The 229,766-nt window shown below is 38.1% G+C and overlaps 3 protein-coding genes across 4 annotated transcripts; 2 read left to right on the plus strand and 1 right to left on the minus strand.

The window, feature by feature from the left end:
* The first annotated feature begins 48,914 nt into the window (after positions 1-48,914).
* Positions 48,915-63,155, plus strand: ARG1 (arginase 1). Its single transcript, XM_055114123.3, is given in 9 exon segments — positions 48,915-49,031; positions 52,355-52,427; positions 54,800-54,811; positions 54,814-54,997; positions 56,933-57,092; positions 58,323-58,417; positions 58,761-58,865; positions 59,060-59,196; positions 59,448-63,155. Coding segments are annotated over 9 exon segments (990 nt in total). The 5' UTR covers positions 48,915-48,974; the 3' UTR covers positions 59,615-63,155.
* Positions 62,453-104,340, minus strand: MED23 (mediator complex subunit 23). Of its 2 annotated transcripts, XM_008953007.4 has the most exons (30): positions 103,978-104,340; positions 103,609-103,640; positions 103,364-103,451; positions 100,844-100,968; positions 99,330-99,441; positions 97,857-97,955; positions 96,604-96,705; positions 95,801-95,870; positions 94,381-94,493; positions 91,886-91,981; positions 91,313-91,330; positions 86,042-86,242; positions 83,939-84,082; positions 82,489-82,634; positions 81,258-81,503; positions 80,196-80,338; positions 79,048-79,222; positions 78,230-78,393; positions 76,042-76,166; positions 74,562-74,767; positions 74,293-74,473; positions 72,539-72,709; positions 71,968-72,184; positions 70,125-70,361; positions 68,724-68,889; positions 68,106-68,178; positions 67,031-67,245; positions 66,030-66,150; positions 65,171-65,302; positions 62,453-63,548 (listed from the first exon to the last, which is right to left on the minus strand). In XM_008953007.4, the coding sequence occupies exons 1-30, from the start codon at positions 104,014-104,016 to the stop codon at positions 63,381-63,383; spliced, it is 4,125 nt and encodes a 1,374-aa protein (XP_008951255.1). In that variant the 5' UTR covers positions 104,017-104,340; the 3' UTR covers positions 62,453-63,380. The 2 variants fall into 2 exon arrangements, with proteins under 2 accessions (XP_008951255.1, XP_008951256.1); XM_008953008.4 differs by lacking the exon at positions 91,313-91,330.
* On the plus strand, positions 104,244-207,013 carry ENPP3 (ectonucleotide pyrophosphatase/phosphodiesterase 3). The gene is made up of 26 exons (XM_008953010.4): positions 104,244-104,605; positions 113,523-113,750; positions 117,749-117,824; positions 126,315-126,437; positions 128,832-128,957; positions 129,121-129,181; positions 134,618-134,715; positions 147,543-147,622; positions 150,460-150,579; positions 151,410-151,519; positions 153,062-153,127; positions 154,196-154,268; positions 159,318-159,426; positions 161,631-161,762; positions 162,142-162,173; positions 169,931-170,058; positions 178,079-178,145; positions 179,693-179,780; positions 181,629-181,807; positions 183,446-183,497; positions 185,448-185,602; positions 192,976-193,111; positions 197,067-197,144; positions 197,743-197,875; positions 199,880-200,036; positions 206,428-207,013. The coding sequence occupies exons 2-26, from the start codon at positions 113,673-113,675 to the stop codon at positions 206,596-206,598; spliced, it is 2,628 nt and encodes an 875-aa protein (XP_008951258.4). The 5' UTR covers positions 104,244-104,605; positions 113,523-113,672; the 3' UTR covers positions 206,599-207,013.
* The last annotated feature ends 22,753 nt before the right edge of the window (positions 207,014-229,766 follow it).

A 229,766-nucleotide genomic window follows, 5' to 3' on the forward strand; every position in this document is an offset into this window, starting at 1 on the left:
GCAAGGAGTTTGAGACCAGCTTGGCCAACACAGTGAAATCCTGTCTCTACTAAAAATACAAAAAATTAGCTGGGCATGGTGGCATGAGCCTGTAGTTCCAGCTACTCAGGAGGCTGAGGCATGAGAATCCCTTCAATCTGGGAGGTGGAGGTTGCAGTGAGTATGAGATCATGCCACTGCACTCCAGCTTGGGTGACAGAGTGAGATTCTGTCTCAAAAAAAAAAAACAAAACACAAAAATATATATTCTTTACTAATTTAAGAAAGTTCCCTTCTATCTATAAAAAGATTGCTAAAACATTTCATCATCATTGGAAATTAAATTTTCTCTAGTGCTTTTTTCCTGCACGTACTTAGATTTTTTCTTCAATCTATTATTGTGATGACTTACATTAATGGATGTGTTACAGTAATAGATTTGATCATCAGTTTTCTCATATGCAAATACAGAAAATAATCTTTACTTTAGGATTTTTGTGATGTTTAAATTAGAGAGCATCTGTGAACAATTGCCAGGCAGGCAAAAGATAAAGGCCTACTGTTTCTTGTTCCCCTCCAGATCCACTCTCCCCTCTGGCTCTCTGCCCTGTGACTGTGTTAATGGTCACTGGGCTCTCTCACTGTTGTTTCTGGTCAAGTTCAGCCAATGCAAGGTGGCAGCAAACTATTGAAAGATTGGAGGAAGGTGAAGTTGGAGTAGTTATTCCTCCAACCATCTTCTTCCTAGGCTACAGCATGTTGTCTTCATCCTTCTACAGATGACCTTAGCTCCTATCATGCAGCCCTCTGTATATAGCTATCTGATCCAGATTCTGCTAACCACACTTTATGCCTGCCTCTTTGGGCAGGTGACAGCTCTCCTCTCTTACCCACAGTTACTAGCCTCTGAATGATACTGTATTTCACATTGGTTTCCTTAAGCTCCACCCACACCTTTGTGAATTGTCCCTTTACTTCACTGTCCTTAAATCATTTATTTTGTGGCTGTGTTTTGTGCTAACAACCAAGTACAGAGATAAGTAGTGTGTCCAGAATTGGTGGGTTCTTGGTCTCGCTGACTTTAAGAATGAAGTCGCAGACCCTGGCAGTGAGTGTTACAGTTCTTAAAGATGGTGTGCCTGGAGTTTGTTCTTTCTGCTGTTCACACGTGTCCAGAGTTTCTTCCTTTTGGTTGGTTCGTGGTCTCGCTGACTTCAGTAATGAAGCTGCAGACCTTTGCGGTGAGTGTTACAGTTCATAAAGGCGGCGCATCCGGTGTCGTTCGTTCCTCCTGGTTGGTTCGTGGTCTCGCTGACTTCAGGAGTGAAGCTGCAGACCTTCGTGGTGAGTGTTACAGCTCATAAAGGCGGCACAGACCCAAACAGCGAGCAGCAACAAGATTTATCTCGAAGAGCAAAACAACACAGCTTCCACGGCCGTGGAAGGGGATCCGAATGGGTTGTGCTGCTGGCTCCGGTGGCCTGTTTTTATTCCCTTATTTGGCCCCACCCACATCCTGTTAATTGGTCCATTTGACAGAGTGCTGATTGGTCCATTTTACAGACTGCTGATTCGTCCGTTTTACAGAGTGCTGATTGGTCCATTTTACAGAGTGCTGATTGGTGCGTTTACAATCCTTTAGCTAGACACAAAAGTTCTCCAAGTCCCCACCTGACGCAAAAGCCCAGCCGGCTTCACCTCTCAGTAGGTTATTCATTTCATCCCACTATAACCTGGATATGGATGTGGATGGTTGTAAAATCAAGTATTTCTGCTCAGTTGAACATCTATTTAAGTCCTGGGTGATTTAAATGATTTGATCAATAATTATTATCTCTAATGGTGCCAAAATTGTTTTTTCTGTTATCAGTCATTTGGACTACTTGCAGTTTTCAAATCAGTTAAATAAGCAATGTATATAAAGAGCCTAGCACAATCCTTTAGGCATTATAAAGACTATAACATTTGCTTTGTTTAAAAGAAAGAATGAAAGGGTTAGGAAGGGGTTCAGCAGTAGAAATTTGAGCTATTGCAATAATTTTGAAGTTCACTGTGCTTTGCAAACCCAATATTACTTCCATTCTGTGATATTATTATGGAAATTAAAGAGCAGAAGTCAGATCTGGAAAGCAAAGATATGGGAAATTATTTAACATATCAAAAGGAACCCACATCTACTCTAATTTTCCTCTTGGTTATGCCAACAATCTTTCTCATTTTGGAATGTCTTTTATAAGCTTTGTAAAAGGTCATAGACTACATAATGGTCCAGGTAGAGGCTAAGTAGGAGCTGGGGAATGATTGAATCAGCCTAGTGAGAAAACTGTAGCAATTATTCATTTGATGATGTTACTGCTTCTATATTTTGAATTATCCTAAGATAATTAAGGTGATAAAAAAGTTAAGGTGAATTTTAAAGTCCAAGTTACTGGAAACTACAGTTTTTAAGCTCTTTTTTTTTGGGGGGGGTGGTAAACAGATATCTTTGGGAAAAACATAATTAAATACAATAATCCAGAGGCCCATCTCTTCTTCAGTGTTTAAAATGCTGTATTTTAACAAGGTACAAAACAGAGTCCTATTTAGGGAAATAGACAATATGATATTACTGAATTTGGTTATTTGCAGGAATAGTCAAAATAAATAGTTTCAAAATAGACCCTAAATATAGGGCCCTATTATTGGATTTTGCACATTCCATCTTCCTCACCAGTAATACTAGAAGCAACAGTGACTTTTGTTTAAAAATGCATATAGAAGCTTTAAAAATTACATAAAAATAAACCAAATAGAAAACAAATGTAATGATTCTCTGAATTGATACATTTAAAATCCCTCCACAGCATTCTATTGTGCCTTCCATTTATGTAAAACAATTTTCTTTCCCAGTCTTTCTTAAAAGTAGCATTCTCTTTTTACAGCTGCACAGTATTCCATGGTGTATATGTGCCACATTTTCTTTATCCAGTCTATCATTGATGGGCATTTGGGTTGGTTCCAAGTCTTTGCTATTGTGAATAGTGCCACAATAAACATACATGTGCATGTGTCTTTATAGTAGCATGACTTATAATCCTTTGGGTATATACCCAGTAATGGGATCGCTGGGTCAAATGCTATTTCTAGTTCTAGATCCTTGAGGAATCACCACACTGTCTTCCACAATGGTTGAACTAGTTTACACTCCCACCAACAGTGTAAAAGCATTCTTATTTCTCCACATCCTCTCCAGCATCTGTTGTTTCCTGACTTTTTAATGATTGTCATTCTAACTGGTATGAGATGGTATCTCATTGTGGTTTTGATTTGCATTTCTCTGATGACCAATGATGATGAGCATTTTTTCATGTGTCTGTTGGCTGCATAAATTTCTTTTGAGAATTGTGTGCTCATATCCTTTGCCCACTTTTTGATGGGATTGTTTGTTTTTTTCTTGTAAATTTGTTTGAGTTCTTTGTAGATTCTGGATATTAGCCCTTTGTCAGATGAGTAGATTGCAAAAATTTTCTCTCATTCTGTAGGTTGCCTGTTTACTCTGATGGTAGTTTCTTTTGCCATGCCGAAGCTCTTTAGTTTAATTAGATCCCATTTGTCTATGTTGGCTTTTGTTGCCATGCTTTTGGTGTTTTAGTCATGAAGTCCTTGCCCATGCCTATGTCCTGAATGGTATTGCCTAGGTTTTCTTCTAGAGTTTTTATGGTTTTAGGTCTAACATTTAAGTCTTTAATCCATCTTGAATTAATTTTTGTATAAGGTGTAAGGAAGGGATCTAGTTTCAGCTTTCTACATATGGCTAGCCAGTTTTCCCAGCACCATTTATTAAATAGGGAATCCTTTCCCCATTGCTTGTTTTTGTCAGGTTTGTCAAAGATCAGATGATTGTAGATGTGTGGTGTTATTTCTGAGGCCTCTGTTCTGTTCCATTGGTCTATATCTCTGTTTTGGTACCAGTATCGTGCTGTTTTGGTTACTGTAGCCTTGTAGTATAGCTTGAAGTCAGGTAGCATGATGCCTCCAGCTTTGTTCTTTTTGCTTAGGATTGTCTTGGCAATGTGGGCTCTTTTTTGGTTCCATGTGAACTTTAAAGTAGTTTTTTCCAATTCTGTGAAGAAAGTCATTGGTAGCTTGATGGGGATGGCATTGAATCTATAAATTATCTTGGGTAGTATGGCCATTTTCACAATATTGATTCTTCCTATCCATGAGCATGAAATATTCTTCCATTTGTTTGTGTCCTCTTTTATTTCATTGAGCAGTGGTTTGTAGTTCTCCTTGAAGAGGTTCTTCATGTCCCTTGTAAGTTGGATTCCTAGGTATTTTATTCTCTTTGAAGCAATTGTGAATGGGAGTTCACTCATGATTTGGCTCTCTGTCTGGTATTGGTATATAGGAATGCTTGTGAGTTTTTGCAGATTGATTTTGTATCCTGAGACTGCTGAAGCTGCTTATCAGCTTAAGGAGATTTTGGGCTGAGACGATGGGGTTTTCTAAATATACAATCATGTCATCTGCAAACAGGGACAATTTGACTTCCTCTTTCCTAATTGAATGCGCTTTATTTCTTTCTCTTGCCTGATTGCCTTGGCCAGAACTTCCAACACTATGTTAAATAGGAGTGGTGAAAGAGGGCATCCTTATCTTGTGCCAGTTTTCAAAGGGAATGCTTCCACTTTTTGCCCATTCAGTATGACATTGGCTGTGGATTTGTCATAAATAACTCATTATTTTGAGATATGTTCCATCAATACCTAGTTTATTGAGAGTTTTTAGCATGAAGAGCTGTTGAATTTTGTCGAAGGCCTTTTCTGCATCTATCGAGATAATCATGTGGTTTTTGTCATTGGTTCTGTTTATCTGATGGAATACATTTATTGATTTGTGTATGTTGAACCAGCCTTGCATTCCAGGGATGAAGCAAGTTTGATCGTGGTGGATAAGTTTTTTGATATGCTGCTGGATTTGGTTTGCCAGTATTTTATTGAGGATTTTTGCATCGCTGTTCATCAGGGATATTGGTCTAAAATTCTCTTTTTTTGTTGTGTCTCTGTCAGACTTTGGTATCAGGATGATACTGGCCTCATAAAATGAGTTAGGGAGGATTCCCTCTTTTTCTATTGATTGGAATAGTTTCAGAAGAAATGGTAGCAGCTCCTCTTTGTACCTCTGGTAGAATTTGGCTGTGAATCCATCTGGTCCTGGATTTTTTTTGTTGGTAGGCTATTAATTATTGCCTCAATTTCAGAACTTGTTATTGGTCTATTCGGAGATTCAACTCTTCCTGGTTTAGTCTTGGGAGGGTGTATGTGTCGAGGAATTTATCCATTTCTTCTAGATTTTCTAGTTTATTTGCATAGAGGTGTTTATAGTATTCTCTGATGGTAGTTTGTATTTCTGCGGGAATGGTGGTGATATCCCCTTTATCATTTTTTATTGTGTCTACTTGATTCTTCTCTCTTTTCTTCTTTAGTAGTCTTGATAGTGGTCTATCAATTTTGTTGATCTTTTAACAAAAAACCAGCTCCTGGATTCATTGATTTTTGAAGGTTTTTTTGTTTGTCTGTCTCCTTCAGTTCAGCTCTGATCTTAGTTATTTCTTGTCTTCTGCTAGCTTTTGAATGTGTTTGATCTTGCTTCTCTAGTTCTTTTAATTGTGATGTTAGGGTGTCAATTTTAGATCTTTCCTGCTTTCTCTTGTGGGCATTTAGTGCTATAAATTTCCCTCTACACACTGCTTTAAATGTGTCCCAGAAATTCTGGTACATTGTGTCTTTGTTCTCATTGGTTTCAAAGAACATCTTTATTTCTGCCTTCATTTTGTTATGTACGCAGTAGTCATTCAGGACCAGGTTGTTCAATTCCATGTAGTTGTGTGGTTTTGAGTGAGTTTCTTAATCCTGAGTTCTAATTTGATTGCACTGTGGTCTGAGAGATGGTTTGTTGTGGTTTCTGTTCTTTTACATTTGCTGAGGAATGCTTTACTTCCAACTATGTGGTGTGTTTTGGAATAAATGCAATGTGGTGCTGAGAAGAATGTATATTTTGTTGATCTGGGGTGGAGAGTTCTGTAGATGTCTATTAGGTCTGCTTGGTGCAGAGCTGAGTTCAAGTCCTGGATATCCTTGTTAATCTTCTATCTCGTTGATCTAACATTGACAGTGGGGTGTTAAAGTCTCCCATTATTATTGTGTGGGAGTCTAAGTCTCTTTTTAGGTCTCTAAGGACTTGCCTTATGAATCTGGGTGCTCTCGTATTGGGTGCATGTACATTTAGGATAGTTAGTTCTTCTTGTTGAATTGTTCCCTTTACCATTATGGAATGGCCTTTTTTGTCTCTTTGGATCTTTGTTGGTTTAAAGTCTGTTTTATCAGAGACTAGGATTGCAACCCCTGCTTTTTTTTTTTTTTTTTTTTTTTTGCTTTCCATTTGCTTGGTAAATATTCCTCCATCCCTTTATTTTGAGCCTATGTGTGTCTCTGCACATGAGATGGGTCTCCTGAATACAGCACACTGGTGGGTCTTGAAGCTTTATCCAACTGGCCAGTCTGTGTCTTTTAATTGGGGCATTTAGCCCATTTACATTTAAGGTTAATATTGTTATGTGTGAATTTGATCCTGTCATTATGATGTTCGCTGGTTATTTTGCTCGTTAGTTGATGCAGTTTCTTCCTAGCATCGATAGTCTTTACAACTTGGTATGTTTTTGCAGTGGCTGGTACTGGTTGTTCCTTTCCATGTTTAGTGCTTCCTTCAGGTGCTCTTGTAAGGCAGGCCTGGTGGTGACAAAATCTCTCAGCATTGCTTGTCTGTAAAGGATTTTATTTCTCCTTCACTTATGAAGCTTAGTTTGGCTGGATATGAAATTCTGGGATGGAAATTCTTTTCTTTAAGAATGTTTAATATTGGCCCCCTCTCTCTTCTGGCTTGTAGAGTTTCTGCTGAGAGATCCACTGTTAGTCAGATGGGCTTCCCTTTGTGGTTAACCCGACCTTTCCCTCTGGCTGCCCTTAACATTTTTTCCTTCATTTCAACGTTGGTGAATCTGACAATTATGTGTCTTGGGGTTGCTCTTGTCAAGGAGTATCTCTGTGGCATTCTCTGTATTTCCTGAATTTGCATGTTGGCCTGTCTTGCTAGGCTGGGGAAGTTCTTCTGGATAATATCCTGAAGATTGTTTGCTAACTTGGTTCCATTCTCCCCATCACTTTCAGGTACACCAATCAAACATAGATTTGGTCTTTTCACATAGTCCCAAATTTCTTGGAGGCTTTGTTTGTTTCTTTTCACTCTTTTTTCTCTAAACTTCTCTTCTTGCTTTATTTCATTAATCTGATCTTCAATCACTGATACCCTTTCTTCCACTTGATCGAATCAGCTGTTGAAGCTTGTGCATGCGTCACATAGTCTCATGCCATGTTTGCAGCTCCATCAGGTCATTTAAGGTCTTTTCTACACTTTTTATTCTAGGTAACCATTCGTCTAATCTTTTCTCAAGGTGTTTAACTTCCTTGTGATAAGTTTGAACATCCTCCTTTAGCTCAGAGAAGTTTGTTATTACCAACCTTCTGAAGCCTACTTCTGTCAGCTCATCAAAGTCATTCTCAGTCCAGCTTTGTTCTGTTGCTGGTGAGGAGCTGCGGTCCTTTGGAGGAGAAGAGGTGCTCTGGTTTTTAGAATTTTCAGCTTTTCTACTCTGGTTTCTCCCCACCTTTGTGGTTTTATCTACCTTTGGTCTTTGATGTTGGTGACCTACAGATGGGGTTTCAGTGTGGATGTCCTTTTTGTTGACGTTGATACTATTCCTTTCTGTTTGTTAGTTTTCCTTCTAACAGTCAGGCCCCTCTGCTGCAGGTCTGCTGGCATTTGCTGGTGGTCCACTCCAGACCCCGTTTGCCTGAGCATCACCAGCGGAGGCTGCAGAACAGCAAATATTGCTGCTGATTCTTCCACTGGAAGCTTCATCCCAGAGGAGCACCTCCCTGTATGAGGTGTCAGTCAGCCCCTACTGGGTGGTGTCTCCCAGTTAGGCTATATGGGGGTCAGTCTGTCCATTCTCAGAGCTCAAACACCATGCTGGGAGAACCACTGCTCTCTTCAGTGCTGTCAGACAGGGACGTTTAAGTGTGCAGAAGTTTCTGCTGCCTTTTGTTCAGAGGCAGCAGGCCTTGCTGAGCTGTGGTGGGCTTCGCCCAGTTCAAGCTTCCCTGGCCTCTTTGTTTACCTACTCAAGCCTCAGCAATGGTGGACACCCCTCCCCCTGCCAGGCTGCTGCCTCGCAGGTCAATCTCAGACTGCTGTGTTAGCAGCGAGCAAGGCTCCGTGGGCATGGGACCCGCCGAGTCAGGCATGCAGTATAATCTCCTGGTATGCGGTTTGCTAAGACCGTTGGAAAAGTGCAGTATTTGGGCGGAAGTTTCCCGTTTTTTCCAGGTATAGCCTGTCACGGCTTCACTTGGCTAGGAAAGGGAAATCTCCCAACACCTTGCACTTCATGGGTGAGGTGACACCCTGCCCTGCTTTGGCTCACCCTCCGTGGGCTGTACTCACTGTCCAACCAGTCTCAATGAGAGGAACCAGGTACCTCAGTTGGAAATGCAGAAATCACCAGTCTTTTGCATTGATCATGCTGGGAGCTGCAGACCAGAGCTGTTCTATTTAGGGACATGGATGAAGCTGGAAACCATCATTCTGAGCAGACTATCACAAGGACAGAAAACCAAACACCACGTGTTCTCACTCATAGGTGGGAATTGAACAATGAGAACACTTGCACACAGGGCAGGGAACATCACACACCGGGGCCTGTCGTGGGGTGGGGGACAGGGGGAGGGATAGCATTAAGGGAAATACCTAATGTAAATGACGAGTTAATGGGTGCAGCAAACCAACATGGCACATGTATACCTATGAAACAAACCTGCACGTTGTGCACATGTACCCTAGAACTTAAAGTATAAAAAAAAAAAGTAGCATTCCAAATGTAACTCAGGTTCTACCCTTAGAGGCTCTCACATGAGATTTTGATTCATAGCTGAGTCATGTATAGAGAAAGGCAGGGTTTGGGGTGTCCCCTTTTGCTAATGGAGGTCACGGCCGAGGTGGCACGTTTGTGCTGGCAGCCATGGCAGGGGCTTTCTGATTCAACAGCTCTTGGAAATTCAGTCTGATTCTGCAATAACCCCAACAATTGAAAAATGAGCTGCCCATATCCCTTAAACAGTCCCTGTCTTACACCAGTGGAGTGGATGATTCTGTTGCCTGACACACACACACAAAAAAACCCTGTCTAATAGTGAAGTATAGTGTGTTATAGAGCTGAAATGAACAGTAACAGGAAAATAATATGCCCCCTTTTGAAATATACATTTAAGAATGCTTAGAACACTTACTCTGAATCAGACACTGTGTGCACTGCTCAGAGTACAGCCCCCAAGGAACTACCTGTGTGAATTTCTAAATGTGGGTGTGGGCAGTGGGTGGGCCTGGGGGTTAGGAATGGTTCACAGATAAAAACAACCAAATATTAAACGTGATTGTAAGCACAACATATAAAGCTTACCACTCTTGGAAGCCTGCCACCTTTTGAAATCAGACAAATCAGGAAAAAAATAAGGAAACAGAGGAAAGCAGGAAGGGAAATAAGAAAAGGGAAAAAAAGAAAGAGGAAAGGTATCTAACACTTTATAAATACTTGATCTGCATGTTGTGCAAACATTGTCTTATTTGAAATGCCATCATGATATACCAAATAGGTCAGGAATATTTGTTCCATTTTAGAGGTGAGAAAATCAAGCCTCAGTCTGGGATTTAAACCCAAGTCCATCTATGCCTAGAACCCACACTGTTTTTAATGTAGTCTAGTGTGATGGGGGTGGCGAGAGACTTAGTAAAAATTCTAATTTTCTTTGCAAAGTTGTTAGTTGGATACCTATCAAAAGACTTTACTGTAGAATGAGATTTAGAATTGTGAGCATCTTTTCCCTTGAACTTTAACCAGAGCTTATTGACTTTTTCCTTCTACATAAATTCAAATCTTTATACTTTGGATGTTTAAACTGGGCAAATTTCAAATGAGGATATGCATGTTTCTGTACGTTTCTTCCTGTTCCTGAAAATTTTGTTGATTTGTCCTGATGATGTCTATAAGTAACTCTGTGAGATAGAGAACTGTAAAGCTAGGAAGAACAAGCCTGCCAGAATGAACTGTGCATTAACAACACATAATTTCCTTATAGATTTAAACTAAGCAAACATGTAAATGAATAACCTTTTTAAGGACAAGCTACATCACCAATAGAGTTTACTTAATTTATTTTGACAACTGCCTCTAATTACTTAACATAACACATTATATGGGTAATAAAAACAGTTAATAATGTAAAATCTCATTGCTGTTTCAGGTCGAGTGAGAGATGTGTGCATATATTCTCCAGGCATTTGTGGAGTGGATCATGTTGCTCTCTCTCTCTCTTTCTCTCTTTCTGTGTGTGTGTGTGTGTGTGTGTGTGTCTGTGTGTCTGTTGGGACAATTTCTTCAGATAAATTTTTGGATTCACAGATGTGAAGAGATTAAATTCCATATGGAATGTGAAAAAATAATTCGTAAATATTGCCAATTCTCAGCTCTGAAAAAAAACAATGGCTAAACTTTATCTTAGGTTACATTACATACTATATACTATAGCTAATTTACATGCCTGGCCTTTGTGGGGCATCCTCTTATACGTTAATCTAGCACCCTCTTGTGTAATAGGTTTTAATAACAAAGTTTGAGAGTGTTTATATATCATGTTTTGATTTCTAATTTCTAAAAGAATATACTCATTGGATAGTGTTATTCTTTTATTTTCTTTGTATTTTTTGTATTTCCAAAGTGCACATAATAAAAAAATATATAAATGAACAAGACTGAATTTTCAAGTCTTATGTCATGCCCATGACTGTCAGTAAACAAAAACCACTTTTCTGAATCAGGACATTTCTTAAGAAAATCAAATTTACTCCCAGGAGGCAAAGGAAAAATAATATTGTAAAACAGTACAATTCATTTGGATCAATTCTTAGAATTTTAGAGCAAGAAGAAAATGCAGCGATCCAGTGAGGGCTAGGAAGTGGCTGGCACTTGCTTTTCATCTGTGTTATGCTGCTGTCACTGCCCGGGCTGGCACAAGGCTAAAGGGTATTGCTAGTATTTTACACAGAGAACAGTTTTCTGATCATTTTTCTTTTTTCAGGAACTCTCACGTGAAAATCAATGTGTAAGCAGGGAGAGGCAGTGCTGCTCTGATCCAAGGCAGGGAAGGTGAAGCCCTGTCTACTGTCCCTTCCTGGGAGGCAACTGAGGGTTGTGTAGTTTGTGAATCCTTAGGCTTCTTGGGGCCATGGTTTGACAGCACAATTATAAACTTTGCTCTTTTGCGGTGTTATGAATTGAATTGTGTCTTACAAAACTTGTATGTTGAAGCCCTAACCCCTCTAATACCTCAGAACATGAGCTTGTTTGGAGACAGGGCCTTAACAAAGGAAATCAAGTTAAAAGGAAGTCAGTAGGATGGGCTGTAATATAACTAGTGTCCTTACAAAGAAAAGGAAATTGGTGTAGATAAAGGCAGAGGTTTGGGTGATGTCTCTACAAGCCAAGAAACACCACAGATTGCCAGCAAACCACCAGAAGCTAGGAGAGAGGCACGCAACACACTCTCTCTCACAGCCCTCAGAAGGAACTCACCCTGCTGACATCTTGGTCTTGAACGTCTAGCCTCCGTAACTGTGAGAGAATAAATATCTGTTGTTTTAAGCCACCCAGTTAGTGGAACTTTACTATGGCAGCCCTAGAAAATGAATCCACATTTGCACTCAATGGCATCGTGGGTTGTTCCTGCTGGCTGAAGTAGTACAGCCAGAACAGATTGTAGGTTTAGGCTGCGTAATTTAAAATCCCCGGAGAAAGGATAACTTTGTAGTATAATGTAATAAATAATCTATTGTAAAAAATAATTATCTCAGTGAAAAAAATATGCTTTCTAATTGACCAGCAGCCGTCTAAATGTTTATTTTTGTGCAGAATTATTATTTTTATTTATTTATTTTTATTTTTTGAGACGGAGTCTCACTCTGTCACCCAGGCTGGAGGGCAGTGGCATGATCTCAGCTCACTGCAAACTCTGCCTCCCTGGGTTCAAAGGATTCTCCTGACTCAGCCTCCTGAGTAGCTGAGATTATAGGTGTGCATTACCACACATGGCTAATTTTAGTATTTTTTGTAGAGTTGGGTTTTCACCATGTTGGCCAGGCTGGGTCTTGAACTCCTGACCTCAAGTAATCTGCCTGCCTCAGCCTCCCAAAGTGCTGGGATAACAGGCATGAGCCACTGCACCTAGCCCATTCTTTGTTTTCTACTTGGTTTATTTTTATATAATTTTTAGAACTTCTATATACATTGCCAGTGTCATGCCTAATTATTTTAAAGTAACTGCTGGCCATCAAGGCATTTTACTATATCAGTTGCATCACTTAAAGATAAGAGTATTTTCATATTTAGCCAAAATAACATTTTCTCACTTTAAACACATTATTTTAAAATAGTCATCTTATCTAATAACCAGCCCACATCTAAATTTCCCTAAATGTCCCCCAAATCACGTATACTTGGCTTGTCCAAAACTGGATCCAATTTGAGACCACACATTGCATCTAACTGCCATTTCTTGCCCCTTTTAATCAGGCCAGTCACATTTTAATGGCACTGTCTTGCTGAAGAGAATAACTCATAATGAAGAAAATACACCAAATTCTGGATGTCTCTGATTGTTTCTTTATGGTATCATTTAGCTTGTTTCTGTACATTGGAATTTAGATATAAAGGCTCTATTAGATTTGGGCTAGACTACGTCACAGATGATGTGTTTTACTTCATATTGCATCTCATTAATAGGCCCACAATATCTGGTTGTCCACCAGTGGGATGCTGAGAGAGACCACTGAGAGTGGGGATAACATCTTGAACCCTCCATTGCAAGAAGAAACTAATCTCTGTGTGGTTATCATGGCCTCATATAGGTGTCTAGTTCCCTACCCATCATTCATCTAATAGTGTCAACACCAGTTCATGGCCTGACTGGTTGATTTAATTGTTGCCAAATGATTATTTCCTAATTCTGTCACTTCATGTGTGTTGATTGGGGACATTCCTTATTAACTGGAGCTTTCTGTTTACCCTGTGATACAGTCCCTGCTTAAAAGAAAGATGAATTGTTTATTCTTTCCCATTACTCACAAATTTTGAGAATAAAGAATTAGTTTAATAATTATTTTAATTAGTCATATGTGACATCCTTTTTTTCTGACTTCCCCTTTTGTTAATGTCATTATAAACTCTGATTTTTAATAAATTTAATGAATTTCAAAAAACTACAATCATAGGGCAGGGGTGGTTGTTCAAATGGTCACAAATGTAATCAGAAGACACTTTAAACTGGCTTCTGAGTCCCTTTGATAGGACTCCATTAATCTTTATGAGTTTCTTTGCTTGCTTTTGGGCACAAGATCTGAATACCTTCAGTGGGGAATCATATAAGTACTTTGGTTTGAATGATGGTGCACTCACCAAAATTCATATGTTGAAACTGAACTGCCAATGTAGTAGTATTAAGAGATGGGGTCTTTAAGAGGTTATTAAGTCATAAGGGCAGAGCCTTCAAGGAGGGGGTTATAAATAGACCTTATAAATGGACTCGAGGGAGTGGGTTTGCTCTCTTCCACTCTTCTGCCATGTGAGGATGAAGCATTCCTCCTCTGTGGCCCTTCCATCCCTTCTACCACATAAAGACAGAGTGTTCCTCCTCTCTGGAGGTCACAGCAACAAAGCACCACCTTGGAAGTAGAGAGCAGCCCTCACCAGACAACTGAACCTGCTGGCACATTAATCTTGAATTTCCCAGCTTCCAGAACTGTGAGAAAATAGAATTGTGTATTTTATAAATCACCCGGTCTCAGATATTTTGTTATAGCAGCACAAACAGACTAAGACAGTCAAATTCACCTTTTTAAGAGAGCCAATTGCTAATGCAGTGACATTGCATCTTGGATATACCACGGACAGGGTTGGAAGCTGGAAGATATACATTTTTAAGAACATGAGTTCATACTGATATTTTCAGCTTTAGCAATACAGTGTTTTTACTTGATTTCTTTAATTTTATAAATGTATCTCTTTCCTTTTGTATTTTTTCCTATAATGTAAAGAAAATAATTTTAAGAAACAATACCAATATTACCATTGAAAAAAGTTTAAAAATTTTTGTCAGTATTTTGTCCTTAGAATGCATCCCAAGCATTGCTGGTAAGATGGCCGAATAGGAACAGCTCTCGTCTGCAGTTCCCAGTGAGATTGATGTGGAAGGCGGGTGATTTCTGCATTTCCAACTGAGGTACCCAGTTCATCTCACTGGGACTGGTTGGACAGTGGGTGCAGCCCATGGAGGGTGAGCCAAAGCAGAGTAGGGCATCGCCTTACCCAGGGAGCACAGGGGTCAAGGAATTCTCTCCCCTAGCCAAGGGAAGCCACGAGGGACTGTGCCGTGCCATGAGGAATGGTGCACTCAGGCCGAGATCCAGCACTTTTCCCACAGTCTTCACAACTCGCAGACCAGGAGATTCCCTCCGGTGCCTCCACCACCAGGGTCCTGGGTTTCAAGCACAAAACTGGGCAGCTGTTTGGGCAGACACCAAGCTAGCGGCAGGAGGGTTTTTTTTCCATACCCAAGTGGCGCCTGGAACACCAGCAACACAGGACCATTCACTCCCCTGGAAAGGGGGCTGAAGCCAGGGAGCGAAGAGGTCTGGCTTGGTGGGCCCCACCCCCATGGAGCCCAGCAAGCTAAGATCCACTGGCTTGAAATTCTCACTGCCAGCACAGCAGTCTGAGGTCGATCTGGGATGCTCGAGGTTGGTTGAGGGAGGGGCGTCCACCATTACTGAGGCTTGAATAGGGGATTTTACCCTCACAGTGTAAACAAAGCTACCAGGAAGTTCAAACTGAGTGGAGCCCACTGCAGCTCAGCAAGGCTACTGTGGTCAGACTGCCTCTCTAGATTCCTCCTCTCTGGGCAGGGTATCTCTGAAAAAAAGGCAGCAGTCCTAGTCAGGGGCTTATAGGTAAAACCCCCATCTCACTGGGACAGAGCACTTGGGGGAAGGGGCAGCTGTGGGCACAGCCTCAGCAGACTTAAACATCCCTGCCTGACGGCTCTGAAGAGAGCAGTGAATCTCCCAGCACAGTGTTTACGCTCTGCTAAGGTTCAGATTGCCTCCTCAAGTGGGTCCCTGATCCCTGTGTATCCTGACTGGGAGACACTTCCCAATAGGGGCTGACAGACACCTCATACAGGAGAGCTCTGGCTGGCATCTGGCAGGTGCCCCTCCGGGACAGAGCTTCTAGAGGAAGGAACAGGCAGCAATCTTTGCTGTTCTGCAGCCTCCGCTGGTGATACCCAGGCAACAGGGTCTGGAGTGGACCTCCAGCAAACACCAGCAGACCTGCAGCAGAGGGACCAGACTGTTAGATGGAAAACTAACAAACAGAAAGGAATAGTATCAACATCAACAAAAAGGACGTCCACTCAGAAACCCCCTCCAAAGGTCACCGACTTCAAAGACCAAAGGTAGATAAATTCACGAAGTTGTGGAGAAACCAACACAAAAAGGCTGAAAATTCCAAAAACCAGAACGCCTCTTCTCTTCCAAAGGATCACAACTTCTCGCCAGGAAGGGAACAAAACTGGATGGAGAATGAGTTTGAAGAATTGACAGAGGTAGGCTTCAGGCGGTGAGTAATAATAAACTCCTCCGAGCTAAAGGAAGATGTTTTAACCCAATGCAAGGAAGCTAAGAACCTTGAAAAAAGGTTAGATGAATTGCTAACTAGAATAACTAGTTTAGAGAATATAAATGACCTGATGGAGCTGAAAAACACAACACGAGAACTTCGTGAAGCATACACAAATATCAATAGCCGAATCGATCAAGCGGAAGAAAGGATATCAGATATTGAAGATCAACTTAATGAAATAAAGCAAGAAGACAAGATTAGAAAAAAAAAATGAAAAAGAATAAACAAAGCCTCCAATATGGGACTATGTGAAAAGACAAAATCTACATTTGATTGGTGTACCTGAAAGTGATGGGGAGAATGGAACCAAGTTGGAAAGCACCCTTCAGGATGTTATCCAGGAGAACCTCCACAACCTGGCAAGACAGGCCAACATTCAAATTCAGGAAATACAGAGAATGCCACAAAGTTACTCCTCAAGAAGAGCAACTCCAAGAAACATAATCATCAGATTCACCAAGGTTGAAATGAAGAAAAAAATGTTAAGCGCAGTCAGAGAGAAAAGTTGGGTTACCCACAAAGGGAGGCCCATTCGACTAACAGCAGATCTCTCTGCAGAAACCCTACAAGCCAGAAGAGAGTGGGGGCCAATATTCAACATTCTTAAATAAAAGAATTTTCAACCCAAAATTTCATATCCAGCCAAACTAAGTTTCATAAGTGAAGAAATAAAACCCTTTATAGACAAGCAAATGCTGAGAGATTTTATCACCACCAGGCCTGCCTTACAAGGGCTCCTGAAGGGAGCACTAAACATGGAAAGGAACAACCAGTACCAGTCACTGCAAAAACATAACAAGTTGTAAAGACCATCGATAGTATGAGGAAACTGCATCAACGAGTGGGCAAAATAACCAGCTAGCATCATAATGACAGGATCAAACTTGCACATAACAATATTAACCTTAAATGTAAAGGCTAAATGCCCCAATTAAAAGACACAGACGGGCAAGTTGGATAGAGTCAAGACCCATTAGTGTGCTATATTCAGGAGACCCATCTCACATGTAGAGACACACATAGGCTCAAAATAAAGGGATGGAGGAATATCTACCAAGCAAATGGAAAGCAAAAAATAAAAATAAAAAATAAAAAAATGCAGGGGTTGCAATCCTAGTCTCTGATAAAACAGACTTTAAACCAACAAAGATCAAAAGAGACAAAGAAGGGCATTACATAAAGGTAAAGGGATCAGTGCATCAAGAAGAGATAACTATCCTAAATATATATGCATCCAATACAGGAGCACCCAGATTCATAAAGCAAGTTCTTAGAGATCTACAAAGAGACTTAGACTCCCACACAGTAATAGTGGGGCACCCCAATGTCAATATTAGACAGATCAACGAGACAGAAAATTGACAAGGATATCCAGGACTTGAACTCAGCTCTGGATCAAGTGGACCTAATAGACATCTATAGATCTCTCCACCCCAAATCAACAGAATATACATTATTCTCAGCACCTCATTACACTTATACTAAAATTTACATAATTGGAAGTAAAACACTCCTCAGGAAATACAAAAGAGTGGAAATCACAACAAAGTCTCTCGGACCATGGTGCAATCAAATCAGAACTCAGGATTAAGAAACTCAATCAAAACTGCACAATTACTTGGAAACTGAACAACCTGCTCCTGAATGACTACTGGGCAAATAATAAAATGAAGGCAAAAATAAAGATGTTCTTTGAAACCAACGTAAACAAAGACACAACGTACCAGAATCTCTGGGACACAGCTAAAGCAGTGTTTACAGGGAAATTTCTAACACTAAATACCCACAAGAGAAAGCAGGAAAGATCTAAAATCGACACCCTAACATCACAATTAAAAGAACTAGAGAAGCAAGAGCAAACAAATTCAAAAGCTAGCAGAAAAGATCAAATAACTAAGATCAGAGCAGAACTGAAGGAGATAGACACACACAAAAAAACCTTCAAAAAATCAATGAATCCAGGAGCTGGTTTTTTGAAAATATCAACAAAATAGACCACTAGCCAGACTAATAAAGAAGAAAAGAGAGAAGGAGCAAATAGATGCAATAAAAAATGATAAAGAGGATATCAGCACTGATCCCACAGATACAAACAACCTTCAGAGAATACTATAAACACTTCTACACAAATAAACTAGAAAGTCTAGAAGACATGGATAAATTCCTGGACACACAAACCCTCCCAAGACTAAACCAGGAAGATGTCGAATCCCTGAATAGACCAATAACAAGTTCTGAAATTGAGGCCATAATTAATAGCCTGCCAACCAAAAAAAGTCCAGGACTGGACAGATTCACAGCTGAATTCTACCAGAGATACAAAGAGGAGCTGGTACCATTTCTTCTGAAACTATTCCAAACAATATAAAAAGAAGGAATCCTCCCCAACTCATTTTATGAGGCCAGCATCATCCTGTTACCAAAACCTGGCAGAGTCACAACAAAAAATAAAATTTCAGGCCAATATCCCTGATAAACATCAATGCGAAAATCCTCAGTAAAATACTGGCAAACCGAATCCAGCAATACATCAAAAAGCTTATCCACCACCATCAAGTCGGCTTCACCCCTGGGATGCAAGGCTGGTTCAACATACACAAATCAATAAAGGTAATCCATCACATAAACAGAACCAATAACAAAAACCACATGATTATCTCAATAGATGCATTAAAGGCCTTCAACAAAATTCAACAACCCTTCATGCTAAAAACTCTCAATAAACTAGCTATTGATGGAACGTGTCTCAAAATAATAAGAGCCATTTATGACAAACCCACAGCCAATATCATACTGAATGGGCAAAAGCTGGAAGCATTCCCTTTGAAAAGTGGCACAAGACAAATATGCCCTCTCTCACCACTCCTATTCAACATAGTATTGGAAGTTCTGGCTAGGGCAATCAGGCAAGACAAAGAAATAAAGCATAGTCAAAGAGGAAAAGAGGAAGTCAAATTGTCTCTGTTTGTAGATGACATGATTGTATATTTAGAAAACCCCATTGTCTCAGCCCCAAATCTTCTTAAACTGATAAGCAACTTCAGCAAAGTCTCAGGATATGAAATCAACGTGCAAAAATCACAAGCAGTCCTATACACCAATAACAGACAAACAGAGCCAAATCATGAGTGAACTCCCATTCACAATTGCTATAAAGAGAATAAAATACTTTGGAATACAACCAACAAGAGATGTGAAGAACCTCTTCAAGGAGAACTACAAACCACTGCTCAAGAAAATAAGAGAGGACACAAATAAATGGAAAAACCTTCCATGCTCATGGATAGGAAGAATCAATATCATGAAAATGGCCATACTGCCTAAAGTAATTTACAGATTCAATATCATCCCCATCAAGCTACCACTGACTTTCTTCACAGAATTGGAAAAAACTACATTAAATTTCATATGGAACCAAAAAAAGAGCCTGTATAGCCAAGACAATCCTAAGCAAAAAGAACACAGCTGGAGGCATCACGCTACCTGACTTCAAACTATGCTACAAGGCTACAGTAACCAAAACAGCATGGTACTTCTACCAAAACAGATATGTAGACCAATGCAACAGAACAGAGGCCTCAGAAATAACATCACACATCTGGATCTATCTGATCTTTGACCAACCTGACAAAAACAAGAAATAGGGAAAGGATTCCCTATTTAATAAATGGTGGGAAAACTGGCTAACCATATGCAGAAAACTGAAACTGGACCCTTTTCTTACACCTTATACAAAAATTAACTCCAGGTGGATTAGAGACTTAAAGTAAGACCTAAAACCATAAAAACCCTAGAAGAAAACCTAGGCAGTACCATTCAGGACACAGACATGGGCAAAGACTTCATGACTAAAACACCAAAAGCAATGGCAACAAAAGCCAAAATTGACAAATGGGATCTAATTAAACTTAAGAGCTTCTGCACAGCAAAAGAAACTATCATCAGAGTAAACAGGCAACCTACAGAATGGGAGAAAATTTTGCAATCTATCCATATGACTAAGGGCTAATATCCAGAATCTACAAAGAACTTAAACAAATCTACAAGAAAAAAACAAACAACTCCATCAAAAAGTCGGCAAAGGAATGAACAGATGCTTCTCAAAAGAAGACACTTATGCAGCCAACAAACATATGGAAAAAAAGCTCATCATCACTGGTCTTTAGAGAAATGCAAATCAAAACCACAGTGAGATACCACCTCATGCCAGTTAGAATGGTGATCATTGAAAAGTCAGGAAACAACAGATGCTGGAGAGGATGCGGAGAAATAGGAATGCTTTTACACTGTTCGTGGGAGTGTAAACTAGTTCAACCATTGCGGAAGACAGTGTGGCGATTCCTCAAGGATCTAGATCCAGAAATACCATTTGACCCAGCAATCCCATTATTGGGTGTATACCCAAAGGATTATAAATCATTCTACTATAAAGACACACGCACACGTATGTTTACTGCAGCACAATTCACAATAGCAAAGACTTGGAACCAAACCAAGTGCCCATCAATGATAGACTGGATAAAGAAAATGTGACACATATACACCATGGAATACTATGCAGCCATAAAAGAGGATGAGTTCATGTCCTTTGCAGGGGCATAGATGAAGTTGAAAACCATAATTCTCAGCAAACTAACACAAACACTGCATGTTCTCACTCATAAGTGGGAGTTGAACAATGAGAAAACATGGACCCAGGGAGGGGAACATCACACATGGGCCTGTTGGAGGGTGGGGAGCTAGGGGAGGGATAGCATTAGGAGAAATACCTAATGTAGATGATGGGTTGATGGAAGCAGCAAACCACCATAGCAAGTGTATACCTATGTAACAAACCTGCACGTTCTGCACATGTACCCCAGAACTTAAAGTATAATAAAAAAAGAGACAATGATTAACTTCAAGGATAACAAAAATTTGTGTAGAGAAGGAAAAGTAGTCATGACATTTACTATATTTTTTAACTGATCTAAAGTATTTCCATGGCTTAATGATATAGGGTGACTATGAATCTAACCAAAATTATATCGTAATTCCATAGGGATGAAGGAGTGTAGGAAGGTGTGTGGCAGATGCGCCAGACTGCAATAACTCAAGCACACCCTGAGAATGACCCTGTGTGCGTTTCACATTCTGAGCTAAGGAATCCGGGAGTGGCAAACCCGGAGATTCACTCCTTATCTATGAAGATCTATGAAGGGCATCTGAACCCCTGGTTCATTACTTTGAACACAGGTGGTACAAGGAATCTAGGCCTTTATTTTGGTTTGAACAAAGGTTGCTAGGTGGAGGCTGCTAAGTGAAAATGCTACGTAAACTGCATGCTTTTTACAAACAGTAGTGATTCTCCTGTCCAGCTGCCACTCCTGAACTGCCCTGTACTTAAGCCCTCAATAAACCCTGTGGCTAGTTAAAAAAAATAAAATAAAATAGAGGAATGCATCCCATTAAGAAAGTACAGTCAGGTTACTTAGTTTTAAACTTACTCAGTTTTAAACTTTCCTCTGTGGAGCTTCCCTAATAATTTTATATACAATGATGTTTATTTGTTTTGTTTGGCTTTCAATTTTAGCAGTTGAGATTTTAATGACATTATATTATTTACTAGGTAATGACTCAGAAATCAAATCCGAATAGAAAGCCCTCCTTTCTCTTCTTACTCCTCCACCTCATTTCTTCTCATCATAGGTAATTATTTTTAATTGTATCTTCTTTATCCTCCTATTGATTTTTATAAATGCATTTTTGCCTTATTTCCCTCCTTTCCTATACAAAAGATAGCATATTATTTATTGCTATACTCCACTGCTTTTGTACATGACAAGATAGCCCGGCGAACTCTCCACAATAGTGTGTCTCTACCTTTTTATGATCGCATGCAGTACTCCATTGAGTTTCCTAATTGAGCACTTTTTGAATAGTGTCACTCTGGTTGAGGATTATGTAGCCTCATGAGCATAGACGGAGCAAAAAAATGCCCTTATTTTCATGTCTCCTCTATCCCACCCACCCCTTGCAACAAAGGCATATGAGTATTTCCTGGATTCCTTCAATCAGACTGCTGGAAATGAGCTCTTGGGGAAGGAGGCTTTGCATAATGCCAGTTCTGATGGTGTGAGAGGCAGCAGGGTTGTTAGGCTTTTGAGTGGTTCTCAGCTTGGTTTCTGGTGGAGAAGTGGCATGGGTGATTTTGGCAATTGCAGATATGGTGGAGTCCACTTCCTGGCAGCAGGACAAACAGCAGCATCTGGTGCTGTGTGGGCTGAAGCCATGGTGAGGGTCTCCTTGTCAGACCCCCTATGCAGTGATGTTGGGACCTTGTTCCCAGAAACAGCCTTGAGCCTGGTGTTCCAGCTCACACAACACTTCTCTTAGCTGCCTGGGATCCTTTTAATAAATTCCTTTTCTGCTTAATTGACTAGAGTATGCTTTTCTTGCTTACATCTAAGAACTCTGACCTAAATACTGTTTATGAAAAAAATGATTAACAACACTAAATACAGAAAGTGAGAAAAGGAATGTTCTGCTGTCCTTTCTTCATTTGTAACAACTTTGATCTACTCTCTCTCAGCCTGTCCTTGACATTTCTTTTCTCCTCATTATTCTGCTTTAAAAAATACCTAAGTTTTGAATTCCCTATTTTGCTTCTTTCTTGTGTACCAGGATGGTAACTGGAGATATTAAGCTGAAATTTAGCCCTCTACCTGTCAGCATTTCTCAGTACTCATTATTCTTGCTTTGTTCTGGCAGCAAACATGGCTTAGCAAATGGACTGCTCTCAAGATAAAAGAGAACAGAGTCAAATTCGGGATATGTTAATCTTCAAAACCACATGATTTTTTATTCCAAGAACCAGATGTTTGAGGGTGCCAAGAAATTTGTTTGGTTAATTTCTTTTCTCTTCTTTTCTTTTCGAGACAGGTTCTTACTCTGTTGTCCAGGCTAGAGTACAGTGGCACGATCATGGCTCACTACAGCCTTAACCTCCCACGTTCAGGTGATCCTCTTGCCTCAGCCTCCCGAGTAGCTGGGACTACAGGTGAGTGCCGCCACACTCGGATAGTTTCTTGTCTTTTTTGTAGAGATGGGATTTCACCACATTGCTCAGGTTGGTCTTGGACTTCTGAATTCAAGCAATCCGCCTGCCTTGGCCTCCCAAAGTGCTGGGATTACAGGCATGAGACACCACGCCCGGCCTGGTTGGCAAATTTCATAATTGGTTTTTGGAAGTCCAAAATCTTATCTTCAGTTATCACAAGCAAAACTTGGAGATCTCACAGATTAATTTATGCCCAAACCATAGAACTGAGAAGTATGAAGGATGTGATAAGAAAGGGTTTGGGTTTTTCTCTTACTCCTAAAGGAGATGCAGCTGAGTGGGCAGGTGGACCTGGAGAATCCCTAAGGTGATGTGGGAGGATAGGAGAGAGCTTTGCACGTCTGGCCACCCAGGAGCAGAGGGGCACAGCCAAAGCAGTCAAAAAGGGAGTAAAGGAACAATTAACATCAGCAACAGGTGTCAGCAAAGAAGACAAATTACAGACCCTTGCCTGCCCTTGATATCATGATCCTCGTCATGAATCACTTAGCCCACTATCTGCATTATGGGAGCTACGTGAGAATGTTGTTGCTTCGTGTTATCATCACCATTGTTATGAATAGGCAGGAGCACTCCTCAGCCACTGCTGGAATCAAGCACTTGACAATTATTGTAGGCTACTGGAAGGAGCAACCTCTGACTCCTTAGAGAGCATCAGTGCACAGCTGGGCCCCCCCCACACTCAGACCTGGGAGGCTCAGAGCTCAGAATGAAGTAGAATATAGGATTCTGAGAAGCCTGGAGCCCTGCATCCCTCTGGTGACTCCACCAGTGTCCAATGCTGAAGATGCTGAAGTTAGCCTGGAGAGATTCAGAAAAAGGGGAAAGGAAGAGGGTGGTCCTAGGAGGCTTGAGATGCAGAGAGAAAACTTGGATATTCAGGCATCGCTGAACCCCTAGATGCAGATCTGGGTAAAGTCTGATGTGGCCTGGACAAGTCTACTAACCAGGGTCTTAATTGTTCCTTCTCTTTTGCTCTTCTTTAGCCCACAAGTGATCTTGGATGCTTTCCATGGCTCCTTCCTCTTCCACTAATCCTCCCTTGGAGCTGGGACGACTCCAAGTACAGGATTCTTTGATTGGCTCAATGAGTCTCATTTTTTTTGGCTTTTGTCTTTTAATTCCTACTTATTAATCTGTAGGAATTGAACTGTTTTTTATTATTAACATATACATGTTTATAAATTAAAATGTGTGGAGATTCATACTCCTTCCAATAACAGATTGGAAGCTCTTATGAGACAGGGAATTTGCCTTCTACAGGAGGTGTTCTATTTTAAGCTATGCAAACAGGAGTATTTTAAAATGTTAACTGACATCTATGCTTCTCAATTCTGATAGGGGGAATGGTTGAGTGTCTGTCCTCAGCGTCATAGGTGAAAATACTAAACAGCACTAGATGTTCCAAACTTGTTTGTTTTTCTTTCCCAAGAGGACTGCCTTGCGTCTCCCTAACCAGTTTCACCTGGTGGCTCACCAAACCATAACCTTATTCAATACATTTGCCAGGAAAATGATGTCACAGAAGCTGAACTTAATAACCTTTAGAACAAACCAGGATTTCTGGCTTCACTGGTTGGTTCAAAGTATGTGGAGTACTTGTTCATGTTTTCTTGACTTTATTCTACATTTAATTTTATTTAAAACTTACCATTGACTGACAAATGAATGAGGTTTAATGAGATAACATATGTAAAATATCTCATACTTTACGCAGCTTTGACACCAGGCAAGCTCTCTCAATATGAGCTCTTCTTATTACCTGATCTTTGGAGAAGTTCTCTTATTTTACATCCTCTGATGTAATTATGTACCACATTATGTGAGAAAGTAATGTCAAAGTTGTTGAACATGCGTGCCGTGTTTAACATTTTTAAGGTATCCTCCCTCTCTTATTTTCCTTGCATTTTCTACTATCTAAAATGGTCTCAAATATTAACACAGTAAGAACTACATGAAAAGAAACTGCATTCTCTGTGCATTTCATGTCCTCTTTACCCAGAAAGCGCTGGCCTAGTTTCTTATTTCCACAGGGACATTTTGCACAGCCCACATTCAGCTTGACTGTTAGCAGCCGTGGCATGTGATTTTTTTTTTCAGCCAAATCTAGACATCCACACAACCCTAAAACTTGGTGAGAAAGCTGACGCGCCTCTTGGGAAATGGATTTGTAAGAAAATTACCATTCATTTGGGCAGACTGACTACGCTGAGCTAGATCTCTGAGGATACGATGATGAGATTCATGTCTGGAAAATGAGTGGGGGAGAGTTTCCTGTCTTAAACTTGCTTATCCTCAAGACAAGAAGGTAGTGTTACCTTTTGCTACCAGGGAGCTTTAAATGAGGACGAGCAATGACAATGTGAGTCCGGTTCAGTAGTTCTCAAATTTTCATCTGCGTCAAAGTCACTTGGGAAGTTTGAAAAACGACAGAATCAGGGCCCTTTCCCTTTCTCCTCCTCCCCCAACAATAATATGCCTTAAAACTAGTGCACCAACTCATTGGCAGGTGGTCCACAGACCAAAATCGAAGACACACTGGGTTCCTTCACAGCCTTTCATTTTGAGAATTTACTTTCATTTAATGAGAATCTACTGAGTGCAAAGGATTGAATTGGCCATTATGAACAAAAGCTAATGCATACAGTGTATTAGAAAGAGAATACAGAACATTTGAATGCTGATGGCATAACACCATTTGGCATTTGCACGGGGCTTCCCAGTTTTCAAAGCATATTCACGTCCATTGCTTCCTCTTTCCATCAACTATGTGGGAGGGGCAAGGAAGAGATTGGCATTTCCAACTCACAAAAAAGAGAACTTGAGTAATTTCCCCAAGTTTCTATGGCTATTGGATGACAGACATGGATCATATCCAGGATTTTTGACTGCTGGGGCTGGAGGTCAACTTATCAAACTTTAATGAGAGGTACATTATACTAAGATACAGGCACAAAGCTGTACTTACATGAATGTTCACTGCTGTGTTTATCACAGGGAAAAAGTGGAAACACTCTAAATGCTCATCAACAGTGGCCTGGTTAAAAAAAAAACAACTATCATTCATCCATACAAGGCAATATTCTGCAGTCGTTCAAAAGGATAAGGCAGATCTTTATTAACATAGAAAAATGTTCATGATGCATTGTAAAGCTAAGAAGTCACTGAAATCTATGTAGAGAATGGTCCATTTATGAGAAAAAAAGTTTATGCATGAATTTAAAACTCTGGAAGTTCACTTCGTTCTACACATCTAGAGGGAAAGAGGGACAGAGACAGAGATAGAGAGAAAGAGAGATGCAGCTTACTGCTATTTTGCCTGGTGCCCTGGGGAACAGGTGCTGTTGGGCCAACAGTGATCAATACAACCTTCCCTGGACCCTAAATGGAATAGAGCACTCAGGGGATAATTCCTCTAAATTAAGTGGTATGTGAATTTGGAAAGTATCTGGCAGAGAAAAAGAAAAAAAATAATAACTGTATTGGGGGTGATGGCCATTGGTTGGGGGCTTCTCTCCTGAGTATGACAACTCCATTCTTAATTATAATTATAATACTTACCATTCCATTTTATACAACATAACACTGTAGCATTAATGTGTGTATTCAACAGTAATATAATGAAGGTATTAGTTTATGAACCAAGGTTTACTTTTAAAACATATTTTTTAAAAAAATAATTTTTATACACTTGCAAAGGGGATTGCATTTAACAAAAAGATTTTGTCTTGAAGAAGGTGAATGTTTGAGTCTTGAAGAGCAAGAATTGGCTGAAACAAATAAAAAAGTAAAAACATAAAATAATTTTTAAAAACGTAGGCCAAGTGTGGTGGCTTACACCTGTAATCCCAGCATTTTGGGAGGCCCAGGTGGGAGGATCGCTTGATCCCAGGAGTTCAAGACAAGCCTGAGCAACATATAAAAAAATTAAAAAATTAGCCAGGCATTGTGGTGTAAGCCTGTAATCTCAGCTACTTGGGGAGGCTGAGATGGCAGCATGGCTTGAGCCTGGGAGGTTGAAGCTGCAGTGAGCTGAAATCATACCACTGCACTCCAGCCTGGACAACAGGGCGAGACCCTGTCTCAAAAACAAAACAAAACAATAACAACAAAAACTTTTAAAGCTCAAAACTACAGAACACCATAAATATGATATTTTATTATTATTCTTTGAATTCTTTTGCAGAATTGAGTAATGTATAGTTTCAATATAATTCAACTTTCAACTACTCATTGTGTGCCTCTCCTGGGCAGGTCCTGGAACACAAAGATGACAGGGCAAGGTCCCTGCTTTAGAGAAGCTGACAGTCTTATTCTTTATTTTCCAACTGCAATAAATTCAGTTCAAAATAAAACAAGCATGGACGCATTTCTCAAATAATGGGTCTTCATTTGCAAAAAGGCTCTTAGATGAAGAGACCTGTGTCTTTAGTGGCTGACTTATGTTTTAAAAAATTAAATGCATTTTGTGCTTGTCAATATCCCAGAACATTTTTTTGGTGGAAACAGACAATTATTTAAATTCTTCACTCTGTCAATGAAGACAAAAATCTAAATGAAAAAAAAATTTAATTCCCATAAGAGTGATTTGTAACATTTCTAGGTCATAGGCCCTCCCTTAAGAATCTGATCAAAGTGAGGAACTGTCTTCTGAACGCACATTCCATGAAATATTACAACTTCAGAAGCTCAAGGACTACTGAGCCCATCTATGGACACCAATTAATCAACCCTGCTATAGAAGCTTGTTCTTTTAAAATGCAAATCTAGCAATTTTTATTTAGAGAATATTTTTAGAGCACCCATCCTATGCAAAAGCTCTGTTAGATGTGCAGTGGCAATCTGTGTTTTAACAAGCCCTCCCGGCGATTCTGATGCACGCTTGTTAGAGATTCACTGGCTTAAGCCAAAATACACCAGATTCAGGCCTTGCTCCCAGAAGTTCTTATTTAAAGTTCTGATTTATTTGGTCTGATGTGGAGCCCAATCCTTGGTGTTTTAAAAACCTCTCCAGGAACTTCTTATATGCAAGCATTGTTGAGACCCTTTGGTTTAAACACTGGGGATGTGCTTTCTGGTTTCTGATGAACATTTATAGCCCCCAAAAGAAAAAAGTCTGTGGCCCACACCTATATATCAATATCTATGGCTCCCAGCATGCGCGGTAGCACAATGTGTTTAATATGAGAGGCAGCAGCACTTCAATCATATGGCAATTAGGAGGCTGTGTTCTAATATCCCTTTCACCCCCTAGTTAATTTACTCTTCAAGAGCAGTAGCCTCAAATCCTGCTTTCTAGTTAACTAACGAACATTCATTTCTTTTAGAGTTTTTTTTTTAAATGGGAAAGGTAAGTACAATCTTTGAGTTCTCTATATGAAACTAGAAGATAATAAATCCATTCTTTGGGTGAAGACTTTTAACTTACAATTGCTGTCCTTAGCAGCAAATAGATCAATTTTTGTTACTGATCAGCTGCTCTGCTAACAGTTTCTGTGAGACACATCTATTTCACAACTAATGGAAAAATCTTGGCTTTGAAGAGTATCTAGGCTTTCAATTCACACGAGAAACAATTTTTGCAAGTCATTGCCCTTTGGAATATTTGTATGGAGTCACTAAAGTCAGCTGAAATAGACATTGCCTTATTCGATGGAGCGGTCTTTATTAAATGAATATATATATTGCATCTATATTATATACATTATACACATTCATCAAATACATATTATATATGTTCATCAAATACATATTATATACATTCATCAAATTTATATTATATATTATATATATTCATCATCTTTGAAGCTTGAAGGACTACTTTATTTTTTTATTTTACTTTAAGTTTCAGGATACATGTGCAGAACATGCAGGTTTGTTACACAGGTATACATGTGCCATGGTGGTTTGCTGCACCTATCAACCCATCTAGGCTTTAAGCCCTGTGTGCATTAGGTATTTGTCCTAATGCTCTCCCTCCCCTTGCCCCCAACCTCTGACAGGCCCGGTGTGTGTTGTTCCCCTCCCTGTGTCCATGTGTTCTCATTGTTCAACTCCCACTTATGAGTGAGAACAGGGTGTGTTTGGTTTTCTGTTCCTGTGGTAGTTTGCTAAGGATGATGGCTTCCAGCTTCATCCATGTCCCTGCAAAGGATATGATCCCATTCCTTTTTATGGCTGCATAGTATTCCATGGTGTATATGTACCACATTTTCTTTATCCAGTCTATCATTGATGGGCATTTGGGTTGGTTCCATGTCTTTGCTGTTGTAAATAGTGCTGCAATAAACATACTCATGCAAGTGTATTTATAGTAGAATGATTTATATTCCTTTGGGTATATACCCAATAATGGGATTGCTGGGTCAAATGGTATTTCTGGATCTAGATCCTTGAGGAATCGCCGCATTGTCTTCCACAATGGTTGAACGTTACATTTCCACCAACAGTGTAAAAACGTTTCTATTTCTCCACAGCCTCGCCGGTATCTGTTATTTCTTGACTTTTTAATAATTGCCATTCTGATTGGCGTGAGATGGTATCTTATTGTGGTCTTGATTTGCATTTCTCTAATACTCAGTGATGTTGAGCTTTTTATCATATGTTTGTTGGCCGCCTAAATGTCTTCTTTTTAGAAGTGTCTGTTCATCTGTTCATATCTTTGCCCAATTTTTGATGGGGTTGTTTGTTTCTTGTAAATTTATTTAAGTTCCTTATAGATTTTGGATATTAGACCTTTGTCAGATGCATAGTTAGCAAAAATTTTTTTCCATTCTATAGGTTGCCTGCTCACTCTGATGATAGTTTCTTTTGCTGTGCAGAAGCTCAGTTTAATTAGATCCCATTTGTCAATTTTGGCTTTTGTTGCAATTGTTTTTGGTGCTTTTGTCATGAAATCTTTACTAATGCCTATGTGAAGGACTACTTTATAAGTTCCTATGAAGATGTTAGAAATTCTTTGGCAACACAAGTTCATTGACTTGTTCAGGTTCACATGTAGTTGACACAATTATACAGTTTAGCATTATATCTATACACCAATTTCACCTCCTTATGTTGCAAATTTGATTCATGAATGATAATATAAACTTTCAACTTTATCATGTTGGATTATAGAGGTGCATGTTATAGAAAAAAATAGAAAATAGAAAATAATAAAGTGACAAGTTTAGCGGAAAAGGAAAGCTTAAGCAAAAAGAATAAAGTAATTTCGTTTTGGTTTTTAAATTTTCTTATACTCCATTTTGCAGATGAATAATAAAGTAATTTTGACGTAGATACCTTGTTTTCTCACCACATCCATGTCCTCTGGATGCTTATGCCTTGTGCTGACGTGGAAATGCCAGACTTTTAAGAAAGAGATGAGGTTGCTGATGTTAGGAATATTGTTTTCTCCATCCATAAATAAATGTTGATTTGTTACATTAAGGTCCCTTTTCAGAAAATTAGAATTTTAAATCCATACAATATTAATTCTGTCGGGGATCAAAGTTCTTGGTACAGATAAAAAGAGAGATGCCTAAATTCAGCAATTATTATATCAAATGCCAGTGTCATTTATTTGCATACTGTTTATGCTGTTCTGGGAATTCAAATGCTGAAATAATTTTTAAAGTTTAACAGTATTTTTTAATAGTAGTCAAAAGTGAAATAATCTACATATTTATTATTCAGATGAATTTATGATAGAATCACTTGACAGAATACTAGTATCTCTTTAGAAACATTTTAAAAAGAATTTTTAATAACGTAGAAATGTTCATAAAATAATTATAAGAGAAAAAAGCAAGATATAAAATAATCTCCAATGGACAAAATATGTAAATACACAAGATATTAGAAAGTAATATTGCAGAATATTAGCCATATTTATATATATGGGATGTAGGGTTGTGGATGATGTACATTTTCTTATTTATTCTTGTGAATATTTTAAATATTTTATAAGGAAACATATCTACTTTTAAAAAATTTATTTATTTATTTATTTATTTTTGAGATGGAGTCTCATTCTGTTGCCCAGCCTGGAGTGCAGTGGTGCGATCCTGGCTCACCGCAACCTCCACCTCCCAGGTTCAAGCGATTCTCCCATGTCAGCCTCCAGAAGAGCTGGGATTACAGGCGCATGCCACCACGCCTGGCTAATTTTTGTATTTTTAGTAGAGACAGGGTTTCACCATGTTGGCCAGGCAGGTCTCCCACCTTAGCCTCCCAAAGTGCTGAGATTTTAGGCGTGAGCCACCGCACCCAGCCATTATCCACTTTTCAATAAGAAGAAAATGTTAGTTTGGTCTATCAGCAAGAAGAAAAAGAAAAATTATAAGGGACCTGACAAATCATCCAATAAATAGCTAAGAGTTGACTAACTGAAATAATAAATGTCCCCCGTCAATCTCATTAGAGATATTTATGTTTGGACGCAAAACTTTTGTGAAAGTATATTTGTTTATAGAAAAACACACGTTCTTAATACCTTCCTTGGAAGTTTTTTCTTATAACATATTAGTTTGTTTATATTCATTGTTTTTGTGCTGAAAGTAGAGTACAAAATGCTTGTACAAATTGTGTTCTCAATAAATATATCTTGAATGAATGAATGAGTTTACCAACCAGCAAGTATGTCTAGAAGTACTTGTTATATAAATATTTTAATCATAGTTTTCTCTAAGCCTTCTCTAGGAAGATTAGTTTTAATATGTTATAAACATAGCAATATGAATCCAACTAATACTAAAACTACAGGTGTTTTAATACAGGTGTGACATACATTTTTTCTGTCAGTAGAAAAGAGAGTATCAGACCTTGAACTTGCATCCAATTGTCTGAAAGCATCAAAAACAGAAGCCCCTCCCCAAAGCACAAACTTTCCCTGATGTTTACTTGTAGCAGAGTTTGGCAGCCAAGTTCCTGGATGTTACAAATTAAATACTGCTCATAGCCCTGCTTCCAACTGCCTTGTTGGCAAAAATTTTGAAACTCTAGAAGGACCATGCTCAGAAGCTAGACCTAGGGGGAATGGTAAGCAATGGAAACTCCTAAATCCAAGAGAAGAACAGTGACTGCATTCACCCACTTAAGAAATCACTTATCTTTAACAATAGTTGTTTTTGTACTTTGGGGGGTTTGTGGCTATTCCCTAAGATCCTTTTTTCCACTGACTTTTACAAGGAATTTAGGGCCTCTTTTTCAACAGATATAAGTAAATCAGCCTATGATATTTCAACATAAACTATGTCAAAACATTTCACATTACTCTTTAATTGTTTATTTATTTTTCCTGTGCTTTGAAATTATAAAAAATTTGAGGGTGATTTTAGGCTACACATAAAATGTGATAGTCAATTTGTTAAAGAATATAAAATTACAGCTAGGTAGAAGGAATAAGTTATAGGGTTCTACATCACTTTAGGAAGACTACAATTAACAATAATATATAGTTTTAAATAGCTAGAAGGAGAATATTGAACATTCCCACACGAAGAAACGATAGATGTTTGAGATGATGGATATGCTAATTACCCTAATCTGATCACTATACATTATATGTATCTAAATATCACTATATGCCTTGTAAATATGTACAATTATTATTTGTCAGTTAAAATAATCAGAACCAGAAAAATTAAACTGTACACACACACACACAACCAATCTGACAAACACTCAAGTAATACAGTCTGACCTAATTGGCTACAGGTAGGAAATAAATTTTGCTTTGAGTTTCCTGGAAAACATAGTTCAAAAGAAAAGTCAGTTACATAGTCTTCATTGTACAAAAGAAAAAAACTTGAGTTTCTCAGGCCAAGAAAAAATTTCATAGCACTAAGTTCTGAAAGAAATTACTCAGTATACTTGTGTAGGGATTTTTTAATGACATGGTACACAATGACCTCAATATCCATACAGCATACATAGATACTGATTTTTTAAAGCTGCTTCTTGTGTTCTTCCAAACAGGTCAATTTCATGATACTAAAAAACCGCCCAGAGACATCAGTCTGCATTGAATCAAAATAGTGCTCAAGGATGTCACATTCTTAGAATGAACTCTGAATAAAACCTACATTAAAAATCAGAATGCATGGATTGCTTCACCTTTGATTATTCACCTATTAATAGATGCAGATATGAAGTATCACTCATCGAAGGAGGTTCCAGTCAAATACGTGAAGACGAAGCAAATGGTGGGGTTCATATTCTTTGTTTTTCCTTTTTTGTAAATTTTATTTTATTTTATTTTATTTGAGACAAGGTCTCACTCTGTCACCCAGGCTAGAATGCAGTGGCACGATCTCAGCTCACTGCAACGTCCGCCTTCCGAGTTCAAGTGATTCTCCTGCCTCAGCTACCCAAGTAGCTGGGACTACAGGTATGCCACCATACTTGGCTAATTTTTGTATTTTTAGTAGAGACAGGGTTTCACCATGTTGGCTAGGCTGGTCTTGAACTCCTGACTTTAAGTGATCTGCTTGCCTTGACCTCCCAGATTGCTGGGATTACAGGTGTACACCACACTCAGCTGATTTTTTGTATTTTTTTGTAGAGATGAGGTTTCACCATGTTGTCCAGACTGGTCTCGAACTCCTGGGCTCAAGCCAACTGTCTGCCTTGGCCTCCCAAAGTGCTGGGATTACAGGCGTGAGCCCATATTTTTCAATAAAATCAAAGGATATGCCAGTTCATCCTGAGAAGTAATTCTACCTTGACTGAAGAAAGGACCTGCACAGAAAATTAAGTTTTGTTTAAATACCAATCTTGGTACTACTTGTAGACCAAATTGCTTTTCAAATCCACTTTTTAAAGTGTCAGCTTGTAACATTTGATGTTTGTATGGTGTAAACCTGCAACTAAATGGGACAAAATATTTCAAAATTATCCAGTAAAATGATAATATTTGGACTAAAAAATTACTCTGCTCAAACTTAGCTTCCTGTTAAAATCAGCTTTGGGCAAGTTAACCAGCCTCTTTGAACTTATTTCCACTTTGAAAAACAGAAATGTATAATCAAAAGTCAAATGGCAGCTGGCGCAGTGGCTCATGCCTGTGATCTCTTTGAGAGATTTGGGAGGCCGAGGTGAGTGGATCACCTGAGTCCAGGAGTTTGAGACCAGCCTGGGAAACATGGCAAACCCTTGTCTCTACAAAAAAAATATAAAAAATTAGCTTGGCACAGTGGTGGGCACCTGTGATCCCAGCTACTTGGGGGACTGAGGCGGAAAAATTGCTTGTACTCGGGAGGTGGAGGTTGCAGTGAGCCCAGCTCATGCCACTGCCACTCCAGCCTGGGTGACAGAGTGAGACCCTGTCTCAAAGAAAAAAAAAAAAGTAAATGATGTAAATAACATAAAAGTGTGTTTTACTCTATGAAACACCAGGCAGATGTCGGAGCTTATTATTACACCTGTTAAAGTTTTTTAAATGACCGCCAGAACTTTGCTCAGACTAAAGGTTCTGAAAATGACTCTCATAATTTCTGCCTGAAGTTTTTTTTTCCCCAATGTGATAGTTAATTTTATGTGTCAACCTATCTGAGCTGAGATGCCCAGAGAGCTGGCACAATACTATTTCTGGGTGTATCTGTAAGGGTGTTTCAGTGAGATCCTAGCATTTGAATCAGTAGACTGAGTAAAGGAGAGAGCCCTCACTTGTGCAGCGGGGCATCGTCTAATCCACTGAAGGCATGAAGAGAACAGAAAGGCAGAGAAACTGCAACTGTTCTCCCTGCATGAGCTGTGGCATCCATTTTCTCCCGCTGCAGGACGTTGGCAATCCTGGTTCTCAGACCTTCAGATTTGGACTGGGACTTACACCATTGGCTCCTCTGATTCTCAGGCCTTCAAATTTGCACTGGAACCACACCCAACACCACTGGCTTTCCTAGGCTTCCAGCCGGCAGACAGCAGATCATGGGACAGCCTCCATAATCTAGTGACCGAATTCTTCATAATAAATATCTTTCTCTGTATCTGCATATCTTTTATTGATTCTGTGTCTCTGGCTTTCTCTGCCAAATGTACTCATTCAGTTTAACATGTAGTTGTTTCAGCACCCACAAAATGCTTTCAGAGAGACAAAAGAAACGAAAACATGGCTCCTTCACACAGAAGGGACTAGGAGGCAACCTCTAGAACTACATTCTAGTAAATGACGATGTTATTAAATGATGCAGTGAGCATTCCTGGCAATAATAATGGTTCTGCAAGTTGAGAGCTGTAAGAGTTGAGACCTTCGTGGGCTGATTGGGAAAGCTTCTTGAGGCAGTAGGATCAGTAGGATGCCATAGAGTGATTCTTTTTTTTTTTTTTTTTTTTTTTTGAGATGGAGTCTCGCTCAGTCGCCCAGGCTGGAGTGCAGTGGCGCAATCTCGGCTCACTGCAAACTCTGCCTCCCGGGTTCACGCCATTCTCATTCTCCTGCCTCAGCCTCCCGAGTAGCTGGGTCTACAGGCGCCCGCCACCACGCCCGGCTAATTTTTTGTATATTTAGTAGAGACGGGGTTTCACCGTGTTAGCCAAGATGGTCTCGATTTCCTGACCTCGTGATCCGCCCGCCTCAGCCTCCCAAAGTGCTGGGATTACAGGCGTGAGCCACCTCGCCCGGCCGCACAGAGCGATTCTTTTTCTTTTTTCTTTTTTTTTTTAAAGAGAGAGTCTCACTCTGTCACCCAGGCTGGAATGCAGTGACGCAATCTCGGGTCACTGCAACCTCTGCCTCCTGGGTTCAAGTGATTCTCCTGCCTCAGTCTCCCAAGTAGTTGGGATTACAGGCACCCACCACCATGCCTGGCTAATTTCTGTATTTTTAGTAGAGACGAGGCTTCGCCATGTTGGCCAAGCTAGTCTAGAACTCCTGACCTCAGGTGATCTGCCCGCCTCAGCCTCCCAAAGTGCTGGGATTACAGGCGTGAGCCACCGTGCCCGGCCCCATAGAGTGTTTCTTCTCCTCTTCTAATCAGGTCCTCTGTGATCTTGTCAGATAGCTTTCATTAAGTACTTAACAACTGGTAAAATGTCCAATGAAATATTTTTTAAAATTTCCCCAGGATTGAGATCTGCATTTTAGTTTCTATGTGAGATTAAATTTTATTGCCTGAGTTCAGATCTTAAAAGATTTAATAAAGTTTGAGTCATTTTAATATCACACAGGAAGGGGAAACAATTTTTTTTCTTTCTGTACACTGGGAGCACTACGTATGATGGTTAGGCGTCAAGATAGATCAAGGTACTAATCTGACAATGTGTGAGGAATTGGAAAACTCTTCTACTTCTTTAAAATTTCAGAATCTATATATGTACGATTTACTTCAGAAACTAGGATAGATAAGAAATGTGACCAAAATTTGATTCCTATATGCATACAGATGAGGTGGCCTAAGACACACTAAAATAAGCAGGCCTACTCAGGAGAAAAGTCAACCTGCTAATTTCTCAAGCCAGTTGAGATCAGCCCATCCAATCAGAAAATCTCATCCATTCACTCCAAAATGACAGTCAGGGATTATGGTAAGGTTTATTTTTATTTTTATGTTTTAGACTCAAATACCATTTCATGGGTCATTTATAAGAGAAATGACAGGATCCTTAATAAAACCTAAGGTTATTTTTTTCAGACAGGGTCTCAGTTTGTCACCCAGGCTGGAGGACAGTGGTGCAAACATGGCTTATTGCAGCCTCAACTTCCTGAGCTCAAGCAATCCTCCCTCCTCAGCCTCCCAAGTAGCTGGGACTACAGGTGTGCACCACCATGTTCAGCTAATTTTTAAAATTTTTTGTAGAGACAGGGTCTCGCCATGTTGTCCAGGCTGGTCTTGAACTCCTGGGCTCAAGCAGCCCTTCCACCTTGGCCTTCCAAAGTGCTGGGATTACAGGCCTGTGCCACCATGCTCAGCCCAACCCAAGGCTATCGAAGTAGGTCCAACAGAGAATCTTATATGCCCCTTCTACATGTTATTTGCATCTTTCAGATCTTTGTAAAGATCCAGCCTACTCTGTTCATATCCCCTTGGAGATTCCCCTGGTACAGTTTCCCTCTCCCTTACCCTTAGTTACACCTTTAGCTTCGGGATAAACTGGTATCTAAGAGCTTCAGAGGTTGGCTGCTTTAAATTTTAGCAGAATTCCCCAGTATAGTAATAGTGACCATATTTTTGGATTTTCTTATATGGTTCTGATTCCACTTTTTAAATAATAAAGGTGATTTATTTAAATTTTTTAATTTAAAAATAGAATAACATCAGTATTACAGCTCCTTATATCAAGTTTGCAAAAATAGAATTTCCTTTATTTCCTAAAATTCATCTTGATTTCTATTTCATAGCCCCTTTCCCACTTGGCAAGAAACACCCTCAATCATTTGCCATTTCCCTCCATGGCCCCTATCCTGAGTTGGGTCACAGTCTTGCCTAGGGCCAGGTTTCAGTGTGAATGGTGTCCCGTCTGGTTTTCAGTCCATGCAGGTGGCCATGAAGGTGTCCACAAACCAGAGGAAAAATTCCTGTGGACCCAGTGGTCCTCAGTTGCTGCCAAGCTGTGATTGGGGCAGAAATCGTTCTGATTGCTCTCCATCCATCTGAAGAAACACACCTCCCTGTCATGCACAACCGGGTTGTAGCAAGATGGAATAGGGAGGAGCAAAGGGGAGAACTGGCTGCCCAGAAGCCAAGTTCTCTCCCAGAGACCAAACCCCTCTGTTCTGATGGCCTCCATGTTTCTAGGGGTATCTCTAGGTTTTTCCCGGGAGAAATCCCTTTCCTTTTATAAGTTTGGCCAAAACACTTTATTTAGACCCAAATCCTCTCTTTACTCCAAGACTTTAGGAAATGAAAGCCAAGAAGTTTTGTAATCTTGTTCAGCTCTCTGCCTTGCCACCTCCCTCCACTGAAGCTGGGAGCACAAACCTGGTTCTCTCTTAGGTGAGGAAAGAAGGAAAGAGAAAAATACAAGGAAAAAGGAAAAAATAGATTTACCGCCTCAAAATATCTACCCCCCTCACCTGTAAATAATTATGTTTTTCCAGTCCTAGTAGTAAAGGTTTATTTGTTTATGTCTAGTAAAAAGCTGGAAAGATGGTGAACTCTAGTTCTGATGTTACACGCTACTGGAGAATGATCTCTTCAAATGTTTTCCCAAAATGACCATGCACACTATAGATTATTTTAGGGATCACTTAATCTTCCCCTCTTCTCCCTGACAGAACATCAGCCTCTGCGATCCTGCTAATGCACAGGGCCACTCAAACCAGTTATTTACAGTATAAATTGCTTAATGCTTATTTATGCATTTCACAATCATCCTTTAATTGTTAACATCAAATGAGGTAGGTAGAAGTTGCATCATGTCCTGACTTTAAGACTTTTTTTACACCCCCCTTTCTCCAATACGCTTTCAGTTAACATTGAGGAAACAAAACTCTCAACTAACCTGTGCAGAAGCCAAATAATAACAATAATACATTTTATATAAAACCCATCACAACATTTATGATAGGCTATTAATAATTAAAAGCAAAATGTGGTGTTAAAAGCTCGTTTGAAAATTCCAAGAAGCACAACTAAATATATAGATCATGAAGCAGTGCATATAATCAATACGCATAGAGAAACATTTATTCCCATTTGTGTTTATTTTCTGGGCTTGTTTATGATAGAATTATTGGTAGAGAAGAAAGCTAGCTAAATATATTAGAAGCATAAATAACGCAATATTTACGACAATGTTTAACCTAACTAAGATCATTTAAAATGAGTAGGCCAGGTGTGGTGGCTCATGTATATTTTGGGAGGCTGAGGTGGGCGGATCGCTTGAGCCCAGGAGTTTGAGAACAGCCTGGGCAACATGGCGAGACCCCATCTCTACAAAAAATACAAAAATTAGCTGGGCATGGTGGCACGTGCCTGTAGTTCCAGCTACTTGGGAGGCTGAGACAGGAGAACCACCTGAGCCCAGGGAGGTTGAGCCTTCAGTAAGCTGTAATTGGATCACTGCACTCCCAGCTGGGTGACAGAATGAGACCCTGTCTCAAAAAAAAAATAAAATAAAATAACAATAGTAGATAAAATGAGTAGTGCTTTAGCAGCATCATTTGCTTGCAGTTTATGTGTTAGTTTGATGTATCTATAACTTCAAAAATGTCAGCTCTTTTATTTACTATTTTATTTGAAGGTAACACCTACTACTTTAAGGAAGAGCTTGTATTTCTTCCCATTTTATTTACTTATTACTTGCATCACCATGGACTCAGAAATCCTTATTTTACTCTACTTGTTATAATCAATTACTATCATTGTTTATTTTGTGGCTTTGACTGCCCCAGATTTAGCCAGTCTTTTGACTGCTGTATCTTTTACGTGATCCTCTTATTTACTTATTTGGGACAGAGTCTTGCTCTGTCACCATGATGGTGCATGCCTGTAGTCCCAGCTACTTGAGAGGCTGAGATAGGAGGATCACTTGACCCTAGGAGGTACAGACTCAACCTTTCAGGTGCAGACTCAACCTCCCAGGGTCAAGTGATCCTCCCATCTCAGCCTCTCAAGTAGCTGGGACTACAGGCATGCACCACCACGCCCTGCTAATTTTTGTATTTTTCTACAACATGGGGTTTTACCATGTTGCCCAGGCCGGTCTCGAACTCCTGGGCTCCAGTGATCCACCCATTTTGGCCTCCCAAAGTGCTGGAATTACAGGTATGGCCACTGCATCAGCTGATCCTCACATGTATTGAGCACTTCCTTACTTTCTGGTACCACAAGAGATTTCAGGCTTATTTTGTACTTGCAGCTTATACTTTCTCTCTTCTAGCCCTGGAATGACCCATTTCTCTAAGGAGCCCTGGTCCCTTTTATTTGAGAATGGTAGATGGAGACCAAGATGCATGTGCAGAGGTATCCATTGGTACTGGGAAATCAGTCTCCAGGCTCTTTCAGCAGAGAGCTGAGAAATGTATGTGTACACACACACACACACACACACACTCTCACACACTTCTTATTTCTATATCTAGTCACCTGAAAATATATTGAAAACCATGAGTTCATATGGATCCTCTGATCTAACACCACTGAACAGATGCTAGCCTTTTACCTTTCCTTATATCTAACTCCTTTTTCAGATTGTGGGAATCCTGGCTTTCTTTTCCACAATTTATTTACTAGCCATATGTAAGTAAGGCCCTTTGTCCATATTTTGTTCCCCTTTGTTGTCCCTTAATGATTTTCTAAAAAAAATTATTTTTAATTTTTGTGGGCACATAGTAGGTATATATATTTATTTTGAGGTACATGAAATGTTTTGATACAGGCATGCGATGTGTAATAATGACATCGTGGAGAATAGGGTATCCAGCTCCCCAAGCATTTATTCTACAAACAATCCAAATATATTCTTTGAGTTATTTAAAAGTGGGAAATTAAGTTGACTATAGTCATCCTGTTGTTCTATCAAATAGTAGGTCTAATTAATTCTTTCTATTTTTTTTTTTTGTCTCCACCTCCCCACATCCTCCTACTACCCTTCCCGGGCTCTGGTAACCATCTTTCTACTCTCTATGTCCATGAGTTCAATTGTGTCCATGAGTTAAACTGTTTTGACTTTCAGATCCCACAAATAAGTGAGAACAGGCAATGTTTGTCTTTCTGTGCCTGGCTTGTTTCACTTAACACAATGATCTCCACTTCCATCCATGTTATTGCAAATGACAGGATTCATTCTTTTTATACCTTAATAGTACTCCATTGGGTATATAACACATTTTCTTTATCTGTTCATCTGTTGATGGACACTTGGGTTGTTTCCAAATCTTGGTTTTTATGAATAGTGCTGCAATAAACATGGTAGGGCAGGTATCTCTTCAATATACTGATTTCCCTTGTTTTGGCTGTGAGATCGCTGGATCATGTGGTAGCTCTATTTTTACTTTTTTGAAGAACCTGTAAAGTGTTCTCCACAGTGGTTGTACTAATTTACATTCCCACCAACAGTGTGCGAGGGTTCCCTCTTCTCCACTTCCTCACCAGCATTTGTTATTGCTTGTCTTTTGGATGAAAGCCATTTTAACTGGGGTAAGGTAATATCTCATTGTAATTTTGATTTGCATTTCACTGATGATCAGTGATGTTGAGCACCTTTTCATAGGCTTTTTTGTCATTTGTATGTCTTCTTTTAAGAACTATCTATTCAAATCTTTTGCCCATTTTTTAATCGGGTGATTAGTTTTTTTCCTAGAGTTCTTTGAGCTCCTTAAATACTTTGGTTATTAATCCCTTGTCAGATGGGTAGTTTATAAATATTTTCTCCCATTCTGCAGGTTGTCTCTTCACTTTGTTGATGGTTTCCTTTGCTGTGCAGAAGCTGTTTAACTTGATCTGATCCTTTGTCTATTTTTGCTTTGGTGCCTGTGCTTGTGGGGTATATTACTCAGGAAATTTTTGCCCAGACCAACATCCTGGAGATTTTCCCCAATGTTTTCTTGTAGCAGTTTCATAGTTTTGAGGTCTTAGATTTAAGTCTCCTTAATGATTTTTAAGAGCGCCTTTTCATTAGGGCCATTGGTCCTTTGTTGCTCAAAGTGTTTCAAACATATACTTTTTCCTTTACTTTTTTATTTTTGCTTTACAGTATTTACAATTTTTTTCTCTTTTTTGGAGTTAGTGTCTTATATGTGGTGATGGTATCATGGATGTATGCATATGTCCAAGCTCATTAAAATGTATACATTAAGCCAGGTGCGGTGGCTCACGCCTGTAAATCCCAGCACTTTGGGAGGCCAATGCGGGTAGGTCACAAGGTCACGAGTTCGAGACCAGCCTGACCAACATGGTGAAACTGCATCTCTACTTAAAATACAAAATATTAGCCGGGCATGGTGGTATGAGCCTGTAATCCCAGCTACTCAGGAGGCTGAGGCAGGGGAATCACTTGAACCCAGGAGGTGGAGGTTGCAGTGAGCCAAGATCGCACCACTGCACTCCAGCCTGTTCAACAGAGCAAGACTCCATCTCAAAAAAAAAAAAAAAAAGCATACATTAGATATGTATATTTTTGTATATCAACTATAAATTGATAAATATTAATGAAGCTTACATTTCTCTTAATTTCATTGAGAAATTAAATCTATCAAGTTTATTAACTAGAATTTATTTTTTTTTAAATAACATAAAATGATGGAAATAGACAATTACCATCTGGCAAACATCACAGCAGTAATTTACTTTAGTCAAGAATCATCAATGGATGCTAAGCTTAGTGGGTCAAAGTGTGATGACAAAGAGGATAATTATATAATATTAAAGTATTGCCCCCAAAAGATACTTATTTATTACAAGGGAAAAATAGCAAATTTACAGAGGAGAAACTTGAGAGGTACTACTTTAACCACGTGATTAAAGTAATGGGACAGTAATGGGACAGACCAACGTCAAATCCCTCCTAATGTGATACTGAGAAGTACACCACATTACTTTTGTAGTATTCTTGAACAAATGCAAACCTTGAATTTAATTAAAGAAGACCTCAGATGAATTTAAGTTGAGAGACTCTTCAAAAGTCTGAAGTTGATGTAAGACAAAGAAAAACTGAGGAACTGTACCGGGGGAAAGGAGACTAGGATACATGGCAATTTTGGGGAAGCTGATCCTGAGTTAAGGGTACTGATCATATATTATTTTCCTGGATCCCAAATAGCAAACAGCATGGAAGCAAGCACTAAGTAAAATGATTATTTAGTAAATACTTATTGGCTGATTAATTATTAAAGAATCTAGATGTGTAGAGTCTTCTGACTTCATCAGCACACCTCTTCCTTAGTAGGAATATTTGTTCCAAACCACCCACAGAATATAGGTGTGCAGTTAGGTATGCCAGAAGAATTCTGTCCTTCATCAGATGATTTATAGCACACAGGCTAAAAAAACTGAATAGCTTTGAAGGTACTAGACTCTGCCAAGTGAAGATGTTTCATGATCTCAGCCATCACTCCAATTTATTTGTCCTTGACCCTGAAGAACTAAAGAGCAAGGCCTCCTTGCAGACATGTCTTCAGTCAAATCTTCAGAGAGTCTATACAGAGAATGGGTCTCCTATTTACTTCTCCATTTGGGAAATGTCACTGAAATATCATAAATTAAACTTCCCACTGTATTTTGTCTATTTTCAAAAATACACCTGTAGACTTTCAGCTTCTGAGAATGGGAAGCTCACATAAAAATAGCCAGGATTTCAGAGTCTCTGAGCCTACCCTGGCTCAGAAGGCTTTCCAACAACAACAACAACAACAACAACAAAATAGCCAGGATTTTTGTAAAAAATTGATAAATAATACAAATTTACACATCCATGAGGCCTAGAAAATCCAAGAAGGATATATGAAATCCAAAAATGATATATAAAAATCTGTACCAAGATACATCACACCAAGGCTACAGAATGTCAAAGTAAAAGAGAGAAATCTGAAAAACATCTAGATAAAACCACTGTCCTCCAGACATGCTTCAATGGCAGCTTAGATAAGTTAGTTTCCAGAGCATGAGCCAACCTATTTTATTTTGCAAAAATACTACCATCTCTCAAATTAATACACTTTTGGTTTTCTTTAATAATTACAAGAAACTGATATCAAGTGTTAATTAATATATAGATGCAGTAAAATGCTTCAGCAAACAATAACATTTTGTTTTACTTTTAGTTTTATTTTCCAGAGAAGTTAGATTTTGAGGGTATCCATTACTTAATAGACCAAATGACGAGAAAGCAGAGAAAAATAAAATGTAAACTTCGATTGACTTTCCACTTTTATGTAGAAAACATGATTGATTTTCTCCAGATTATTTTTTCCATTTTTTAGAGTGTGTAGTTCATTACTCGTCAGATTTAGTTTCTGAAAGATTCTGAAATTTCCTTTAATCTTTTAAAAGCTAAAGGTTGACTCTCGTTTACAAGAATGAAGAAGTCTTGCAGGTTTAGGTGACATGAGCTTGTGGGAATAACACTAGAAGTATCCAATGTTATCCAAGAAACATGGAGGATCCAAGAAATGTGGATTTCATTCTCAGTTCTAGACTCAAGTAGCTACGAAACTTGGTAGAGAAGCCACTCTACCTTAGGAGCCACAGTTATTTCATATCCTATAATTCTATACCCCAGGCCACACTGACCTTGGAATAAATCTAGATCTCAATAACGGACATGCACAGTAGTTCCCTGGCTCCAATCCTCACCCACTAGTGCAGAACGTTAAATCTTTGAATTATTCCTAGGAATACCAAGAGGCAATCCATATGTGCTCACGAATCTACTGATTTTAATTCCCTTTTATTTACACCTTCTGCCTTCTTCCCTATTTTTAGACTCTCTTTAGGGGTCTGTAGCTGAAGCTTCCAAATCAAAACTTAAATATCTTCCCCTTGACTTCAATGCTATAGTTCAGGGACTGGTTTGGACATTAGGTGACATCTCTGGAGACCTCAGGGCACCAAAGTAGGTGTAGCTCCCTCTTTGAGTTCCTCTCTGTCACCTGGTCCCAGAGCAGTGCTGCCTTGAGCTCCCTATGCTCAGAGAGAGAACAGTTGCACTGCTCTTTAAGAGTTTGTTTCCCATAGCCTCCACATTCGTAAGAGTGCCGCTTCAAGTCTGGGAGGGTGAAAAAAAAAAAGAAAGGAAGGAAAGAGTAGGCGTCTGTTAACATATAGTTGTGAAGCAACCCGAGCCAGACACTTCTTATGAACCTTCTTTTTATGGTGACCCATGCTACTTAGGCTACTAATATGCCTTAAGGGGTTAAGAGAGTTCCTACTCAAAGAAATGACTATGTAACTTACCCAGAGATCATCCTGTTTGAACATTTCCATAAAATCATAGTGTGTAGTGTTCCAGGACCAGGTCCAACCTTACCGTATTGGATTTAAGGGGTCTAGGAAATGCACCAAGCAAAATGATTCCCTGAAGTCTCCCCATTCAAGATTTAGTCTTTCAAATTTTGTGTATATTCCAGTCTTTGGTAAAAGTGCTAAGAATCCTGGGCCTCGTCTGGAAAGAATTCTTATCTGTTAGCTGGCTGTTGAAAAGACAACGCAGAAATGGGCTGTAGTTTGGAGCAACAGAAAGAAAAACAAGTAGAGGGCAAAAGTGTGTCATTTTTTTCATCCCCCTCATTATGTAACTTTTTTTTTTTTTTACTTTTTTTTTTTTTTTTTTTTTTTTTTGAGATGGAGTCTTGCTCTGTCACCCAGGCTGGAGTGGAGTGCAGTGGTGCAATCTTGGCTCACTGCAACCTCCGTCTCCCGGGTTCAAGTGCTTCTCCTGCCTCAGCCTCCTGAGTAGCTGGGATTACAGGCACTTGTCACCACACTCGCCTAATTTTTTGTATTTTTGGTAGAGACAGAGTTTCACCGTGTTGGCCAGGATGGTCTCGAACTCTTGACCATGTGATCCACCTGCCTTGGCCTCCCAAAGTGCTGGGATTACAGGCATGAGCCACCACGCCTGGCCTCATTATGTAACTCTTTAATTCATGCTTTCTTTATCATTTCAATAATATTAATTTGGGCTGCTAGGGGTTGAATTACATCCCTCCAAAAGATATGTTGATGTCCTAACCTTCAGCACCTCAGAATGTGGCTGTATTTGGAAACAGGACCATAGCAGATGTAACTAGTTAATATGACACCATACTGGTGGGTGGGGGGCTTAACCCAATATGACTGTCGTCCCTGTAAGAAGACAGCCATGTGAAAACACAGAGACACAGGGAGCGTGCCAAGTGAAGATTGAGGATTGGAGTGATGCATCTAATGAGCCAAGAAATGCCAAAGATTGCCAGAAAACCTCCAGCAGCTAGGAAGAGGTAGGAAGGATTCCCTGCAGGTCTCAGAGGGAGCATGGCTCTGCCGACACCTGGATTTCAGACTTCTATCCTCTAAACTATGGATTAAAAAATTGTATTTTATTTTATTTTTATTTTTTATAAGCACCCAGTTTGTGGTACAAGTACTTTGTAACAGCAGCCATAGGAAACTAATACAAGGGCCTGTTATGTGTCAGATCTCATTCCAGTAGCTTTGGATTAGGGTCAAATAAGATGTGGTCTCATTCCCAGGAAAATGCCAGATAGGATTTTTCTTTCAACATTTGGTTAAGAGACCTGCAGTGTTAGAAGTGCTTTTAAAACCTCAATGTACATAACCCTGAGATAAATGAAAGAATTGAGCTGAAAAAAGTGGATCTTTGATAGAGTGATATAGGTGAGACACCCCTTATCTTCTTCCTCTAGCAGTCTTGAGATGACAGCTTTGGAGACTGAAAAAATAGCTTGTGTTAATAATAAAAAGGAAGCAGCAATCACTAGAAGTAAGCATGAGTTCACCAAGAACTGGACCTGTCAAGGTCAGCCCATCAACTTTGACAGGGAAGTCAGATTGGCAGAAGAAAAGGTAGTAAAGTGTGATGAGATTTTATTGAGACACCGGATAAATTTCCTTACGAAGTCCTTGTGAACAGGATGGAGTGGTTGAGTTGGAAATTAGTAATCAGTTGTACCTCGACTGATGATTAATTAATGGGGCTATGCCAGTCTGGGTTAAGGTTTCCAGTGGAATGTCACAGAGTGTTTGTAAAAGTGCTGCCTTATTCAACATTTTTATCAGTGACTTGGAAAAGTCAAGTGTTATCAAATTTGTGTCTGATGGACCAGATAACTCCACCTGTATTTGGATATGTGCATTTTGTTCTGGATGCCCTATTTAGGAAAGGCAGAGGGAAGCGAGATGTTTTGAAGACAGTGACCAAGTTGGTGACCTGAAGGAAAGTGGCAACTATGTAACACAAGAAATTAGTGAAGTATTTGGGAATATTCAGCCTAAACAATAGAAATCCAAGAAAGACATGACAGCCAAGAGATAATGTGCTTTACTTGGATTAAAGGGTGGTGACCAATGGTTCAAATGACAGGAAGGCAATCTCAGCTTGGCATACAAAGAACTTTCAGGATGTGAATTTTTCAAAGAAAAAATTCTAGCAATGAAATTTGAAAGTTAGCAAATCTCCATGGATTGATTTATAAATCTAGTAAAAATTCTAGCAAATACTTTTAAGGAACCAAGTTATTCCAACTATAGGAGAATAGAGACCCATAAAAGATAAATCAATTTTGAAAAAGAAGAGCAAAACAGTTACTCTTGCCTAAACAATGATAAGATGTACTGCAAAACTGTATTGATAAAACCTGATGGACCTGGTGCAGCCATAGGTAAATAAAGTCAATGGAATAGAAGAAAGAGTTTAGTGACAGACAGCACTCCAATCAATTGCGAATTGAATGACTATTCAATGGGTGTTGTTGAGGAAACTGATGCATGAATGATACAGGAAAAACGAGTTGGAAAATTTACATAACATACAAAGATGGATTAAAGAACTAAGTGAGAAAGATAAACTCTAAGGCAAATGGAAGAAAATGTAAAACTACATACCTACAATTTGATGGGGTGGCAGGAATTTAATAAGACTTCCAAAGCACAAAGCATTGGGGGAAATTATACAAGTGTCTATTTTAAAATTGAGGCTTTTGAGTGATAACATATAAAAAGTTATCAGATTTCTGACAGGTTGGGAAAAGTTATTTGCAATGTCAATGCTATGAGAGGTTAATATCTAGGCAATATGAGGAATACCACAAGTAAATATTTAGGATATACAAGCAAACCCACAAGAAAAAGGTAGGAAACCTATTCGGAAAACAGTCCTATCAAAATGGACCCATGAGACTTTGGTTTCCTCATTTATCCATTCAATAAATATTTATTGAGTGCCTATTATACACCAACACTCTTCTAGGCCCTGGGGACACAGCAGACAAAATTCTCTGACCTCATGGAATTTAAATTCCAAAATGTTCTTTCCCACCAATAGGAAAAAGAAATTAGTTTCTACTAAGTGAATTTTCCCTTTAAATTACAATTACATAATTTTAAAGTCGGAAGGATCTTTAAGGTGCCTTTATTTTAAATTCATACTTTTGTATGGTGACAAATGGTAGCTCAGGGGCATAGAGGTTGACACTTTCCCAGCATTTAGACTATAAGCTCAACGGTTAAGTGGATTCAGAATGGCAGAGACTAAATCTCGACTTTTCTTCTACAGCCTATGTTGGCAACGTGTCTGAGCTTCAGTTTCTTCATCAGTATAATGGCACCAATGATGAGACTTCACATAAAATTGGTATAAATATAAATATGGTATTTTGAAACAGAACTGCATCTGACACATGGTAAAAACTCAATGTTAGCTATTTTTATTTCTATACTTTGATTATGATATGATTCTACAATTATTTTCCTGTACACCATACTTCAAAAATGGTAACCTCTCTGGGTTACCAATCAAGTAACTAATTTTTTAAAGTAATCATCAAAAAAGGAAGTTATATACTCTTTATTATATTATACCCTAAAAGTTTATGAAATATGTCTCATGGATTAACCATTTACCCTCATGTGTGAAATCTCAACTCAGGATTTTAGGGCTGGAAGGGATGTGACAGACGATCTTGCCAAGCCTGGCCCTTCTTCTACATGGACGTCTTCAGAGATCTGGAGGAGGAAAGGGCCTTGCCCTGAGTTCGCTGAGCCAGAACAATAGGACTTCTTCTGTAGTTGTGAAACTTGTCAGTTGTTTAAGTCAGGTTAATGTCATCTGGCTGGCTTTTTAAAAGGGTGTGAAGTGAGAACATGAATAATTGTCACTTGATTAGAGACCTAGACTCAGAGTTAGGTTACTCCACGTATGAAGTAACCCCATATAGTTACTTCATACATGGAGTAACTATATGGTTACTCCATGTATGAAAAATTGCAAGACTGTTGACTGTCATTCTTTGGTTTAGTGGGTGGAGCCAGCTGTCCTCATTAGATAAAGGTTGTTTATTCAACCCAAGTATAAATGGAAAAAAAAGATGCGCCCTCTGTCACTGAGGGTTGACTGACTGGAGAGCTCAAGTACAGCAAAGAGAAGTGTCAGAGCATGAGCGCCAAGTCCAGAACCATAGGGATTATTGGAGCTCCTTTCTCAAAGGGACAGGTAAGGAAAAAAGTCTTTCTTTGAATTCCTGGAATTTAGTTGAAAATTTTGGACTTCAAAATTTGTAAGGTGTTATTGTCTAGTTAGTTCAGTTTTCTGATACAATCTGGCCAGGAAATGCATATTTTAAAGTCCTCTCACCATTTTCCAACATTGTATAATTATAGTCACATATCCACTTACTTTTGTGGCTCGTGATCTCAGCCAAGGCTAAATTCATTTGAACCTACAGAATGTTTTCTCATATTTTTTAGGAGAAAATATTTTTCTTTGAATTGAAATGGACTCTTTCTGCATTGTAGCTACTCATTGAGGTTTAGTTGCTCTTGTTGTTTTTGATGTTACTGTGTTTATGTAGAGGAAGAGAGAATTTTAAGAAATACATTTGTTTAGTTATGTAATTAATGCCTAGAAAAATTTAATAGTTTGGTGGTAACCTTCAGACTTCTTATAATTTGGGTAACCTAAATATTATTGTTTCATGCAACTTTGTGAATAATTCATGTTATGTTAGGGTTTTAATGTTTCTGTGAAACTGTTCATTCATGGACTAGGTAGAATCCTTTATGTGCCTCACTTGGAAGGGGAAAAAAAGAACAAAAACAGAAAGAAAATCCTACTGCGGGTTGGCAACTCTAAAAGGATTTTAATGGATTTATGAAACTCCCAGACTTCCTTACAGCCACCAGCTGTGAATCCACACATGCCAGCAACATTGAATACACTTTTTTTTCTGCCTGGGCACACTTATTCTAGTAAAGAGAGTGTGATGACAGAACACCTTAGACTTCAACACACATCTGTGCTTAAAGAGGATAAAAAACAAAGAACAAAATCAAACAAGACAATGTATGAGTTGAAACTACTAAGGTTGATTTTCTCCAGGTTTCTCAGGATCTGGGCAGCATTTTGCTTCCTCTTAATTTGGAACCCTTGCTGTGTACTCTGACTTTTTACTGCAAAACAAATTGAGAGAGGCCAGAGGTTAGAGGCCCAAACTGCATTTGGACTGTCAGTAAATACTACTTTGCTTCCCCTGGAAATCCTCCAAAAGTCTCTCCCAAACACAGGGACATTTTGCTGACACAGAAGTGTTCCTTTTAAAATCCACACTGTTCTCACCCACTCTTGAACAGGTTATAATAAATATATAATTTAAAAACCTCACAAAAGGGAAGCAAGTGTCCTCCTTCTACCACCCTCCTCCCATTAAAACATGGTCATGAGAATGGAGTTCATTGTCTCATGATTGTAACGACTAAGAGAGAGAGATTTTTTACACTAAGTCATAGAGTAGAGAGGATAAAATGGCCAACATATAAGTTATTTGTCCTCACCTAAAGGAGGTACAAGTTTGACAAATAAGCAAAAGGAAAGGATTAGAGGGCAGATGACTAAAATGTTGAGTCTGAGAAAGGGCTTCATCCCTGTCTCACCTCCTTGAAAGGCTTGCAAGGCAGCGAACAAACAATAAGGTAGGTATTATTTTTACCTTACAGTTGGGTTTAAAAAAGGCTCAGAGAGGTTTGGTAATGTGCTCAACGTCACACAGCCTTGACTGCATAATTCCAGACAAGATAATCTGATTCCAATGCCTATGCCCTTGATTTGCACTGATGTCTCTTCAGACTATTCAACTCCAAAGGCGACCTTATACTTGTGGCCATTTAGGGATTGGGCCCAGCTTAGAAAGTCGGTGGAGCTGACAAAGCAATTTCCAAAGTGGGCAGATAGAGCAAGCAAGAGGAAAGCCCAATCATGAGAAGCCATTTGAATAAAACAAATAAAAAAGAATTCTAGAAAATTTAATGGCTGTGTTATAGCAAATATAGTGTCAACTAAGGGGTCTATGAGCTTTGTTCTAAAATATGAAAGGGAGAAGGGTAAAAAAGCCAAGGAGTTTTATCAAACTGAGTATTGAGTATCTACTATATGTCAGCTCTACACTACAAAATATAGTGCCCCACATGTAAAGCAAGCTGGACTGAAATCTAACAATGAGGAAAAGACAAAAACAGACACAAAACTAAAGGCAAAACATGAACCAAGCAGCACCCTATTGGGGTTGAAAGAAGGAGAAATCATGTTTACTTGATTGGGGAGAGGGAGGTGTGTCAAGCAAAAAGGGAGTAAAGAAGCAAAATGTGTCAGGCAGAGGATAGGGCGGGTCCCTTGCTGCCAGGGACAGGAATTTAACATCAAGGATTTGCCTGGCACCCAGGGCAAGTCTTCTGTTCCTTTGAATGGGGAAAAAATACTTGCTTACTTTGATGCCACAGCCCCAATCCTAAAGATAGACACACGTGTCTTTTAACACATTGTCTCATCTGACAACATGTAATAATCTTCAGCATCTAAAAGCTCTGTTGGAAATTAAAATCAGCAAGATACAGAAAGGAACTGTGCCTTTAGACCTCTAATTGTTCAGGGGACTGAGGAAGACTTGCCCTTTGGAGGAAGAGTGTTAGTTTCCCTAATGTCAAAACGGCAAGGGTAGAACTTCCCATCTACTGTTAAGCAGGCCAAAACTTGAAATTACTGGGTTGGTCTTTGTTTGTAGTTTTCAGCTCCCAGGTGATGACTTTTTCTGTTGCCTGCTTTCTCCCCAAGAGCTCTAGCTTACTTATGTGAGTACATGCACGTAGGTCTCTTTCATGTCACACTCTTTCGATGCTTTCGCCCAATCGTTCCCTTGGTTTGCAGAGTTTCTCCATCACTCTGTCTTGTTTTCCTAACTACCTACTCATGTCGCAAGACTCAGCTTAAACAGCATTTATTTCTTGCAGCCTTTACTGACACACCCTGTCCCCGGAAGTGTTAAGGGCATCCTGTTTTTGTTACTAGGACATTTTATATCATCACTGAAGCAGCTATGTATTGTAACTGGGGTTAAATGCCCATATCTCCTATCAGCTTATGAGGGACTCGAAGTCAAAAGCCTTTTCATTATTGGATCTCATCTACCAGACTGCTTTTGCGCAAACTACGTGTTCACTGTGTTGATAACATGGTTTGACGGGAAGAGGGGATGCAGGTTTTGGAATCCAAAGACCTGAATATGAACATAGGCTCTGCCACTTATTAGCTGTGTGCCAGTCTGAAAACCATATAACCTTTGTGATTCTAGTTCTTTCTATTTGGCATAAAAGTCATTCAGTCTACCTTGCTGTGAAGATTAAAAGAGATGATGTAAATTCCTGGCTCTGTAGGAGCTCAAAAAATGATAGTTACAGTTCAACTGATTAAATAATGAAAAGGGTTCCTGCTGTGAGCATCTGATGGTCATGATAATGTCTGAAGTACTTTATTTTTTAATTGTTCAGCCACGAGGAGGGGTGGAAGAAGGCCCTACAGTATTGAGAAAGGCTGGTCTGCTTGAGAAACTTAAAGAACAAGGTAATTTTTAAGTTGAAAAATGATCAGCCTGATTTCCTCCCCACTCTGAAGGAAAGAGCAGGCCCCTGTGAACCTGGAGTGTGTCTGGAATATTTACATCAGAATTGCGGTACTGGTTACAACCCGAGAAACACATCCTACAAAAGCAGCAGGGCATGGGGAGAATGCTCAGGAAACACTGCTGGATGTACATCCTCACTCAGATATTTTGTCTTTCCAGCCAAACTACAGTATAAGATAAATTGTGTGTGCAAGAACGGGGGTTGGGGTGGATGGTAGGGGAGCCGGGGGAACAGCAAATGGAAGGCAAGGTGCAGCAGGAAGTATGCTACTAGTAAGAGGACCCCTATTTGTGAAATAAAATAAAATAAAACAGTAATAATGATAATAACAACAGCGCCTAGTGTGGGCGCAGTGTGTATATATACATACATATACATAAGCATGCAAATGCAAATTTACGTATATTTTTAAAGTATGGGCTCAATTTTCTGTTACCTTTACATATAAGATTCTGATAAAGTGTTGGTCAGGATGTGGAGCAATTAGAACCCTCATATATTTCTGATGGGAATGCAAATGATACAGCCACTTTGAAAGTAGGTGGGCAGTTTCTCAGGTAAACATATATTTACATTTTGACCCAGCAGTTCTACTCCTGGGTGCAGAGAAGTACAACTATAAACATTCAAGTACAAGTCTTTGTGTGGATATATTTTCACTTCTCTTGGGTAAGAGATTTGTACTTGAATGTTTGGGGTCAGCCATATTTATAATAACCAAAAAATGGAAACAGCAAAATGCCCATCAACTGGTAGATGGTTAAACAAAAAGTGTCACATCCATGCAACGAGATAGTATTCAACAATAAAAAGGAATGGACTGGTCGGGCACGGTGGCTGAGGCCTGTAATCCTATCACTTTGGGAAGCCAAGGTGGGTGGACTGTCTGAGCTCAGAAGTTCGAGACCAGCCTGGGCAACACAGTGAAACCCCTTCTCTAGTAAAAATACAAAAAAAATAGCTGGGCGTGGTGGCATGAGCCTGTAGTCCCAGCTACTTGGGAGGCTGAGGCAGGAGAATGGCTTGAACCCGGAGGCAGAGGTTGCAGTGAGCTGAGATTGCGCCACTGCACTCCAACCTGGGCGACAGAGCGAGACTCCATCTCCAAAAAAAAAAAAAAAAAAGAAAAAGGAATGGACCGCAAACAAAGGCAAAAACATGGTAGATCTCAAAAGCAGCAAGATAAGACAAGAAAGACTACATGTTGTATGATTCCACTGATACGACATTCTGGAAAGACAAAAGCATAGCAAAAGAAAGCAGATCAGCAGTTCCTGGGGTTGGGGGCAAGAATTACCTCTAAAGGGGCAGGATGGAATTTTTCAAACTCATTGACCCGCACACTTAAAATAAGTGAGTTTTAGTGAACAAGAATTACACTTCGTAAATCTTAAAAAAAAAAAAAAAAAAAAAAGACAAATACAGCCACCCAGTAGAGAACAGAATGCTTGGGTAATGGACTTGTCCCTTAACTGACAAGCATAATTTGGTCACGTGTTGTATCAGGTGAAATTTCTTGGAGGCGTTACTAAATCAGATTCACACAGACATGTAACAAATACCATATTTAATGGCCAATTAGTTCAGAACACCGAACTGATGCCATATCACAGTTTTACATGAAACTCTCTACTTTTCAAGCCTAATTCAAGGCCTTTTAGGGAGCACACCCAGTCCTTAGGAATTTGGGGTTACCTGCAATTTTTCCTTACTAAAAAGAATAACTAAAAAGCTTTATTTCCGAAGCTTCCAAAATGTTAGGCTCAGTGCTAAGTACATATTCACATATTCTTATTTATTTATGATAATACCTCTATGAGGCAGGTTCAATGGATATTTTGTGCGTGTGTGTGTGTGTGTGTGTGTATCTCCAGATGAAAATACACCAGTGCTTTCTAAATTTTCTGAGAATACATATATATACCGATATATATGTATTTAATTATTATCAAAATGAAGCATGCTTACTATAGAAAGGTAAAAAGCACATAAGCAGAGAGAGACAGAGAGACAGAGACAGAGACAGTGACATTCCCTATTAAGCCGAAACCAGAAGATTATCACTGTTATATTTTGGTGTCTAGTTTAACTGGATGGATTCAAGAAGTGTTCACTGAGAGCCCAGTATACAGCCGCACCAGTGTGTGATACTGGTAACATGACGTCAAGCAAAAGCAGACATGGGTCTACCTTCCCAAGATTTACAGACCTTTCAGGTTTTTCCTTTGCTTTTACTTGTGAATATATGCCTATTTTATACAATTGAGATCATCCTACACAGACTGATTTATAATCTACTTTTTAATTTAGTAACTCAAAACTTTTAATTTTAGAGTGTGATGTGAAGGATTATGGGGACCTGCCCTTTGCTGACATCCCTAATGACAGTCCCTTTCAAATTGTGAAGAATCCAAGGTCTGTGGGAAAAGCAAGCGAGCAGCTGGCTGACAAGGTGGCAGAAGTCAAGCAGAACGGAAGAATCAGCCTGGTGCTGGGCGGAGACCACAGGTCTTGTTGAATAACTGTGTCTATGGGAATCTGGCACAAAGGAAGTGTAACCAAGGCCATAAGAAGAGAGAAAATATAGAAATATAGACAGAAAAGCATTGACCTATATTTTATATCAAATTTTCTGCCTTTAAAAAAATTTTATAGGTTACTTTTATTATAGAAACAGACTTCGCTCAATTTGAAGTCTTACAATATCTGTATTTTGACCTAGTACAGCAGAAAATGTATGAAATATGAATGGATTTCATCTAAATATTCATCACAAGCTTACATTTCTAAATAAGTATGTGAGGCAATTCATAGCTTATTTGTTCTTAATTGCTGATAATATATACAACTCATATAGGTCAACAATTTCAAAGCATGTGTTTTTCATTATAAAAGTAATGATCATAACATTTTTGAAAGCATCAGACACACACACACACGAAAAAAAATGTGGTAATTGTACTTCTCTAGCAACCATTTCAACCAGAATTGAAAATCTGGCACATTTCTTTCATGGCATCTTTTTTTTCCTTGTACATGATGACTTTGTTTAACGTGTGTGTGTGTGTATGTGTGTGTGTGAGAGAGAGAGAGAGAGACAGATGTCTATGTTGTGTTCTCACTCTACAGTGCAAATTTCCTTGTTGCTTCATGGGATGTGCATAAGCATCATAAGCATCAGTTTTTTAATTGCTGCATGATTTTTCATCAAGGGGTTACATCGCTATATACGTACATATTGTGGCATATTCAGGTTGCATTATAATTTTCACCATTACAAATAATGTGGCAAAGACCATTTTTGTGCATGAGCCTTTTTAAATATTTACTCCCAAGGCCTAGGATAATTTTACCAGAGAGGCCTGATTAGATCTAAGAGTAGAAACACTTCTATGGCTCTTGAGCAGTCAATGACTTCAGGCCTCCTTGGCTTCCTCTTCTAAAGCCAAACCGTCACCAAGGCCTCTGTATCAAAACTGCAATTGGGAAACTGAGGCTCGCTTTCTTTGTTAAGTGGAAATTTTAGGAATGGCACATGGCAAAAGACAAGAAACCTAAAGGGAAAACAAACGTCCACTGAATAATCCATACCTGAACGTTAAGGCATTATTGCTTCCACTTCGAGAATCTAAAAGCTCATGATTCTCTGAATGATACTTAAACATTCACAAATGGGAGAATACAGGCATTGTATAGTACTAGCTTGGTGCAAAAGTAATTGCAGTTTTTAAATGGCAAAACCGCAATACTTTTGCACCAACCTAATAAATCCTAACTTTTAACTTCTGTGCAAGATATCATTTATGTCTTCCATTCCAGCAAAATGTCTGGAGCTTGAAGTATTTGGGATGAACTTTGTTCCTGGTTGAGTGGGTAACTAGATGCATTGAATAGAATGAGTGAACACACGCCATACGCTGGCTGAAGAACTTCTGAGTAAGAACATGTAAGAACTTCTGAGTGATGCTCTCAAATTATAAAAGAGCTGGATTTTAAGAAAAATTGAAAGACTTTGTCATAATTCACTTGAGAGAATTAAGTATTTACCAAGAGAGATGAGTGTCCAGAAAATGATCCAAATTTAACTCTGAGAATTGAACAGTGTCTCATGCTAAGGACTTTCTTGTGTGGCTAGTATTTTTATACTCATTTATTTTTTTGGCTAAGCTCTAATCGTGGTTTTCTTACAAGGTGGATTTTGGGGAAAAAAATCACAGTTTTTTTAGTAATGCAATCGATGTAAATATAACTAGTTAGTGAGCATTAAGTGTAAGTTATACTTTCTCTATTGTTATAACTAATTGGCATCTCCAATTCAGAACCTATCAGAAATATCAGACACTGTGACTCAAAGGAAAACCAAGTGGGAGCATTGAGTGAATAATATTATGTATGTAGTGACACTGCAAACCTGATGTTCACACAAAATTTTTTCCCCAAAAGTTTGGCAATTGGAAGCATCTCTGGCCATGCCAGGGTCCACCCTGATCTTGGAGTCATCTGGGTGGATGCTCACACTGATATCAACACTCCACTGACAACCACAAGTGGAAACTTGCATGGACAACCTGTATCTTTCCTCCTGAAGGAACTAAAAGGAAAGGTAAAAGACTGGTTGGTACTCTAGTGCAATAGAATACTTTTTAGTAGACATTCAGGAGGTGGAAGGGAAATGAGAAACTCCATGTTATCTTATTCTTGGTGTAATCTCAAATCATTTTCTCTGCAGCCAATAAGCAAAGTGTTGGTTGATAAAAGGCAGTGAGGCTCTCTATCTCTGCCTTGCAAACTGACTTAATATATATTTTCTCTGCTAATTCTTAAACTATCCTTTTAGTAGGTGGGGCAGAGAGTAATCATTTATAAACAGGTCAGTGGAGGTTCAGAGGTTAACCAACTTGCCCAAGATATATGCCAAGCCTATAATGAAGCAAGGGCTAGCACCAGGTCTCCTCGTTCCTTCCTCTTTCCACTACATGCCACACAGTTCTGCATTCTTACTGAGTAGTCCTTCTATATCATAGAGGCTTTTCAAAAAAGAAATTTTAAAATTTCAGATATAATGGTTTATGAACTAATGTATATACTGGGAGAAGCACCTATGTAAATCATAAGAGAAAGAACTATCTCCCTGCTCCCTAGAAACTCCTTTTCTAAAAGATGGAAAATAAAATGGCAGATTAAGATTTAATATTACAGCTTATAACTTTGTTGATATGCCATAGTTTGTTGATATGCCATAGTTTGTTGATATGCCATAGTATATCAATAAAAAGTTTTTATTGATATAATTATAATATTTGGTCCTTATGATGTTACAAGAGGTTAAAACCTCCTTATGTTAAATGCTCAGAAATAATGTCTTTTGAACTAATGACCAAGGGATGGGTTTATAAACTTGCAAAGTATCTGCCTAGTACATGGGAAAAACTAGACGTCCTGGAGGACAAAGCAGATATCATCATATTATCACGTTAAGAATAACCAAAGGACAGGCCACAAATTTCCCTCAGCTGCTCGAGGCCATCCTCCGGATTAAGGACTTACTGAGAAAGGGAAGTAAAGAAGGAAGCTACCAAAGGAGCCCTGGGAAAGAAGGGCCCAGCAGGACTGGGGCACAAAGTAGGTAAATGCCAACTGGTTCAAGGCAAAGTCAAAGCAATCAAGGGGAGGCATACATCCTCTTCTTAATTGTGTATTATTTTTACATTATTTCTTCTGTATTTATATTCTAAATATAAGATATACGCAATCCAATATGTGTCTTTACCTTTGAATGTAGGATTTGTTCAAGAGAATCATACATAACCAAGTGAAAACATTGTAATTTTAGATTCCCGATGTGCCAGGATTCTCCTGGGTGACTCCCTGCATATCTGCCAAGGATATTGTGTATATTGGCTTGAGAGACGTGGACCCTGGAGAACAGTAAGCTTATTCCTTGATGTGATTTGCCTCCATTTTTGTCCCTTTGTGTGCTAGATATGCTTTACTGACCAAATCTATGAGAGAAAATTAATCAAGACACACACACACACACACATGCCCACACACATATATTTATATACATGTACATACATATGTATGTATCCAGGCAATTAAATCTCAATTGACTTGCTGTTAAAAATAAATACAAATAAAACTATATTGAGTTAGGTTCATAGAACCTAAATGTTTTATATATTTTACTATATTTATATTTCCCTTAAAAGGAGACAGGTGGGCACAGTCAGCCTTATTAATTATAATTATCTTAATTTCTCTTTTATAGCTACATTTTGAAAACTCTAGGCATTAAATACTTTTCAATGACTGAAGTGGACAGACTAGGAATTGGCAAGGTGATGGAAGAAACACTCAGCTATCTACTAGGAAGGTAGGATTCTTTTGTGTGTGTACACATGTGTGTGCAACAGAAAAGGTTGCTACTGACAACCAATGTAAGTTATTAATAAAGTCTTTACATGAAATAATGGGTTGCTACTTTTTATAAAACAAGGTAACAGATTATTATCTATGAAATGTGAAGCCATCAACCTTAAACTGAAATCCTTTCCCACTTCTTAAAAGAAAGAAAAGGCCAATTCATCTAAGTTTTGATGTTGACGGACTGGACCCATCTTTCACACCAGCTACTGGCACACCAGTTGTGGGAGGTCTGACATACAGAGAAGGTCTCTACATCACAGAAGAAATCTACAAAACAGGTAGTTAACAATCTGAGGTAATAGAGAAGCAAGTGTACACTTGACTAATATATATTTATACCTCCTTGACCTGAAAACCAAGTCCCAGCTGACACTTTCAGAATGTCCATCAGTCACATTATGCAATAACTAAAGCGTTTTCCATCGGTTACTACCTTTTTCTGTTAGTGGATAATCTTTCAAGTCTGTCTGTACTAATTTCAAAATGTCAACTATTTTATAAATTACATTATTACACTTTGTTGTTGTAGGGCTACTCTCAGGATTAGATATAATGGAAGTGAACCCATCCCTGGGGAAGACACCAGAAGAAGTAACTCGAACAGTGAACACAGCAGTAGCAATAACCTTGGCTTGTTTCGGACTTGCTCGGGAGGGTAATCACAAGCCTATTGACTACCTTAACCCACCTAAGTAAATGTGGAAACACCCGATATAAATCTCATAGTTAATGGCATAATTAGAAAGCTAATCATTTTCTTAAGCATAGAGTTATCCTTCTAAAGACTTGTTCTTTCAGAAAAATGTTTTTCCAATTAGTATAAACTCTACAAATTCCCTCTTGGTGTAAAATTCAAGATGTGGAAATTCTAACTTTTTTGAAATTTAAAAGCTTATATTTTCTAACTTGGCAAAAGACTTATCCTTAGAAAGAGAAGCGTACATTGATTTCCAGTTAAAAATTTGCTGGCATTAAAAATAAGCACACTTACATAAGCCCCCATACATAGAGTGGGACTCCTGGAATCAGGAGACAAAGCTACCACATGTGGAAAGGTACTATGTGTCCATGTCATTCAAAAAATGTGATTTTTTTATAATAAACTCTTTATAACAAGATTATATTGTGTCTACATATTTCTAAATACATGCAATACACACAAACACACACCCCACATTCATAAAAACGTCCTGCTTAAAACTACTAAGTAAGTTTTTAATGTTAAAATACAAAACATTTGAAAAGTCACAGTGAAATCAATCATCCCCAAAACACTGTGAGGCCTTGAAGCTATTTAAACTCCCTGGCTCTGGTTTCTTCAACTGTAAAATGGGTAATAATAGGTTTGGGCAATCTACAAGTTCATTGGGCTAGATGTCCATGTTTTACTTTTTCTAAACCTCAAACATGATTTTGGTTAATATTTTAAAAGCATGGTTGCTATTCAAGTAGCCTTTTGGGAGGTGGAAGATAATATTCCTGGCTGGATGTGGTGGCTCACACCTGTAATCCCAGCACTTTGGGAGGACAAAGAGCTTGAGTCCAGGAGTTTGTGACCAGCCTGGCAACATGGTGAAACCCCATCACTACAAAAAATACACACACACACACACACACACACACACACACACACGCACTAGCTGGGTGGTGAACATCTGTAGTCCCAGCTACTCAGAAGGCTAAGGCGGGAGGACTGCTTGAGCCCAGGAGATGGAAGTTGCAGTGAGCTCAGATCACGCCACTGCACTCCAGCCTGGGCAACAGAATGAGACCCTGAAAAAAAAAAAAAAAAAAAACCAACCATATTCCCCAAAATCTATTCAGGAGCCACATAAATCAAATTGCTAGTTTGTTTTTAATAACAATTACTAATTCAGCTGAGGATGTCATCTAAAATTACCTATGGCTTCCAACGTTTCACCCTTCACTTACTGCAATTACAGTATATCTCATTAGCTATATCCTAAAAACTCATCTTGGCTCTGGAGTGTAGTAAGGAAAATGGAAAAAACAAACCAGAGTAAACGGTAATCAAAACAAGGGAAGCAAAGTTTTTCTCCTCCCAGCAATTTATGTGAAAACCCCAGGGGGTCCTGTAAAAAAGGTAGGCTCCATGAATGGATTTCTCCTGTGTTTTTGTTTTAACAGCTATATGATAGTCCCTACAATCTGATTTTTCAAATGTAACACAGAATTTAAAAACTGTTTCCTCTAACAACTCCTAGGCCTTTGAAAGATAAACATTTTATTGAATTACTTTTAGATGGGAGCAATTATAATGGATCTCACGCTAAGATATATTCTCTAATACAGTAGCCACATGTGGTCATTTAAATTAAAGCTTAATAAAATTAAAAAATTCAGTTCCACATTTCAAATGCTTCCTAGATAAATGTAGCTGCTAACTAGTGTATTGAATAGCACAGGTAAAGAACATTTCCATCATTGCAGAAAGTCATACTGGACAGAGCCACTCTAAACTTACTATTAATTTTCAAAAAGAAAAACTTTTAGGATGTGACAAACATAAAGGCATTTTTTTCCCCTCTGCTGTATTCTAAACCCAAATAAAGTTTTTGTCTTCTATTAGTCTCTGATTAAAAACGTATTTAAAAGCCTATCCAGGGAAATTATATTCCCATGTTTTTAAGCTAGAGAGGGAAAACTGAATTTGTAATAAATTAATTAGAATGTTTATGTCCTTGAGAAAGTGATTATATTGATTTTCATTTCCTCTATTGTTTGTATAATACTAGTGTCACAATTTTATCCTCATTCTAGGATCAAAAAGCAATAAATTCCTCAAGGCAGCAAGAATACATTGACGCTATGCTAAGATTAACACTTGAAATAATCTCTAGCATGTTTTCTGGGTAATTTTAAGAATGAGTCTGCAGGGGCCGGGCACAGTGGCTCATGCCTGTAATCCCAGCACTTTGGGAGGCTGAGGCGGGGGATCACGAGGTCAGGAGATTGAGACCATCCTGGCTAACACAGTGAAACCCCGTCTCTACTAATACTAAAAATACAAAAAATTAGCCGGGCGTGGTGGCAGGCCCCTGTAGTCCCAGCTACTAGGGAGGCTGAGGCAGGAGAATGGCGTGAACCCGGGAGGTGGAGCTTGTAGTGAGCCCAGAGTATGCCACTGCACTCCAGCCTGGGTGACAGTACGAGACTCCATCTCAAAAAAAAAAAAAAGAAAAGAGTAAGTCTGCAAAAATTACTTTTACCATTATATAAATTTTTAGCTGGACTTGCATGGCCAGTAATGATTTAGTGATGGCAATTACATGAGCTACAAAGAAAATAAAGTTCTAGGAGGAATGTATTTAGAAATATGAATTTGAAATACAGTTGGTTAAATTCACTAGTTGTTTTTAAAAGAATCTGTAACTCTTAATTCCTAGGCCAATGTCAGTCACCAACTGTAGTGTAGGAACCACAGAGTACCCCATTTCCAACTGACCCCAGCCAGCACACCGCCTGGCACACAGCCGACACTCATTCCAATGGAGTCATGAAACAATCACACGGTTTATTCATTCAGCAGACTTTACTCATTAGTTTTCAAGTCTTTCGCAATGCCAATTCCCCCAAAATTAACAATGTCTCTCAAAATCCAAGAAATAAAATGTGTACTGTATTTACAAATATAAAATTTAAAAATTTTAAGATTATAAAAATTGAAGAATTACATCATCTGTCAGGTGAGAGTGTCAACCTGCAAAAGCAATTAACTTATTTTTAAAAAAAGAAATTGGAGAATCAACCATTTAAGCATGATTTTAAGTTCAAGAATTTTCAGATGTTATTTTCTTACATGGCTTCCAACTAATTTTATACCGTAAGTTCAAGTCCATAGCAAAGGTAATAAAACTGCCAGTTGACCTTGATAGAAACTATGGAAATTTATAATAAAATTTCAAGTCATTTTAAAAAGAATATGAAGCCTTGTTTGCTCCTACAATGCAACAAAATCTAGATTCCTTTTCTTGATATAAATCTCTATTATTCTGAAAATCTACCAAGAGATTTATGTATAAAATATTTGTAATAACTGTTTTACATGTGTGGTGCCTTTAAAATAATATATCTGAAGACTAAATATGTCATTAATAATAAAAAATACAAACAAAAACAACGGCTAGAATAGGAAAGACTGAAAGTGCCAATGACAAGTCATTTGATCACAGATACCTCTATGTTCCTATGTAGCTCTAATAAGTTGTTATGAATATGAACAACATGTATCTTACTTGATCTCTTAGAGACAAAAATATAGATAGGGAGATGGGAGTTATAAGGTGTCAACAGATTCATCATTTGAATCAAAATAAAACAATCTGAATATCATCACTGCTTCTACTATATCACTACAGTGTGATCGCATTCAGATTTAAAAGGTTTGAGTCCACTCTCAAAGACGGATATATTTCTACTTTCTCCACAGTACAGTGTGGCTTCACTGAGTTACTGGTAAAGACACGGGCACCTGATTAGACTGAGGTGCTGGAGACCCACTGTTCATGGCTTGTGGAGGCACTGCAGCTGGCTCCATCTTGCTAATGTGTGTGATGAATCGAAGACGAAGTTTTAAAGCTGGTTTTAAGTTACAGATAATCTTCTCTACCTAAGAAATAAAAACACATTAAAACGTACTTTAATCAGAGAATTTCAACTTCTCACATTTAAAGCAGGATTTACACATATCCGGAGACAATAAACTAAGGAGTGTCGTGGGGTAGATGAGAAGTTTCTTAACATGTTCTGTGTTTTAAGAAAAGCAGATACAATGATTTCTTTCTCGCATGAGAAACAATACATTCTCCCTCACACACACCCCTTATATATTATATGTGCATGTCTGTACATGTACCATATGTATATTCATATATATGCATATACTTACAAAGGCGTATCCACTCATCTAGCTAGCCAGTCATCCCACTACCAAAAGCTAGCAGAGTTTACACTGGAAATTTTATACATCCAACAAGTTGATCATTCTTTTAAAATGCCACCTTTACAGAAGCATGAAGCATAATTATAAAGTTCTTTGAATAACTCATGTTTGCAACATTTATCTATAAAACTAATTATTTTGGTTTTGATTTACACTTGGAATTAACTAAATAATATTAGATCTACTCTTTTGAAAAACACTAAGGAGACAAACACATCAAGTCGTTTCACAGCTTTCTTAGCTTTACTCAAATGCTCTTTGACCTTTTCCTTTCTGTACTCCCTTGTGTTAAAGTTTCTTAGGCCTAAATGTAAAGAATTTTTTTTTAAAAAAAACAAACAAATAAACAATTTCTTTTACAGTTTCTCTGCATGTTCTGTGTTGTAACAAAAGCAGATACAATTTCTCTCTTTCTTACATGAGAGAGAACAGGTCAACTCTCTTTGACACTGCTGCTGAGACATAAAGGAGTCAACCTCCTTGGCATCTCAACCTAAAGTACTGGGAGGGGTAGGAGGATGGACTTAACTTTCCCTATCTGTCCTACCTCCACTCCTTTAAAATGGCCCAGATTCTGTTTCCTACACGTAGGAAACTCAGTTCTGATTCAAGGTCTTTTTCTACTTTCAGACATCCCCATTAGGAAGTTCCTCTTCATATGCTAAGTCAGGATGGCCTCCCTTTAACTTTACCAGAATTCATACACCCTCTAAAGTGACACAGAACGAATCTAATACCTATTCCAAATGAAAACCCTCCAAAATGCTGAGGTCATAAATAATTCCCTAGGACTTTTTTCTTCAGGATAAGCATTCCCATATTCTTTAAATGCTTTTCATGAGTTAGTCTCTAGTCAGGATTAGTCTAGAATCCTGACTTTAGTCTTCTAGTTATGCCGCGGTTTGTCTAATGTCACCATGAGTGTCAGGAGAAGCAGGACCTCCTTTACTCATAACACAACAACCTCTCTGCTCATATTTCAGCAGCCATATCCCACTGTTTCTCCCTAATGAGATTACTATTAATTAACCCTCTAGGTCTTTTTCAGATGTTCTGTTGCAAATATCAAGGGGGAAAAGTACAAGAAATTATAACATGTATTTCCTTTAATACTACATCTAGAATAATATGCCTCTGATGCCTAAAAAGGTCTCATACCCACCCTTCTTCCTTAAAAGAAAAAATTAGACAAAATAAAAATAATCACCCAAACCAAAAAAGTCTATTACTATATGTTCAAGTTTTCTAAATTAAACATCATTAAAAATAATTAAACAAATTCAACTTACTTGCTCTTTCACGCTGTCACCAGTAAACATATACTTCATGTGATAGAGGAAGTCACAGATGGGATCCATGTAATTTAAATGGGTGCTACACTGGTCAACATTCAGCAGCATGTCATAAAACGCCACACCAATCTATTTAACAAATAATGTAAAATTATTTAAGTGATCAAAAGTGATTCAGTAATTCAGCATGATGCAGCTGGGCTCCATTACAACACTAGCACTGGGGGATACTGTCTTTGCTGTAGAACTGTCATATACCATATACACCTCTATGCACATGAGATATGATACGGCTTGCATTTATAAAAGAATCTATAGTGCTACAAAATGCCCCTGACAAGGCTTAAATAAAATTTCTCTTCATAGTTTAGTAATTTCTCTTAAAATTAAGAGATAAACAATCCCCTTTCTAGACACCATCTCTCGATGTCTGGGATAACTCCACTCCTAGGGATCCTTTGGATTATACTTTCTTAGTTCCATTTGGTAGCTCTTGCTTTAAGGTTCTACTCCTGGGTCCTTTCCTTGTTTGTGACATTTTGTTAGAAGTGACTGACTTCATCCATTCTCATGATTTTAATTAGTTCCTCTGCACTGTAAGATCTCAAATGTACTTCTCCATCCTTAACCTCTTCTCAACCTTCATGATGGGCGTTTCCTCTGCATCTCCAATTCAATACATCCCACCCTAAATTCATTACTGGTACACTAAGTCCTCTAAAATTGCTCTTGGATCCTGTTAAACTAGTTTCACTACTAATAGTTGTGACCTGCAGTTTCAATAACACTGGTAAAGAAACTTAAATAGATACTTCAGAATTTAATCATGTCACAGGAAACCCAGATTATATTTTACCTCTATCATACAACGAGTTCTCTCTTGCTGAAATCTTTGTAAAAATGGTCCAACAAGATGGTATACATAAAGCAACTGGAATTCAGTCTTCACTATAGGAAGAAGTACTTCAGTAAGAAACCTAAAATTTGAAGATAAAAATCTCCTGTGACTTGAAATTATTTAAATTGTTTGAATTTTGTTCATACAGTATTTACAAAGTATTACAATAAAATATAATTTTTTAAAGTTCCTTTTAATTTGGTAACAATAATATTTCTAATTAATCTCACATCTCTCACTGGCTATTACTTTCACTTGATTATTTTTATTTATTTATTTTTTTGAGACGGAGTCTCACACTGTTGCCTGGGCTGGAGTGCAGTGGCGTGATCTTGGCTCACTGCAACCTCCGCCTCCTGGGTTCAAGTGATTCTCCTGCTGACTAGCTGGGATTTCAGGTGCACACCACCACGCCTGGCTAATTCTTTTATTTTTAGTAGAGACGGGGTTTCACCATGTTGGCCAGGATGGTCTCAATCTCCTGACCTTGTGATCCACCCATCTCGGCCTCCCAAATTGCTGGATTACAGGCATGAGTCACCGCGCCCGGCCGCAAGTTGTTCTAATGAATGAAGTATATACCTCATCTGTTAATGAGATTAGAACAAAATGAAATACATCAATTTTTTTTTTTTTTTTTTTTTTTCAGATGGAGTCTCACTCTGTCGCCAGGCTGGAGTGCAGTGGCGCGATCTTGGTTCACTGCAATTTCCAGCTCCCTGGTTTAAGCGATTCTCCTGCCTTAGCCTCCCGAGTAGCTGGGGTTACAGGCACACACCACATGCCCAGCTAATTTTTGTATTTTTAGTAGAGATGGGGTTTCACAGTGTTGGCCAGGATGGTCTCAATCGCCTGACCTTGTGATCTGCCCACCTTGGCCTCCCAAAGTGCTGGGATTACAGGCATGAACCACTGCACCCAGCCTACGTCAAATTTTTTGAAGAAATTATTATACTTACTTTGGAATGAGAGAAAGTTGTCCAATGCTAGAATGGTGCCACACGGCATGTGCAAGAGCTAATGTATAGCTACAACTCATCTCAGAGTAGGACTGATGACAGGCAGTGAAATCAAAGAGGCGGAATGGATAGCCAACCCACTCTGTTTCAGACGTCAAGCTGGGGCTGCTGATGACACTCACAATTCGATCATGAAGAACAATCCAATATGGTTCCTTTAAAATCGGAGGAAAGCTAGTGAAAAATATCACTTATCCAGCATTCCACCCCAAAGTCTAAAGTAATAGTGTTTTCTCATTCTTTAAAGTTTTCTATTTTTCCAGCTTCTGCACAATACAGCTGGGTGGCTTTGTAACTGGTCAAATTAAGTCAGTAACAACCTGGGAGAAGTACCTGTGAGTTAAGGGGCTCCATACATGTATCTGTCCAGCTCATTTAGGTACCTGATATACACTATGCAGTAAATCAATTAATTTATCAAACAATAAATCTATAGCTTTATTATTTATTTAAAAATAATAAACTTTAAAAAAATATGTGTGGAGGTCAGAGAAAGGAGTCTTCATGTGAGCTGGAAAGGTCAGGGAAGGCTTCATTCACTGAGAAAGGAGGCTCTAAGCTAGCAAAGAATGAATAGGCTTTAGAGAAGGTGATGGAAAGAAGAAGCTTCTGGAGTAAGAAAAATGTCTTATTCCCTCACATTCAGAAGTACCTAAAACATGTCTTAAGCACTATCTGCAGGAACAAAGGCTGTAGATATACAACACGTTAAGTGGCCAAGAGTAGATCAGGCTATTATGTAAAAACTAAAGTTGGATAGGTAAGGTGGTACCAGAAAATGCAGAGACCCGTAAGTCACATAGATATATTTAGATCTAATACAGAAAAGCAAAAACTAGTCACTGTAGATTTTTAAAGCAGTAATAATATGAAAAAACTTTAAAAACATAAAATACTTCATTAATTTGCATGACGTCCCATACAAGGGCATCCTATATGCATCTTTTTCTTTTTGCTGACATGGAACAGCTGGCTGTATTTCATCACTAAGTACAAATCACAATTATTAACTCACTGGTAGGGCAGTGATGATCAAACCAATTGCATTCATCCATGCTGTAATGTTCTCTCTTGGCACTAAAGGCTGACTGCAACCGGCAAAAAAGAATGTAAGTATGAATTTATAAAAACATTTTAGATGGCTGACAACGGATCTTATTTTTAAAGAATATGTCTAATTCAGAGGATCGACAACTAATCCATTTCAATAAAACAATGGGGAATTTTTTATTGAATAAAAATGTAATATGCATAAAAACTCAAGAAGGCTTTTTAAAAATACTTCCTCCCCAATCATTATCCCATACTTCATGCTAATTTTTAAAAGAATCTTGAAATCTTGAAAACAAGATGAAGAGAATCTTGTTTTAAGTGACAAGTTAACATTATTCCTATATTAAATGTCAAACTGCTATTAATGAGTAGAAGTAGGAACAAACCCGGATCTTAGGATCCTGTCCAGGGCTCATTCCATAACTCCTATATCACAAAGACAAGATCTGGAACCAGAAAACAGTCATCATCCAATGTGCATCAGCCTTGCGGCAACAGGTTTGTCTTAAAAGTTTGAAATAGAATACCATTCTGTTTACAAATAAACAACAAATCTTACTGCATGAACCAGAATACATACCTTTTTAGGACAACATTTAGAAGGGCATTCCCAACTTCTTTGCCTGAAACTGCCAAGGCCATGAGCTCCACACAAGTAACATGGAGAGCATGGGCAGCTGGGTTGGGAAACTCATTGAATCTCCAGTCACAGTTTGGAAAGGGACCAGGAGATTTGCCAGCCATCGGTGCACACAGTTAAAGCAATAACAATTGGACTATCTCATCTGATTGTCAATTTATCTGATTATGAGCTGCCAAGAAGTGATTTATCTACACTTAGAGAGATTAAGAGGCAAATGCAAACCAAATACAAATGAGTTTGACATGATTGAAATGTATTAAAAGCAACCATTTGATTAACCACAGGTATAAATGGTTGGTCTTTCAGGTGGGTTCTTATAAATATGACATATAATAGCCACAGATGCAACCAAGGTATACCTAGGTTTCATGAGCCTATTTCTTTTAATAGTTATAAGACATTAATATGAAAATTATTTTCTAATGAGTCATTCTTTTGCTTCAGAAAATAAATTCCTTTGTGTAGGAAAATAAGTCATGCTCATTTATGTAGAATTTCTTACCTAGTAAAATAGTGGTATGGTTATAGACATTTAGAGTGCTAATAACTGAAAATATAAAATCAAAATGAAGAAATAAACATCCAAGTATATTTTCACTAAAATATACCTTTTCAATAAAGAAAAATATATTTTATCATTTATTATTTACTACAAACATTAATTTTTTTTTTTTTTTTTTTTTTGAGACGGAGTCTTGCTCTGTCTCCCAGGTTGGAGTGCAGTGGCGCGATCTAGGCTCACTGCAAGCTCCGCCTCCTGGGTTCACGCCATTCCCCTGCCTCAGCCTCCCAAGTAGCTGGGACTACAGGCGCCCGCCAACACGCCCGGCTAATTTTTTGTATTTTTAGTAGAAACGGGGTTTCACCGTGTTAGCCAAGATGGTCTCGATCTCCTGACCTCGTGATCCGCCCGTCTCGGCCTCCCAAAGTGCTAGGATTACAGGCGTGAGCCACCGCGCCCGGCCCAAACATTAATTTTTTTAAAGTAACAAGATCCTACGTTCTCCAGTAGCACACAGATGCATGTGCTACAAAATATAGTATGTAAGAATAAGATTTTTTCTTTGAAACAAATCTCCATAAAGTCCATTTTTAAATATAATTTTTTTACCACTTATCCTCAAGTTCTAAAATACAAATTTTAATAGAATTTCAGCCTAATTGGCATGATGCTGTTAATTTAAGATTTCAAATCTTTACAGAGATGAAAATGGAAGTGATCTTAAAAAAAATTAGAACCTTGAAATACATAAAAAATTACTTTAAAAGAAAAAATATATTCTCATAAATCAAAATACTGTTATTTCTGGGAGTCTAAAATCACAATAAAAAGGATATTATCGACTAGTCTGCCAATCAATCTGCAATAGTAGGTGTCATCTGGAACCCAAGGATTTTCCTCTCGTGCATTCATAGCGCATTTCAGGTAAGTGTCACTTAGACACCAGCCCTGCGGTCGATTATCCTTCAGAGAGCCAATGATCGCATGGACGAGTTTTCGTTTGAGAAATGCGCGGTCTCTCAGGTGCATTTCATAATAGTGCAGAGTGTTATACAGATAAGTCACTGGACGATCTGCCAAGAAAAAAACATACCACCACAATGTTTAACTGGTTACTAATAACTGTGAAAAACTGACCAACTGCTTTCCAGATAACTGAAAAACAGCTCAGAAGATTTATGAAACAACTTCACATGCTGGGCAATTGTATACTATGAATATTTTAATCTGAGGAGAGGCAGAAGGCTCAGAATGTTTCTAGTAATATACAGTTTGTATTTATATTTGTTTTTATTTAAGTGGAAGCAATTCCATTTCTGAAAATTTATCCTGCATAAATTTTAATCCCTTGACATACAACAAGGGATGTCATTGCAGCCCTGTTTATACTAGCGAAAGATGAAAAACAGCCTAAAAGGTCAAAAACAGGGGACTGATAAAGTAAATCTGGCATGTATGAGGCAGCTCTTTACGTACTAATACAAATGACCAACCCTAATACATGATAAAGTTGAAACAAACAGGGTACAGAACACTTGTGTTAAAACAAACAAACAAACAAACAAACAAAAAAACCAGCCAGGATATCTAAGAGGGGATGGCAAGAGACTGGTAACATTGGCTGCCTACGAAAGAAACTGGGTAGCTGGAGGCCAGGATGGGACTAATTACCTTTCACTGTATACTCTACCCCATCAAGTATGTATATTACCTAATCCAAAAGAAAAATGTTTTTAAAAGAACGCTCACTTGAACTTTATGCCTATTCTACCATGTTAACACACAATTCATACTTCTGCTCTGAGGGAAGGTATCTTAAAGATGAAGCAGGACTGCCTGCCAGACAAACACTTTGTTCCCATAGTGGCTGCTCCAGGACCTTCACATTTCTGTCACTGACCCTGCCACTCTCCAGTAACTATGCTTAAAATTTTAGTTGTCTTTTTCTTTCAATATTCTCCTTATAACCAGCCAATCAAGTCCTGTTCCTTCTTTTGTGACCATTTGTCCCTTTTCTCTCATTTTCAATGCAACCACTGTTGCTTAGATACTAATCACACAACTGAGCTTTTTGACATGTCCTTGTAATGGCTTCATCCTAAGACTGCTGCCAACTATAACTGGATGTATCTTTCTGAAATAATGTTTCCTATGCCATGATCATACTCAATAACTTCCAGTTGATTATTATCTGCAATTACAAAATCAGCCTAGCATTCAAGGTGATCTACAGTTAGGTACAATCTGTCTTTCCAATCTTATTTCTAGAACTCTCTGGTAAGAATTTTCAATTCAACCCAATGTAGCAATTTTTCTTCAAATATACTTTATCTCCTCCATGATTTCCCCCAAATGATCCCTTCTGCCTCGTGTGCTATATTTTCCCTGCTGCTGCTATAAATTGGATGCATCAAGTCCAAATCCTACCCACCCAAGAAGGCCGCCAAGATCTGTTTAGTTTACAGTAACATCACCCTGTTCTGAACTCATACTTTTGTTTATATTTTTATGTTGTATATTTTATACTTCATGGCACCATCCATAGTACTTATCCTCAAAACACTTCATTTTTAAAATAATTAAAATAAAACCTTTAGAGCCACTATTACCATGTGGTCCTGCCCATCCTACTTTTGATAATGGAGGTATTAGACGAAATTAAAATTTGAAAAAGCTCACCATGAAATTTATATAAGCCTCCTAGGTGATCCAGTAGAGTCTCCAGTGATTTGGATACTGGAAGCAACTCTAAAAATCTGTGGATTACTATATCAAATACTGGAAGGAATCGAAGACACACATTCCCAAAATAGATGGGCAGATAGGGAGACTGGATCTGTACAGGAGGATCCACCTGTTCTGCGAGGCCCTCAAAATACAACTTCTCTGGATATTTCTGTGGAATTGAGAAGATGATAAATGGTTAGAGCATTTTTTAAAAAATTCTCTTAAAAGAGCTAAACGTGAAAACATTGTTTAGATTTTTTTTTGCAAGGAAACATTTAAAATTATACTTGATTATACTTTACTTCTTTTTATAGAAGTCCTTATGTCCACTAAAACTGCAGTTTCAATTTATTCTCAACATTATAGAAATTCTCAAACCTTGAAGAAGTTCAGAGAGCTAACTTACTTCTATATAGACAAGAGAAAAAACATTAGAACCAGAGAGAAAACGGCCAAATCACTTCATCAAATACTCAAGTATGGCTTTAAAACGACTATTTGAAATACTAATTAGAACTAGTACCTTGTGATAATTCATGTGCTTGGTGTGCCAGTCATTCTGTAACCAGTGCTCTGGGGAATTTTCCTTCACAAAGTCACTTACTCGATTTCTAAAATCGTTTGGTTTGAGTAACAGCAACTGAATTATGAAATAACAAACCTGGGCTTCATTTCCTTCGTGACTACGCATGGCCTTTGAAAAACAACAGAAAAATTATATGAAAATGTTCAACCTGTGTAAAATCATGAGGGCCATCTGAAAGCCTAGATTTTAACAAAGTAAAATCTCACTATTATAATTTCCTTAGACGTCTAGTCTATCCCAAACCAACTGTTCAGTATTCCCCAAACATATATGACCTTTCTTGCCTATTTTTGGCTTACCATTCCTTCTGCCTGGGATGTCCATCTTTACTTTTAAAAATTTAATCTCTTTCACAGCTATCACCTAAGCAGATAAGATTTCTCACTGTTTCCTAGAAATATTTTTTCTACACCTCCATCTTATCCTGACATCTTATTGATTTATAGACTTACATTATTCCCCCTAAAATATAATAACTACTTTTATATCTATGCTCCACAGCTAAGGGGTTAATGTTAAACTATGCCACTCCAAATGTCACTACCATAGAATTTTTTTCAATGTAGCATTTTCCAGCCTACTTCAATATCTTTTTAAAGAAATCTACCCGAAGGCCAGGCGCGGTGGCTCACACTTGTAATCCCAGAACTTTCGGAGGCCGAGGCGGGCAGAACACGAGGTCAAGAGATTGAGCCCATCCTGGCTAACACGGTGAAACCCCATCTCTACTAAAAATACAAAAAATTAGCCGGGTGTGGTGGTGGGCACCTGTAGTCCCAGCTACTTGGGAGGCTGAGGCAGGATAATGGTGTGAACCCGGAAGGCAGAGCTTGCAGTGAGCCAACATCACGCCACTGCACTCCAGCCTGGGCGACAGAGAAAGACTCCATATCAAAAAAAAAAAAAAAAAAAATTCTGCTGGAAATAGACATCAAAGTCAGGAGAAAAAAAAAACATTCGGGGAATGTTTGTTACCAAAGTGTACAGAAATGGTTATATTCGCACTCTGTAAAGAAACACAGTGACTTACTGCTACTTCCTCCCTCTAGTGGGAGTTTTGGAGAATCAACTCAGGGTCTAATTGCTCATATTTTCAAAGTATCACAAGGCTAGGACCACATCTATTTTATTTACTTCTGTACCTTCTATACATAGAACACAGTTGATATTCAATATGTACTTATTAAATGAATGAATAAGGAAATTGGGGCTGGAAGCAGTAGCTCACGCCTGTAATCCCAGCACTTTGGGAAGCTGAAGAGGGAGGATTGCTTCAGCCCAGGAGTTCGAGACCAGCCTGGGCAACATGGAGAAACCCCATCTCTATAAAAAAGTTAAAAAGAAAAAAAACTAGCTGGGTATGGTAGCATATGCCTGTAGTCCCAGCTACTCAGGAGGCTGAGGCAGGAGGAGATTGCTTGAGACCAGGAGGTTGAGGCTGCAGTGAGCCATGATCACGCCACTGCACTGGGCGACAGAGCGAGACCCTGTCTCAAAAAACAAACAAAAAAACAAAAACAAACAAAAATAGAAATTGGAAAATTTCCAGCTCTTTAGGGAAGTGACAGCAATGCTTGATATAGTATAAATTCATTAAATCCTTCAAAGCAATATAGAGCAGATTGGCATAACATATATTAGTCATACATCTTGATCTAAGAGAATAAGCTTAGAAATATATTTATTCTTACCAGGCAGAGAATTAATCTGTCCAGTGTAACAATGTTATACTTCCATACCATGTCATTAAGAATTTCAATGCATTTATTGAGTTGCTGACCCCCTGCTGATGTAGAAAACTCATATACCAGGAAATCTGCAAATGTCCTCACATGGGCTACCAAGGCCCTGGCTCCAATTCTCTCTAATACTCTGGAAGGCAGAGAGTAAAACATAAACTCCATTGTTGTATGGATACAACAATTTGCCAAATGGAATGCAAATTAGGTTTTTGACTTACCTATAGCCAATCTGATTAATATGATCTGTTTCCAAGAGCATTTTCCAGAGAAGACAAAGAAAGAGAGGAGGGGAGCCCTGCATAGAGAAGTGGGTAATAATGTCATTTTCGTTGCTCATTGACTTCCACTTCCTATACTCCTCCTCCACATTTTTTTTCAGATTAAAACGGCTTTCCTGAGGCACATTATTTTGTTTGAAGAATGCCTAAAAAGAGGATTAGAAGTTTATTTCATTGGTTATAGTAGAAAGAGCACTGGATATGGAGTTAATAAACCAGTTCTAGACTTGATTCTGACATTAATAAACTCTAGGTCACCTTGAGCAACTCAGCAATTAAGGCCTGAATTTCTGTGTCTGGAAAATACATAAGCTTGACTAGATTATCTCCAAGATTCCTTTTCCTAGATTTCCTAAATGGAAATTCTAAGTAAGCCTGAATTCAAAGCTTCTTCAATCATCTGTTGATACTTCCGCCAATCTTAAAAAGAAAAAAAAGAATGAAGTGTCTCTACCCTTTGGCTACATATGTTAGTGTCTTTGAGGAAAATCCATTGCACTAGCCCAGTGATTCTCAGAGTGTGGTCCCAACACCAGCGGTATCAGCATCATCTGGGTCTTACAAGAAATGCAAAATTCTCAGACCTTATCCCAGATTTACTGAATCAGAAGCTCTGTGGCTGGGGGCCCAGCCAACTGCAGCTTAGCAAGCCCTCCAGGTGATTTGGTAAGTTTAAAAACCAAATGCTCTAGCCCTACCAGGAGTTATGAAAAATGGATGTTCATCATGCCTAACATTTTTTCTGAAAAGGAGAAGACAGATGAGGTTTGCCTTTCTCCCTATTAGAAAAGCCAGGTTTACAGTTTTTCTGTGATTAAGAAAAAAATTCAGTGAAGTGTCATGTTATGCACACTCTGTGAAGCTCCATTACATTATACTTCTCCCCATTTCAGTTCTATGAGAGAGAAAAAAGTTTTCAGGTACTATGTTAATTTTCATGAGATTCTAAAACCATTAACTATTTTTTTCTCTTTTTCAATTTTTTTCACTTTTATTTTTTTCCTCTTTCTACTCTTCCTCCCCTTAAAACTGTTAACTAAGATGAAACCATAATAGTTAAATTTTTAGAAACATGTCCAGTACCAGAGTAGGACACAGAACAACTTGAGAGATTTTGTAAGTAATGACTTTTTTTTTTTTCTACAGACAGGGTCTGGCTCTGTCACCCAGGCTGTGGTACAGTGGTGTGACCATAGTTCCTTGTGAACCTGAATTCCTGGGCTCAAGCCATCCCCCTTGCCTCAGCCTCTCAAGCAGTTAAGACTAAAGGCTTGTGCCACCATGCCCAGCCCCTAAATATTTTTTAAAATAAATAAAAGCTAATTTTATTCAGAAGTCACCAAGACTCACTCTAGAACACCATTGTGAATGGGAAGAAGGATTTCATGTGCATTCAATAAGTAATTCAAGACCAAATTACCTGTAGTGGGCCTGGAAAACAGCTCAGGGTGTGTGAAGCCCAATTATGAGGAGTGAAACTCATGATGGTCTGAAGTATGTCTTTACACCAAGTTCCCTGAATTGAATCAGAGCCTGTAAAAAAATCTAAACATAAACAAATAGATGTAATCCAGATATAAATGATTATATCCACAATTCATAAAAGATTATAGCGAAAATAATAATTATGTACACTGAGAATTTCACTGCAGTGCATTCACTGCTTAACTAGTTATATTCAGCTTAGAACCTAAATTTGCATAGTTTATGAATGATCTGGATGATCACATTAGAAAATATGAGAACAGTTTATGAAAAGATGACAAAAGACATTTGAAATCTCTCTTTTTTTGAGGTTACAGAGTACCAGCGATAACAGTAATACAAGCCCATCACTACTGTTCATTTACTTTGACACTGATTTAGTAGTACTTTATTCGGCCAAGGGAATAGAATAAAGAAAGATACCTTTTTTGGTGAGTGAAATAATTACATAATGCATGTATAAATCTCAGAATTGAAGAGGGTTCTTTATGTAAAACAACATCATTTACATAAACATATTTGAGGTTGCTAAAATCAATAACTATCTCTTTAAAACATCAGTTCTCACGTGTGGTCTGTAGACCTCTTGGGGATTCCCCAATAGCCCTTCAAAGATTCAATGAGGTCAAATAATAATAAAAAGAGATCATTGGCTTTTTCACTTGGTATGAGCACTGATGGTACAAAAGCAATGGTGGTAAAACTGCTGGTCCTAAGCACAAATCAAACAGTGGTGCCAGACTAGATGAAAAGGCTTTGTATTCTCCACCACATGCACTCAGTGAAAGAAAAGTGCCAGTGTCAATCTCGACACCTATTTTTAACATCATATGTAACAAAAGGGGAAGCATATGCCTAGTGTTCCAAGTTTGATGGGTGTCTTGAGGAAAAACACTTGTGCACTTGTGTGACTGACTGAGCACTGAGTTAAATCAGCTGCTTTTTTTTTTTTTTGAATTCCAATTTTACTTGAAAGAACGTCTGACAGAAAACTATAGCTAGCTAGACTTACGTATTTAGCAGACATTTTCTTGAAAATTAACAAAATGAGCTTGTCACTTTAAGGAAAACAAATGATAGTAACTTTTTCCAATGATAAAATTTGACCTTTCAAGTAAAAATTGAAATTTTGGAAAACCTGTATCTACCACAACATGATAGCATTCTAAAACTTAGATTTTTCTAATAAACTTTGCAGTGATATTAACAAATGTAATTTTCTGATACTGTATAAACAAAATGTCAACGTTTGCTAGATCTACGTAACTCAGTGAACCAGTATTTTCAAAATGAATAATTCATGAAGTTACAAAACATGCATGGATTTAAAAATCCACTAAATGTACAAAACAGATGTACAGATTATAATGTAACAAAGTACATGAAGTTTACTGGGGGTTTTGGATTCCATATTGCAGCTAACCTTTAAGCAACTATCATTTTTCCATGTGATGTCAAAGAACATTCCCAATTATCTGAAAAAGCTATTAAAATACTCCTCTCTTTCCAACCTCATCTGTGTGAGGCCACATTTTTCACTTACTTCAACTAAAACTTCAATGGATTAAATGTCTAAGCAGATGAGAATCCAAACTATGTCTTCCTTTACACCAGATATTAGAGAAGCAAAAATGTAAAACAATGGCACCTCTTCTCACTAAAGTTTTGCTTTAGAAAATATACTTTTTTTCATAACATCATATATTAACATGTAATGTTTATTATTGCTATTTAAAAACAAATTAATAAATATTTTTAAACTTCTTAATTTTAATATCTAATAGAATAAATATCCATAGATATAATCCATATAAACAGAAACTCTTTGGGAATTTCAATTTTGTTTTTAAGAGTGTAAAGCAGTCCTGAGACCAAAAAGCTTAAAGTATTACTACTTTAAAATTATGGATAGCTGAAAACTGATGCTCAACGCAGTTATTAATAGAATGATGGTACACAAAAGAGCTTCCATAAATGAGTGAAATAGTGAAGATATCAAAACAACCGGCTTTTTTCAAACAAATGAAAAGTATCTTTTTAGTATGTTATAACTATAGTAATTAGTAGAATCATGGCACACTTTAATTCATCTGTTGTTGTTTGTAGTCACATATTCACCGTACCTGTTACATGAGTTGCTCTAGCCAAGGTCAATATCAAGGCTCGGTTCAGTTCTTCAGATTCTGCTGAGAGCACTGTTTTGGGATCACTAAGGAAGCGTGTAAACTGTGGTTGTACCTCTGAGCTACCTAATGCTGTTATAAGCCTGAGAGCAGTGCTCTCGACACTGAAAAGTGGGAGAATAAAAAGAAATGTAAAAAAATTTCAGAATTATGGAATTAAATCTAAGGTTAATTACAATGGAAAAACATGCAATCTATGACTATCCCTTCTTTAATTAAAAAAACACTTTTGTGTGGGAATAAATGTTGCTTAATTTGTTTAAAAAACCTAATGTGTCCAATTTTATAGTGAAAATCGTGACTTTTTACACATTTGAAAAAGATGGCTTGTCGCCTATAGGACTAAAAAATTTCACCTGGAGATACTGCATTTCAAAAATTATATTTTTCTATCTAAAATATATTTTAATGTAAAGCAAAATCAATGCGACATGATACTTTAACCATAATCTGAAGTATACTTAAAACCAGCATTCTAAAGGGCTAAGTTACAACATAATAATAAATACCCTGGAAGTACTAATTCTCAGTCCAAAGATCCTGAAGGAAGGACTCAACTATCTTAATCAGTTTCTATTTAAAAAGCTGGACTCTGCTCCTATACTGGAAACAAAATACTTTAGAAGCAGAGAAGTTTTATGACAGATGAATAATAATAATAAAAAAAAAACTATAAGGTAAAGGTAAAGGATTAAGAACCTCATCTCCAAGAAAGTTTCTAATAAATCTTAAGGAAAGATGGTCTTCAATGAGCTCACCAAAGATGGAGCTGGTTCTGGTTTGTTTGTGCAACTGCAGCCAAAGTATGAAGATGACTCAGGAGCTGAACTCTGTAATGAGGCTGAATATGATGCATCCGGTAGCTAAACATCTCAAGGAGTGTGTGTAAGATCCCCCATGCATGTGATTTGAAAACAGTTGGCAAAAGCTGACCTGGAGGAAAAAGACAATTTAAGGTACCAATTATTAAAGGCTATGCATGAAAAGATATTTGAAGAAAGTCACATTGAGTAAAATATAAAGATTTGATTGTGAAAATACACACGCCCACACACATTTATATTCTCCATATTTTCTTATTTTCTACTTTAACAGTAAGGAAAAATTCAGATCCTAACTATAATATCAAGTTTGCTTTTTTCCTGGGATTTGGCAATTGATAATCATGTTTATCTGGAAAAATAAAATGAGACAAGATATGAAAAAACATTAATCTTCTCAATTCTGATATCTTTTATTTTTAGACAATTAATGTTCCATACCTTTTGAAGTATGAGGTTCACTTTTTAACACAAAAAATTGTATTATACCTGCCCTTGTTTCCTCCTACCCGCAAGAAAGTTTTATTCAACAATCAGTTATCTAAGAAGAGTTATTGTGGTTAAAATTAAGACTATGCTGTATTCGTGAAAAGCTGGAATTACCATGAATCAGAAAAACACTTCTATATTAGAAAGTATCTATTATTTTAGAACTATATAATAAATGAGACATTATAATGTATCTTCTGCAAGGTAGGAAAATTCCTTCTTTATTTCCAGTCAGACTTCGTATGCACTGGAGGACAGCATTGCTGCCTCAGGCAGAATCCATTTGCATGAGGACAGGGACCAGGTCTATCCTGCTCACTGCATCCCAGGCACCTAGCACATTAACCTTTTCTTACCACTTTACTTAAAAATGCAACAAACCCCCCAACCCTCACACTTCCTATTCCTTTTTGCTTTATTTTTCTCTATAACATGTATCATCTGACATATTGTATATTTCATTTATTTAATGTCCCCCTCCATAAGCTCCATCATGGTGGTGACTTGTTCTCTGCTGTGTCCCCAGGACCTAGAAAAGTAACTTTAGAGTTAATGAATGGGTTAATAGTTACAAACACCAGAAAGTCCTGTCTTACTGATAAATCCTTTGATGCCCAAAGACTCTATTTCCATATAGACCAATAAACGACTGTAAGTTTCCACTAGGGCTGGAGCCAAGGCCACACTGGACTTTGCATGAGCAAGTTTTATCACCCTGGTTGCAATGCTGTGAATAAGGCTGAGGAGAAAAAAAGGGAAGAAAATAAAAATCCGTATTTTTGACATAAACATAGGGGCTACTCTACTTAGAAGTAACTTAGTATAAATCCGAACTTAAATGATTCAAATGAAGTTGATTCATTTAATGTGTTTAAGCTGTGCAGGACACTTGGTAAGGATGCACTGCACAATCTGAGACTCATTCCGTTTCTGTGGTGCTTTCAATATGCATACGGATCCCCCTGCTCATGGAAAAACAAACTTTGGGTTCAACTCATAAGAGCATGCTTGAGGGATTTTGGTCACTCAAATGATGCATCAAAATACATTTGGGAAATTAAATAACTTTTGTCACAGATTTACTTTAATAAATCACTGCTAAGACCCAAATGTTACGTTCTAATGGGGCTTTGCTCAAATCTGTTATATATGCAAGTGAAGCACATGTGTAATTCTATCACAATGGTTACCATTTGAAAAAGAGCATAGCTCTACCAGGACTGATGCTCCACTTGGAGGCCCACAGACAAATTCTCTTTGGCCTATACAGTGGTTGTTTCAAATTTGAGCCAATACTTAAAAGCTGAAAGACTACTAATAAAAAATCTGGATTTCTAGCCCTTTCCAAAAATGTTGGAAGCTCTAGCTACACTAGTCCTCATTCTTAACTATCTATAAAAAATGAAAAAAAATGTGCAAAAAATTTTTATAATGCTTATCTCTCATGTAGAGATTACAACAATTACTTTATTTGGGTTTGTTTATCCTAGAATTCCTATAATAAAAAATATTTACTTTTGTAATAAAATAAAGCTAACTTTTTTTTCTCAAATGTACCTGACTATGAAATAATACACACATAAAATCATGAAATAAAGGTTTATACTATACTTGTATCAATTCCCTGACATGGAACCAAATTAATAAAAAGAACATACCTCATTTTGGCATGAACTGTCAGTGAATCCAGGAGGTTCATAGGTAAGGGTGTAATAGATCCTGAAGCCATACAGTTTGTTCCAGGGAGAGGTATCCTCATAATTCCATTTCCATAAATAGTTTCTACCAGAGCTCCCATGGGTAATGTAAAACATTCTGAATTTGTAGAGTATGCATTACACAATAGAGCAATCTTATAGTCATTCATCTGTAAACTTTTATTTCTTAGACTCTGCTGCAGGAACCTAAAAATTCACGTTCCATTAAAAAGAAAAAATGAAAATAACTTCCATAATGTTAATTTGTATTTTTTTAAAAGTTCAATTTTATGCAATTATTTATTAATGCTATCTTTGTTCCTATAGGTATTATAGTTTCTGTGTGAAATGTACAGTGGGAATACACATAGAAGTTTGAGTAGCATTTCAGAAGAAAAGTAATTTTAAATAAACAATTAATGGGTACTGTTAAGTATGCACTACATATATGACCACCATATTAGGCTAAGTTTCAGAGAATGAAGAAATAACTCACAAATCTATGAACCAGGTTTCTATTTATTATCTGTCTGTATAAACACAACAATGTCTTCATTACAGATACCACTATGAAAAGGTGGTTAAGGGGTGTCTCATAAAATGAAAACCAAATGAGGTATCAAGTCTGACAATCCTGCCATCTCCTGTGAAGAGAAGTGGCAGTCCTCAGAAGTTCTAGGTGGGAAGTTAGGCTACTCCTAGCACCCTTGACTACAATACAATACTATCTAATAATGGTATTTTCATTGAGTCATCACAACTTTGGAAGAGATATTAAGGGGCATGCCAGCCAGATCAGCTCAATCAATCCTGGCAGCCCAGAGATGAATGATATCTCAGTCAGCTTATGCTGAAGTTCCAAGCACTTGGGAAATTCTGAAACATTTTTACATTTATAAAAATTGATATGCTTTCATTATATTAATAACTTTATAACATATACAACTGAAGATCAGCCTTAAAAATTAAAAAAAAAAATCTATACATATAAGCAAGACTAACCTTGTAGCTGTTTCCTGATATAGGTACTGGTCAGATTCTCCTGCTATGACATATACATCAAGTATTTGCCCTTACCTATAGTGGGTATGGGGAGATTTCCAAATTTCACACAAACACCGAGACCAATATTAGTCTACAATCCGCTATTAATTAAACAAGAAAATTAAGTATCAAGCAACAAATAACTTACTCATGGTGAAGTCTTAGGGAATGAGGTATTGGAATCTGTAGCTTGGAGTTGTCATTTTGAGCTTTTCTATTGAGATGAATCCAAATACAGGTCATTGCAAAGGCATGGGTTGACTGGGGTTTGTTAATATCAGGAACTGGGATATACTGAAAAATAACAATTTGAAAAATAACACAATAGAAGAAAGAGAAGAATTAAATAATTATGTGTATTTTAGTAATCAATTTCTAATATAACTCTTTTTAGCATATCATGTCTTACTTTAGCCCCGATAATTCAATAATACAAATCAGAAGGTCTAACAGCCATAAAATTTTGAAATTATTACAAGATGCTTTATTTGGTATATGTTTTTACTTGCTTTAAGTAACACATATTCACAGGTGCTTTGTCAAGCTTTTCCTACTATCGCAGAGCATTCTCAAATAAAAATAAATTTTTAATTTTTACTTTTAAAAAATTAAAACACATCATCATGTAATCTTACTAAAGTGACAAATGTAACTAAAAACAAGACTTTCTAAAAGTCTCATAATAATTTTTAAGAACAGATAAAAATCTAAGAAATACGCAACCTAAATAATTACATTTAAACATATTGACTATTAATGGGTAAAATGATACGGATGTCTGGGATTTGCTTGAAAATTGTCCAACATTAACAAAAAAAATAAGGAGGAAAGATGAAACGAGTATTTCTTGATGATGGGTATAACATGGTGGGGTTACAGCTAGTGCATGGTGGGGTTACAGCTAGTGCATGGTGGGGTTACAGTAACCCCATCATGTTATACCCATCATCAAGAAATACTCTTGTTTCATCCTAAAATTTTCTGGGCAGATCACCTAAGGTCAGGAGTTCAAGACCAGCCTGGCCAACACGGCGAAACCCTGTCTCTACCAAAAATACAAAAATTAGTCGGGCATGTTGGCATGTGCATGTAAACTCAGCTACTCGGGAGGCTGAGGCAGGAGAATTGCTTCAACCCAGGAGGTGGAGGTTGCAGTGAGCTGAGATCACGCCATTGCACTCCAGCCTGGGTGACAAGAGTGAAACTCCTTAACAACAACAACAACAACAACAACAACAATTCATGATAAAGTACTTCTAGAAAATAGCAATCATCAAAATACATCACATTTTACTCAAATATCTTATATGATAAAATACCCAGGGGACATACTGAGGCTCAACTGTCAAAGAAAAAATAGCTATTAATAAAGACTGTTATCTGGCCATTCAATGATGTATATAGATTAAAACAGCTTTAGTGATTTGTAAAACTGTAGACCTACCTAGAATGTAGAGAAAGAGCTTGCTACACTTAACATTCAATTGTGATTTAGCATAAACTTTAGAAATACACAAAATCACACTAAAATCCTTAAACATAAATTAGACATAATTTACTCATCATGTTGTTATGAATAGTTACTCAGTAAAGCTTACTTCTTTTTCTGGGTATAGCAAGTCGAAGAGCTTCATCACAGGGAGAAAATCAGCTAGAGCATTTTTCTGAATACTTCCAGAAATGAATTGCAGGAGAACCCACATAAGATGATCTCTGCCTTTAATCAGTCCTCGCCCTGCTAACTATAAAAGATGTTTAAATACACATGTATACACCACTACTTAAAGAGATGAATACAGGAAGTTTTTTGTTGCTTTTTTGTTTTTGTTTTTAAGGAGAAACCCTGGTTCTTGCTCTGAGAAAGTCAGCATCTAACTTTGGCACTTAGTAATTACTTAGTCTCAATTCAAGACACACCATGCAAAACCTGCTAAATTATTTTAATATTATATATATGCTTATTTCCTGCTCCCCAAAACAACTAATGCATATAAAAAAATGCAATGTTTTAGAACATAGTCATATACATCATGCACAACACCACCTCTTTAAGTTGATCATGTGTGCATGAGAATCAAGTTTAATATGGGATAATTCTTATTTTAAAAATCTCATCAAAACCTGGGGAATACTCTATCACACCAAAAGGATTTTTTTTTTTTAAAATTTGAAATTGTCATGGACTGGTTGTCATAAAACATGCTTCCTCGTTTTCTGTACACTTTGTTTCTTGTTTATTTATATATATATCTTTTTAGAACAAGGATAGAGATGGGGTCTTGCCATGTTGCCCAGGCTGGTCTCGAACTCCTGAACTCAAGCAATCCACCGGCTTCGGCCTCCCAAAGTGCTGGGATTACGGGAGTGAGCCACCCCACCGGGCTGGTTTTCTGTACATTATAACAGAAACTAATGGTGGTTTCTGGGAGAAGGTGGTTGAAAGGATTTTAACAATATTTATGAAAAATTTTCCCCAAGATAATTCATGCTGTGGAGATGTTATGTAAAACAACTTTTATTCCCATTCAATGTCTAAAATTTTTGACAAAAAATGTCTTTTCCCACAAACTTAAGTCTTCCACCTGTCTCCCTTTTTTGGATTCATCGTCCTCCCTTCTATTCATTCCCACAGTAGGAACCACTCAGCAAGCCTAGACTCCCGCTACTCTCTGTATTCGCTGTCAGTCACCTAGTCCTATTCCACGTCAGTGTACCTGATCTCTGGCTCCTCCTTTCTGTCCTGGTTTCGGCCTTCAGCATCTTTCACCTAGTCCACTGTAGTATCTCTCACTAATTTCCTTGCCTCTGGCTTTGTACCTGTCCATCGCTACACCACCTTCTTTCTCCATGTGGACATTAGCATTTTTCCAACTTGCATATGCCATTCTCCTCTGCGTTGCCTCCAAAACAAAATCTAAACTCCTTAGAACAGGGACATGGCCATTCAAAGTTCTCCATGTCTGCCCTTGCTTTCCTGCCTTCCTTATCTCATCAACGATTTCCCCTTTATATTTTTATTTCCAGTTCTCACACATCTCTATCCCTTTCTAAATGATGGTTTTATTGCTAGGAAACACTTTTCTTTTTCTCTCAGCAAGTTTCTATTTGTCCTTCAAGTGTTAGCTTAAAGATCTCTTTGATACAGCCATCCCTGATATTTCTGATAGAGACTATTCCTTTTTTTTTTTTTTTTTTTTTTGACACAGAGTCTCGCTCTGTCGCCAAGGCTGGAGTGCAGTCGTGTGATTTTGGCTCACTGCAACCTTAGGGACTATTACCTTTTATTTGTATTGCAGGGAAATGTGCTTTCGTTATAACAACTATTAAGATATAATCATGTTGTGTGTATGTATGTATATATATACATGTATATATGTACGTATATATATACACATATATATGTATATATATATATATAAAGTATCCCCTCCTCTAGTGAGGTGCTCCTTGAGGATATTACAGTGCCTTTTCATCTTGTATCTGCTGGTGCCTGCACTGAGAATACATAGAATGAATGACTGAATCCTGTTTTTACAGTGACAAGAAAGTAAAAAGTTAAGAAACTATAAAAGCACTAAACAGGACAGAAATTAGGGCTCAGAACTTCTGTCAGTTCTAAAATCACTAGGGAATGCCCACAGCAGTCTAAAATACAGTAATCAACAGGTGAAGTCACTCCGACCAAAAGATTTAGTACATACCTTCTGATGAAGAGAAAGCACCATATGTGGAAAACTTGCAAACTGGAAAAGCACAAAGAAAATGAGCTGACTTGAGAGATGCTGCCACAGGAGTTGGCTTGTTCCCCCATCGTCAAACTTCTCCTCGGTCTCAGATCGCTCCATGGCATAAACAACCAGATCCACCAACTGGTCCTCCAGCACAGGGCAGCGCTGCTTGTGCTGTAGGGCAGAGATTAAATACAGTATTCCAAAAGCCTCTTGGTTAGTTTCAGAAGTTACCAGTTAATGGGCATTAATTGTAACAAGAGGCTGAGAAGCATGGAATGAAGTTGAACTTAAGAAGTCAAGGTTAGATTTAGTCTATTAAAGCTGCATCATGTTATATTATTATACAGGATAAGCTTCATGAAAAAATGTTTTCAGGTTTCCTACAAAACAGACTTCCCATTAACTTTTGACTTCCACTATGGACATCATTGTTTCAATTTGACAAAGGGCAATGCATAGTAGAGAATTTTGTTATTTATCCTTTGGAAAAAGATAACATTTTAAAGGGCATATGAAACAGGGATAGCAGTATTAATTTTGCAATCTAAGTCAAAAGATGAAAACCCTGGATTTACAGGGATCAAACACTGTGACAGAACAAATAAAGCAGTTATGTGAATCTCTTTATTTTAAAGTAACCCCTATAAGTTTACACTAACTTTATATACAGAGGTATATCTAAATAGCTACCAGATTATTCAACATCTGTTTTCAATGTGTGGTATTCGTCCTGATACTGAAATGGAAACTTCTTCCACAAGAGGAAAAAAAATTGATCTCTCTGCTCTTCCTTCTTGGAAGCCAAACATAATGCAGCTTTAATTTTAAATTAGACCACTTTAAAATCTAAAACAAGAAAAAGAATTGAGTTTAAACACTAAAAATGAGAATGCAACTTCCCTTTCTAGAGGCAAAAAGATCTGTGCTTTTAAAAGTGATTTTAAAAATACATTTTTACCAAAAGAAATATGTTAAGCCATGTTTAAGCCATTTTCATACTTCCTTTATAAATATGTTATATGACTTAGTAGCAGGCAGTTGGAAGCCCTTCTAGTGAATACAATTACTAATACAGATCTTTCCCCCTAAACTTTAGATGTGATTATCAGTCTTTTGCCATGAAAAAGGGATATGATTTTTTCAAATTTAGGGAAAAAAATGCAAAATGGGGACAAATTTGGAAATAAACAAGACATAATGAATAGCATCCCCTCTTTTGCATGCTCTTTGCCAGCTCCAAACTTGTAAAGCTCCAATATAGCTGTAGTTTCTTAAAGCATGCAAATAAAACAAACATCTATCCAAATGATAAGCATCAATGGTTGTTTCATATTTTTTCCAAAAACACAATGCCATGACCACAGTTCAATCACATTACAGGTTTACAAATAGCAATATTAACACCACCAGTTGAGACTACAGTACTTTTCCTCCAAATGTAATTATCATTATGAAGCAGAGCAAAGTGCAACAGACAACACTACAGACTATTTCTTAAATCAGCATGCAAAACTACTGTGTACAGGGCTTGAAATTCACTAGTTCTGCCAACCACCAACAACCTAAGAAATGTGTCAGACAACACAAATTTAGAGTGAGATCATTCAAAGTATACAGAGTCAGAAAAAATTGTGAAAAGAAGTAAAGCCAGGATTTCCAGTAGGAATTTTTCACTAGTGATGGGAATTTGCTTCCAGTTTGGAAACTGACCAATTTGTCATCTATTTCTCCATCCATAATGGTCTTCCATCAATCTGCTTTAGGAAAAAAGAGCAAACTAAATAAAACTGGTTTTTAGCACTTGAGTCACTTTGGAGTTTCCTTTTTTAGTATTAGCTATTTAAGAAAAAAACTGGATTTTCACCTACATATTTTTAGGCATGTAGTGATTGTCATACAGTTAATGATTTTAAAAGGAAAGCAAAAGTAGTACGATTTTGACAAAGCAAGAACAACTAGGAAATTTACAGTTAAAGCTGATGGTCTTTCAATATATGCCATGACTCAAGATTACCCTTAACTTTTCTGTCAAAAATTAAGTCAGGAATATCTACAGTACCTAATGCTCCGGTACCTGATGGTAGCAGAAGAGCTATCAGGATTAACTACAAATTTCCCAGGTGTTTTTGGTTAAAACCAAGGATATTTCTCAAATCAAGTCTAAAAGACAGCTTAAATATGTTGCTTTATCTGCAAATTTTGGTAACATCAAAAAAAAAAAGAAAAGTCTGAGATACAAAATGATCTGTGTTGCTACTTCAGAATAATAAACTGCTTTAGTTTTCAATTATTTAAAGACAGGTACATTAAAATTAAGACTCTCTACTACATAGCAGATGGTTTTACAAAGTGGAACAAACATTTGTAAAGCAGTTTCAGAATCTATGAATAAAAGTTAACTGTCAATCACTAGGCTAAGATTATTTCATAAGCCAATGGATGCTATCCCTATGACTGTTCACATCTTGTTTTGTGAAAGCTTTGGTGAATTTAAGTCTTCAAAATACTGACATATATAGTTAAATTTGTTAGTGTAATCATAACTATATGCCTATTTAGTTAAAACCTGTTTTAAGAATATTTACATTCAATATTTTAACAATTCTATTTCTACCTAGTAGCCCAAACTATACTGAAACTTCATTTAATATTTTCAGCTTTGATAAAAGCTAAAAATCAGGCAAAAGACATTAATAGAAACATTAATATTAACCCTCGACCTATGCCCAATTCCTTCCCAGCACTATTTCAAATGGCAAATGATGGCGCTTTTCAGTCTTAGCATCTCATATCCTATATTGAGTGGTACTTGACGCTTTTCATGTACAGTTCTCATAATGCTTTTGCAGTGAAATTTTAACATACTGTACTTAGGTGAGCTTAATTTTAAATTATTTCAGTGATGTAAATCAATTTTAAAATAATATCTATTCAGGAGAAGTTGGGAAGAAAAATTCTTTTCAATGTCATTTTCTCTTTCAAAATCATATTCTCTGCTTTAACCAAGAAAGTTACCCATAATCAGAATAATTTCAAAGAGAAACTTACTGATTAACATAAGATCAAATGAATGATGAATACTTCACTGTCTCATAGTAGCCAGGGTTCACACACCACTATGTAAGAGCTTGAGGAGTGTATCTGTTTTGTAGTGCTTTTATTCGGCAAAGAATACAAACTCTCGTGTAAGCACATAAAAAAGATTTTTCCACTGTGAGTTGAAGTCTAACGCTCCACCTTGCAGGTCATGAAACTGGGCTATTTATGACTTGCTGAATGTAACCAATATTAGCATAAAATATAACTCAATTCCTACTGGAAAATGTAATATGAACAGCTCTTAAGGTTTCAAAAGCTGTGAGTAAATTACCACATTGCTAGAGAAAGGACAAGAAAGTATAGTGTAGGATGTAGTTCTGTAATGATAAAAGATGTGATAAGATGACTTGGTTATCTTTAATCATATGCTTCTTATACTGTGTGTTCTCGTTTTCTAGTCTACTTTCCAGTAGGTAAAAATATCAAGTCAACTGAGCATATTATCTTCTGTCTACACATCCCCTAACTAAAAGTTTTCTATGAAAACGATTACTGATGAATTGTGAATTTTTGACAATGTTTACACTACAGTGGTACCAATACTAATAATGTTCTGTCAGCATTTCCATTATAAACTTTATTTTTTATGGATTTATGTCTTAGTCATAAACTTTTTTTAGGTTGAAACTTGTTACCGAAATGATCAGATCAGAAATACTCTCAATTGTTTTGTCAATTTCTAGTTTGAGAAGAGCTGCCCGCCCCCAAGAGAAAAAAGCTTAGGATAGCTAACGATATCTGGGGGAGGGTATTTGCAGCTCAAATGACCATGGGTACATTTATCCACCAAACTGTAAAAAAATTGAGTCCAGTATGACTTAAGGTTCACTGTAAAAATTAGTTTTAAAACATAGCATGAAGCATTCTTTCAAAGTTAACTGAATACTTACCTCTAATTCAATGAAAGTTGATCAGAATTAATGACTTGGTATTTAAGATGTTAAATTGACAGATTATATGAGGTACCTGTCAGATACTCTAGTGTGAAGCAGTTTCAGTTTCACATGTACAAAAGCTTGTCCAAACAAGGAAACTTGGCAAATTTTTCAGAAGAAAAAACTTAAAATAATAAAAGAGATACTGCTACTAGGGTGAGGTTTGGCATGCAAAGTTTCAACACTGAGCAAGTTTTATGGCCAAGCTATATGTCCTTAAAAATAGGGCTTTATAAATGGAAGCACTGGCACAACCTTCACTATAGTATTGCAAACAGTAACGCTATTTTATATAACCTAGACAAGAACGTCTTTTTAAAATCAAAAAACTGGTCTATTTTAATATGTTGGGCTCAAAAATTTTTAACAAAAATAATTGGAACCACTATTTTGTTTAAAATATCAAAGGTGAAAAGTCCTGGAACAGACTTGGGACTGTTAAGAGTTTGATTTATAAAGTTTGGCCATAGTGTTTTTCTCCCACCACAGGTGAGCTCCAATTGAGAGGAGCTCACTCTAGGAGGAAGGCACTTCTGGCAAAGACTGACAAAGAAGGGTGTTTGTCAAGCAGGTGTGGGGTCACCTAAGAGTCTGACATTTCTTAGTCAATCCCCATGTTTCCAAAAAAGCCTTTCCTGTATAAAGTTTACCACTCCAACTTTTAAAAGCAGCATATCTCTATTAAAGTGCCTTTTTTCTCTTTTTTGTGTTGTTTTTAATTTGTTTTTGTTTTAAGGCAAAGCAACATAAGTATTTTTGTTGTTGTTATTTTTCTTTATTTGTTTTAGTAGTCTGGAAAGATAAAGGCCACCACAAATCTTTCCATCTCTGAAAATTCCACCAGGCTAGCTTTAGCCCTAAAGTAGGAAAAAGTAAATGGAGTGGGAAGGAAAAATAAACCATCAAAAAGTGACAGGCTTCATTGAGTGCCAGGTGTTGTCTCTTTGTTACCAAAAAAAAAAAAAAAAAGAAAAAAAAAGAAAAAAGAATATTAAAAAAACAAACACCAAAAAAACAAAAACAAAAACAATCCACCAAAAATAACTCTCATATCCCAAGAAGAAATCGTTTTTTAGTGGCCTTGGTCTCAGCATGGTCCTGCCAATTTCAAGCCCCGACCATACACGTATTCTCTAAATGGAATCAGTGGCTACAAAGCGGCCAGCGTATCGTTAGTCACAATACAACAGTAAGGTTGTGAACATACCTGAGCAATGTTCAAGGTCTAGAGCATTGGAGGATGGGCAGGACAAGACAGGACAGAACAAAAATAAAGGAAGAAAAAAAGAAAAGACAAAACAGTGACTATGAGGCCAGCCTCAAGGAACCCAGAGTCAGTACAAACCCTCCCACATGTTAAACCACCAAAAACAAGCAAACACACACCAAAAAAAAAAAAAAAAAAAAAATCAGCAAGAAGGCCACGCTGAAGATACCAAGGGTTATATAAAAATAGACACCCAAACAACAAAAAAAGTCAAAAATTATGGTTGAGTCATGTGTAGGTTTCTCTGGCAAAAGGTATACTTGAAACTGGCCTTATAGAAAAAAAAGCAATGCAAAATAAACCAACTTTAAAAATTTTTCTTTTTAAATTTAAACATTCTTAAAGCAATATATAAATGATAGGAATAATACATTGTTTAAAAAACCATGTATATTTTTAAAAGTCACTAAATAGTTCTTAACTGTTTTGCTCAGTTAGCTATAGCAAAGAAAAGAGAAAAGAATAGTGCAGATTCTATGCAGAATTTACTAGGTTTCCAGCATAGTACAGTACCTGCTTATTTAAACCTAGCATATTGCAGACCATATCCCTGGAATAAGGCTGCTCCAATACATATCTCAACAAAGCAGTCTGTGGTTCAAACAGATCCTTTAAAGAAAATAAGAAAATCATTGCTTCAAGATCAATGTCAACATTAATCCAAATTATTAGAAATGAGATTAAAAAATCCTCTAAAGGCACTTGTTACCTTCACAGAGTAGGCAGTATCTAGTGGGAAAAAAATCATAGGATTTTAGTGCTTATAGTTCATCTGTTCCCACCCCTCATTTGCCTCATTTGACACCTGAGATGAAGTGGCTTGCCCCAAGGTCATACAGAGGGTAACAATAAAGATAACACTAGCACCAGACCTTCCAATCCCCCTTCCCCAGTGCACTTTCTACTATCCTTTCCCTGAAAACGCAGAAGGTTTAAATTTTTTAAATTTTAGCATCTCACTAATGTCAATTTACATAGATTTTGTCCTAGGTGCTCATGCTTCCTAGACATAAAGAAGCATCATTAATAATATCTTTGCTTCCTTTCTGTTAAAACTTAACAAGTCAATTTTCTAGAAGTCTTTCTAGGCATGTAAGTATAGAATTTCTGATAGCCAAATTCAGTTTATAATAAATAGTACTAGGCCAGGCATAGTGGCTCATGCCTGTAATCCCAGCACTTTGGGAGGCCAAGATGGGAAGATCTCTTGAGCCCATGAGTTTGAGGCCAGCCTGGGCAATATGGCAAAACCCCATCTCTACAAAAAACACAAAAAACTAGCCGGGCATGGTGGCATATGCCTGTAGTCTCGGCTACTCAGGAGGCTGAGGTGGGGAGGGTCACCTGAGCCCCAAAGGTTGAGGGTGCGGTGAGCTGTGATTGTGCCACTACACTCCAGCCTGGGTGAGAGAGTGAAAGCCTGACTTAAGAAACAAACAATCAAACAAAAAATAATGCTAGAAAGTGACATTAAAAACAAAATCTTTTTCAGAGTTTTCCAAATGACAGGCTGAATGTTTATTCAATGTCTTGAATATAGACCAATCAATTCCCTATTTTCCTAGTAAGATTCAAAAAACAGCTTTTTAGCTTAAAGCATATCAACTTTTTGAGAAGTAGATGAAACAGTGATAAGCCTAGTTATATTTGTTAATTTTGCCTGCCCATACTTAAAATATATTAATTTAAAAATATTAATTTATATTTAATTTATATTTATTAAATATATTAATTTAGAAGGATTTCATTCTAGTTTATTCTAACTCTTCCATGATGCTAGATGGTTTCTGAGTCATCTTACGGCTTTCTAGAGCACATCGTTTTCATTTCTATCTGTGTCGCTGGGGACATAGCATTTTGATAGAGTCAATGAAAGTTTTTCTTCTTATCAACCTCAAGTACTATTTGCATAATGTTAGCTGGACTTTTTTAAATGTCCCCTTAGGTGGATGGACGGATAGATAGAAAAAAAAAAACTTTATATACCGATTTTTAAGATAATCTTTAAAAGACTATGCTATTGTAACTATGATGTAAAAACCTTAGAAACAGTTACGGCATTAAATTTCTTTTTTTTTTCTTTTAAATTCATTCCCATCAGCCTGTAATCCCTCTCTATTCACCCCATCTACCAGAATGTCTTTGTTTACTGTTCCTTTCTTCATTTTAACAGTAAAATGTCTGGGAAAGGGGTCTGAGTACATAAGCATTCACTTCAATGTGCTAATTTTAAAGAATTCCTGAGGCATTTAAAAACAGAATAACCAAAGTGACTGTTTTACAAAGACATTCTTATAGCAAGAGTTGACAATGTAGATATAGTTGTAAAAAGAGCAACTAGGCCCAAAAAATTATCAGTTCAGTCAGCCAGACTGCTCACTAATGCAACAATTTAGAGGGACTGGTGCCCCTTAAAGGGTATATCAAAATTTCAGTGATTTGAAAAAGCATACCCTCGTCCCTTTAGGGTTAAACTCAGAAATGTGACTTCAGATATAGTCACATTAGTCTTAAGTATCATTGTAAGGAAGTAATTTTCTGCTCTGAAATGTAATCTAAGAAGAATGGAGACAGTTTCTAAATTCTGTTTTACAAGTGTAAACAAAAACACTATTTCCAAATTTGGAAGGACAAATAACTTGATAGCACAGGTGTTAAGAGTGTAGATTCTGGAATTAGACTGAGTTCACATTTAAAAAGCTCTACTACTTTTAAAATGTGAGGACTTAATCAAGGAATCAATTTAAAATTTCAGTTTTCCATTTAAAATTTCAGTTTCTCACCTCCAAATACTTTGCCAGAGGTGGACCACTGGAGCATAAACACCCACAATAGCATAAACCACAGGGTATATTTAGATACTAGAACAACATGATAAACTATAAACTATCTTTCATTAAATATTTACTTCTTCAGATTATGAAGCAACAATTTAGCATCACATATCTTATAATCTAGGTTGAAGACTGTCAGATGGACTAAAAGTGCCATTATATTTAGCAACATACCTTATCATATGGCAAAAGGCCTTTCAAAGGAAAACGAAGAGTAGCAGGATCCAGTTTCCATGAATTACAAATGGCACCCGAGTTATTTACAACTGGCAGAAGACTACAGCGACCTGTATGTATTACAAAAATGTTTTTAAGTAAATGTAAACACAGCAGTACTTCATTCACTTCACAAATATTTAATGAACATATATGCTGAAATAGGCATTGGTTTGGTTTAAAAATGGCTTATAAAAATGTTTCAATGAGACTGAAGGTTGGGAATTTTATTTTTAGTTCAGATAGTTGAAGATCAATTTGCACAGGCTTTCCAAAGTTGAAAATATCGCATTTTGTCTAAATGTCTAGGGCAGAGATCAGCCAACTATAATCCATGGGCCAAATCCAGCCTGGCACCTGTTTTTGTAAAGTTTTATTGGAACACAACTGCTTTTGCAGTCCAATGGCAGAGCTGAGTAGCTGCAACAGATTCTGTAGCCTACGAAGCTTAAAATATTTACTACATGGCCCTTTACAGGAAAAAGTTTAAGACCACTAGTCCAGTGTCAACATGATTAAACTTTATGCACGATATTCCTAGAGGCCTTAGATGTCCCATATGACTATCAGCTCATACATCCAACTGCCTAACAAATATCGTCACTTGGATGTCCTACAAGCACCTCAAGCTTAACATGTCTCAAATTCATCATCCTTCTCCAACCTACTTTGCTTCCATAATTCACTACATGATATCAATATCCACTCAGTTACGAAAGCTAGAAACCTGATAATTATCTGTCTAGTGTCTATTTAGATTGTATTTGTATTTTCAGTATCTAGAATAGCACCTGGCTTATAGGAAGTACTCAATATTTGATCACTGAATAAACAATGGTCTATATTTCCACACAGTTGAGGTCACCATGATTTCTAGAAATAATTAAAGAGGATACGTGGGCACTGGAAAAATTGCCAAATCACATGGTTATTTTTAAAAGAAAGTTCAGAGACGCTAACAAAACATGGGAAAATGCGAAAGGAAAAGCAAAAGTGGGAATTAGAATGGGCTGAGTGAGCCTGACACTTTCACGTTCCGTAGCCACAGAGGGACAGGTCTGTTCAGACTTCCAGCTGCCTAGAAATTCCATGGTGCTTTACTAGCTGTATTAAAATGTCTTTCTAATCACCAAGAAACCCACTTCTAGAATGGTTTTAAATGAAGCTTAAACCCATTCCAGAGAGTTTCTTTTTCCTCCCTGTACTTGGCACACAGAGTAAGTGAAAACAAGGGAAAGGCATTATATTAAGCTCTTAGAGAGTCACCAAAATGACAAGCCACCAAGGCACATATTAAGAGACCATCCCTCAGCTTTGTTCAATAATTAGATTACTAAAAATCAGGTACTATTTGGCATATTTAAAATTATAATCCTACCACAAATGGAGTTTATCCTTGCTGTGGGCCTGAAGGTATCCACAAAGTCTGATACTAGGTTTCCAAGTAACTAAAGAGAGAAAGAAAGAGGGAAGTCAAATAAATACGTACAAAAGGAAAATTGAGACTGCCCCTGAAATATATGAACATTTATATAAAATGAGATAATATATGTAAAGATTGCACATGATAACTGTTTAAAGGTTAGCTCCCTTTTGCTTCCTTCTAAAAAATCACTCGCCAGTTCATCTGTCCCTTAATTAAACCAAATCACACCACCATATCCTTAGCTATTTGATGAAGCTGATCATATTTCATTACATGGCATATAAATTGTCTCAATGGAAATGGAAAGAAATGAAATACATCATGATTAAAAATATACATATTATCTAAGGATAAAAGTCATCATTAAAAAAATAAGCACACAAAAATAAGATTAATATAACTGTTTTTTATAAAATACCCTTTTTTGCGTGTGAGACAGGGTCTCGTCCTTTTGCCGAAGCTAGAGTACAGTGGTGTGATCACAGCTCACTGCAGCCTCAAACTCCTGGTTTCAAGTAATCCTCCCACCTCAGCTCCTGAGTAGCTGGGGCTATAGGCATGTGCTACTATGCCTGGCTAATATGTGTGCGTGTGTTTTTTAATGTTTTGTAGAGACAGAGTCTTGTTATGTTACCCAGGTTGGGTCTTGAACTCTTGTCCTCAAATCATCTTCCCACCTTTGCCTCTCAAAGTGCTGTGAGCCACGAAGCCCAGCCGAAAATTTTTATTAAAAATTCAGGAAATATAAAATTTACCCAGTGTGGAAGTTTGCCTTCAGGATACAGTTTCCTGATCTCAGTGACTGCAAAATAGGCTGGTAATAAGCAGGCATTTCTTTCCAAGATATATGCTATAACCTAAGAAAAACAAAAAGGCCACATCATTCTTGACTAGTCCCACATATAAGCCCTTTATTTTATTTATTATCATTATTTTTTTTTTTTTTGAGACAGGGTCTTGCTCTGTTGCCCAGGCTTGGAGTGCAGTGGCATAATCATGGCTCACTACATCTTCAACCTCTGGGGCTCCAGTGGTGTTCCCACCTCAGCCTCCAGAGTAGCTGGGACTACAGGTGTATGCCAGCAGGCCCGGCTAACTTTTTAATTTTTTGTAAAGACAGGGTCTCCCCAGGATGTCCTGGCTGGTCTCTAACAATGGGCTTAAATGAGCCTCCCGCCTTGGCCTCCCAAAGCACTGGGATTATAGACATGCGCCACTGCATCTGGCCCATGTGAGCGTTTTAAACACTACAATGACAATGACAACAAAAAAGATATTAAAAAGTAGAGATGTTACTTTCTGGAGAGATGTTGGTCAAAGGACAAAATTTCACTTTGACAAGAGGAATAAGTTCAAGAGACCTACTGGACATTATGGTGACTATGGTTAATAACGATATAGTGTATACTTCAAAATTGCTAAGAGAGTAGATTTTAAGTGTTATCGTTATAAAAAAAAAGTATATATAATATATATATATACACACACAGACAATTGCTACTTGTCAACTAAAATAAAATATAGAGATATTATTTAATGGATTTATTGGGTTTCAACTGTAGCAAAGAATACATTTATATGTAAAAAATATCTAAAAATAAAGATTAATAAACAATGGAATGGATTGTTCATGGTTAGTAAATAACCTTGCACATGCTTTAAATATTGGCACACTTAAACAGGAGTGCAACAGACCAACGTAACAATTCTTGCGATACTAGTTACAAAGTACAAAGATCTTTTAAGTGGTCCATATGCTAAGGTCTTGTAATGTTTAAGCTATTTTAATTTCTATTTCATTGTTTTCATAATTTAAAACCATGAATTAAAATTTAAAATGTCCTTTTGAAATATAAGGGAACTAGCATCTTTTAAAATAGAAGTGATTTTTTTTTGGTAGAAGAAATAGAGCATCCCACAAAATACCGTAAGTATTAAAAGCACAGACCTAAACAAAGCTAGACTTTTTTGAGGTTATGATCACGAATTTCAGACACGTCTAAATTACCTCTCTTGCTGCCAGAAGCTGCTGTACAACAGCAGAGCTCACTGTATTAGGAATTGTCAAAATCTTCTCCAAAATCACTTTTAAGAGATCTCGAACACCCTGATATAAGAAAAAAGACATGGGTTAAAATTAAGTAGTGTCTACCGTGTTAGCTAAAACATCCGAAGGTTTCAGGGTGATATATTCCTTCAAGGTCACACCTTTAAATTTTCTGAATCAGAGTTACAATCTAAGTCCCTAACATTAACCCAACAGAAGAGTCATGTTCCAAAACAGAGTTCTAAAGACTGTCTTAAAATACAATGAGCAAAGAAAGTCATTACACAGTTTGTCAAGCTTTTTTGGCCCTCATAACATTAGAAGGGTTTACATTGTTACAAGGGTCAAAAACCTTAATTATACATATAGACAGAAATATATTGTAACAAGACTTGAATGCACTCTGAAAACCTGAGTAACAATATCAAACTTCTTGGTAGAGGACTGTTTCTGCTCACTCCCTTTTGTGCTGGGATTATAGGTGTAAGACACTGTGACTGGCCTATTCTCCCTTCTCATCCATCACATACCTTAATCTCTCAAGGATATCCAAGGCTATTCTGTTAATCATTTCCACATATCCAATACCAGTTACATTATCTGATATATAAAGAAATTTCATTCAACATTTATTTATTGACTATGAACTACATAACCAAGCTTGTAAGACAGAACATATACATAAAAGAACAATTATGAAGTACCATACAAATAAGAAGGCAAAAATTGCATAAGTCTGAGTAAAGAGAAAATAATTAGCAAAAGCTTCTTAGAGTTAACTGTGTGATAAATCATGATTTAAACTAATAATTATCTGTTAGGTCATTACCTGTTAAATCATTTCAGATTAGAGAAAATGCAGAAATAAAGCAGAGGGTCAGACACTGGTAATTCCTGGGAAAAGGACAATAACAAAAGTCTCCTGAAGATGCAGAATGGCTTTTGTAGCTATGGAGTCCCTAAGCCGTTTTATGAGACAAAATTAGAAAGTGTATGTTGTTTTTGGTCAAGAGCCCAAAGTGCTGAAGATATTAATTGAGGTAAGACCCACGTTCAAGAGAAGTGAAGCCAGGTCTTGCTCCCTTCATCAGTGATGCCTACATCCCTTCTCAGTTCCACACACCCCTGCTCTGTGCTTTCATTTGAAGGGATCATAATACTTGCAGCATGAAGGAACACGGATTCTGCTTTGTGACTTCCCTACTCTTCATAAAAATGTATCAGCTACCTGTATTTATAAGAATGTTGGGAGGGGAGTAGAGGAGCCAGGGAAACAACTGAGTAACTTTAAATCTCTTCAGGAAATATACCACAAGAAATAGACAGATTTTGTAAATGCTTCCACATCATTTCTCTCACCTGAAAATAAGACATGCACACCGAAAAATCAATCATATCTGAAAGCAATCACTTTTTATAATAAGAAAAATATACCTTGTAATCCACTCCCCCAATTATTTTCCGAACCAGTTTAAATGTTAAGGCCCAAAGCTGTGTTCTTTCCCACTCAAGAGTGTCAGAGTTTATCAGGGATTCACAAACCAGCCTATAAAAAAAGAAACAGCCATTCCAGTTACAAGACAGAACTTTCCAAGTTCTCTAATAGCCGCCAATATGGTTTGGCTGTGTACTCACACAAATCTCATCTTGAATTGTAGTTCCCATAATCCCCACGTGTCATGAGAAAAACCATTTAAATCATGAGGGACAGTTCCCCCCATACTGTTCTCATGATAGTGAGTTAGTTCTCACAAGATCTAATGGTTTTATATGGGGATTCCCCCTTCACTGGGCACTCATTCTCTCTCCCACCACCCTGTGATGAGGTGCCTTTTGCCATTATTCTAAGTTTCCTGAGGCCTCCCTAGCCATGCCAAACTGTGAGTCAATTAAACCTCTTTCCTTTATAAGTTACCCAGTCTCGGGTATATCTTTGTTAGCAGCATCAGACAGACTAATACAGCCATAGTCTGTGGACTGTATTATATTTATCCTCACAAGTGTCTTTCATAAAAGTGATTACTAAGCACACTTATAAATCTGTGTAGTATTTTACATTTTTTACTTGTATGAAAGATCAAAAACAAAGTAAGAATGAAATAATATTCATTATGTTATATTTTACTAGAAAGAAGTCTATCTAAAGCTTTCGGTTAGATGTTTACCATCTATCACCTTGTGGTACACTGGATTTTTCCAACAGGATGGCAACAAGATTTTTGATCCCACATCTTCTTCTGAAATGTGACACTGACATTTCTCCCAAGGAGAGGTAGGGGGAAAGTCTACGTTCTCACTCCTTAGATCTGGGCAGACCTAAGACTATGGCCAAAAGGATGCAGTATGACTTCCAAGAAGACAAGGTGATACAATTTCTGCCTAGCCCTCTTTTGCACACTTGCTGTTAGGCTCCACCATGAGGTGAGAAAGTCTAGGCCACAAGGTGAGGGCCTGTGGAGGTTCTGGCTAATAATCCCAGCTGAGGTTCCAGATGACAGCCAGGAATCAACCACCAGATATCTGAGTGGGGAAGCTTTTGCCATGCTCCAGCCCTAGCCACAATGATCACAATCATTACGACCTTGAGTAAAAAGTGTCTCCTAAGCCCAGTCAACCACTAAAACCATGAATAATTTTAAAACCTGAGTATTACTGTTTTAAGCCATAAGGTGTTGAGGTTGTGCAGCAAAAGTAAAGGGTTACAAACTAATTAAAGTGATTAATCTCAGCCCCTGGGCAGAAACATCTGGTTTTGAGCCCACAAGCATTACCTAATTCAAAGACTATTACTCCTAGAAACTAAAACCTGAGGTATTATATAAAGGATTACTTGATAAACCTCACTTTCTTCTTCATTCTCTTACCTTTTTACAACAACAACCTCAACCAATTTCCAATCACATATAGAAAAGAAAATTCTTCAGATTGCTCATACCCATTAAACGTACCTGGGTGGAAGGAGACCAGTCTCAACTGCCATTGCTAAGCAGTCATAAAGAAAAGAAATTCTTTTAGGACTATGTTGACCATGAATAAACTTAACAATCCACTGGATACACTGTTCATGAGACTCCTGGAAAATGAGAGAATGATTTTACTTGGGGTCTAAAGTTACATTTTTATAACAAATAGCTAATACTACAACTGGAAGTATACCAATACTATGAAAGAAATACTTCACTATGAGCATCTGTGGATGAAAATAATTTTTAAAAAAAGCAAAATTTAAAAATTCAGATTTAGTATTTGTCACATTAAGCTTAACATTTTGTAATTACATAGATAAAATGCTACCATTTTTATTACATGGGAACTTCAAAAGTAGTAATTAATTAGTTAACATATTAACAGTCAATAGAAAACTCTTAACACAGATTGTTGTAAGGCATTGTAAACAGTGCCCTTTATGGCATATATAAATATTACTGTCACTGGGGGTAAAATTCATTATGGATCAGTATGTATCAGCCTTAGGAGAATTAGGTGTGAATCTAATCCCTAAGATCCCAAACAAGAGCCCATTATGAATCCAATGACATGTCACATTTCTAGACTGGCAAAACTTTAAATACGATGTCAAAATGTTGTGCCCGTATCAAAGTTTGTCTTCTACGATTATCTCCAAAAAGAGCCTATAATGTTCTGCTTCTCTCCACAACCACTGTTCTCATACATACTTCTATTGTGGCACATATAACAATGATTTGGAAATACCTATTTTCTTCCTGGTCTCTCCATTAGAGGGCCACATCATAATTCATAAAGTGTTTAATGAATTTTTTTTTTTAATTTTGGAAAGATATTCAACATCACTGAGAGAAATGCAAAATAAAATTATACTGAGATAAAATTTCTCATGTTTTTGATTGGCAAAGATCAAAAAGCTTAACACTCTATTGTGAGGTTATAAGAAAAAGATACTCTCAGCCGGGCGTGGTGGCTCATGCCTGTAATCCCAGCACTTTGGGAGGCTTAGGTGGGCAGATCATGAGGTCGGGAGATCGAGACCATCCTGGCTAACATGATGAAACCCCGTCTCTACTAAAAATACAAAAAATGAGCAGGGCATGGTAGCAGGTGCCTGTAGTCCCAGCTACTCGGGAGGCTGAGGCAGGAGAACGGCGTGAATCCGAGAGGCAGAGGTTGCAGTGAGCCAAGATCACACCACTGCACTCTAGCCTGGGCGACAGAGTGAGACTCTGTCTCCAAAAAAAAAAGAAAAAGATAATCTCAAACACTGCTGGTGGAAGCATAAACTAGTATAACCCTTATGGAAAATTTAATAATTTCTATAAAAATTACAAACTGATAAGGCTTTTGACTCAGCAATACTATTTCTAGGAATTTATCCTATTTTTCATGCATAATATTATTCATCACAGCATTGGTTAAATTAGAAAAAGTAAGAAGAAACTTAGAAGACAGTAGAAGATTGGTTAAAAGGAGGAAGGTACAGCCATACAATGGAATATTATGCTGCTATTTAAAAAAAAAGTAAGAAAGGAAGGAACAAGTAACGCTTGGACTGATAGGGAATTACCTGTAGATTATTATTAGGAGAAAAAAAGTGCTAATTAATGAACAGTGTACATGGTATATTATCATGCTATAAAAGTGTTTCTATATGCATAAAATACTTCTAGAAGAAAACATAACCTGAGGATATTGGCTACAGACAGAAAAAATAACAGGTAAGAGAAGAGAAAGAGACTAGTTATTGGATCCACCCTTTTATACCTGTGCATTTTGAACCATATAAATGTATTACCTATTAGAAAACAACTAAACAAAAAGGTTAAAACATGACTGTATTGGCATTATATGATCCATGTCTGAGTGGCAAATCTTATCACCAGTGGCTGACACGCAAACAGTTCTCATTTCCCTACCTATAGTGTACCATGAGAAGGTAAGGCACTACTGCAATGTGAGCTCTTCGAGGATGACACATTATTGTCTTTTTCACGGATACATTTTCTGGTAGCTGTTCTTTGTTACTTTTACAGTTTGTCTCCTCATTTTTACTATAATATTTTCCTATCCTTATTATAGAATCTTGGTATTCCTATTGTAGCATCTTTGTATCAATGCTGTGCCAATTCCTTTATTTAGTAAAAAAATGGAATTTGTATCCTTGACAAGTAAAGCTTAACATATCTGTTTTCAAGTGTACCAAATAAATCCGAATAGGATGAAAATGATCTTAATTAATCTAACATAGGGAGGTTTTTTTTTTTTTTTAAACATCTCACACTGTGCAGTATCAACTTGACTTCTCAACACAGGTTTTCCACTGAAATATACAAATTAAAACAAATGGAAGCCAGAATAAAAAATGATAACAATTTTATTTCTCCCTTCTCAGGAAGATCTTAAGAGCAGCATGAAAGTAAATGTTAAGAGAAAAAAAAAAAAAAAAGAAGAGGCCAAAAATCATCAGCTGAATGTATTAAAAATGAAGCGCTCACCTGAGAAAGACCACCCCAAAACTGTCTGAAGGCCCCCAGACAGCTAATTAGTTTTGTTTTCTCATCTTCAGGAGTATCCATAAACATGCTAAAAAAATAAAAATTGCATTATTTGTCATTCGTTTTAAAAAGGTAATTACACACAATCAGAATAGTGGATCTTATAACCTTCCAACACGAAACTAAGTAAAATCTGACAGACACAATCACATAAAAACACAAAACTCTGCCACGCATACACTCACCCAGGAAAAGCCTCTTCTATAACTTCCGTTTTCTGTAAAAAAAAAAAAACAAAATGTAAACAATGTTAATTTTAAAAAGGCGCCTCCCTTAGCCAAGTATTACAATGTAACACAGGGCAAGTCACCTTAATCAGCTCTGAAACTATCAATACCTGTCTGGCCTGTCACTGTATCGATTTCAAAGGATACAATGAACTTGACAGCAGTTTGAGAATCACTAAACCTCCCCGCATACAACCTCGGTGTCAAAACAAGGGAATAAAAAGGGAGGCGTGAGAGGAGGTTGCCCAGGCCAGTTTCCTTGGTCCGCTGCCCCCGCGTCTCCCCGTCCCCAAGCCGTAGTCCTGGATGGCCGGCAGCTGCACTCACCACCACCTCTTCGAAAATGCTCTGCAGTTGCGTCTCCATCTGTACTATCACCCCCGCCTTTCCAGGGTGCCCGGCAAGGCCCGGATCAGACTCGAGCTCTGGGAATATAGGGGCAGAGGGGCGGAGACCTCCGGAGGAAACCGTAGCTCCTCGGCGTCGCTTCCTCCCCCAGCGCTTTACCTGGAGCGTTCCCTCCCGAGCCCAGCCAACAGCAGGAACCTGTACGGAAGACGGGAAGGGCCCGGTACGAGCTGTTTGCAAACCCCGCAGAAACCAGCGGCGCCGCCAGAAGGTTCCGTCTGTGGAGAAGGGCGGCCCGCAAGCCGGACGAGAGCGCCCCCAAACGGAACCTTGAGCCCAAGGACCCCGGAGGCATCGTCGACCGCAGGCCGCCACCTCCCGGCTGGAGAAGGAGTTGCTTCCTGTTCGGGGCTAACCCGTTTGCAGACTGAGAAATGAAAAGTTTGGAACCCAGAAGCTGCAGCCTGCGGAAAATGCTGGAGCCGCAGCCGACACCAAGTTGATGTCTGTGAGCAGCTGACCTTCTGGACCTCCATCAGCGGTCTGCAGCCAGGAGCTGAAGCCACAGAGACGGTGTCTTCTCAGCTATGATAACCTCAGTGCAAATGTAATTGATTGACTTTTGAATGCCAAACCAATTTTGCTTCTATGGTATAAATGCTACTTGGTCATAATATATTATCCTTTTTAATATATTGCTGGATTCTATTTGCTATTATATTGTTGAGAGTATGTGTTTTTCTTCATATGCCACCATCATCACCAACCCCTAAAACATCTGTTATGTCTTGAATGATCAGCTTTCTTTACCTCATAAAGAAAATTGTTGATGAGAGTCATAGACATCCAAAGGCCTTTCACTTCTTTGACGGTTGTGAAATGCCACAAACTGCTAAGCATGAACTACTCCTTTGTAGCTGCTAAGTGATGAGCTGATGACTCCCCATTCATGGTTTTGTTATACAAGTGTCTGACCTGGCATAAATTTAGTTTTCTAACAACTTTAATATGCACATGCAACCATGTTGTCCACACAATAGCTACTAAAAGCTGAAAAGAAAGAATTCAGATTTCCTGCTGGAGAAAAACTTGAAAAGTTAGGCTTAGTGAATTGTTTGCTAGGGTTGCCATAACAAAATACCACAGACTGGGTGGCTTAAACAACAGAAATTTCTTTTCTTGTAATTCTGGAGGCTAGAAGTCTGAGGTTGAGGTTGATAGGGTTAGTTTCTATAGAGGCCTCTGTCCTTGGCTTGTAGATGACCTTCTTCTCCTTGTGTCTTCACATGGTCTTCCCTTTTTACATGTCTGTGTCCTAATTTTCTCTTCCTAGAAGTTCACCAGTCAGGTTAGGGCCCATGTATCTACTCTAAAGAGCTTTAGCTTAGTTTAAGACATAGACATTTTAAACCATAATAGAGTGTGATATGTGCAATACTAGTGATGCTAATAAAGTGCCAGGGAGAAAAGGAGGAAATACAAATTTTTCTATAGAAAGGGATTTAGAAAGATACCTAGGGGAGTTTGCTTAGACTGCTGTGAACAGCATACTATAAACTGGGGGGTAATTTGAGTCTGAGCAAACTGAAAGCTGAGAATTCAGGCTTCTTGTTCCATCCTTGTCCTATCAGGATTTAGAGTGGGGGACTAAAGAGCCAACTGGAAACTCTGAGCAGCTGGGCAGGGCTTATCAACTTTGAGCATCATTATAGTGTGTTCTGGGGACATTGTTTCTTGGAGAATCCCCAAAGTTGGTATCATCAGGTCTTTCCCCTTAGGCTGGTCTGAATCACCAAGGAAGATACATCTAATCTCTTACAAGTGGGTAAAGTTCTGACTGGCTGCCAACCTTCTTGCAGCCAAAAGGAACAAGAAGCCTGATCTCTTACAAGTGGGTAAAGTTCTGACTGGCTGCCAACCTTCTTGCAGCCAAAAGGAACAAGAAGCCTGAGTTCTCAGCGTTCAGTTTGCTCAGACTCGAATCACCCCAGTTTATAGTATGCTATTCACAGCAGTCTGAGCAAACTCACGTAGATATCTTTCTAAATCCCTTTCTGTAGAAAAATTTGTATTTCTTCTTCTTTCCTCCTGGCACTTTATTAGCACTACTAGTATTGCACAGATTACACTATATTATGGTTTAAAATGTCTACTTCTTCAACTAGACTAAAGCTCTTTAGAGTAGATACAGAAATTAAACATGCCTGCATTTCCTAACACCTGGCGTAAAGTCTGGTACTTGGTGGTGCTCAGTCATTATTCATTACTTTGGGTAGAATAAAAACATCTGAAGTGCCTTTATTTTATGGACAAGACTTCCTCTGAGGTAATAGCTATTTCTGGAATGCTGGATGTAGAGAAAGATTTGGAACACCTAAAAAGTTATACCTAGTAAAGTTATTATAATTTATAACAATTGGGTTCACTGGACATTTATGTATGTGGTAGCTTATACTTCTAATGTTATTTCTGAAACCATTACAAAATTTATTCAGCAAGTGTTCATTGAATGTCTTCTAGGTGTTGGCCACTGTGCTAGACACTAGAACAAGACTGTAAGCCCAAACTGACCTAGTTCCTGCCACCACGGAGCTGACACGGCAGAGAGGAGTTTAAAGGTTTGGGGAAATAACTTGGTTCATGCCAGGTTTCAGAGATGTAAACAGTACGTGGCCTGTACCTTCTGCTTCATGGATGGGCACCGTGGGAGCACTGTGACACTGAGCTCTACCTCAGAGAGCCCAGGCAGCATGGTTGTTTTATAATGTCTCTTCTGGAGACATCTCTAGAATTTGAGTCATAAATGAGGCCCTCATGAGTACACTAAAAATGAGAAGAGCCTATGAAAACCTGGAAAATGTTTGGAAATCCAAAGATTTCTGAGTTTCAAAATGAACAAGAAAGGGCTCCTAGAAATCTAACACTACTAGGGAATATTTCTGTACTTGAGACAAAGTAAGAGAAACAGTCTTCCATGAACCAGAGACAACCTTAGGAATGCTGATCGTTCAGTAGAAAACAATTGCTACACCACAGGAGTCATCACATCAGGTTTCTCATCTCCAAATTGATTATAGATGTTCATTGTGCTGATCAGTAATGGGATTTTTACTTATTTAGTCAGAAAATATCTTTTCACACACATAGGTACTGGCAAACAGCGGTATCAAACTGTGACCATTGATTCTACTTTGCCATAGTCGTCGTTTGGAGGACTAGAGCTGGGCTCTCTATTCCATGCTGGGTGTCTGCTTTGTCTTCTGGTGTGTACCATTGCCTCTCAGACCTGGTTTGGCACTGCTGACATCAGTCTCACCAAGACAGCCAGTTCTCAATTCAGCTTCAGTGTTGGATCTCCACTTGCTGAGGATTAGCTTCTGTCCTTCCTATACCAACTGCCTACCTGGTTAGCTTTCTGATTGCTTTGTGTGCTTGTCAATCTCCTTGTAGGTTTTTCTGCTTTTTCCTCATGACTGGCCCTCCCTGAAGTTAGTCACCTGCCCATCTATCTCTGGCATTATGTTATTATGTGAGGTCTCCCTTCCTTTGTGGACTCCTTCTTCCTTTTGCTGTTGGACCTGAGCCTAGCATCTGCCTCACCTCTACCACCCTCCTCAGTGCGATTAGTTTCTCTGGGCTCTCCCAGTCTAGCTTGTCCACCTATCACCCAAGATCTAGCACTGGAACCAGGAAGGGCAGGTTCCTGAGACAAAGAAGTTGATGTTGGCAGGCCCCTAGGGCTTTTCTGAGACAACAACAACCCATTTGTTGCCAGAATTCTGTGGACACTGAGACCTTCTGTAACATGAGGAATGTTTATGGTTTACATTGATGGGTGATGTAATGGTAGCTGCCTCTCAGAATGCAAACGTTCTAAGCCATTAACTTACTTACAAATTACTCTGAACATTTTAATGTTCAGAGTAAAGTTTCAGAACCAAGAAGGTACAGGTTGTTCTGAAGTTGAAGAAGAAAAGAAGAGAAGGTACAGATTGTTCTAAAGTTAAAGAAGAAAAGAATAGGCAAACTTTCAAGGTCCAGTTAACTTAGAAAGTGTAGGTTCAGATTTAAGTGACACAGGCAGTCTATTCCAAAGTCTAAGTTGCATGGAAGGTGTGGTTTTGGCTTGTGTCTATTGATCAGGTGAACTGTTAAGAATAAGTTTCTTTCTTTCTTTCTTTCTTTCTTTCTTTCTTTCTTTCTTTCTTTCTTTCTTTCTTTCTTTTTTGAGATGATGGTCTTACTCTGCTGCTCATGCTGGAATGCAGTGGTGCCATCATAGCTCACTACAGCCCCAAACTCCTGGGCTCAAGCAATCCTCCCCGTATTCTCCCACCTCAGCCTCCCGAGTAGCTAGGACTACAGGCATGCACCATAACTCCTGGATAATTTTTTATTTTTCATTTTTTGTAGAGACAGGGTCTCACTATGTTGCCCTGGTGGGTCTCAAACTGGCATAAGTGATCCTCCTGCCTCAGCCTCCCAAAGTGCTGGGATTACAGGTGTGAGTCACTGCATCCAGCCAGGAATAAGTTTCTAGAACTTGAAAGACTCAAAAGAGGTTGGGGTTTAGAGTTCAGTTAGAGAAATTGTTATAGCCAAAAATATGGCTAGCAACTTGGCAATGCCAACCATCTTCACTATACCTACTTGTATTATACATAGGTAGATTCCTTGAGGTTTATTCATCTTAGGACTTGAAGGACTGGGATGTGTCCCTATTATCATATCCAAAATTTAGTGACTTAGAGATAATCTAATAATCTTTGATAATTCTTAAAAATGAAGAATCCAATGTCCAGAATCACTTAATTTGTAACACAGACAGTCACTTACAAGCTAAGCCTTTATCAGAGGCCCCCTGACTTCCCCACCTAGGATTTTTTTGTGTGTTTTTCAGGGTTGAAAGGGGATAGGGATATACTCACTATGTACCCACAATATTTTTAATTAAAAAAAAAGAAAAGGGATGAGGGATGAGGATGAAGGAAGAGAGAAGTGAAATTCTGGCAGTGTAGAACATAAGGAATCACTTAGTAAAGATACAGAGTAAGAGTCAGTAGTATGTTGGTGATATGGTTAGGCTTTGTGTCCCCACCCAAATCTCATCTTGAATTGTAGTCTCCACATGTTGAGGGAGGGAAGTGATTGGATTCTGGGGGTGGTATCCCCCATACTGTTCTCGTAATAGTGAATTTTCATGAGATCTGATGGTTTTATAAGTGTTTGACGGTACCTCCTATGCACACATTCTCTTCTTTCTCCCGCCACCACGTGAAGAAGGTTCTTACTTCTCCTTTGCTTTCCACCATGATTGTAAGTTTCCTGAGGCCTCCCCAGCCACGTGGAACTGTGAGTCAATTGAAGCTCTTTTCTTTATAAATCACCCAGTCTCAGGTAGTTCTTTATAGCACTGCGGAAACAGACTAATATACTTGGTATACAAAACTGGTATAGAATCAAGTTACATTTTGGAAAATACCAGGAAGAAGCATCTGAAAGGGCAATTGGAGTGTCAGAACCAGGTTAAGAGCAGGCTCTGTGGCACAATGGATAGTTCATTGGACTTTTGCCTACATTGAAAGAATGAGGTTAAGCTCAGCAACTAATGCTGATGCTTTCGCTGGTTAGGCCTATAGGTGGAATTCATGAAGTTGGGGGAATACCGCACTAATTTTTAATTTTTCTAATTCTGAAGCCCAGGCTCACCTGATTGTGGCAGTGGGGAATGTCCAAAATATGTAGGACCGGGCAGGCCGGCAACTCAGGCTAATGCTGCTGTTTTAGGAGTGAATTTTTTCTCTGGTAAGCCTGTTTTTGCTCGTAAGGACTTCAACTGATTGGATGAGGCGCGCTCTCACATTATTGAAGACAATTTCCTTTTTTAAAGTCAATTAATTATAGTTGTTACCATATCTACAAAATATCACAACATCACTCTAGATTAGCATTTGATTAAATAACAGGATAATATGGCCTAGCCAAATTGACACACACAGCTAATCATCACAGCAGGAAGGAAAAGTAGGATCCCCAGCAACTAGAGGTAAGGCAGAGTCAGTGCACTGCCGTGAGTGCAAGTAGGCAATCAGAACCCAGAAACCCATAAAAATGGAAGGCACATAACAAATGATTAGATAAAAGCCATAGATCCGAGGAATCCCCTAAATTTGAGACAAATTATGACATAGGTTTGGTCTTTGTTTTTAAAAAATCATAATGATTCAACAGCAAAATACTTTGAAGAAGGAACCTGGTGGTATTTCACTTCTGAGATATCACTAAAAGAATTGTGCGTAAGTGACCAAGTCCCTTTGGTGGTCCTCCGACCTTATCTGTAAAATCCAAAAGTCTGATTAGAATAATGACAGGATGTTTGCAGAAAAGAATTTGAATGTAAAGTGTTTAGACTGCTCTGGGCTGCATATCAAATCACTAAGAGGGATATTTATTTGTTTGTTTGTTTGTTTATTTATTTATTTTGAGACAGAGTCTCACTTTGTTGCCCAGGCTGGAATGCAGTGGCATGATCTTGGATCACCACAACCTCTGCCTCCCAGGCGCAAGCGATTCTCAAGCTTCAGCCTCCCAAGTACCTGAGATTAGAGGCACCTGCCACCATGGCCAGCTAATTTTTGTATTTTTAGTAGAGATGGGGTTTCACCATGTTGGCCAGGCTGGTCTCAAACTCCTGACCCCAGGTGATCCACCTGTCTCAGCCTTCTAAATTCTGGGGTTATAGGTGTGAGCCACCATGCCTGGCTAATTTTTGTATTTTTAGTAGACATGGAGTTTCACCATGTTGACTAGGCTGGTCTGGAACTCCTGACTCAGATGATCCGCCCGTCTCAGCCTTCCAAGCCTTCCAAAGTGCTGGGATTACAGGTGTGAGCCACCACGCCCGGCCGGGATATTTTAAAAATACTGCTGCCTTAGCCAAAACTACAGAAGATCATTAAACTGAAGTGGAGCCTGGGCTTCAGAATTAGAAAAATAAAAACTTAAAAAAAATACTTCTCTGAGTACTTCTAAGTTCATCCAGTGTGGAGAGTCAGGTGCCCAAATTATTCAAATTTTTTTTTATTCTGGTTTTTAAGCACATAATACTCCATGTGATTCCTGGAAAGAAATCTGCAAGAACCTGGATTTGGTTGTCTTTATGGCATCTTCTAGTTCTAAAATGAATTCCTTCTGTACCAACAACTAATGCTGATACTTTTGCTGGTTAGGGATATAGGTGGAATTGGTGAAGTGGGGGTATACTGGACCAAGGGAGTGATGGAAAAGATGAGCACAAACCCATAACGCCAGAAAAGGAAACGTGGCTCTCATGCTGCAGATTTATATTTTATTTATTTTTATTTTTTCATTTTTTTATACTTTCGAGACAGGATCTCACTCTTGTTGCCCAGGCTGGAGTGCAGTGGCGTGATCTCGACTTCCCGGCCTCAAGTGATTGTCCCACCTCAGCCTCCCGAGTAGCTGGGACTACAGGCATGTGCCACCATGCCTGGCCAATTTTTTGAATTTTTAATAGAGACGGTTGTTTTGCCTTGTTGCCCAGGCTTGTCTCCAACTCCTGGACTCAAGCAATCCTCCCGCCTCAGACACCCAACATGTTGGGATTACAGGTGTGAGCTACCACGACTGGCTATTTTTTATTTTTTGTTACAGGGCCTTGCTCTGTCTCTCAGGCTGGAGTGCAGTGGGGTGATCATGTGGCAGGCCAGGTCTCACAAACAGGCAGGCCTCCATAATAACTGTTTCAGCACTGACTGAATGGTTAGGTTAAATATTAAAGGCTGAGAGAGTCAGTGCCCTTACACAAAGTCCAGAACAAGTAACAAAGGCCCACCAAGACTCTTTCCCAGGCCTTCCTGGGCCTTGAAGCATGACAAGATAATGAAGGAATACTCACACTCCTTGTGACAAGACAGTCTTCGGGAGATTCCCAGCAGCTGCCGGGTGAGGTTTTCCTGGAGACTCTCCCCAGGGCTATCCCATGTGCAAAACCACACGTCCCTCTCCCTACTGGGGAATAACGGAGATCGGGGTGGACGCGCTCAAAGGGTAAAACCAGATTTATGCCGGGAGCCTATTATTTTCCCATCTGGGCTTGTTAAGCCATTTGCCTGGTACTGCCAGGGAAGCAATAGGGCTCGCTTATACACCTGCTTTGCATTTGGTTAAGATCAGGTTTTGAGTGGGTTTTGAGTTTGTTCTGCCCGAGTGCACCCCCTCTCTTGTCTTTGTCTGAAATCTGTCTCTGCTTGTTTGTGTATCTGTCATGGCTCACTGCAGCCTCAAACTCTGGCCTCAAGGGATCCTCACACCTCAACCTCTCCAGTAGCTGGGACTATTGGCATGCACCACCATGCCTGGCTAATTTTTGTTGTTGTTGTTATAGAGACAGAGTCTCCCTATGTTGCCCCGGCTGGTCTCCAATTCCTGGACTCAAGCAATCCTCTTCCCCCTGATTTTCAGAAATAGTGTCTAAATTCTATGATTTAGACATGTTTAGTTAGAGTAGTGACGCAGTCATTGTATTTATATTAGAATACATTCTTTTCATATTTTTTTTCTCACTGCTTTTAGGGTTGGAAGAGTTTAGTTAGTTAGAGTAGTGTTTTCCAAAGGGTGTACTGCAGTCTACAGGATTTTGATAATCTTTTCATTAGAGGAGTATTCAAGCTTTATTTAACCAAGGGGGTTGTCATAGAACTCATGTTCCATGGAACCAAACTTTGAGAATCACTGCCTTAGGGTCACTGAAACTAGAAGAGTTTAGCATCCACTATTTGCTAAAATTCTCTTTGACCAACACTATTATTAATTTAGCTTCTTTCATCACCAAACTGTAACCCCTTTCCAGCATGGAGTACACATGCTAGGATGCACCAGTCTAGATACATAAGAAAATAGTGAATTTAAATTGATTAGTGAAAATTGCTTGGATTTGGGGAGTTAGAAGTCTTGGGTATCAGTTCTAGTTCTGGCACCTAGTAAATAATTTTGAGCAATAAGTCATATATAATAACTTAATTTAAATAATCAGAGCCTTAATTTGCTCATCTAAAAACAAGAATAAAATGTTTATAAGGGATATTTTTAAGTTTGACTTGAGCTAATGTGTATAAAAACTTGTCAAATTGTGAACACTGTAAAAAGCAAGACATAATTATCACAGAACTAAGTACTTTATATTGGTTCAGCAGAGTTTCAGAATTTCTACTGTTGTCAAAGCACATGTTTTGCTATGTTGATTTTCAGCTGCTATGAAGTTTATAGAAAAGCGGAAAGTCTGAAATTTCTGTGACAAGGCTTTTTGTTCGGGGTTATTTTTAAAGAAAACAGAAGATCGGATTGCATTAAAATTTGATGATTGTGTTATTCTTGTTATATATGTCTTGACTAGTATTTAGTAAAAGTTATAAGGAAAAAAGGAGCAGTTGTCTGCAATATACTAGAAATGAACTTTAATCTTTTCACACGATTCTTATTACAACATTTTTTCCTCTCTCCAGATTGCCCAATCACTGAAGAGCTATGATCTTCCTAAACAGTTAAAAGTCAGGCACAGCTATGTAACTCATACAGTTTCTCTTTGCCAGACTAGACTAAAGAAGGAGCACTACTTTATTCTGATAAAACAGGTCTATGCAGCTACCAGGACAATGGAATCTATGTTGACTTTAGCAATGGAACAACCTGTTAAGAAGAACACTCTTAAGAAATATAAAATAGCTTGCGTTGTAAGTACAATTCTTATTTTTAGTCTTTCTAGTTTTGTGACAAATGTTAAAAGTATATGATTTCCCATTTACATTTCTTTGTGTTGCTATTAAAATGTAAACTTTTAAGTAACTGTATTCAGTATTATCCCTTATGAAAACTCTAATGCAAATTAATATCTCAAATCATATTTTACATGTAAGAAATTTGAGTAACAACAAGTTAACATTACGTTAAACTCAAAAGTTGGAATCCATGACAGAACGCTTTGTGGCGCTGATTTTTTGCATGATTATAACTACCTCTCAATCACTTTTTTATTGCATGAGTATTTTAAGACAAGAAAGTGAGAAATTAAAATCATTGTACCCTATTATTTGCTGAACCAACAATTGTATCCTATTTTACTTCACTCCTAGAGATAGTCTCTTTTGCCTATTTTCTCTTTCTTGTAATTTCATGTGGTAAGATCTCCTGCCACCACCCCTCACCCCCAAATAAATTTTCCTTGATTTTATTTTCTTTTTTCTTTTTTTTAATTTTAAATTTTTTTCTTTTTCTTTTTACTCCAGAAATACGCTTATCCATTTCCTTGATTTTATTACTCTCTCTTTTCCCTTTGCCATCAAACTTTTGGGGTAAAGAGGGCTCATTTCATTGCTTCAGTTTTCTCAGCCCCCAACCATTCCTTTGTGCTCTGGCTTTGTTTCTACTGTACTGAGTCCCTGACTCAAAAGTCAGTCCTCCTCGTCCTTCACCCACTTGAGTGTTCATAACAACAATAACTTCCTGGTACTTTCTCATTTTGAATTATTCTCTCCCCTTGCTTCTACCATGACATTGACATTTTCATTTTATGACTTTTTTCCTTATCTGCATTCTTAGCCAACAATTTATCTTTATTCTCATGAAAATTACAACACAAGCTTCACTAAACCCTATCTAAGATCTCTTAAGAAATCTCATGTTCTCTAATAGTCTTTTTAATTTTAATTTTATTTTTGAGACAGGGTCTCTCTCCGTTGGGATCTTACCTCACCACAACCTCTGTTTCCCAGGCTCAAGTGATCCTCCTGCCTCAGCCTCCTGAGTAGCTTGGACCACAGGCACATGCCACAAGGCTCAGCTAAGTTTTTGTGAGTTTTTTTCTTTCTTTTCTTTTTTTTTGTAGAGACTGGGTTTCACCATGTTGCCCAGGCTGGTCTCAAACTCCTGGATCAAGTGATCTACCTGCCTCGGCCTCCCAAAGTGCTGGGACTACAGGCATGAACCACTGCACCTGGCCTCTAGTGTTTTCCTCAGCCAAGAATTCCAAGTAATCCACCAGCTCTGACTTTTTGCCCAGTCTCTGTCACACAATTTCTTTTTTTTTTTAATTTTATTATTTTGGTAATATGTATATTTTTAGAGACTGGGTCTCGCTATGTTGCCCAGGCTGGTCTTGAACCCTGGGCTCAAGCGATCCTCTCATTCAGCCTCTTGAGTAGCTGGGGACTATGTGTGTGCCCCAGTGCACTAGCCTGTTTCAAATGCCTGCTTCCTGACTCCTGACTCAGTACCTTACACCAAAACTAATTGCATTGTTTTTTCACACCAGTCTTGCCGCAGCTTTTCCCTATATCCCGTATTTTAAGGTCACCGCTATTCTCTGTCTCTCCAGAATTGTTTCAAGAAGTAAATAAAATAATGTAAAACAATGTGTGTAAGTATTAAGCCTAGTAACAAAGTAAATCCTCAATATATTCCATTTATTCTTTATCCTTCTGAGAATTTCAATTTCAGAGTGCTCTTTATAGCTCTTATGCTAATATTTATATATATATATATATTTTTTTTTTCTCTCTCTCTCTTTTTTTTGGAGACATGTTCTCGCTCTGTTGCCCAGGCTGGAAGACAGTGGCATGATCATGGCTCGCTGCAGCAACTCAGGCTCCAACTTTGGCTCAAATGATCTTCCCATCTCAGCCTCCCGAGTAGCTGGGACTTCAAGCATGTTTATTATATTTATCCTAGCTTATCAATTCAGGAAATTATAAAATCTTCCACAGCAAAATTTGTGCATCATTAATTTCCCTTCTTTGTATCTCTCTAGTGGTTTTTGAGTATATATAATGAAGTTCAATATTTTTAAATCATTGTTTCAAAAGTACCCTGATGTCTTCAAACTTTTACTAAAGTTTCACTTAAACATTTTGAAGGTATCTGCTGTGTTTCTAGCACTCTTTGTTTAGCCCGGTTAAAGCCAAATGATGTGCTCTCGGCAGTTTTTGATGTTCAGAGTATTCTCCCCACTTTGTGCACAGTGTAACATAGTTTAAGATACATGTGCACCCCAATATCAAGAAGCTTTTTTGGAATTACATATTTATAGTAAATGATTATAAAGGCTTAAAAATAAACTTCTTAGGCAGGGCACAGTGGCTAGTGCCTATAATCCCAGCACTTTAGGAGGCCGAGATAAGAGGAGCTCTTGAGGCCAGGAGTTCCATACCAGCCTGGTCAACATAGTGAGACCTCCAACTCTAAATAATAATAATAATAATAAATAAATAAGCCTTTTACTCTCAAGGAGCTCACAGAATAATGTAGAAAACAAGCCACAAATATATGGAACAAATACAAAAATTATGAGGAAACAGATTCTAACATTAAATATTGTGAAGTTTTAAAGCATCTTAAGAACAGCTAGATGTTGTTGATTTTTCTAGCAAGTTTGAACAGCAAAAGTACCACAGATAAGGTGTAAACCAAAATATGTTAATTTGTAAGTCTATGATGTGTGAGGTTTACCAGAAGGAGTTCCCCAACGTTGTTTTTCTGCTTTGTAGTCACTCTAGTTTCAGTCGACTGTGTCTTCTAAGCATCATGACAAGGGAGGAACTGCTAATGGTGTTATTTAGTAAATGCTTGTGTTCATTTTTTCCTCTCCATCCTCTCCACTGAATGAACATGTACTGAAAGGTCACTGACCCTTGGGCTAACTTTGAGACTTCATATAAGAATTGTTTTCTTAGTATTGTAACATAGCTTCCCAATTGTTGAATTCACTTCCATTGTAAACATTAGGTGTGTTAATTTTCCAGTTGACTTTCAGAATGAAAACAATCCTCAAAAAAAATAATTTATGTAGTTCTTAATTATCTAAGCAAAATCTGATGTTTTTTTCTTTTGTGAAAGTTATTTTTTGTGTCTGAAACTATAACAAAGGTTATTGTAAAATACTTTCCTAAGTAATTTGATTACGTGTCTTTCTGCCATTCTTTATGACAACATACAGTATTCAAGCCCTGTCATCCAGCATGCTTATCTCTGGACTTCATGGAAGAGGAAAGAGGGCAGCTAGAAGAATTCTTTTTAATTTTATCATAGTTTAATCTAATCATAGCATAAAGTTCGTTACACCAAAGGGCTTTGTCAGCAGAGCGATAATGAATGACATAAACAATCTTTGGTCAGGCAGTTTCCAAATTATCCTAAGTGGTTTGTATGAGTGGAAGACCAAAACAGATTATTTGCTAGTTAACTATTTGGACAATGTATTTTTACATATGTTAAATATTATTATCATCCTGTGATAGAGTAGGAAAAAAAGCCCTGCTCCCTTAGAATGAGGCAGTTAAGGATTTAACAGTTCTGCAATTCTTTTCAATAAATGATCACAAATGGCTGCCTGGTTTAAAAAAAAATGGCCCAGAAAAATGGTTTTATGGTTTTAATTCTTAACTTTAACTCAATTTGCAGTTAAGTTCATTGCATTTGAATGGTAAATGTGTTTGAATTTGAAGATCTGTAATAAATGGTATCTTTAAATTCTTCCAAAATATTCTTTCTTAATTTCAAGCATTAAATAAAATACTATACCTCCAGTTAGGCCAGATACTAGATCATTGTTGGATCTGGTATCTGGCATAACTAGTGTGCTGCAGGTACTTGGAGAGAATACTGAGAAAGGGTGGTTATTTGTATCTTTGTAATTTTTAAAAAAATTATAAAAGTTACTTTTTCCTTTTTGCAATAGGTTCTTCTTGCTTTGCTGGTGATCATGTCACTTGGATTAGGCCTGGGGCTTGGACTCAGGAAACTGGAAAAGCAAGGTATACCCCTCAGCCTTTTCTCAGAACATTCCCTTATTTCTTCTCTCTTCTGGCCTTAATTCATTAAAATGTATCTCCCATCCCAAGCCTCCTCTGTCCTCCATGCAGCATTCTGCTTCCAGACATCTCCCTCTCCCCACTCTACTTATCGGGAGTCCACATCTGCGGTTGGCATTGCTCACTGTACTTTCTGGACTTTACTTTCTCACCCTGCTCATTTGAGACTCATTATCATTCCAGTGTTTTTCTCTTACCTTTCTCCACCCTGTTTTTTTTTTTTTTTTTTTTGGCAAGATCTCACTCTGTCTCTCAGGCTGGAGCACAATCTCCACTCACTGCAGTTCCTCCCTGCCCTCAGGTGATCCTCCCATACTTGAGCCTCCCAAGTAGCTGGGACCACAGGTGTGTGCCTCCACACCCGGCTAATTTTTGCAGTTTTAGTCGAGATGGGGTTTCACTACATTGCCCAGGCTGGTCTCGAGCTCCTGGGCTCAAGTGATCCACCCACCTCAGCTTCCCAAAGTGCTGGGATTACAGGTGTGAGTTGCCGCGCCTGGCCCTTCTTCATCTTTATAATGGACTTTGGTAAGTGGATCACAGCCTTTTCATTCTGCTCCCACTGTCATTTTCAACATCTGATGACAAAGTATCTAGCCACTTAGTCTTAAAAGTCTTTGTTGCTTCATTCCCATGACCTCCTGCCACCACCCTGTACCTTGACACCACGCTAGAGTTGTTCTACCCCTAAAATCTCCTGGTTCTTGATTGGACAGTGCCAAATTCTTGAAAAGTAGTGCATAATAATATCTTCAAAAATTTTTTTCTTATAAGAAGCAAAGAAAAATAGGAGAAATATGTCCCAAAATATAAAATACCTCACATTCCTTTTGCTATATTTCATTATTATGGATAGTAAATGCACCACTTACAAATGACAATATAAAAAGAATTACCTATAATCTTTTTACATATTGTTTTGTTACTTTTACTAAGGTGAAGTATGAGGCCAGTTGCTAGATCATTCATGTCCCCCCGCTTTTTGTTGTTTGTTTTTTGAGACAAGGTCTCACTTTGTTGCTCAGGCTGAGTGCAGTGGTGTGATCACAGCTTACCGCAGCCTCGATCTCCTGGGCTCAAGTGATCCTCCCACCTCGGCCCCCCAAGTACCTGGTATACAGGCATGCACTACCACACGTGGTTAATTTTTTAATTTTGTGTAGACATGGGGTCTCACTATGTTGTCCAGGCTGGTCTTGAACTCCTGGATGCAAGTGATACTCCCGCCTTGGCTTCTTTTAAGCATTGGGATTGCTGGTGTGAGACACTGTGCCCAGCACCCTCACCCTATTTTTGCCTTTGTAAAATTTTTATGAGCAATAATCATACCTCAAATAAACCTCATTGGCTACTATACTGCCAATGCACAAAGCTCTGGCCCCATTTTTAAATTTGACTAAAACCTTCTAGTGTGACTCCAGTGGAGTAAGTCTCATTGCTGCAGCATTAGGAAGCCTCAGTAAGGTTAACTGATAATTTTCCAGTCGTGTGTCTACTTGAGAAACACTCAGCTTCCCTAGTATGACCTAGGAGCACAGTAGAACTGAAAAGTTGAATAATTGCTGGAAGATTACTATCTTCTCTTGTCACTTGGCTGTTGTGTTTCTGGGCCATGGTGCCAGTCCTTGATCAAAGAAATGTTGACAGGCCATTTCAGTGGTATTGTTTTGATGTTAGTACACACAAATGGGCATCACTTCTTGGCTATTTTACCCCCTAAATCACATAAATTGATTGCAGAAGGCATATCTAATGTCTGAACAAAACCTCCTTTTGTTCCAGCTCTTTCATTCACTTTAGTACACCCATTGGCTGGCTTCCCAGAGTCATTTTTCCTTGTCCTCGTCCTTTCATCTGAGTTGATCAGCCCTATGTGGCAGCATGCTCTTCCGTCTCCCTGGCAGGGCATTGGTAATTAACTCCAGCCCCTTTTTGCCAGCATCCTTAACATAGTCATCCTCTTTATTACTCATTTTTCCACCGCATCTATTCTCCTAAACCCCAACCCTGGGTCATTTTCACCATTTTCCACTCCAGTTAACTCACCTTCCATAGGCAATATGTATTTTTTCTAATGTGAGTTTTAAAATTTGTGCATGTTCTTACAGATTTACTGTCATGACTACACGTATTTTTTGATTGAACATTATGTGCTTGGTATTATTACAATTACTGGAGATGAAGTGGTGAAGACAAGAGACAAAATCCTTCCAGGAGTTTATATTTTAGCATGCAAGACAGACAATAAAAATATAAATAAACAAAATATGTATATAATAAGATAAAGTGCTAAGAAATAAGTAAAGCCCAAAAGAAAGAATCAGGGTCGTCCGTGTGTGTGTGTGTGTCTGTGTGTGTGTGTGTGTGTGTGAAATAACTTTTGAGTAATGACTGAAGGAAGTGAGACAGAAACATAGGGATAGGTTGGGGAGGAACATTCCAGGTCAGAAGGACTGTCAAGTGCAAAGGCCAAAGGCAGGACCTTGCCTGGCACGTTCCATTTAAGGAATAACAAAGAGGCCATGAACTAGAACTAAAAGGACTAGAGGGAGGTGGTCATAAAATGAGATCTACTAAATAAAGAGGAGCCCGATCAAGTAAAGGTTAGTATGTCAAAGCCTGGTCTTCAACTTTCATTCTGAGTGTGACAAGAACTGATTGCAGGATTTGGGCAGAGGAGTGATATGCTCTGGTTTGCTTTTTAATAGAATCCCTAGGGCTGCTGTGTTATGAATAGATGGTAGAGTGAGAGCAGAAGTAGAGAGACCAATCAGGAGATTATTCCAATAATCTGGGTAAGCCTTATGTCTTAAACCAGGGCAGTAGCATTGTAGCTGGTAAGAAGTATTTGGATTCTGGATCTATTTTGATGGGGTAGATAGATTTTATTGAAAGACTGGATTTGGAGTAAGAAAGAGGAGTCAAGAATGACCCCAGAATTTTTGTATGAACATCTGGAAACATGAATTTCCATAACTGAGTTGGGGCAGATTGTAGAAGGAGCTGGTTTGGGGAGAAAAATCAGGAGCTCAGTTTTGGACCTGTTAAATTTGCTAGTTCTATTGGATGTCCAAGCGCAGAAGTCAAGAATGTAGTTGAACATATGAGGCTAGCTTTAGAGGTGAAGTCCTGCCTGGGCATGTACTGTGGTGCTTGTCAGCATATGTGGGATTTAAACCATGAGACTGGGGTAGAACAACCTTAAAGAATTGGGGAGGTGAAGGGGAAAAGCAAAGAAAACTAGGAAGGAGTAGCCAGGAATGTGAGAGGAAAGCCAGGTGACTATTGTGTTCTAGAAACCAAGTGCAGAAAGGTTTTATAAGAGGAGAGTGTATGAAAAAACGTAAAGACCATTTATGTAAATGGTTGTGATGTATCTAAATCTACATATTTTTTTTCTAGTTTTTCATTGAGCACTTTTTGAGACCCATCAGAATTGCCATGCATACATCTGTTCTCATGCTTCTACTGTGTGTTACTCTTTGGCATGTACCCAACTTGCCAACCAACCTATGCCCTCTCTTGGTGCTGAACACCCAAATTGGCTTTAGTTCCTCACAACCACATAAATACTGCAGGTTCCCTTATAAACCTGTGTGATAACTGCTTTGCCATAGATCAAGGAATGAAGTTTCAGGAAGTTAGGGTTTTCATCTTCTTAACTCAGGTATGTAGTCCCAGGTTGCTTTCTAGAATGGCTGCCTCAGCCTACCCTACCTTCCTTCACCTTACCTCTCCACCAGCCATTGCCATTATTCAGCTCTCTAATTTTTGGCAGTGTGCAGTTGGGTATAGAATAAAGTCTTTCATTTTAGTTTCTATTTCTCTGCCCTGTTGCTCTAATCCATGTTGGTTGCTCTCTTGGTCTGGTGGATGGTTGATATTTCCATTAGCCCATCTATTGTGTTAGATCCCATGATTTTAAAATCTCTTTCTTCTTGTTTCATTTTCTCATTTTGTTGAAGAACAACTTGATAGCTTCCTAAAACAGGATGCATGAGAGAGATAACTTGAATCTTTGTCTATGTAAAGACGCATCATTCTAACCTAACACTTGACAGTTTGGCTAGGTGTTGAATTCTAAGATGGAAATACTTTGTTTTTCTAGAAATCTGAAGGTATTACTTTACTGTCTTATAGTATCCAGAGTTGCTTTTAATACATTTGGTATTTTAATAAATTTCTGATTAGTGATCCTTTGTAGGTTGCTCATGATCTCTCTGTGGAGGCTTTCAATATCTCTTAATCCTATTGATCTCTTAGTGTGAGTTTTGCCCTGGGAAACTTGGTGGACAACTATGGTCTAATAATTTACGCTCTTCAATTCTGGGAAATTTTATAATATGATTTCTTTCATAACATCAACTCCATTTTCTCTTTCACTTTAAGGCCTTACCTCCCTGTTCTAAGATCAGTTAATTAGTAGCCTTAGTTACATCTGCACAGTTTCTTGGTCATGTAAGACAACAGACTTGAAGTCTCAGCAATTAAGACTTGGAATCGTCTTGTGGACCACAATTCTGCTTACCATATCTCTACTGAATTTTTCTTTACTTCCCTCATATTTTTACTTACAAGACCACCCTGAATGTGGGGTCTTTTTAAAAAATTATAGTTCTCTTTCTTATTTTGCTGACGCAGTATCTTCTCTCTTTTCTGAGGCTCTCAATACTCTGTGTGTGTGTGTGTGTGTGTGTGTGTGTGTGTGTGTGTGTGTGTTGTTATTTTAACTCTTTTACTCCCTGCATTATTTCCTTTTCAATCAAGTTTTTCTTTGATGTTGTTTGTTCAGTGTTTGTCTTTCATGTAGGTTGCTATCCTGCTATCCTCAAATGTCTGGGGACCATCTGTTCATTTTCAGAGTAAGAGTTGTTTTTTCTTATCATAGTTACCCTCCTGTATGTCTGTTGTCTCTGTGATGAAAGCCACTCCTTATTCCTCCAGATTATGAGCCTCCTAGTCTGGAGTGGGAGGCAGGGTGAGTAGTGACTGCTCCACATCCAAGCTTTTACCAATTCTCCTATATTTAGCTTTGTGCCTGTTCCCCTCTTCTCTTACCTAATGACGCCTTGTTTCTCTTACTTAATGACCTTTTCTCTTACCTAACGACACCCTGGGACCTCCCTTCTAGGGTCCTAGGGGAAAGCTCTTGGCTTTTTTTTTTTTTTTTTAACTTTTCCAGGACTCCTTCCTCTTAGGCACCTAGTTGTTGCTTCCTTCATTCTGCTATTTCTGTGTTTCAAAATTCTTTTTCTGCTTCTATCTTCGATTTGATTTAGAGTATTCATATACTTTTATAAACTGTTTTCCTCTTCTTTTTGTGAAATTTTGTGGAATTTGAGGAGATGGAAGAGGTAAATGAGTTTTATCAACCAGCTACTTTTTTTTTTTTTTTTTTGCCTCTTGAGTAGCTAGAACTAAAGGCACGTGCCACTGCACCCAGCTAATTTTTGTATGCTTTGTAGAGACGGGGTTTCGCCATGTTGCCAAGGCTTGTCTCAAACTCCTGAGCTCAGGTGATCTGCCTGCCTCGGCCTCCCAAAGTGCTGGGATTATAGGCATGAGCCACTGCACCAGGCCTCAACCAGCTACTTTTAAAGAGAAAACTGTATTCTATTTTGTAGTTTGCTGTTTTCAAATAATAACATAAGCATTTCTCAAAATCATTAAAACCATGAACAATAATGTGTTAAAATAACTTCTACTGGCATCCAGAAATGCTTATAATGTTATTTTATGTTGATATAATAATTTAATAAATCCTCCCTTTAATGTACATTAAGACTGTTTCAGTTGTTAAAATATTTTTGTAATTATGTATAACACTATGGAGAACATTTCTCAACATAGATCTTTGTATGTTTCTTTAGTATAAAGTCTGGAAGTGAAATGGCTGAAATCAAAGGATGTAAAGATTTTTTTAATTAATTTAAGATTTTAAACATACAAAAGTAGGAATACTAATTTAATAAATGTCTATGTATTCATCATCTCACTCTATCAATTCATGACCAATACTGTTTTATTTATACCTTTCTCCATAACCTCCTCTACATATTATTTTGAAGCAAATACTTGACATTATTTCATTTCTATAAACATTTCATTGTGTATTTCTAAAAGATAAATTTTTTTAATGTTTCATAATATTGGAGATAAATATTTTAAAGAAAATGTTCTCCACTTTGTAGATAGACTTTTCAAAGTATTATTAGTTTTGCATGGGTAATATAATCTCATTATTTATTTAAAAGGGTTTCTTCCACTGCCGTATAATAGCTATCATGTTTCCCTCCTCAGAAATAGCTAAGATTATCATCACATTATTGTATATTCTTGTAGAAATTTTATAACAGCAACTTTGTATTTGTGTTTTCATGTACTCCTTTTGCCTTTCTGTCTTTCTTTATCTTTCTTTCCTTAAAATTCACATTTTACAGCTTTTGCTTCATATTGTCAAATAACCTTCCTGAAAGTTGTGAATTTATACTACGAACAACTGTTTATCTCATTGATTTGTTAGTAAAAAATGATCATATTTTTCTTATGTTCACTAACTTTTTACAGTGTACTTTGAAAATCATCTGAGTCTTCTGTTTGATGTTTTTTGGGGTCAAACTATAGTAGGATGAATTCAGGAGATCTAATGCTCTGAGAATTATTACTTTTAGTGCCTGTTATGTCAGTCCTCATTGTCCTTAACCTTTCTTGCATATTTTGAAAATGAGTATTCTAAAATACTGTCCTTAACCACTTCACTCCTGAGACATTTCTGTTTTGATAAGCTCCTAAAATTTTTTTTGTATATGTTGTGAGGCAAGAATATCAAGAGATTCCTTACCCTGTATAGCTGGCCAGTTGTCCCATTACTATGTGTTATTCACTGTTACTTTGCAGATACCACTTAAAAATTTTTATTATATAAAGGCTCTACAATTATATCTGCATTATTTATCACTTCATCTGCAATTCCCAGCACAGTGCCTGAAACATAATGATGCTAAAATAAATATTCATAGAATAAATTAGTAAATGAATTAATTTAAAACTATGCAGTGGTTTTCAAGGGATAGAAACAAGTTGTGCATAGTTGAACTTTCCTAGACACACTATTATAACCTCCTTGCCTTCAAACGACTCCTTCAGGATGCAAAGCAGAAAGCAAGTATCATAGGGAATTATAGATAATTTTCAATGGGAATGCATAGCAAGGAGAAATGATATTTAGCTGGGCACACACTCCTCGCACAATAAGAACTACAGAATTCCCATTGCTTCTTATTCCTAATATGCTGATGACTCCAAGTCAGTATCTTTAGTTTATGTCTCTCTTTCCTGAGCTTCAGACTCAAATATTCAGACCCCCTCCTAAATATGTATTTGCTTAGATATCTGGAAAACTGAACTTCCCTTTTTTCAGTGCCTTTGCCTTACATTTTGGAAGTCATCCTTGGCTCATGCCTTTTCTTCACTCTTTATATAAAGCTGAACTGAAACTAATTGCACTTTAATTTCTCTTAGCTCTATTTACATCTTCCTTATGTCTACTGCTACTATCTTCCTTCAAACCCTTAACATTTTTTTGGAGCGGGTAAAAATTTCTTGCTTAGTTCAAGAGTTTCCATCCCTACCCTACTCACCTATTTTCCAGAGTGACTTTCTAAAACACAGATCTAGTTCATTACTCTCTGCTTACTCTTTAATGGCTTCCTGTTACCAAAGGTTGGGCTTCAAGCTTCTTAGTATGGCATATGCAACTTTCCTCGCTCTAGTCCATCTCTACCTTTGAACTCTACCCCTTAGCCATCATAACCCATCTGCTGTTCTCCAAACATGCCTTCCTTAGCTTCACTGATTTTTAAAATCTTGATCCTTTCCCAAGACTCAATGGTGTCCTTAAATCCCCTTGCTAGTTTTTGTCCCACCCCTGTGTGCTCCCATGTACTCCTTGTACATGTCATTACTATTATTATTATTATTGAGACAGAGTCTTGCTTTGTCGCCCAGGCTAGAGTTCAGTGGCACAATCTCAGCTCACTGCAACCTCTGCCTCCTGGGTTCAAGCAATTCTCCTGCCTCAGTCTCCCAAGTAGCTAGGACCATAGGCGTGCACCACCACACCTGGTTAAGTTTTGTATTTTTAGTAGAGATGGGGTTTTGCCATGTTAGCCAGACTGGTCTCAAACTCCTGACCTCAAGTGATTCTTCTGCCTTGGCCTCACAAAGTGTTGTTATTACAGGCATAAGCCATGGCACCTGGCCATATCAGTGTCATTATTTATTACATTGTATTGGCAGATCCTGCAGCACCATAAAAATCATCTAGTTGTCTGTCATAGTCTGTGCTGTGTACTTCCTGTGTGCTTCCACTGCTTAGGTATGAGATATCGAATAGCTCCTAAATGTTCAGGCCCTATTTCCTTTACTTTGTAGGCAGCTGCAGGAAGAAGTGCTTTGATGCATCATTTAGAGGACTGGAGAACTGCCGGTGTGATGTGGCATGTAAAGACCGAGGTGATTGCTGCTGGGATTTTGAAGACACCTGTGTGGAATCAAGTATGAGTTCTGAGAATAAGTTTATTAGCATGTTGCTTGTGTCACTATTAATACATGTCAAATTTTTTTCTTTTCTTTCCTTTTTTTTGAGACAGAGTGTCACTCTGTTGCCTAGGCTGGAGTGCAGTGGCATGATCATGGCCAACTCCAGACTTGATCTCCTGGGTCCAATTGATCTTTCCACCTCAGCCTCCTGAGTAGCTAGGACCACAGGCATGCACCACCACACCTGGCTAATTGTTTTTAATTTTTTTGTAGAGACAGAGTCTCACCATGTTGCCTAGGCTGGTCTTGAACTCCTGGGCTCAAGCAGTTGTCCCACCTTGGCCTCCCAAAGTGCTGGGATTATAGGCATGAACCACTATGCCAGGGCTGTGTCCAAATTTTCACCTACATACCTTGTGTATTAGTTTCCTAAGGCTGCCATGACAAAGTACCACAGACTGGGTGGCTTAGCCAACAGAAGTCCGTTTTCTTACAGTTTTGGAGACTGGAAGTCCAACTTCTAGGTGTTGACAGGGTTGGGTCCTCCTGAAGACTCCAAAAGAGAATCCGCTCCATGCCTCTCTCCTAGCTTCTGGTGGCTGCTGGCAATCTTTGGCCTGTGGCAGCACAGCTCCAGGCTCTGCCTTCATCTTCACATAATCTGTGTCTCTTCACATAGTCTTTCCTCTGTCTGGGTCTATGTTTAAATTTTCCCTTTTAATAAGAACACCAGTCATACAGGATTAAGGTCTACCCTAATGACCTCATTTTACTTGATTATTTACAAGTAATTTTTTTTTTTTTGAAACAAAGTCTCACTTTGTTGCCCAGGCCGGATTGCAGTGGCACAATCTTGGCTCACTGCAACCTCCACCTCCTGGGTTCAAGCGATTCTCCTGCCTCAGCCTCCCAAGTAGCTGGGACTACAGGAGTGCACTACCAAGCCTGGCTAATTTTTGTATTTTTGGTAGAGACGGGGTTTCACCATGTTGGCCAGGCTGGTGTTGAACTTCTGGCCTCAAGTGATCCCACTACCTCGGCATCCCAAAGTGCTGGGATTACAGGTGTGGGCCACTCCACCCAGCCTCGGCAAGTAATTTGGAACCATTTCTAAATAAGGTCACATTCACAAGTAATGGGGGTTGGGACTTCAACATATTTTTAGAGGACACAATTCAACCTATAAGACCTATACACAGTCTTATTATCATTTCCTCCTTAACAATGCTAAATACAGAATTCACACTTTATTTAACCGAGGTTGAGGAATAACAGGCTATGGTAAATGAAATGCTGTATCATTACATACGTTTCAATGGAGTTTTACTATGGCTTAAGTTCAACATCTTGTTTGTTTCATTTGCAGTGGTTCTCAAACTTCGAGGTGCAATAAAACTCTCTTGGAAAGCTGGTGATTCTTGATCATTCTGATGCCAGTATTCCACAGGGCACAACTTGAGAAATGCTGTTCTCTAGGTGGAAAAGACAGCTTACAATGTTTAATTCCCTAAATAATCTGGGAAGGTGGTGGTGGGGGGGTGTCCAGTGGTTGGAGGAGAGTGAAGATTAGAATAGTAGAGTTCCTTCCATTATGTTCCCTGAAAAGGGCAAGAGGGAGAGGATAACCCAGTATAGATAGAGATCTGTGTTCCCTTTACTTAATCTCCAAAAATCTTTTCTTTCTATGTAAATGAGAAATGCTGGGGAAGGAAGAAATCTATATGTAACTGAAGTGGACAAAAGTTACCTATTGAGAATGTTTGTCTAAGCACAAGGCTAACATTGATTTTAGTCACCGTTTCCTAGCAGGTGGCAGTGCCAAGCCACCTTCCTCCAGCTTCTTGCTGCTTTTAGCAATGGGATTTATTGAAACTGTTCTCATCCTAAGTCCATAGCCTGGGAGAACCCCTGAGGCATGAGTGGGAGCTGCTCTGTCACTGCTGTCACTTTCCACTGAGAAGTACCTTGATCTGCCTACATTCTCAAAGACATGACTGTTGCTCCTGTTACTTCTGTTGTCACCTTTTCTTCCTTGCTGCTTGTCCTTAGACAAGGCTGGGCAAAGCTGCTTTTGGGTGGCAATAATCAGTCAGGGCTAGTGATTCTTCACCTTGGGGAGCTCCTGCTCTTGGGTAGGAATAGGAGCCATGTTCAGATCTTCTCCAAGCTCACAGTGTACCTGCTAAGTAAACCTGGGTTGCGATTTATAAAGTTGCATTTCTCTCTGCCACCTGGCTAATGAAGAAAAGTGGTGGTTTGCCCCTCATTTGGTATTATGTATTTTCATTTATTAATACAGATAAACCAAGAATTTGATTGTATTATTATAATATAGGAATAAATAAATGAAATTTGTATATTTTATACTGCAGGCTTAAATGCTCAGAACTGAATTGTACCGTTTTACAGCTCGAATATGGATGTGCAATAAATTTCGTTGTGGAGAGACCAGATTAGAGGCCAGCCTTTGCTCTTGTTCAGATGACTGTTTGCAGAGGAAAGATTGCTGTGCTGACTATAAGAGTGTTTGCCAAGGTGAGCAGGAGGATGTTGACTCATTTGCCCCTGCAAGTTTAGAGGAACTCCATGAGTTTCCTAGAGCCATGCTAGGCTGCAAAAATCAAAACACATCGGAGAATCTTTAGTTACTCTGTCTGTGGTGCAGCAAGTATCAAGATTTCGATCTTATGCTTTTCAGGAGAAACCTCATGGCTGGAAGAAAACTGTGACACAGCCCAGCAGTCTCAGTGCCCAGAAGGGTGAGCATGACTGATACAGGGATTTTTATCCTCCTTTAACAAAGGTGCACATAAGAATGTAGTTAGTTGAGACGCAGAGAGGAATTTCCCCCAATTCATGTACATTTCAAAACAGAATAGTTCACAAAGGATTAGATTTCTTGTGGCTTCCAAGTTCTAATGGACTTTTGTTTGCTTTATTTTTTTACAAAGCCCTTTTATATTAATTTATTATACTCATGTCTTACAACGACGACTTTATTTTGTTTTTGTCTTTGAGACAAGGTCTTGCTCTGTTGTCCAAGCTGGAGTGCGGTGGTGCAATCACAGCTCACTGCAGCCTTGACCTCCCAGACACAGGTGATCCTCCCCATCTCAGCCTCCTGAGTAGCTGGGACTATACGCACGCCACCATGCTTGGCTAATTTTTAATTTTTCTCTCTCTTTTTTTTTTTTTTTGTACAGATGAGGTTTCACTAGGTTGCCCAGGCTGCTCTCAAACTCTTGAGTTCAAGTTATCTACTCGCCTTGGCCTCCCAAAATGCTGGGATTCCAGGCATGAGCCACTCTACCCAGCCACAGTAATGACTTTAACAAATTGGTTGGAATATTAAATAGGTAATACTCCAAAGTTCTTATGGTCAGGATTGAAACTTAGCTTGAAATTACTTCTGCCAGAACTCCTTTTCCTTTTTTAAATAACTTAATTCCTGTCTTCTTTTTTTAAATAAAGATAGGGTCTCGCAATATTGACTAGGTTGATCTTGATCTCCTGGCCTCAAGCAATCCTCCCTCCTGGGCCTCCCAAAGTGTTGGGATTACAGCCGTGAGCCACCATGTCTGGCCAGAACTCTTTTCTATTAACATCTTGGCACCTCAAATTTCTTCTTGTTGAGAGCAGGGAAAGAGGTTTGTGCAGGCCTTGAAATGAAAGGAGGTCCTTGAAGGGTGAATGAGGAGAGCTTTGTCAGGGGGCATAGGTGATGAACACGTGAGGTGACACTCCTACCCCACCCCTCCCATGCATCTTTTCCACATGTTTATCAGGGCTGCTCCGCTGACTGCCAGGGCCTGGAAATGTGCATCACTTCAAGCCAGCATGGATTCCCCATTTCTCCATCCACCCCTCTGCCCTTCACACTTTTCTGGGCCAAGTAATGGGAGAATGGTGGAAGGGTGGATGAAAAAGAAAGGAATACCTGGCTTTAGGAGGAATTGGTAGAGGCAGTTTTTTAAATTTAAGTTTTATTATTATTATTATTATTATTATTATTATTATTAATGAGATAGGGTCTCACTCTGTCACCAGGCTGGAGTGCAGCAGTGGCACGATCATAGCTCACTGCAGCCTCAAATTCCTGGGCTCAAGCTATCCTCCCATCTCAGCCTTGTAAGTATTTGAGACTACAGGCATGGGCCACCACATGCAGCTAAACATTTTTTTGTATTTTTTTGTACAGACAGGGGCTCACTATGTTGCCCAGACTGGACTCGAACTCCTGAACTCAACTGATCCTCCTGCCTTGGCTTCCCAAAATGCTGGGATAACAGGCATGAACTACTGTGCTGGCCAGTGGAGGCATTTTTTGTTTCAAGACAAGGTCTCATTCTGTTGCCCAGGTTGGAGTGCAGTGGCGTGATCATGACTCATAGCAGCTGCTACCTCCTAGCCTCAAACAATTCCCTCACCTCAGCCTCTCAAGTAGGTGGGACTACAAGCATGTGCCACCATTCTCAGCTAATTCATTTATTTTTTGTAGAGACAGTGTTTTTCCATGTTGCCCAGGCTGGTCTCGAACTCCTGGGCTCAAGTGATCCTGCCATCTTGGCCTCCCAAAGTGCTGGGATTACAGGCAAGAGCTGCTGTGTCTGGCCCAGTGGAGGCATTTTTAAATAGTGTTATTTCATTTTAAAAATGAGTATAGATAATGTGCCTGTTTTTTTCCCATGCTGCTTTGGTTTGTAGCTCAGATTCAGCTGCTCTCTTTGCACCTTGTGGGTGGAAGAGTAAAGGATTAGAATAAAATGAGAGGAGTTTGAGTCCTGATTTTGCCTGTAGGTCTTTTGCGCTAGTCACTTCTCTGAGCTTCCTCTATGAAACTGAAATAATAACAATGCCAGGGTCAGATGATTTCATGTGAGAATTAAATGACCTAAAGCAAGGGAATATGCTTGGTGAGCTATCAAACAGTAGGTTAATTTTAGTTCTAGTGTATGGTACATAGTAGGTACTCAAGAAATTGTTAATATTTTTCTAGTGAAATTTTTCTATAGTCACTTGCTTTATTAGATGAACCTGGTACTTGAATCTATTAAGGTGTGCCCATGGCCTCTTCTCATGGTTCAAATTACACTGTCAATTCATCTCTGAAAAGCATACTAATACCAGCTAACATTCATATAGTTATTATTATTTACCAATTTGTACTTTACACAATAGTCATCTTACATGTTAGTCCTTATAAAAACCCTTTGGCTCTATTATCTCCATCCTCATTTTACAAAGAATGAAATGGAGGCAAAAGCTGTGAAATCACTTGCCCAGTGCTGCATTCCTAGTGGTTGCTGGAAGCAGGAAGCAAACCCAGGCAGTAAGGACCCAGAGTCTCTGTGGCATAACACTCCCTCAAGTCATAGGCTGAGCCCGTGATGCTGTGCAATTCATCAGAAGAACGGGTAAGGGGCTGAATAAGGGGAAGAATTGTTTGAGGCACCAAGACTCCCTCACCTGTTGATAACCAGGAGGAGAGAGACATTAGGTGAGAAGGAAGGTTTCCAGTAAAGTCTTTGTAAAGAGTCTCAACAAACCTAGACGACTAAGTCCAAATGATTAGTTAGAATGGCCTTCTCCAAACTGGTAAATCACTGTCCACCTGAGGATTTGAGAGCTGGAGCAGCATCCCAGAGAAATTACAGGACTGATTTGTCAATCTTGATGCAAGGCAAGACTAGAAAGGAACCTGGTGAGGAAAGGGGTGGTGGTGGTGGTCAGTAGGACACTGACCATTTCTTACAATCCCCTCATTCTCTTTATTCCATTGAAGTCATTCCTGCCTATACCTTCCATCCCTGCATGGAAAATGGACAATGATGATTCTGCTCACTATGAATAATAAGTGCTGCTAAAAATTTTAGTGGCTGAAGACGTTACATAAAATCCTCTTGCCAGACATTTATGCTAGTGTTCTCTTTGCTTGTTTGCCTTACTATTTTGCTAGTGATCATAGTATAGTAAGGAGCTTAGACTCTTAAACCAGACAGATGTGAGCCAATAGCCTAGCTCTGCCCCTACTGGCGGGGGACACCTTGGGTAAACTACCTGATCCTGGTGAAATAATAGATCTGAGATGACAGTTCTTGGCATGTAGTGAGCTCTTACTCAAGCTTCATCACAGGCAGTAAAAATAATATGGATGCAATGTTAAAGTTTTTTAGCAATCGGAGAAATAAAAATGAAAAAAGATACAACTTTTACTCCATGAAACAGTCAATACATCATGATTTGTGTATATAAAGTCCTAGCTACCTGTCTTGTTTATGAAAGTACTGTATAAGTTAATATCTACTGTTGGGAATGAATTGTGGCAATATTTTGGTCTCCTTTGAAAGTTTGTCGTAGGCCGGGCGTGGTGGCTCACGCCTGTAATCCCAGCACTTTGGGAGGCTGAGGCAGGCAGATCACGAAGTCAGGAGATTGAGACCATCCTGGCTAACACAGTGAAACCCCGTCTCTACTAAAAATACAAAAAATTAGCCGGGTGTGGTGGCGGGTGCCTGTAGTCCCAGCTACTCGGGAGGTTGACGCAGGAGAATGGCGTGAACCTGGGAGGCGGAGCTTACAGTGAGCAGAGATCAGGCCACTGCACTCCAGCGTGGGCAACAAAGCAAGACTCCATCTCAAAAAAAAAAAAAAAAAAAGTTTGTTGTAAGACCAGGAAATGTGATCTTTATGAATTTATCTTTAGGAAATAATTAAGGGTGTTTTAGCTACAAGAATGTTCATGTCAGCAGAATGTAAAATGTACTCTCTAGTTAGCTTGGACAGGCAAGCTGGCCATTAAAAAAGGGGTGCATTGGATCTTTGGATTCCACTCTTGACCCCAGAGACAGGTGACCCTGTCTTTAATCTCTTCCAAGTTATTTTAGTGGCATATTTATGAATATAAAGTTTTTAATCAGTTATGTTAATGACTTTATGAAAAAAAGAAGTATTTTCTCATGCGAATTGTAGTAGGCCACTTTAATTTCTTCATGAATTTTCTGTACACTGCAGTTCAAACGGTCCCAGTTTTCCACTTTTATTTTTAAATTGAGGTATCCTATAGTTCATACTATAGGATGAACTATGGTATGAAATGGTCCTATCTTAAGTGTATAGTATGATGCAATTTGGAAATTCACTAAGCTATGTAACTTACCAATATAGAATATTTCCACCATCCCAGAAAGATAGCTCATGTCCTTTCCCATTGCTTACTTCCCAAAGACAATCACTGTTCTGATTTCTATCATCATACATTCCTGTTTTAGAATTTTATGTAAATGGAGTTAAACCACAGGCTGTCTTAGGTCGGAAACCTAATAACTTTCCAAATTGGAAAGTACTCAAGTGCCTATGGACAGTAGAATAAGTTCTGGTTTATTCATTCACTGGAATATTAGATAGCTATGGGAATGAATGATCCATAATTACTTTCAACAATATGGAGGAATCTCAAACATAATGTCGAGTAAAAGAATTGAGACTTAACAAAATGCACACTGTATGATTTTATTTGCATATAAATGTAAGTACAAAAATAGACAAAGCTAATCTATGCTGTTGGAAATCAAGATACTGATCATCCTTGGTGGGGTGTGGTTTGGAGAGTTTGGTGACCACAGGAAGCACAAGCATCCTGATAATATTCTGTTTCTTCATCTGGGTGATGACTACACAGGGAGTTCAGTTAGTGAAAATTTATCAAACTATGCTTCTGTGAAATGTGTGTGTGTATAACAGAAGTAAAATTTTAGGCCAGGCGTGGTGACTCACACCTGTAATCCCAGCTCTTTGGAGGCCAAGGCGGGCGGATCACTTGAGGTCAGGAGCGGGAGACCAGCCTGGCCAATGTGGTAAAACCCTGTCTCTACTAAAATTTATCCGGTTGTGGTGGTGTACGACTGTAATCCCGGCTACTCTGAGGCTGAGGCATGAGAATCACTTGAACCCAGGAGGTGGAGGTGGCAGTGAGCTGAGATTGCTCCACTGCAGTCCAGCTTGGGTGACAGAGTAAAACTGTGTCTCAAAAAAAAAAAAAAAAGAAATTAAAAAAATAAAAAATGACAGTGTCTGGCTATGGCCCAAAAGTTACCCAATTATTTTACCTTAAACACAGGTCTAAAAAAGTATTGCAATGCTTTTGAGGTAAATGTAGCTATCCAAAACAATGGACAAATTTTGTTTTCCATTTTCAGGTTTGACCTGCCACCAGTTATCTTGTTTTCTATGGATGGATTTAGAGCTGAATATTTATACACATGGGATACTTTAATGCCAAATATCAATAAACTGAGTAAGTCTTCTGTAACTAGTGGCATGCAAATGATAAAGACACCTAGTTAGTCAATCTCTAGAGGATGCAACTTTCTTTCTGACTTTTAACGTTAGTGGTTTGTCTTAGCCTAGATCCTCTCTGACTTTACCACATGGTTTCTACTTTCAGTCGGAAGTATATTTTCACACTTGCTGGCTTCTCCTACCTTTATTTTGGTGGGATGTTCAGCCTTTTGTTTGTTTATTTTGATTTGCTTTATATTTGAATGTAACTTCTGTCCTACGGAAATCTATTCGTGTGTACTGCCTTGAAAGTGATGTTTGTCAGACCTAGGTTTTGGGCCTTAGCAAGGAGAATATAGCAAGAACCGGATCCTGAAGGAGCCTGGTGGGCTTAGACAGATCCAGCACCTCCCACCACTTCAGCCGATATCAAGTCCAGGATCTATTTCCAGTTCTGGAATCAAACTGCCTACAACCTGACTCTACTACTTGCTAGCTGTGAGGTCTCAGACAACTTTCCTTCACCTTTTAGTGCCCCAGTCTCTTCATCTGTGAAATGGTGACTTCCCACCTGATAGGATTACTGTGAGAATGTACAGGTAGCATTCAAAAAATAGCTGTTTGATATGTGGCATACAATGGGTGGTTTTAAGTTATTGTTATAATTCTTTTATTATCAACTTTATTATAATGTTGTACTTCTGTGTTAGGACACTTGGCCTTCACACAATTTAATAAAGGTAGTAATAAAGAGAAGTTGAGGCTGGATGTGGTAGCTTATGCCTGTAATCCTAGCACTTTGGGAGGCGGAGGCTAGAGCATCCCTTGAGCTCAGGAGTTTGAGACCAGCCTGGGCAACATAGTGAGACCTCATCTCTATTTAATAATATTTTTTTTTTTTAAAAGAAGTTGAGTACCCAAGGATACAATGCTAAGAAGTGGCATAGTTAGTAAGAATCAGAGAGCTAACTCCAAGGCGCACACTCTTCACTGCCCTGCAATTGCTCTCTTTCTTCTCCCTCCTCCAAGGCTGTTTTATATCCCTAAAGTTCTCAAATTTTATGTCATTTTTACTGGTTTATTGTTTTTCTTTTTCTTCAAGTTATTAAAAATAGCTATTTGACTCTGGGTAAGTTGACTGACTTTTCTGGGCCTCAGTTTCCTCATTTGTAAAATGAAATGACTAGACCTGATGATTTCTACTGTTAATTCCAGCCCCAAATTCCATGGTTGTAGGAAGATAGATCACTACTTCCTGCAACTCAAGGTGCATTGTTTCTTCAGCTTCTCCCTCATTCCCTGAGGCAGATCTTTAGCAAAGAGACTGTTTTCCAAATCCAGGACCTGTCATTTTTCTGCTGAGTTATTTTGTCCTAGAAAGTTAACTAACACTTCTCAGTTTCTATCTTCTTATCTAAATTTGTCTTGATAAACTGGATATCAAATCTGGTGTCAAAAGGGAATTTGACTAGCCAGGGTGAACTGAACCTTTTCTAAAGTGAAATTCCTTGATTTGCTCATTCCATTGAGAATTAGAAATGACATCAATGAAATATTCAGCCACTAAGAGCTTTCTGCTTTTGATGTTTAAAATATTTTAAAACATTTAAAATATTTTTTAGTCATATAGACAACATCTCAATCCCCAAATGTGTGAAGCTATGATCAGCTAGGCCTACCTAGGCAAAATAGGGCTGTTAGTTTCTCAGAGGCCCGATTAAGAATAGATGTGGTAGGTAGGGGTACATATTCTCAGGACCACCTGAGGCTGTTTTGAGGGAAAATTGAAAAAGGAGAGATGTGGTTAAATAGGATTAGGATTATGTTAGTCTTGAGGTGAGGTATGTGACAGCAAGCCTTGCTGTTAAGGGAGTCCAGGGCCCCATCTCTAGGGTTTCATCAAACTGCCTGAGTCGGGCCACCATGGTCGTGTAAACTGAGCCTAAACAATATCACAGAGCAGTGAGTCATGTTAGTGACTGTTAAGTGGACGAGGAAGTAGCTCTCTGAATCACACTCTAATGAGGCAAGAACATTGTCTTGTCTTAGTGCAGGTGGCAGCAGACAAAGAAGGGCCAGGGCCAAAATCAGGAAACTGTCAAGTGGGATAGAGGTGATTTGGCCTATTTAGAAGACAGCCTTCCTGAAAAGTTAGATGGGAATCTGTGGATCAAATAAGACTAGAAGTAGCAGGTAGACAGCAGAGATCCAGCAGGGGACATATGCAGAGTTTTAGAGATTAGAGTTTGCAAGGTTGGCATTCATGAACAGCAGAGCTCTTATACTGGCCATAGCAGATGTCATTTGCTGTCTGCTTTTTAAATTTTGTTAAGAATGCATAACATGAGATCTATCCTCTTAACAGATTTTTCAGTGTACAATGCAGTATTATTATCTATAGGCATAATGTTGTACAGCAGATCCCTAGAATTTACTTATTTTATAAAACTGAAACTTCGTATCCATTGATTAACGATTCCACATTTCCCCCTTACCCAGCCCCTGGAATCCACCATCCTATTCTTTGCTTCTATGATTTTAACTATTTTAGATAACCTCATATAAGTGGAATCATACAGTATTAGCGTGTCTGTGACTAGCTTATTTCACTTAGTATATCTTCAAGTTTCATCCATGTTATCACATGTTGCAAGATTTTCCTCTTTTATTAAGGCCAAATAATATTCCATTGTATGTATATGCCACCTTAAAAATCTATTTATCTTTTAAAGAGAAATAGATTGTTACCACATCTTGGCTCTTATGAGTAGTGCTGCAGTGAACATGGGAGTGCTAATATCTCTTTGAGATCCTGATTTCAACCCTTTTGGATACTCAAAAGTGGAATTGCTGGATCATATAATTTTATTTTTACGTTTTTGAGAAACCTCCATGCCATTTCCCATAGCAGCTATGCCGTTTTGCCTTTCTACCAACAGTGTACAAGAGTTCCAATTTCTGCATATCTTCATCAACACCTGTTTTTGGGTTTTTTTTGATACTAGATATCCTAACAGATGTGACGTGCTATTTCATTTTTAAATTTTTATTTTTAATTCTTGTTATTATGTTAGAGATGAGGTCTTGCTATGTTGCCCAGGCTGGCCTCAAACTCCTGGGCTCAAGTGATCCTCCCATCTCAGCCTCCCAAAGTGCTGATTACAGGTGTGAGCCACTGTGCCCAGCCTCATTTTGGTTTGATATGCATTTTTCTGATGATTAGTGACATTGAGCATCTTTCATACACCTATTGGATATTTGTATGTCTTTAGAGATGCACAATATCTTTCTTCTTTGAAGAAATATCTATTTAGGTAATTAGCCCATTTTTTAATGAGACTATTGTATTTTTTGCTATCAAGTTGTAGAAGTTCCTTATATATTTTCAAAATTAACTTCCTATCAGATACATGGTTTGAAAGTGTTTTCCCCCATTTCATATGTTGCCTTTTCATTTTATTGATTGTTTCCTTTTCTGTGCAGAAACTTTTTGGTTTGATATAGTCCTACATGTCCATTTTTGCTTTTATTGCCTGGGCTTTTGGCATCATGTTCATGAAATCATTGCCAAGACCAATGTCATGCAGATTTTCCCGTATGTTTCCTTCTAGAAGATTTATAGTTTCAGGTCTTACTTTGAAATCTTTAATATACTTTGAGTTGATTTTTGTGTATGGTATAAGATCAGAGTTCAAGTTCATTTTTCTGCATATGGATATCCACTTTCTGACATCATTTGTTGGAGCAACTATTATTTCCCCATTGTGTATTCTTCTTGGCACCCTTTTTGAAGATCGGTTGACCATATAGACTTGGATTTACTGATTTATTTCTGAGATCTCTATTCTTTTTTTTTTTTTTTTTTCTGAGATAGGGTCTCACTCTGTCACCCAGGCTAGAGTGTGATGGTGTGATCTCAGCTCACTGCCACCTCTGCCTCCCAGGCTTAAGCAATCCCCTCAGCCTCCTAAGTAGTTGAGACTACAGGCACTGCATGCCACCATGACTGGCTAATTTTTGTATTTTTGTACAGATGGCATTTTGCCATGTTGTCCAGGCTGGTCTTGAACTACTGAGCTCAAGCTTGCCTTGGCCTCTCAAAATGCTGGGATTACAGGTGTGAGCCACTGTGCCCAGCCTGGGCTCCCTATTCTTTTTCATTGGTCTATACATCTGTTTTTATGCCAGTAACATGCTGTTTTAATTACTGAAGATTTTTAATATATTTTGAAATCAGGAGCTTTGATGTCTTCAGCTTTGTTCTTTTTCAAGATTGTCGTGGTTATCTGGGGTGTTATGAATTTAATTTTTTTTCTATTTCTGTAATAAATGTCATTGGGGTTTTGATAAAGATTACATTGAATCTGTAGATTGTTTTGGGTAATAGGAACATTTTAACAATATTAAGTCTTCCAGTCCATGAACATGAGGTGTCTTTCCATTTGTTTATACGTCTTCCTTAACTTCTTTTCCCAATATTTTATAGTTTTCATATACAAGTCTTTCACTTTCTTAGTTAAATTTATTTCTAAGAATTTCATTATTTTCAATGTTTAGAAATGAGATTGATTAGTTAATTATTAGTACATAGAAATGCAACTGATTTTTGTATGTTGATTTTGTATCCTGCAATTTTACTGCATTTATTAGTTCTAAATAAATTTATTTAGAGCTTTCAGTATATTTAGAGCTTCAGTAGATAGTATCATGTCTTCTGAAAATAGGGACAGGTTTACTTCTTTCTTTCCTATGTGGTTGCCTTTTTTTTTTTCTTGCCTAATTGCTCAGGCTAGAAGAGTGGACAGTCTTGCTTTGTTACTGATCTTAGGTGGAAAAATTTTCACCATTGAATAGGATGTTAGCTGTAGACTTTTCATATAATCTTTATTATGTTGAAGTATTTTTTTTCTGTAGCCATGTGCCACATAACAACATTTCAATCAACAACAGACTGCATATATAATGGCAGTCCCATATATTATAATGGAGTTGAGAAATTCCCATCACCAGCTGGGCATGGTTGCTTATATCTGCAATCCTAGCACTTCAGAAGGCCAAGGAAGGAGGATTGCTTGAGCCAAGGAATTCAAGATCAGCCTTAGCAACAAAGTGAAACCCTGTCTCTACCAAAAAAAAAAAAAAAAAAAAAAAAAAAAATTAGCTAAGCACAATGGGGTGTGCCAGTAGTCCCAGCTACTCAAGAGACTGAGGCAGAAGGATCCCTTGAGCCTAGGAGTTCAAGGTTGCAGTAAGCTATGATCACACCACTGCACTCCAGCCTGGGTAACAGAGCGTGTTCTTGTCTCAGAAAAAAAAAAAATCCTATCACCTAGTGATGTCATAGAAATTATAATGTCATAGTGCAATGCATTATTCACATTTTTGTGGTGATGCTGGTGAAGACAAACCTACTGCACTGCCAGTCATAAAATAGTACACATATTTATGTACATTACATCCTACTTGATAATGATAATAAATGACTGTTACTGGTTTATGTATTTACTATACTATACTCTTTTCAAAAGAGATGGGGTCTTGCTATGTTGCCCAGGCTGGCTCAAACTCCTGGGCTCAGGCGATCCTCCCACCTTGGCCTTCCAAAGTGCTTGGCCACTGTGCCAAGCTTATACTATACTTATACTTTGTACATTATTTTAGAGTGTACTACTACTTATTTAAAAATGTTAACTATAAAACAGCCTCAGGCAGGTTTTTCAGGAGGTATTTCAGAAGAAGGTACTGTTATCATAGAAGATGACAGCTCTATGCATATTATTGCCCCTGAAGACCTTTCAGTAGGGCAAGAGGTGGAGGTAGAAGACAGTGATGTTGATGATCTTGACCCCATGTAGGTGTGGGCTAATGTGTATCTTAGTTTTTGACAGAAACATTTAAAAAGTAAAAACAAAAAATTAAAAAACAAAAGCTTATAGAATAAAGATATAAAGAAAATATTTTTTACAACTGTGCAATGTGTTTGTGTTTTAAACTCAGTGTTATTACAAGAGAGTCAAAGAGTTAAAAAAATTAAAAGTTCTTAAAGTAGAAAAGTTACAGTAAGCTAAGGTTAATTGATTATTGAAAAAAATACATTTTTATAAGTTTAGTGTATCCTAAGTGTACAGTGTTTATCAAGTCTATAGTAGTTTACAGTAGTGTCCTAGATTTTCACATTCACTCACCACTCACTCACTGACTTACTCAGAGCAACTTCCAGGCTTGCAATCATGATAAGTGGTCTGTATTATATCATATTTTCACTGTACATTTTCTATATTTAGATAGATAGGGATAAATATACAAATACCACTGTGTTACAATTGCTTACAGTATTGAATAGGATAACATGCTGTACAGATTTGTACAATAGACTTTACTATATAGCCTAGGTGCATAGTAGGCTTTACCATCTAGGTTTGCTTAAGTACACCATATTATGTTTGCACAATGATGGAATTGTCTAACAACACATTTCTAGGAATGTATCCCTGTCTTTAAGCAATGTGTGACTGACTGTATTCCTAGTTTGTTGAGAGCTTTTATCATGAAAGGGTGTTGAATTTTATCAAATGCTCTTTCTGCTTCTATTGAAATGATCATGTAATTTTTATCCCTCATTCTGTTAATGCTATATATCACATTAATTGATTTTCATGTGTTGAACCATCCTTGCACCCCAGGGATAAATCCCACATGATCATGGTGTATAATCTTTTCATTGTGTTGTTGAATTTGGTTTGCTAGTATTTTGTTGAATATTTTTGCATCTATTTTCATCAGGAATATTAAACTGAAATTATATTTTATTGTGATGTCTGTGTAGCTTTTATATTAGGGTAATGCTAGCCTTATTCATTTGAAAGCATTCTCTTGGTCTTCAGTTTTTTGGAAGAGTTTGAGAAGAATTGGCATTAGTTCTTCAAATTTTTGGTAGAGAAATTGTCAGTGAAGCCATCTGGTCCTGGTCTTTTTCTTGGGAGGATTTTAGTTATTGATTCAATCTCCTTACTGTTTATAGATTTATTCGGACTGTCTATTTATTTAAGATTCAGTCTTGGTACATTGTATGTTTCTAAGAATTTATCCATTTCTAGTAGGTTATTCAGTTTGTTGGCATATAATTATTCATAGTATTCTCTTAAGAACCTTTTATATCTGCAGTATCAATTGTAATGTCTCCTCTTTCTGATTTTATTTATTTGAGTTTTCTCTCTTTTTCTTGGTCTAGTTAAAAGTATGTCAATTTTGTTTATCTTTTCGAAGAACCAACTCTTAGTTTCATTGATTTATTCTATTGTTTCTCTATTCTCTATTTCATTTCTTCTTGCATCTTTTCTTTTTTCTGCTAAACTTGGATTTAGTTTGTTCCTTTTTCTGTTCCTTGAGGTGCAAAATTAAATTGTTTATTTGAAATTGTTCTTCTTTCTTAATGTAGGCATTTATTACTATAACTTCCATCTTAGAGCTGCTTTTGCTGCATTCCATTTTCGTGTTCGTTCATTTTGTTTCAAGATATTTTCTAATTTCTCCTTTGATTTCTTCTTTGACCCTTGGTTGTTCAAAAGTGTGTTACATAATTTCTACATTATTTGTAAATTTTTCAGTTTTCCCTGTAATATAGATTTCTAGTGCTATTCCATTGTAGTTGGAGAAAATACTTGGTATGATCCCAATTTTTTAAATATGTTAAGACTTGTTCTGTGATCTAATATGTGATCTATCCTGGAGAATGTTCCATGCATACTTGAGAAAAACATGTTGTGTTGGGTTTAATGTTCTGTAAGGGTTCTGCTTTAAAAAAAAAAAAAAACCTGCTGATAGTTTTATAGGGCTTCTCTTGTATATTGTGAGTTGCTTTTATTTTGCTGCTTTCAAAATTCATTGTCTTTGACTTTTGACATTTGATTATAATATGTCTTGGTGTGGATTTCTTTAGGTTCATCTTATTTAGAATCCTTCAAGCTTCCTGGATCTGGTTGCCCATTTTTCCTCCCTAGATTTGGGAGTTTTTAGCCATTATTTCTTTCTATAAACTTTCTGGTTCTTTCTCTTTTTCTTCTCCGGAAAACCCCATCATGCATATAGTAATCCACATGTTGGTGTCCCACAGTTCTCTTAATCTTTCATCACTTCTTTCCATTCTTTTTTCTTTTTGCTCCTTTGCCTGAATAATTTTTAAAGGCCCGAGTTTGCCTCTCTTTGTTGAAATTCTCACTTTATTCATGCATTGTTCTCATCACCTCAACGAGCATCTTTATGACAGTTGTTTTGAAATGTCTGTTAGGAAAATTGTATCTCTGCTTCATTCAGGTCAATTCCTGAAGATTTATCTTGTTCCTTTGCTTTGAACGTATTTCCCCATTTACTCATTTTCCTTTACTCTCTGTGTTGACATCTGCACGTTGGACAAAACAGTCACCTTTCTCAGTTTTCATGGACCGGCCTCGTATAGGAGAAACCCTCGCCAGTTGGCCTGATCAGCGATTCTGGAGGCCCCTTAAACCTTCATGCTAGTCCAGCCTTGTTTCTTTGTTGTTAGGGGCCCCAAGTGTCTAGAGTACGCTAGGTCCCATTGGTGTTCCAAGATGAGTGAAACTTATCTTAGAAGGAAGCCAGCTCCTTGGGCAGTCACCAGAGAATTTGGATCATTAGATGTCTTGTCCAATTCTTTCTCTCCCCAGAGAAAAGTTGGGGTCTGGATTTTGTTTTGTTTTGGTTGTGGGGCTTTTTTTTTCTTCTTTATTTTGCTTTTTTTCTCTGTGCTGTGCCAGGGAGAGGGGCTATGGTGACTAATATGCTACATCAAACCGGTGTGTTTTTTCTCACTGGCCCCCAGGTGACTAGAGTATGCTAGGTTCCATTAGCGCTCCAATACAGACAAGACAGAAAAAGCCAGTCCTTTGGGCAGTCCCTGGAAAAGTTGGGGCATTGGACACTTAGTGCAACTCTTCCTCCCCTGGGGGAAGCTGGGAGTTGGGGTTATTGCCTGATTTCTCTGTGCTGAGCCAAGAGCAGAAGCTGTGGTGAGTGCCTGTGTGCTCGTTAGAATCTCCTCTTTGTTCTTTGTAGCACACAGGGGACTAATAGATGTTGGGTCTCATCTCTTCTAACTCAAGTGAGTTAGAAGCCAGTTTCTCAGATATCACCTGGAAAAATTGGAGTGTTAGATGTGTGGTCCAATTTTTTCCCCCTTGGGGAGAAACTAAAAGTTGAGAGTTCTCTCCTGATCATATAGCGTCGTTCTGGGAATGGGTATTATGTCAAAGAAACAGTTCTGCTTTTCCTACTGGTTTCGATGTAACTGGTGTTATACTTGCCTGGTAAGCAGGAGCCTCTCAAGTAGTTTCTGGGTTTCTCACAAAGGGAATTGATTTATGTGTGGCTATTGAATGATTGTGTCTGCTGCGGGAAGAGTCGTCCAAGATTTCCTATTCTGTTATCTTGGTAACATCACTCCTCTTTGCTCTCTTTTGACCCTTCTTCTTTATGTGCCAAGGGATTGAATGCATACTTGCAACTCTGGGAAGACTGAAGCCCCTGCAGAGCTTATTATTCTTTATTTTTTTTGAGTGCTAGAAATGATACAGGCCAACATTACTGCTAATCTTTCTACAAGGTTATTCTACTAAGTTACATATAAAATGAAAGTACCTATTTTCAGCCTGTGAATACTGGTAAACAATTTGCTATGTTTTCCATTTGTACAGATATCTTAATAATATTTCATTATGCCAGTCCTATAAGAATTTCATAAGGACTACATTGTAGTTTTTTTTAGAGTCGGAGTCTCGCTCTGTGGTTTTTTTTTTTTTTTTTTTTTTTTTTTTTGAGATGGAGTCTTGCTCTGTCACCCAGGCTGGAGCACAGTGGCACGATCTCAGCTTACTGTAACCTCCGCTTCTCGGGTTCAAGCGATTCTCCTGTCCCGGCCCCCCTGAGGATCTGGGATTACAGGCATGCACCACTGCACCGGGCTAATTTTTGTATTTTTATTAGAGCCAGGGTTTCACCATGTTGGCCAGGCTGGTCTTGAACTCCTGACCTCAGGTGATCCGTCCGCCTCAGCCTCCCAAAATCCTGGGATTACAGACGTGAGCACCGTGCCCGGCCTACATTGCAGTTTTGATCTGTACATTCTCTGGTTGCTTTACCTACTCACCTGTTTAGACCTTTGCTGCTTCTTATAGTTCCTAGTTACTATAAACCTAGTTGCATAGGCTTATCTCATTTATATTTTCAGATTATTTTGTTTAGTACTTTCTTTTTTTAATTGTTTTTTTAGAAGTAAAATACACACGTAAACATTTTAAGGCAATATTCGAGGGTATAAGTAAAAATAAATGAACAAAACATCTTTCCTGGTCTTCCTACTTTTCCTTTGCAAAAGCAACTGCTCATTGGTTTATTGCGTGTCTTTCCAGTAGTCTGTTCAAGTATAACTTAAATTATTCATATTTGGAAGAAACCATGGTAGAAGACTGTGCTTTCTGTAGACTTTCTTCAGTAGCTGTGGTTCAAGGGCAGGTAATATAAAACGGTAGCTTGGGTCTATAGTCAGCAGATGTCTCTTGTTTATGACATATAACTAGGACGGTGCCATGCTTTTACAATACCGGTAGCTTAATTTGCATTTTATTTTATCCTCTAGCTTTACCCATTTAAGAATTTGAGTCTGCCACCCGTTTCGAGGATATTAAAGCAGAAACTGACTTTATGTATCTGTTTATTGTATGAATTTTTTCCCACTTAAATTATTTTAATTGTGTAAGTGGACTAGATCTCATTTTATTTTCTTGTTATATGACTTCTTAACAATATTAAATGTCTTTCCCTAATTGAGATCAAGATTTACTTATTGGTGGTATTGATTAAATAAGAAAAATAAAGGTTATTTTAATCTTACGTTTTATAAATTAAGTCCTGGAGCAGTTCTCAAACTTAAATACATTAGGATGACCTGGGGTGCTTGTTAAAAATGTAAATTTTTAGCCAGGCACAGGGGCTCACACCTATAATCCCAGCACTTTGGGAGGGTGAGGCAGGTGGATCACTTGAGGCAAGGAGATCGAGACAAGCCTGGCTAACATAACAAAACTCCATCTCTACTAAAAAATACAAAAATTACCTGGGCGTGGTGGCAGGCACCTGTAGTCCCAGCTACTCGGGAGGCTGAACTCAGGATGCAGAAGTTGCAGTGAGCCGAGATCGCGCCACTGCACTGTAGCCTGGGTGACAGAGGGAGACTCCATCTCAAAAAAAAAAAAAAGAAAGAAAGAAAGAAAGAAGAAAAAGTAGATTTTTTTGAACTCCCTTTCCTTCTTCTCCTACCTTCCAATCCCCATCAGAGAATCCTATGTAGTGGACTTGATATGGGGCCCTAGAAGGTTCTGAAGGAGGAAATTCCTGAATCAGAGGCTGGGAAGGAGACCAACCCCATGTCTATTTGAGAAAACACTCATTGTGTTCAACAGCAAAGCTTGTGACTTTTTGGATGACAATTAATTTCATGTTTTGTTTTGACCTAAAGAGAATTGATAATGTTGAAGCTTTATTTTAGAAGTAGAGGCAACACAATTTTGCTGTGGAAAATTTCTTGTACTTCACTGCTGCAGGGGAAATAGCAATGCGCCCCAGTGGTTCTGACCTCTTTAAACAGGGTTATTGCACAGATTGAAAACAACAGAACAATGAAGCTAAATTACTGTCATACTTTGTGAAACACAGATCACAGGAAACTTCCCTGGTCTAATGGAAACTGTACTAAAAGTAAGAAGCAGTAAAGTTAGCTTAATTTGTAAACAGTACTACATGACATGGGCTTATGCAGTTACACAAGTGAAATCCTTTTTCATTTGTCTAGACAGTAGTGTTGACTTTTGTTATATTAGATACTTTACATGTAAGAACTATCAGCTAGATGCCAATGCTATATAAAGCAAACAAACTGGCAGTGTATAATATAGAGTACATTTAGCTCAGGGGTCAACATGCTGTGGCCCGTAGGCCAAATCTGGTTCACTCTACTCGTTTGTGTATGGCCTGCCATATATACTGAGAATTGTTTTACTTATTTAAAAATTATTTATTTATTTATTTATTTGAAACAGTGTTTCATTCTGTCACCCAGGCTGAAGTGCAGTGGTGCAATGACAGCTCACTGCCGACTCCATCTCCTGCGCTCAAACAATCCTCCCACCTCAGCCTCCCAAGTAGCTAGGACTACACAGGTGCATGCCACCATGCCCAGCTAATTTTTAATTTTTATAACAGAAATGGGGTTTCATTGTGTTGCTCAGGTTGGCCTCGAACTCTTGAGCTCAAGTGATCTGCCGTCTCAGCCTCCCAAAGTGCTGAGATTACAGGTGTGAGCCACTGGGCCTAGTCTGTTTTACATTTTTAAATGGTTGGAAGAAAGTAAGAATATTTTGTGACATGTAAAAATTACCTGAAATTCAAATTTCAATGTCCATAAAGAAAGTTTTATTGGAACATGACCATGTTCATTTGTTTATTTATTGTCTATGGATGCTTTGGGGCCTCAATGGCAGAGTGGAGGTGTTTCAACAAAGACCATATAGCCTTGCAAAGCCTAACATGTGTATCACTGGCTCTTCCAGAAAAAAATCTATACACCTTGATTTAGCTCACTCCTCTCCTAAAAGACTGACATTCCCTGGAATGGAGGAAGCTTAGAGACCAGAATTTCAACCTCTTTCCATCTTTAATCCACTTTTTAGTTTGTTTTTTATTTTTCTGAGAGACTTTCATGTTCAGATTTTTAGTTATCCAAAAAACTGAAGAAGAAACAACTTCCTAATTTCTCACCATATTCTGTTGCAGAAACATGTGGAATTCATTCAAAATACATGAGAGCTATGTATCCTACCAAAACCTTCCCAAATCATTACACCATTGTCACGGTAAGTGCTTGACCCAGTGGTAAGACAGGCCAAAGACCAGAACTGACCACATAAACAGACATCTTTGGGCAGGAACTGACCGAGTTCTGTGACTTACCCTTCTCGAGCACATGTGGGGATAGTTCATGGCTGAATTCAGGCTGGGAAGGAATGGCTCAATATGAGGCCAATCCAGGGCTGTGAGGAATGAACTATGAATAAGTGTCCAGCATTAAGTTAATTCACCTGTGTCGAGCCAAAAACAGACCCTTTGATGTGAGAAATACCATTTTCCTCTGATCTTTCGATTGCCCTTTGCTTATCTGAGGGTCTGCTGGGAACAGTAGGCTATATATAGGGACAACTACTTTGATGTGGGAAATTTTGTTCTTTCCTAGTCTTTTCATTACAATTAACTTGATAGAACTTCTTTTTCATAAATGAATTCACACTGTCTACATCTCTTTAGATAAAGCAATAAAAGCAAGTGATATAAAAAAGATGTAGGTAGAATGTGTGAAAAGTGTATAAAAAGATGTAGGTAGAATGATTAAAATGAGCTCAAATAAAAATTAAATTATTTAAGATAGATAGATTTATAACACATTTTAAGGCATCGGCTGCCTCAAAGGATATTTGTGTCTTCATTACTTTGAGTTTTAATCTTTTATTACTATGGAACAGTAACTATGACATTTAAATTTTAACCCCCACACAAATGTATGTATGTATTCTCATTACTTGCAGATTCTGTATTTGTGGGTTTGCTTACTCACTAAAATTTATTTGTAACCCCCAAATCAATAAGTATAGTGCATTTGTGGTCATTTGCAGCCATCACAAAGAAGCACAAAAAGTTGAGTTGCCCAGTGCTTATATTCCTAGCTAAGGTCTAACCAGGAGACATTCTGCTTTCTTGTTTTAGCTGTCATACTATAAACAAGTACCCTTTTCACAATCTTACTGTCTATTGAATGCCATACTTTTTATATTCTCGTGCTTTTTTGGGGGCGATTTCACTGGTTAAAATTGTCCCCTTGCATAGTGCTGATGTGGTTTCTGGTGTTCCTAAGAGCAAGAAGGCTATGAATTGCCTTACAGAGGAAATATGTGTGTTAGGTAAACTTTGCTGAGGCATGAGTGATAGTGAACCAACAATATACATAAATAATGTGACTTTAAACAAAAACACTCATAAAAGAAGGTTATGCGTTGATCAGAAGACAAAAATGTCATAATCAGAGGCTCTCAGGAACCTAACTCTATATTTTTCCTAGGAGCAATGGTTCAGTAATCATTAATTTAGTGTTCGTGACAACTTTATAGAATATAACTACTATGAATAATAATAATTGACTATATATACATAAATATATACCATATATACATATATGTATACATAAAATAAGGATTATGCACAAATGCAATTAATTTACTATTTATATATTTTATACATATATATGCATATATATTCATATACATAAAAATGTTCTAAAATAATGACCCTAAAATCTATAGGCATTTAATGAAAATGTGTGGAATGATTAAATAAATATGTGGGATTGGATTAAATAAATGATTGGATGGATAGGGGGGTGGATGGCAGGGAAGATGGATAGAGACTTGGCAGGCTGCCTTTAAAATGCTGGTAGCACCCTTTAATTCAATGTAGCCAGGATATTTGATATACAGAAAGCTTCTATCTAGTAAATTCCTTGCTATTATTGATAATATAACCAGTGGCTAACCATTATTCTAATATGGGAAACTTTAACAAACAGTTAATTAAACAGTTATTAAGCACACAAAAGTTATATTAACACCATCAGCACAAGCTATCAGCCTAATGTCACTTATTTGCTGCTGTAAACCATAATAGAACTAGAAAAAATATATATATATACACACTTGGCCCTCCATATGTGTGGGTTCTGAATCCGTGGATTCAACTAACTGTGGATTGAAAATATTTGGGTGGAATCAACCTAAATGCCCATCAATGACAGACTAGATAGAGAAAGTGGTACATATACACCATGGAATATTATGCAGCCATAAAAAAGCAAGCTCATGTTTTTTGTGGGAACATAAATGGAACTGGAGACTATCATCCTTAGCAAACTAAATACCACACATTCTCACTTATAAGTGGGAGCTAAATGATAAGAACTTATTAACGCAAAGAGGAAACAACAGACACTGGGGTCTGCTTGAGGCAGGAGGGTGGGAGGAGGGAGAGGAGCAGAAAATATAACTATTGAGTACTGGCTTAATACCTGGGTGATGAAATAATATGTACAACAAACCCCTATGACACATGTTTACCTAGGTAACAAACCTTCACATGTTCCCCCAAACCTAAAATAAAAGTGGAAGAAAGAGAGAAAGAAAAGACAGACAGACAGACAGACAGACAGAAAGAAAGAAAGAAAGAAAATATTTGGAAAAAAATCGCGTCTGTACTGAACATGTACAGACTTTTTTTTGTCACTATTCCCTAAACAATACAACAATGATTGACATAGCATGTATATTGCATTAGCTATTATAAGTAATCTAGAGATGATTAAAATATATAGGAGGGTATGCATAGGTTATATGCAAATCCCAAGCCATTTACTAGCAGGGACTTAAACATCTTCTGATTTTGGTACCTGAGGGAGGTCATGGAACTAATGCCCTATGAAAGCCAAGGGATGACAATATCTCCTGATATGTAAGTTCAGGTCCAGGTGTTTTACATTGAAAGGTACATAGTACCTTTCCTAAGTATGAGTAATAGATCGTGTGCTATTTTAATTTAAATTTCTATTTTACTAATATTTTATCTTACATCTTTTTTGAAATTATCATTTTAGGGCTTGTATCCGGAGTCACATGGCATCATTGACAATAATATGTATGATGTAAATCTCAACAAGAATTTTTCACTTTCTTCAAAGGAACAAAATAATCCAGCCTGGTGGCGTGGGCAACCAGTATGTAGCATTCTACACGTGGCAACTGAAGTAACCTCCATTTCTCAGTGTGACAGGAGGTCACTCTTCTCACTCAGTGGAGCAAGTTCTATGTCACCCATCTAGTTTCTAAGGGCTGAGGGTGCGAAGGTGTTTTACCACTATTTGTAACTTGAATTTTTAAAACATTTATGGTTGTTAACTCAAATAGGTATGTTTAAACTTGGGTGTTGGGTTATAAATGTATCCATCTGGAAGTTACTCAGAAAGATTATTTGTTAATGTTTTTCCTCATTTTGTTTTGTAAGTCTTTTTTTTTTTCTTTTTTTTTTGAGATGGAGTCTTGCTCTGTCGCCAGGCTGGAGTGCAGTGGTGTGATCTCGGCTTACTGTAACCTCTGCTTCTCAGGTTCAAGCACTTCTGCCTCAGCCTCCCTAGTAGCTGGGACTACAGGCACGCACCACCATGCCCAGCTAATTTTTTTGTATTTTTAGTAGAGATGGGGTTTCACCATGTTGGCCGGGATGATCTCTATCTCCTGACCTCGTGATCCACCTGCCTCGGCCTCCCAAAGTGCTGGGATTACAGGTTGTAATTCTTTTAAAGGGAGAGAGGAACCGTCCAATTTTACCAGTTTGAAAAAAATGATCTTGCTTCTTAGTAGCTTGCTACGTTTTTGATTTTTGAGGCAGATTCTTAGATAATTATATCTTTTAATTGCTACAAAGATTAAAATTTCAATTTTAATACATGTTGCAACTATTAATCTTGTTTAGTTTCTAGCAAGGTACACCATTTCTACCCAAAGTAATTATTGACTTTTGCTTATCCTAAATTTTCTCTTCTTACAGATGTGGCTGACAGCAATGTATCAAGGTTTAAAAGCCGCTACCTACTTTTGGCCCGGATCAGAAGTGGCTATAAATGGCTCCTTTCCTTCCATATACATGCCTTACAACGGGTAGTGAAGCACTTTCAGATATTCTCCCAGCTAGGCAGAAATGATCAGGATGTTTTCTGTCTTAATCTTGGCGGCAGTTCTATTAATCCAGTTGTTTAAGCCAAAAATCTTGGGAATCACCATTGATTCCTTTCCTTTATGTCACTCAAGCAGTCTCTCAGTAAATGCTTTTGGCTCTAATTAAAAATCTATGTAGCCTGAGAAGTTTTTATTACCTCTAGCATTACCACTCTGGTTCCAGCTGTCATCTCTTGCCTGTATTAACTGCAGTTGCCTCTTTACTCATCTCTGCTTCTTATCCTTTATAATCTAGTCTCATCCCACCCACCAGAGGGATTCCTTTAAAATGCAAGTCCAGCCAGGTGCGGTGGCTCATGCCTGTAATCCCAGCAGTTTGGGAGGCTGAGGTGGGCTGATCACCTGAGGTCAGGAGTTCAAGACCAGCCTGGCCAACATGGTGAAACCCTGTCTCTACCAGAAGAAAAAATACAAAAATTAGCTGGGCATGGTGGCGCATTACCTCTAATCCTGGCTACTCTGGAGGCTGAGGTGGGAGAATAGCTTGAACCCAGGAGGTGGAGGTTGCAGTGAGCTGAGATCAGGGGCTCCTGCAGTGTAGTCCAGCCTGGGCGACAGAGCGTGACTCCGTCTCAAATGAATAAAATAAAATAAAATGCAAGTCCAATTATGGCATTATTTTGCACCAAAAACTTCAATGGCTCCCTGTATCACTCAGAGTAAAAGCTTACAAGGCCCTGTGTGGCATGACCTCTGGTGTCCCCTTACCTCTCAGACCTCCCCTTCTGCTACTCCCTCGGGTGCTCACTCTGAACTCGTTGGTGGACTTCAACATACTAGACTTGCTTCTGCTGCAGGACATTGCACTGGCTGTTCACCCTCCCTGAGATGATTTGCTCCATGGATCCGAATGCCTACTCTTTCCCTGCCTTCCGGCTCTGTTGAAAAATTACCTTCTCAATATTGTCTTACCCCAGTTATACTTAAGATTTAAAATTTCAAACCACCTTCATCTCAGTTACTCTGCTTTAGTTTTTTTTTTTTTTTTTTTTTTGTCCACAGCATTTATCACCTTTTAATACACTATATAATTTATTTTTATATTAGGTCTATTGTTTGGTACTTGTCTTCCTGCACTAGAATGTAATCTTTGGTTTGCTCACTGATAAATTCTGTTTTGAATGAACAAATAGTATCCAGCAATAGATGTTCAACATATGCATATGCATAAATTTTTAAAAATTGAATGAATGGATCATAATCAATTGTCTTTTATTTTAGTTAGGAGAAACTGAAAGAGAGAAGGGTGGGGTGAAATAAAACAATCTACATTTCTTTTATAGTGCCGCAAGTGTATCTATAAACAGAAATCCCTTTGAATAATACTGAATACCTTCCAGTATTGTGATTATATAGGAACCCAAAATGGGTAGCTGAAGATATTAACCTTTCTGAATAGGAATGTAATGGAGTTATTCTTGATTTGATTCATTTTAAAGAATTATTTCTACCCTATTTTTTCAGAAGTGTCCCATTTGAAGAGAGGATTTCTACACTGTTAAAATGGCTGGACCTGCCCAAAGCTGAAAGGTAATGTCTAGTGTCAGAAAAGTGCTGGCATAGTGGCATATATATGGGTAAAAAATGAATTTTTTTTTTTTTTTACTTTAAATTACAATTTTTGGCTATTTTTGAAACGACGTGGCATTGCCTTTTAATGGACACTTTTCATGAATTATTCCTGGCTGGGCAGGGGGTCTCACTCGTGTAATCCCAGCACTTTGGGAGGTTGAGGCAGGAGGATCAGTTGAGCCCAGGAGTCCCGGACCAACCTGGACAACACAGTGAGATACTGTCTCTAAAAAAATGTAAAGAAATTAGCTGGGCATGGTGGTACGCAGTTGTAGTCCTAACTACTTGGGAGGCTGAGGCGGAATGATCACTTGAGCCCAGAAGTTTGAGGATGCAGTGAGTATGATCATGCCACTGCCCTCCAGCCTGGGTGACACAGTGATATCTGTCTCAAAAATAAAAAAAGAAATTATTCCTGGGAGCTGGTAACTTTTTGTTTTCGAAAATGTGGTTGACATTATTGAACAACAGAGATAGAGCCAGCACCAGAGATCAGAGGCAAATATCACAGAACCAGAGCCAGATATGGAATGGAGCAGAGCTGGGAGCAGGCCTGACACTCAGTTATAAGGACAGACTCCAAGAGCACAAGGTGCTCCATCAAGCCTATACCCACAGATTGGAGTGAGGGAAGGCTAATCAGGAGCTCCAGGTAAACAGTGCATCAGAAACCAGACACCAGAAGAAAGAACTTGGTATAACAGCACCAAGAATCAGCAAAAAGTCAGAAACCAGGAAACAGAAAGGATTGGGACACACCAAGAGTGGTCTTAACTGCAAGAACAAAACAGAGTTTTGCAATAGGGGCGTACCACTGCTTGTATCTGGGAAGGTCTTATTTATTTCCTGTTAGGAAACCTATCCTTGCTGGAGCCAAGTAGAACTACTGGGTCTGAACAAGGAGGAGGAGGTTAGAGAGAAAGAAAAGGCAAGGGCTAGCAAGCCCAATATCTACAAAATCCCCCAATCCAGCCTGTATGTTTATAGCAAATTGATAATATATTTCTGTTTCAATTTTACCCCTAGACCCAGGTTTTATACCATGTATTTTGAAGAACCTGATTCCTCTGGACATGCAGGTGGACCAGTCAGTGCCAGAGTAAGTTGTTGTTTTTTTAAAAGAAAAAAAAATGTAAAATCATCTAACCCTAACCCACAAAACAAGATAGTCTTCTTTAACTTCTACTGAGCACAAATTTATTTGATACATACACAAGAAGATCAAAATAGTTAAAGGTATAAAAGGGATGCCATGGTTCAACTGCCTACTTAACCATAAAATAGTTGAAATTCTAGAAAGGACAACTGCCTTATTAACTATATATTGAATCATTTGAAAAGCCCTCATTGAATATTAGATGTGGCACTGTTGTTGCATGTAATGAAAACATCAAGGCTAGATACTATACAAGCCAATTCATACTAATGTGGTGCATTTCAGGCTAAGTCACCTGCAAGTCCACTGTGGTATATCCGGCTGTCTACTCCCCCACAGTTCATTTATAAGTTCCTTATAATTGGATTTAACATGTTATTGCCTCAGGCAGAGTTGTTTCCCTTCTAGGCTCCCATTATCATTGAAGTGGACTCTCTAATATAAGTTTATTCATTATCTAGGCCATTCTGTTATGATTTTACTACACAAACATAGTCCTTAAATATTGCTTTTAACAAAACAAGCCATTCTGTCTTCTAAACTCCGCTAAAGCCTCTATTGTCTTGGACACAGTGGAAAGTTGCAAAGGCTGCCATGAATGTGGCATTTCCCCACCCCATGGAAACTCGTTGACAATTGTCCTCAATTGGAATGCAAGCATATTTGCTCTGGCAGCATGCCTTTGCAATTTCTCAGAAAAGCTTTTTTAAAATTCCTTCCTCTTAGGCCAAAATGATTCCTAGTATAGGGACTTACTCAAGCCTCACCACTTTTAAGCCTTGGGCCTCTGTTGTATTCCTGCACAGCGCTAGACTGTATCACAGAATTGTATGCCTTTTCAGGTTACTCTAAGCATGAACTATCTAAAATATATTCACCATGCCTTCTTTTCCCTTTCTTTCTTTCTTTCTCCCTCTCTCTCTCTCTTTCCTTCCTTCCTTCCTTCCTTCCTTCCTTCCTTCCTTCCTTCCTTCCTTCCTTCCTTCCTTTCTTTCTTTCTTTCTTTCTTTCTTTCTTTCTTTCTTTCTTTCTTTCTTTCTTTCTTTCCTTTTTTGAGATGGAGTCTTGCTCTGTCACCCAGGCTGGAGTGCAGTGGCGCAATCTCGGCTCTCTGCAACCTCCATGTCCCGGGTTCAAGCAGTTCTCCTGTCTCAGCCCCTTGAGTAGCTGGGACTACAGGCATGCGCCACCACGCTAGGCTAATTTTTGTATTTTTAGTAGAGACAGGGTTTCGCCATTTTGGCCAGGATGGTCTTGAACTCCTGACCTCAGGTGATCCACCTGCCTCAGCCTCCCAAAGTGTTGGGATTACAGGCATGAACCACTGCACCCAGCCATTCTTTTCTATTTTAACTGTTAGCCGTGTTTGATATGATTTGTCCTTTGAGAAGGGACACTCTATTTGCATTCGTTGCACCTTAGGAGCTGACTTGAGATTAGGTACCATGTCCTTTTTTTTTTTTTTTTTTTCCATTCAGTGGTCTAGTTCAAAACCCAAGTACATTTTAAGTATAATTTTGAAAAGTGCTGCAAAGGAAAAGATCGGAGTCCCCCAAGAGATCTATCTAGGCAGTCTCAATCTAGTCTAGAGTAGGGTGCAAATTTGGGCTGGTTAGGAGACTCTCCTCTGAGTGACAAAAAGGAAACAGAATTTGCAAGTGGTCTTATTGAGGAAAGAGCTGTGCACATAGGAGGAACACATAAAATGAACAAATGGTCTGACAAACAAATGGCTAGATGGCTCAGCAAGTTGACAGCGTGATCATGGTAAGAATAATAGTAGCAGCTCACCCTTATTTGTGTTCTGCTGTGCCAGAGCTGTTGGCCAAGCTATGAGAATTATCTCCCACCAATGTCTGCAGCATTGTGTAACAGGGAAGAGGGCTAAGAGGAAGCCCAGAGAAGGAGTCAGGCACCAATCCTGCAGGGCCTTGCAGGTCCTTGCAGTCTAGAAAAAGTACAATAAGAAGCATTGAAGCATCGTAATAAAGGAGGTGACAGGACCAGATCTGTGTGTATTTAGAGATCACTTTTATTGTGTAAGAGGAATGGGTTGGAGGAAGCAGGGGAAAGTGGGGAGAGACAGGTTAGCTTTCCCAACATTCCAGAAAAGAGATAACAGTGATTTGGACTAAGGTAGAGGCAACCATTGTGGATGGAAGAAGATATAACTGAGATTCTTTTAGGAGGTAGACTTGGCATGACTTAATGTGAGTTGGGTGAGGGGGTTGGGGGATCAAGATTGATTTCCTAGTCTCTATCATGTGCCAGCAGGTGGTCCCATTTATATTAATAAGACTGCTAAAGCAGGGTAAGTTTGGGGAGATGCTTGTTTTGCAATTGAGGTACCTGTGATGTCCAAATGAAGATGTCCAGAAGACAAATAAATGTGGATTTAAAGCTCAAAGGAGGTGAAGATCTTGGATATCGGCAGCATATAGATGGTGCACAGAAGTGGAGATGGCCTAAGGAGAAAGCAAAGAGAGAAAATAGAAGGGTTAGGACCAACTGTCACTTAAAACTTGAGAAGAAGAGGCAAATGAATGGAAGTAGAAGGTTTTGTGACTTTCTTAATTATTATTGTTAGTTTTAATCGCATACCTTTATTCAGAGTTAATATGACTTATAAATTGACAGTAAAAAGGCGATTTTAGTTTATTTTGGCCCATTCACTAAGTGGAAAACTTATCACTCAAACTTATCAAAGCTACTCAATTGTTGCCCATTATAGGAATTTCTTGTTTCTTTCCTTTGGTTGGGTGAGAGTTGGGAACTGGCATTTCACATTCTATGGAGTGTGTACTTCATGACAGAATCTGGGTTCAAGAAATATGTAATGATTTGGGTTGCATGATCCCTTTCCTGTGAGAACTCATGCTCTCCTTGAGAGGCAGACGGGTACACAGATTATTTCAAAACTGTAAAGAGTCCAATGGCAGCTATATGTCAGGGTGCTGGCAGAGGACAGAAGAGGAGGGAGTTCTTGGTGTGGTTGGGGGAGTGAATCAGATGACTATGTAAAAGGAACGTTATGTCATGACAACAGGTGGAAACAGTAACTCTCGCTGGCAAACCAAAGTGCAGGTCACACTAAGACTGAAGGTCAGGAAAGCATCTTGGAGTTGATGATGGATTGAGCTGTAGATAGAGAGTGGCTTGTGTTCAAGTCCTGCTCTGTCCCTTATTAACTGAAGGACTGTGAACATGTCACTTAACTTCTTTAAACCTCAAGTTTCCTGACCTTTACAACTGACTGTTCCAGTAGCACTTTCCATGAATATTTGCTGTGGGGATTTCAAGAGATAATGCACTAAAGACCTTAACTCTATCAGGCTTGTAAAATTCCTTCTCAAAAAAAGAAAAAGAAGAGGCAATCGTTGTTATAATAGTACTCTGAGAGATAAAACATTTCTTTCCCCAATCCATTGCTATTATGCTTTCTTATTCACTGGAAAAAAAAAAACACAGAAAATTTACATCAGTGAAATTTACTTAAACTTTATATCAGTTCCATGATTATATTCGTAAAGTGTAGAAAATTAAAAAACACAAAGGAGTGAGTATAAACAATAAAATAAAAATGAACTCCAATTCTACTATTTAGAGACAACCACTGTCAATAGTACTTTGATATATTTCCTTATAGTTTTCTGTGTATGCATGTTTACTAAGAAATGCTAAATATATTTCAAAACAAAATCAGGATTATGCAATATGTATACAGTTTGGTTTTCATTTTTATTGCTTAACATTGTTTTGTGACTATTTTCCTATGCCATTGTTTTTGTGGGGGATGGGTAGAGGGAGTTTCACTCTTTCACCCAGACTGGAGTGAAGTGGTGCAATCTTGGCTCACTGCCCCCCCAGGGTTCAAGTGATTCTCCTGCCTCAGCTTCCCTAGTAGCTGGGATTATAGGTGCCTGCCAGCACGCCCAACTAATTTTTGCATTTTTAGTAGAGACGGGGTTTCGCCATTTTGGCCAGGCTTGTCTCAAACTCCTGACTTCAAGTGATCCACCTGCCTCAGCCTCCCAAAGTGTTAGGATTACAGGCATGAGCCACCACACCCTGCCCCACTGTTCTTTAAAAGTATCTTTTCATGGATATAGAGTAAGTCTTCTTAAGAATGTGTCATCATTTACTTTTCCTTGTGGCCAAGCGTGTCAGCTCACACCTGTAATTCCAACACTTTGAGAGGCTGAGGCAGGAGGATCACTTGAGCCCAGGAGTTTGAGAACAGCCTGGGAAACTTAATGAGATCGAATCTCTACAAAAAATTAAAGAATTAGCCAGGCATGATGGTGTCCACCTGTGGTGCTAGCTACTCAGGAGGCTGAGACAGGAGGATTGCTTTAGTCCATAAGATCAAAGCTACAGTGAGCTGTGATTGTGTCACTGTACTCTAGCCTGGGCAACAGAGTAAGACCCTGTCCCTAAAAATAAATAAATAAATAACTTATTTTTCCTTGCATTTAAATTATAAATCAATAATGTGATGACTGTTTGTATGCAAGTCTCCATTTGTACTCCAAGTGTTGACTTAGGACAAATGCCCAGAAGTAGAATTGTTGAGTTGCAGATGCTCTTTTTAACTCCCTGGAAACCTATTGTCACATGACCCTCTGAAATGTATGTGACCCTTAGGCTGTCTTAGAAGTATCTGTCCACTCTTCTTTCTAACTGAGAGCATCACTATGAAAATTTTTACAGTTGAATAGTGTTAGTTGACATTCAACATGGTTTCACGTATTTATTGGCCAGCAGTCTATCTTCCTTTGTAGGAAGTATGATTTAGATTTTTGTTTATAGAAATTTAGGGAATTGGTATTTGATGAATATGGTAGCATGGGTGCTAGTGCTGGGCTCTGATGTTCTGTTTCAAAACCAGCAATTTCAGAGATGGAGATGTGTTTAATTTTTACTTGATTAGATAACGGTTTGGCTAATTAAGACAATTCATTACGACAATCTTAACTCCAAATTATTTTTTAGGTAATTAAAGCCTTACAGGTAGTAGATCATGCTTTTGGGATGTTGATGGAAGGCCTGAAGCAGCGGAATTTGCACAACTGTGTCAATATCATCCTTCTGGCTGACCATGGTATGCTTTTAAAAAACATTCTTATTTTATCATTGACTACAATTTATCACTTCAGAAATCATACACAAATAATAGTGATATTTTAAAATCTCTACTTCCAGACCTAAAGTCTCTTGAAGAAGCAAGGAATGAATTGTGGTAGAATGTGATGAAAAGAGGACTACATTAAATTTTCTAGTTTAATTATTCTGATACCCCTGAAAACCTACCCACAGACACTATGTTTTGTAAAAGTAGAGTTAATGATATTTAACAGGGATGTGGTTGGGTTTTTATTCAATCTAAAAAGTGCTTTGGGGCCTTCTTTCCAGCCATGATTCGTTCATGTAGATTGGCTGCAGTTTACTGTAATTGGCAAGTTTTGCCACACCGTGTGTTTTTTTTTTTCAGTTATGTAAATAGATGTGTGTTTATTCATAGCTTTTCATCTTTAAAGTTACTGTCACCTCACATTTCTCTACTTGAGGTTAACTCTTGATTTTGGTTAACCTGAATGTTAAAGGAAGTGAAACAGTGGAGACACCCTCTCCCACCTCACGCAAAATGCATTCAAAGTTTTGAAGTACATATGCACTCGTTCTACAGGTTTTTTTTTTTTTTTTTTTTTTTTTTGAGATAGAGTCTTGCTCTGTCACCCAGGCTGGAGTGCAGTGGCCCGATCTTGGCTCACTGCAAGCTCTGCCTCCCGAGTTCATGCCATTCTCCTGCCTCAACCTCCTGAGTAGCTGGGGTTACAGGCACCCACCACCATGCCTGGCTAATTTTTTTGTATTTTTAGTAGCAATGGGGTTTCACCGTGTTAGCCAGGTTAGTCTCAATCTCCTGACTTTGTGATCCGCCCACCTCAGCCTCCCAAAGTGCTGGAATTACAGGCGTGCGCCACCGGGCCTGCCCTCTACAGATATTTTTTTAAGTGCCTACTCAATGATAGGTACTTTCCTAGATATGGAGTAGATCCTTCCTAGCTAGGGTGGTCAAACTGTCTTCTTGAGGAGGACATTTAAAGTCAAGCCCCAATATCTGTGAAGGGACCAGCCATGGGGCATGAGGAAGAAAAATAGTGTGTCTGCAGAACTTTTGGTCGTATTTTAGAGCATCCAGATAATGGGAAACATAGTAATGTATTTTTAAAATTTCTAAGGTAGTTCCCTAACACTTTGCCTTATTGTTTTAAAATTAAACGGAAACTTTTGATGTACATTTTGTTAAAAGAAATTAATTAAAATAATAATTTATATGCAAGCCAGGCACCATGGCTCAGGCCTGTAATCCCCGCACTTTGGGAGGCTGAGGTGGGTGGATCACCTGAGGTCAGGAGTTCGAGACCAGCCTGGCCAATATGGTGAAACCCCATCTCTACTAAAAATACAAAATTAGCCAGGTGTGGTGGCACATGCCTGTAGTCCCAGCTACTTGGGAGGCTGAGACAGGAGAATCACTTGAACCCGGGAAATGGAGGCTGCAGTGAAGTGAGATCACACCACTGCACTATAGCCTGGGCAACAGAGCAAGACTCTGTCTCAAAAAAAAAAAAAAAAATCATGTGCAGTCTGAAAAATCTTCAAATAAAAAAGGTTAACTACCAAATCTTTTTATAGCACGTACTCCTCATATAAATTTAAATTACTTTATACTTTTTTTTGAGACAGAATTTTGTTCTGTCACTTAGGCAGGAGTGCAGTGGCACAATCTCGGCTCACTGCAACCGCCACCTTCGAGGTTCAAATGATTCTCGTGCCTTAGCCTCTCGAGTAGATGGGACTATAGGGGCACGCCACCATGCCTGGCTAACGTTTGTATTTTTTGGTAGGGATGGGGTTTATCATGTTGGCTAGGCTGGTCTTGAACTCCTGGCCTCAAGTGAGCCGCCCACCTCAGCCTCCCAAAGTGTTAGGATTACAGGTGTGAGCCACAGAGCACAGCCTAAATAATATACTTTTAAAGGTAAAGGTTATTTCCATTAATCTATTATACATTGAACAAATGATCTGTTTATGATACCCATCTGTTCTTCCCTCAAACGTGACCCTTCTCCACTGCCACAATTTTCTGCCAGAGTAGAGTAATAGGGTGAATTGCGTAAATTCTCAGTGAAGCTTAGTTTGAGATCTGTAACATAAAATGTCTTCTATTTGACAAGACAGAAATCAACCGTTGCCATTTATATACGTTCAGTGGGTTATTATGATTATTTTTTTATTCAGGAATGGACCAGACTTACTGTAACAAGATGGAATACATGACTGATTATTTTCCCAGAATAAACTTCTTCTACATGTACGAAGGGCCTGCCCCCCGCATCCGAGCTCATAATATACCTCATGACTTTTTTAGTTGTAAGTATGAAGACACCTATATGAAAAAAGGGTAAAACTGAAAATGAATAACCATAGTCCACTAATTCTGAGAGGAAGTTGGGATTATCAGACCCTCTACTGACTTCTTGAGAAGACCACAGAGAAACAAGTGGGAAATTCCCATGCTTAAGTACAGTCTATAAAGTCTATGGTAATATCTAATATTGTTAGGTTGAAATATATCCTACTCAGTTCTAAATGCTAAAATAATTCTTTGCTTGAAATAATTTTTAATATAATTTTACCAGATCACAGTTATTAATAAGTGAATGTATCAAATTCAACTGAGTGGTTCACATTCTTTGCATTTGTTCGTTATCAATTGTAATGTCATTTATTTCTTTTTCTTTTGAAACAGTTAATTCTGAGGAAATTGTTAGAAACCTCAGTGTAAGTATACAATACTCTTAATACATATATTTAAGTTAATGCAATGACCTTAATCTGGGTTTTTGAGAAATTCATATTGTATATTTCTAAGTCTAAGCTACTTGGAATTTATTTTTAAACCTTCCATCAATATTATTTTATATGCATATTAGTTGCTTTTATCTTAGTTGTTTTCATTTTGGAGCTGACACATCCACAGAAATTAGCTTGCAGTAATAGTAGCACTAAATCCTGGCTTATATTGAAAGGGCTGATGTCCCATTCAAAAGGGTTGCATTAGTGAGCTTCAGGTAGCATTGTCTTTCTCATTTTTTGTGTGACTAATATAAGAGGATAGTGAATTATACCTCTTACAGATCTTTTTTTTAGTAGTCAAAAAGATAATCTCTTTACTCACTAAGTATAATTGCAACTGCTTTTGATTGGTTCCCATATCCCAAATTGTAAGTAAATGAGTAGAGAAACTTCCAGATATCTTAAAGCAATATTTTTGAAAGTACAATTCACTACTCCTGGAGAGACCTGGAATGGTCTTCTGTAATAGTTTTGTTATTTATTTATTTATATTTATTTTACCTTTACAATGTTTGCCTTTATTAACTTTTTTTAAAAAATTCAACTTTCATGTTAGATACAGAGGGTACATGTGCAGATTTGTTACATGGGAATATTGTGTGAGTCTGAGGTTTGGAATATGGAACCTATCATCCTGGTAGTGAGCATTGTACCCAATAAGTAGTTTTTTAACCCATACACCTCCTCTTCCCTCTAGTAGTCCACAGTGTCTATTGTTCCCATACTTATGTTCACGTGTGTTCAATGTTTAGCTCCCACTTATAAGTGACAACATGCAGTATTTGGTTTTCTGTTCCTGCATTAATTTGCTTAGGATTATGGCCTCCAGCTCCATTCATGGTGCTGCAAAGGACATGATTTCATTCTTTTTTATGGCTGCATAGTATTCTATGATGTATATGCACCACATTTTCTTTATCCAATATACCATTGTTGAGCACCTGGGTTGATTCCATGTCTTTGCTATTGTGAATAATGCAGCAATACACATATGAGTTTATGTGTCTTTTTGGTAGAATGGTTTATTTTGGTGGAGGGGTATATCCCCAGTAATGGGATTGCTGGGTAGAATGGTATCTCTGTTTTAAGTTCTTTGAGAAATCTCTAGACTGCTTTCCACAGTGGCTGGACTAATTTATACTTCCATCAACAGTATATAAGTGTTCCTTTCTCTGCAGCCTCACCATAGCATCTATTGTTTTTTGACTTTTTAGCGGTGGCCATTCTGACTAGTGTGAGATGGTATCTCATTGTGGTTTTGATTTGCTGACAAAAACAAGCAATTGGGAAATAACATAATAAACGGTGCTGGAATAACTAGCCAGCCACATGAACATTGAAACTGGACCCCTACCTTTTGCCATATATCAAAATTAACTCAAAATGGATTAAAGATTTAAATATAAGACCTCAAACTATAAAAATCCTGGAAGGCAACCTAGGAAATACTCTTCTTGACATGGGTCTTGGCAAATAATTTTTGGCTAAGTCCCCAAAAGCAATTACAACAAAACAAAAAATAGGTGAGACCTAATTAAACTAAGAGCTTCTGCATAGCCAAAGAAACTATCAACAGAGCAAACAGCCTACAGAATGGGAGGAGATATTCACAAACTACAACAAAGGCCTAATATCCAGAATCTATAGGGAATTTAAACAAATCAACAAGCAAAAAACAAATAACCCCATTAAAAAGTGAGCAAAACAAATGAAGACACTTCTCAAAAGAAGACATACAAGTAGCCAGCAAACATGTTAAAAAATACTCAGCTTCACTAATTCTCAGAAAAATGTAAACCAAAACCACAATGGAATAGTTTTTATAGTTATATATTTAAAATATATTCACAAATATTTATCTACTACATGAAATTCATGACTTCACTATTGTTTGCAATGCGACTGTAACTATTTGAGTACAGGGGGTATGCAGTTACAGGCTTACCTTGCTTCACTGCATTGTGCTTTCTAGATGTTGCATTTTTTTACCAATTGAAAGTTTTGTGGCAGCTCTGCACTGAGCATGTCTATCCAGTGCCATTTTTTCAACAGCATGTGCCCGCTTCATGTCTCTGTGTCACCTTTTGTTAATTCTCACAGTACTTCAAATTTTTCATTATTATTATATGTGCTCTGGTGATATGTGATCAGTTACCTTTGATGTTACTATTGTAATTGTTTTGGGGCACCATGAATCCTACTCATAGAAGATGGCAAACTTAACAGATAAATATTACGTGTGTGCTGATTGCTCCACAAACTGGCTGTTTCCCGTCCCCCTCCTCACCTCTGGACTCTTCTATTCCCTGAGGCATAACAATATTGAAATTAGGCCAATTAGTAATGCTACAATGGCTTCTAAATGTTAAAGTAAAAGGAATAATGACACATTTCTCATTTTAAATCAAAAGCTAGAAATGATTAAGCTTAATGAGGAAGGCATGTTGAAAGTTAAGATGGGCCAAAAGCTAGGCCTGTTGCATCAAACAATTAGCCAAATTGTCATAACAAAAGAAAAGTTCTTGAAGGAAATGAGAAGTGCTATTCTAGTGAATACATACATAATAAGAAAGTGAAACAGCCTCATTGCTGACATGGAGAAAGTTTTAGTGGCTGGATAGAAAATCAACTAGCCACAACAGTCTTTTAAGCCAAAACCTAATTCAGAGCAAGACACTAACTCTTTCTTCAACTTTATGAAGGCTGAAATGGGTGAGGAAGTTGCAGAAGAAAAGTTTAAAGCTAGCAGGGGTTTGTTAGTGAGATATAAAGAAAGAAGTCTTCTGGCCAGGTGCGGTGGCTCACGCCTATAATCCTAGCACTTTGGGAGGCCGAGGCAGGTGGATCATTTGAGGTCAGGAGATCGAAACCAGCCTGGCCAACATGGTGAAACCCCGTCTCTACTAAAAATCAAAAAAAAAAAAAAAAAAAGCCAGGCGTGGTTTTGGGCACTTGTTATACCAGCTACTTGGGAGGCTGAGGCAGGAAAATTGCTTGAACCCGGAAGGCGGAGGTTGCAGTGAGCTGAGATCACGCCACTGCACTCCAACCTGGGCAACAGAGTGAGACTCTATTTAAGAGAGAGAGAGAAAAAAAGAAGAAGCCTTCTCCATAACAGAAAAGTGCAAGGTGAAGCAGCAAGTATTTGTGATGACATAGAAGCTGCAGCAAGTTATCCGGAAGATCTAGCTAAGATCATTGATGAAAATGGCCACACTAAGCAACATATTTTCAATGTAGAGGAAACAGCCTTCCATTGGAAGAAGATGCCATCTAGGACTTTCATAGCTAGAGAAGAGAAGTCAATGCTTGACTTCAAAACTTCAAAGGACAGGCTGACTCTTTTTTTAGGGGCTAATGCAGCTGGTGACTTGAAATTGAGCCAATGTTCATTCTGAAAATCCTAGGGCCCTTACGAATTATGCTCAATCGACTCTACCTGTGCTCTGTAAATGGAACAACAAAGCCTGATGACAGCTCATCTGTTTATAGCATCCGTTTCCTGAATATTTTAAACTCACTGTTGAGACTTTCTGCTCAGAAAAAAAGGTTCCTTTCTAAAGATTGCTGTTTATTGAGAATGTACCTGGTCACCCAAGAGTTCTGATGAAGATGTACAAGGAGATGGATATTTTCATGTCTGCTAACACATCTATTCTGCAGGCCATGGATCAAGGAGCAATTTTAACTTTCAAGTCTTACTCTTTAAGAAATACATTTTATAAGACTATTGTCTTAAATAAGGATTCCTCTGATTGATCTAAGCAAAGTATTATAAAGTGAAAACCTGGAAATGATTCACCATTCTAGATACCATTAAAAACATTTGTGATTTGTGGGAGGTCAAAATATCATCATTAATAGGAGTTTGGAAGAAGTTGATTCCAACCCTCCTGGATAACTTTGAAGGGTTCATGACTTCAGCAGAGGAAGTAACTACAGTCGTGGTAAAAATAGAAAGAGAACTAGAATCAGAAATGGAGCCCGAAGCTGTGACTGAGTTGCTGCAATCTCATGAGAAAACTGCAACAGATGAAGAGCTGCTTCTTACGGATGAGTAAAGAAAGCGGTTTCTTGAGATGGAATCTAACCCTGTGAAGATGCCATAAACATTGTTGAAAAGACAACAAAGGATTTAAATTATTCCATAAACTTAGTGGCTAAAGCAGCAGCTTTGAGAGGACTTGAGAGGATTGACTCTAATTTTGAAAGAAGTTCTACTGTGGGTAAAATGTTATAAAACAGATTCGGATGCTACAGAGAAATACTTTGTGAAAGGCAGGGTCCACTGATGCAGCCAACTTCATTTCTGTCTCATTTTAAGAAATTACCACAGCCACCCCAGCCTTCAGCAACCACCATTTTGATCAGTCAGCAGCCATCAACATTGAAGCAAGGCCCTCTACGATCAAAAAAGATGACAACTCACTGAACGCTCAGAGGATCATTGGCATTTTAAGCAATTAAGTAATTTAAAATTGAGGTATGTAGTTTTTAGACATAGTGCTGTTGCACCCTTAAAAGATTACAGTATAGTGTAAACATATTTATGTGCACTGGGAAACCAATTCATATGACTTGCTTTATTGTGGTGGTCTGGAACTGAGTTCAAAATATCTCCAAGGTATGCCTGTGGAGTAAAATCTCTGAGGTTGGAGTGCAAAGGACTGACGATAAACGCTGAGCAAAGAGTGGTTAATATAATCTGGGACCCACTGCAAGTTTCAAGTAGAATGCCCATTAGAGCAGAAATTCTTTACAGTGATGATCACTCTGTTTTTCTCTCAACACCTTCTAGTATGCCGATCTTGAGTAAAAACTGTGGACATTCTTGCCCACCCCTTCTGGTGAAGTGTATACATGCAATGTGTTCATGCTGAGTGGATGCATAGTTCAGCATTTTCAACATGTGGACTCTCTAAATCCATATATGGTTTTCTTTTTGTTTCGTCACCTCATGATCCCTATAGCTGAAGCTCTGTTGGTGAAGAAGGGCAAATCTCTAATAATCCCAGTCGTGCAAGGGGATTGAGTATCACAGTCTTTGGAAATCCATTGCATGGCATCACAGATATGGACTGGACCTAGAGTTACAAAGGCCCAAAGAAATGGGCTACCATTTCACATAGTCCATCCTTCCCAAGAAAATATTTCATGTGGTAGTATTCCCAGCAGTGCTGTTCCCTGGGCCTATATTGAGCTTATTCTGGACAGAATTAACCAAGCATGAAGTGGCAACTTTTTAAGTTCTGCAGCACTCTGACTACATGAGAGACATCACTACTATTTATTCTGAGATAAAATGTCAAAAACGGCCGGGCGCGGTGGCTCATTCCTATAATCCCAGCACTTTGGGAGGCCGAGGCGGGTGGATCACTTGAGGTCAGCAGTTCGAGACTAGCCTGACCAACATGGTGAAATATCTTCTCTACTAAAAATACAAAAATTAGCCGGGCATGGTGGTGGATGCCTGTAATCCCAGCTACTCTGGAGACTGAGGCAGGAGAATTGCTTGAACCCAGGAAGCAGAGGTTGCAGTGAGCTGAGATCATACCGCTGCACTCCAGCCTGAGTGATAGAGCAAGACTCAGTCTCAAAAAAAAAAAAAAAGAAAGAGAAAAAAAAAGTCAAAAATTGTATCTCAACTCTGTAGACTTCATTCCAAATTCTCAAATGCAAAGAATCACCGGTACTTCTTCACAGGTAGGCAGTGTGCCTCCGGTTTTCTCTGGATTTACTCTGGCTACACAAAGGCCAGGAAAGTGTGACAATTACACACAGGGACAAATTATAGTTAGTCCCTTGCATCTTGGGGGAAGCTGCATACTCAGCAGCTGCCAGGTTGTGCCTGCCTGGAAGTTACAAAAATATTGGCTTAAGAAAGAAGTAATGATAAATAAAACAGTAGAAGCATAAGAAGCCTAGAAAATATACCAAAATAGGCAAGAAAAAACTGGCAAAAATATGTTTGCAATATATACTTTTGTTTTTCCTCTTTCATTCTATAAACTCTCCCTGCTCTCCCATTGTCTATATTTTGTTTAAATTTTGTTTGTGTAAATTATGTGCTTCATAGTTTCTCTTATTTTTCTTATCTAAATTGACCCTGAGATAATAGTGACACACACTTGTTAATATATATGATATATTGTGGTTTAAAATAAATGAGAAAATGAGGAAATAGGAAAAATTTCGTTTCCTTTGTTTATGGTTTTTCTTCTTGTTTCTCAAAATGGTCATGAGGGAAAGTTCCTTTGTAGTTCTATTTCTCATTACCTCATTTTTCTTTTACATAAATAGATACCAATGTGATTTGCATTTCTACAATTTTAAAATATGCCATACAGTCATAATTGTTAAAGAAACAAAATTTTACTCCAATTTGTAAGGAAACCATGATTTTTTTACAAATAGGGAGACTATAATAGGTTTCAAAAGCCATTGACTTGATTGGAAAACTAAGCAAATGTAGTTTATTTAAAAGATAAATTGAGTCTGTTGGAAAGTGCTTTTTTGTGCAATTAAACTACTTTTTAATTTTTTTACTCATACCTACTAATATGGTATATATATTTATATGTAATTTAGACTCAAAAGTTGTCATTATCACTCTAAATCTAGATGTCTGTCCATTTTCTGTTAAAAAAGAGGGTAATTCATAGTGGTTTAATATATATATAATATATGGTTATATATATTACATATAATATATAACCATATATAGTATATATTATATGGCTATATGATATATGATATATGATATATGGTTATATATGATATATGGTTATATATGATATAATATGTAGTTATATATGATATATGATATATGATATGATATGTATATATGATATGATATATATGATATGTGATGTATATGATATATAGTTATATATTATACACTATATATGATATATAGTTATATATTATAACTATATATGATATATAGTTATATATTATAACTATATATGATATATAGTTATATATTATACCTATATATGATATATAGTTATATATTATACACTATATATGATATATAGTTATATATTATACACTATATATGATATATAGTTATATATTATACACTATATATGATATATAGTTATATATTATACACTATATATGATATATAGTTATATATTATATAACTATATATGATATATAGTTATATATTATACAACTATATATGATATACAGTTATATATAATATATATGGTTATATATGATATATAGTTATATATAATATATATGTTTATATATTATATATTATATATGGTTATATATTATATATTATATATATGGTTATATACACACACACACACACACACCCAGGAATAAAAACTGAAAACATTGACTCATAATTTAAATCAGATTTTTTATTTTTTTGAGACAGTCTCACTCTATGGCCCAGGCTGGAGTGCAATGGGGTGATCTTGGCTCACTGCAACCTCCGCCTCCTGGGTTAAATCAGATTTTTAATTGCAACCTGATTATCATTGCAACGGCAAAAGTAATAACTAGGGGATCTGACTACATTGATAATAGGTTTAATATTCCTATTGTATTAGCCAAGCTGAAATCCCCTTACTTTTAAAAGGTGCTTCATAAATTGATGTAGAAGATGAACTTTTAAAATTAATTTGCATGTCTTATGTATCATAAAGAAATATTTACTTGCTTTTCAGTGCCGAAAACCTGATCAGCATTTCAAGCCCTATTTGACTCCTGATTTGCCAAAGCGACTGCACTATGCCAAGAACGTCAGAATCGACAAAGTTCATCTCTTTGTGGATCAACAGTGGCTGGCTGTTAGGTTCGTGTATCTGTTTACTTATCTCATAATGCCTTTAATAACCATCTGTCATTATAAGTCTACTTAACCTTACCCTGCTATTATCATCACTGTGAATTTTCCTGAGCATTGACATTTTCTTGCCTTTTTGTATGCTATTTAGCAGTTCTGCATTTGAAGTGATCGTTATTAGATTGCTGATTTTAGCATCCTTATCTTAACAATATAGATGAGAATGAGGAGTAAGGCTAAGAGTGTGCCCAGGGACTGTAAGTGCCAGCACCTTCCTACCCCCACTATGCTGTCCATTAAGGCAGCAGACAGATGATATCAGTTGTCTTTCAGTCTGATAATGAGTGATTGATTACACAACTCTTTAAGACCTTTGTCATCTTTGTGGCTTTTATAAAAGAGCACATACAGGGCTGTAAGACCAAGTTAATGAATTAGTTGTAACATTTATTTCTTATTACTATTTATAATGGTAATTTATGTTGATTATTGAAACATTTGCAAAATTTAAATGTGCTTAGAGAAAACAGAAACCACTTTGACTTTGTGCATGCTATTTAGCAGTTCTGCATTTCAAGTGATTGTTATTAGACATTATGACTCACTCCATCTTAAATAACCAATTAATCCATTGATTCAACATTTTATTGTATGCTTGCCATGTATGCACCAGGCCCTGTTCTAGGCATTTGAGATACAGATCTGTCTCCTGCTCTCATGTACTGTAGTGGAGAAAACTGAAAATAAGCCAGTAAACAAATAAATATACACTTTGTGATAGCTGATAATTCCAATTTTTGTATTTCATACCAGCACTTTTTTCCTTATGCATAAGTAGATATAAAAAGTATCTGGACTTTATGGCATTTTTCTAGCCTATTTAATATGTATGAATGTAATGCCAGGGGGATAGAATGACAATGGCAATACAGTGGCTAAGAGATATGTTTGACAAAGAAAAAGGAGATGACACTTTGGGAGGCCAATGCGGGCAGGTCACTTGAGGCCAGGAGTTCGAGACCAGCCTGGCCAACATGAAGAAAAATACAAAAAATTAATAAAAATACAAAAATTAGCCAGGCATGGTAGCACCTGTATTCCAAGCTACTTGAGAGGCTGAGGCAGGAGAATTGCTTGAACCCGGGAGGCGGAGGTTGCAGTGAGCCAAGATCGCACCACTGCACTCCAGCCTAGGCGACAGATCAAATTAGTATTTGATTCCATTAAAAAAAAAAAGGAAAGAAAGGAAAAGAAAGGAAAAGGAGATGAAAGAACACAAGGGACAAGGGACAAGGGAATTAGGCTCCAACATTCAGGATCAGGAACTGGGGATTTGGCTAAGCCTATTCTATAAAATAACCTGGAAACCCCTGTTGGGCCTGAGAGTGCAGTTTCACACTGGTTCACTAGATGGCGCTGACCCCTCTCTTTGGGATCGAAGTTTATTAGCCCTTTGTGTAGATGGGTGGCTGTACTGTGGCTCAGGACATTCTCTAGAAAGTATTTTCCTTAAATATGTGAACAAAATTAAGCTCTACTAATATTAAATACATACAACTGTTAGTAATTTAGGTATGTAATATATAAATAAATATATGTCCAAGTTGGGGTACATTCTCCAGATATTTACTGTTAAGAGTCTAACACCAAACAAGTTAGGTCACTGGTACAGAAGGAGAAAGAGCTGTAAAGTGAGAGCTCGCCCACCCAAATACCTCTGGGTATCATGTATTAATACTCAATCTCAAATGGTGAGCTGTTTATTCTTTTAAAAACCTGCACTGAAATGTTAAAAGAACTGCAACCCAAGAGTCCACGGCCAGGCTCCCCACCTAGCTAGGTTGTGGGAACTTGGAAAAATTAATATCTTAGAGTCTAATTTTTCTCATCTGTAACACAAGATTAGCCTAGTTTTATTATTTTCTTGCCATTAACATACAAAGTAAACTAACTTACATCAAAGGAAATTTTGAATACAGCCTTAACAGGAGAGCAAGTGAAGAATCTAATCTGGGCCAGGCACGGTGGCTCACGCCTGTAATCCCAGCTCTTTGGGAGGCTGAGGCGGGCAGATAACAAGGTTAGGAGTTTGAGATCAGCCTGGCCAACATGGTGAAACCCCATCTCTACTAAAAAAATACAAAAATTGGCCAGGCATGGTGGCGTGTGCCTGTAATCCCAGCTACTTGGGAGGCTGAGGCAAGATAATTGCTTGAACCTGGGAGGCGGAGGTTGCAGTGAGCCAAGATCACACCACTGCACTCCAGCCTGGGCAACAGAGCAAGACTCTGTCTCAAAAAAAAGAGAATCTAATCTGATTAAATCCTGGGTTCACTCTCTCCAACTCTTAAAACACAAGCCTCCAGCTACTTATTTTCTAGTGAAAGTACATCATCTTTAGTAATAATGTGCATCATTTGATAATTAGGTTAGGTCCCCTTTGCACAGTTATAGCAAATTTCAACAGGTTGTATAATCTATTTTCATCATCATCTTTATTTTACCTAAAATGTGTTAGATTTTACTAATTTGGGGAAACCTGATGTTTTGATATAGTAGAAGTATTAATAAAGTGCTTTTTTAAAAGAACATGAATATTAGCTTCTAATTTTGGATCAGCAACTGACAAATAAATTTCAGGCACCTTTTTAAGAACTAGAGATAACCAACAAAGTACCCGACCAAAGGATCTTTGCCCAGGTAGGAAGATAACAGCTATAATGAGATGGGATAACTATTGCACTAGAACCAGGTACAAGGCTCAAGGAAGCAAAAATTACAGACCCAGGTGTGAATGTCAAGGAGCATCAGAGAATGCTTCCTGGTAGGGGGGTGGTTGCTGATCGGGGTTTGGAAGACTTATGATGGGATAGGATACGTGTTGCCATACAGCAGGTCTGCCCTGTGCAGTCTGTCGGTTGTACAGTGGCATCCTGCCAACAAGGTGAGTGGGAGTGGAAATGGAATCTTTGCTCAGCTCACCAAGCCTTAACAGGGGCTGCATTGGCAGGAGGAAGGGGATTCGTTTTTTGTGGTTGTTGTTGTTGTTGTTTTTGCCAAAAGTGCCATCTGCTTGCCAAGTCTTGAACACTGCCAGGCCGCGTCCTTCAAAAGGCACCTTTTTTTCTCTCAATGATCTACCCAGAGCACCTTTTTTTTTTTTTGAGATGGAGTCTCGCTCTGTCGCCCAGGCTGGAGTGCAGTGGCGCGATCTCGGCTCATTGCAAGCTCCGCCTCCCAGGTTCATGCCATTCTCCTGCCTCAGCCTCCCGAGTAGCTGGGACTACAGGCACCCACCACCACACCCGGCTAATTTTTTGTATTTTTAGTAGAGACGAGGTTTCACCATGTTAGCCAGGATGGTCTCGATCTCCTGACCTCGTGATCCGCCCTCCTTGGTCTCCCAGTGCCGGGATTACAGGCGTGAACCACCGTGCCGGCCTGAGCACCTTTTTAAAGCCAGCAGTAGCTCTAGGGCAAGAAAGGGTAAAGAGAAGGAGGCAGGTTTCCAGATGGAAGAACGAGATTCCTGCAGTTGCAAGTAGTTCTGCATTGCTGGAGCACTGAGTGTATGAAGCCATCATGTGTACAAAGGACCTTGTCTGAAATGACTAAGGAGTGTGACTTTGATCTTGAAGAAAGTAGGCTGTTGGTAGATACAGGTGGCTTGAGGTGAATATAGGGATATTTGCTTTTGGAGAGGTCCTTCAAGATGCTACATGGACGAGGATGGTCTAGCGCAGTGGTCCCCAACCCTTTTGGCACCAGGGACCGGTTTCATAGAAGACAGTTTTTCCAGGGTGGGGGCAGGAAGGGGGGGTGGTTTCAGAATGATTCAAGCGCATGACGTTTATTGTGCACTTTATTTCAGTTATTATTACACTGTAATAGATAATGAAATAATTATACAACTCGTTATACTGTAGAATCAGTGGGAGCCCTGAGCTTGTTTTCCTGCAACTAGATGGTCCTATCTGGGGGCGATGGGAGACAGTGATAGGTCATCAGGCATTAGATTTTCGTAAGGAGCATACAACTTATATTCCTTGCATGGGCAGTTCACAATAGGATTCACCCTCCTATGAGAATCTAATGCCACTGCTGATCTGACAGGAGGTGGAGCTCAGGTGGTAATACTCACTGACCCACCACTCACCTCCTGCTGTGTGGCCTGGTTCCTAACAGGCCACAGACAGGTGTGGGTCCATGGCCCAGGGGTTGGGGACCCCTAGTCTAGTGTGAAACAGGGAAGCCTGTTAGAAAGGTATGTAGTGACCCATTCAGCCCCAAGGGAGCCCATGAAGCCATGGGGATGGTGAAACTGTATATAGTGCATCACCGGGAAGGTATTATGGTTAACTTAGACGCCACAGTTTCTAGGATAGTCTTGCTTTTATCATATTCTGTCTGACATTTGTTCTCATTAGAACATAGATTTTTATTTCCAGCAGTGTTAAATAAGATTAGGGGTATGTGTGTGGTGTGTGTGTGTGCGTGTGTGTGTGTCTTGAAGGGAAGATTCAGAAGTTCTGAAGGCAGGGTGATCAATTTGGGAAATTGTTCAGGTCAGAGGATCTAGCTTAGAATGGTGGCAGCTGGCTGGGCATGGTGGCTCACGCCTGTAATCCCAGCACTTTGGGAGGCCAAGGTGGGTGGGTCACCTCATGTCGGGGGTTTGAGACCAGCCTGACCAACATGGTGAAACCCCGTCTCTACTAAAAATACAGAAATAAGCCGGGTGTGGTGGCAGGCACCTGTAATCCCAGCTTCTTAGGAGGCTGAAGTAGGAGAATCGCTTGAACCTGGGAGGCGGATGTTGCAGTGAGCCAAGATCACACCATTGCACACCAGGCTGGGTGACGCAGTGAGACTCCATCTCAAAAAAAAAAAAAGAATGGTGGCAATTAAAGAGGAAAGGAAAGAACAAACAGGAGAGATACCACACAGGAAGACAGGACTTGGCAACTGATCTGGCATCAGGAGAGAAGTCTTATTCATCTCCCACCTGTGTCATTACCCAGCTGTGGTAGAGAACCCCAGCCTTGATTTCAACTGTGTTAATTAGACATGGGGAAGATAATGGAGAATTTGTTCCAAAATATTTCATATGAGACTTGGAAGTTGAGCTAACTTATGACAGATAGAATCAACTCATTTTCCAAGTGCCAGCTATCATTGTTCCATATGTAACTTCCAAAGCTAAATTAATGATTAGACATGAACATGAGGAGGTAGGGAGCAAATTTCCAAAGTTTTTACTTGGAAATAAATAGAAAAGAGAGCTTTTCAAACAATATTTTAATCTTTTGCTTCTGAATGAAATTTTGCAATATTTACTATAGTTTTTAAATTGAGCTGGATTAGGAGATGGAAATATTTTAAAAAACTAGATTTTTCTGAAAATAGAAAAATAACCATAGTACGAGCATTAGAAAATTTACCAAAAAACTTAGTTCAAAAAACCTTTTTCTTTCTTTCATTAATGAACATTCTAGCTTTCCACACAGAATTTAAAACTTAATTACCTCCTACTAAATAATTCCAGTAATATTGGGAAACCAAATATCTATGCAGTAAGAATAAAAACATTTATTTATTTATAATTAAAAAAATAGAGGCCGGGTGTGATGGCTCATGCCTGTAATCCCAGCACTTTGGGAAGCTGAAGGGGGCGGATAGCCTGAGGTCGGGAGTTCCAGACCAGCCTGACCAACATGGAGCAACTCCGTCTCTACTAAAAATACAGAATTAGCTTGGCGTGGTGGCACATGCCTGTAGTCCCAGCTACTCGGGAGGCTGAAGCAGGAGAATTGCTTTCTGAACCCAGGAGGCGGAGGTTGCAGTGAGCCGAGATCATGCCACTGCACTCCAGCCTGGGCAACAAGAGTGAAACTCTGTCTCAAAAACAAAAGAGAGATGGAGTCTTGCTATGTTGTCCAGGCTGGTCTCCAGCTCCTAGGCTCAAGCGATCCACCCACCTTGGATTCCTAAAGTGCTGGGTTACAGGTGTGAGCCATCATTCCCAGTTGAGAATAAAAACACTTTTTAAAACCTATTGTTCGGGCTGGGCATGGTGGCTCACACCTGTAATCCCAGCACTTTGGGAGGCTGAGGTGGGTGGAACACTTGAGGTTAGGAGTTCCAGACTAGCCTGGCCAACATGGCAAAAACCTCTCTCCACTAAAAACACAAAAATATTAGCTGGATGTGGTGGCACATGCCTGTAGTCCCAGCTACTCGGGAGGCTGAGGCAGGAGAATCGCTTGAACCCAGGAGGCAGAGGTTGCAGTGAGCCAAGATCACGCCACTTCACTCCAGCCTGGGTGACAGAGCGAGACTCAGTCTCAAAAATAAATAAATAAATAAATAAAACCTATAGTTGTCACATGCCAGCAATTTTATTGGCATTAACTAAGATAAGGAAATGAAGTGACATCCTTAGGATATCAAACTTAATTTCGTTATGAATCAGGACTTGTCTCGCTTTCCCCATTCCAGGTACTTACCTGGCCTCTCTTTTCTTCCCTCTACTGGGTAGAGTTGAGTGAGTGTGGCCTGGTCAGATTTGTGATTTATTTTTTAATTTGTGATTTATTTTTATTTTCTATTTAAACTGAATTAGAGTCAGTTATGAATTTTTTTAATGTTGATTTTTTAAAGACACTAAATTACTGTCCTGTTGTTAGTCGAGTCGAGTTTGTAAAAACAAACAGAAACCCTGTGGGGGGTGTGTTTGTGTGTGTGTGTGTGTGTGTGTGTGTGTATTTGCCCTTGGGGTGAGAGGTGGGGGTGGGGAAGCAAAAGAGAGAAATCTTTTAGGGCCAGCCTTTGGAAATAGGAGTCCTTTGTTCCCTTCAGAGATCAAATTTGACCCAGTATAACATTGTTGCTTTAAAAGATCTAGGTTCATTTATCGCTATTTTCCAAGTATGAAAAACAGCTACTTATAAAATTGTTAATACTGCTCAATTCAAAACAGTATTAAAATGTAGGCAAAAACTAATTAATTAAATTTGAAAATTTATTCAAATAATAAAGCTACAGCCTATGGAAGAAAATCACAAAGGTAAACATAATTATAATAATAATCTCTGAATTTACAGAATATACTAGCTTCTTTTTACCAAGTACAGTTATGTGTTGTATAACAACATTTTGGTCAACAATGAACTGCTTATGTGATGGTGGTCCCATAAGATTATACTACTATAGTTCTACTATAACTTTTCTATGTTTACATGTGCTTAGATACACAAATCCTTACCATTGTGTTACAACTGCCTGTGGTATTCAGTACAGTAGCATGCTGTACAGGTTCGTAGCTAGGTGCAATAGGTTAGACCACATAGCCCAGGTGTGTAGAAGGCTGTACCATCCAGGCTTGTGTAAGTGTACTCTGTGATGTTTCCACAATGATGAACTTGCATAAGAATGCATTTCTCAGAACATATTCCTGCCCTTAAGCAATGCATGACTGGATTATAATTAACTTGCCCTGCCTATTCTTTATTCATGCTTTCATATTATTTTCCTAGACATCTTCACTGGAAAACAGAAATTGATATTTTTCCCCAGTTGCAAAGATTTATTCCTAAAGCATTGAAATGCTAAAATAACATATTAACCAAACTATTCTTCAGCATATAGTCATTGATGTGTAAAGGTACACCCATGAGCTTGAAGACAAATTCATTTTTTTTTAAATCTGTACCTTTATTACTAGCCTTAGTCAGTATCTATCAGTCAGAGACTTTTGAATTCTATTTATAGATCCTGGAATTTTCCTTTCTTCTCTCGTACCCTTCTGTTTGTTCCATTATGGTTATGAATTTGAGCATGAAAATAAATATATTTATTCATTGTTGATATAAAAATTTATTCTGTTGTTGATAGAAAAATATATTATTCTGTTGTTGATAAAAAAATTTACTTATAAAATTTACAGAAACTATATAAAATTAGTTAAAGCTTACACTATGGTCTCATATCAATATATTGATCAGTGTGTAATAATATTTTTTCTTTATAGGAGTAAATCAAATACAAATTGTGGAGGAGGCAACCATGGTTATAACAATGAGTTTAGGAGCATGGAGGTAACTTACTGCTTTTTTTTTTTTTAACTTTTATTTTAAGTTCAGGGGTACATGTACAGAATGTGCAGGTTTGTTACATAGGTAAACATCTATCATGGGGGTTTGTCATACAGATTATTTCATTACTCAGGTGTTAAGCCTAGTTACTGCTTTTTTAAAACAGATATTTATTGCACACCTATTTTATTATAGGCAATGTTCAAGGTTCTTGAATACATCTGTGAACAAAACAGATTAAGATCCTGCCCTCACGAAGCTTTTATTCTAAGGGGGGATACAGACAGTAGGAATAATAAAATAATACATTATTTGTTATATCAGATGGTAAATGCTGTGGGAAATAAAGAAAAAGTAAAGGAGAGTAAGGGAGAAATTGGGAGTATTTTGGGGTACCCTGGGGGCAGTAAGAAACTTTAAATAGGGTGGAAAGAGTAAGAGTCATTGAGTTGACATTGAGCAGAGATTTGAAAAAGGTAAAAGAATTCGCCTTACAAATATTCAGGAGCCAAGTGTCCCAGGCAGAAGAAACAGCCATTGAAAAGGGCCAAAACTGGGAGTGTGCCTGAGTCTATGAGTAGAATGCAGCTGATAATCCCCCATAGGTAAAGCTTTGCAACCTGGTTATCTCATCTACTTCCATTTGTAACACACACACACACACACACACACACACACACACTCCTTTCCAAATAGAAAAAAAAATGTATTAGGCCTTTTATGAATATGTTTCCTTTTATTATAACATTGTCATGGTGAGTTATATCTTTTTGTAAATATTTGAAAACGATATCTGGAGAAAGAGCTTTACTATTAATTGGGGTACTATGTAATAGTTAAATAAATTATTGCAAGAAAAATTTATGCCTCCAATTCTTTGATGATTATCTTAATATATATATGTATATATACACCCACACCTGTTACCAAAACATAATTGCTTATCTATGTTTGATATTTTTCTTCTAATTGTTTAAGTCTAAAATAATTTGATCTGTTATAAATAATATAATCAAGTTAACATTAATTAATTCAATGTAAACCAAAATATTTAGGTCTTTTTATCCCAAAAGTAAAAGAGAGAAGTGTAAGTGGAACAGGAAGTTAGACTGCATCTAAAAAAAAAGTTAACATTTTGTGTAATGTTAACATATTCGATTAACATATTTGATTTATGATATGAAACAATATGAAAAGATAATATGATGTTATATGATTAAATTTCTACTAAATATTGTGCCCATATTGCAGAATTATGCTGATATTGGCTGTGTGCCATTGTTTGTATTCTCCTACTTTATTGGCACATGAGGTGCTATCGAGGTAGGTAGAGACAGAAGTAAATACAGCATTGATTATATTTGGTTGGGATTGGTACAACATTACAGGTGGAAAAATATGAAAATCATTTTCAAAACTAAAAAAAAATTCCTTACAGAGGCCTAATACAAATAGGAGAGTAGTTACAGAAGGAAAATTTTGTCTCTTCCTATATTTGTTTTTGAATTTGGATGACATCTAATAATAATAATCTGACTATTATGACCTAGGCTATCTTTCTGGCATATGGACCCAGTTTTAAAGAGAAGACTGAAGTTGAACCATTTGAAAATATTGAAGTCTATAACCTAATGTGTGGTAAGTATATTTAAATAAGTTCGCCAACAAAATATGGATAGTTTTAAATATATGTGATTTGAAATTGGTAGCAAACTGAATCCCAGAGGCTGGATGCTCTGTAGTGAGAAGGCAGAAAGTAAAAAAGATAAGGAAGAATTATTCATTATTCAGAATTATTCAGCTATAAGAGTGAATTCTTTTTGTTTTACTAGTAATGATAAACTTTATTTTCATTTTTGAGATGGAGTCTTGCTCTGTCACCCAGGCTGGAGTGCAGTGGTGTGATCCCGGCTCACTGCAACCTCCGCCTCCCAGGTTCAAGTTATTCTCCTGTCTCAGCTTCCCAAGTATCTGGGATTACAGGTGTGAACCACCAGGCCCGGCTACTTTTTTTTTGTATTTTTTGTAGAGATGGTGTTTCACTATGTTGGCCAGGCTGGTCTCGAACTCCTGACCTCAAGTGATCTGCCCACCTTGGCGTCCCAAAGTGCTAAGATTACGGGCATGAGCTACCATGCCCAGCCAGTAATGATAAACTTTAGATCTCAGAAGACCAACCTTTTCTATTAGTTGGTTACTAGATGATAATTTAATTTAATAAAACTTAGGTAAATAATACTTCCAACTTTTCAAAGCAAGACAAACATACCTAAAAACACAAACATTTTCTTGTAATTACAGAGAGAAGCTCTCTGGCATAAAAACATGGGGAAAAAGTCCTAGCTAGATAGACACTTGTTATTATACTCAATGTTAAAAAACCTTAAAGCATTAGGATTTTAGGAAGCCTAACCTACCTTCCTACCTACGTGCTTGTTGCAGGCCATTGTATTAACAAATCATTTATTTACCTAGCAAGGCAATGAGTAAGCTGCAATTTCGCTGTTAGCTTTAGAAATTTGGACATAAACATGCTTAAAACTGTCTCTCTCAATGTTGTCACTGGTTTGTGGTAATTGAATGTGACTTAGAGACCAAAAGGTATTCAGTTTTTAAAATGGTGTGTTGTAGGCTTAACAACTTACATTCTTGTTCCACATGGCTAGGTTTATGGTCTGGACTGTTGGCCCTTTGCAGAACTGGTTAAAAGGAACTAGATAGGACTGCAGTTCCAGGAGAGATCTGTTAGGTAGCAGGCAGTCAGCAGGAATTACTTAAAAGGCTATGTTGGTGAAATACTTGTATGTTTCATAGAAACATACAAACATGCAAATTGTATGTTTCTATGAAACATACAAATACATTTTGTATTATGTATTTTCATAGAAAAAAATGAAGAAAAGCTCTCCTAATATTAAGCAAAATTCACTAGTTCCATTTTTTAAAAGTGTCTATCTTTAGAGAATAAATGTACTACAAGGAAGATGATAAATTATTTATTTAAACTTGCTTTTATTAAGAATATAGCTTTTTATACTAGAAAATCGTGATATGCTTACGAAACAAAGTGGTGATTTAAGGAAGCTTTTCTTTGGAGAAACAGAAACCATTCATGAAAGTTCCTCTGGCTCATCTGCAGCAACTGTTCCTATTCCTCATTTATTTCAAGAGATGGGGTTTCAGTATGTCACCTAAGCTGGCTTCAAACTCCCAGGCTCAAGCAAGCCTCTTGCCTCAGCTTCTTGAGTAGCTGGGACTACAGGTGCACTGCCGCACCTGGCTAGTTCTATTCTTTAGCAAGACTAGTGATTGAAACCATGGAGAAGAAAGTCAGTAAACTGAATGGCATATAGAGTACATAGCTTCGTTACAGCAGAATTTATTAAAGGGAGTGAAAGAGTAGGTGTTTGTTTCTTCCCATCTCCCACAGAGGAGTTGTTGCTTTCCAGTGTAAAGCTAATTTGAACTTATTTTTTCAAAAAACAGATCTTCTACACATTCAACCAGCACCAAACAATGGAACCCATGGTAGTTTAAACCATCTTCTGAAGGTGCCTTTTTATGAGCCATCCCATGCAGAGGAGGTGTCAAAGTTTTCTGTTTGTGGCTTTGCTAATCCATTGCCCACAGAGTCTCTTGACTGTTTATGCCCTCACCTACAAAATGTAAGTAACAACTTCATGCATCCATAAGAACGTAAAGGGGCAAGCTATTCTTAACCTGGGTAGCTGACAACTGGGGTAGCAACAACCAGGTTTGTGTTCCGCCTTGGATATTTACTTAGTAAATATATGTGGTTTCTCTGAACCTTACCTGGAAACGAGAAGTGAGAATGCATACATTATAAGATAAAGTAGGGAAATATGCTTTGTAAACTGGAAAGCACTATTTGGTAATTGTTAATGTCATTATAAACTAACTGTCCTTCACCATTCAATACAGTAATCTTCGAGCTCTCTCCAACTTTCCTTATAAACCATTCTTCCTGCGGTTTATGAATCAGATGTTCATGCCTGGTTATTTAGAGCAGAAAGAACTAGGAGGGTGTAGGGATTGCAGCCTGCTGTTTGACATACCCACTAGGGTAGGTGCTGCGGGGTGTTCCTTTGGGTAGCAGGGAGGAATCTGGCTGACAGTTGACACTGGGAAGGTCTTTTTAGTAGATTAGGCCCTTGGATGAGTTCAAGAGCAGGACTTCAGATCCCAGGAGACTTTCAATAAGGTGAGGTTTTAGTGCTAGGAGAGGCCCCAAGGGCAAGGAGTCATAACAGCAGCTCAAAATATAAGGACCAAGCCTACTTGTGAGAATCAGAGCACCTGGATGGGGTTGGGATTTCAGAGTGAAATTGGAGCCCCGTTATCAGGAGTCCTTAAAGCTAAAATTAATGTCAAGGGTCATTTGATGCCAAGTTCCAAATGTGTTTGTAGAACTAAATAAAAACACCTGCTGCCTCAGGTAAGAATTTTTCCTTATAGTCAGAAGTAGGTGAAGACATCACAATCTCTATTCTTCAAAATAGCATTATACCACAGAAATAAATAACCAACCAAAGGGGCTTTACAGGACAAAAGCTTAGCAAACTTCTCAATGAAGATCAAATCCACAGCAAAGATCAGAGTAAGGGTGTGGGTTTCCTACCGACTGCTCCTGATAACCTCAATCAAACTGCCATTAAAAAATAATAATAACATTACTTACTAGGTATATTATTTCTCATTTTAGAGATAAAACATGCTCAGAGAAGTTAGATAAATTGTTCAAGGCCAGAGAAGCTTGTTCTATCTGGCTGCAAACCCCAAGTTCTATGTAAAGAATGCCTCTTGCTATTCAGAGTGTGGTCTCAGGACCACCATCTGCATCACTTGCAAATTGGTTAGAGATGCAGAATCTCAAGCCCTACCCTAGGTTTACTGAACCAGAATCCATATTTTAACAAAACCCTCAAGTGATTGTATGCATATTAAAGCTTAAGGAGCACTGGGATGTTGTCACCCAACTTAGTCATTGATTCCAGCAGTAATCAGAATGCTTTGCCCCATTATCAATTATCTTTTTGCAAATTCTCTCTCTCTCTCTCTCTCTCTCTCACACACACACACACACACACACACACACACAATAGGGAGCAGTAGTGTCTCTATATTTCTGAATAGTGGCAGAATCAGAATCTTAAGTTAGGCTAGCTTCTTTGGCAGTATAACATTTAATCGATTACTACAGAAACAATCTTGATTACCCTTTAAAACACGTATTGTTGCTTTGACTTATTTCCTCCCCTTTCCCATCCCTCATTATCTTGCAGAGTACTCAGCTGGAACAAGTGAATCAGATGCTAAATCTCACCCAAGAAGAAAGTAAGTCAATAGAAAACATGTTAAGTCTTTGATATTTAGACCTAACAAAACACAATGTGGCCCTTTTAGGACTCTCCAAAATAAGCTGACAGAGGTTCCTGAACATAAAGATTTTATTGCCAATATACAAAAGGTAAAAAAAAAAAAAACTCACAACAGATATAATGACAACAGTACAAGCATGGGGTAGTTCCAGTGGTTCCAGGAACAAAACGAATTCCTTGAAGAGGTTGTGACTCATCTGCAGTCCTCTGTTTCCTTTCCTTAGATGTAAGCAGACTGAGCTGCCTGGGTTTGAGTCCTACCTCTGGTGCTTCCTGGCTGTGTGAGCTGGGGCAAATCACTTAGCCTCCCCATGCCTCAGTCTTCTCATCTGTAATAACCGTACTCACCTCATGTAGTTGTAAAAATTTAAAAAGTTAATACATGGAAAGAATTTACAATTGTGCCTGGCCTGTAGCAATATTGTTATTACCTGTTATCTTTTAAGTATTCTTGTATTAAACTCACTCTGTTTCAGTTTCATCGCTTATAAGGGGATACCTACTTTATACAGTTGCTATGAAGATTACATGAGTTAATATATATGCCTGGTTTACAGTTAAGAGCTTAGTAAATGTACTAGTTGTTTTGATAATCTTATAATCTGCCAAGTGTTATTCCATGGCATGAATAGCCTGCAGGTTTTTTATCCATCACTAATTGATGGATTTTTAAGAAGCATACAAGTAAAAGTAAATAAATACATTAGAATGTTATTTTAGTCCATTCCAATTGCTATTAGGTTGGTGCAAAATTAATTGTGTTTTTTTCTATTAAAAGTAATGGCAAAAAACAGCAGGGCATGGTGGCTCACGCCTGTAATCCCAGCACTTTGGGAGGCTGAGGCAGACAGATCACTTGAGGTGAGGAGTTCGAGACCAGCCTGGCCAACATGGTGAAACCCCGTCTCTACTAAAAATACAAAAAAAAAAAAAAAATTAGTTGGGCATGATGGTGCACCCTTGTAATCCCAGTTACTCAGGAGGAGGCTGAGGTAGGAGAATCACTTGAACCCAGGAGATGGAGGTTGCAGTGAGCTGAGATCATGCCACTCCACTCCAGCTTGGGTGACACAGCAAGACTTGGTCTCAAAAGTAATGGCAAACCACAATTACTTTTGCTCCAACCTAATATAACAAGATGCCATAGACTGGGTAGCTTATAAACAACAGAAATTTACTTCTTATAGTTCTGGAGGCTGGGAAACCCAAGATCAAGTTGCCAGCAGATTTGGTTTCTGATGATGGCCTGATTCCTCATAAAGGGCCTTCTTCTCACTCTGAGCTCATATAGTGGAAGGAGTGAAGGTGTCCCTAGGGTCTCTTTGATGAAAGCTCTAATCCTGCTCATGGGGGTCTTATCTCATGCCTTAATCACCTCCTAAAGGTCCCACCTCCTAATACCATCACCTTTGGGATTAGGATTTCAATGTATACGTTTTAGAGACACATAAACATTCTGATTATAAGACATAAGTTTATAAAATTCCAACATCTTCCCTATGACAATTACTAGACTAGGTCATCTTTGTTACAAAGTATGTACTTTTGACTTTGAAGGTTTTACCTCTTCATGTACATCCTCTGAGCTGTAAAATGTAAGGAATCACAGAGGGCAGGCTTCAGATCCTGGCTTAGGCTTTTGCTTGGCCAACTTACTTATGTAAACCTTAGTTTTATAATCTGTAAAATGGAGTAATAACACCAATATTATTATTATTATTTTTAATAATTATACATAGGATTGTTGTAAGAATTGAAAGAGGTTAAATATGTAAAATATTTGTTAGAGTACTTGTCATATAATAAGCCATAAGAGAGTGGTAGTTATTATACGGGTAGTTATTACATGCAAAGAAGCATTTGCTAATTTCATGAATCTTTTTATTTTATGTTATTTTAATTTTAGTAACAGCAACAGTGAAAGTAAATTTGCCATTTGGGAGGCCTAGGGTACTGCAGAAGAACATGGACCACTGTCTCCTTTACCACAGGGAATATGTCAGTGGATTTGGAAAAGCTATGAGGATGCCCATGTGGAGTTCATACACAGTCCCCCAGTTGGTAAGTTCCTGAGTCCATTGATCCATGCAGGCAAGAAATATTTATAATCCTTTCATATTCTAAGAGTTGAATTTTGTTTTGCAGTAGAGATTCAAAGGGAGGGAACTCACTGGTCTATAGCTTGCAAGACAATGTGCAAGTATTAGATAAAGGTTGTTATAGGTGCTACATGCGTGCAAAAGAGGAACACATTGTGTTTTACCTGGAGAAAATGGAAAATGTTTACAGCCAGTTGGCCAATTGGTAGGGCAGGTAGAAAAGACATTTTAAACAGAAGCAACAGGAAGTACGGAGGAATACTATTCATTTAAGATTCCCCATGTACATCATGGTTGCATGTAGAAGGTGATGATAACTAGATTATAAAGGGCTTTGTATTTATTTGATTATTTAACAAGTACTTTACTATTTGTTGTGTGTTATAGTAGGCACCAAATATACAAGGTGAATAGGCATAGTTCTTCTCTGAAGGATCTGGCACTCCAGTAAGTCAGACTAGACTTACATGGACAAATGCATTATGTCACAGATCTCCAGGCTGAGGTTGAGGTCCACTTGTTTAAAGCCCCTTCCCTCTTCACTGTCTGGCAAATTCTCTTGCACTAAGTAGTACCAGAACAGTCAACTACCCTTCAGGAAGAAAACAGTAGATCCCTACCTCACACCACACACAAAATTAAATTTCTGGTGGATTTGTAGACCTAAATAGGAACAGCAAGTCCATATTCCCTTTGTGCATATCTTTATGATCTTGTGATAGAGAAGGCTTTCTCAGGAGACAAGAAGAACAACATTAAAAATGCAGAGGAAATTGATTAGACTACATAAACATTAATGTATGACAAAATAACAAAGTTGTAGATGGAACAATATATCTGCATTGCACATAAGAAACAAGTTATGAGATCCAGAACAGTAATTAGATTCAGAATAGCTAATAAATTTCCACCAATCAACAACAGAATGACAAGCATCTTAGTTACTACATGAACAAAGGATAGGAGCCAAGCAATTGAATCACAATTCAGGAATATGCAATAAGGAAAATGTAAATTAAAACAAAACTTAGGGCCAGGCGCAGTGGCTTATGCCTGTAATCCCAGCACTTTGGGAGGCCGAGGCAGGTGGATTACCTGAGGTCAAGAGTTTGAGACTAGCTTGACCAACATGGTGAAACCTCATCTCTACTAAAAACACAAAATTAGGCAGGCGGGGTGGCATATGCCTGCAATCCCCGCTACTTGGGAGGCTGAGGCAGGAGAATCACTTGAACCCAGGAGGTGGAGGTTGCAGTGAGCCAAGATCGCACCATTACACTCCAGCCTGGGCAACAACAGTGAAACTCCATCTCAAAAAAAAAAAAACAAAAAACAGCAACAAAACTTTAAAGTATGCCAAAAGTCAGTCCAAACACTCCTCTGGGGCAGGGATGATTTTATTTAATGCATCCTCAGCACAATAGAATTGCCCAGTAAGTGCTTATTGAATGAAATGCATTGAATGAATTAACCACAATCATTATTTTTAGACTTTTAAAGACAAAGCTATACCACCCACCACACGGGTAAATAATCAGGGAGCTGTTTTTGTAGAGAAAATCTTAGTATTTTAGATCCAGAGACTGATGACAAACTTATAGCTATTAATGTTTTTGCTAAGAGTACCACCTCTTTTATGGAAAGGAAATAATTGATTGCATAGGTTTACCTACTCTTCCTGTTCCAATTCAAAATTTTTGGAGAAAAATAAGCATATTTTCCTACTACTAATTAAAACTTTGTATATTCTGAAAGCCAGCTCTGTTGCTGTCAATGGTTCAATTGTGGTCACTGGTAACAGTACTAATGTTTGTTTGCCAATGTGGGCAAATATTTTACCAACAGTTACCTGAGTTCATATGGACGGTTGGTGCAACATTACTTTCTTAATATGCACAATGTTCAGTTCGTGATTTTCTTCAACACACAACATTCCATAAAATAACTTCTATTTTGTTATTGTTTTCGAGAGGAGTGGCATACTCAGGGTCAGTCCTATTATTTAATTTTCTATTTTGAAAATTCCAGGTATGAGGGGTTGTGTGGCATTAAAGGGAATGTTTATGTTTTTAGTACTTTTCCCCTGCTGTCTTGCATTCTTGAATTTTTATGAGCTTTGGCGGAAACCAAAGGCAGAGAGATTCTAAGTGGGCTCAGACTAGGAGTTTAATACAATTCTTCTTTGTTATTGTTTTAAAACTAGCTTGCTTGTTACCAAAAGTTCCTGTCCTTTCACTGATCCCACAGAAGTACTTGTGTATTTCTCCCTCCATGTGACAGGATGGAATTCTAGCAATTTTCTGCTTTCTAATTCAGAAATTACTCTGTTAGTGTGTTGTGGTTCAAGAAAATTACATACAAGGATGTTTTGGGATTCACATAAAAATGTTGTAAATCAGCTCTGTGTTTCAAAAAATCAGGCTTAAATAAGCACTTTTCGGAACATGGACCCAATTGGTCTTAGCCTTTAAGATTTATGGAGCTTTTGTTTTTCTGTGGTTTTGGTGGGTTTTGTAATTTTTGTTGTTATCTCAGAAGAGTTCTGGGGAAGTAGTTGTGATTTGAAATCATGGTCGTAGAACAGCTGATTCAAAACCATTAAGGTTAGTCAGACCATACATAGATTTTGCTTCTGGGCCTGTTCAGAAGGAAGATATGCACTAGTGTTCCTGTTGCTAGGTGATAAATTGAAAATAAGAGCAAGAATTGTGATTATTGTTTAAAATAGGTATTTCAGAATTGAATATGAAATCAAATAACTTTTCAGAGTAGAAATCTAGTGTACTTTGAAAAATGCCTCTCTCTCTATGTATCTCTCGCTCTCTCTATTTACCTATCTATAGCTATATGTCTATCTATCTGTCAATCTACACACATATCATTCCATGTTAAAAAGCCTTTTTTCTTGTTTCTAAAGATTATTTTGTGAGTCTTTGAAACAGGGGCATTATTGTGTGTTGCAAACATTTTTGAACTATGAAAGAATTATTTTTCCCTGTAGAAAATAAATCATACAACCAAATAATTAAAAACATACATAGTTATTATCCTTACCGTAAGGCAAAATTGTAACTATCTAATCTTCAAACAAGTAGGTTTTAGCTTGTACATTCAGCCTACAGGTAAGAAGCATCTGTAACTTCAATAGAAATAATTTTATCCTCTGTTCAGGTTCTACTTTGTTTCAATGCCAGACTAAAAGTACAAGCAGCTCACGTTCCTGTCTATACTCATCATTTACTTCTCCAGAAAGATTTTGAGAGCTAAAAGGTTCATATTTTATCTGAGTGTCTGAATTATATTTATTGCTTTCCTGACTTTCTATTCTGTTGCTTCAAAAATTCCAGGGAACTCTGATAGGATGGCAGGATTGAAGCTGTTTATGTGTTGGGGGGTGGGGGTGGTGGTGGTTCACTAAAGCCTTTTTTATTATAGAAAGGACCTTCCTGTACCTCCCCTCCATCCTTCTAATGGGCTGCCTATTGCATAATCTCGCCTGGATAAAGGAGGCCACATCCTCATTCCTAGTACTGATGCACTTTTATTTGAGGGTTCAAGTTTGGTATGTAAGAAATAAATCTCAAGATTTTCGGTTAGCAGAAAATGTGACTTTTTTTTTAGTACTTTCTGGCTGAAGCTATCCCAGTTCATTTCCCCCAGCACAAAGTCTAAGCTACTTTGAGAACATGGTAAATATTTTCACCAACTAAGTTGTTTAAGCACAACTTTTACAGCCACAGCCTCATTAAAAATTACAATAAACTTTCTTCGTTAACATTTTTATAATTTTAACTGTTAAATATAAGCATCTCAATTTCCTTACATTATGGAAAATGCATTTAGGGCTACATTTATATACTGTATATTTCTTCAAGTAAAACTTACTAATGTGAAATGTTTGAGTACAACGATAAAGATGTGTGTTAGGAAATATCAAACTCACAATATACCAGCGGTCTATGGGGCCAACTTGGTCAGCAGTCACCATTCCTTATTCTCTAATTTTACAACATACTTACGTAGCCCTTATACCAAGTGGAGAAACCTGGTCACTCAGAACTGTATACTATGATATGTTTTTGAAAGAATATAAACAAATGCTTTTAGCTTTCCAGACTCTGCCACCTGAAGGAGAGTGAAATAAATGGTGAGAACTCATCTAACACATTTAGCACAAACGTCTTCGTATTTCTTGGTTTACTTCTTGTTTTGGTGGACTATATCACTCAGGAGCTTCCTGAGAAAGAAAAAGGGGAAGATACATTCTTGAGAGTTTTTGTGTCTCAACATGTTTTTACTCTGCCTATACACTTAATTGGTGTTTTAGCTGGTTTCAGAGTTTTAGAAATAATTTTTCTTCAAAATTAGTAAGACAGGTCAAGCACAGTGGCTCACGCCTGTAATCCCAGCACTTTGGGATGCTGAGCGAATGGATCACCTGAGGTCAGGCGTTTGAGACCAGCCTGGCCAACATGGCAAAACCCTGTTTCTACTAAAAATACAAAAATTAGCTGGGCGTGGTGGCGCATGCCTGTAATCCCAGCTACTTGGGAAGCTGAGGCAGGAGAATCAGTTGAACCCAGGAGGCAGAGGTAGCAGTGAGCCAAGATTGTGCCATTGCACTCCAGCCTGGGCCAGAGAGTGAGACTCCATCTCAAAAAAAAAAAAAAAAAAAAAAAAATTAGACGTCCTGGGCTGATTCTCTAATGTGTTTGAATTTTTCCTATTTTTCCCATCTCTTTGTCTTTAATTCCACCTTTTGAGTCACGTCTGCAACTTCATCCTCTAGATCTTATTGAGTGTTTTCTTTTGGCTGTCATATTTTGAAATCCCAAGAGCTCTTTCTGTTACCTTTTCTCTTTTTAAACATTGCCTCTGTTCCTTCTTTATGGATGCCATATATACTCTCAGCTCTCTTGAGAAAAGAGTTTTCTTCTGGCTTCTGCATTGTCTCTTTTTCTTCTCCCTTATTCCCCAGGGTCTAGTGGTCCTTGGCTATCAGCTTCTATTTTAAGAGTTAGGCACTAAACTATATGGCTGGGTCTTTCCAGTCTATAAGCTTCACTATAGGTTGATCAGGAAGAGAACCAGCCATTTTGTTGAGGACTCCAAACTGACAGTATCTAGTTTCCTTTCAGGCTGGTTGTTTTCCAAAGAGAGGATACTTCTAATCTGACTCAGCATATACAATTTTCAGGCTAAATGGGCAATGAGATTGTGGAATCTTATCATTCAGCAATAGAGTTTTATTTAATCTCATTGCTTTCAGTATGGTGCACCTGCTCTTGGCTGTGCCTTTTGTCTTTTAGTCTGATCATCCTTCTGGTTTAAACTCTCCAGAGAGTAAACATACTGTCTAGCCCTTTTTGCAGACTTTTTCAATCTATCCTCTATTTCCAGCCTTATGCAAACTCCTGTCTTTAGGACTCCAAGTTCTACCCTTCTGGGGTTCTACAGTAGGACTTCCTTGGTGCTTTTCCCAAACATAAGCTCTTGGTAGTCAGTATTTACTGGTCTACTAAATCAGGTTATTATTTATCTGATTTCCAGCTTCTGAATGTTCCCTGTCATCTCTTGTGTGTTTTCATTATTACTGTCCTCTTAATGGAATTTTAGAAGGGAGCAAGATAAATGTATGTGTTCAATCAATTTGAGAAGTTTTCTAGCTGGAGCTTTGTAGTATGTTAGGGAGTACAGTCTCTGCTTTGCTTTTTCTGGACTTTTCTCATCTTCAGCTCCCATTTGTTCTATACCTCAGCATGGTGCTCTCCTGGCTACAAAGACAGCATACGGTGTATGTTGCCTCTTCCTTTGTGAATTGAACTCAGAGGTTTCAGACAACATAGCTAATTTTGCTTTCAGCACAATGCAGTGAATAAAGGAAGGTCATCCTAATTTAACTTAATCTTCATTTTTTTATAAATTATTTCAAATTTTATTAAGAAAGATATCCATTATGGGCAGTAGAGAGCATACAAATCAAAATGTCTGAGAAAAATAAACAAATAGCAAAATGTTCACTTACCCATGATTATATGCTAATCAAAATATGATGACCACATAATATAGTATTACCTTAAATACTCAAGTTAGGCAGCACATTTACAGGATGTCCTCTTGATAAATAAATTATTGTACTAGTCTTTAAATAGGGCTACAAAGAAATTATTATTATTTTTTAAGACGGAGTCTCTCTCTGTTGCCCAGGCTGGAGTGCAGTGGCACGATCTCAGCTGACTGCAACCTCCACCTCCCAGGTTCAAGCAATTCTCATGCCTCAGCCTCCCGAGTAGCTGGGATTACAGGCACCCACCACCACACCTGGCTGATTTTTGTATTTTTAGTAGAGATGGGGTTTCACTATGTTGAACCTCGAACTCTTGACCTCCAGTGATCCACCTGCCTCAACCTTCTAAAGTGCTGGGACTACTGGCATGAGCCACCAAGCCTGGCCTAAGACATTATTATTATTATTATTATTATTATTATTATTATTATTTTCGGACGGAGTCTCACTCTGTCGCCCAAGCTGGAGTGCAATGGCCCAGTCTCAGCTCACCTCCGCCTCCCGGTTCAAGCGATTCTCCTGCCTCAGCCTCCAGAGTAGCTGGGATTACAGGTGCCCGCCACTATACCTGGCTAATTGATGTATTTTTAGTAGAGACGGGGTTTCACCATGTTGGCTAGGCTGGTCTTGAACTGCTGACCTCGTGATCTGCCTGCCTCGGCCTCTCAAAGTGCTGGGATTACAGGCATGAGCCACTGAGCCTGGCCTGGCCTAAGAAATTATTTTAAAAATTCTTATATTTCATGATGAATGAAGCATGGCTGTAAATTTATTTATATTCAAAACTAATTTGTTTAGACAACTACACCTTCTTTGAATTAATCTTAGGTTGATAAAAAGTTCTTGAACAGCTGAAGAATAATATATCAATACTTAGTTTATTTCAGTATTTTAAAAGTAAATACATTTTACTTTCAATTTTTATTTAAAAGTACAATATACATCACCACATAAAAGTTAGATCTTGAAAAGGATTTTAGTTTTTAGGAAGAGTTCCCATTATTCCTCTGCTCTCAATTCAGGTTTCACTGTGCAAATATTTTTTTCCAAGGTGTATTTGATTTGCCCTCCCGATGTCCTTAACCAGAAGGGAACCACAGAAGAAAACACTGCTGAAGACATCCATTCTCATTGCTTGCGTAGACCTGATTCACTAAGAAAATAGGAAAAGCTTAAATGAAAAACATTCTAGGGAAGTGACAAACCATATAAGGCAATGGGTGAGCCGCAATTGTGGGCGTAATTTTTTTCTCTCTCTCTTTCAACAGGGAGACACATCGCCTCTTCCTCCCACTGTCCCAGACTGTCTGCGGGCTGATGTCAGGGTTCCTCCTTCTGAGAGCCAAAAATGTTCCTTCTATTTAGCAGACAAGAATATCACCCACGGCTTCCTCTATCCTCCTGGTTAGTAGAACTCTTTTTTAGAGCAGTAGCTTAGAAAGCTCTCATCAGCTGGATGTGGGCATGTGCCTTAAACATATACTCCCCACCAAAACTACCTGCTTGGGTAAGCTAGCTGCCTGAGAGGCTTCCAGTGGTTGTGGCTGGCCAGGGCAGCAGAGCGGCTGTAATAAAGACTAAGACATTTTGCAGTGGGACCCACACAGCAGCTCTCATCTGGCCCAGATGTTTAGAGAGTTCGGCAGGTTTAAGTTTAATTTTAAAACTGGAGATTCTTTGCAGAAGGACACAAACATCTAAAAACCCATTTCTTCTGGCTCCTGCCCAAGCTAAGGTCCGCCTGGAGAATACAGCTGTGCCCGTGAAAAGAAATCAGGCTGGGGCCGGGCGCGGTGGCTCACGCCTGTAATCCCAGCACTTTGGGAGGCCGAGGCGGGCGGATCATGAGGTCAGGAGATCGAGACCATCCTGGCTAACACAGTGAAACCCCGCCTCTACTAAAAATACAAAAAATTAGCCGGGCGTGGTGGCGGGCGCCTGTAGTCCCAGCTACTCGGGAGGCTGAGGCAGGAGAATGGCGTGAACCCGGGAGGCGGAGCTTGCAGTGAGCCGAGATCGCGCCACTGCACTCCAGCCTGGGCGACAGAGCGAGACTCCGTCTCAAAAAAAAAAAAAAGAAAGAAATCAGGCTGGGTGCTCGCTTTGGCAGAACATATACTAAAATAGGAATGATACAGAGAAGGTCACCTAGTAAAATAAAATAAAATAAAATAAAATAAGAAATCAGGCTGGAATTTTGGCCTGTCGCTCATGCTGTAGGGCTAACAGTTTTAAACTGCAGGTGAAGTAACCAAATGAAATTTAAGTTTTTGTTGTTGTTGTTCTTGTTGTTGTTGTTTTCAGAAAGGATCTCTCTTGGGAACCTGCCAAAGCTAGTGTGATTTTCCTAAAACTCAAGCCACTTCCCTGTGCAACAGGAAACGTCATTTTTATTAACTTGCCTATGAGATTTTCAACAATTTCACCTTCTTAGAGATTTGTAATTTAAAGATTCTGAAATGTATAATGGGCAAAAAGGTTTAATGAAAGCAAGTAGCGTTATCAATTTAAAACTCCTGAGTTAGGATAAATTAACTGATAAATTTTATGTATCTAGATACAATCAGGGGGTACCAAATTTATGTAAGCCCTGTGATAAACATTAAAAATTTGCAACAGGCTGGGTGCGGTGGCTCACGTCTGTAATCCCAGAACTTTGGGAGGCCAAAGTGGGTGGATCACCTGAGATCAGGAGTTCGAGACCAGCCTGGCCAACATGGTGAAACCCTGTCCCGTCTCTACTAAAAATAGAAAAATTAGCTGGGTTTGCTGGTGCGCACCTGTAATACCAGCTATTCAGGAGGCTGAGGAATGAGAATGGCTTGAACCCGGTAGGTGGAGGTGCAGTGGGCCGAGATTGAGCCACTGACTCCAGCCTGGGTGACAGAGTGAGACTCTGTCTCAAAAAAAAAAAAAAAAAAAAGTTGCAACATTTTATTAATAAAATATTTGAAATTTGTGTATAAAATTGTATCTGTTAGGCCGTAAGATATTAGTTAATACATCAATGTTTGCCTGACAAGGAATAAAATTAATAATTAAACAACTTGTCTCAAAAAATTAAGGATACAGCCAGACACTGTGGCTCATGGTCGTAATCCCAGCACTTTGGAAGGTCGAGGCAGGAAGATCACAGGCTCAGGAGTTTGAGACCAGCCTGGGCAACATAGTGAGATCTTGTCAGTTAAAAAAAAAAAATTAAGGATAAAATTAAACTCTCTTCTAACTCTCCAGTATAAATTCCAATTATTTGTTAAAAATAGAAGTTCTATTACTAGCACGTTCTTATTTTCCTCTAAAACAGAGGTAATGTTATGTTGATTGACTTTCCAACTTTTGGGGCTTAGTTAAAAAGGTAGAAGAGGCTTTTTGTGGAGTCTGAGAACTACAAACACCATATGAAATCTTAAGAAAAAAGAGCTACTTGTTTCTTCTTGTCTTTTGGTGCCTACTTATTGGCCTCTCATTGAATAATTAGTTACCCAGGCAGGATGGTGCATGCCTGTAATCCCACCTACTCGGGAGGCTGAGGCAGGAGGATCGCTTGAGTCCAGGAGTTCAAGATCAACCTGGGTAAAATGGCCAGACTCTGCCTTAATAGTAATTAAAAAAAATAATTAGTTAAGATATCCAAGTACAGTTTAAGTATAAAAAGTATTATAATAGAAAATTCATATAAGTGGAATTGTGCACTATATGTGTTTCTGTGACTGCCTTATTTCACTCAATGTCCTCAAGTTTCATTCATGTTCTTATATATTACAGAATCTAAAATAGTCAAATTCATAGAATCAGAGAGTGAAATGGTGGTTGCCGGGGGCTGGGGGAGGGAGAAATGGGGAGTTCCTAATTAATGGGCGTAAAGTTTCAGTTAAGCAAGACAAATAAGCTCTGGGGATCTTCTGTACAGTATTGTACCTAGAGTCAACAGTACTATACTGTATACTTAAAAAATTGTTAACAGAGTAGATTTCATGTTAAGTGTTCTTACCAAAATGAAATCAAATGAAAAAGGATTTGAATAAACATTTACAGGTTTGCAGCTTTTAATCCTCACAATAATTCTATGAGATAGATGCCATGAGACAAATGAAGCACAGAGGGATGCAGCACTTTGTCCGAGGAGTGCAGCTGTGAGCAGCGGAGCTGGGGTTCCCACTTGGGCTGTCTGCTTCCAGAGCACCCTCGCCGAACACTCACTGTGCTAGACAGCACAGCCATAAATCCTCAGAGCCCATGATTTGTAGTGTTCCCTTCAGCAGTCTCTATTAGTCAGTTCTCATACTGCTAATAAAGGCATACCTGAGACTGGATAATTTATAAAGAAAAGGGGTTTAATGGACTCACAGTTCCACATGGCTGGCGATGCCTCACAATCATTAGGGAAGACAAAGGAAGAGCAAAGAGATATCTTACATGGCTGCAGGCAAGAGACAGCGTGTGCAGGGGAACTCCTCTTTATAAAACCATCAGATCTCGTGAGACTTATTCACTATCACGTGAACGGCATGGGAAAGACCTGCCCCCATGATTCAATTACCTCCCACAGGGTCCCTCCCACAACACGTGGGAATTATAGGAGCTACAATTCAAGATGAGATTGGCGGGGACACAGCCAAACCATATCAGTCTCTATCAAGTAAAAACTCATTTTCTTCAGAAAATTTTATTTTGGAAGACAGCTATCTATAATAACATTATTATTTTGTGCACATCCAATAACTACCCATTTATATCTGGCATTCTGTTTGTTTCCTAGGGCTGCTGGAACAAATTACCAAAAAAGGTTGACTTAAAACAAAAATGTATTATCTCACAGTTCTGGAGGTCAGAAGGCTAAAGTCAAGGTGTTGACAGCCATGTTCTTTTTGAAGGCTCTAGGGGAAAATCCTTCCTTGTCTCTCCCAGCTTCTGGTGGCTCCAGGCATTGCTTGGCGTATACTGGTATCACTCAAACCTCTGCCTCCCTCTTCACAAGACCTTCTCCCCTGTGTTTCTCCTCTTCCCAAATCTCCTTCTCCTTATTAAGACACTAGTCACTGGATTTACAGTCCACCCTAAATCCAGGATAATCTCATCTAGAGACTCCTAGCTACATCTGCAAAGACCTATTTCCAAATAAGTTTATATTCACAGGGATGAAAGGAATGGTTAGGACTTGGATGTATCTTTTTTGGATCACACTTCAACCCACTACAGGCATAAAACTGCCTGCATTATTAACGACCTCTGTTAGAAAGTACTACTTCTGTGCTTTGACTGTTAATAAATTTATATTAATATGTAATAGTATGCCTGTTGTGCAGTATGTCATATTTTCTCTTATAGCTAGATCTAATAAGATCCATTTGTTTTGCAGCCAGCAATAGAACATCAGATAGCCAATATGATGCTTTAATTACGAGCAATTTGGTACCTATGTATGAAGAATTCAGAAGTAAGTATGAATTTAGAGTATTAATTTTAAAATAGTTAAGTGACTCCTTGAACTTCCAAACTAAACACATATTTTTTTAATTGCAATTGGTTCCTGATATCAAGGGTCATTTTGTTCTAATGGTTTAAATATAGGTACAGGAAGGATCCCTCACATAGTTTCTTTTCAACTTACTTTGACTTTGAGTGACTTGTTGCTAGAATTCTGATAATTTGTTTTTAAGCGTTAATTTGATTACTGCCACTCACTAAAAGTAAATGAAATGTAAATGTTTATCCCCAGAGTAATAATTAATAAGGCAACATGTGTGTTCTGATCATTTTTAACACTCACTGTCCCATAAGCAACTCAACCCTAGGGAGAAATTTGAAGGCATATTTTACTGTAATTTCAAGACAATAACTACAAAAACAAAAAGCGATCATCAATGTGGCTGTTTATTTTTGCTTGTGAAGCCTATTCTGGAAAATTACCCAATCATCACTGGCAATTATTAGGGCAGAATTTCATGCTATTTAAATGTACTTGTCTATAATAGAAAATAGTGTCATATTTCACTGAAGTGGACATTTTAAACACTTTATGATTTTATTTTTAGAAATGTGGGACTACTTCCACAGTGTTCTTCTTATAAAACATGCCACAGAAAGAAATGGAGTAAATGTGGTTAGTGGACCAATATTTGATTATAATTATGATGGCCATTTTGATGCTCCAGATGAAATTACCAAGTAAGTGATTTGACTTTTTGATTTATCAATAGGGTCTCATGAGGGGAAATTCCAATATTTTAAGTAAAGCTCAGTATTTTAAATATTACATAATACATTCACAGACAAATGTTATTGTTGACTATTTTCAATCTAGTCTATCTAAATATTTAGGAAAGCTTATATTGCAAAAAATTTAAGCTAATGGACAAAGAAAACACTTCCTGGAAAAGTTTAGCAAAATTTTATTTGGAAAATTGCTGAATTAATGGGCAAAGATAACATGAAATTTTGTAAAGGCTAAGGAGGTAGACAAAACTTGATGTACTATCAATGAGTATAAAACCAATCCAACAATAAATGAAAAAAAAGTCAAGTAAAGGCTAAGGTAAATTTTACAAGAATAGTGAACAGTTCATAAAAGCACTTCCCAGGAGACAATGTAGGTAAATTTCATGCAGAGAACTAGTCCTAACTAAACTGTACATTTTAGTACTAAGCCTGGTCATAACAGGTTGCTAAGAATTAGTTTTGAATGCAGAGCACAGTAATAGAGTTTTAGAGAAGTTTCATCTACCATTTCTCTTTATTATCAAAACATATGAAGGACCAAACTAAACAATTGTACTGTCTAAGCCTAGATTATGTAAAGCAATGATTTCTACCTATACCTTCTGATAAAGTAACATTTATGACTATGAAGTGTGTGGCCTTTTTCTATTTTGTTCACCATGTCCTTATTTCAGCGTTGAATGAATACTGAATCAATATTTCAGTATTGACTCTACCTTTCACAATTTATTAATTCTAATAATTCAAACTTTGACAGCATTTTCTATATGCTAGGTACTTTATAAAGAACTCACATATACATCAGTTAAACTGCAAAGATACCCTAGTTAGGTTCCATTAGCCCCCAGCTAGAGTTAAGGAAACTGAGGTTAAACAACTTATCTAAATTTTGCAACTAATAAGTGGTAAAGCCAGAATATGAACCCAGACAGCCTGGCTCTGAGTCCATGTTCTAAATCACAGTAATACATTTCTATTTATACCAGCTTGTATTCCTTTGGTGGAGTCAGACTTTGCACTTAAAACTTTTGAAAGCACTTTCATGTTCATTATCTGAAACTGAAGTACTGTCACATCAGTTGTATGGATTTATCCCCATGTCTACACTGTGAAGTTGATAGCACAGAATCACTTCCTTGGAAAGCTGAGGAAACTCGGTAAATGATAGAATTAGAGGATGAGTGAAAGTCCAAACATTTTGTGGAAGTGCATGGCTGGAGGTGGAATCTGGGCTCCTTCATTCTCAGCTTCTGCTGTATTAGTAAACACTACTGTGAAGTATGAAGCCAACAAAACGAGGAAATGCAGGAGGAAGAATATCATGCTCTGCTTTTTTTTTTTTTTTGTATTCTAACATTTTTTCATGTTAGAATGACTGAGCTTGGACTTCTACTGTAATCTCTATTCTGGCTGATGGGAGCAAAAAATACGTAAGACTTTGTGCTTTTTATTTATTACTTTCTTTTACTATATTTTTACTTTCGCATTTCTTTAAAACTATATAAAGACATTTATTGGCCTGGTGCAGTGGCTCACGCCTCTCATGCAAACACGTTGAGAGGCCAAGGTGGGAGAATCATTTGAGCCCAGGAGTTTAAGACCAGCTTGGGCAACAAAGTGAGAACCCATCTCTATTAAAAAAAAAAAAATCCAAAGTACCATTAGAAGTAAATATATATATATGTGTGTGTGTGTCTTTACATAGTTTTTTTCATATATATATTTACATATTTATACCAGCTTGTATTCCTTTGGTGGAGTCAGATTTTGCACTTAAAACTTTGTATGTAAGTTATTTTAAAAGTACCTAGCATATAGTAAAATGCTGTCAAACTTAGAATTATAAGAATTATTATTTTACATATATATGAAAAAAACTATGTAAACACACTTATCACCTTTAGAAGCAAAAGTATAATAACATCAAAACATGTTTTCAATTATGTTTGTAAGACATTTAGCCAACACTGATGTTCCCATCCCAACACACTACTTTGTGGTGCTGACCAGTTGTAAAAACAAGAGCCACACACCGGAAAACTGCCCTGGGTGGCTGGATGTCCTACCCTTTATCATCCCTCACCGACCTACCAACGTGGAGAGCTGTCCTGTGAGTATGCTTTGGGAGGGTCCAGGACCCGAGAAAATGAGTCAGAGCTCATTTGGGTTCTCATAAAAGTGGCTCTGACTAAAACATTTTTTTTAGGTGTTTCATGGGAAAAGTTGTAACACAAATGACTTCATTTTTAGGCTTTTCCTTAGATTATTGATCTCTATGTAATTAATATCAATTTAAACATATATCTGCATAGTTGAACATATATATACCTCATGTATTTTATTTATATACGTTTTATTCACATTCACTAATAATGAAAGAGGTGAAATCTTGTTAATCTCTTGTTTCTTTTTTTATTTATAACATGACAATTGTATGTATTTATGAGGATAGTGTGATGTTTGAATGCATGCATACTTTGTATAATGATCAAATCAGGATAATTAACATATCTACCACTTTAAACATTTATTTCTTTGTGGTAATAGCACTCAAAGTCCTCTCTTCTAGCTATCTTGAAATATACAATACATTATTATTAACTGCAGCCACTCTACTGTGTAATAGAACCACCAGAACTTATTTTTATTCTGGCCACAAATCTTAAAGTTCTTCCCAATGTTTGCACTAAATTAATGTTTCTGAATGAGTATATACATGTAAAAATTCCATCAACTTGAACCATGAGGTGTGAAATTGATTATACACACACACACACACACAAACACACACACACAGTGCAAGTAACATTCTTTTTTTAAACATCATTATTAGGCTACCTCAAAATCCTTTTTGGATCAAGGCAGATTATATGTAAGTAGTTAATTCGACTTGCATATAAATTCCTTATAGAAAAAATATGTATCCTGGAACTTAGGTTTTACTGAAGTCATTCAACAAATATATTGAGTACCTATTAAGCACATAGTATCATGATAGAAACTCTTTAGAATGCACAAAGGAGGATCACATTGTCCCTGCTTTTAAAGAGTTCATATACAACTTCAGTTTATATATGAGATATAGGCACACAATTTAGTCAGTCAATAATACAAGAATTATTCTAAAAAGTAAAAAGTAAAAGAGGTTGCAAAGTTGGGATCAATTGACAATTAATGTTAAAAGGATTTAATATTTGAAATTAAAATCACATTTGGCTGGAATGATCAATAAAGATTTCATAAAATAAGGTGTAAGTAGGGCTGTGCCCTGAAAGATGGATAGAATTTGAGTATATTGAGAAGACTACAAAGAGTCTTCCATGGAGGGTGGGTATGAAGAATGAAGAGGATTTAGTAACTGATTGGATACAAGAGCCCCCACCCCAAAAGGAAACTCAAAGATGAATCAGATTTGAATGTTAGTAATTAGGAAAAAGGCAGAAAGAGGAAAGTTAGGAATGAGAACTTTTTGGCAGGTAGATAGGATAAGCTAAGGATAGGCATTTTAAGTTTGTGGAAATGGGCATTGATGTGGAAAGTCCCATAGGCAATTAGAGCCTGAGAATTGAAGCTTGGGATCTAGGCCAGATTGGGATTCATCTATATTCTTTCAGGTGTTCAATGCATGAGTGCCTTCACCATGCTGTGCACTATAGGAGGTGCTCACAATTAGAAATCCAGTAAAATATTAGAAGAAAGAGATAAGTGATGTAAGAGAGGGACAGATAAACTGCTGTAGTAGTATTTCAAAGGAGAATTACTTCTTGACAGGGAGGGTGACATTTCAGTTGGGTCATGTAGATACGATTTTACTTGAGTGTTTAAATTGTCTAAAGAAGGTGGCCAAGTTTAGAGGCTGAATAGTGAGCCACTCACTATTCTTAAAATGAGGAAGAAGAGTTTCTGAACAGGAAACTATCAGGAGATGTTGTTGAATTGAATCCCTTCCTACTTTTCCTGTCAGCATTTTGTTTGGTTGAGACAAGGGTAAGCCATTATTCTTTACTTCCTTTTCCAATGACAGACATCAATGACTGATACGATGTGGTACTCTTTACCATGAAATCTGGACTAAACAGTTCGTTATTACAGAGGTTCTAGGTAGATATGATGGAGTGATTACAATGAGTACACAAAGAAAAAAATATTTGCTATCCCTGGTCTGGGCCCTTTTGACCTTCTATTAGGGCTCTTGAAAATGAATCTTAAGTAGATTTGTGGTCTCCTCTCCTCTTCTCATTTGTCAGTGTGCACTACTACCAACTTACTCATCTTAAAATTTAGTTTATATTTTGTCATAGCCTCTCACCCCAAAACTTCTGATTATCCTGAACAACAACAACAACAACAAAAATACAAAGAAATGAACAAAAACAACTTCCAGCCTGTACTTAAGTCTCTTCACAATTTACCCTCAGTTGACCTTACAGGCTTATGTTCCAGGCCAATTGGAGTCCTTGAAATTACTTGAACACATCTTGAGTTTGCTTACCTCATCACTGTTGCCTATGTTCTTCTCTCCTCTAGAATTCCATTCTTTTCCATCTGCTAAAAATTCCACCTGGGCGTCAAGGTAAAGTGCAAATAATATGAAGCTTTCCTTGATTATTCAAAGTAGAAGTGATCTCTCCAGAGTTAACAGAGCATCATCTCTATTGAATAGGACATCATCAGTAATAAATTGGACATATCCAAGATTTTGAGGAATTTGCAGTATAGTAATAAGAATGTGACATCTGTATAGATAGTTATAAGACAAAATGCAATGAGTATAAAGCAAACTTAAGCCAAGCTATGATTATAAAAGAGATTGCAAAGTTAATAAGAGTAGCTGTCAATTAGATATGGGGAAGGGAAAGGCAAGATGAGAGAGAGGCAAAGATGACTAAAAATCCAGGGCATGACTGACCAGGAAATGTATATGATAGATTATCTTTTGTTTTGAGAAGGATGGATTTGCTCTTGGTGGTCTTCAGTTTGACAGACTAGTTGAATATTTAGGAGGATATATGAGAAATAGTATAAAACAGAACTTAAATGCATGGGTTTTGGAGCTGGACCTCCTGGGTTCAGTGAATGACTTCGTTTCTTTGGGCAAATATGTTAGTTTCCTCATCTATTATATCTAATAAGTATAAAATATTCACCTCCTTTTATGAAGTTTTTAAAGATTAAACAAAATAATCTATAGAAAACCCTAAGACTTCCCAATATAAAAAATGGTGGCTATTATAAAGGAATCATATCTTAGGATGAAGTTACATTCTAAAGTCGACAGAGGCCAGGCACAGTGGCTCACCTGTAATCACAGCACTTTGGGAGGCCGAGGCAGGCACATCGCCTGAGGTCAGGAGGTCGAGACCAGCCTTTTACTAGAGACCCCATCTGTACTAAAAATACAAAAATTAGCCAGGTGTGATGGTGCATGTCTGTCATCCCAACTACTCAGGAGGCTGAGGCAGGAGAATTTCTTGAAACTGGGAAGTAGAAGTTGCAGTGAGTGGAGATCAGGCCACTGCACTCCAGCCTGGGCAACAGAACAAGACTCTGTCTCAAAATAAAATAAAATAAAATAAAATAAAGTCAATAGAGAGTGAAATTGAATCTCCTATATGCAAATCATCCAGAAAGTGTAGTACATTCACAAACTGTTTCTTAGTAAGTCTAAACCAGCCAATATTTCCAATAGCATTTGGATAGGTAATTGTGCTTTGATGCACCTGATAAAATAGATGGCTTGCTTTAAACATTGCATTGTATGGAAACTCTGTACTTTAAATATTTGAATTACACAATGTACAGAAGTACTCCTACTATTAAGAGGTTCCAGGGAACTGAGATCAAGCTATAGGAATGATAGATTCACAATTTTATCCCACACTTGGTGTAAGGAATTAGATCATACTTCCTTATTTATTTTGTCCTTTCCTTGTTCCTTTCATCTTTTCTTCCCTCCTTTTTCCTTTTCCCTCCTCCTGTCATCTTTGTACTGTAAAATTCTGTCAGATAAATGAGAATGTAGCCATGAGTCCAAGTGACTTTCATTGTAAGTTACTCAGCAGATATGGAAAATGTAGGTATGGAACTTGGAGGAGAAATCAGAACTGCAGATCTAGATTTGGGATTAAATCATTGGTGTGAAATACAATTGCCAAAGGGGAGAAAGCGGAAAGAAAAGATCCCAAATCAAATTGAGGAAAATATGCTTCCAGGAAGTATAGTCATCTGAGGAAACAGAAGGTATTATCAAACAAGTAAACAGTAGAGTTATGGATAACAAAGGAGGAACTTCAGAAGCCTGGGGTAGCTAACTAATTGAAAAGCCTGAGGACAACCCATTCAGTGAGGTCATCATTGACAAAGTAGTTGCATTAGCATGATAACAGCAATCACTGGACTGTAAGTGGCTAAGGAGAGAGAATAAGAACGTGGATAGGGCAGAAAAATGCTGAAATCAATATTGTCTCAAAAAATGAGTTGTATTTTGGGGACATACAATACTCTTAATTCTGTAACAGGTCATTTATACACACACACACACACACATATAAATATCAAAGTATATTTAAATATAGCTCATAAAACTGTATAGCCTATTCTGTTGGCATGGACTAGTGCAGCGAGAGCAGTTGTCTACAGCTGGCTTCTGTTCAGATTAGTTGGTGCCAGCGACTTACTCAGGTTAAATAGCTGAAGTATCGTCTCTGCATAAGTATAGTTTTGTGTTATGCTTTGTGGTCATTTCCCTGCAAATTTAAAAAAGGGAAGACTGTCAGGTGCTGGGTAAACATTTAGTTGGATGGATGCCAAGTAAGTCAGGAGAGAGTAGAGTCGTATAAACCAAATGGGAGAAAATGTTATGGAAAAAAAAGTGATCAAAGATATTAGGTGCTGCTGAAATGTGCAATAGTAAAGGCAGAAGAGAAAAACTTCTAATTAGATTCCCATTGAAAGAAATAACTCAAACTAACATGGCGCATTTTTTTTTTTTTTAATATTAGCTTGCATTGTGAGTCTGACACAAGTGCTTTAATGGTTAGGAACAAAAAGTATTTCCTCTTACTCTTCCTCTGGCTCAGATAGTGGCTATCTGTATTAAGCCTGCATACTTAAACAAGTAAACCACTGCATCGAAGTCAAATGAGAATCATGAAAACACAGTAATCTGATTAAATAAACTTTGAAACTTTCTTATTACGTGAAAAGTTAACTGAACTTTAGCAATATCATATGAATACCAGAAAATTATTCTTTATAATAAAGAATAAAGAATGTCATAGAAACCCATGTTTCTAAATTATTGAACTAACTTTCATATTGTAAAAAAAATCCAAAATAAAAAGGTCAAGAAATAACTGAAAAGATGCATAAATAAACAATAGTCAGCATAATAAAATATAAACAGACATAAAACACTATTTTACACCCATGGTTTGGCAAAGATGTGGGGAAATTGGAATTATCTTTCACTGCCTATAGAACTGTAAATTGGTATGAAGACTTTGAGGAGTGCTAGGTTTAATATCTGATAAAGTTAAAATTGAATGTACTTGGCCGGGTGCGGTGGCTCATGCCTATAATCCCAGCACTTTGGGAGGCCAAGGTGGGTGGATCACCTGAGATCAGGAGTTTAAGACCACCCTGGCCAACATGGTGAAACCCCATCTCTACTAAAAATATTAAAAAATTAGCTGGGTGTGGCGGCGGGTGCCTGTAATCCCAGCTACTTGGGAGGCTGAGGCTGGAGTGCAGTGAGCCGAGATCACACCATTGCACTCCAGCCTGGGTGACAGAGTGACAATGTCAAAAAAAAAAAATTTGAATGTACTCTATGGCCCAACAATTTTATTAATATATCCTAGAAACTCATGCTCTTGAACACAGGAGGCATATACCAAGTTATTTATTATAGCATTATTTATAGTAACAAAAATTTTATCAATATGTAATGCAAAATTTAATTGTTTTGCATTTAAATGAGGAAATATCACAAACCACAGCTAAGAACAAGTCACTTAACAAGACCTAGATATATCACTATAGATTACAAACGTTAATACCGAATGAAAAAAATTGTAGAATACCACTTATAATATTAACATAAGTTTAAAAACTCATCAGTACTACATATTGTATAGTGATGTACAGTAAAAGTTTGAAAAAACAGACTGGATTCACCCTGATATAAAGATGTTTAGTTCTGAACAGAGGAGCCCTGGGGACTTAACTTCATCTGCAATATTTAATTTCATTAAAAAAATTACATCTGAAGTAAACATAAAAATAGACAAATTTTGACGACGGTGTTCTATGTTAGTTATAGTATACTTTGTACTTGTGTTTTCTTTTTATTTTTAAAAACTAAATTTAGCTGTATCAAATTAAGATTTAAGGAGGTAAAAATCATTGGCAAAAAGACAACTTCTAAGCAATAAAAATATTTCTGTTCATGAAAAATACTGCCTTGTGAAAAAAAAAAGTGTTGTGCTTTTCTTTTTCAGGAAGGTAAACCAGAAGCTCTTTGGGTTGAAGAAAGATTTACAGCTCACATTGCCCGGGTCCGTGATGTAGAACTTCTCACTGGGCTTGACTTCTATCAGGATAAAGTGCAGCCCGTCTCTGAAATTTTGCAACTAAAGACATATTTACCAACATTTGAAACCACTATTTAACTTAATAATGTCTACTTAATGTATAATTTACTGTATAAAGTAATTTTGGCAAAATATAAATGATTTTTTTCTGGAGAATTGTAAAATAAAGTTTTCTATTTTTCCTTAAGTCCCCTAAAAGCCATAATTTTTATTATTCCCTTTTCTCTTTTTTCATTTCTATGAATATGTATTATTTTAAAGTTATATTTTTCACACAGAGATGATGCTATATTACACCTTCCCTTTTTTGTTGGTTTCTTAAACTCTCATCTCATGACAGATTATACCTTCCTTATTACTTGTTTTATCTTACTCAGAATCTTTGAATATATTTTTCTGCCCAGAATTATCTAAACAAAAGGGAGAACAAAAGAAGTATGTCTCACTTGGGAACTGAATCAACTCTAAATCAGTTTTGTCACAAAACTTTTTGTATTTGACTGGCAATGCTGATTAAAATTAAAAATGCACAGAACTTTTACACTGTTAATTTCACCTGTAAAAACTGTCGCAACAGATATGCTTGGCACAAATGCATGAAAATGACATCTTTTATGATAGCAAAAACCAGAAAACAACCTAAAAGACTGGTTAAACAAATTATGGAATTTGTTTAAACAAATACTGTTCCATCTCTATAAAGACAGAAGTAGATCTATATATATCTTGAATGTATCACTATTATTAAGTGAGGAAGCAAGTGGTAGAACAATGTGTGTAGTCTACTGTCATTTTTCAGGAGTTGGTAAACTTTTCCATAAGGGACTAGATGGTAAATTTTTTAGGCCATACAGTCTCTCTTAAAACTACTTACTCTGCTGTGGCATCAAGAAAGCAGCCATAGATAATACAAAAAAGGAGTAAGAGTGGTTGTTCTATTAGTCTGCTTTCACATGGCTATAAAGAAATACCTGAGACTGGGTAGTTTATAAAGAAAAGAGGTTTAATTGATTCACAGTTTCGCATGGCTGGGGAAGCCTCAGGAAACTTACAATCATGGCAGAAGGAGAAGGGGAAGCAAGCACTTTCTTCACAAGGCGACAGGACGGAGTGAGTCTAAGCAGAGACGGGACAGAGTGAGTGTGAGCAGATAAAATGCCAGACACTTATAAAACAATCAGATCTCATGAGAACTCACTCACTATTACGAGAACAGCATGGGGAAAACTGCCCGCATGATCCAAACACTTCCCTCCCTCGGCATGTGGGGATTACAATTCAAGATGAGATTCAGGTGGGGACACAGATCCAAACCATATCACCTATGTTCCAATAAAACTTTATTTACAAAAACAAGTGGAGGGCTAGATTGGGTCCCTGGGCTGTAGTTTGTCAGCCCCTGTTTCATATAATAAAATCTGGGCTGGGGGAAGCAGAAATTAATAGTAAAAAAGATAACATTTTTATTTTTTGCTCTTTGTATTGCCTGAAGTTTTTTTTTTAACTCCTATATGTATTTCTTTCATTTTCAAAATAGAGTTATGAACCAAAGAGATCCCAGCAATTATTTCAGGGTCAATGCTATTGGTCAGATTTTGGAGTTGCTAGACTGGCAATTTTCCAGATATTTCTCTGATATAAAGATCAGTTCATCCAGGGACACAGGCTTTGTAGCTAAAGAAAAATCTTGTGACCTGAACTTCAAGGAAAACAAATTTAATTGCTTTCTATTTCTATCAGAATTTCAATTGAATTATGGTTATTAATTACAACCAATTAAGATGTTAGTTTATTCCCACTGGATTTTTTTTAACATAGTTTCTTCACATGTAGAATTTAGGTAAAAAATTTATGCAGTGCAAAATGTGCAATACAGAGAGGCTGCAAGTTAAGACACAAATAGGAAATTATTTCCGGATACATAGCAACAATGTTAATACTCTTCATATAGAGACAATTTTTCCAATCAGTGTTCTCCTGCCCCACCATGGCCTGGAAACTAAATAAGATCACCTGGAATTTAGAACTCACAATAGGAAGACAAATGGTGGGTGTTTACAACCCTGAACTGAGTTTAATAACCCTGGATTTCCTCATTACTTCTGAGTTGGTCTGAAAGTGGCTAAATTGTTGACATAAAAATAAAAATAGAAAAATTAAAACTATATATATTTTTTGAGATGGAGTTTCATTCTGTCGCCAGGCCGGAGTGCAGTGGCGCGATCTCAGCTCACTGCAACCTCCACCTTCCGTATTCAAGCGATTCTCCTGCCTCAGCCTCCCAAGTAGCTGGGATTACAGGTCCCCACAACCACACCCGGCTAATAAAATTTCATTTTTTACACAGAGATTGTGCAATATTATACCTTCCTTTTGCGTATTCATTATTCCATTAAAAAAGAAATATGTATATGTAAAGCCAGTTTGAATGAATGAATACCAGTGATTTAATGGATCATGAAATTATAGAGGATTTGGTGTATCTACTTAATAACTTTCAGTATGCAGCCTATATTTACAATGAACTTGTTTTATTTTTAAAAATCTGAAAATGTAAACGATAAAGTTAGTTACACTTTAAAATATTATTTAGAAAGGATTTTATATGTACACAAAGTTTGCAAGAATAGTATAGGCCGGGCACTGTGGCTCACACCTGTAATCCTAGCACATTTGGGAGGCTGAAGTGGGCAAATTACTTGAGATCAGGAGTTCAAAACCAGCCTGGGCAACATAGTGAGACCCTGTTTCTATTAAAAAAAGAATAGTATAAAGAACTCTTTATAACCCTTACCCAGCTACATCAATTAACATTCTCAGTATGTACATTTATACATAGTTTTATTTTTCCCACTGTACTTCTGAGAGTACATTGTAGTCATTATGCCCATTAACCCTGAGTACTTTAGTGTGCAAAGATCAAGGACATTAACTCACAGTAAGTTTAATGTTGGTACAATGCTATAAATAATCTAATTTATGAACCTATCAATTTTTTTCATATTTTCAACAATTCTTTGATGATATTTTCTTTTTTGGTCTAGGACCTGAAAGAGAATCATTCATCGTATTACTTTTTTCTCTTTGATCTCTTATAAGGTGCAACAATTCCTCAGCATTTAACAAATAATGTTGATACTTTTGAGGAGTCCAGGTCATTTATTTTGTAGACCGTCCCTCAAATGGGTTTGTCTGGCATTTCCAGATGACTGGATTAACACAGTGCATTTTTGGCAGGGACATTACATTAGTGACATTTGTCCTCAGTGCTTCATATTTGGAAGCACATGATGTTCATTTGTGCCATCATTAATCCATGCCAGATTTGATCAGTTGGTGATGTTAGTGTTCATAAGTTTCTCTTCTGTAGAGACAGTATTTTTCCCTTAGTAATTTATAAGTTATTTGTAGAAGGATATTGAGACCCTACACATATCCTGTTTCTCATTAAATTTTTACCCAACAGCTTCAGTATCCGTTAATAATCTTTCCCTGATTCAATTTTTATGATGATAGTTGTGAAGGGAGTGATTCTTAAAAACTCCATTATTTTACATTTATTAGCATTCTACTATAAGCAAAAGTGTTCTCTTACTTATTTTGTTATTTATTTATTATTGTTTGTACAGACTCATTTTTTTTATTCCAACAGATTAGAATACATTAAGATCATTACTTATGTCAGTACTCAAATTGTCCCAGAGTTGGCCAACGGGAGCTTCTTTAAGTGGGGTCCTGGGTCATTTGGATATACCCCATTATTTTTGAGGACTTTCTTATTTTCTAGTACAGAAAAAAAAAATTCGGGATTATTTTGTACTTTCCCTGCACTAACTCTGGAATCAGTTCTTTCTCCAAAACGCCCTGGTTCCATTTAGTGGGCACTGGTGCCCTAATTGCTTCTGGGGTATCATAACATCTAGGCATCTTCAGTCAACAAAAGTGGAATCTATATCTATGTCTCTTTGCCTATATCTATCTTTGTGTTCATGAATACTGTAAACTTAAAGTAAAATCCTAAGTCTTCCACTGATAGAACAGACCCTCTGTGGCCAAGAGGACCCCAGAAAAACCTTAAAACTGAGTTTCTGGCCACCGCCAGGAGATAGGGGAGGTCAGACATGCCTCATTCTACCCACTCTCTTTCATGGTTTGGACACAATTGACCAGCATTAATGTTGAAATAGATATGGTAAGACTGACAGAACAGACTCTGTGGCAATAAGATACCAAATTATATACAAGACCAAAGGCCATGCCAGGCAAAGATGAAGTCATGCACCCTACACTTAAAGAATAAACTGCTATATTTATTTATTTATTTATTTAGAGATGGAGTCTCTCTCTGTCGCCTAGGCTGGAGGGCAGTGGCGCGATCTCAGCTCACGGCAACCTCTGCCTCCCGGGTTCAAGCAATTCTCCTGCCTCAGCCTCCTGAATAGCTGGGATTACAGGCACATGACATTACACCTGGCTAATTTTTGTATTTTTAGTAGAGACAGGGTTCCACCATGGTGGGCCAGGCTGGTCTCGAGCTCCTGACCTTGTGATCCACCCGCCTTGGCCTCCCAAAGTGCTGGGATTACTGTCGTAAGCCACCTCGCTCAGCCTAGAATAAACTGTTCTAACTGCCACAAGGGTTTTTCTGGTTTGTTTTGTTTTTTCTCTCAAGCACTGGCTTTGAGATAAGCAATATTAAAACAATTACAACTCATCTCACTGACGCTGACTAACAAAACCACTGTTCCACCAGCTATAACTACAGCTTTGATTGGACAAGGGCCTGATTTCAGTAACTTTCTTCTGATAGGGAGACCACCGACCACGGATTGGTTCTGACTGGTTTACAGAGGTTGCTCACTTGTGTGACTTTGTAACCTGAAAAGATCTTTCGATGTATAGGGCCCAACTGTAATACATTTGACAAGAACAGGTGCATTCAAGGTGGTATGGCCGTAGACATAACTGTAATACTTTTAAATGTTAAGTCTCCACCCACAAGTGAACATGGGTCATATGTTACATGCAGATTTGCTCAATACACATGTGTCAGGACCACCTTCATGAATATTTACAGCTTCTCCCATAACCTGTTAAATATGTATTTTTAGCCAGCCTCTTCAGCATAAAACTACTACTCCAATCTTTCCTGCTTTGAAGTTCTTGTCTGGTCTTAGCTAGAGGAATATTTCCCATCCTGTGGGGTGACCATTTTGCAGGCTGTAACCATTTACAAAAAATAAAGTCTCCTTTTCCAAACTCACAGATTTGTGATTTTTTAAAAGTTAACACCACATGAATAAAAACCATGAATTCAATTATAATCCAATACTGCATAGTTTTTCTAACAACTTTCTACTTTATAATTGTATCTTCCTTCTCTAATAGTGAGAAATTTGGTTCCCAAAATCGTCAATATATTTATTCATATGCTCCAATACATGGAGAGTAAGAATTGCAGACTAACACCACTTAAAGAAGGAAATCTACCAAGTAGAATGCAAGAAGTGTTTCTAGGCTAAGAACTTGGTCAGAATATTGTTCCAGAATTATTTGGACTTGTTTTTCCCCCTTCAGTGTAGTTACATTATTCATTTGAAATATAGTACTGCTCATTTGTTTCTATTTATATTCTATTAAGGAGTTTCCCCAACCTTGTTGAGTCACGTTTATTTGTTTTAGTGTATAAAATATTAACATGATTTTAAAAGCCAAAATTAGATGAAAAGGGACACTCAGAAGAAGTGTCCTCCCTCCACTCTTTCTTTTTCCATCCACCCTGTGTTTACGACCAACATCATTTGTTTCTGGTTAATCATTTCTGTATTTGTTTTTGCAAAAATAGGCAGATAGATATATTTTTCTTATTTTCCATTTTTTATGCAAAAGAGGCATATTATATATTCCTTTTGAACTTTTTAATTTTTTTAAATATCTTTTTTTTTAAGGTTTTTTTTCTTTTATTATTATACTTTAAGTTTTAGGGTACATGTGCACATTGTGCAGGTTAGTTACATATGTATACATGTGCCATGCTGGTGCGCTGCACCCACTAACTCGTCATCTAGCATTAGGTATATCTCCCAATGCTATCCCTTCCCCCTCCCCCCACCCCACAACAGTCCCCAGAGTGTGATGTTCCCCTTCCTGTGTCCATGTGATCTCATTGTTCAGTTCCCACCTATGAGTGAGAATATGCGGTGTTTGGTTTTTTGTTCTTGCGATAGTTTACTGAGAATGATGATTTCCAATTTCATCCATGTCCCTACAAAGGACATGAACTCATCATTTTTTATGGCTGCATAGTATTCCATGGTGTATATGTGCCACATTTTCTTAATTCAATCTATCATTGTTGGACATTTGGGTTGGTTCCAAGTCTTTGCTATTGTGAATAATGCTGCAATAAACATACGTGTGCATGTGTCTTTATAGCAGCATGATTTATAGTCCTTTGGGTATATACCCAGTAATGGGATGGCTGGGTCAAATGGTATTTCTAGTTCTAGATCCTCTTTTTTATTTTTATTTTTATTTTTGAGACAGGGTCTTGCTCTGTTGTCCAGCCTGGAGTTCAGTGGCTCAAATAGGACTCACTGCAGCCTCGACCTCCTAGGCTCAAGCAATCCTCCTGTCTCAGCCCCCCGAGTAACTGGAACGACAGGCATGTGCCATCACACTTGGCTAATTTTTTTTTTTTAATTTTGTGTCGAGACAAAGCCTCACCATGTTGCCCAGGCTGATCTCAAACTCCCCTGAGCTCAAACAATTCTCCTGCCTTGGCCTCCCAAAGTGTTGGGATTACACCACGCCTGGGTTTCTTTCACACTTTTTAAAAAACTTGACAGTATATCCCAGAAGTCACTCCATACACATAGGTCTTCCTCATCCTAGTTTATTGCTGCATAGTACTCCATTGTGTAGATGTATCATTTCATTACATCAGTCTCTTATGTAAAAGCTTTTAGGTTGTTTCCAACATTTTGTAACTACAAATATCCAGCAATGAATAATATTATATATATGCAGTTTTGCATTATTGAAAGTGTATCTTTTGGGCAAGTTCCTAGAAGTGGGTAAATATATATTGTGGTTTCATTTTAGAAAAAATAAAAGTCCTATATTGGCACAATGGTAATTCTTAAATTGGTGTACTTAAAATTTTAATTCACTGAAAATAATTTATTTTTCTTAATTATAAAAGTAATACATATTCATTGTAAGACTATCCGAAATGTGTATATATATATCTATATTTATGTGAATATTTAAATCACACATAATGCCACAAGCAATGATTACAACCACTATATCCTATTAATACATGAGTCTTGGGTATATCTCTTCTTTGAAATGTAGTGTTTTAATATGGGATTTGGGGAAATGTCAATTCATGTTACTTTGGTTCAGTGTTTTTTCCTCAGGGGAATTTCAAATTTTTCAGAAAATACTTGTGTCTTGGATATTTAGAAAATTTATTCTAGTGGAAAGTGTAACTTATCAGAGCAAAAGGAAATTACTGCTTGACATTTCAATAAATGCCTTAAGTTTTTACAAATTACCCAAGACATGTGTAGCTGAGAATTAATGTAGAATCATGCAGGTGTCGTTAAGAATCCATAACGTCAGCTTCCAGCACCAATCATCACCTGACTCAAGTTGTTTTTTGACTTTCAGGTGATAGAACTATCCCAAGCAATGTAATTCCCTTTCCTTTTTATTCTGATGACAATGAAATATGTAATAAGCCAAATTTTTGACAAGTGCTTTTCATATAGATGAGCATTTAATACAACAGAACTGCTTGCTTTTGAATAGAGGGAACCACATATTACTGCAATTTTCAGTTGTATGTATTTTGGGAGACAGGCATATAAGAGGGATATTTTTGTGAATTCCAATGTTACTGAATCAAGGATTACAATGAATTCTTCTTGGTAGAAAGGGGACTTTCTAACGCAAGTGAGGTCAGCTAAGATCTTGGGGGCAGACTTGGAAAGAAGGGAAATTCTCAACATTGGCTTATATTCCAGATGTAGTTTAAATTCTGAAATTTTATTTTTATGCATTTTTTGATCTTTCAGGGTATTTAGAGCCATAGTCAGGATTAAGAAGGCTCTGGGTCTGTTCTTCTAGAAAATGTCACAAACAAATGAATTTTCTGGGCAAGTGGAAAGCTGCTTCCCCTGCTGGTAGGTAGGGTCAGGTAGCTAGAGGGGGATAAATTGGATAAAGGTGTGCACCTATTCATGGGCTAAGGATTCGCCTCTAGCCACTAATTTAGCTGGAATTTAGTCTAAGAGAGTCCATCAGTGTTTGGTCATTTTAGAACCAGTAAATGAAGATTTTAGGAGTCTGTGCTTATGCTTACAAATTGGGCTGATCTTGATGTAAACTCCATCTGGTTTTGGCACTTGAGTTTATGTCCAAATTATATTTGGGCTCTTTGAAAATCCTCTTCCCCTAGGGAAATCTCTTTCCTTCCTCCGCCCCGTCCCCACCCCTGTATCACCACTACTCTCCCACCACCACTTGTCATTTGTTTACTTTGGGAGGGCTGGTCATGGGAATGGAAACAGGACATAAACTCTAACAGTTTTCAAAAACACAAACAAGGCTGTTTGAAGAAAGGACTTCCTCTTTACACAGCATCCCTAGCAGACCACAATCTCTCCTTCAATCAGTGGACTCACGCTTGAGCAAACTTCCAGACAGGAACAAACCTCAGCCTTCCAATGACAGAGAATCCATGCAATTCAGACTTATCCCAAACCCACAGGATAAACTTAGCTGGATAACAACTCATAGTAAAGGGCAACACTGGACTTAGAGCTAGGCTGGTTCTGTTATCCTAACATACCGTGTTTATTAAGGTGTAGAGATTCGTAGGTCTAGGAGAAAGCTGGAGAGGCCAGCAAGTCCATTTCTTAAGGACTAAATAAATAACATTCTGTTAACATTGTTCATACGTTTATAATGTCAGTCTCTGAGACTTTACAACAGTTTTTGTATTCCTGAAATTAAGAAAATATGTGTAATGATTAACACAACAACTTCCTCCTGTCTTGTCTCCTTAGAGTGATAACCACAAAGTTTGTTTATAATCGTCTCCTAAGGAATCATCTGTTCTCATTTGAGTGTTAGAAGGCAGTAGAGTATTGATAAGAGCATGGGTTCCTAAGTTATAGACACCAAGGTTTAAATCCTGTCTTCCTAGCTGTGTGATCTGGAACAGGTTCCTTAAACTCTACAATTTGGTTTTCTCTTCTGCAAAAGGGGGATCATTTAATACCTACCTTAGAGAGTTGTTGCAAGGATTTGATAACTTACTAGATATAAACTGTGTCCATCAGAGGCTGCCATGTGGTAGCATTATCCTCTCTCAGGCATATATAAAGCACACTTTTTGAATTAACCAGGCAATTCCGCTCCACTTGGGTTTACACACAAGTGATTCAAATTTGTGGATTGTGTCAGGTTGATCTTTGCCCTGTGATTTGGAGGTTTGACTTCCATATTTCCTGCCAGATGAGTTAGTCACATTAATAGCATCCTTCATCATGGTTTGTGGTTGCCCTGATCTTTAAATTTGGTCGGCCTCTATTACAATCCCCATTTATTGGTTAGGTCCCATGATATTTTTATCCTGTGGCCACATTAACAATTTAAAAAAAAAGGAAGCATGGCATGGTCAGTATTGTTACTTTTGGATATAGACAAAGAACTGCAACAGATTGGCCACAGTGGCTGAGATCAATAGGCCGTGGCAGTAGATACATCCTCCAAATCTGTCTAAATCTCATCTCAGAAAATGGGCTTAGCTTGCAGAGATTTCATCATCAACTCTTACCTCAGATTCTGACATCAGCCTTTTACAGCATTTAAGCAAAGTTTTCCACAAATTGAGAGCAGAAATTTAGAATTAAATCTTCAATTGATTACTTTGATATAAGGGAGTTCATCAAACGACTCACTGTCTTCCTCTCTTGCTATCTCTGAATCTGGAACCAACTGTCTTCTGTAGTCATACAGGCATTCTGTAGTCTTGAAAGACTAGACATGTGTTGCCTATTCAAGATCTCGTTAAATCTATTTATTCAGTGAATGTTTATTGAGCTCCTTTTATGTTACAGACACTGTTCTGGGGGCTTTGGATAATCAAGGAACAAACTCGACAAAGATCCTTGCCCTTTACGGCCTTATATTCTAGCAGGGAAGACACAGTAAACAACAGGTATAGCAAATAAGAAAATTAAATTATGTGTGTTAGAAAGTGATAAATGCAGCCAGGCGCGGTGGCTCACACCTGTAATCCTAGCACTTTGGGAGGCCGAGACGGGTGGATTGCCAGAGCCCAAGAGTTCGAGACCGGCCTGGACAAGACGGTGAAACCCTATCTCTACTAAAATACAAAAAAATTAGCCAGGAGTGGTGGCGTGCGCCTGTAATCCCAGCTACTCTGGAGGCTGAGACAGGAGAATCACTTGAACCCAGGAGGTGGAGGTTGTAGTGAGCCGCGATCGTGCCATTGCACTCCAGCCTGGGTGACAGAGGGAGACTCCGTCTCAAAAAACAAAAGCAAAAACAAACAAACAAAAAGTGATAAATGCCACTGAAGAGAAAAGGAGAAGTAAATAAGAGTAAAAAGAAGCTGTGTAGTCCCAGCTGCTCCAGAGGCTGAGATGGGAAGATCACTTGAGCCCAAGAGGTCTAGGCTGCTGTGTGCCGTGATTGTGCCACTGCACTCCAGCCTGGGTACCACAGCGAGACCTTGTCTCCAAAGAAAGAAAGAAAGAAAAATTGAATGTAGTGATGTTGTGAAGTGTAGGTTGCAAGAAATATTAAGCAGAGCAGTCCGGGGAGACCTCTTTGAGATGCTGAAATCTGAGCAAAGATTTAGAGGAGGCAAAGTGTTAGCCAGGCTGATATATGGGGAAGCAGTCAACACAGGGACATGCACTGTGTTCAAGGAGCAGTAGAAGCCGGCACTGCTGTTAGAACACATTTCTTTTCCTCTCAGACCTCTTATAACCATTTCCTAAGATCCATCTCAAGAATAAGAAAGTAGGCTGTGTTCAGTGGCTCATGCCTGTAATCCCAGCACTTTGGGAGACGGAAGCAGCAGCAGCGCTTGAGGCCAGGAGTTGAGACCAGCCTGGGCAACATGGCAAAACCAATCTCTATTAAAAATATGCACACTCACACACACACACAAATTCGTTGGGCATGGTGGCGCACTCCTGTAATCCCAGCTACTCAGGAGGCTGAGGCACTAGAATCGTTTGAACCCGGGAGGCAGAGGTTTCAGTGAGCCAAGATGTTGCCACTGCACTCCAACTTGGGCCAATAGAGGAACAGAGGAAGACTATGTCTCAAAAAAAAAAAAAAAAAAAAAAGGTAAGAAACTAGATAGAGGGGAATTTATTTTCTAAAATTACAATCAACTAAAAAAAGTGTTCAGATTTTGTGGGGGTTTTTTGTTTGTTTTCTAGTTAGCAAAAACAAGTCTATTGGCAATAACCCCAAGTATAACTGCATTTTACACATTTTATAGTATTAGGATACCATATGAAATTGTCATTTTTGTAAGTCCAAAACTCTTGAATACTGTCAGTTGCATATGTTTTGTACCTTAACCTCAGAACTTCTGATGACACTATTGCTCTTAAAATTAAAGCGTATATATCACATTTATTATTTTTGAAATTATTATAGACTCACAGAAAATTGAAAAAAATAGCACAAAGAGCCCAGTGTACCCTTTAGCTAGCTTCCCCCACTAGTAACATGTTACATGGCTGTGGTAAAATATCAAAACCAGGACATGTCACTGGTACAATACTGTTAACAAGTCTACAGACCTTTTTCAGATTCCACAAGTTTTTACATGCACTCATAAGATATTACTTTTTAAAGTTTACACAACCAACTTTTTTTAAGCAACTCTGAAAGTAGGCACAGATGCAGCAAGTGAGGTTCAGAGAATTTAGAATATTGTTTTTAGTCTAGTGTATCGTCCCCCTCTGTGCAGAGTATGGGATGGCCGATAGGGTGAAACCAACTGGATTTAAGGCTCTTTCTGAAAACTTTTCTTTCTGGGACCTGAACTATTCCCATAGGAGAGGTGATAAATTCTTCCAATTCTTTATGCCTCTTTTGAATTGTATATATTCCCAAGAGATTAATGCGTTCAATTCTTAGTTTTGTTTTTCTGGGATATGGAGAGATAATATTTGCACAAGTGCTGTGGGTAAAGCTTCGAGGATAAGATGCTGATAATGGAATGGTCAGCAAAATGGCAGACTGGAACTCTCCAGGGCAAATACTCTCTTCTCCCTCACATATTTTCTGCAGGGGAGCTGTATTCATTAGGTATGTCTGGGACAACCATGGAATGTGCCTGCCTCAGACAGGATGGCTGATATTTTAAGAAACAATGGCTAAAAAAGAGATCAAATATTAAAATCTGAAATTTCCTTGTCTGTATTTAAAAATAAGAATAACCTAGATAATATGCAAATATAAATTTTGAAACCCCAAAACAGCAAGGTGAAAGTGGAAAATAAAACTATCCTGTGTTTCAAAAGGCAATTAAAGAAAAACAGCACACCACACCGTAAGACTGGAAACCAGTTGTCTGGAGGTTTTAGCAGTGCCAATGAGTAGAGAAAAGTTTCCATATAATTCAATAACCAAGTAGAGTCAGAGTGACTCAAGACTTGTCTGGAGTTTAGACTTATTTGACGGAAACTTCGTAGGGCAGGTTTTCCTCTTTCGCCAATTTGACTTTACAAGCCAAGGCCCACATACTTGGAAACAGTAACTGGACAATTACTAAATGGTTGCTGAGTGATGGAGTAAATAGTTGGAAGAAAGCTTGAATTTGGATTCATGACAGCTATCAGATAAGTCTTATTCGCATGTTCAAGACAGTTTTATATGCTATTAGGACACACTGCTGTTGAAGAAGAAGTAGAAATTGTCTCTGTATTTTCAATTAAAATTCAACTTAATTAGTCAAATGTGTTATACAAACGTATATAGAGGAAAGGCTTTTTTAGAGTTTTCAAAAAGTTTTTAAAAAAATACTTGCATTGGAGGTCCATGTGTTTGCAGAAACTACTGTCATGGGCATTTACAATTATTTTATTTATTTGATTGTATATATTTAAGGTGTACAACATGATATTTTGATATGCATATACATAGTGAAATGGTTACTAGAGTCAAGCAAATTAACATATCCATCATCTCACATAGTTGCCCTTTTTTTTCTTGATAGCTAGAGCATCTAAAATCTAGTCTTTTAATAAAAATCCTCAATTTTAAGAGGCCATACAGGTGAAGGCTGTCACACAGAGGGAACTTAAGTAAAAAATCCCAGTCCCATCACTTAAGACTTCAGGGCTGTCCAGATCATTGTCATCAGAAACCAAAACTCAGGGAAAGGACAGGCTGAGAGCAGAACTGAGAGAGTCCCTGTCACTTTCATATTGTATATCTATCCCTATGTGTTTATGGATATATAACCCTTTTGTATATTTACCCATCTGATAAAAATTATATTCTCTTTGCTGCAGAATTTCACCGCCACCACACCTCCCACCCTTACTCTCTCTCTCTCTCTCTCTCACACACACACACACACACACACTGTTGTGCTGGGTAAATATTGTAAATATTGTGATAAATTGCTTTAGACGGAGGGTAAAACATTCAGGGATCAGACTTGACTAACACTAGATAGTGATTGTTGTGTTTTCTGGTTTGTTTTTGCTGTGGGGGTGATGGATGTTGTCTGTGGCAGGCATTGTTGGCTACATGCCTGGGTTTCTTTTTCAGTAACTGAGGAATCAAGTCAAAGGCTGGATTTGAATGTCAGCACAATATACAGGATTTTTGAGAGAAAGGAGTTTGGAGGCAAATCTTGAAGCTTCACTTCTTTTAATTTTGCAGGGTGGTGGATAATGTGATTTCTCTTCCTCAATTCCCCTAGAATTCCTCTTCAGTAAAATTGATATTATTAACCAAGTCACTGTGGTGTTGGATCTATTTGGGGGATGTGGCAAAATGCTGAGTTTGGCCTCAGAATGGGCACAGGGTGAGAAGAGAAACTCCCAGGGGATTTCAGGCTCATATGGGTCAATTGGACTTCCAGGCAGTCATCCATTTCCTCTTAATTGAAAATGCTGCTAGGGGTACCAGGTTATCTGTTGTTAATACTTTCCCTCTAAGTTTAGAATGCTGAAGCAAAAACAAACAAACAAACAAACAAAAACTACTTTCCTAGGCGAGTATTTTCTTCCCCATGTACTTTATTATTATATTTTTATGTCACTAACAAAAATTTATCCAGTTAACAGGAAAATCTCAGGGGTAAAGAGAGATAAATTAAACACTTGTACTGAATTTAAAATATTATCCTAAGGACTAAAAATAACCTCTTAATCCTACTTATTACAAAACTATAAATATTTACTGTAAACAGAGAAATATTGATAGGCAAAAGAAATAAGCATTCATGGTACCATCAAGCAGAACAAATCACTGTTAATATCAGGATGTGTATCCTTCTAGCACCGCTAGTATCAGGATGTGTATCCTTCTAGCACTGCTTGTATAGGGTCATAGTCTGTGTATTGATTATTATCTGCTCCTATTTCCAAACACTGTGCTCTGCATACATTATTTCATTTAACCTTTCCTTTATACTATGAGGTAAATGCTATTTTACAGATGTAGAAACTCTTGGCTATTCAAAGGGGGAGTAGAATTGAACCCTTTGGAACAACTGTAGCTATCCAGACAGACCCTGGCCTACTTTGAAGAATCCCATGAAGAGGTTTCAGGGACATCAAGAAATCTAGACCAAATTCAAATCTCCTAATATACTCAGGAAATAATTTGGAAGTATCCAACATAAAAAGAGTTATCTGCATGTAACAGAATGTATCCTCATACTTGGTCAGTTTCCAAACATGAAAGCGTTAAGGTTGCCAAGGGAAGAACCAACCTGTCGCAACCAAAATACTCTATGTGGCTGTGTTTGAAGCTTACCTGTCTTCGGTAGATTTGTTAGAGCAGTTAGCATTATTAATACTAATTACTACAATGATTGGTGATAGTGGTGGTTTCAAAAAAGAATACGAAAAGGCAACATGATGAAGTGAAAATATCTTTTGCTATAAAAAGCACACAGTAAAACACTTTCCAGCTTTAACAAGCTATGTACTATTTCATCGTGTTTAAATTTAAGTCTGCTTAACAGACATACTGTAGATTTGGGAAATGTGAAAACTTTTTTCCAAACGAAATTGTTAAAGGCAAATCTATGATATATGACTCACCTGCAAGACTTCCAAGAAACCAGTACTCCTGGATTTCCTTACACGTGGTGATTCATTCTTCCAGGATGTTTAAGCAGTTGTCCTAGAAGGTGGGTGGCAAAGAAAAACTAACAGAAAAAAGTAAAGAATAGAATATGTCTATTTCTGCTATTTGCACCTATTTTTTGGACTATCTGATATTTTAGTTTTTCATTTTCAAATGTATGATTTGTGGTAATTCACTTTGAGATGTGTTATGAGGGACCATTGGAGCCATTAGGAATTCAGTCTTTTTAAGTAGATCCTTCCTTCCTTCCTTCCTTCCTTCCTCCCTCCCTCCCTTCCTCTCTCTCTCTCTTTCATTCTTTCTTTCTTCCTTTCTTTCTTTTTCTTTCTTTTTTTTCTTTTTGAGACAGAGTCTGACTCTGTCGCCCAGGCTGAAGTACAATGGTGCAATCTCGGCTCACTGCAACCTCTCTCTCCTGGGTTCAAGCGATCCTCGTGCCTCACCCTCCTGAGTAGCTGGGACTACAGGCCCATGCCACCATGCCTGGCTTATTTTTTCTGTATTTTTTAGTAGAGATGGGGTTTCACCATGTGGGCCAGGCTGGTCTTGAACTCCTGGCCTCAATTAATGCGCCCGCCTCAGCCTCCCAAAGTGCTGGGATTACAAGAATGAGCCACCACGTTCAGCCTGGTGTTTTTTTTTTTTAATATTTTGTTCTTGGTCTTTATTGTGTTCTCACTGTCACCCCTGCCCCCCCTGCCCCGGCCCCGTTATCTCCCCTGGTTTCAGGTTGTTGGATGTCACTTCTCTCTTTGCTGTTGTGTGACTGCCTATACCAGCCCTGCCTGTCACTTTTCTCACTTGCCTCACAGAGATGGTGTTATGGGCTGACTTGTGTTCCACTCAAAATTCATATGTTGAAGTCCTAACCCCAATACCCCAGAATGTGATTGTATTTGAATGTAGGGTCTTTACAGAGGTAGTTAACAGGAGGAGGTCATTAGGATAGCTGTAATCCTATATGACTGGTGTCCTTATAAGAAGAGAGAATTCAGACACAATTACAGAGGGAAGATGACCTGAAGACTCAGGGAGAAGACTGTCATCTACAACCCAAGAGAGAAGCCTGGGACAGATCCTTCCTGAAGAAACCAGCCCTGCTACACCTTGATTTTGGACTTCTAGCCTCCAGAACTGTGAGAAAATAAAATTCTATTGCTTAGGCCACATAGTCTGTGATATTTTGTTATAATAACCCTAGCAAACCAACACAGGTTGATTTGGAAATCATCTAACACGTTACTTAATACAATAAAAACTAACTATTAATAGACTTGTGGTTGTAGAGTATAAGAACAAATCTACAGCGAGCTCCTATGAGCTTCATGCTGTGAACACTGGCTATGTCAAATCATTTTATGCTGCCTTCTTAGATGCAAGTATTCATTCATCCCATTATTTACTCAATCAATGAATATTTACTGAATCCTCTCTACATACCAGACATTGAACCAGACATGGCTCAATGAGGTCTTGGTGTAGCCCTTGGGGGAGCTTACAGTCTCAGAGAGGGAGACAGTCACGTAAAAATGAGTCGTGGTAAAATACTACAAGTGTTTAGGATATTAATGAAGTGAGAAAAATAGATCAGATGGTCTTGAATTCTGGAAGGTGAGCTCACCAGATAGTTGAATTCCAAATTCATGCAATGTTATGGTGTGTGTGTGTGTGTGTGTGTGTGTGTGTGTGTGTGTGTTTGTGGTGTGTCTACCTACCTACCTATGTCTTTTGACATATGAGCACACTCTCTCACATTCTGCTTGGTTTCAATGCCTGTTGCAAACTTACAGAGATAAGTGGATTATGATGGAGTGGGAAGTAGCAGTTAGAAGACATGTGTTCATATCTGGCCTCTGTTATTTATCTAACCAAGTGACCACAAACAAGTCACTCAGCTTTTCTGAGCCTCAGTACCTTCCAAACTGGTTGTTTGGGGAATTAAATGAGATGTCAAGGGCTTTGAAAAGTATAAAATCTTAAATAGTCCAATTATGATTTATTGAGAAAAAAATTGGATCTTCTCAGGAAAATAAATAGTTAAAATTAATAAGTGGCAAATGAAACCAGAGCTAAACCAGGTATAGGGAACATGTTGTTATCTAAACTTATTCTAGGTATTTCAGGTATTAAGTGACTTCTTGTGTGCAAAGTTTGGTTTTCATTGTGTTTACTATGGCAATACCGGTCAGTGGTGCTTCCTGCTTGGTTGGAAAGTTGAATATTTATTACCCCATATATGTAGGGGTAGTTGAGGATGCTCTTAGTCAGATTAGGGACATCCTCTGATGGGCAATGCTGCTTTGCGGTTAGACACATGGACTCTAGAGCTAACTCTAACAAGGAACTTAACCTTTTCTTGTGAAAATGAAGATGAAAATGATATCTGCTTTATTATAGCATTATTATGAGAATTAAATAATCCAAAATTAAAGCACTTAGGAGAGTGGCTTGCACATAAGAGCAGTTTAAGTGTTAGATTAATAAATTCTGCATCTCCGAAGCGTCAGCGTTTACCAACAACTGTAGGTAAGCTTTTATACCCAAGGCTGGCTTTTACTCTGCTGCCTTAGCACTAGCAATGAGTTCTCAGAAAACCCCTGGACTCTCCACTCTTCGGTGATAATAATCCCTCTGTTACTGCCTCATTTTACAAGTTTGGGGTGGGGGCAACAGAGTAACCATTGTTTACGTCATCATCCATGAACTGTAAAAGTCCCAGTGCAGGGTCTCCTGGAAAAGCAATGAAACTGCCTCCTCCTTTTCCTGAGATTATTTTTGGGCTCATTGGTTTGCTCTGCTCCTCTAAAAGGGCTTTGTGGTGCTTTCGACATCTCTGGTAAAACTGTTACTGAATACAATCTTTCACAAGGGCAGTGTTTCAAAGCTTTAATAATGAGCTGGCTTGAGCTTTGGCAATTTATCTTTCAAGTAATAATTGGCAAATGCTCAAAAATGCATGAATGATACTTGTTGTGATGTTGCTTAAAGTAATAGTGAAAAGCGAGGAATGATCTAAAGGTTGGACATAGTGGGCTGATTAATACATGATGACACCATATATTGCAATTGATAGAGCAGTAAAATAAGATAAATTTCTATTTTTATATGAAAAATTGTTTTTTATATGTTGTTAAGTAAAAAGCAAGTCACAAAGCCATAGGTAGAATTTGATCCAATTTTATTTTTTTAAAAAAGAGGTAACTTTTGTTTGTTTATATTTGAATAGAACAAGTTTTGAAGAATCTGTACAAAAATATTAATGATAATGACTTCTGCATAGTGGTATTTTGAGTGGTTTTAATTTAACTGTGTTCTTTTTGCTTACCTGTATTTTCTAAATTTCCTGCAATGACTATGAATGGAATGCCTAAGGGTAAGAAAGGAGGAAAATATCTTAAAAAGGAACTTCATCGGTTTGGCTAGTTTTTGTCATCAAGTTATTTGGACAAAAAAGTGTCTGTGCATTCCAAGAGGGCCATAGCTCGCCTTAGGAACATCACGCTTTCCTGCTGACTCTACAGAAGGGCAAATGCCTGTGGCTTATGTGAAGGCTGATGGTGTAAACTTGAGTGCTGAAAAGTGGTACAATGGGTATTTACCTCTTCCTGCCTCCCTCCCCTTCCTGCCCACATTATCCTCAATGGAAAAGAGGATATCTATTGCACAAGGTCGAAAGTACTCTACTATCTAAGGTCTCATGAGGGAGAAAAGGAGAGAACAACCCTTATCGCGACCTAGTAATCAATAGTGAGCTCTCTAAACCACAATGGCTCTCTTTTGCTAAACTAATTATCTTGGCTGAAAGAATATCTTTCAGCTTCTCCCAACAGGCAAGTCTCAGTGATCAGGATAGCAGTTTGGAGCATTTGGCTAACAACTCCTAAGGGTGCTGCCAAAAGGGCTCCTAAGCCTGTTCTCAGGCTTTTCTGGCAGATTTTCAAAGCCTAGAAATCGGAAAAAATACAAATGGAAATAACAGAAAACTACAAGATTCCTCTCTCTCAGTGCTTCCTCAGCCAGCCTGACGCTCTTCTTCCAGGCTGAGCCTGCGGCCCTGGCTGTTAGGGAATGAGCTGGAAGATCTGATCTTACACCTGTGGCTTATTATTACCCCTGGCAGGGGTTTCCTCTGGTTTAGTGGCCAGACATTGTAGAGCCCACTGATTTATTTCCTATCTGGCATTTTCCTTTTTGTTAGAATATCACTAACTGAGTTCAGGCATCCATGGACCTGGCATCGGTGGAAGGACCTTGGTGAAGAGGAACATTTTGGTGTAACAGCAAAGAACTAGGGCTCTGGGACTGAGTCACCACTTACCAGGCTTAGGCAGAATTTCTAAGCCTTAGTCTTTGCCTTTGTAAAATGGGAATAAAAATAATATCCACTTCACGAGACTACGGTGAGGATTAAGTCCAGTCTTGAACTTAAAGTGCTTAACCAGGCCTGGCATATAATAAATATTTAATAAAAGGCAGCATTAGCGAACAGCAGCCTTGAGGAAGTTAAGGACTGACCTGACTCCAGTTTGAGAGCTGGAGGAAGGACCAGTTGGATCGTCCATGCAGGAATCCATCACTTTGGGAATGTGATTCTCCATTTCCAGCCGCCTCCAAAGCAGGGTAATCTGGACAGTGACTTTTTCAGTAAAACACAGTGCCTTTCTATTCCGTAATGGTATTTTTTGTTTGTTTTTACTCTTGTTCTATTATTTATCACTCTATTCACCCTCAAAGAATCAAAACATGATATCTAAAATAGCTGTTTAATAAAGTGATGTTTTTGGCATCTTTTTTCTTGGTCTGTTTTCTTACATTTTTATCTATGGCTCTCTTTAGTCGTAAAACTTCAGATGTGCAGAATCTGCTTAAAAAGCTACCAGGCAAAAAGAATTCTGCCTCTTATGCTGGCGGTTTCCTTTTAAAGGGAACACCAGAAAGCTCAGAATATTTATTTAAGAATGATTAGAAAAAGTGAACTATTAAATACTAAAATTAAAGAAAAGTCATCGAATCTACTTAAACTGCTCACTGCAGCTGGCAGCAACTCATTAAAAGTCAGTTTCAAAATGTGATAGCTTTCAAAGAACCTTTTTATATATTTTCTGAGGTCTCTCTGAAAGGATTCCTTTCTTCATGAATATTGCTATTAAGGAGGGCCTGTATAAACCAAAACTAATTTGTAGGTAAGCATGGCTTTTAAAGGAATAGAAGCCCAATTCAGAAATGTTTACTGAACTGGAGTAATTGAGCTGACTTTCCCACATAGGCATACCAATTTTTCTTATTTCCAAAATGAACCAGACATTTTAAAGTCCTAAGGTCCCATTTATGAAATCAGCTCCTATATCCTTTGCACAGGTTTGTACTATGTGATCAGTATACTTTTATATGAGATTGGGTAGCTACAAGTGACATTTTAGGCTGTACTCTATGTGTCCTTTCAGATGACAAAGTCCTCTGTGATGTCAGGGAGTGGTTTCTCTCTACCTCTGCCTCTTAGTTAAACTTTTGCTCTTAAGAATAGAGTACTTATTTGTTTTTGCTCTTCTGAATCATGACTGACCTTAACTCCTCAGAACTTTTACAAACAAGAGGAATTAATTAATACAAGAGTGATAATTCAGAGCCAGTGTTTCTGGCATGCTTTGGGGAGAGATGTTTTGTGTTTGTGTGCATGAGACCATGCGTTTAAAAGCTAAATATGGCCAGACATGGTGGCTCACGCCTGTAATCCCAACACTTTGGGAGGCCGAGACGGGTGGATCACCTGAGGTCAGAAGTTCGAGACCAGCCTGGCCAACATGGCACAACCCTGTCTCTACTAAAAATACAAAAATCAGCCAGGCATAGTGGCACATGCCTGTAGTCCCAGCTACTTGGGAGGCCGAGGCAGGAGAACCACTTGAACCCAGGAGGCGGAGGTTGCAGTGAGTGGAGATCGTGCCACTGCACTCCAGCCTGGGCGAAAGAGTGAAACCCCATCTCAACAAAACAAAACAAACAAACAAATAAAATCTAAATATAAGGATTAAATGAGATAATACATTCAAAGAGTTCTTGAATCGGAGATGATCAATAAATGTCCAGCCGTTTCCTTCCATTCCACTCCACCCCACAGCACCCTTTCTAAGACCGAGGCAGCCATTATGTACTCCCCAAATCTTCTTTTCTCTCAAGGCAAGCACCTGGGGTTTTCTTTTCAGTTGCTCTTCCCAGGACGGTCTCTGTACCCCATTCCAGCATCTTTGTCATTGTCTTCAACTTAACTATACTCCTTTTCATCTCAATTGTGGTTCCAGGAACTGAATTCAATACTCCACTTGAGGAGACCTCCACCGAATGGAATGGCCTCTATATCCTCTCTGAATAGGACTTCTCTTACCTATCTGATATGGCTTGGATCTGTGTCCCTGCCCAAATCTCCTGTGGCATTGTAATCCCCGTTGTTGGAGGTGGGTCCTGTTGAAGGTGATTGGATCATGGGGGTGGTCCTTCATGAATGGTTTAGCACCATCCTCCTGGTGCTGTTCTCTTGATAGTGAGTGAGTGACTTATCATGAGATAACCCACTTATCGCTTATCACACTTTGTTTAAAACTGTGTAGCACCACTGGGCGTGGTGGCTCACGCCTGTAATCCCAGCACTTTGGGAGGCAGAGGCGGGAATCACCTGAGGTCGGGATTTCAAGACAAGCTTGACCAACATGGAGAAACCCTGTCTCAACTAAAAATACAAAATTAGCCAGGCGCAGTGGTGCATGCCTGTAATCCCAGCTACTCAGGAGGCTGAGGTGGGAGAATCACTTGAACACAGGAGGCTGAGGTTGCAGTGAGCTGAGATCGTGCCATTGCACTCCAGCCTGGGCAGCAAGAGCGAAACTCCGTCTCAAAACAAAAATAACAACAACAACAACTATAAAAAAAAAAAAAAAACTGTGTAGCACCTCTCCCCTCTCTCTGTCTTCTTCCTGCTCCAGCAATGTGAAGTGCCTGCTCCCATCTTTGCCCTCTGCCATGACTGTAATTTTCTGGAGGCCTCCCCAGAAGCCAGACAGATGCCAGCATCATGCTTTCTCTACAGCCTGCAGAACCATGAGCCAATTAAACCTCTTTTCTTGATCAATTACCCAATCTCAGGTATTTCTTTACAGCTGTGAGAGGATGGACTGATACAACATCAGACCAAAGTCACCTCCTTGGCTCACTCTGTGTATAGTGATCTATGTATAAGCCAGAAGAGTCTTCTACAAGTTTTGCCATGCATTGGTCATGGACCTGCCATTCAATCAGTTGTGAAGACACCCACTTTATTAGTGTCTTTCAAAAGCCTTTGTCAAATGCTATTGGAGATTCAGCTGTACTCTGGCTATGGCATTGCCTTTATTTATTGGCTACTAAAAATGAATACAGTTATTTTGCATGAGGGTGGAGTTTTGTTTTTTTTCATTGAAAAGGCATCCACTAAGTGCTGGGTACATGGTAGTCAGTCAGTAAGTGATTTTTGAATGAATGAATAAACTAGGACTTCATGAATTACATGGGTTCCTGTTATGCCCTCTGAGTGGTTTTAACATATGTTTTAAAGCCAACCTACAGTGTGTGCAATTTATTTTAGAAACTTTTAATGATAGCTGCCCCACTATCATCTGCCTCTCAGCAAATATATCTCAATTCACTTCTTTTTTTTTTTTTTGAGACAGGGTCTTGCTCTGTCGCCCAGGCTGGAGTGCAATGGCGCGATCTCTGCTCACTGCAACCTCCACCTCCCGGGTTCAAGCAATTCTCATGCTTCAGCCTCCAGAGTAGCTTGGGTTATAGGCGCACGCCACCATGCCTGGCTAATTTTTGTATTT

The sequence above is a fragment of the Pan paniscus genome, chromosome 5 (genome assembly GCF_029289425.2).
Source record: "Pan paniscus chromosome 5, NHGRI_mPanPan1-v2.0_pri, whole genome shotgun sequence".
Classification (NCBI taxonomy): Eukaryota; Metazoa; Chordata; class Mammalia; order Primates; family Hominidae; genus Pan; species Pan paniscus.

Coding starts and splice junctions, on each gene's coding strand:
- MED23 (XM_008953007.4), bottom strand. CDS start 104,016: ATGGAGACGCAACTGCAGAGCATTTTCGAAGAGGTGGTG. Junction 74,474..74,561: donor ATTAATCAGATTGGCTATAG/GTAAGTCAAAAA, acceptor TCTGCCTTCCAG/AGTATTAGAGAGAATTGGAG. Junction 67,246..68,105: donor TGATCATCACTGCCCTACCA/GTGAGTTAATAA, acceptor CCGATTTTAAAG/GAACCATATTGGATTGTTCT.
- ENPP3 (XM_008953010.4), top strand. CDS start 113,673: ATGGAATCTATGTTGACTTTAGCAATGGAACAACCTGTTAAGAAGAAC. Junction 151,520..153,061: donor ATATACATGCCTTACAACGG/GTAGTGAAGCAC, acceptor CTATTTTTTCAG/AAGTGTCCCATTTGAAGAGA. Junction 159,427..161,630: donor CATCCTTCTGGCTGACCATG/GTATGCTTTTAA, acceptor TTTTTTATTCAG/GAATGGACCAGACTTACTGT.